This window comes from Lontra canadensis, unplaced genomic scaffold (assembly GCF_010015895.1).
Source record: "Lontra canadensis isolate GAN:19392208 unplaced genomic scaffold, GSC_riverotter_1.0 scaffold44, whole genome shotgun sequence".
Lineage (NCBI taxonomy): Eukaryota > Metazoa > Chordata > Mammalia > Carnivora > Mustelidae > Lontra > Lontra canadensis.
In genome coordinates, this window is record NW_022631038.1 from 13,139,653 (window position 1) to 13,428,010 (window position 288,358).

At 46.2% G+C, this 288,358-nt stretch overlaps 2 protein-coding genes and 1 long non-coding RNA gene across 9 annotated transcripts; all 3 read left to right on the plus strand.

The window, feature by feature from the left end:
* Positions 1-736: 736 nt before the first annotated feature.
* KDSR (3-ketodihydrosphingosine reductase) lies at positions 737-37,282 on the plus strand. 2 transcript variants are annotated; one of them, XR_004384362.1, is made up of 11 exons: positions 737-876; positions 5,558-5,647; positions 7,514-7,570; positions 11,816-11,881; positions 12,061-12,156; positions 18,955-19,146; positions 24,554-24,637; positions 27,955-28,038; positions 30,987-31,088; positions 35,249-35,451; positions 36,156-37,282. XR_004384362.1 is itself a non-coding variant. In XM_032872273.1 (10 exons), the coding sequence occupies exons 1-10, from the start codon at positions 769-771 to the stop codon at positions 35,366-35,368; spliced, it is 999 nt and encodes a 332-aa protein (XP_032728164.1). In that variant the 5' UTR covers positions 737-768; the 3' UTR covers positions 35,369-35,737. The 2 variants fall into 2 exon arrangements, 1 of the variants encoding a protein (XP_032728164.1); XM_032872273.1 differs by lacking the exon at positions 36,156-37,282 and having other exon boundaries at positions 35,249-35,737.
* A 7,624-nt stretch (positions 37,283-44,906) lies between these two features.
* Positions 44,907-207,687, plus strand: BCL2 (BCL2 apoptosis regulator). Of its 6 annotated transcripts, none has more exons than XM_032872274.1 (3): positions 44,907-45,722; positions 45,939-46,790; positions 53,456-53,629. In XM_032872274.1, the coding sequence occupies exons 2-3, from the start codon at positions 46,221-46,223 to the stop codon at positions 53,609-53,611; spliced, it is 726 nt and encodes a 241-aa protein (XP_032728165.1). In that variant the 5' UTR covers positions 44,907-45,722; positions 45,939-46,220; the 3' UTR covers positions 53,612-53,629. The 6 variants fall into 6 exon arrangements, with proteins under 6 accessions (XP_032728165.1, XP_032728168.1, XP_032728170.1 ...); XM_032872277.1 differs by lacking the exon at positions 53,456-53,629 and adding an exon at positions 136,615-136,704 and having other exon boundaries at positions 44,909-45,722; XM_032872279.1 differs by lacking the exon at positions 53,456-53,629 and adding an exon at positions 119,259-119,406 and having other exon boundaries at positions 44,910-45,722.
* Positions 207,688-222,456: 14,769 nt separating this feature from the next.
* On the plus strand, positions 222,457-223,520 carry LOC116876168. Its single transcript, XR_004384354.1, has 3 exons — positions 222,457-222,650; positions 223,331-223,367; positions 223,498-223,520. It is a non-coding gene; the product is annotated as an uncharacterized LOC116876168 (long non-coding RNA).
* The last annotated feature ends 64,838 nt before the right edge of the window (positions 223,521-288,358 follow it).

Consider the following 288,358-nt stretch of genomic DNA (forward strand, 5'->3'; position numbering starts at 1 on the left):
GTGAATTAGATCTCAATAAAGATGTGCTTTGTTTTGTTTTGAACGCAGCCTTGGGAACGGGGATGGACTCTTAAGCTCAAGGAAATTCCATCCGAGTGGCTTTTTAGGCTCCACGGTAAGGCTTTCTCGGTCCTCTGAAACGCGACCGTGGGCTGTGACCACGGTTCGGAGCACGCCTAGAAGGCTGACATGGAGCCGGGCGGTCGGCTTGATCTCAGGGCTCCCCACTGCGACAGGGTCTGCCGGGCCCCAGGCCGCGGCTTCGAGCGCCCGGGATCGCGTTCCCCGGCTCCGGCGGCCGCCCGGCGCGAGCGCGAAACCGGGGCCCGAGCAGCTCCCACCCCCATACTCGGCTTGGGGAGGCCTGGAAACCGGCCTCCGCGGTCCTAAGAAGCACCCCGACCCCACCCCTGAGCGTCGCCCGGGCCCTTCGGGAGGCGCTGGCAGGTGGCGCCGCCGGGGCCCCGCCGCCCCCGCGCTCGGGGACACCCCGTCCGCCCGGAGGTCGCGGGCCGGGTCCCGCAGCTCTACCACAGGCCCCAGCCTCGCGGCCCCGGCCCCCGCCTCCGGGAAGCGCCGCCCCGCCGCGGTCGCGCCCTCGGCCGGCTCCGCCTCTTCCCCTCCGGCCGCCGCCCCGCCCCGCGCCTGCCGCGAACCCAAACAGCGGCTCCTGCTGCGCGCGGCCGCGCGTGATCGCCGCGCCGCTGAGCCCCGCGCGCCTGCCCTCCCGGCCCGGCCCGGCCCGGCCCGGCCCGGCCCCGCCGAGCGATGCTGCTGCTGGCCGCCGCCTTCCTCGTGGCGTTCGTGCTGCTGCTCTACATGGTGTCACCGCTCATCAGCCCCAAGCCCCTCGCCCTGCCCGGGGCGCATGTAGTGGTGAGTGGCCTCCTGTTGCTGCGCCGCCGCCGCCGCGGCCGCCGCCCGGCCCGCTCGGCCGCCCCGAGCCCGCCCCCTGGCGCGCCGGCCCGCGACCGAGGCCCAGCCGCCCGAGTCCCTCTCTCCGCCGAGGGCCACCTGCCGCCGCGCCGCCCGGCCCCGTCCCTGCGGGGGGACGGCGGGGCCCCGCCCTCCGCCGCAGCTGGCCCTCCCCGGGGCGGGAGAGCGGGCCGCCGGGGGCTCGGGAGCCGCTCGCTAACCCCCGGGGCCCCCGTGGGATGTGGATATTGCTGCGCTCGGCTCTCCCGAAGAGTCCACCGAGGAGCGGCAAGGCTGAGAAACTTTGCCAAGGACACCGCGGTCGGTGGCCGCGCAGGGCGAGGCGCGCGGTCCCCGCCGGGTCGCGGGGAGGCGGGCGGCAGGGCAGGGGTCCCACCCAGCCGCCGGGACCCACCGAGGCAGCTCGGAACGGGAAGACGGCCTGTGCGAGTGACAGAAAGAGCAGTTGCCAGAGGAATCCAGGAAGTGACTCACCTTGGGGGGGAAAACCGCCCGGAACGCAGGGGGCTGGCGGTCCCGGCTCGACGGTGTCGGGACGCTTCTGTCCCGTCTACACGGCTGGTCTGTCGGAGCTCAGCCCCCGGGTAGGCCATCATTTCGGAGTCCGGTGGACGAGCTCGCCGACCTGCTAGAGCGGGAGGGATGCGGGAGGTGTGGGTGGGGTTGGGTCCTTTCCTACCGGAAGCGAGTGTCTTCAGAGATCCCTTTTCTGCAGGTGTCCGCACCTTCCTTCTCACCTGCGCGCAGCACTTTGCCACTTGCTGTGGCTTTCGCATCGGTTTTCTTATTCGGATCTCACCGGCCCGAGGCACACCGAGGTGGGCGGTGATTGAATAAGGAGAGTTAGTTACTAAGCGGGCGGCAGGAATCCTGCCAGAGGGGACGTCTGGGAGCCCGGTGCCTGTGGAGACGGAGCCTCCCTGCCGAGCTGACCAGGCTGGACTGGTCATTTACTTTAGTGCTTTAGATCTGGACGGACGTTTGTGAATGAGGAAACGTATTTTTCTTTACATGGTTCTGCTCCTGCTGTTGCTGATGTGCAGGGTGCATGAGGTTAGTGTAAATTCATTTAGAAAGAGAGAGAAGCCAGACTTTCCACGGAGGCCAAATTCTGAAAGTGTCACATCTCCAAGAGAACTTCTGCCTCAGAAGCATGGCTCTCAAAGTTGAAATCTTGCAGAAGTTACGTTTGCAGAACGTAACTTGGAAAAAAATGTAAAGCCAAAAGCAGGAGTGAACATTTCGATTCAGTATTTATAAGGGAGTTTCACTTAACCTTGACTCCAGTCTTTCTCGCTTCATTGTGCCGCAGGCCCTGAGTAAGATAATGAGTCTGTTGGGGTAAACTAAGAAGAATTTCTTATTTTCACCATCCCATTTTAATGCGCCACTATAAATAATGTGAGGATGACATGAATAATTCACATGATGTCACCATCTGTCTTCTTTTTTAATGTCACAAGATGAGGGAAAGCGCCATTCTTTTTCTTGAGAGTTGTTAGGACCGGACCAGGTGGTGTTAGGAGAGGGAGCTAACATTTCGAATGTCTCCTTATGTGAAAGCATGAACAGACTTAGGTCACAATTATTGCTTTCTATTTAGAACAGCTCGCATATACTAGTGTTATCTTCCTAATGACAGCGGTGATACTGCAGGAGTCTTACAGGGTATGTACTTGTGTTTAAAAACCTTTTTAATCGACTTGGGGAGAACTGGAAAATCAGGTCCTTCCTTTTTTGGAGATGACTGGGAGCAGTTCTTGATGCAAACCACCCTGTTTCTTGTCCTCAATAACAGGTGTATGCTGTGAGGAAAGAGATAGAAACATTTAAATGATATTTTGCATTGAATCGTAAGAGGCAATGATAAGGAAAGGAAATTAGGCTGTTTTCTTTAACACCTGGGCCCAGTTTGCCAGTTGTCAGGCAACTCCGTCCGTGTTTCCCACTTTTCTCAGCCCTTTGGAAAATCTCTTCCATGTTGTTCTGCCATTCAGAATAGCACAGCCTAGACTTGGCTGATGTATACTCTTAGATAGTCTTAGATGCTTAAGCATTAGCTTAATTAGAAGGTTAGTTTCTCACAAGCTAGGACCGAAAGATAGAAGCCTTACCCTTGCTCTTAAGGAGAAGACTTAGAAGTGATCAGGTTGAACAGTCTCTCGTCTGTGCAGTGCGTGGACACAGCTTACCTGTCACGGTCTAGAAAAAGGACAGCAATCACAGCAGTAGCACTTTAGAGAATGTAGGTTTTCTCAATAACCTTACAACTTCAGCTTCCATTAATTTATTGAGTAACAGGGAAACTTTACTTCCAATCTTTCCATTGTCTATTTCAGAGAAATGGTACCATTGCACCACTCTTGGAAATTAATGTTGGCTGAGTGCTCATTTCGCAACGGCTTATGCCAGGTTCTGTGCTCAGAGTAGGGGGGATAGATTGGACTCAGTGCTCATCCTCAAGGAGCTTACAGTTTGGTCACGGAGCTAAGATGGTTACACAAAGTGGAAAGGGACAGGTAAAGGACAGGACTGAGTGACAGATTCAGGAAGGCTTCCTGGAGGAGGGGACGTTGGATCTGGCCTCTGCAGGGTAGGTAAGATTTGGATAGGTAGGTATGCAGGGGATGTTGGGTGGAGGGACATCGAGGCAGCAGTAACACCATCATACGACAGCCAGGGGCATATTAATTGCTGTGGAATGGGAATGTCTGGTGAAATTTCAAAAGCCAAAGCCACCCGTGAAATATCTCAGCAGCAAAGAGCTCCTCAGAGGCAACTGTTGGCTGGGGCAGCGGGTAGATTTTTACAGTAACCTTCTGGAGATAATTGGTTAATTACCTGCCAAGGAGGTCTCTTCAGTGGTGAGGACTTGAGGCTAAAGAGAAGTAGGGGACCCTCAGCATCCATGGAGACTGGTACATTGTATAGAAGTGGCTTCGTGATAATTTTAAAATCATTGAGATGGGGTCAAGGATGTTCATTACAGCATGATTTATATCTAACAGTAAAACATTTGAAATAATCCGAATGTCTGTTAGAGGGAAATCGTCAACTAAGTTTTAGTACCACTCCTTGATGTAATATAGTGAAGCCTTTTAGTTTTTTGACATAAAACATTTTGATACGTATTTTTTATTCTATTCTATTCTATTCTATTCTGTTTATTTATTTTTAAAGATTTTATTTATTTGTCAGAGAGAGAGAGAGAGAGCACACAAGCAGGGGGAGCAGCAGGCAGAAGGAGAATCAAGGTCTCCGCTGAGCGCGGAGCCCAATGTGGGACTTGATTCCAGGTCCCTGGGATCATGACCTGAGCCGAAGGCAAACGCCTAACCAGCTGAGCCACCCAGGTGCCCCGATATATATATTTTTAAAGTAGGATATGATACCATGTAAGGTCAGATGCCTCTCTGACACTTCCCCACTCCCTTCACCTGACAATGCTGGGCCCCCATTCTCTTCCCCTATAATATATAATTTCAAAGGAAAAATGACTAGAAAGATAATAACTGCATTTGTCTTATGAAGTTAAATGTATATCAAGCCCTTCCTATTTGCCAGGCACTGTCCTCTTAAGTGCTAGGGATATAGTGGGAGCAGAAATGGAGATGGTATTTTTCTGGCATTTATGAGGCAGTGATAGGAGAAATGGCCATGAATCAAATAATTACACAAATAAATGCATGGCTGTTTGAGTATGTAAGTGCCATAAAGGAAAAAGGATGCAGTGCTAGAAGGTGGGTTGTAGTTAGGGAAGGGGCAGTCAGTAAAGGTTTTCCTGAGGAAGTGATGTTTGAGCTGAGATTTTTTTTTTTTTTTTAAGATTTATTTATTTGATGGGTGGGGGGGAACATGCAGAGAGAGAGAATCTCAAGCACACTGCCTGCTGAGCACCAAGCCCGGCAAAGCAGGGCTGGATCCCAGGACCCATGAGATCATGGTCTGAGCCGGAACCGTGCTCACCCGACCTAGCCACCCAGGTGCCCCTGTGCTGAGATTTAATGGGTGAATGGGAGCCAGCTGGATGAAGGGAGGGGAGAAGAGCATTTCTGGCAGGGAAGTAGAATATGCAAAGGCCCTGTGGTTGGAGGGGGCATGGAACTCAAAGACAGCCAGTAGGGCTGAGCTAGATTGTGAGGAGCAGAATAGTACAAGAAGGAAGATTTTACCTTTTAATATTTCCATGTGATCATATATTTCTTTTATAATAAGCAGTCATGTAAAATATTAGATGATCTGTGCAGGTGGCTCTTCTTTGCATCTCTTTTGTAGTCATACAGAAGATACGCAGTAAGGAAATAAGATTCATCTGAATTTGGACCCAGAGGTAGACTAATGTATTATTTATTAGCTCAATTTATAGGGCACTTTCCTTCCAGTGACTGCAGAAAAACATAGGTGTGCAGTTAATAGCTCGGTACTGAAAACAGTCAGCAGCAGGACCCACTAACAGTGACATCTTCCATATTTGCCCTTCTTTTGTGAAGTCTGGGATGAAGAAACTACCATCACTAAAAGTCTGGTTCTCGTAGATTGGGTTTTTGAGCCCATTGTCACTTTAAATGAACGAGAAGGGAAATTTCGAGAGCTAAGAAGATTTGATTATTTTTGCTTTTAGGTTACAGGGGGCTCCAGTGGTATTGGAAAGTGTATCGCTATCGAGTGCTATAAGCAAGGAGCGTTCATAACTCTGGTGGCACGGAATGAGGTAAGTCTTCTGGGTGTGTCATTACCCACTTCCTTATTCGGCTTTAGATTTGTGGGAGAGGCGGTGCCCGAGTCCTGGGATTTGGATTTCTGGTTCCAGGTGTGATTTTTGAACCACTGGTTGTTTCTCCTATTCGGGGCAAAGACTTCTCAGTTGAAGCCAGGCCAGCTTCACAAATATTTATTTAGTTTCACCGACTGTTAGGCAACATGGGAGGCTCTGCACTTTTGGGTGGGAGAGGCCTCAGGGAGCCAGGGAGGGCGTCCACCTGCCAGGAGGAGGCGGCAGGGCCGATCACAGGGCTGATAGCCGCGTCCTGATCAGGACGGGTAGGTGTCTCTCTGGAATTTGCTTATTATCCAGATGATGTCCATCTCTAATGAAACCCACACTCCACCAGGGACTCTTGTTGCTCCCCAGCACTGTAGCAAAACATGTGTTTTTCTGTGTCAAGTCAACACAAGGTCTGTTTTTCTTTTCTTTCTTTCTTTCTTTTTTATCCCCCCAGGGTCTGTTATTCTTGCTAAAGTTGTTTCCACAGCCAAAGCAATGACACTGTGTTCACACGAACAGTTGTGGAGTCCTCTTGCTCTGGGGAGGCGGGGGGAGGCACAGTGGGGGAGACGACGATGGCTGTGTTGTCAGCCACCTGCCATTGTTCCGTGCCTGGCGCCATGCTTGGCTCCTGGCGGGTGCTCAAAACAGAGTTGTGGATGGAGACATGAAGGGAGGGCTGGTGGAAGGAATGGGGACGCCTGTGTGGCATCTTTGCCAGGGGACTTCAGATTCTCATATGCCAAAGGAGGGCAACAGTGGGGTGACCGACTACTCAGGTGGGGGTACACAGCTACCCAGGAGCACCTCGGGAAGGGGGGAAATGTTTAAATATTGGCACAGAATTAGGCTTCAATGTTCATAATTTCTTCTTAAAATCAAGAAAGGCAGAATTGCTACTTCCCGTTTGTATCCTGACATCTCTAACAGTGAATTTGCTTTGGCATTAAAGCCACTTTATGGGAAGGAAAATGTCACATTTTATTTTATTAATGATTTTGTTTATTTACTTTTGAGAGAGAGATTGAGAGAGCATGAGTGAAGAAGAGGGGCAGAGGGAGAAGCAGGCTTCCTGCTGAGCAGGGAGCCCGATGCGGGGCTCGATCCCAGAACCCTGAGATCATGACCTGAGCCGAAGGCAGAGGCTCAACCCACTGAGCCACCCAGGCACCCCTGTTTTTAAATTACAACTTTTAGAACAAATAATGAACTGCCAACTGATACATCTCTCTTCTTGAAAAATGAGCCAGACAAGCAAAATTGAGACCTTGGAGGAATCTCTCAGTTACGGGATGGCTTTTCTTGTTTAGGATTACTCTCGGAAAGTAGCCAGGATTAGGTTTCCTCCATCTATCTAAAAGAGTGATTTTTTAGTATATTTGCTTTTATGGGAGAGGAGGAAGATATCGGACACTCTCACAAAAGCACGCTTGACGTGGGATCCCAGGATATAGCAGGGCCAGGTGGGGGTTCTTGGTTTATGTCACACTCACTGATGTCAGATCCAAACATTCATTAGCATTGAGATGGTGCCCATCAGCAATTAGTACTGTTAATTGGGATTTTGCAGTTCATTTGTTTTTCTGTTATCTTTCAGAAAACCCTTGCTGTCACTTAATCATAGCCGAACATAGCTTTACAGCTCCTTTCTTTCATACCCTGTGGCCCATAGCTGTACAGTACAGAGGCTGTCTTGAGTGTTTTCTGCACTTTAATAAATACTTACACAAATAATTGCTTTTTTGCCCCATTTAAACAAACAAGCAGACAAATAGACAATCACCAGAACTAATTGTTGTCTGTTGCTTTCAGGACAAGCTGCTGCAGGCAAAGAAAGAAATTGAAAAGCACTCTATTAATGATAAACAGGTATGATCCGTCTTCGGGATGCATTTTCTGAACTAATCAGCGCAGCTGTGTAGAGGGAAGAAAAATGTTGTTTGAACTGCAAATAGTTCATGTAAAGCAGGGAGGATTTTCCTAGTTAAGATACATATTAGACAGTTTTTTAAAAAGCAAAGTCGTTTGAATTGTCTTCGAGTTTAGGTTGTTACCTAAAATGTACAGACTTTGATTTACACGCACCAATGATCAAATAATGTTTTTCTAGGAAGTGATTTTATTTCAGTTATTTATTTAAGGTAACTTCATATAAACACTTAAGGGGAAAGGGGCACTACATTTATTTTTTTGGTTATGGTATTTTCTGATGAATAAAATGGTGTGTATGTATATATGTATCATTCAGTATAAAACATAATAACAAGTTACTGTGGCACTTATCACCCAGCTTAAGAAATGAGAAGTACTGGGCCCCCCGGAGCGCCCTCTGGGAGCCCATATCAGCTGCCCATATCCTCTGGTCTCATTTCTAGAGGCAACCCCCAACCTGATTTATATGTTGATTCATCCTTTGCTCTTTTCATAGTTTCTCTAGAGGGTGCACATAACCCTAAATAAGATACTGTTTATTTCTGCTTCTCTTTGAACTTGATGGCACCATTCTTATTTTTTTTGTCAGACTTCTTGAGGCATACTTCACATACCATTCAGTTCACCGGTTCAAGTGTACGATTTAGCGCCTACCCTCAGAGTTGCACAGCCTGCACCAGAATCGCTTTAGAGCTTTCCCGTCACCCTGTAAAGAAAGTCGGGACCTTGTCACTCCCCATTCCTCCCAACCCCCCAGCGCCAGGCAATCACTAATCTGCTTTCTGCCTCTGTAGATTTGTAGGACATCATTCTCTAGGTATTTTTGTGCAACTTGATTTCTTCCCTAGAGACTGCTTTAGAGATATTTCTGCATTGTTGCATAAAGTCATAGTTTATCCATTTTTACTGCTATGTAACATTTTCCCGGATATATTTAGAAGACCTGTCCCGTTCATCAGTTCTACTGTTGGTGGATATTTTGTTTCCAGTTTTTTGGTTAGTTTTACATCTTGCTGTTACTGAAGTTTTTCTCCACGTCTCTGTGCATGTGTGCAAGGATGGGCCGTGTCTGGTAATGGAATTGTGGAGATACAGTTACAGCGCACACGCATCTTCCGCTTCAGCAGAGTGGGCGCACGCCCACCTGTAGTGCTCCAGGCCTCCTGTTGCCTCACATCCTTGCCAACACTTGGTATTGGCAGGCTTACTAATTTTTGCCTTTCGGATGGGTTTTAAATGGTATTTCACTGTAGTTTTTTGAATTTCTTAAATTATTTTTTAAGAAGTACTTTATTTATTAATTTGAGAGAAAGAGTGTCTGTGTGAGCTCAGGGGGAGGAGCAGAGGGGGAGAGAAAGGGAAGGAATCTCAAGCAGACTCCACTTAGAGTGAATGCAGAGCCCAGTGCAGGGCTTGATCCCACCACCTGAGACCCCAAGATCCTGACCTGAGCCGAAAGCAGAAGTCAGATGCCTAACTTACTGAGCCACCCGGTGCCCCACACTGTAGTTTTAGTAGCCTCTTTTTCCCCTCCAAAATACGTGAGAGCTCCTTCCACATCAAGAAAAATAAATCAGCCTCGCCTTTTGTAACTGCCGTAGGGGTCTAGGGACCCACTGGTACACAGTCGTCCCCCGGGCGGTGCGGCTGCCGTGTCTTCTGCTTTGGCGCCCCGTGCTGCAGGTAGAGGTCCTCGTCCGCATCTCCTCGAGTCCATGTGCGGCGTCTTCCCCAGTACCTTGGCTTCTGTGCCCCCTTCCCTGGAGCCCGAGAGCATCGGAAAGCTGCCATCTCAGCAAATCTCCCCGTTTTCTTTTTTTCCATAGTCATGTGAGTTCTGATAGAGGAAGACGTCTCCTGTCAAACTGCGGCACTTGCGTGCTCCTGGCTGAAGGCCAGGCCTGCTGTCAGCAGCATCTCCCTGCCCTGGACTCGTTCGCCCAGATTCCCGCCCCCACCTCAGCCATCAGAAGGCTTGAGGTCATGTGGAAAGTTCCTGGCACCTCCGTCAGGGAAAGGGAGGATGGGCTGGGCCGGGCCAGAAGGGCTTCGCTGTGCAGTTTAGCACAAGCAGAGCTGCGGGGACACGTTTTTCCTGGTGATTTGTGAACCCCCCCCCCTTGTTCTTTTTAAATTTTGCTTATCTGTGGGATAGCTTTTATTTATAGTAAATGATCTAATACTGTATAAAAAGCCTCGTATAAAAGTCCTGGTTACAGGAATTAAAACCCAAGGGCAGCTCCTCTGGAATATTCCAGGTCACATTTGCGAAGGGGGCCGTTTCCTTTCTTTAGGGATTTGGCTCCTTTGGATGTCGCTCCTTCCTGCATCAGATAAGACTTCCTCCCCACCGCATCAGGGTGTCAGGCAGCCCCCTCGTGTCGTGGCTTTATTCCTCGCGTCGCGTCTTTTCAGAGCTGGAAGGGAGCTTTGTGGTCACTAGCTTCTGACACCCTGGCCGGAGCAGGGGAGGCCAGCGCCGCCTCCTCGGGTCCCGCCCAGCTAGTGGGTGAAGGGGCAGGACTGGAACCCAGGCCTGCCAGGCCCGCGCCCCCGCCAGCCCCTTCCCCCGCACCGCACCCCCTTCAACTTGCAGCCACGCACGGGCGCGTGAGTGGAAGTGGACGTGCCCTCCTGTGCACAGTCCTTCTGTCTGTCCCCCAGCTCAGTGGCCAGTCTCCACCAAGAAGAACTCACAGAAAGACTGAGAAGTGGAGAAATGCCTTTCTGCTTCTCTCCGCGACCCCCCACCCCTGGAACACAGAACATTGCGATGTCAGAGGCTACGCTCTGGATTTGAAAACGTTATCCAAAAAGGGAAATTAAAACAATAGCTCATTGTTAGTCCTCATTAGTATTTTGAACTGCTATTTTATCAACTTTTGTCCAAGTAAGCACGGAAATAAGTGCTTTTTTCCCTCCCCCTTCCTTCTTCTCTTCCTTCCCTTCTTCCTTTCCAAAGACTGAACGGAACTTTTCCGTGGCCAGCACGGGCTGGGCTCTTCCTGGCGTCTGTCTGTACTGGGAACCCCTGTGCGTGGCCACATTCGGATTGGGTGGGCTCTGGGGCTTGACTGGTGACCCCTGGGAGTGGGCGGCCCGTCCAGAGTCAGGCACCTCAAGATCCCACAAGCCCGGAGGGACCCTTGGCCTTGAAAGATAAAGTCACTGGGCTCAGACTCAAACTAAGGTAGCTTTTGCGAGTAGGTGGTGTTTGCTTGTCTCTATTCCCCCTGACGAAGCGGAGCCCCAGCAGGGCCATCAGAGCTTGGGGACTGCTCCAAGGGGAGTATTTTTTTGAGCTTATTTAGTAGATATATTGTTTTTATTTTTAACGACCTTAGATGTTAACAACTTGAGATGCAATTCATATACACTTTGTTTATTCTTTATGTAATTTATGTGTTCTTTTTAACGGCCGGAGCTGTAATTGATGTCCAGTAAACCACACCCATGTGAAGAGTACAGTTTGATGGCTTTTGACAGATGTATACGTGTGTAAAAGTGGCGCTGAAATCCAGACACGGAACATGTCCCTGCCCGCAGGGTTCCACTTACCTCCTCGTGGTCCAGGCCTCCCTCCACGTCGGGCCGCAGCTGGTCTCAGAGCTGCTGTCAATCACTGCAGATCAGAGGCGTGCCCAGAGGAGTTTTTTACATTTCTTTTCCTTTCTATTTCCGGGTGAAACTGATAAAAATTGTATGCACTTAAGGGGCACAGTGTGACGACTTGATGCACGTTGGCGTCGTGAAACGCTTGCCCCGTCAAGTTGATTCACACACCTGTCACCTCACGCGGTTACTTCGCGTGTGTGTCGAGAGCACCTAAGATGTGCTTTTCTGGGGATCTCACGTACGCACCAGATTCGTTCCTGTCGGTAGTGTGCTGTACATGAGACCCCCGGAACTTATTTATCTTACACCCGAAAGCGTGTACTTTGACCCACGTTTCTTAAGACATGTTTTTGAGTTTACACAATAGAGTTTTCTGTGAAAAATGCCAAGAAAATTAGGCTCCACAGTTGCGCTGTCAGCAGATTTCCAACAGTGCAATCTGTGCCTACAGAGCCAGACTTCCCAGCTATTGGAAAGAATTGCCTTTACGTTAAAAAAATTCTTTAAAAATTCCTTTCAGACACCTGCGTGGCTTTGATCATTTTTTTTTTTCCCTCTTCCTAACAGGTGGTGCTTTGTATATCCGTTGACGTTTCTCAAGACTACAGCCAAGTAGAGAACGTCATAAAACAAGTAAGAGGTTGGGCTAGCTGGAACTCACTCACTTGCCTTTCAGTTGGTTCTTCCCATTCTGATGTGTGGCTGGGAACTGACAAGTCATCTCTGTCCCTTTGATAGTTGTTGTCATTGATTTGCTACAAAGTGATTCTTCTCTTCTTTTACTTCATGCCTGCTCTCATAAATTTTTCTAGGCACAGGAGAAACTGGGCCCAGTAGACATGCTTGTGAACTGTGCAGGAATGTCACTTTCAGGAAAATTTGAAGATCTTGAAGTTAGTACTTTTGAGGTAAGTAGCCATTTGCTTTTTTTTTTTTTTTTAAAGTTTTATTTCTTTATTTGACAGACAGAGATCACAAGCAGGCAGAGAGGCAGGCAGAGAGAGAGAAGGAAGCAGGCTCCCTGCTGAGCAGAGAGCCGGATGTGGGTCTCCATCCCAGGACCCTGAGATCATGACCTGAGCCGAAGGCAGAAGTTTGAACCCACTGAGCCACCCTGGCGCCCCGCCATTTGCTTTTTGCTCATCGGGCAACTCATACACTCCAAGCAGAGCAGGGCCACAGGGGAAAGCTTTGCAACTGAAACAGATAAAACGCATTCAGATTTTCTAAAAGCTTTAGAAGGCTGGGGGAAGGTTGGACAAGGTTTTGGTCCCAGCGCCATGACCATCCAACCTTAAGAGCTTAGACATGTCTCTGGACCTTGGTCCGCCCGGCTGTACGACCCCCAGCCTGACATGCATCATGGTGACCATTCACCGTGGTCCTCTCTGCAAGAGGCTCTTTGTGAGCCAAGAGATGCTGGATTCTCACCTCAGCCATCAGGGTTTGGAACAGTGGTAAGCCAGCAAAGTTTAAGAGCAGACTCTTTTTGGGGTTGCGAAGTCAAGACGAAAAGATAACCCATCCTATTTTGGTTTGTATTTTTAAACAGATTTGCCAGGGACCTTCTCTTAGTAATCTCTGTCAGCTCTCAGTAAGTGGACAGCAGTTATGCCGTCCTTCTAGAGTCCAGGAGAGTTTTTTGGTGGACGTTGCCTCAACTGTCTTTTCCTTCATGATCCGCTGTGGTGGATTTGGATGTTTTACTCCATGAAGGTCACGTTTGCAGAGGAGGGCGCTGGGGGGCTTCTGCAGGGCTGGGGAGGCGCTGTGAACTCTCTGATTTAAAGTCCAGCCGGGAGCGTCCAGAGGCAGCTGGGAGCAGAGGGCCGCCTTATCTGGGGCCCGAGGGTCGGCCGGCCCCTTTATCAACTCAGCATGAAAGGCGGTGGTCGGGGCCCGCTTGCCTTGACCGCAGGTTATCGGGGGAGAGGTGGGAGCCGGTTCCAGCAGCTGGGTGCAGAGTCAGCTGGGGAAGACGGCTGAGACTCCGGAGTTGGCCCGCACAGTCAGGTGTGTGGGAGTGTGTGTATGAGACAGAGAGAGAGCAGCTAAGGAGGGGGAATCCACAGACTCACCCTGACCGAGTGTGGGGGGTGAACTCACCAGGAGGCCGGTATGGGGCAGGGGGTGGAGGCTAAGGAGCGCTGCGGGGTGAGGGGTCAGCTTCTGGAGCATTGTGGGGCGGAGCAGGGGCCAGAAGGCCTGGGCCCTCGAAGGCCACCACGGGGAATTTGGCTTTTAGTTCAAAACCTCTGAAGAGGCCTGAGCCCTGCCAGGCATGGTGTGTGTTTCGGTGTTGAGAGGCTCTTTGTGCCTGCTGTGGCAGGGTGCTGGGTAGACGGTGTCAGAGGCCGGGCGGGAGGTGGTGACATGGGGGCATTTAGGGGTAAACTCGGAGTGAGGGGGCAGGGGGGTGGAGAGGGGCACACGAGGGGCTGTTGGAAGTGGTTCCGCCCCAGCGAGACCACTTTGGTAACCCAAAGCCTGTGGCCTCTGTCCCAGTGACAAGGCCTCTTCCCAGCTGCCCCGAACGCAGGCAGCAGGCCACTGTACTCGGGGGCGACCCTCTGCCTGGCCCACATCTGCCCCCCCGGCTCTCCCCCTTGTACGTCTCGGTCCTGCAGTGTTTTGGTCAAGGCTCCTCGTCCGTAAGTCCTGCCGGAACCCACACTGCCAGGTCTGATGCGTTTTCTGGAGACAAGAGGTCATGTTTATGTAACGTGAATTCTCTCTTATTTTTTTACTTGATTGTGTTGTTTTTGTTGCTTATCTCGTTTGATCTTGACTGAGGCTCACAGGGTCCCCATCACAAGGGTTCCCTGCACAGGATGGTTGACCGTGGGGTTACAGCTCACGGCTGGGGGACCTCACCACGTGCCGCATGGCTCCCCGGGGAGAGGCCTCTTGGAAACTCGTGCCTGCTTCCTCTGGACTCTGACCCTGGTGCCTCTTGCCCTTGCTGATTGTGCTTTGTGCCCTCTCGCTGCCATAAATCTGAGTCAGGGGTACGATGAGGTGCGACGTCCGGGAGGCCATCCCGGGAATCGCTCAAACTGGAGGTGGTCTTGGGGAACGCCAGGGCACCTCTTTTAATTTTCCTGTTTAATGGTTTTCTTCGTGGATTCTTAGAGCAATATCCTGTTTTATCTCCTTGTGGTTGTTAGTGATAATTATTTTCACTTTTTGATTGGGATGACGTTGCCTCTATAAATCCACATGGGGAGAGCTGGTTCTTAACAATATCGAGCCTTTTAACCTCCGAACGTGGTATATGTCTCCATTTATCTAAATTTTCTTTCATTTCTCTCAGCAGTCTTCTGTAATTTTCAGTGTATGGGTCTTGCACCTCATTTTCCTGTATTTCCCATTTTCTGATGCCATTAGAAATGGTATTTTTGATGTTAGTTTCTGAGTGTTCATTGCTACTGGAGAGAAATTCAGTTGATTTTTGTGTGTTGATCTTGCAGCCTTGCTAAAGTCCATTATTAATTCTAGTGCTCGCATTAATTCTGGTCTAGATTTTCTGCATTTAAGATCGTGTCATCTGCGTTAGTTTTACTTTTTCTGTTCCCATCTGGTCACCTTGTTGTACCAGCGAGAACGTGCAGCACAGAGTACAAGTGGTGAGAGCAGACATGCTTGTGGTGTTCCTGATCTTGGGAGAAAACATTTTTTTTTGCCATTAAGTATGATGTTTGGTAGTTCTGTTCTCTTTTGTTGTGTTTGGACAGATGCCCTGTATCACGTTGAGAAACTTCAATTCCAAGTTTGCTGAGATTTTTTTGGTTTTTGGTTGTGTTTTTTGTTTGTATGTTTTTGAGAGAGAACATGCACAACTGAGGGGTGGGGGGGGCGGAGAGAGAGAGGGAGACGGAGAGAATCTTAAGCACGCTCCGCACCCAGTGCAGGGCCCAACACGGGGCTGGATCCCAGGACCCTGAGATCATGACCTGAGCCAAAATCAAGAGTTGGATGCCAAACCGACTAAGCCACCCAGGTGCCCCTGCTGAGAGAGTTTTTATAAGGAACGGAGGTTGATTTTGTCAGGTGCTTTTTCTGCATCTGTTGGGATGATCACAGAGTTCTTTTTTTAGTTGATATGGTAAATTATACTGATTAGTTTCCAATGTTCAACCAGCCTTGCATTCCTGGGCTCGACCCCACTTGGCTATTAATCCTTTCTGTGGTCTTGAGGGATATTAGTTGGAGTTTTGTTTTCTTATAATGTTATTTTCTGATTTTTGTGTAAAGGTAATGCTTGCATCTTGTATAAGTAGGAGAATAGTCCCTCCTCTTCAGTTTTCTGGAAGGATTTGTATAGAATTGGTGCTATCCTTCCTTAAATGTTTGCTAGAATTTACCAGTGAAGCCTTATCTTACCTTATCGCTATGGAAAGTTTTCTAACTGTAATTCAATGTCTTTAATAGATGTAGGGCTACATTTGTATCTTTTTTTTTTTTTTAAGATTTTAAATACTTATTTGAATGAGAGAGAGAGAGCGAGAGAAGGGGTGGGAGAAGGGGCAGAGGGACAGAATATCCAAGAAGACTCCTGCTGAGGGCAGAACCTGATGTGGGGCTGGATCTCGTGATCCGAGAGTCAGACACTTAACAGACTGAGCCACCCAGGTGCCTCTACATTTTTATCTTCCTTTCTGTTTCTTTTTTGAGTGACCTTTGGTAGCTTGTGGCTTTCAAGGAATTTGTCCATTTCATCCAGGTCATTGAATTGATAGGCACCAAGCTGTTCATCGTATTCCCTTCTCATCCCCTTAATATCTAGAGTTTGTAGTGATAGCACCTCTCCCATTTTTTTTTTAAAGATTTTATTTATTTATTTGACATAGAGAGAGAACACAATTAGGCAGAGCGGCAGGCAGAGGGAAAGGGAGAAACAGGCTCCCCACTGAGCAGAGAGCCTGATGCAGGGCTCAGTCCCAGGACCCTGGGATCATGACCTGAGCCGAAGGCAGACGCCTAACTGACTGAGCCACCCAGGTGCCCCACCTCCCTGGTTCTCGATATTGATAGTTTGTGTCTTTTATCTTTCCCGACCAGCAGAACTTGATATTTATTAATTTTATGGATCTTCTCAATAAACAGCTTTTGGTTGTGTTAATTTTCTGTTGTCTTTCTCTTTTCTATTTCTTTTATTCCCTCTCTTATTTTTGTGGTTTCCTTTTTTCTGCTTACTTTTGTTTTAATTTGCTCTTCTTTTTGTAGTTTTTTAGGTGGAAGCTGAGGTCATGCATTTGAGGCCCCTTCCCTCTTCAAATACAGTTGACCCACGCTACAGATTTCCAGCTCAGTGATGCTAACTAAGGCAGCGTCCCACACATTTTCATATGTTGTGTTTTCACTTCAGTTCAGTTACAGATACTTTATAATTTCTCTTTTCATTTTTGCTTTGACCCTTGGATGATCTAAAAGTGTGTTATTTAATTCCTGAATATTTGGGAGATTTTCCAGAAATCACTTCCTTGCTGATTCCTGATTTAATTCCATTGTGGCTAGCAGACACACTTGTATGACTTGACTCCTTTAAGATTTGTTGAGACTTGCTTTTGGCCCAACATGCAGCCTCTCCCGTGTCTGTGCACGTGGGAAGACCATGTTTCTGCTGTTTCGGGCGGAGTGTTCTAGCAGTGTCTGTTGGGTCTGGTTGGCTGAAATGTTGTTCAGGCCTTCCATGTCCTGACTGGTTTTGTGTCCTCTTATTCTTACAGCTTCTGAAGGAGGGGTATTGAAATCTTGGATTATAATTGTGGATTTGTCTATGTTTTAAATAGACTTTTAGGGGCGTCAGGGTGGCTCAGTTGGTTAAGCATTCAACTCTTGATGTAGGCTCCGGTCATGATCTCAGGGTTTTGAGATCGAGCCTGGGTCGGGCTCTGAGCTGGGTGTGGAATCTGCTTGAGAGTCTCTCTCTCCCTCTGCCTCTGCCCCTCCCCCGCTCCACTCATGCAGGCCCGCATGCTCTCTCTCTCTCTCAAAAGAAAATAATAAAAACAAATAAGTAAGTAAACAGATTTTTAGCTGATACACCTGGGTTTTAGCCCCATGCCTCGCCTCCTGCCCCCAGAGGTGCTTCTGGTGCTGCTCAGGCCTGTGGGGCTTCTCTGTGCAGGCCCGCTCTCAGTTCCTCTGTTCCTTGCTTAGCATTCGGCTGTCTGCTACGCTCGTTGTCGCCCACCATTCTCTTTTTCAGCTTCCAAAATGTTCTCGCTGTTCTTTCTTTTCCTGTTGTCTATGCTTCTGTGGGTTGTTAGCATTTAAAAAAATTGTTATCTTTTCACCAAGATTTTAGTGGGGTCTCTGAAGGGAGTGGAGGTTAACACTTGGGTTCAGCATGCCTTCTTTTTTCAGTACTTTTTTAGAGCATTTTTATTATGAAAATAATGTGATGATATCAAAAGACATTTTGGGAAAGGTAGGAATCTCAGCATCCTAACACAATCACTTACAAATTTCCTTTATTTATTTATTAGAGAGAGAGAGAGAGAGAGGAGAGAGAAAGCATGCACATGAGTTCGGGGAGGGGTAGAGGGAGACTGAAGGAGAGAGAGAATCTCCACCAGACTCCCTACGGAGCCTAGCCTGTCATGAGGCTGAGATCATGACCCATGAGATCATGACCTGGGCCAAAATCAAGAGTCAGACTCTCAACCGCCTACACCTCCCAGGCACCCCACAATCACTTACCGTTTTCTGTACTTCCTGTGTTTGGTACCTGTGTGCACGTACTTTTATTTGATATCTGAATTGGCTACGGTCCCAGTGTAAATACAGTATTGTATGCCCTTTGCTTTTTTAAACTTGTGGAATAACTATTTCCCCATCCTCCTGGTGTTTCTGGTCACCATCTCTAAAAGCTACGTAACTTCTGTAGAGTTAACATTCTGTGGTTGACTTAGAGTTCCGCAGTATTTGGTTACACAGGCTGATAGATCTAGTATTTTTCCAGGACTTTTAATATAGAGTCATTTTGATGCAAGTACTTTTAGACTTCCAAGTTAAAATGTAAGGCTTTTAAGAGTTCCCAGGACGAAGGAAAATAGACTCTTGGTACCTACGTGCGCTCTTACCCACCATAGTCTAAGAGCCAGTGCTTGCCAGGCGCTCCCTGCGGCCCCGGGGCTGTGCTCTCCTTGACTTGTGTTTCCTCGTCCAATTCTTGCAACAGCCCTCTGAGCTAGTATGAGCGTGAGTCCTGGGTTCAGCTGCAGAACTAAGTAGCATGTCTGACTTTCTTCATCATCAAATAGGTAGGAAACGGTCAAGCCAAGGCTTCAAACCAACCTATGCTATTAATCACTCTCCTCGTCTCTTTGTGATCTTCTAGTAGGGTAGGAAACATTCGGGGGCTTTTGCCTAAGACTGTCTTTCAAAAAGTGTTACCCTCAAGACGTGGTGTACTTTTGGTAAGGAGAAAACTACTCCTGACCGGTTTTCAGCAAAGACGTCCCTGTGGTCATGGTGAGAATAGCAGACTAGACTGAGACAGGCTTCAGAGGGTAGGTCACGGGCACCCCGGCTCCCTACGGGCTCACGGCTTCATTCCTTCCTTTGGCACATCCACCGGCTCCCAGTCACTCAGGCTCCGCTGCAGAACTCAGACCGGGAGAGCGGACAGAACCCCCACGAAGCGCAGCCTTGAGGCTTGGACCTTGCTCACCTGCCGCGTGGCTCTTTGTTCCCTGCAGCGACTCATGAGCGTCAACTACCTAGGCAGCGTGTACCCCAGCCGCGCCGTGATCACCACCATGAAGGAGCGCCGCGTGGGCAGGATCGTCTTTGTCTCCTCCCAGGCGGGACAGCTGGGGTTATTCGGCTTCACGGCCTACTCGTCCTCCAAGTTTGCCATCAGGGGATTGGCTGAAGCTTTGCAGATGGAGGTAAGCGCTGTGCTCGGTTTCCCGTGTCTGTCTCCCAGCTCAGCAGCGCGTGTTCCCCTTTAGTTTGTAGCCACTTTACACACGCCGTTGCCTCGACTCAGACATTTGTAGACTTGACGTCAGTGAGGGGCCGTCAGCCCAACCCTTGCGTTCTGCGGATAACGTTTTTCATCACACGAAGATAATGATAGAAGCAAAACGGGCGTGAGGTGTTTCTCTTGCTTCATTTAATACACAAAGTGCCACTATTCACACAGTATTTTTGGCCTCATTCCGTGTGAGTATGCATCAGGTTAACCAGATATTTTATTCTCTGGCGGTGTTTCTGTACCAAAAAGACGTGTCCTTAATGACTGAATAATGAACGTAGCATGTGTTTGAGGGAAAAGCTTAAATCAGCTACTGTCTAGCTCTCAGCATTTAGACAAATCATTTAACTTGGTCTCCTTCCTTTTCCGAAAAACAAGAGAGTTGGACTAAAAATATCATTTGGCTCTCTCTCTCTCTTACATCTTACTGTCTTAAAGAAATACTGATGAGAGCGAGTGCCTTTTATTTTCCCAGTTAATAGAGCATGTTGCGAAAGAGGCTTAACATCAAAATAAGTGCTTGTCATGATGTGACAACCTTCACACAACCTCGCTTGTGTGAAGCAGACTTCTGCATTGTTGTCAAGTGGGGACGCTTGGGGACACATACCCATCCCAAATCACATGCTGAAAAGGCAAGGTAAAATTCTCTTGTGAGATAGATTAAAATAACGCCACATCGTGTTAAGAACCCAGAAGAGAATTCATTGCGATCAACCTTCTTGCAGTAAGAGTGTGATTTGGGGATTGTGTTTACTGATTTATATTAGGAGTTAGCAAAATTTTTTCTGTCAGGGCCAGCTTATAAGTATTTTAGCCTTTGAGGGGTAGATGGTGTCTCTTGCAACCCCTCCAGCCCACTATGAGAGCAGGAAAGCAGCCATGTGTGATATGTGAATGTACAGTTATGGCTGTGTGCCAATAAAACTTTATTTTTAAAAACAAGTGGAGGGCCAGATTTGTCCCACAGGCCATAGTTTCCTGACCCCTGATTTAGAAAATCCCCAGGAGAGTCCTTGATGGTATGTGACAGAGTACCACACTGCCCAGCTGTGGAACAAACGCAGTACAGATGAGCTGTCCAGTCAGTGACACAATCCTGATGTGCCTCTTAGGGACTGATTGACTCTGCTGTGTTCATCAAAATGGAACCAGCCCCCAATTTCCTTTTTATTAAATGGCTTAATACTCTTAATCAATAATAGGGCTTTATAATGTTTAGCTAATGAGGCCCATGTGGTTGTGAAATTTCAAAACAAGAATATCAGTATTTCTTTTGAAATGTTTACTTTGAAAGTCCCTTTGCAAATAAACACTTGATTTCTAGAACGGTTTTGTGAGGTATGTGGGCAGATGTGGTTACGCCACCCTAGAGATACAAGAACGGGAATTTTCAGTAGTTCATGGAATTGCTCAAAGTGGCATCGTTATTTTGCAATAAAAATAGTAACAAAGTCCTTGCCTCGCCGAAGTCCTCTGCCCGTCTGCCACGGCAGCTGATATGTCTGCACTTCAGGTCAGAAGTTGCCGGATTCGTCTGGCTAGTTGTCTCAGCCGTTCACTTTGGTCTCAGACACCTGCTAAGGAAACGGCTATTTTAGAAATGAAAAATCTGCTTATTAAGGCTTTTTGTTCCTAAGTCTTGTCTTGCAGAGCTTCTCCAGGATTTGCTCATTGAGGGCAAAGTGTGTAATCTGGGTGGCCTGGTTTCACTTCGGGTAGAATGGGATGTTCCTAAAGAAGAGGGAAAGGAAGTGAGTTGCTAGTAGAGTCCCCAGAGCCTCTTTGGGACAAGTGTGATTCACAAGCTGCTCGTAGCTGGTTTGAACTTGAAGGCAGCTTGACTTTGGTCCATATTTAGACTCCATGAAAAATGTCCCCGTGTAAACACAGAATAAAATTAACATGTACCATGAGGGAAATAAATTCAATAATCAAAATCCAGTTTTATTCATAGCAGACTTGCATCAAAACCATTGTTTCCCTACAAACGTACGGTGCTGGTTTTGGAAACCTGGCTAATTCCATTGACTTTGCCAGGGTGGTTGTGTTTTCTGTGCATGAAACAGACCTTATATAGAATTTCTCAGGCTCTAAGTACTTTTTGATAATCCTTTCTGGTTTAATTAACTTTTAAACCTTCCTGTCCACCCCACCCTTTGCCCACAAACTAAAGTAGGACCCTGGAAATGTTTTGTGTACAATGAATAAGTTTGAAAGAATGCTTTGTTGCATTTTTTGGTCTTTCTTTTTTTTCTTTAACTCAGTCTTTCAGGTATAAATATAGGATTTAAAGATTCTAAAAGGTAATTTTTTTGGAAAGCAGATTTTTTTTTTTAAAGATTTTATTTATTTGAGAGAGAGAGAGAGCACAGAGGTAGAGAGAAAGGCAGGCTCCCCACTGAGCAGGGAGCCCGATGTGGGGCTTGATCCCAGGACCCTGAAATCATGACCTGAGCTGAAGGCAGATGCTTAGCCTACTGAGCCACCCAGGCACCCCTGACATTGGTCACAGCCAAAGATGTAGTAGCAGAGACCAGGTAAAAGCTTCCCTCCAAGGCCATCTTTTCCCACAGTGTGAAAAGGAAGTTGAAGCTGACCTTCTGGAACTTTCCCTCCACAGCTCTGCTCCTCTCTCCAGCCCCACCCCCCCAACCACCACTTCGTTTCGCTGGAATTAGGAACTACACATTTTAGGTGGGATTATTTTAATGATAAATTGGTTCTCGAGCAGAGGGTTGGCCTTCTGGTTGAAATGGAGACCAGGGAGGAGGAAGAAACCGATAAAGGGAGGGTAGGGGCAGAGTGGGAGGACAGAGAATGGTCAGTCAGTGGGAATGAGGGCAAACGCACAGTGGTAAGGTAAGCAGGGGAATCAGCCAGTGAGGTCCCGGCCTATTAATTTTTAGAGAAAGTGGTGATCTCTGGGAGTCAGCATTGTCTTAGCAAGAACACATGAAGCCAAATTAATCGCCTTTCCTTTTCTGCTGGGGTTATGGGGTTAGTTGATTAAAGGAAAGTGATGATCTAGTTTGGTGTATTTTGATTTTTACCAATTATTTGACCCAGAGTTTTGGGAGACCGTAAGCTCCACAAGGGCGGAGACTCTGAGTTGCTGACATCGTATCCTCATTCATAGGTCAATACTGGCACACAGTAGGCGCTCAACACAAGTGTGTTGGATGGAGAAATAAAATGATTGGGTGATTAGCCACTGGAGGTATTCAGCCGTGGGTGGAGAGAGTCATTGTGCTTCATGATGGTAGGGATGACAGCAGCTCCCGGAAAGGGGTGGGACTGGTTTCTCCCAGCCCTGACAATCTGTGCGCACCCCGGGATGAAGCTGTTCTGGAGGGCCGTTTCAGCCCTTCCGCAGCTCAGCCGTAACCTTGGATCTGAGAAACACGGTTTGGATGAACTGTCTCCTATGAGCTTAGGCCACAGTTCTTATGTGTCGCAGGAGGAAGGGGCGCAGAAGCAGCAGAGAATCGACCGTGTCCCAGCAGAGTCGGCCTCAGGCTTCCTAGGGGCCGGTTACCGCCTCTCGGCTTTTTGGGGGGTATTTTTGTCTGGTCTGTGCACCACAGAGGGCAAGGCCGTGGGAGACAGATTTTTAAAGTCACTATCTCAAAAACAAGTGGAAGAGAAATCGCTTGCTCATCAACCTCACTGCCTGGCCTGGATCCAGAGCTATTTATGAGCGTAGCTGGGCCTTGAAGCCGCGCGCCCCATCCGTGCTGAGCGAACGAGCTCTCTCACGGCCCCGGAGCGCTGGAGCTCGGCCAGCAGAGACATCACCCTCGGCTGGCGTGCTCGTCAGGGTGGCCGGCCAGGATCTGCTGCCTCCATGCTTCTCCCGACCCTTCCAGCTCCTGCCGCAGGCTTAGAACGCCGCCTCACGGAGGGAGCCCAGGAGAAAAAGGCCCGTGTGAAAAGATGGGGCCCCGGGATGCCCTGAGAGGCTGTTGTGTGAGGAAGCGGTCTTGTCACTCCTCAGCCCCCTTGAGGTACGTGGGGGCCTCCCCACCACCAGCTGCCTGTCCGCTCTCAGCTCCCCTCGGTGTCGTCCTGGGGCCGAGCAGTGAGCTGACAGTGAGTCGAGGGGTAGCAGTTTTGATGGTATGAGCTGTCGCCCTTCGAGCCATTAAGAATTGGGGCCGGGGGCGCCTGGGTGGCTCAGTTGGTTAAGCAACTGCCTTCAGCTCAGGTCATGATCCTGGAGTCCTGGGATCGAGTCCCACATCGGACTCCCTGCTCAGCGGGGAGTCTGCTTCTCCCGCTGATCTCTCTCTCCTCTCATGTTCTCTAACTCTCTCTCTCTCAAATAAATAAAATCATTAAAAAAAAAAATTAAAAAAAAAAAAAAAGAGAATTGGGGCCGGATGAGAGCCTGGAGCAGGGCCGCTAACGGGCAGGATCTTTGGGAGGGTGTGTCCTGGCTGATTAGTGGGAGAATCTTCTGGAGTCTTCTTGTTCGGGGTGTGTTGATGAGTAGAGAATTCAGTGGAGGCCTGGTGGTGAGGTAAACAAGCCTAAGAGCCCGCGTTAAGCTGGGGAAGGAGTTTCTGCATCTAAGTAAGGATGAGGTGGCCTTCGGAGAGGTGCTTGGCCCGTCTGGCCCAGGACTCACCAGGGGGCAGAATCCTGTTGGCCGGTTCTGTGGGGGAGGGCAGAGTAATTTCTGATGCCCTCGTGGGCGGAGGCTGGTTGCCTGGAGAGTTCTTGATCAGGCCAATGTCTCAGGGATCCATCTACTTCTCAGCTGGAGTCTGGGTGGCACGAGAAGGGCCTAGGGAGAGGGTTTTGAATGATCTTCATGTATTTTGTCAGTAAGAGTTTCAGAGGCAGCCGTGGAGGAAGCCAGATTTGCAGTCCGATGGTGGAGGAGCAGACCCGTCCCACTGGCTGGCATGCAAGGCCCGAGTGCTGTCGGGGTCGGGGAGGGGGCACGGATAGACTGCCTTTCAGCTGCTGGCCTTCCTCCCGGACCGCCCCCGGGGCCTCACCTGGCCCGCAGGGTGGGCAAAACTTAGAAGGTGGGCAAAACTGTACCTCGGGGCCAGCCGCCTTCTGAAGTAGAAGTTGGTGGGGTGGGCTTTTTGCCTTTCTTCCTAAATGATCTTCGTGGAGCGGAGTTTTCGGACCCTGTGAGGGCTGGTTCTCCACCTGCACAATCACCCTGCTGGTCTTGCCAGCTTCTGAGAGAATCGGGGCAGCATCTGTCGCGTGTGCCCCTGGCAGTCAGTGCAGGAAAATAAGGGAAGAGGTGGGATCGTACTTTGTTCACTGAAGGGGCACGTTTCGTTTCTGAAATGCAGGTGAAGCCATACAACGTCTATGTCACAGTTGCCTACCCGCCAGACACAGACACCCCTGGGTTTGCAGAAGAAAACAAAACCAAGGTAAGTGTTTGCCGGTGTCTGTTTTGATGTTGTAAACCCCTTTCCCAATTTTCTGACTTTCCACCCATCAGCCTGAAGTCATTTTCATCAGTCAGAAAATTGAGTTCTTGGGGCACCTGGGTGGCTCAGTGGGTTAAAGCTTCTGCCTTCGGCTCAGGTCATGATCCCCCAGGGTCCTGGGATCGAGCCCCGCATCTGGCTCTCTGCTCAGCGGCGAGCCTGCTTCCCCCTCTCTCTCTGCCTGCCTCTCCACCTACTTGTGATCTCTGTCTGTCAAATAAATAAGTAAAATCTTTTAAAAAAATTGAGTTCTTTTCAACTAATGTGCTAGGTAGACGTGTCTGGACTTTCTGGACCTTTCATGTAGGGTCTTAGAGAACACAGCCTGTATTTCCCAAGGCCATGACTTTTGCTAATAATCTTTAAGGGCTTACTTAATTAATAAGGTATTTTCTTTGTGAGGTTGAGTATGGCCTGTATTTTTAACTAACGAGATGGTATTCTTTAACAATAATATTCTCTCCTCTGAACTTAACACCTGGTTGCCAATCCTGACTTAGCATTTCAGAAACGGATCTTAGGATTCCCTCATTTTCCCTCATTAACTTCTCAGCTCCTTGCCTGGCGCCCAGCGTCCGCCCAGTGCTCAGGCCAGTAACCGAGAAGCCAGCCTTAGTTCTTCTCCCACACCACTCACCCGCTTGACCACACATCCTCTTGGCTCTCCTCTCAGAACTTATCCTGAATTGGACCTTTTTAAAAAGCAAAACAAAACAAAACAAAACTGCGATTATCAGGACTAGCCTCTTCTGCTCCCCTCCCTCCCATCCCCATCTGTTCTTCACACGGGGGCCAGTAATCCTTTTAAAGAGTAAGTCAGGTCTTGTCATTCCCCCGTTCAAACCCCTCTTGTGCAAAAACAAAAACAAAAAGACCCTTCTTGCGCAGCACAGTCTGATAGAATTCTCTAAGATGGAAATGTTCTGTGTCTGCACTCTCCAATATGGTAGTCACATTGTGGCTCTTAAACACTTGAAATGTGGCTAGTGGGACTCCCCATCATAAAACTGAATTTTTTTAAAGGTTTTATTTTTTATTTATTTATTTTTTAAGATTTTATTTATTTACTTGACAGAGATCACAAGTAGGCAGAGAGACAGGCAGAGAGAGAGGGGGAAGCAGGCTCCCCGCTGAGCAGAGAGCCCGATGCGGGGCTCGATCCCAGGACCCTGAGATCATGACCTGAGCCGAAGGCAGAGGCTTAACCCACTGAGCCACCCAGGCACCCCTTTATTTATTTTTTTGACAGAGACACAGCGAGAAAGGGAACAGAGCAGGGGAAGTGGGAGAGGGAGAAGCAGCCTTCAGGCTTCCTGCTGAGCAGGGAGCCTGATGTGGGACTCGATCCCAGGACCCCAGGATCATAACCTGAGCCGAAGTGGATGCTTAACAACTGAGCCACCAGGGCGCCCCCCTTGCTTCTTTCTGTCTCTGTACACACTTCACCCCGAGAGGCCTTCCCTGACCCTCTGTATCTCAAAGGTCACTCCCTTGGAATATCCACCGTCCTTTCCTCTGGCTTTATTTTTCTTTATAATGCTTATTGCCACTGGACATTTACTTTATATGCAACGACAGTCCTGCTGAGCTGAATGCAAACTTCGCACTTTGTTCAAAGGAGCCTCTTCTTTAGCCTTGATGTGCTGTAAGCACCCTGCGAGCAGAGGAAGCAAGTGGAGAAGAAGGGAATGGATCAGAACGTACTGCCTTGAATGGGCATGGATTGGTTTTCTTCTCCTTTATACCAGTGCTTAGTAAGTGTGAGGCTCTGCGGCATAAAAATTGGCACTTATGCGCCATAGACTAATTGCAAAGAAATGTCTACGATTTAGAAGTTTTTTCCCCTTTTCATTTCTCTTTGGCTCTGCCTCTTAAGATTACAACTATTTCAAAGAAGTAAATTTAAGCCAAGTGCCCTGTGTTAGAATAAGCAGGGGTCTGCTAAGCAGATTTGCAACATTTGGTAACAGTCTTTTCGTTGGAAGCCAAAGCTGACAAGGAGTGGTGATTTCCCTGTGAAGATTGGATTTTGATGTTAAGTTGGGTTTTTTCCCCTCTAGCTGTAGTGTTGAGCAGACTTCTCCGGATAAATCAAACTGTGTGTTGGTGTGTAAGCCCTTTAGGGGGCGCCATAGTGCTTTTAAATCTAATGCGTGTGTGGCTGGGTTGTGCCAGACTGGTCTGGAAGAAGGGACAGGCCCTTTCAGAAGAGCCCTTTTTTGAATTCAGGTTCATCAAGAAATATTTGACTTTTATGAAGTGCTATGTTTTTCTAATTTAAGAAAATACATCCTGTGCTTTTATTTTAATATTCTCAAGCCTACATGGTAAATAAAAGATACAGTTTCCTGCCATTTAAGGCTTTAGTTTTCAAACATCTAATTGAAACTCCCTTTTAAAGAATTTCTGAGCACATGTTCATGTCACTGTAAAGAAGATTTTACAAAGAAAAAGAAAAAGAAAAAAAAGACCTTGTCCACAAGGAACTTAGGAGGTAAAGTGCAAGTACACTTGTAGCTGTAATACCTATTAAGGCAGAAATATGCAGAGATGAGAGGACAAAGAATTCAGGTAAGAATTCAGGAAAGGCTTTTGAACTAGGTGGCTGCCTTTCACCACCTCGGATTTGGGGTTCTGATACAGCCGTCCGATAAATGAACCCCCAGCCATGCCTGAGGGCCCTCGATGTTTTCTGTCCCATCTCCTTGTTACCTCCTCTGCAGGTCTTTTAAGACACAGCTGTGTTGTTGAACAGGGGCTGGGCTGGGGCTCGCTCTGCCCAGGGCCTCAGCTCCGTCCACATGTCAGTCCTTTGCTGGCCCAGAATGTGGTGGCAGTGGTGATGCTGGTCATAAGGCAGACTTGCTGAGGGCGCGTGGTCCAGGCTCTGTGTAAACACTGGCGCGCAGGTGTCTGCCTGGGAGTTGAGGATGCCCCCAGCCTTGCACCAGTGACGCGGTCTCATGCCAGCTTTGCTGGTCATCGCTGGAGCCGAGACCACACATTGTCCCATGGAGAGCGGCAAGGGCCTCCTTGTTTCACTCCAGCCACCGGGGTGAATTTTATGCAGTGGCCAGGTAGAAACTGATGTAGTAATCCAGACAGACCTGATTCCTGATTTGAGTAGGAATCTGCTCAAAGGTAGAAAGTTAGAATTCTTTATGAAGTAGGGGAGAGACGGTTGTAAGAATTATTTGTTCTTGAATTTAATGGGTGATAACAGGATTGATAAGCCTGTTCTTTTTTCCCCCATTTAGCCTTTGGAGACTCGCCTGATTTCAGAGACCGTATCTGTTTGTAAACCGGAGCAAGTGGCCAAACAAATTGTTAAAGACGCCATAGTAAGTACAATTCTTGTTTTCTTTCTTAATGGTTGTAGCACTAGATTTCTGAAAAGAAATACTGTGTTTGTCCCAGGGCTTATTTCACAACATAAATTACTGTGTCTTTCTGGTCCGCTTCATATGTAATGTTGGACTCTGGTCTTCTTCCCTGAGATACTTTATTGATTCCATGTTGATTTGGAGGCTCCTAGAAACTAATTATACATTTAACCTTAGGAACAGATTGATGACTAAGGGTGCCGGGGAACTACGGTTCTCTCAGAAGAACACAAGACTTCCCTGTGCGTGTAAATGGTATGTCCTAGATCCTGTCGGGGGCCTGCTGCCTTCCTGCGGCTTTCCCACAGCACTTGACGTTAGAGACTGGTTTTAGGCACTTTATTAAATGCTGGACTTGTTGATTAAGGATTTTTTTTCTTTGACCTTCCTGCTTCCCAGGATCATTTTTGCAAATGTTCACTGACAAGGCTGTGCTCCCGGGCCCACTGGGGCACCATCCTGTCCCCCACTTATGAGCATCCAGGCTATGAGTTTATCTGGAGTCAAGAGTGGTATCTGTGGAAACCACATACCTGCCATTTTGTGGAACCCACAAACGTGCCCCACAGCCTTCTGATGACATCCTGTGAACCTACCCCCAGCACAACATGCACTAATGAGGGGTGTCGGTGAGCATTAGGTCTACACTGCAGGTGGGAAGTTCGAGGACCCTCGGAATGAGGTGTCAGTGAGCCATGAAGCTGCCGTGAGGCCCGCACGTGCTGCTTAGCCCGGGCGGGGACTGAGTGGGATACAGGAGACACTGGCTCTGGGGAGGTAAACGCACTCGCTGGAAGCACCGGGCGCCGCCTGTGTTCAGAGGCCTAGAAAGACGGTCCTGGCAGGTGAGGGTTGTGTTTCCTGCTTCCCCCAGATCAGAGCAAACACACTCAGGGTTTTCAGTGATCTGAAGTAGCTGTTTGTATCTCAGTAGGATTCGTCTAGTCCAGTGGTTTTCAAACTTCATTTCTTGACCACTTTACACACGAAACTGGTGATAGGCCCAGAGATGTCTTTCCACTTGTGTGTTTATCTATGGTTGCCATGTGAGAAGTTGAAACTGTATAATCTTTTTTTTTAAGATTTTATATATTTATTTGAGGGAGAGAGAGATAGCAGAAGCAGGGGGAGCAACAGGCAGAGGCAAAGGGAGAAGCAGGCTCCCCAGTGAGCAGGGACCCCGATTGCAGGACTTGATCCCAGGACCCCGGGATCATGACCTGAGCCAAAGGCAGACGCTCAACCAACTGAGCCATGTTGGTACCCCAAAACTGCATAATCTAAAAAAATATGTATTTATTAATCCACTTAAAATAGGCACAGTAAACCTATTACACTTTAATGGAATCTTTCTACAATAGTAATTTTCCAAGACAAAACTTCAGTGAGAAGAGTGCCTTTGTATCACATTTCACCAGTCTCTTTAATGTTTGTGTTAATCGAAGACGGCTGGATTCTCATTGCTGCTTCCACATTCAGTCGGCTGTAATCTGTTTTTTGGAGTGAAGGATATAAAGAAAATCTGCCCTTAGACAGATATGTAGTTAGGAAAGGGAGGGATATTTAATGGACTTTTCAGATAACTGTGGACATTCTTCTTTGATATTAAACCCAAACTGGGTGAATAATAGTTTCTTAAAGGTTAATTACCGTGTGGAATTGGAAACTACATTAATGAAGTGTTTTGTTCTCTGTTACATGAAATTCCATTGGTCTTTGCACTCTGAATGTTTTGTACCCATTCATGATTTTGTAACATTATGCATTAGTCATTTGGAAAATACGGGTTCACTGAGTTATCAGAAAAATTGTATCCATTCATATTACTGCTGGTCTGATCATGAAAGTCTACATACTACAAAGCTGACAATCTCACAGTGGCAGATAGGTTTTCACAAATCTTAATTTTTTCCTTGAAAGCTCAGATTTTTAACACTGACTAAAAAAGCTGCCAGTTCTCCTTGAAGTGACAGGCTCATTTGATTCATTTTCCACAAAATGTCTTCCAGATACCCAAGTCTGAATAACCGTGGGTTAAGTTTCATGACTTAAACAGTGGGAGGAGGGCCTTTCTGCAGGGCAGCTGTCCGCCTTGGGGACAGAACCCAGTACAAGGCACCGGGTGTGTATTCTCTTTTTGTCACCCAGAGTATTAAGAAGACTTGCCCGTTAGAGTGGAGATTTAATAAAATGATTGATTTTATTGCTCTATCAAGAACATTTTAAAGCAAAACTGACCTTTTAAAATCTTTCAAAGATTTTTTAAAATGTCCCCTTACTTATCGCTGCGTGTGTGTGGCCGTGGAGGGACGCCGCTACTGTGGTGGGTGCTGATGAACCAGCAGTTTTGCCCATCAGTGCAAACGCCAGTGAAAAGGCAGTTAAGGTCTTAGTATTATTACGACAGTCATTTTGTCCTCCTGGGTCCCCTGAAAGGGTCTCAGGACCCCCAGCCGTTCTTGGACCCCCATTTTGAGAATGCCCTGCGTAGCCATTCTGGCCCATCGGCTGAGGCCACATTCGTTTACGAGCTTTGACATAGCTCTGTTACCCTCTCATGCCGCCTAAAGTGGACGCACTTCGTTGTTTTTGCTTTTTTAATTTAATTTAATTTAATTTTTTTGAGAGGGAGAGAGAGAGAGTGTGCAGGTGTGCTCTGATGCGAGCAAGCAGGGGCGAGGCAGAGGGAGAGGGAGAGAGAGAACCTTAAGCGGGTTCCTCTCCCAGCGTGTCGCCCCACGCGGGGCTCAGGCTCACGACCCTGAGATCCTGACCTGAGCTCAGGTCGGAAGTTGGACACCCGACTGCCTGAGCCACTCAGGCATCCCACACACTTCGTGGTCTCTGATGTGCTGATTCCTTTCCTGGTTATTACTGTTGCCTCTTTTCTCCTCCTTCTGTTTCAGCAAGGGAATTTTAACAGTTCCATTGGCTCCGACGGGTACATGCTGTCGTCCCTGACCTGTGGAATGGCTCCCGTAACTTCTATCACTGAAGGGCTCCAGCAGGTGAGCTGTGCTTGTAACCAGGCAGACGGACAGACAGACACACAGTGCCTCTCGTTAAAACCCAGTGAGAAAAGGCTAACGGAAGACTTGCAACTTTATCTGTGGGTGTGAAGTTGGTTCTCTTGCTGTAGCGGTGATGAGAAAGTAGGACATAGTGAAGGACAGCAGCTGAGGGGTTCAGAGAGAAACGTGTTCTGTGCTCTGGCCCCGTGGATGTAGAGGGGTACGCCGTCTCTGCTCTCAGGACGTTCACTCGCGTTCTCTTGTGAGAACTGCAGGTGTTTGCGGTAGAGTGACGTAGGGTACCAGGCATCAGACCAGAACCCCCCTTCCAGGGGAGTCAGGTCACAGGCAGCCGTGCTCAGGGAGGTACAAGTCAAGGATTCACCGCAGACCGTCCTCTCACCCACGCTCTGGCTCATCCAGCCACAGAGAAGTGAGCCGCTCATTGGCGCGCCCGGTGCCGTGTCAGCTGCTGCAGACTCGGGCGCAGCCTCTGCAGCCTCCGGGCTCACGGTCTAGTGGGAGCGACGGGCAGAGGGGATACGAATGCAGTGTGACAGGACAAGAGCTGTCCCAGAGGGCTGGCTCTGCACGGCCCCGATGAGGGAGGGCGGAGCTTGGGCGGAGGGCTGGGAGGCTGCCTGGAAGGGGGCTGCCCGCACTGTTGGGTAGTTTATGACCAAGTACTGAGCTTTGTGTGGTAGGCCGTGTCCAGACTGAAAACCCAAAGGACTTGGGTGTGGGCTTTCTCCACTCTTCTCTTCCATGACTTTGTTGACTCTCTCTTAGAGGTAGACGCTGTGTTCCGTGTAAGCTCTCCAAGGGCAGCCCCTAACAGCCCGTGCCTGGCACGTAGTGGGAACCTCAGGTCAGCACGTTCTGTGTGGCCATCTTGTCCCCTCTCCCACTTCCACATGCGTGACGCCCGACAGAAAACTTCAGCCCATAGCTGTTTCGTCCGCTGCAGTTCTGTGTAAATTTCTCTGAGGTGTTTTCCCTGGGCTGCGACCTCCCATCCCCACTTGCCCATGCCTGCAATGAAGCTGTGTTCCCCAGCATCCCGCCCCCACCTCCCCATCACCGAGTCTGTACTGCCTCTGTGATCGGGGTCCATGTTCATGTTCACTCGAGCTTGACGAGGAATCGGTGTCATCCTGGACCCCATCCTGCCCCTCATGGGAGGGGTCAGGTCTGTCTCTCCTCTGACTCCCCTGCTTTCCCAGCCCCGCTGCTGCTCCCCTGGTTCAGGCCCGGGACACTGCGGTCAGCTCCCCGCCTGGGTCTCATGCTCTGAGTCAGAGGGGTCACCTGGGAGCGTATGGGCCCATAAAATGTTTCATGTGGTTCATCTGGTATATAAGTGTGCAGGTTGACATAAAATGGTTTTAAAATTAGATAGTCCATGAGAAGTCCAGATTTCAGATGTTTTGTGGAAAATCAGAAGGCCCAACAGCACACGGTCTGCATTCTCCCCTGGCAGTAATTGCGGGGGCAGGTGGCAGCCACTCCTGTTATACGGGACATGGCCCCCCCCTCCCAGTGGCCTTATAGTACCCTGCCCTAGTCCTGGGTGCATCCGAGAGCCCTCACAGTTCCATGCCCATTTTTCCAAACTGTATAACCCACCCTGCAGGGCAGCCCTTGGCAGCTCCCCAGGCCCACTGACGTAAAGCTTCCACTCCATCACGTGGCATAGCCCTCTGACCTTCGACCTTGCTCACCTTCCTGCCCCTCCTCCTCTTCCCATGACTTTGTGTCTCTGCCTCCATCCCCAGCCTTCCTCTGTCTGACCAACTTCTAGTCTTCCTTCAGGTCTCACGTTAAGCGTTGCTTTTTCCAGAAAACTCCAAGACTGTTCAATTCCTTAGACTTAGCTCTTTTAGCATTTTGGTGTGCTGTGTTCTCATTGCTTTTTCTTGATTTTTTTCCTTTCTTTCTTTTTTTTTTTTAAATAATAGACTTTATTTTTCAGGGAAGTTTTATGTTGATAGGAAATTTGAGTTGAAATTATGGAGTTCCCATACACCCCCTCTTCCTGTGCCCACAGACTCCCCCGTTACTAGCATCTTGCATTAGCATGGCACATCGGTACAGGTGATGAGCCAGTAGGCAGACGTCATTATTTATGGAAGTCCATGGTTTACATTAGGGTTTACTCTTGGTGTCACATGACCTTCTTAAGGGTTTTGACAAGTGTACACTGCCATGGACGTCTGGTGCCACATGTCCACCGTCACCCTGTATAACATGGGGTCATTCCCCAGCCCGCACATTCACCTGTGCTCTCCTGGTCGTCCTTCCCTCCTCCTCCTGAACCCCTGGCAATCACTGATCTCGTCACTCTCCCTGTTGTTCTGCATTTTTCCAGCTTCCCTTTGGTTCTTTCATTTTTCAAAGTTATCCTTACACACCCTTCAGAGAACCGGTGTTTTCAAGGCTCTGTGGGAACAACAGTGGCCCCCCCTTTGGCCTTCTCAGACGTAGCCACACTATTCTGTGGCCTGGGCCTCCACGTGTCCATCTAGAGTGCGCCCAGAGTGTAGACTTATGTGGCCGCCTCCACGGATTTCTCAGCTTGGGGTCAGGCATGGGCTTCCACCAAGAAAGAGGAGGATTTAGCTCTTCCTCACGCCCTCTCCCTTCTGCTTACAGCCGCCTCTCCTCCGTTCCCATCCTCCCTTTTTACTTATATTATGATTCTGGTCAGATCTGTATTTGAGATTATCATTGTTACAGCTATGTCAATGCTCTTCACAGCTGAACTCCGTATTATACATAATTAATTTTCTTTTCTTGTATAACCTTTTGTTTTCCCTGAAACTGTTATTGGCTTTTTTCTATGTATTAATAATGACAGTCTTCATTTCCTCTCAGAAATATCAGACATTCTATCAGTTTTCCCTTCTGGAAGCAATCCTTCTTGGAGCCTTCTGAGCTACCCATCAGGACACACTGTCCCATGTCTGGGGTCCCCTCTGCCTGTCATCTGCTTTGGGGGTCCCCTGCCTCCTGTGTCACATGATGTTCCCTTTCTTCATTGACTCCTCAATGTGGCTTTTTTAGTCTTCTAGTGCTTTTCTGAAAAAGGGCCCACGGGAGGCAACATTTGAGAACTAGTGTATTTGAAAATGCTTTTCCTTGTAGTTCTGTGTCTGGAAAAAAATTCCAGTCAGAGGTGTTGCCGTGAGAATGTGTGGACAGGAATCCTGATGGTTAATGGACATCCCCTGTCTCTGCCTAATGCAGTAATTGTCCTCCCCCAGTTGGTCGTCCTTCTAATTATCGAAGAAGCTTGTGGAAGGCAGGCCCTGTGTCTTTCTCGTTATGGTGGTAGCACTTAGAATAGGGTCTGACTTTTCTGTTCAGAACATAAGTCTTTTTTTTTTTTTTTTAAGATTTTACTTATTTGACAGAGATCACAAGTAGACAGAGAAGCAGGCAGAGTGGGGGTGGGGGGGGGAAGCAGGCTCCCTGCAGAGCAGAGAGCCCGATGCGGGGCTTGATCCCAGGACCCTGGGATCATGACCTGAGCCGAAGTCAGAGGCTTAACCCACTGAGCCACCCAGGTGTCCCCAGGACATAAGTCTTAAACCAGAAAGCCTTGATGACAGTTTGGGTATTGGGGATGCCGGAGTGGATATTCTCTAGCTATTAGAACCCAAGGACTGCTAAGAATACCTAATTTGCTTTTTGTATAATTTGAATTTATGAATTGGGCAAACATTCGGCTATTATAACTTTGACAGTCACATGCCGTCCAGGGGCGCAAGTGGACAGCTTCTGTCCTCTGTGCTCTCCTGATGCTTACAGAGTTATTTTATTTTATTTTAAAGATTTTATTTATTTGAGAGAGAAAGACGAGAGAGGGCAGGGAGGAGGGGCCGTGGGAGAGGGAGACAGATTCCCGGCTGAGCAGGGAGTCCGACTCGGAGGACGTGGGACTCGATCCCAGGACCCTGAGATACGACCTGAGCCAAAGGCAGACACGTAACCCACGGAGCCACCCAGGCGCCCCAGTTCGGGAGTTTTCGTCATCCTTGGAGCAGATTAGAAGACATGTCTTCGAAACTCTTTATGGGAGAGGACCTTGAAATCCATGGAGGTGAGGTGCGGCCCTGTGCTGTGGGATGAGCTCGGGGTCTCTCTGTGTCTCGCAGGTGGTCACCATGGGCCTGTTCCGCACCATCGCGCTGTTTTACCTGGGAAGCTTCGACAGCATCGTGCGTCGCTGCATGATGCAGAGAGCAAAATCGGAAATTGCAGACAAAACTGCCTAATCCGTGCCCCTGGGGAAAAGACTGTTTCTAAATAACTGAACAGCTTGCTGCTAAAAGGGACCCAGTTTTTGGCCTACAGACACGTATGTATCGCTTTTGAATATGTGAGATTGGACCAGTGCTCTTCAGAAACCTGGCTGCGGGCGAGGGGAGAGGCGTGCGGCTCGGGTGAGGTTATTAACACTATGCAAACACGGAGCAGGAGACCCGTGGTTCTCGGGGCGGGGAGGTGACGACCCTATGGGAACGAACAGCATGTGAGCAAGGCGAAGACCTTGATTCCAGAACGATCATTTACATGTATCTATTTATTCTTTTTTTTCCCCCTCTATTGAGATTAAGTCCAGAAATGTACCTTATGATATATAAGATGCAGCTTTGGGCACTTTTTTTAACCTTCCACGTTAGGCAGTTTATGGGTTTCTGGGGCTTCCCCCCCCCCTTTGGTCTTTTTAACATGGTGTATTTTATTCAAGAGGAGTTTTACAGATTGCGGGCAAGTCTGAGTGTGTGATGATGTCCCTGACTCACTGTCTTCTCGTGGCCACTCGTGGCTTCTCTCTCTCTTTGATCCCATAAAAATACAGGGGGATGAGAGAGAACAATGCAGGGGAAGGGCAGGAGAGAGCGTTTTCCAGTAGGAAAAATAGTGATTTCTTGTCTTCTTTAGACTCGAATGCATAGAGCACTTTTTGTTTTTCATTCACGGGGAAAGGCAGCCTCCTAAAATGTTTTCTGAAGAGAAATAAAATCTTAGAAGCTTAAAAGTTTACAATTTCTTCAACAGCCATGAGGACGCGGAGCTCACCCATCCCATTAGAGTGTCTTGTCATTCTTCCCATCTCTCCTGTTTTCCTGATACTGCTATAATATTTTTATATATAAAAAAAAGACTAGTTAAAATTTTTTGACTTGACTTTTTAAATTAACTCATGAATTAATTAAAACAGGTGAAAAAAATTAAAAAGCGTGACATTCTTCTGGTAGCATATATGTAGCTTTTACGAAAGGCTGATGATCGTATATTTACATTTTCCTCGTTAAGAGAAAGAAGATAGGACAAAGCTGATTTTGAAGATACTCATTTTTGAAAGAAAATGATCACCCATTCTTTCTGTGACTCCCATTTAATCGGAGAACCTTCTCTGCACACCACGTTAAGGAAGCCCAGTCATCACTCCCGCAACATAAGCCCTGGGATCCTCTCGGCCCCGTGAATGTTGTTTTCACATCACAGGCTCTGTTGCTCAGTTAGTGGATTTCCACAATAAGTGCCTCTCATGGGTTTTGGCCAACATTCCCTACTTCATCCTGTCACTGTGTGCGCTCCCTACTTTGGGACAGTCCCCTTCATCGTAATGCTACGCCCCCTCCTTCCTGCACACACAGTATGCATATACTGTGCATACAAAAGATTAAAGGCCTAAAAATTACAGCAAACCTTCTTTTGCTCTTGAGTTTTTGAACCTCTTGACTTTAAGATGACTTAATTTTTTTAAAGTGAGATATTTAATGGCTTTAATCCTTGGCATCCTTTTAATGAGGATCTGAGAATGGCATATTTTAACACTGACCAAGATGGAAGAAATTATTTAATATAGAAGTTGCTTGGTTATGACTTCATTGCAGTTTGTGGGGGTGGGTGGATGCCCTCACAGTTTCATGAATCTCTCTGTCTTCTGTAGCCATCGTTTGCAAACTACATTAGGTCATACCTCGCAGCCTCTTAAGATAGAATAATGGCTCTATTTCCCTAATTTGCGGAAAACAGTTACACATTAATGTCTGGCTATTTTTCACTTTTATTTTTCCTGGTGAATATTCCTTGTTGGCACCTCCAACTGCTGGTCCAGATGAAAATCTAGCCCAAGATGGTGTCTCGTTTAGTACGATTATTGGACCACAATTACTTCCGTAGGCTGTACTGTCAAGGTTTCCTCGTAGCCTGTATTGTCACCTCCAGGTAATCTGCTCCCTGAACAAATTTAAGAGCCCCCATTCTGTGGTGGGAGATCCTTTCCTCAAGCCTGTTGTAGCTCGGGCATGAGAGCAGATTTTGTGGAGATCATATCATCAAGGAATGGGCTTCTTTGTCAGACAAGTTAAAGGGCCAAAGCTCTGTATCCAAAAAGCTTTGAAAACTAAGTTGTTGGGGTTTTTTCCCCCTCTTTTCCTAAATTTGGTGCCATTATTCCTTTGATAGCAAAACCTGACTTGAACTGATGTGTTAGAGTTTTGATTTATCCATTTTATGGACTCTTCATTAATTTTTCCCAAAGAAACAACAATGAGTTTGATTCTAGGTATTGCCCTAGATTCTACGGACACGTTTTGTAATATCCAGCATATGCCCCACATCACCTTTTTCCAAATCTAAAAAATTAAGAATTCTGAAATGAGTCTGGCCCGAACAGTTTGGATAAAGGATTATGGACATTTAGCAGTGTCACACAAAGATCTGACTTCATCCAAAACATGAAAATATTACAAAGGCAAATTCTATTTTTTATCTTTTTTGGCTCAGTTTTTGTACATTTTTTATACTGACCTGTCTTTTTTTTTTTTTTTGCCTGCTCAGGGGAATTAAAAACAACACCAACAACAATGCACACACACACAAAACCCTCTGAGTCAGATTGTTCAGGAAACTGTTGCCATTTCTTTTTTCTTTTTCTTTTTCTTTTTTTTTAAAGGGGTCATTGATTCAACACTTTGTACTGTACCCAGAAGTGGGTGTGTCTTACCTGTGGCAGAAGGAGTTTGATTCCAATTCTGTTGAAGTGTTGGCTTTCTGTTTGTGACCAGCTACTGTTTACTGTGTGTGTTGGTTCCGAAGTGGTTGCCTCTGCTGGGCTTGGTTTTGCTGTTTTATTATAGTGTATTTGTGAGTATATTTATTTTAAAAAAATGTTGAATGTCGTTCATCCGTAGAAATTCCAAAATATGTTCAAGGACCCTCTATAATTAAAAAAGATATAAGATATAACCCCCATTTCTTTTTACAAAAACAAAGTCCAGGAAATTGTTCTTTTCTGTTATTTTTTAAAATTTAATTTTCACAGCTGAAAAGAGAAAAAATGAAAAATACTGTCAATAATGGCCTCTTTGCATTAATACTTACATGTGTTCAGTTAGAAATCTGTTGGTTAAACCATATATCACTGATTCTTAGAAGCGAACTTTGGGAGTGCATTTCTAATATTTAGATGATAAAAGCATTTTGGAAATAGTAGCTTCAATTCAAAGAATTGTATGTCTGTCTTTTTGGAAGAAGGCAATACCATGATAATTTTTTTTTTTTTTTACTGAGTTTTATCATCAACAGATTTAATTTTATTACCTCATGTTCTAATTTAAACATGTCTCACTCACATGAGGACACTTTTAAATATTCATAGTTTTTGACATACGATGCTTTGTATCTTTCTCATGTCCTTAGTTCTTAGTAACTCAGCTTTAAAAAGTACACTAACCATAACCTTCCATACTCTGGACTAAATCTTGTTTAGTTCAGCGCAATGATGGCAGATTTGATATTTTGAAGAGGAGATAATAGCTATTATATTTTACACTTGCTTGATGGGACAACTCTAAAGACATTTTTAAACTGTAAGAATGCACTTGGCTATTTTGATATATATTAGAACTTGTGTTTGCTACTTTAGATGCTTTTGTGGCAGAATTGTAACCTAATTTTCATATCTTGTATTTCTGAATCACAACAAAAAATAAATGGGGAACAAGCTTTACAGATTTGAAAATGTATTTTTTTTTTTAGAAATTTGTGTTTAAGAGTCATTTAAGCAAAACACAAATCTCTTTCATAATATTATCCTAACCTTGCCTCCTAAACAGGGCTTGATTTTGATCATATTTTAGGAACTAATATTTTCAGAGTAAGTTACTTGGCATTCAGAGTGCCTATTTCAAATATGTTCTGTGTTTGTGTGACTCAGATATGGGAAACGTGAGTAAAAGGTGGTAGAAAAGAAAAGTGGTAGTAATATTTCTTAATGTAATACATTTCATATAAAAACAGATTTTGCACACTTTAAACCTGCATATACTAACAATGCAATATTTCTTAGGTTCTGAAGAACACAGAAGACTGATATATAAAATAACACACCTTAATAGTCCTGTCTTTAAATGGGAAATGGGTTTCCATCGTGGAGAGATTCCTTGGACATCTTGGTTTGCAAACTTGAGCTTTCTCTAAATTTGAGCATTGTATATACCATAAGCAGCATATGATATCCCTTCTATAATTTTTGTATTTGGATGTTTAAAAAGGAAAAAATACAGTGTTCCACTACTGATTTTATGCCCTCGATTTCCCCTCATTCAACATATATTTACTGAGCTCGGCATCCAGGCCCCTGGGGATACTACTCTGCATAACCAGTTTGTCCCTCCCAGGTGGTGATTACATTTCTTCTTTCTTCCCTCCTCACTCCTTCATCTCTCTGAAGGCCCTTACAAGTCTTTCTGGACTTCCTTTCTTCAGCTTGGAACCTCTGAATTTTATGCCACAAATGTTTGAATGTCGGACAGTATTCTAGGCTGGGAAAGCACAAAGGAAAAATACAGCCCCTGTCCTCAAATAAACCTAGCCCATGGCGGTCACTGTCGTGAGTGCATCACATTGAATTCATCTCAATCATGTGCTGCCCCTCAAGCGGTACTCTTCATATCCGCCTTATGCAGAGGCACAGGCACGGAGAGGTTAAGTAACTAGTCCACGGTAGCAACTTCTAAGCTATGGAGCCCATAGTCAGTTTTCTGCCTATACCCTGTCCTAACCCTCTTCCAGTGGCACAAGGGGGCTCTGAGGACTGCGCAGGGAAGTCAGGCATGGTCTCATGGGTGGGGGTGGGGGGTTCTGAAGATGCAACTTGAGAAATGAGGATGAATTCGCTCTGAGAAGGTTGGGTGTGTTTCAGGTAGAAGAGCAGATGTGCAAAGGCAAAAGGCACGAGAGATCTTGGTGTATTCCAGAAAGCGCAGAGTTAATATGGCTGCAAGAAGGGAAGGCATAAGGAAAGGCGGGGCCCCCGGGGGGTAGATTTGCACCAGATCAAGCCATGTAGAGGAGTTGCAATGTTAGCCTCCGAAGAACTTTGGGCAGAAATATAAAATGGCCAGATTTGAGTTCTAAAAAGATCATGGTGCCCCTTGAAATTCAGGGGTTGCTGAGCCCTGAGCCTTGAGTAAAAACCGTTGTCGTTAGTTTGGAAGATCCCATATTAGACACACATTATTATGAGTTGAGTTGTGCACCCTCAAAAGATGTCATCAGTGTCTTAACCCCCAGTGCCCGTAAATGTGATCTTATTTGGAAATAGGGTCTTTACCAATATAACTGAGTTAAGATGAGTTTATTCGGTTCCTAATCCAATATGGTTGGCAACCTTACAAGAAGAGAACCCAGAGAGACACGGAGAAGGCCAAGTGACAACAGAGGCAGATCAGAGGCAAGTACATGCCCAGGCCCCCCAAGGACTGCCAGACACCACCAGAAGCTAGGAAGGGTGAGGAAAGATTTCTCCCTAGAGCCCCTTCAGAGGGAGCCCGGCCCAGCTGACACCTTGATTTTAGACTTCACACCTCCTGAACTGTGGGGAAATAAATTTGTTTCAAGCCACCTGGCTCGTGGTACTTTGTTATGGAAGCCGTAGGAGATAAAAACAGTCACCTCGATTTCTCTAAACATGTTCATCAATAAGTGATAACCGGGAGACACTGCTCTGTGCCAATCATGTACGAAAATAAAAGTCATTGCACAGAAGAATGTCAATTCCTTGCCTATTTCCCCTTCATACAATGGTGTTATCCCGTTGTTTGGGTCTGTGACTGCAGTTTTGATCCAATGAGGACAGTAGCCATTTGAAAAATGTAACTCACTGCGCTTATTTCATTTCACTTTAAATGCTAAGTCATGGATTTGAAGGGAAAAGAATTGCCTTTGCCTTTGTGAACCAGAAGGAAACAGGACTTGCCTGCTATCAAACTCAAACAAAAGAATGATTCACCTGCAGTTTTGGCCTAGCTGCGAAGGTTGTTGCTTAATTATTTCAAACATTTTTTGACGTTTAGGGCCCACCATACATGAGTTAAGTAGGTTTGTCCGTTAAACCAAGGCCTGTTGGTTTAGATTTGGTGAAAGTGTTTCCTTGTGATGACAAGGATGGTTTGAGAGCACATAGTGGACAAATCGTTTGCAATCAGTCCTATAGCAGAAGACAGGCTCTGGGGCATTAATGCACTGAGAACAGTGTTACTGTTAGTACCAAATGCTAATTGGGAATTAGTATTATACTAGTATCCTATAATAATGACCAACAACAGATGCAACCCATCTGAACGCACATGACACTATTTAGTGTCAAGAGTTCATAATATCTAAGCTGTGTCAATTATATCACAATAAAGCTGGAAATGATAATTTAGAAGACATTTGAAACTGGAAATTAAGTGTTTTGCATTGCTTGTCTGGGAGATGTTTTTTAAGCAGTTCCTTTTTATGCAGTTATGTGACCTCTGTTCTTACCCTTTCTGGTCAGTTCATTTCCTTTATGGATGTATTTCCACTTTAGTTTGTCTAAATGGCTTGGGGTCGTGTTTTATATTTTTAACTCACCTTATCTATTAATTGTCACTTCTCTCTCAGTTAATGAATGGGCTTTTTGTATCCCCATTTTAAATAAAAAGTTTAATAGTAAGACTTAACTACATGCCTATATATAAAACATGTATGCCCAGATTAGAATAATGTCCTTTTTGAATTTCATAACCCTTGGAAGTGTTTCTATTCATGATGGACGAAGAGAACTTTCTGAATGATACTGTTAAACATCAACCAGTAGGTGGCGAAAATTGGCAATAAAAAGCTTTTTGTTTGGCAGACCGGAGAATAAAGGAAAACACAGGCCTTTCAGGCTCTTGATACAATCTCCCTTCCTTGCATCTTGTTCTTTTCTCTCCCTGGTGCCACCCTACTCCTAGAATCCAGCCAGGCAAAGCTGCTAGTGGGGTAGTCCATTGGCTCTGAAAGGTATAAGGCGTCTTGCGAAGTAAAAAGCCTATAGTGCATCCAGGTGGGAGGGTGTTGGAAGGTCTTTGGCACAGATCTGGGATTCAAACCCAGGACTCCTGGCTCTGGTCAGGTCTCCCTCCACTCCCTCCCCAATACCCAGAGATAGTTACTCCACACGCTTCCTACAATACCTGCCCTCACACTTGAGGGTGTAAGCTAATAACCCAATCTGAATGGAGGAATGGTTTCACTCTTTCGATATGAAGAGAATTCAGAACATTCCTGGGGAATATATAATCTTGGTCCAGGACTGCAGCACAGCCCTGTCCTGAGAACGGCTGGGGATGGCCAAGATGCCCAACCCCGAAGGGGTAAGTCTGAGAAAATCTGTCAAGTGAGGCTCTCTGGGAGCAAAGGAGAGGGAAAAAAAAAAAAATAAATAAGGAGGCTTTTCTTTCTCTGGGAATGGGGAATCCCGTTTCCTTCTGGGGACCCCTTTGCAGAAGTACAATCTATTTTCCAGCTCTGTCCTCTCGTTTTCTCACTCCCATGCTGGGTCGCAGAAGCACAAAGGTTTTCAATTCCTCTTAAGTAATTTTGGAGGCCTAAGACAAGCTTCTGAGAAGATCCTTAAACTATCATGCAGAGGCATTAGTATAGGTTTCTACTCTTTCTGTGAGAACATACACCCCAGGTCAGTCTATATACCCAGTGTTCATCTCCAGACCAGACCCTGCGTCACCACCGCCCATCCCAGCCCCACCACCACCCAGTGCCATGTCCCATGAAAAAGCAGGAAGGAGCATCTTCCTTCATTCCTTCTTGCTGGGATAAGAAGTTTGTATGAGGCACCCATCCCTACTTGCAAGAGGTTGGCATGTTCTTTGGTTGCCTATGATAAATGGGATGGAAATAATTTATGCTTATTTTGCTCAAGAGCACATGCTTTGATTTGAGACTAGGAACGAGACAAAATAAAGATGGTGTTGGAACACGTTTGTACACGTTGCCACGCTCATTTGTCACGTTTCTATGAGCGCTCGAGCCCAGCATCCCTATCTCTCTGTATTTGAGCCCTATCAGGTAAGCTGCTGGGCTTTTAGTAAACATTTGTTTTCTTGGCCCTTTATTTGCCAAAGACTTTCTGAGATGATTAAAAAAAAAAGTTAAACAAGCACAACTTGTTTGCCCTCTTGTGCTTTTCTCCTAGGGGCTGTGAAGGTTGATGAATGAAAAGACGATGTGCTTGCGTGTGTAATATATTTATGTGTGTGATTGTGTGTGTACACGCGCGCGTTCAGATAACTTGAGAAGCTGCGGCCATTTGGCACTGGCTGCTCGGCGACCCCACAGGCCTTGGGAAACCCACCCACCCGGTGTTGGGACCTTTTTCAGGGCCTGAGAGTTACCCGGTAGCCCCCCGGGAGCGACCAGCCCCAACCTAGTGCCAGTCCTGTCACGGGCGGAGGCAAAACGTTTATTTAGCCATCTTAGAGCCCTTGACGTCGTCGACTCGCCCCTCACTGGCCCACTGAGGGCTGTCTGGCCTTGGTCACGGGTGGTGTCCCCAGGGTGTGTGTTCCGCCTGCACACCTAGGAAGCAACTTGAAAGTAAATACCACGCTCGAGGCTTCCCTTTGCCTCTCTCTCCGCGGGAGGGTCACGCTGAGGTCCCACTGCTCGGGGTCAGCGTGGGCCTGGTCTCCTCCCTGGCAGCTGCCAGGAGGCGGCAACACGGTGTGTACACGTACACACACGCGCGCGCGCGCACACACGCATGCACACTCGGTTAAAGGGGTCGAAGCGATTCTCGGCGCGCGCGCGCGCACACACACACACACTCGGTTACAAGGGTAGAAGCGATTCCCGGCGGTTGCGCCCTTGGCGCACCCACCCGGCAACCGCCCTGCCGGCCGCGTGCAGTCCCCCGGGCGCCCCCGGCCCCTCGCGGGCCCCTGAGAGCGCGCCGGGCCCGCTGCAGGCCCGAGGAGGCCCCTCACACACCCACCGCGCCGCCGCCGCGCGGGAGGCCTGCGCCGCCCGCGCCACCCACCGGCCGGGCCCAGCGGGCGGGCGGGCGGGTGGAGCGGAGCGGGCCGGGCGGGCGGGGGCGTCCCGGGCGCGCCCTCCCGGGCCGCGGGCCCTGCGCGCCATGTGTCCTCCGCGGGGCGCGCTGCTCCGAGCCCGGCCGCGGCTCCTTTAACCCGGGAAGGGGAGCGGGGCGGAGGGGCGGAGGGGCGGCGGGGCGGCTCCGAGGAGGGCTCTTTCTTTCTTCTTTTTTTGAATGAACCGTGTGACGTACGTACAGGAAACCAGTCGGTTAGAGAGAATGAAGTAAGAGGCCAGCCCCCACCCCCCCGCCCCGCGCCCGCCCCCTTCCTCCCCGCCCCCTCCCCCGCCCGCCGCGCTCCCTCCCGCCGCTCTCGGTTTCCCCGCCGAGCCGCCGCCGCCGCCGCTGCCAGCGAAGGTGCCGGGCGCCGGGCCCTCCCCGCCGGCGCGGCCGTCATCGCCCGGAGCGGGTGCGCGGCTGGAGCGCGGAGGGGGCGGCCGCCGCCAGCGCCGCCGCGCAGGAGCAGGAGGAGGAGAAAGGGTGCGCAGCCCGGAGGCGGGGTGCGCCGGTGGGGTGCAGCGGAAGAGGGGGTCCAGGGGGGAGAACTTCGTAGCAGTCATCCTTTTTAGGAAAAGAGGGAAAAAATAAAACCCTCCCCCACCACCTCCTTCTCCCCACCCCTCGCCGCACCACACACAGCGCGGGCTTCTCGCGCTCGGCACCGGCGGGCCGGGCGCGTCCTGCCTTCGTTATCAAGCAGCTTTTCGGAAAATGCATTTGCCGTTCGGAGTTTAATCAGAAGAGGATTCCTGCCCCCGTGCCCGGCTCGTCCGGCGGCCCCCGGTCCCTGTCTGTCTCCCGTGGAGGAGTGAAGCGGTCCCGCGGATAGAGATCCATGTCTGTGCCCGCGCGTGTGTGTGCGTGTGTAAATTGCCGAGAGGGGGAAAATCACAGGACTTCTGCAAATACGGGACTGAAAATTGTAATTCATCTGCCGCCGCCGCTGCCTTTTTTTCCTCGTGCTCTTGAGATCTCCGGTTGGGATTCCTACGGATTGACATTTCTGTGACGGAGAAGTCTGGGAATCAAACTGGAAATTCTCCTAATTTTTTACCCTCCCTCCCCCAACTCCTGATTCATTTGGAAGTTTCAAAGCAGCTATAACTGGAGAGTTCTGAAGATTGATGGAATCTTTGCCTTATGCATTTGTTTTGTTTTCACAAAAAAGGAAACTTGACAGAGGATCATGCTGTCCTTAAAAAATACAAGTAAGTTCTTCGCACAGGAAATTGGTTTAATGTAACTTTCAATGGAAACAATTGAGATTTTAACTTTAAGTGCATTCGAGTAAGTTTAATTTCCAGGCAGTTTAATACATTCTTTTAAGCTGTGTTTCTTGTAGTGTGTATGCCCTGCGTTCTTTCACCCAGTGTATAAAGGAAAATGCACCTGATTTTGACTTAGTTTTCTTTTTGACCTTTCAGCATCGCAGAGGAAGTAGACTGATATTAACAATAATTAATAATAATGTGCCTCATGAAATAAAGATCCGAAAGGAATTTCAGTAAAAATTTCCTGCATCTCATGCCAAGAGGGAAACACCAGAATCAAGTGTTCCGCGTGACTGAAGACACCCCCTCATCCAAGAATGCGAAGCACATCCAATAAAATAGCTGGATTATAACTATTCTTTCTTTCGGGGCCGTGGGGCGGGAGCAGGGGCGAGAGGTGCTGCTGGTACCCGGCTGCTTTTCCTCGGGGGAAGGATGGCGCACGCTGGGAGAACAGGGTATGATAACCGGGAGATAGTGATGAAGTACATCCACTATAAGCTGTCGCAGAGGGGCTACGAGTGGGATGCCGGAGACTCGGGCGCCGCGCCCCCGGGGGCCGCCCCCGCGCCGGGCATCTTCTCCTCCCAGCCCGGGCGCACCCCCGCGCCCGCCAGGACCTCGCCGCCCCCGCCCCCCGCCGCCCTCGCCGCCGCTGCGGCCGCGGGCCCTACGCTCAGCCCCGTGCCACCTGTGGTCCACCTGACCCTGCGCCAGGCCGGCGACGACTTCTCCCGTCGCTACCGCCGCGACTTCGCAGAGATGTCCAGCCAGCTGCACCTGACACCCTTCACCGCGAGGGGACGCTTTGCCACGGTGGTGGAGGAGCTCTTCAGGGATGGGGTGAACTGGGGGAGGATTGTGGCCTTCTTTGAGTTCGGTGGGGTCATGTGTGTGGAGAGCGTCAACCGGGAGATGTCGCCCCTGGTGGACAACATCGCCCTATGGATGACTGAGTACCTGAACCGGCACTTGCACACCTGGATCCAGGACAACGGAGGCTGGGTAGGTGCACGTCTGCTTGAGTGTGCGTCTGGGCTGGACATTTCCAGTCGGGGGCTGAGAATCCGTGGTTGGAGTGTGGGTGGGCTCCTGGGCCAAGGGCAGGCTGATGAGCCAGGGAAATAAAATCAGGGTGCCTGCTTCCCTCACCCTACCCCCGCCCCCCATGAAGGTCCCGCTGCCAGACCTATTGTTGATGATTCATTCTGGCCAAAAGTGTTTTCCTTGCTTGCCAGCTTTGGAGGGTTAAAGATCCAGCATTTGCTATCCAGTGGGATCTCGGGATAAATGGTATCCTTTCAGGGTTTCTTAGACTGGGGGGTCCAGAGATCCTCCCCCCACCCCCAACCACCGACAACTCATGACCTAGACTCCAGGTTGGGTTGGCAACCCGCGTGTTAGACAAGTTCCCCTGGGAATTTATTTGTACTACAATTTGGGAACTACCCAGTTAGAAGAACAGACTCCACCAGAAGACCAAGGTCATGCCTTTTCTGACTCACTTGCTAAGATCTTCCCTAAGAGGAAATCCAGTGTAGCCCGCTTTCCCTGGATAACCTAGATGTGTTTGTAAAGAGGTAAGTTGACTTTTGGAAAGTGCACAAACTCCATCCTGTGGCGTGTGCCACATGGTTCCCAGTGGGCATGACTGAGTGTCTTGAAGAACATTGGGCCATGGATACTTTATCTCATCAGTGACATAATTTGTTCTGGTTGCATACTTTGCATTCTATTTCTGTACCGGGTGTATGACTTTAAAGTTTACTGTAATTTTAGTATCTTTTACTTTTCGCCACCTAGAGTCCACATCATTTGGTGGTCTTTGCTGGAAAAACTTGCATCTACAGTATCCGTAGAAAGCGTAGACACGTTAATTCTCAGCTGTGGATGCTGTCATGCTTTGAGGTTAGTTGTACTGATCGATGCCTGTAGCTTTGGAGAACGTCTGCGTGGTGATTTTTTTTCTGGTGCTAGATAGAGCTTTCATCATGTTATTATAAAGGTATTGTTTTGTATGATTCTTTGGGGGAGGGCATCCAGATCCTAAGACTGAAGAATTGTAATTGAGATCTGCATCTTATATGTAAAATTACCAATTTGTGGAAAAGTAAAAGAGAAATCTTGTCTGAAATTTTTTCAGACTTTTTGTTTTAAGGTGAAGAATTCTTTCTGAAAAAGGATGCAATGCAGTTCTTCCTTGTATTGTCTCTAGGGAGAATTACTGATGTTATTATTTTATAGGACCTAACAGGACCACAAAGCCTAAAAATTATTACAAATGGATTCAATTTCAAGAAGCACATTACATATTTTACTACAGTTTACAAGCATGCTAATATTAAGGCCAAGAAAAAAGAGAAAAAGCCAAGAAAGTAGATGGCTGACATGAAAATCTGATCCTATTTGATCAAAGTTGACAAAATTCTGATGCCACTTTCAGTGTTTAAAAGGAAAATATCCCCATTTAAATTTCTAACAATTAAAATGCTCCTTGTGAATTGTCTTTTCAAGATCCTATATTGTCAGATCTTTAGTAATTCTGGAAGAATTTACTAAAGGGTAGAAGGATATTTTTGTTAAAAGTTTGGTTAAGTAGGTGGTTTTATTTTTAACCACCATAACCAAAAAGGTAGAGAGTTCCAGACTCCCAAAAGGATCTTTTTAAAACCAACGTAAAACTTAAGTTGACAGTTCATATTTTTATGAAAAAAAATTTCAAAATTTTCTTTCTAGTTGAAAGAAATCCAAGGTACTAACTCTCATCTGTTAAGAAATTTAATGAAAAGCTAGGCAACAGACATGCTTATGATAGAAATTAATATAGAACCTTGGCCTTTGTTTTGTTGCATTTTACTATGTTAACATCTCATGCAGTTGAGTTTACCTTTTAAGTAAAGGCTCACTTTTAACTCCTTTCAAAATAGAGTCTTCATAGTAGAGCCTGTCTCTCTGGTCAACAGGTATCCGAGATTGATAAACGTTGAGGCTGTATTTTATGATGCCAAACCACAATGACATACCGTAGAACATGATAAAAAAAGTTTTTTTGACAAAACCTTTCAGAGTAAACATAAATCATATAGAGGCACAAGTAGCCGATGGTAAAATGTGTCGTTTTCAGAACAACATGTTGATGGATGACTGTATAGGAAAACAAAGGAATTTGGCCAAAAAAAGCAGGTATCAGGAAATGTAATCATAAGTGGATACTTTGGAATCAAAGTGGTAGTATTTGAGAGTTACAAATGATTTACCTATCCTTTCAAATGGGCATGACTAACTAAATGTCTGGTTTAGGCATATGGTAAACAGACAGATTTTTCCACCACACCCCCCCGCCAAAATTTGTACCAATCAGAGTTGCGCCCTTAATACTGTATTGTGTCTTACAGTGTAAAGTACTCAGAATGCCCATTGTCAAATGTCAGAAGAGAGCTAGTACATTATTCCGACTTTTGATAATGACTTGTGTGGCTTCTAGGACTCAGTGGATCAGACTGCACGTAGAATAATGGGCATTTCAGATCCGAAGTCACTTTTTTTCTTTGCTGCTGTTGATGCAAAATCAGCCTTCTGAGGTTAAGGAAAACTGTTCGTATTCTGCATTCCATAGCTTGGAGAAAGTGTCTTGGGAGGAAAGGCGACTGAGACATAGCCCCAGAAGCTTACAAATTAAATAAAGACTAAAGAAGAAATTGGGTTAAAACAGACTGTAGCTTTATTCCTAAGTTTGAATAAGACATTGTGAGAGAAGCAGGACAGAGGGAGTACAAGACACCATTAGTTCTAGGAAATGTCTGAGACCCTGCTACTCCAGTGGGGTTCACAGACCATCACCTGGGAGCTTCTCAGAGATGCAGCTTCTCAGGTTCCACCCCATAGCCAATGAGTCTGAACCTGTGGTTCTTGTGAGATCCACGTTGTCAAATGCACATAAAAATTAGAGATGTTGATTATTATCTACCATTGGTTCCTGGGGCCATCTTTTAGGAAGAATGACAGTGTGGGATGGGTCCTCCACTGTCCCATTCCAGCAGCCTCCCGGGTTTCTAGTATTACCTAGAATACTGAGTATTTCCCAGATGTCCACTAGTGTGATCTGGTCCTTGGATGAGATACCCTGGAATGAAAGAGAGGAGATAAATTATCGTAAGCTCCCATCTTCTCAAGAATGTTTTTCATGGTAGCTATACAGTTTGCATTGGCATTATTGATCCCAATAAAGTAAGTAACACAGCCCTTCTATTCCAGTTACAGACAGGGGATTTCTGTCTTTTGATAGCTCCATTAGTTATTATTTTACCGCCTGGTTTGAGTTCTGTAGATGCGTTGACTAAGATTGCTTCAAGGTGAAGGGGCTCTTGGAGGGGAAGTGTCGAGATAAGGGCACTTTGACCATTATTGAGGTTGATAGCTCCCTCCAGGCCGAGAACATTCAGCTTCATGTCTCATAAGAGAGTGAGGTGTGGGCTACTAAAAGAAAGAGAAGGCTTAAATGGGAGATTAGCTTCATTCTGTTGATGAGATGGTGGCGTGACTTTTCTTTTCCCTTTTTTTTTTTTTTTTTTTGGTCTTTTGGTCTTTGTGGTTTAGGAAGACAGGAACTTACTTCTCCACATCCAGTAGAGGTTAGCTTCCTTTTTATTAGTTGGTCGGCAAGCAGTTTCTATCTTCTGTTGGCAGTCCAGATCCACCAAAACACTTGATTAACTAGAAAGCAATGCCATTCTCATGCCAGTGTAGGAAATAAGTGAAAAAGCATCATTTTCCTGGCAGCCAAGTATCAGCTGCTTATGGCCAATTTTGGCAGCGAAATGATAGGGATTAAAAATAGTCTGAAGATGGTCTAGTCTCAAGGAGGATATTTAATGATGAACTTTCCTTGGGAAAGTGCATCTTTCTCCCTCCTAAGGATCACGTGACTCCCTGCAATAATTTATTCTGTAGGAAAAAAACTACGTGGTTGCCCCTGGAGTTTGCAAGTCACATGCTGTTCAGTGATTGTATTTGTGGACCTTTGTAAAATTTTATAGTTCACTTAGTTCACTTTTCTGTCCTAGGGCTTTCCTTGCTGTTCAATGTCTGTTGCAAACATGGCTTTCTTTTGTGTGTCCTGTTACTTTGAGCTGTGCTTTCTAGTGAGAACTGATTGATCTTTTTAACAGTCCTTAATTGACCTGGTACATTTCAGATTGTTTAAATGCACAGAACGCCAGGTAACAGAAAGCCACAAGTTGTTGTTGTTTTTAAAAGCAAGCTCTCAGAGTTTTTCCTTATCTTTGCTTCTAGTCCTAGTTGTTTTTTTGGACGAAGAGTAAACTCACTCAGAAAGCAGGTGTATGGGTGCTGTGTGTATGACTAGTGGTCCTGCTCAGCTGTCCCCATGCCCATTTCTGAGGTCGCTCATCGTGTCTTAGCAATAGTCACGCAAAGCAGTATCTCAGCCCAAGTGCAATTGTGCTAGAAAAACAACACTGTCTTTGTCGTGTACAAGTAGAAAGGTTCCCCACCCCCCGCCCTGAGATAGATTGTATTTGAGGTTCAAAGGTTCTGTTAAACCTTTTTAAGGTAATCTAATATCATCACCTTATTCAGTCATAGCTGTAACCTTGCAAACTGGTCACCCCTTCCCCCAGCTACATACAGGAGACCACTACATGAATTTATTTCACTAGGAAGCTTTTCTTTTTCATTCTTCTTGGTTTGATTCAAACAGTGTTAGTGCTTGACATAGAAAGAGGATTAATGATGAAAATCGTCCAAGGACTGAGACAGCTTTTTGACAGACGTGATTGCCAGTCTTTATGTACCTGGTCCTGGGTTAGGTTGGGGACACAGCTTTTACCCCTGCGTTGGGTGACCTCACGGGCTTGTGTCATAGGTGTCTAAGTGAACTCATAGTTACATGCAACCCTATTAGCATGATCCTAGAGGCTCAGATTTAGAGAGAAAAGAAAAAAAAAAAACCCAAGTATGTATTATTTTGCATACACTTCTATCTTTGTCTAAAAAAGTTACTTCTAACCATATGGCTGTTCATGTGTGCATTAGGTCTGATTTAAATAGGAGGAGAAATGTACGTAATTTAAAAAACACTGTACAATACAAACACATACTTAAGAGAACTGAAAGGCCAGGGGAGTTCCCTTGTTAAATATTTACCCATTAAACACCCTTAATACACATTAAGAAGACTTAATAAACACCTGTCTTCAATTTTTAAGGTGTTTCAGTAATTCTTTGTATTTAAAAGACAATCAAGGCTTTGAATAGGGTGATTAGACTAACTTAATTTGAAGAACTGCCTCTCTTAAATCATCCTTGTATGCAGAAAAATACAAGTTGATTTTGAACAGAACATGGGCTCTTCCTTTGGCAGAGATTAAAAAAAAAAAAAAGCTTTTGTTTTCTTTTGTTGTAGGTTATAGTACTCTTCCCTTTATTAAGAGGCTTCTCTTCCAAAATCTGTTTATAGAAATTTCTAGTCCACTGTAGCATTTGTGTTCCCGAAAGGCAGGTCTTGTACTGTCTAACTGCTTGCACTCGTGGTCCTCCTTCTTTAGATGGAAGATGGTAAAACTTTTGAAATTACAACCAAGCCTTTTTCCTTCACCAGTTTGTTCTGATATATGCTCAACTCCGTAGTGCTGACATTGTTTCTCTGCTTTTTACTTGCCAGACAACAGAAGGACAGACAGCTGTCCTTCAGTAAGAATCATGATTGCATGATTGTTTCTAGCTCTTTCTCATGGGGACCCTGCCCCATGACTGTCCCCTAGCTGCCCATCATCCCACCGCTGGGAAGCCTCCAGGATGTAGCTCCTGTGCCTTCCTGACACACGCAGGGTAGGAGTCACCTGAAGCAAAGAATGTTCTGCCTGCATTCCAGCAAGAGGGATCTGAAGAGGGCTGTGGCCAGAGCTAGAATATAACCTCGACTTCAGTCTTGCTGCCGGCAGCAGGGCAAGGCACAATTCTGTCCACAGAAGGTGACGCTTTTCCCTTAGAGATGGTGAATTCCAGCCGCTCTGGGGAGTGGGGGGAGATAGAATCCGCCAGCAGAACTTTCGCTTGCTCGGATCTCTGCAGTGTGAGATAAGAGGGGTTATTCCCTGGCCATAGAGAAGTTTTGACTAACTTAATTAAAATAGCTTCTACTCAAGACCACTTCCCCACCCGCCCCTTAAACGTGTTTGAAAGGGAACGTCCCTGCCATGCTGGGGTGACTCTTTGTAGCGATGTACTGAGAGCTACTTGGGTGATTTTTCTTGGGGGATTGACAGGATTCGGTGAGAAACTTCTCGACAGAATGGGGACCTCTCTTCCCCGTGACACATGGAACACGCACTTCCCTGGGAAACTGTTTGGAAAATCTGTGTTTTCATCCTGCTCCTTGTTTTGCCTTCAGAATGTCAGGGATAGAGCCATATTCCATTTTTAGTTAATAATCAGCTCATCGGCTCTCTGGGGCTTCCACATAATGAGTCAGAAGCTTATGACTGACCCCACTCTCCTCTTTTACTATGCCTCCTGAAAACAACCCGAGGACCCACGACGTCAAGTGAAGCTTTAATATTTCAAGGGAGATTTTCCATTGAGGCCAGTACAGCTTTCTCGTGACAGTTCCAATTACTGTATTTCTCTCTTTTTAACTATCTTTTCTTAAGCTGCGGAAGTATCGGGACTTTGCGACTTTTAATGCTTGGAGCACCGAACAAAGGATCAGTGTTGCAGGCTGTCTCTTCTTGACTATGTCCACCGCTTCTGGGCAGAGGACGAAGATGGCTTTAGCTTGCAGCACCGTGAATGTTGTGTCTGTGTAGTGACCCTGAAATCGAACTGCAGCCCAGGCCACTCAGGTGCATTTGAATTTTCCAGAAGAATCTGGAACAGATACTTAGTCCTCTTCATTCACTCCCTATTTGCTGTATGTATTACCCTCTCGCAATTAGAATAGGAATAAAGTTAACTGTAAGTTATATCCTCAGCTTCAGAGATTGATATTTCATTCTACTTAAGGAAAAAAAAAAAAGGCAAGCCCATAAATGATGCCCTTTGGCACTTCTGAGTCTAAAATTTCAGGGCTACCCCCTAGTCATTTCCCTTATGAATTCCTGCTAGCATCTCTCTCTCTTTCATTTTAAAACTGAATGCTTTTAGAAGTGGTTTTGAGTTTTTGTAATAACAAAATTGTAAGTATAGTGAGGCAGAGCCACTTACTAAATATTAAAGTAACAGTATAAGAAGAAAAGAGTATGAAGAACTCTTATCAAAACAAATGAGCAATCGTTCACAGAATTTAACTCACAAAAGTCAGGGATGGAAAAGAAAAGAGTAATGAAGCTCTTGTGATTTCGCATATCATACATGTTAATTTTTTTTTTTTTCATTGAAAACCCGTTAACTGAGGGTCTGCTATGTGCAAGGCTCTATGCCAGGTGTTTTAGTTGAGTAAAAAAATGTGTAAGATCAACTTTGCCTTCAAGGAACTTGCCTAAAAAGATGTAAGTTGCTGTAATCTTTGCCACTCTCTAATGGATGGAGAGATCTGGTCCAGCTGGAAGGGGACCTGGAGGAGTTTCATGCAGGAGGTGATCAATAGAGGTATGGGGAGGAGGCATTTTAGATAACTGGGCTGGAGAAGTCAGAGCAGACAGGAATGGATGAAGCCTAATTGGACAATATTGCAAATAGTAAAGAGTCTGACTTGGTTGGGACGCAGAGCTCTCTCATGAGATATGACTGGGTCCTAAGTTGAGACATTTAAATAAATTTGGTGAAGTTTAAATAAACTTGGTAGACATTAAAATGAGTATCAAAAGGGTTCTGAGGCAAGGCAGGACATGTGGGCTTGCAGAACATTGCTGGACAGTGAGAGACCAGGTAAGGGGTTTGAACCATGGTGGCAGAGTGGGGAATGGAAAAGATGGGGCAGATGTGGGGGGCAGTGCTGAAGGGAAAGCAAAGGACTTACAGCAGGTTGCAGAAGCAGAAGACTCAAGTCTGAAACCCAGCTCATTCAAAAAGTGTTATTGTCCTCAAGAGAAAGAGGAAAGATAAGAACAGTTGCTGTTTTGTGGGGGTAAATGTGATGAAGTTAATTTTGGACATTTTCAGCTTGAGTTTCCAGTAGGATATCCAAGTGGAGATGCCCATTAGCAGTTAGCCTTGAGGATCTGGAGCTCAAGAGAGCATCTGGGGCAAGGCTACGATATGCTTTTTTACCCCCAAGCCAGGTAGATTTCCCATTTCCTTCCTGCATTTCCAGAAGTGGTCCTAACTGCCCCTGCTGATTCTATACTGCTTTTCCCCAAAAGTCCTCTACAGACTTCTGTGGATTGGATGGAGGTGATTAATGTGGGCTTGGCTTTCCACTACCAGTTTACTTAAACAGTAATTCAACTTGAGTCATATTAATGTTGTCCCAATATCCTAATAATAATCCCCATTTGTGCAGATCTTATACAATCAAAATGTTCTCCTTCATTGGTACTTTGTTACTTAGAAAAATATTTCTCTTATCCTATTTAACCGGCACCTAGCAGAGTAGATCGTAGGTATGTACAATGGTTGTTTATTGAATGAATGAATGAATGAATGAATGAATGAATGAATAAAAGATTATGGAAGGGGCACTTTGAGCATCTAACTCATCCCAACCAACTAATGTTCTCCTACTTTCCTTAACTGTAGAGTGTGTCTGTGTTCCAAATGTCCCCACGTCACAGATTTAATAGAAATGAGAAAAAGGAAAACACCTGTGGAGTATTTTGATTTCATTACTTATCACTGAATTGAAAAATTCTGTCATTCATACTTGAAGAGAAGTCTGGATTTACATTAAATGTATTTTAAAATTTAAATTGAAAATAATCTACATTAAATATTCAACTTCAATAGAAGTCTTTAATGCTAATATTAGACACTAGACTGCTAATATTATACACTAGATCTGTTTATACAAAGAGGGCACACAGCCTCTACATATGTGCTTAGCTACTCTCAGTCCCATGGTTCAAATCTCAAGCCCAGGAGAAGCTTTAATGGCTGAGATTTTCATCTCCTTATCATTAAAGAAATCAGGGCTCGTGCAGGGTTCTCACAGTGGGAACAAGGTGGTTTCCTCCCTCCCCTAATTAGTGTCGTAGCTCCAGTATAAAAGAACTACAGCATAGAAGTCACAGCGATAAACGAGCCCTTAGTTCTTCTCCCACGAAAACAAGCCACCGTCAAAGGTGGCAGTCAGCGGAGCTCAGTGTTCCCAGAGGTGAGAGAGCCTAAGATTTTACCTCTCCAGACACTGACCAGCAAGAAGACCACCGGGGGCGTCCTGGATAAAAACCACTGGCCTGGCAGCTTTGGACTCAATGCTCTGTATTGCTTGAAGCCGGAATCACTGCCTCTCTGTGGTTTTAAGAACTGGCGGAATTTTGCATTTTCAGAACCCTCATCCCTTGGCATGAAGCAAACTCAAAGTGTTACTGCTCACCCTTTGTCATCTGTTTGAGAAAGATCGTATGATTTGTTTACTTGTAATGAAGCTTGACCATACTTCTCCAGGGGCTTTTTAAAAAGAAGGATGTGTCAGCTTGCAGATTTGTCCCCATGAATGAAACCACAAGCAAATTCTCTCCTCCCTCCCCTCCCCCCTCTCGTTTCTTTAGTGACCATCTGTGCATTACGTTACCATTGCCAGACCCTCTTCAAGTGGCTTATCTATGAGTGAATTCAGAAACTTCAAATTATAAAGGACACCCAGATAATTGGCCTGTTCTCCCAAGGATCTGTCCCCCGTGCTGCTGCCAGATTCCTTCTTAATGAACACATCGAGTGACAGTGGGATTCTTGAGCTTGTCCGCATCCGTGAGAAAATGAGCTTCCCTGCTTTGTAACAGCTTGTGGCTCGGGGAAAAAAAATGACAGCCATTGCACAAGTCTCCTTTGAAAGTCGTCTTCTTTCCCATAAATGATACTTTGAGAACACACTTAAGGGGTTATTAGTTTTCTATTTCATGCTTGGCCTGTGTGTGAGAATAACACCAGCTGTCACTGCAAATCAGTAGCTAAACACGCTTTGTCTGGTTAATGTGAGCATTTAATATTTGGCTCAATTAAAAATTAACTGATGCAAGTACATGTCAAATGGAAACTGAAAATACCTTTGGAAGGAATATTGAAAGGGCATGACCAAGGAGGAAATTAGTGCTTTTAAAATGTGGGGACTTGGGGGAAACTTAATGAGTTGAGACCCTTGACTCTTCCTTCAGACCTCGCTACCTGTTTGACTCAGCACGGTACTGAAAAGGATGTCCGCATTCTTACGATGTCGGACCCAGGGGCATTTCTGTATTTTCTAGAGAATAACTGGGGTGTTTTGTTTTGTTCCATTTTATGTTGAATGATACAATGAAAGCAAACAGAACAAGGGATCATTTATTCATTTGTTCCACTTTTTTTTTTTTTTTTTTTAATGGAGCACGTGGTTAGGCCAGGCGCTGGGAAAGTGGGAGCGCTCCCAGTTTGCGGGGTGGAGATCATCACCCCGATGATGTGGAGCCTCGAGAGAGCCAGGAGAGAAGATAGACAACCACAGCAGGGGCACTTATTAGAGTCCAGGAAATCTTCCCAGAAGAGGAGGCTGGAGCCTGAAGGAGGAGCCGGAGCTAACCTAGACACGTGGGAAGGAGGAGAGAAGTGTGGCCAGTGGGAAGAAGCTGGGGGACAAAGGTGGGGGTGGGTGGCTGTTGGCAACTAGGAGTCCAGCTGGGCTGGAGGGAGGGAGGAGTGCAAGGGGGCAGATCAGAAAAGGCAATGCGGGAGTTGCACCATGGAAGGGTTTATTCTAGAAAGGTCCTGCCGTGAATGAGACAGGGAGAAGCTAGCTCAGCAAATGAGCTAGAGACCTGTACCTGACCTGGACGAATGGTAGTAGGGACAGCAAGAAGCTGATAGCTTTCAGCAGTGATTAGGACTAGAACGGACAGATTTTTATTTAGGAAGATAGAGTGATGGGCTGAATGCTTCAGAACATGGCTCATTTCTCCTTCAATTACAGTGCTCTTTTTCCATAATCGTTTTGAAAAGAATATGGTCCTCGTCGTAGTAGATACATGAAAATATATGTTTTTCTTATTTCCCATTTGTTTCAGTTAACCCTGCCTGACTGGAAATTTTATTTTGTTAGGAGTCTCCTTGTAATAAATCGTCATTAATAATCAGTTAACAAAACTGTATTTGAAGAAAGAAATAATTCAGTTTTGAGAAGCAGTTTTCATAGAATCTTCCTCCGCATGAAAAAAATCTCAAGAGTGGGATCTCACCTTGACGGAGGATTTTAAAGATTTTATTTTTTTATTTGACTGAGATCACAAGTAGGCAGAGAGGTAGGCAGAGAGAGAGGGGGAAGCAGGCTCCCAGCTGAGCAGAGAGTCCGACGCGGGGCTCGATCATGACCTGAGCTGAAAGCAGAGGCTTAACCCACTGAGCCACCCAAGTGCCCCTCGACTGAGGATTTTAAAGTTTCCAAGGGAATTTTGTGTCTGTTGGCCCCTTTGGTCTTCATGGCAACCCTAGACCAGGCAGGTGTTATATTCCCACTTTCTCCGCCCACACCCTTTTTGTCTTCTCTTTGTTCCCATGCAAAGAGAAAGTTCTGGGGAGTTGCTGGGGAGCCAGTAAGGCCAGAGGAGCTGGTACTCATTCCCAGACTCAGAATCCAGTGGTTCTGTCCTTACACTGTGCTGCTTCTCAGGGTCTGTTTTCACAAGGACACCAGATTCCTCAACAGAAACTTAATCTAGTATATCTAATTTTGAAAAGTAGTATCCTCTGCTGCCTTTTACCTCAAAAAAAAAATGTCAAGGAAATTAAAATGTAGTCTTTTGTTTCAGGTTTCTTTCCACCCTCCCCCTTTCGATTTGGCTTTTGAAGGGGGCTTCGTGTTTATGGGATGAGCAGAGGGGCACCTGACCTCTTGCCTTGTGAGGCCCACACGTCCGCTCACGATGCCGCGGCTGTGCTTGGGAGCTGGGCGGGACTGAGCAGGCAACTCCTCCAAGGGGACAGTGGTGTGAGGGACGGAAGAGTTCTCGAAACTCAGCATGAGGGTTCTGGGGCACAGCAGGGCAGGTAGTTATATGAATGTAGACAGTCACTTCGCTTGTTTGGCATCTAACCAGCAATCCGCGTTTTTGTTAACTCCTAAGATTGGCCTCTTTAGGTAAGCAACATAAACTTGGCGATGAAAGCGGTTTCTGAATTTAAAAAGCGATGGAGCCTTCATCAGCAAGCTCCCGGAGCGTCTAAAGGGCATGTGGCTATGTTAGTTCAACCTCATTTATTCAGCAAACACTGAGAAGAGCGCTGGAGTTGTAGCAGAAAACGTGGCAGTCAAGAGCTGTCCCTCGACCCTCTCGTGAATCCAGTGTGGAAGATAGCACAGTAAGCAGGCAAATCATTCACCATATAAGGGACTACAATATAGCAGAAAGGGGACAGACTGATACGAGAGTGTCGATGGGCCTCATTAACTCTTGTGGGAGTCCTGGGGTTCCTCTAGTGGTACCGCACATTACACAGAGGAGGGTAAATGGCTGAAAACACAATGTTCTACCTTAGTATAACACAGCCCGTGTGTCAGTTCAAGGGTGGGGGTGGGGGGGTTACATGCACAATAGAGAGTTAGAGAAGACTTTCAATTTTGGCCAAAATGTTTGGAACGTTTTCCCCCCTTACCCCTACTGGTCTTTTCATTTCCCACATTTCCATGTATCACAACGTTGTTCAATGGCCCCAGTCACGGAAAGCCAGGAGGAAGGAAGGAACTGATTTCACCCCACCACATGCCAGACTCTGGGCTTAGCGCTGCAATGGATAGGAGATAATTGATAATTCAACCCCCATAACCTCTTCTGAGGGTAGGAAGTGGAATTACAGATTGAGGAAGCAGAGGTTTGCAAAATCAAGGAATTTTCCCCAGAAAGAGGCAAAACCAGATCCTTTTTTAGGCAATCCAAGCGGTTATGGATATCCTCTAAAACTTCAGGAATTTTTTTTTTTAAATGTAAAATAGAAACCTATTAAAAACTAACACTTGGCTGCATGTGACTTTTTGGTTTCTTTTATGTTTCCTTAGGAAGCCAATTAGTCATCTTTATTTTAGTAACGAGGAGGTGAAATCTTTCATAACACGAACTTTTAAAAGTTCTTTCATAGTTGAAAAAAAAAAAAAGAAACATTTTGTTTCTGTCTCTCTCCTCTTTGGCTCCAACAGTCTGTGTAAATAGCTTTTGAAAAATAAGTAGTAATCACCGCTTCATACTGGAGACCAGACACCTGATTCCGAAGCTGTCTCAGGGGTCAGCGTGTGTGTGTTGGAATAACAAATCTGCAGTGCGTTCCTGGTTCAAGAGAAATGACCTCACTGTCCAATTGTAACCTACCTGATGCCTTAATCAGGAGGTGGGAAAAGTCTGTGGTTTTACCTCTTGTGTCATCCTCAGCCCTCTGCTGTCTTATTTTAGGCATGACCTTAGTGTTTTTTTCCAGAGTCCAGAGGTGGAATGACATGTTACTCAAGCTTACAAGATGATGATGTATCCCTTTTTTTATATTTAGCTGTAAATTTTATTCTACTCATAAACAAACCCACTTTCAGCCACCACGGTGTATCAAGGGAGAGTTGTTTCCATCTCCCTTGGTTTAATTTGGATACATTTGACCTAGAACAGCACAGTGTTTCCACAATAACATTTGAACAGGATGCTGCTGGGCTCCTCTGCAGGGTTCAGGGAGTTTTGGAGTGGGCCAGGAAACGACTTTCTTAAAAGAAACCTAAACACTAAGACCTGACAAGATAGGAAACTCTTATGAGGCTCCTTATTAAACGTATCTCTGTTTTTCCTTGCTTTCTTATTAATTTCTGTATCTCTTCGTGTTATTAAACAGTATCGGTTGACTAGTTAACTTAAGTTCATGTGCTAAATGAGTAACTCAAATTCAGAAGGCATAAAATAAAAACAAAAAATTGTTTGAAGGGGTTTGTTTAAGAAAGCATATGTAAATAAAAAATTAAATTAAATGTGTCTCCCAGGCACAACACGTTATAATTTTTAGAGTAGAACTTCATGGTATTTCATAAGGAAGCAAAAAAGGAAGGGAAATTATTATTCAGGCAGAGGGACAATAGTAACCTTTTATTTATTGAGACAGAGTTCAAAACCAGGCTCCCCAAACCCTGGGATCTGTGTTTGCTGAACTGAATACCCCACTAGCTATTTCCGCTCTCTTCTGGGGACTAGCCTGCTTTAAAAATGTGGGTCCAATATAATTAAAGTGTTTAATTTATAAGCTATAACCCAACATGATAATGTTTAAAAGTCTGCTTTATGTATTTTTACAAATTCTTAAAATCTCAAGGACTTGAGATAATTAGGACCTTTGTTTTTTAATGGCTTTCTGTGTGACCTCTTAGTGGTAGCAACTGATCTTGGGACAAGAGGGGGGTACATTTGGATTCTGTGCCCAGGATGGGCTCTCTCCTGTCCAGCATGAAGAGGAGAAAGCTCTTTCCTTTCTCTGCCTCAGTCGTACCTGCGATTATTTATAATGTTGACGTGGAAACGAAGAGCACTCGTTTGTCACCAGGATTGTAATTGGTGGATGAAAAGTCTTTATGACCGCAAAGTCCATTAACACTCTGTTTAGTAATTATGATGATTCTAAACACAACTAAGAACTAAGAAGTAATTTCAGCCCCTGCTATGCACGAGGGTAACACAAAGGTTACACGCCAAAGGTCATACCCATTAGTCATAAGAGCTGGGCCATCATTCTTAACAGAGTTGGGGTGTGTGTGCTCTGTGTGTGTGTGTGTGTGTGTGTGTGCGCGCGTGCGCCTGCAAGTGTGGGCTTGGAGAGAAAGAGAAAGAAATGGACATACCTGATAGTTACCATTTTAACCATTTTTTAAGTGCATAGCTCAGTGGCATTCCATAAATTCTCAGTGTTGTCCCACCGCCCTCACCATCCATTCGAGAACGTTTTCACCACCCCAAACTAAAACTGACTCCATTAAACACAAACTCCCCATTCCCCCCTCCCCTTGGCCCCCTATAACTACTTTTTTACTGTCCCTGTGAATCTGACCATTCTAGGCACTTCATACAAGTGAATCACACAGTATCTGTCCTGTTGTGTCTGGCTTATCTCACTAACAATATGTTTTCGGGGTTCATCCATGTTGTAGCCTCTGTCAGAATGTCATTCCCTTTTTTGAATTAAAAAAAATTTTTTCTTTATTAACATATAATGTATTATTTGCCCCAAGGGTACAGGTCTGTGAACTGTCAGTCTTACACACTTCACAGCACTCACCATAGCACATGCCCTCCCCAGTATACATCACCCAGCCACCCTATCCCTCCTTCCAACCCCCCAGCAACCCTCAGTTTATTTCCCGAGATTAAGAGTTTCTTATGGTTTGTCTCCCTCTCAATCCCATCTTCTTTCATTTTTCCTCCCTTCCCCCCATGATCCCTGGCCCTGCCTCTCAATTTCCTCATATCAGAGAGATCATATAATAATTGTCTTCCTTTGATTGACTTATTTTGCTCAGCATAATATCCTCTAGTTCTATCCACGTCATTGCAAATGGCAAGATTTCATTTCTCTTGATGGCTGCATAGTATTCCATTGTATATATATATATACCACATCTTCTTTATCCATTCATCTGCTGATGGACATCTGGGCTCTTTCCACAGTTTGGCTATTGTGGACATTGCTGCTATAAACATTCGGGTGCACGTGCCCCTTCGGATCCCTACATTTGTATCTTTAGCTTAAATAATTTTCCACTCCGAGTTTTTTTTGTTTTTGTTTTTATTTGTAATACATCTTCTCACGAGGTCAGTTACCATTTTTTTCTGGTTTGTAGAAATGGCACAGACAGTCCATTAGTCCCGAGTGAGAAGCAGAGCCTGCAAATTGTTAGAAAAATTACGTGGAGAGTCTGACTGTAAGGAAGAGGATAACAAGGCCACGAAGCCCCGCTCAGGAATGCCAGACCCGGCCGTGTGAGGCTCCTCCGTGTGGGGCGGATGGTGACGAAGGTCATAGCAGTCCTTAAGGTTGTCCCCGGGTCGTGGCTCAGGCCAGGCTTTGGATGCTGCTGGGTCAGCAGGACAGGGTCCCTTTCCATAATGGCGAGTTGAAGAGTTCAGGGAAAGCGGGTAGTCCGTTTCTGAAATGTTTCCCTTCCAAATGGTTAAGATTTTTTAAAAGTTTTGGGTTCAGTCATCTGAAAAATGGGCTTATGGGCCACGATTCATTCCAGAACGCAGGGCGAGGGAGGAGGCAAGGCAGTGGCCGCGTGAAAAAGAAGCAGCAGACGAGGCACCCTCACACGTGGGCTCACCTGCACTTTCTTTTTCTTCGACCTCACTTTCTAGGGCCGAGCATGGAAGGGATCTGGACTACGGGGCATGTGGATGTTGGTATCTCTGGGGGGTTTCTGCTGGAGTGCTGTGGCTAAGTTATCCTCGCTCTGCCAGAGGGACATTGTTGGCATATTTGGAACAACCAGGCACCCTGCCACGTGTCCCGGAAGGGCTCATGTGCCCTGACTCAGAGCACCTGCCCCTGGACTTTGTTTCCACTGCGGCACAGTGACATGTGGTCACTTGCTTGTTCACTAGGCTCAATGCCTGCGCGGTTTCTCTGTGCCATCTCTGGCCTTGTGGAGGGCAGCCGCCTGGGGAGGCAGACCCTCCACTGGAAATCTCGCAATCCAGTGAGTTCTTCCTGAGGAAGTTAAGGATGGCTTTCTGGAGGTGGCACCTTGCAGGCTGGGTCTTGAAGGCTACATAAGAGCTTGCCCTGCGGGGGATGGGAGAGGGTCCTGTGTGCAAGTCATGGGAGTCATGGGAAGGTTGTGACGAGTTGGGGATGGTACAGAAGTCAGCATGACCAGAGTATAGGCGTGGTGGGGTGGAATGCAAGGAGATGAAGCTGGGGGCGGGGGTTGGGGAATAGGCAAGGCTGATGTACCAAGGCCCTGAGGGTCTCCCCGAGAACTTGGATTTGGTCTTTGGTCTTTCATGCGGTAGAGGGCCCGTGAAGGTTTCTAGCAGGATAGTTATTTTTGTTGGAGGGGGCTAGAGGGAGTCCAGGTGGGAAGAAGGGGCAGGTGTCCCTCTCGGGACGGGGCTGAGCACCTGCGCCTGGATACATGTCTCTTCTTCCTGCCGGGATGGGACAACTGTGAAAGACATTTCAAAGGTAGAATCTGTAAGGTTGTACATAGGACTTGAGGAATGTGGATGCAATTTGACCATCACTGACTACTCGGTGCTCAGCGCAGGGCAAGCCCACAGCGGTGCCCAGTAGACGCTGACCGACTGACTGACTGACTGGACAGTTGTCTGCGTGGATGGTAAGAGCAGCACCAGCCGCGTCAGAGGGACAGCCCAGCCGTATCACGGTAGAAGAGCTGTTTGTGCTGTGTGTGTGCTCCCTGCCGGGTGCTTTCCAAACAGCCTATCTCCATGAACGCATTTCTTTCTTAGGACAGTCCCAGGAGCTTGGTGTGCTTTTGTCCTTGTAGATGAGGACATGGGGGCTTGGAGAGGTGACTAACGCCACTGCTTCAGTGGCTGAGCTGGGATTTGAACTCAGGCATCCACAGGGTACTCGGTGCCCTTCTCCACAGCACTGTGGCCTCTCCCCTTCTGGAGTTTCCTGGAACCTGCTTGTGTCAAGGCCCCAGGAGTGATGAGCAGGGCAACAGAACCAGCGGCGGGAGGCACAGAAGCCTGCCTAGGAAACCGTTTATCTCACGTAGACATACCATCTGAGATGACCTTAGTAGAAACAACAATGGCAGTAATAACAGCACTGCAGTCCTTTCCCTGGCATACGAAGCCAGCTTTGTAATGAAAATGGAATTTCTCTGGGAAAGAGTCCTAGAAAGAGATGGGCCTTTGAGATAAAATTAACAAATTGTAAACTAGCATCAGATTGTTTTCTGTGTGTTTTCCCTTGCAGGCTTGCCTTCTCTGTTGTGTCATTTACTTTGTCCACTTGGAGCCTACAGATCTGTCCCCCATCCCCCGCCCACCCCTGCCCCCTCCCCCACCCCGTGACCCAAAGGAAGAGGAAGGAGCATGCGCATCTAGGGGCAGTGGCACCCTACCTTGAGTTGACCCTCAACAAACCTGGCGGGAAGGGGAAGGGGTCCTCTAGGAGAAACATTGCTTTTGGAATGGAAGCCTGTGGCTTTCTGGAATGAAGGGTAGTGAGTTTGGTTTCCCAGGTGGCCCACGGGCTGGAACGTGAGCTCCACGGCTCAGGTGAGCGTGCCGTCATGGATCGTTACAGCCCCGGCTGAGGCTGTTGTTGTCATGCCATAGGTCAGAGTCACATAAAATAAACTCTTGTCATAACAAAGGACGCGGCAGCCAGATTACATCTCAGAGCTCCTCCACTCCTTTACCCCAGAGGACTCGATTTTCGATCATGGCAGTGTAGGGAAGGGCTTCTATTTTTATGCTGATTCCAACTAGGGGTCTGCCTGGCTCTTCCGCCCTTGTAAGTGGTGATAAATAGTGGTGGCCATAGCAGCATGGAGAGAGTGTGGCCTGGAAAGCCAGCCAGACTCTCTTGGCTCCCATTTTATGCAAATTCGCCGAACAGAATGCAAATGATTTCACAGTAATGTGGAAGGTGGGGGGGACAAGTGCTCATCTGTTTTCAGCGTTCTCCCTGGGCTTCTGGCAGCGGCCCCTGTAGAGGCACCGTGGGTAAAAGGTAGCTGGGAGGGAGGGGCTCCCACTGTCAGGAGAGACCTCACCTGGGATTTCACCAGGAGCAGCAGCTTTCCCTTTGGCAGCCTGCGAGCCAGGACTTCTGGGTTTCAAGAATAGGAAAAGGTCAACACGGACTAATGCCTTTTCAAGTCCTTTATGCCTCTTCTTATCCCGTGATGTTGCATGATCACAGGAGACATCCAAACACTTACCATTCTCACACATATCGACTGGGCATTTAAAAAAGTGTGCTAGGCATTGAAAAAAGACTCGCAAGCCTCCAAGTGTGAAACCATGATGAAGTGTGTCCCAGATCCCCTCCAGTGTCCGGCAGTTCCGTAGCCACTGGGCATGTGATATGTGGCTAGCCTGGATGGAGATGTGATTGGAGTATAAAGTACCCACCAGCTTTTAAAGACTTTGTGTGAAAAGATGAATGCAAAAATGTTTTATTAGTATTTTTTTTGTTAATTTTTATGTTAATTGTATGTTGCAGTGATAGTGTTTTGGATATATTGGTTTAAATAAGACTATATTAAATGTGGCCACTCAAAAATTTAAAATTATACATGTGGCTCCTGTTATATTTCTATTGGACAGCACTGGTCTAGACTGGTAATCGTTTATTACAAAGTGTGGTCACCTTTTTACTCCCATCTTTGGATATTATTACATAGGTGGGTAGAAAGAGCTTTCCTTTTGCCCAGACGGGGTATAGTTTAGACAGCTTTGTGGCACGCTGTGTGACTCTTGCCCAAGTGTACTCGCATCCAGGTTCTCGTTGAGCCCACGCTTGGTGCATGCAGGGAGGGCCTGGCCACACTTTTAAAGGTGAGTATCTTGAAGTCAAAGAGGAGGCTTGCTCACCTGCCTCAAGAGTTGGGGTTGGGAGTACAACATCAGACTTTCGACCGCTAGTCCAATGTCTGCTAGAAATAAACTAAAACCTTCCGGTAGGAATATTTACTTCGAGACAATAGGACAGGATCCTATTTAGAAGTAAATATGTCTGTGTTTGTGAATGTAGCATGTCCTGCCACGGACTGATATGACACATTCATCCAGGGCTGGAGCCAGTATTCAGTGGAAAGGTGTGACTCGTGTTTTGGGAACCATCAGGTCAAAGTTAGGGAAGGGTTTGTGCGTGTTGTCACGATAAGGGGATGCTTTCTTCTGTTGGAAGTCAGCTGGGGTCCTGTCCTGTTCCTGGCAGTGTGCAGCAAGGCCAGCAGATCTCACCTGCCAGAGAGTTCTGAGACTGAGTTGGATTGTCCACAAGATGGAAGGACAAAGCAGCTACCCTGGACAAAAGAGGCAGGGGATCAGATTCCAGGAGTCCCTTGTGAGTTATTGGACTCCCAGCACTTCTAACAGCAGATATGGAAGGGAGTTCCTCGCCCCAGGAACCAGTTCTCTGAATCTCTGGACATCAGCTAGGCGTCCTACCATTTAATTCAGTTTTGACATCGACTACCTGGAGTTAGCATCAGATCCCGAAGCCTGCCCTCTGCTTTAGATACCAGTGTCTGAGCCACCCACACTTCTGACCCACCAGTTATAAACCAGAGGTTCTCACTACCCCTTCCTCATATTTGATAATTTATTGGAATGGTTATCATTGGAGTGGTTATGACTCAGGAATATACCTGACTTACTACGACTGGTTTGTAATGACGGATACAACTCAGGAACACCCGAATGGAGGAAGTGTATAGGGCAAGGAATGGGGGAAGTGCCAGGGAGCTTTCATGCCCTCTTGGACTGTTCATCAACCGGGAAGCTCTCAGAACCCCACAGTTTAGGGGTTTGAATGAAGCTTCTATTATGTAGTAGGTATGACTGATGAAATTATTGGCTGTAGTGATTAACTCATTCTGTAGCCCCTCTCTCTCCAGAAAAGGTTCCGGGGATTGGGGCTGAAAGTTCCATCCCCCTGTCATCAGGTCTTGAACTTTCTGGTGACAGGCCTCCCCTCCACCCTGAGGTGATACAAGACCACTGGCCACTAACCATCTAATTAGCATACAAAAGACACTCATCAGTAGAGATTCCAAGGGTCTTAGAAGCTCTTGTGTCAGGAACTGGGGACTGAGGCTGCGTATATTATAACAAAAGATACCGCTATCACTGCTGTCATTCAGGAAATTCCAAGAGTTTTAGGAGCTCTGTGCCAGGAACGGGAGGTGAAGACCAAATGTATATTTCTTATTATATCACAATATCACACACTCAATCCAGACACAGGATGGGGGAGGTACACTTGTAGCGAAGAAGACGCTATCAAGGTCAGGAGTCCGTGGCTGGTCTGGCGGGTGAGATTAGCCCAGCACTGAGGGCCCCGGGGCCAAGAGCCCTGGGTCGTGTCCCAGCCTTCTGAGCCGTTTGCTGTTTGGGTGCGTCGCACGCTCCTCTGAACTTCCGTTTCTTCATCTGCAAATGAGAGAGTTGGATTAGGGGGCCTCTCACTAGATTTGTGATTCTCTAAGTTTCGAAGGCTGGGGAATCAAGTAGAGTGGTATTAATATCCAATCAGTGATAGCATTGGGGTTTGGTTTTACTGCTTTTTCTTTTGTCTAATATACTCGGGGGCGCCTGGGACCCATGGTAAATACCATCACTGGCTTGGAACAGTTATTTGGCCCTGAATGAGTCAGGGGTTGGGTCTAGGATTCCCTTAGAGCTTTGGCCGGTGCACCGGTGTTGTAGCGTAATGTCTACAAACATGTATACGTATTTCTCTTTCCTGGCTCTCTTCTCTTCACCCCTGTCCTTTCTGTGAGTCATAATTATTTCTTATCTGATCTCTTGAAAGTCTACCTGTTGTGCAGGTAGTAACTCTCCCCCACGTTGATCAGATGCCGTAGAAAATCACTGCTCATTCTCTGTCTGCAGCTGTGTTTCCTGCTTTGTACCGCCTATGAACTGAAAGCTCCTGGGCTATCCACGAAGACTTAAGAATTTCACTCCTTTCCTTTGTAAAAACTAGGTTTTAATTGCTTTTGGGAGGTGTGGGGAGACAAAAGCCCATGGATCTCGAAGTAGCTATGTACTTCGTAGAACATCACCCCAGGACCACATTCCCCCACTGAGGGTTCCAGCCACCTCTTCCGCCTCATTATACTTTGCCGAGCGCTGAGAAGCCTGGCATCGTTTCTGTTGGAATGAAAAGATTGGCAGAGCTGCCCGAGACAGCAGTAGCACAAAACACTGTGGCAGAAGGTTTGGTCTATACCAAGGCAGCCAGAGTATTAATTGCATTCTCTGTGATCACAAAAAAAAAAAAAAAAAAAAAGGCGCTGAATTATTCTCTTCGTGTTTTAAGAATGACAGGTTTTCTCTCTGCCAGCTCTAAGTGTCGTGGTATCACATGGCAAGGAGATGCTAGATTTGAAACAAGAAGTGTCGAAGTGAAGATCTCTGGTAGGCAGCTAGTTCTTAGAAAAAGATCTAAAGATGAGTTCTTTCAGAGTGGGTACCTGTAGAAGATAGGGAATGGGGGGGGGAGGAATTTGTCTCCATAAATTTATGTGGTCTCTTATATTTTCCCATTTCGAGATCTTGTTTTAAATTTTGAAATGAGACATTGGAAGTTTCTAGCTACAGTTTGTTTTTGTGGGTGGGTTAGTGAAAACGTGGTCAAGAGGATTTTGAGATGTGCTTATCTTCCCCCAGACCCTGTACCAACAGGCTGGGGAATAACCAAATGTCTGCGCCAGGCACTCACCCCCTTTGGGCCTCTGTCGGGAGCGTACCACGTTCACAGCCCACGCTGACATGTATGCCACCCAACACGTGCCCGGACCTTGCCCGGTCACCGTCACCCCCAGACCCGCAGAAGATATTTTGTCAAGACTGTTTGTGAAGATTTAACTTGGTTGGGAGGAGAATAGATAAAGCAGGTGTCAGCCTGTGTATTGGGGATTTTCCTCTGATGAAAATTGTTGTTCTGTGCCACACCCCACCCTCCCTTCACAACCCCGAAAAAGAGAAGTATGTGCATTGCTGGTGTTCAGGGTTTGAGGGTGTTTTGGTTTAAAGTGCTCCGGGGATCAGAGAGCATTTCGTTCTGGGTAGTGTGCTCCGGAGAAGTGTTTTGGTTTCATGTGATTAGACCTGTCTCACCAGTCCTGCTGCTTGGGTGTTCTCTCTCTCTCTCTCTCTCTCTCTCTCTCTCTCTCTCTCGGGCGGCGGGGGGTGCAGGGGGAGAGCGTGCAGGGGAAGCAGCCGCTGAGAGCCTGGCTGGATGCTGGTAGGGGGAGGCTGGGTCCCGCCGGCGGCACTGGAGGCTTCGAGCCCAGCTCCACTCTTCTGAACTTGTCCTGCCAAAGCGAGGCTCCTCCGGCAAACACCGGCTTGCGGTGGGAGAGCCATTGCTGACATGACTTGTCATCCGCAACGGGAAGATGCCAGATCGTGAAGATCTTCCGTCTTCGGGCTTCTGAGCCCACTCTGCTCAGTAGGGAGCTCGTTTTCTTTCCTGGTGCATGGTGTGGGACAGCGCTTCCCTCCGTGGAAACTTCTGCAGCAGAAGCCTTTTCTGACAGTTCCCCCTCCCCGTACACACACCCGTTTCACCCAGAGTCAGGGAGAACTGTTAAGCCAGTCCTCAGTGCCCTATCTCGTGGCCGAAGGACCATTCATTTAAGATGTGGGAGAGAATGGCTCTGCCACTCTCACCTGCTCAGTGCCACGCTCGAGCCCCTCTTCTGTGGGGGAGCCCTGCTCTGTGATCGGAGTGCAGGGCCCCGCCTGGGACTGTGGACGTAAGGCGATATGTAAAGCCTGCATCATTTCTAACCCACGTTCCTTAGTTCAGAAGAATAAAACCTTTCTAAAATATTGTACTTGTTTCAGTGTCCGCCTTAATCTATCAGATTGCCGTCCATTCATATCTATGACCATAAAGGTTACTGTCCAAGTTGGGACCTTACAAGGGTGACAGGAGGTGCTATTAATTACTACACTGGGACATCGGGAGAAACTGGGATGCTCCCAGGCATGGGCAGCTATAGGCATAACCCTGAATGTATTTACCTTCTTAAGGATCGGGCATTACTTTTTTAAAAAAAGTTTGTGCTGAATTCTTTCTGCATTTTTCTGGAAACCAAATGGGACTGTTTTGTAGGTTTCCATGTTGGAACAAACCACCCTCCAAACATCTCCCTGAGAACCACTCTAACTGACCTGTGATATCTTTCCCTGGGTCTTGTCTGGACTCTGTGTTTCCACGCCAAAGAGACAGCCCCATGGAGCTTTCCCGTTCTGTCTCACTCCTGTGAGGTCAGCACTGCTCCCAAGCTTCTTGGGCTGGAACCCAGCTTTCTTCCCGTGGCATTCCTCTGCTTCACAAATACACTCCCTTGTTTAGGAGACTAAGATTAGGAAAAAGAGACATAAAATAGGCTCCACGTCTCTTTCAGTATGGTCCCCTTCCACTTTCCTCCATGGGAAGGGAGAGCATCTAAAACATTCATGTTCTGGTCTGTTTTAATGAGGAAGAAAAAAGAATACTCACGAGTAGTCCAGGACCTCAGTGGATAGTGTGACAGAGAAGGTTCCAGATGAACGCAGTCGTTGTAGGCTGTTTGCTCACCTTTGTGCTGTTGAATGGGCTTTTGGGTGCTGTACCTTTGCACGTTGGGAGAGGACACCTTGGTTTAACTGCAAACCCCAAGAGGGTGTTTTCTCTGTTTATTCCTCCTTCTGTGAATGATGCCAGGTGCAGCAGGCTTGTGGAGCCCTGGACACCTGACAAGTATCGGTTTCCAGAGCTGAGGAGGGCCTGTTGAAGGGCGCTAGGCCGCATGTGCCGGTAGCTGTCCAGCTAGGTAATGCTCCCATCAACACGGTCCTGTGAGTCCTTGATAAGAAGAGTGATGACTTTTTGAAAAACACAGAATATTTTTCTCACAACCATGAACTTCCATCTCCTCGGTCAAAATGATAATACACTTTGGGAACAAATGAAGAATGTAAACCCAGCACATGCGCCTCAAGAATTTGACATCGGAAGAAAATCTGCTTCATCCCACCAAGTAACTCTTGTGAAAACCTCATCCTTTTTTTTTTTTTTTTTTTTTTTTTTTTTTACTTTTCAATGTGCAGCTAAATTAGGCCACAGGAAAAGGATATCGTACCTTCAAAGAGCCAGCGGGGTTGGCTGGGTTCTTTCTATTCGTGGAAAACAGCTGTGGGTGCCGGGCGTAGAAGTCAGGCTTTTTGTTCCACGCTGAGATGGGGAGGTTTGGTGGTGAGACGCAGGGCTCTGCTGTGGAGGAGGGAGCAGACGCCGAGCGGCTTTATCAACATCTTCTCGGCGTTTGAAATGTGTTGATAATGACCTGGGACAGAGAGACGGGTGGGATGCGGGTGGGAGTAGGAAAGGAACATTCCTCCTACACAGCGCGCACGTCTTCTCTTGTTTTTCTGTCTGTGGTGGCTGCAGATGAGGTGAATTAGGTTATTTGTTTCCCTGGCCTTCTACCCGGCACGGGGGTTTCTCGAAGCCCGTAGGGGCTGTTGGCCTGCAGGGCGAAGCGCAAAGGAAGTCCGTGGAAGGAGGGCCGGCTTGAGCAGCGGGCGACGTGCTCCTCCTTCCATCGCACCCCCTCTCTCAGGTCCAAGGCCACCAGTGGGATTCAGCTTGGGTTTTGTTGAAAAGGATTGCTGCTCTGACCCTTATTATGGGTAAGATGCGGCGGCATTTTCTTTGTTCCAAGTTAAAAACCAGGGTTAGGAATTCTCTTTTGCTTTGAAAACCATGTTCTGAGGGGGCATGCTGAGTAGATGGCTTGGAAGGCCTTTGAATACTGTTTCTCCCTCTCGTTTCCTGACTTTCTTTCCAGGGACATTCTCTACTCCCACAGTTTCAGTAGCGTGTACAGGTGGCTGATTCTCGAATGGCTGTCTCTGCAGAGTCCAGTTCTGCCCATGTGTACTGTGTCCTGATGAACCCTTCCTCCCAGGTCTCCTGTGGGCAGCACAAATGTAACATATCATCACAAATACTTAATGCAGGAATAAACTCATTATCCTTCCAGAACCTTCCTCGGACTCCGCCGTTCGGCTCCACGTGGGCACGGTCATCCCCATCACCCAGAGGCAGGACTTAGGATGCCTTTCTTGTGCTTCTGCTCAGGCCATGCATGGAGCGCCAAGCCCTGCCATCCTCGGTGACTTCCTAGGCTGGCTGCCACTGCCCTTAGTAACGCTTGCCTCTGAGATCCCATTAACCTGCTCCAGTGTCTGCTCCTTCCAGTTTATGCCTTATAACAGACTTGATGAAAATTCTTCCCTGATTAAAAAACAAAGAGGCTCCTCTTCTCCTAGAAGGAAAAGGAGCTTGCTGCTAAGTTCCTCCCTTGCTGGAATGCTCGTCCTTCAGCGGCCCCTGCTGCTCCGTAGCAAGGTCGGCCAGGCCTCAGACCCATCCTGTCTTCTCTGCTCTGGGCATTTTTGTTCCTGCTGTTTTTAATGCTCATAGTGCTCTGCTTCCATCCACGTTTTCCAAAATTCTGCCTCCACTTAGGCTCACTTCCCCTGGAGGAAGGAAGGTGTCCCTATTGAAAGCGACTCCGCTCACCTCTACATCTCTACCATGCTTCCAGCCTTCCCTGGGCCTCCCTTCCAAGCTCTGATTCCGCTCTGAGGCACAGATGTTTGCTTTCCTTGTCTTTCTTCCTCTCCTAGGCAAGAAGTATGTGGAGGCCCAGCCCCACCTCTTCTGCATTTGTCTGTTCACCCCTGTGCCTGGTGGTCTCATACTAATGGGTACTCAATGACATCTGCCAAAGGAATGACTCAGCGAATGAAGGATAGTGGTCTTGCCGTCCCTTACTTTAAGATTCGTTCACTTCCCTCCTGGCTTCATTCATTCATTCAGCAGTTGTTTAGTGAGGGCCCGCCTCAGTGCCAGGCATCTGGCTCCAGCAGCAAGCAAAGCCAAGATCTCTACCAGAAGGTGCTTCCATTCTGCCTCCTTGCCAAGACTCCCCATCTTTGCAGTCACCCTACTCAGCTCTTGAAGAAACAGAACTGCAGTTATTTTCAATATTATTAACTTTATATTTTGTTATTCTGTGAATAAACCTTTCTGCCAAGAAGTTCTGCCTTCTTGGTGGTTTGCAACTTTGAGGATCTTGTTCTTAAAATTGGCGATGTATCCCCGTGGCTGGGAGGGGGTTGGAAACGCTACTTCTTTTCGCTGCCTGACAACCAAATCAAGGCATTTTGCAAATTGCTCTGAAAGAGTGACAAAAGTCTCCTTGATTTTGAGGTTTTTTTTTGTTTTTTTTTTTTAATCTGCAGCATCGAAACTTTTGCTAGACCGCTGCCCCTGGAGTAGGAGCAAGGAAGTGCTCATCTTCCTTGGTTAATTGCTACATATTATAAAACAAAAGCAAAAACAAAACAGCAGTGAATTACATCCGGGCATCACTAAGAATGGAAAACAACTGTTTTTCAAAGTTTGATCTGTATGTTACCAATAAGGAAGAAATTTATCCTTTGTAGTATAGGTATATGAAATTAGGGTAGTAGTGTTCGTGGGAAACAGATTTATGGAGAAAGTGCCTAAAATTTTTATTGGATCCATATCGTTCTCTATTTGTGATTTTGAGTGACTGTTGGTCACAACACACAGACTCGGAATAATGTGCTGTCTTCATGTAGGACGCTCTAGCCACAAGTTCTTTTTTATCGTAGCTGCAGTGAAACGGTATTTGTGGAAAGATATTTCTTTCAATGCCAAAACGCAACAATTTTGTTTTCAAATTCCTGAAAACTAAAAAAAGAAGTCTTGGTGACATAAATGTTCCAAATTCAAAATGTCCAAAAGTGAACTCATCAACTTCCTCCTTGAGCTGCTGTTCTCTGTCTGTTCTATCTGGGTAATGATATCACCATCCACCCAGACAAAGCCCATACTTTTAGATCATTTTCAACTCTGTTTTCTCGTCTGTGAGGTAGAACTTTCCTGGATGATGTCTGGAGATCCTTTCCAGCTCTAAAAATCTATAGTCTATAGTTCCATTGTTCCTTCTTGACAAGAATTCCCCACACATCTCAAGCCCACCTTTGAAGGGTCTCACGGGGAGAGTTCTGAATTGGCCTCACTCTCTTTGAGCACCGGTTCCCAGCCCTGTTCATTCTCTTTGCCAAAATATCTTCCTAAAACCCCTGTTCTAGACCTGGAGAAATCCTCATTTTCTTGGAGCTTCTGTTTCCTTGTTATTTCGTGGCTGGTCAAGAGTATAAAACTATTAGCTTCAAAAATTCTTAATACCTTCTAAGAAAGTTGCTTCCTGGAGAGCCCCTTTGTCTTCCCAGTTCAGGTGACTGGTGGGAAGAGCAGAAAAGTAGTCAGTTGCTCTGAGCAAGAAATCGTCCCGCGCAGCTGCTGGGGTAGGAGGGAAAGAAGGTAAGGGAGACAATAGGACAGCTATAGAGGATAAGAGGTTGTGGGGAGAGGTGTGTGCAGAGGTGGTTCAGGGTGAGTGCTGCTGTGGAATGTGCTGGTTATCTCCTCGGTGTCCTGCATTGGAGACCTGAGTTCCTTCAAGGCCTCAGAGCTGTGTGGGACACCTTTAGGATGGGTCTTCATATTGTCACGGAGTCAGGAGACCCAGATCCACAATGGGGGTAGTAACATCTACCCCTGGGGCACTGAGTTTTCGTGAGGTTTGGGTCCTAAGGAAATGTTGACCTCCTTCCCATGATTCGGTGCCACCTCCAACCTCTCATGTCACCTTCCACCCCTCACCCCGAAACTGCGCCCAAATCCTAACTCTATAGCTTCTTATGCAGGGGTTTTCTGGGCTGGCACTGGTCCTCTTTCGAGCTTACCTCTCCCCTTCTGTCTCCTCTCTCCTTCCTGCTCTCCCCTCCACCCCCAACAGCCCCAGTCTCTTCGTGGAGTCTCTCCTTCAGTGAGAATTAACCTTCCCTTTGTCTGGGTTCTCTCGGTGTTTATATAAGGCACAGTAGCTTTGGATCGTAATCATTCATGTATGTCCCTGTGTGTCCTCCCCCACCAACTGTGTAAGAGGTTCTCAGTTCATATCTGACGAACTGAAATTCATTCCTGGACAATCGCAGCAACTTTAAGGATCGTAAAGGGAACAGCGAGGCCGTTCTTTTACATGGGGCTCCCGTTTTGTGTATAGGGAGCTCGCCTGATTGGGGGCAGATTTTATCTGACCCATGTCCTGAAGCTGTGACTACCTCACGTGTCTGTGCTCTGTTTTCAAACAGCTGTCATAGGGTCAGAGCCCCCCAGGAGACCCTTTTAGGACGCAGTCCAGATACACCCAGTGCAGGACGGGCATCCTGGCCCTGATGGAGCCTGGCAGGCTGCTGCTGCGGAAAGTGGGTGCAGAAGCCCCCCCTTATGGCCGCTGGGAACTGATACGGGTACCTCCCACCTCCCCACACACCCCCCCCCCGGTAGTCTGTCTGTCGTCGGGTGTAAGTGGCTACCAGAAGGCAGGGAATACAGAGACGTGCTTGGTGAATGAAATCGAGTGGGTGCACTTCCAGCCTCCTCCAAGTACCCCCCCCCATTCATTCTCCCTCCACTGCCAGCACCCCCGTGCTCTCACCGTCTCTCCCTTCTGCAGTGAGCCCCTTGGTGAAAGCCCGGCTCAGCGTTCCATTCCTGTGTCCGAGCCGCAGCACATGGCTCGCATATGTTCAGTGTGTGGCCCACACAGGCCTCTAGAACACTTCTCCCGTCCGGCACCTCCCCAGCCATAACCCATGTTGTATTTGCATATGTTCCCCTTTCATAAGATCGCGGGAGGGGGTGCTCTCTTACCCACATAAAGCCCCAGTTAAGGCCGTGCAGCCTTGGGGAGACGTCTGGAGCATTGCAAGGGCCCCTTCCACCGCCTGGGGCTCAGTTCCAGAGGTCAGCCAGAGACAGAACACAGCAAGGACAGAGCCTCCACCGACATTTTTCTTCCCACCCAGCCCATCTCCAGGGCAATGGTCTTCAGCAGAGAACAACAAGCCCTCATTCCTTGCCAGGGGAGTTGAGTACACAAGGCTCTTGGACGAGTGAGAAGTTCCCCTCAATGACCTTTGTTTTTCCATTTAAAGCGAATCCTTGTTCCAGCCCCCTTTCCTCTAGCTGCTGCTTATAGGCCCTTCTGGGTCCCTTGGGTGGCGCAGCCACAGGTGAGCGGGTCGGGGCCGGCCCTGAAGACAGAGTGAGAGGTGGGGAGCCTGGTCTCGCGAGAGCTCTGGGCCTCTTCGACTCATTGCCAGCAACTCCTTTCCCTTTTCCCTGGCGTCTACACTCGCTGGAGTGGAGCCTGAGAGGACCTAGCCCCAGTGACCTTCTGGGTTCTCACAGTCTGGATCCAGAGCTGCGTAAGCCTGTCTTGGGTCTGGGGGAGGAAAAACTCACACTTCTCTAGACTACGCTGCAACCAGAAATGTAGTCAGGAGGCCCCATGGCCTTTTCAGATGAGGTGTTCGAACCTTTAAGGGCAGTACTGGGCTCGGCTCTGGAATTTTAGGCCCTTGAGGCATGGGTTTGAAGGTAACTTTTTTGGATCTAAAGTTTCAAAGCAACCAGCTGGTTTTAAGGTCCCCATAGAGTATTGGGAGAAGCCCTGCCACAAAGGGCCTACAGAGGCCGCACACGTGGTCTAGGGAGGGATATGGAGCCTCACGCCCAGGCGGGGGGGCCCAGGGCATAGCCGTGCACGGCCACCTTGTTGGGAATGACCCCTGTGGGGAGTCTGGACGCCTTTGGTTCAACTCAGTTCCTGGGAGTATCTCCTTCTGGGGCCCCCAGAGAAGGGAGACTATAATCAGGACCACATTTGGGTCCTTGCACGAGAGCCCTGCAGAATTATGTGTGATCTTCCCCCTACCCCCACCGTCCCCCGCCCTTGTTTGGGGAACTGTTAGGCTTCTGAGTGGGGAGAAGGCGATGGCTGATCTGATCCTGGGGCTCCTGCGAGCACCGGCACCCTCAGCTCAGCCCTGACGTCATTTACCTCAGAGCACTTGAGTGGGCTCCGCGCCCAAGGGGGCCCCCCCTAGGCCTTAGCTTGGCATGGGGAGATCTCGACCTGATTTTTGGTTGCTATAGACTATATATTTGTGTCCCTTCCCAAAATTCATAGCCTTCGGGAGATGAGTAGGTCATAAGGTGGGTCCCTCATGAATCTGATTAGGGCCCTTATAAAAGAGACCCAGAGAGCTCCCCAGAACCGTTAGAAGTAAGTTGCTGTTGTTCATAGATCACTGGGTGGATGCTCTTCTCTGGTAGCAGCCTGGGCTGACTGACACTTGGGGGTCTCAACCTTGGCCACACATTGAAATCGCCAAGGCAACATTTAAAAATCCCAGGCCACGCCTCAGACCAATTTAATCAGGATATATGGGGGTGGAGGGTGGGACCCGGGAATCGGATGCTCCCCCAGGCGAAGATTGCCAACACCACGCTTCCAAGCCTCCCGTGGCACACAGGTATCCCTTTTGGTGACCGGCTACAGTTAGGGTGACAAAAGCTGGATCCCGGTTGCGCAGGAAAGGAAAGCTTCTTTTGTGTCACTGAAGGGTCTGAAGTCAGATTTTCCACTGGACTGAGACACAAACGCCAAGTTTATTTTAAAAGTGCTCTTGATCTACCTCAAACTAGGAAGTCTAGAGAATCCCGTGGTAGCCATTTATTCTCACATTCGAGTGCTCCTTTCGCTTCCCCTGCCCCGAGCCTGATGGTTTTCTCCATCACCAGAGGGGCCTTGGGGCTTACTAGGTATATAATTGAACTGAAAATTCTGGGGTTGTGCACTTGGGTGACTGGGAAAGTGACTGAAATGGTTTTTCACCACCCAGTGAAGAGTGATTTGGAGGGAATGGGCGTCTCTATAAATTGCCCACTTTAAATTGCCTGCTTTTCTGTCATGTTTCTAGTTTGGGACGTGGGTCTCACAAGCAGAGGAAGGGGTCATTCCTGGCTGAATCTGTCCGGTGACGATTTGTCTAAAACTTTAAAAGGAGAAGAGCAGCACGGTACATTTGCATTCAGTTATCCATGCAAACCTTTTTAGGCTAACAAAATAAACAACTAAATTGGTGGTTTGTTTTATTACCAAAATGGTCGAGTGGCGGAGGCAGGAAAGAGTCTACCTCCCAGGCTGTAAAAGGTTAAGTGTTCATGTCAAGGAGGACCAGAAACTTGAAAAGCTTTACTATTTGGTCGAATTTCACTGAAATCAGAAAGTGATCCGTTTGATAGCTAGCAAACAAAAAGACCTTTAGCGGTGACACAGAATGTTTTTAATTCTGAGGATGGGCTTTGCAGAACTCTGCAAATGACATTTGTTTTGGCTTTTGGTGTTTTTGTTGCCATGTTTATTGCCTTTAGTTCCAAGTGGGAGTAGTTTTCTGCTCCTAATTACCCAAAAGGCAAGAAAAAAATAACTAGAATTAAAAAGGGGTGGGGAGAGGAAATATGTCCTGAGAGTTTCATTAATTGCAAAATGAAGTTAAATGGTACGTTCGATAAAAGTACTTCTCAGAACCGAAGGAAGATTTCTCAGAAAGAGCCCACTAAAGCTGGATCCTCTAAGGCAGTGGAAATCCCAGGAACAAAAGCCAAATGCTTGGGAATTGAGTTTCAGAAGAATTTTTTTGAATTGGTGCAGCTTGGTAATTTACAAAATGGGATGGACTCGCGCACTGTTCTAAAATCTGTTCAGCTAAACTGGGATAATACATTTAGCTTACACGGACCACGCACGCTTGGCTCCTGCTATTATTATATTATTTACTGCCATTTATCAAGCATTTTCCTTTGGGCCAGGGCCAGTGTTTTGACAGTGGTGATTTCACTTTCGATGATAACAGAGATTCAGAACCTTTCACAGAAGTCATTAGTAGATCATACAAGGGTCATCATGCGAACTTTTCGGTGCTTCGAGTAAAACCTATGACGGCGTTTCAAGTATTATTTAGGTAGATTTTAAAGCCAAGCTTGAAAATAAGATTTTCATTTCACTGACATGCTTTACAAATTGTATCTCTCTGTTCAGGAGGAGAAACGGAAAATAAACGAAGTCAACTTTCTTTATTGCTGGAACCAAGGTTTAAAGTGGATATGGGGGCGGCTCATTTCCAAGGCCACGATTAGGCTCTTGCAGGCCAATCTGGGTTTTGAAAATTCGAAGCAGTTCTGATAAACTTCCAGGGTAAATTCTGATCTTTTGGCTGCTGAGAGAAATAAGTACTAGTTGCGTCTCATGGATTGAAATTGCTATTTAAAGGTAATCAGAGTTGGGGAGCCTGGGTGGCTCAGTTGTTAAGCGTCTGCCTTTGGCTCAGGTCATGATCCCAGGGTCCTGGGATTGAGCCCCACATTGGGCTTCCTGCCCAGTGGGAAGCCTACTTCTCCCTCTCCCACTCCCCCTGCTTGTGTTCCCTCTCTGTCTCTGTCTCTGTCGAATAAATAAATAGAATCTTTAAAAAAAATAATAATCAGAGTTGCAGTTAATTATCATTATAGGGTGACCTATCACTTAGCCTTCTTAATTACGTATGCTGAGAACCTGGGGGTAATGGCGCTAACTGAACTTAAATATTAGGTCAAGAAATATGAAAGCCCTTATAATCAACGAGAATCTTTAATTTAGCCATAGGCGTTAAGTTTACCTTAGCTGATGACAGCTATGGGCTACGGTTACGCTACAAATAGAATATTTGGTAAAGCTGATAATATTGGTTACTGCTGTGGACTCCTTTTACGTCACTCCTTACCATTAGAAATTCCTGTTGGTGTTTATGTTGAAACATGGAATAACCTAGGGGAATTGTTCACTGATCTTGGATGGAGTCATAAAAAACCAGCAACTACCAACAGCCAGACGGATAAACCATGAGCCTCTACGGGCGTCTTCTCTCAGTCACGCACGTGTTGAAGTTATTTGTCTTATGGACATTCCTCACAATTACTGTTGCTACCATTTCTGTTTTTGAATTTTAAAGTAGTTTTAAAAATTGTGGCAAAATATATATAACATGAAACTTACTACTTTATTTTAGAGCGGTTCAGTAGTGGCGTACGTGCCACCGTCACCATCATCCACTTCCAGAACTTCCCGCATTTTCTCGGACAGGAGCTCTGGACTCATTAAACACTCACTTGCCATTCTCCTCTCTCCCTTGGCCCCTGGCAACCACCATTCTCTTTCTGTCTCTTAGGAATTTGATGACTCGAGGTCCCTCGTATAAGTGGAATCATATTTGTGTCACTTAGCATTATGTCTTCAAGGTTCATCCACATTGTAGTGTGTGTCAAAATTTCCTTCCTTTTTAAGGCTGAATAATATTCTGTTGTATGTGTAGATTACGTTTTTGTTGGGTGCGTATCGAGGAGTGGAGCCGTCATCGAGGCAATGCCAGCCAGTTTCCCAGAATGGTTTTATCAGTTTATACTCACACCAGCTGTGTTTGAGAGTTCCCGATAGTTACACTGCAAACTTAGAATTGTCAGTCTTTTTATTTTGGCTATTCTAGTGTGTTCGTAGTGGCATCACATTGTGGGGTTGTTTTGTTTTTTTTTTTTTCATTTCTCTGACAACCAGTTATTGATTACTAATTGTTTTTCATGTTTATTGATCATCTGCTTTTGTGACAAGCCTGTTCAAGTCTCTTGCCCATTTTTCATCTGTGTCTGGAATAAAATGACTGTTTCAATGTGTCTGGGTGGGACAGCCACGCCAGACGTCATCATGGTGTGGTCACATGTTCGGGATCCCCGAGTAGGATCCCCGGAAATGTGGCAGCCCTTAAGGCAGGTGCTGCAGATGTGTTGTATGGGCAACTTAGTGACAATCAGTGTGGCCTTTAGTGATGTGAGCTTTCTGAAGTGGTGAGCAGTTCTGAGGGAAGTTCTACGTGACACAAAGTAGATTGCTCCCTATTGCGTTCCTGGATTGTGTGTTTATGCAGATCTCCGAGAAGACACTTTGTGTTAACATGTGAAATGGAGTCAGTTTCTCCCTGGAAGGGACATCCAGGGGGTGGTGGGAAGTCCTAGGGCATGTGGGACATTTCTTGATCAGGCTGGGCCATCCCATGCATTTAGGTTGTGATCCTCTAAACAGCATCAGTGAAGTGACTACCAGGACAGTCCCCGTGGATTTCCTAAACGCCCCCGGGGTGGTCTGCTCTCCTCAAGAAACATCGTAGACCCTGGCACACTCCCGGGAGGATTTTGGGTTTTGTTTCGTGTGAGATGGGAAGCCAGTAGAGGTTCTGAGGAGAGAAGTGAGGCGATCTGACTTCGGTTTTGGAGGAATCTCCTGACTATCAGTACAGTGGAGACTGGGCTTCAGTGTCTCTCAGTGAGAGCTTGTTCCCTGAGGGAGAGCTGCAAAGGGGCCGAGCTGACCTCAGTCTTTCCTCCATGAAAGGCTGTCTGTCCACCCCCAGCTTCCCAAATCCCCCATCAGAGGGCTTCCGTAAGCAGCTCAGCCGAACCGGCTGTCCACCTCAATGTACGGGCTCCATGGTGTCACCTGCGCCCCAGACCCTTTCCAAGCACGGGTGCTGGCTGTCCCCTCAGGTAGCTTCCACCATCACACCCCTCGTCAGGTTTTACTCCCCTTCCTGCGGGAAGTGACAGATCTATGCAAAGCAGTTCTAAGTACTTGAACCTCACACTTGGCTTCTTTTGCCTGGTCGGCCTCCCCGTCCAGAGCATACACACCCCTCTTGGATATGCTGCCCTGTGCTCCGGGCTTTGCTTTGGGCCTGCAGTCGCAGGAGCATTTCCTGTAACCGGAATCCCCCATGCCAGGCCTGCCAGACAATAGATAGATAATTGGATAAATCCTAAACTGGAAACTGCAAACAATAAAAGAGAACACTGCACATAATGTAGTGCGGGCTCCTCCTCGCTCGGCTGTTTACATATGAAACTACTTAAGCAAGTCCTTTATTTTTCAACAACAATGAAACTCATTTAGTCATGAAATTCAGGGGCCCTCTCAAAGCGCGTTTAAGAAAAGAGTCAGGGCTGTATCGTGTTTAGCACCAGAGTGAAAAGGCACGTTCGAGTTCCCTTCCAGCCTGTGGGCCTGTGGGTGTGGGGAGGTCAGCGAGGACGGTGAGGGGAAGGCTGCTCGACGCTCACCCTGTTTGGGTGCAGGGGTGGTGGGAGAGGAGCATGTGATCATTGCTGTTTGTGTGTGTGTGTGTGTGTGTGTGTGTGTGTGTGTGCGCGCGCGCACGTGCGTGCTAGTGAAATCTCACATGATTTAACCTGGCCTCAGTAACTCAGTGGTCTTTAGGTCACCCGCGCTTTGGCCATCAAAAATTATTTCCAGATTTTTTTGTCGGTCACGGAGCCACGGATATTGGAGCAAAAGAATGAATGTGTAGACCATAGTGGCTGAATAAATACTTCCTCAGGGACCACACACACACTTAGGAAGGCAGAATCTCCTTCCGTTTTTCAGGATGTCTGTGAACAAATGTCTGGGTTCTAGAAGGTAAGAAGATAATAATAGCAGGACTATACACTTCACAGCTTGAGCATTGCTGGACTTGGAATTTTCTGTCTAAAAAATTGTGCTTTTATGTAGATTTACCGGCTAGATGGACGAATGCCTGGATTCAGCCATGTTCCTGAAAGTTTCTTCCTCTGGAGGGAGGGGAGCTCCGGGTGGAAATCACCACAGGCCGCCCCCCACACAGTGCCTTCGCTCATATGTGGCAGGTTGAAGAAAACTTTATTGCTTCAAATTAAGAGTGGGAAGAATTCAAATATTGACCTTTGTGGGTATCCAGTGTGGGAAAAGTGTTATTTAAAATACCTTTAGAAAAGGTCAACTCCCGTGGTAGATGGGCCTAATCAGAGTTTAGCAGGAAGTTCAGGTATCAGTGTATGAAATGATAGGAATGATCCAAATTTGGCCAAATCAGAAGAGAGAGAGAAAAAACATCTTTCCCTTCTTTTTGATCTGGAGTGAGATTGGAAGTAAGAAGAATCGGGGCCTCGAGAATGAGGACGGAGAACGTAGACTATGAACATGGCTTCCTAGGGCCTTTCCTGAAAAAAAAAGTTCAGAGTTCCCCCAAAGTGCCTTTTTCCCTCTTCACAAATGTGTTTTTCTTCCTTATTGAGAAATAGCATCTCAGTAATCTTGGTTCATCCTTTTATCCTCTCCTTACTATTCATTTGATCTGAGATGCTTAGCACCCAAGAAGCAGAAAGCATCCTGATTAGGAAGGTCTGAGAAAGATCTCGGCTTTGTCTGCTACTATCGTCTCCCAAGTCCCGAGTTAGGGGGGAGCCACACAGCCTTTGATCATGAACCATGGACGCTTAGAACTGGAAAGAACCTCAGAGTCACCTTGTTAACTCCCTCATTTCATAGATGAGAAAAATAAAGTCTAAGGAGTTAAAGAGACTGTCAGGGCCTGAAGAGCTAATTGGTGGCTGAGCTAGCCATCTAAGGGTAGATTTTTGATGAGGAACTTTCTGAAGTTCTTCAGATAAGCTCATATAACTGACACAGAAAGTAGGAAGGACTCGGAGGTTCTTTTTTTTCTTTTTTTTTAAAACCATAGGCTGTTTTAATTCTTTATGTGTCAATTTACTTTGGTTTGCCTTTGACCTTCACCGCCCCCGCTGAACGCGTAAATTGTGGTTGTTAATTTGCTCTCTTTGACATGTTTGTGAAGGACTCTCTTTTTAAGGAATCGGTAGGGTCGAGAAGGCAGAGTGCTGTGCGTTGCATAGCTCTACTTTGCAACTGAATCCAGGGTGACCTTGGAAGTTCTTAGTAGGCTGACACAATAGAAAACCCGGATGGTGGTGCTCTGTGAAAGGTTGCCCAGTGCAATCTCCCCGTGCACTGGCTGATTAGTTTTGCAGGAAAATCTGACCACGAGAAAGCATTCTGCCCCAGCGTTGGCTTTGTTCTTCATGCATCCAGTTTATACTGTCTCTGTTTTGTCTTTAAAATTTGCCACTTAGAACTATCCTTTCGTAAAAAATGGACTTTATTTTTTTAAAATATATATAGAGTTATGGAAATGTTGCTGCATTACCAAACCCTCCTAAAAGGTTGGGAGGCTTATTTTTATTTGGTCCCTGTCTTTCCTGTGATTTGATACTATGTTATAAAGAAGATGTAATGCTAAAGGTCTACCAAGAGATGTACAGCAGAAGCAGCCTCAGAAACAGAAATTGAATTTATAGGCAGTGAGATAGGATAATTAGTTTTTATATTTAAAAATATCCTCAAAGTGGAAGAGTCTGTTGTCTAAGACAGGGAACGGAATTGAGTTTGAGTCCCAGTATCTCAATAATAGTTCGATGGAAATTGTCTGCTTTGTATAAAATAAACCTGTGGTGTGTATGTGTATATACAGATGTGATGGGTATATTCCTCTCAAACACATGAATTAAAGTGTCCGATTAAAAACATTCAGACTGCACAAACTGTACTTACAGTGCTTAGCCTTAAATGTTGTTGATACAGCTAAAGGTGATTTGATTAGCCCACTGTCTGCCTTTTTTTCTTTGAGTAGTTTACTTGGAGTTCAAAATCAGAGACCTTTTCTGCTTTTCGCATGGAGGGCAAGCACTGAATCTGATGTTTACTCAGTTTTGTGTTTTGTCTCCCGCTGTGGGTCACTGCAGAATGTACATTTAAAATGCTCTCCGTAGATAAAATGATGGAAGACGGGAGTATGACGTGTCTGCTGGTGTTAGATATGCATAAATTCAGCATACCTTCTGTTATGGTAGTGTTTTCGCCACTGGTCTCTGTTGTTCACAATTGGCAGAAACCAGATCCTGGTTTTGGATCTTGTGCAGATTTTTTTATTTCCTGGGTTGCATCATGACTCTGGGAGGGCATCCTCTCTGCAATGTGCCATCTCCCCAGGCTTGGTCAGTGGTGGGGAGAGACCTAGCATCTGCTGGCTAGACTGGGGCTCCCACACGTGGGGTCCATCCCAGGTTCTCTGCTGAGGGTTCAGCTAGCGAAACCGTACTGCGTGGGGTACCCTGGTGTCCATGGAGAGGTCTAAGCTCGAGATGAACTTGGAAACCAGAGGAAGCCAGGTCTTCCTCCTCATGGGTTCTCCTGACTCTGCCTCTGCGCAAAGAGAAGTCAGAGGCCCGTACCCCTGGGTACCTGCTGTCCGGATCGCAGAAGGATTCAGCAACCCTGCAAGTCTTCTCTCTCTTTCTTTCTCTCTACCTCCTGTCCTAAATCTCTGTTTCCAAGGAAGAAAAGAAATTGGTGTATCAAGCCTAAACCTCCGGGTCCACCCTTGTTACGTCAAACTCCGAGATGACCTCCGAAACCTCTTGCCGATCTGAAATGCTAGATCAGGTGCCGGAGCGGCTCGTTGCCTGGGGCTGGGAAATCTTTCTGTTGTGGAAAGGCAGCCTGCTGGTTGGGGTGTGGGTGTGGATGTAGAAAGTGGGGCGGGCTTTGGAACACCATTCGCCTTAGGGATTGTCTCAGAGGGGCCTGAATGCAGAAAAAGGCAAAGCTCAATGCACCTAAACACTAGAGACAGTTGGCAGGGGGAGGTCGTCTTGTTCCAGAGCGGTTTTGGTTCAGGTGCCGCTCCTTGTGGTTGCTTGAAGTTTCCAGTGTCAGATCAGATCAAGTTTTCTTTCTCGAGGAACCCACACCTCGCATGCTTGTCCGCCATCTGTTCCTTTCCATTGCAAACTGCTCTTTACACAGTGTTGCTCGGTGTTAATTAGAACATGTGTCTCTTTGTCACTCATCCGGGGAAGGGGTTAATGATGATTTATGTCCCTTTAATTGGTTTTCCTCCAAATGGTTATATGTCATTTATTATTTTATAAGAACCCTAAGAGAATGGAAAGAGGATGAACATCTAATTTTTATTCCCCATATTCTTTGTTTAAGAGATGTGGTCCTCCAAGTTCTTTTTTTTTTTTCTTTTTTTTTTTAATTTGAGACCGAGAAAAAGAGACCAAGTGGGGGGAGGTGGGAGGCGCAAAAAGAGAAGCCAAGCCCCGTGGAGCAGGGAGCCCGACGCCAGCTCGATCCTAGGCCCCTAGGATCATGACCTGTGCCAGGGACAGATGATTAACCAACTGAGCCACCCAGGCACCCCAAGTTCTTACCAAGTAGTAATGCACATTTGCAGCTTATCAGCAGACAATTTATTATTACTCATGTTTGTTGACATATGTGAATTTATTTTTGAATAGGTAACATGGTCACATGATTCAAAATTCAGAAGATCCCCAAATCCCAAAAGGTATGCAAGGGAGAATCTTCTTCCTGCTGCTATCCCCAGATAATAGGTTTCCTTTTCCAGAATCTATGTTATCAGGGTATTTGTGTGTGTGTGTGTGTGTGTGTGTGTGTGTGTTTACTTATGTAATTCACATGTGTGTATATATGTGGGTACATGCAGATGTACATGTATGAGTTATGTATATGTATCTACTTATTTTCCCCCTTTTTTATACAGAGCATGGCAAACATACATGCTCTTTTGTATATGTGCTTTTCACTTAAATGTATTTTGGGATTCAGTGTGTATCAGGAAGTTAGGGGCAAGCATCCTCTTTCTTTGTTAAAGCTATGTTGTGTTGATGTACTATTCACGAGTCCCTTACTGACAGACATTTAGGCTATCTCCCGTTTTTCCTGGGGCAATGATGCTGTGAATCGCTTTATATAACATGATTGTGTGTATCCACAGGAAAGAAATCCCAAAAATGGAATTGCTGCAGCCCAAAGTCGAGTGCATTTGTCATTTTGCTTGATGCTGTCAAATTGCCCCTTCTAGAAGTGAGCACTTTACTGCTCCGACAGCTACAAACAGCCTTGTGTACATTTGTGACAGTGACCGGTGAAGTAGCTCTCTCAGTTCATGGTCTCCTTTATCTCATTTTGAGTGATGCTGGCTAGAGTGAGCCATTCAAAGTAACAGGAAAATACCTGTACCTGGCTGTATGTACATCCATTTCAAAGATGGAAACCTCTCTGTGCTTTTTTCCTCTATCCCCTCAAACACCAGTAAGCTCTGGTTTCTAATAAATTAGATAGCAACTTTATACATTGCTATGTTATCAATAGCCTACGTGCCACAAATGCTGGAAGATACCTAACCTTGTCCTTTATAGGATTACCCAAAGCATATTGCTGAAATCAGATTTCAACCGAAATTATTTTTCAAAATAATGCATTTCTAACTAATCCAATTAAACTTAGATTTGTAGGGGTACCTTATCTGATATCTTTTAAGATACAGTATTTTAAGTCAATTAAACTCCATATATGTTCGTTTTTGTGAAAAGTACATGGATTCTAGAGAAAACACATTTTGACAGATAACGATAGGAAAAATGTCATTTTAGATGAAAAATGGCCACCCTGTCCTCGATATTTTTCTTTGTATTGAGCTTTAGATGGCAGTCCCTCGTGGCTATTTGTAATGACTGTTGTCTTGCTATGCTAACTGCATCCGTCTAGATGATCCCATGACCCCCAATGGAGAGAGAAATCAGGAAGTCGGTTATTTGGGTTAGGTCTCCTGGCCCATGTTCCTTACTTGCTCTCAAAGGTTACAAAAATCTGGGGTGCCTGGGTGACTCAGATGGTTATGCATCTGCCTTCAGCTTAGGTCATGATCCCAGGGGTCCTGGGATCAGTTCCATGTCAGGCTCCCTGCTCAGCGAGGAGCCCGCTTCTCTTTCTGCTTGTTCTTGCGTGCTCTCTCTCTCTCCCTCTGACAAATACATAAAAATCCTAAAAAAAAGAAATTACGTGGGCATCTGGGTGGCTCAGTGGGTTAAGCCCCTGCCTTCAGCTCGGGTCGTGATCTCAGGGTCCTGGAATTGAGCCCCACATCAGGCTCTTTGCTCAGCAGGGAGCCTGCTTCCCCCTGCCTCTCTGCCTGCCTCTCTCCCTACTTGTGATCTCTCTCTGTCAAATAAACAAATAAAATCTTTAAAAAAAAAGTTACAAAAATCTCTACCAATTGGAAAATACATTGTTCATTTCTCGATAGACTGGACTTTCTATCTTACATTGTTTAAAGGTAAGCTAATAATTTGCACAGTTAGAGATGGGTACTGTCCATGGCATGGATGCTGTCTTCTTTCCCCTGGAAGTCCCTGCCTCCAGTTTCTTCAGGCCATGAAAAGACGTGGCTTCTTACGACGAATACAAAATTTGAAAACTGAGCACCTGCTGCATGAGAAATAATAGGGTTTTCCCTTTGGGATAAATATACTCGCCACAAACTTGCAAATACTGAAACAAATGTTGTGAATGGTAAAATAGGAATATTTCTACTGCCTAACCAGGAAATCAACCAGTCTCTAAAAATGAAGTCACTTGAATGTTTAATGACAGTTTTGAATTGTTGAAGTAATCCATGCTGCCATGAAACCAATTTTAGTCCTCCCTCATATCTAGACTCATAAATTTTTAGAGCTAGAAGGAGACATGGAGATGGTCTCAGTTGTATTGGAGAGAAAACTGAAGCTGAGAAAAGTTTAGCATCATTTTGGTGAGAGAGGATCAAAGCTGGCATTCTTGAATCCTGGCCCCGGACCTCACCTGGCGGATTGTTCTAGAAGTCTTGCTTAAACATGATTTTTTTTTAAACTAGAAAAATGTTTAAAAAAATTAAAAAGTAAAACTAGAATGTGTACTCTCTCGATAAATCAGTTCTAAGTTCTCTTAGTAAAACCTTTTGGTAAGTGAACCTAAAGTAGGGTTGATTTTGCCAAAGACCCTCCTCGGGAGAAAACCACAGAATGCCCTTTCTAAGAAACATCTAGACAGTGACCTGTTGAGGCAGGCTTACGGGGAAACACAGTCTTCAAGAATGTCCCCCACGGTGTGGAAAATACCCCTATGGTACAATGAGAACTTTCTAGTGACCTCAGCTGTGCATGAAGAGAGAAGCAGGAGGATGGGAATGTGGGAAAAAATGAAGGCATCACGATTGATTAGCTGGGATTGGTTAGAAATGCACTGTTTTGTGCAAAGCTTTTGGGAAACCTCTTGGGAAGACTTTGGTTCTATTTTTAGGAAAGAAGGAAGACAGAGGAAAGACAAAAAGAGAAAAGAAAGAAAGGAGAGAGGGGCAGAGGGAGGAAGCATGGGTCTTACCTGCATCACACACAGGCCACATACCTTCTCAAACGTCTCTTCTTGGACCAAAGGGACCGTAGCTGTTTGGTGGCAGCTACCCTAACCATTGTCTAGAACTTTTAAGTATTAAAAATTTGTCCTGTACCTTCCAGAGCTGTATTAGCTTCCCAAGCCCTTCATCCAAGGTTTAGACACCAGTAGCTAAATATGGATTACCCCTGTGGCCTTTGAATCTCTACAGGTCTGGGGCTTAACCTACCATCTTCCCTTCTCCTCATCCGGTTCCGTATATGAACTTTTCACTGAGTTGCATCGGAGTCCTCTAAATAAGCCAGGTCAGAACTCTGGGATTGTCCCCGGTTCTACCTGCAACCCCTTTCCCACCCCACCCATCCTTCCTCCTGTCCTGCCTTCTGCCACAGTCTCACTTCACAACCTCGTCATTTCTTGAGTGCTGCAGCAATCTCCAGGAGGCCTCTGCCACCTAGGTTTTGCCTCTTTCCAACTTGTCTTCTAGATTGTTGCCAGAGAACGCTTTCTAGGAAAGCCTGTCCAATCGTGGAATTCCCCTGCCTGAAATACTCCATTTGTTTTCCATCCCCCACTAGAGAAACTGGCCTGATTGACCCACACTCAGTCCTTTACCCATGCCTCTTGCTGTTCTGCATCCTCTCAGGCCACACACCCGGTAACCCCCCTTCCACTCCCCTGCCCTGCCCCACCCCCGCCCTCAGGTGCACCACTGCGTTTTCCTACCCCCTGACCTTTGCACGTGCTGTTCCTTCGGAGCAGCACCTTCTGCTTCCCCCATGCTTCCCTCTTCCTTGTCTGATTCTTACTGATATTTCTGATCTCAGCTTAGACAGCTCTTAATTAACAGACCCTTGCGCACATTTACCATGTGCTAGGAGTTTTATGGGTTTTACGTATATTTATTCATTTACCCCTCAAAACCTCAGGAGAGGTTTTGAGGGGTAAATGAATAAATATACGTAAAACCCATAACACTCAGTTTTCCTGAGGAAAACTGAGACTTTCTCTGAGTGATAAAGTAGCTTCTCTCATTAGTCTGCTGGTTACAAGGCTGGGCCAGAAGCCATCTTTCGCCACTGTTTAGCCCTTGATTTTGCTTTGTATGTAGCGTGTTATCTATATGTATATGCATGTGTGTATCCATACATATGGGTATGTGTGCATGTGTATTATTCTTTGAGTTGGTAATATAAACACATATTATTAAATGTAAAAGATACAAAACATACAGCGACAAGGAGGCCTCCATCCTAACCTTGTATCCTACCCACATCTCCCTCCCAAACAGCTATTGCTACGAGTCTCTTCTGTATCTTTCCAGGGGGTGTGGATAAAGATAGATGTGTGCAACATATACTTCTGTTTTACATTTGTGATAGCATATTCTTCTTGCCATTTTTAATTTGCTTTATTTAGCAATAATCCTTGGGGCTTGTTCCATATCAATATATTAAGAGCTTCCTCTTCTCTTTTATGGCTAAATAATAGGCCATGATATGGCTGTATGTAATTTATTTAATCAGTCTGCTCTTGTGGGATCTTTAGATTGTTCTCAAACTTTTGCTAGGACAGACGTAGCTGCAAAGATTGGCTTTTTACAGGTACCATTTTGCACACATATGAGTTTTATCTGCTGGATAAAATCCTGGAATTGGAATTTGGGGTCACAGGGTAAGTGCACTGATAATTTTGATAGATAGTACCAGATTGTCTTCGTAGCGGATGTATGTACTTATCCTTTGGGTAATAATTTATGAGAGTACCTCTTCATACCCTCGCCGATGTGTACGTGATGAAACGTTCTGATGTTCCCCACGCCTGAAACTTTTACTCTGCATTTCTCTTATTAGTAAAGTTTCGTATCTTTTAATGTGTCTGTGAACTATTTGATTTTCTTTTATATTAGCTGACTATTCATTTGGCTTGGATGGGTCTTTTCTTATTTATTTATAGGCTTTCCTTATATATTGATGAAATTAGCCTTCTGTGTCTGATTTATGTTTCAAATAGTTTTCTGGTTTGTCATTTGTCTTTTGTCTTTGTTTATGGTGCTCCCCCCACCTCCCTGGGCAGAAAATTGTTGTATTCGTGTAACCAGGTTTATCAGAGGTTTGAGTCACAGGGAGACTGCCCTGTGCCATGCCTCATTGTAAAATTCTCTTCCATGTGCCTGCACGTGTGCGTGAAGTTGTGTCAGAGAGAATCGGTGGAGTATACAAGCTTAGAGAACAGATCCCGGGGTCCTACTGACCTAACTCTTACCTCTGGCTTCATCTCTAACTAGTTCCACAAACCTGGAAGAAATGTTTAGATCGGTTATTGGTGCCTCCGCCCCGGGGTTACCGCGAACATCAGCTGGGACAATAGGAATGTGTCTTGCGTTTAATTACTGAGAGCGGCCTTTACTCTGTTATTATTTCTTTTCCAAATGCAATCATCGTTGCAGGAGGACAGAAGGCCTTTCTTCTCTTGCTCTGCATTCCTCCTGCCATCCTCGGGGCGCTCCCAGCCCCACTCCCAGCCTCAGCCCGTGCTCTGCTGGAAGCACAGGAGCGCTCATTTTGATTGCTTCATGTTTATTTTGATCTGAGCGGGAGAGGGCTGGAGTTCTTGCCGGAGCCACCTGGAGTGCCACAGGTGCTTCTCCAGACTCCTCACTTGCCAGGGGTCTGTCTTTCCAGGCCCTCGAGGACCCTGGCGCCTTACCGGACCGTGAAGTTTTGTTTCTTTCCCCGGGTCATCAGTGAGCATGCGCAACAGCCCCTCGACACCAACCCCCCCCCCCCCGCCCCGCCCTTGCGTCTGTGCTTTCCGCCTGTGGACATTCTTTCTCTGGCTGTGTCAACAGTCGCCTCACCTCCCATCCCTGCGTCTCTGCGGGCCCCTGCCTCCTTGTTCCAGTCCCGCTCGGAGGGGACTTGCTCCTGTGTGCTCCACGTGGTAGGTGCCCCGTAAGCTCTGTGAGCGAAGGAGCAGGAGGAGTGAGCCGTTGGGTGCAGGGACTGATGGCAAGAGCCGTGCGCCGCAGGCTGGGTCCCCACTCCCATAGAGCCGGTGGGGCGCTATCACCCAAGGTGGTAAGGTGTTTCGTGGATGATCCCCCTAAAAATTTCTGTGCTGCCCCCGTCTGTTCATGCTTATTACAATTTTGGTTAGTTGCCGTCAGACTTAACTCCTTTAAAATATTTAATATGATTAAATAATTACTACGATATTTAATGTGCAGGCTGTTCAAAGACACCAGTAATTTGGAGGCAGAGCCAAAAGTTAGGCCTCCGTTTCTTGATTTTTATCTCTGTTGGTTCCTTTAATTCTCCTTTGCCTCTTTCAGTATTTCCTTTGTGTGCTTAATTTTAATAGTGGCCCCTCACCATTCCAGTGGTAGGAAATGCAGTGGAGCAGCAAATAAAGTCATCTCGCGTTTAATTTTGCCACGATCCTTGCCACCAGTACAATCATGCTTGGAGCACAAGCGGTGGGTTTCATGGTGGGGTCTGTTGGTTGTTGGTCATGACTAATCCAGAGCTTGCCAGGGTGGGGTCAGGGAGTGAGCGGAAGGGCAAAGGCAAAGGACAAATTGTAAAGAAGAAAGTGACCCAGAACTAGGACATCAAGTTGGTTTAATTTTGTGGGCGCCTCCAGTGCCATCGGAGATCCAAAAATGAGTAAGTCACAGACCCCAACACCAAAGGCAGGACCTCCTGGGTACTGAGCACCATCCTTACATTTTTATACTCGAGATTTGCAAAGAATCCTAAAAGGTGGGAAACTTTATTCCAAGTTTTATGGATAAGGGCATTGAGTTGACAGGGAGTTGAGTAACTTGTGATCCCAGAGTGATCTCAGAGCCATGGTTATAATGGGTGAACCTGGTTTTAAAGCCCAGGCTGTCTGGGTATGTTGCATTGCCTTCCAGGAATGCACGGTCCAGAAAACCGTAGTGGGTCCCAACAGTGATGTGACTTGTTTTCGGTGGAAAAGTAAAAATAATGATGCGAGCATGAGAGAAAGGTACGGTTGCCCTTGGGCTTTCTTTCTGGTTGGAGCTTCTGGCTCTGTAGTGCTGTTCAATACGGTGAGCGTTCAGGAGAGAAAGGTCACTCATCAGCCGTCCTGTTCCCCCAGCCCCCACCTTGATCAAAGAAGTCTGCTTACCACCTGACTCACCTGCAGGTAACAAAACAGGTTTTTAAAATATGTAATAAAGGAGCACGGCCTGTTCCTCTGGCAGCGGGCCCAGTGGAAGCAAAACTACACTCGACTGCCTGGAACCCTGGGCCCAACGGGTTCATTGAAAAAAGAAAAATGCTCAAGGTTCCAGACTTCCATTGGGATGTTACTAGAACATTCTGGAGCTTGCCCTCGCGGCCCTCACTTCCCACCACCGACACCTCTGCTGCATATTTGGGGGCAAGTCATTTCACTGTCCACATCAGGTGCCCCTAAATGTTAACATTCTCTCTGAGTGGGGAATTTTCTTGGGAGGATTTCAGCCCCTCTGTGAAAGATGTCAGTTATCTCCTCTGTTCCTTCTAGAAGTAGCTTCTTTACCCCAGCTTGCAATCTTGTTGTATTCCTACGTGTTTTGGAAACAAAGTGTGCAGTAGGAGAATTCCTGCTTTGTGAATATTGGATCACTTTGTTCCCTGGCACAACAATCTCTCCTTTGTATTAAACATCTGAGAACAGAAGTTCTAAATAACATTTTTATATTCCCTGTTGATACGGGTTCTTTATTTGGGGACAACAGTTTGGTGTTTGTGCCTCTTAGATTCTGATGTACTTTCCCTTTCTCCAGTGATGACGTCCCACACCCACAGCCTGGAATTGCACGAGTGTAGTGGTGATGAGTGGTTGCCTACCCTCTGGGGACTTTCTTCTTTCATCCCTCTTGCCTCCCGTGAGTGACCCATGGCATAATGGGATGACCAACTGGTCAGAGCACAGGCCGCTAACCCGCTGGCCCGACCGTGAGCCGAGTGGCTGAGCCAACCAGCTACCAAGAGACCAGATGGGCAGACAGACCAAAATAGTCACTTATCCACCTCCTTCCTGGAAATGCAGGAGGGCTGCCCCAGAGGTCCAAGAAGGCCTAATTTGGTCAAAAAACCTTCCTTACTCGGAACCAGAGGCTGAACTGTGACCCTGGTATGAGTTCCCTACCTCCGGTGTTTGATTTTCCCCAAACCCATTTGTCCGTCCACAGGTTGGTCAGCCTGGTCAGCAACAACTGACTGAGAACAAATACCTTAAGGTTAAAAAACTTCTGATTATTTTCCTTTTTGTACTTGTACAGTGCTTGGACTTTTACTCCAAAGAAAATAAAGAAATATATGTGTCTTCTTCTGTAGGCAAACCCAATATTATCAAAATTCAGTTTTTTAAGACAAAGTAGGACAGTTTTTCCCCCATAGAAAATTTATCACCACATCCCATAAATGGCATAGACAGCATAATAAAAATATGATTTATTACCCCCAAATGTTTATATTTCTGGGTAAGGTTCAAAGCGTGCTGGCTCCTTGTGTTTTATCATTTAGGGTCAGAGAAGAGTTTCTTGCTCCTCATTTCTTCAGGGAATATTTGTCTTACGCTTCCTGGGGGCCAAGGATCGTGCTGGTCTTCTCCACGTCTGCTTCGTTCCTGATGGGAGCAGGAGGACGTCGTGGATGCTTTTCTCAGGAGGTTGGCTCTCACGCACGAGCCAGAAGCTGGTGCTGGGACAGCCGGGATTTCTCCTGGGAAGCTGCCCCGACGGGAGGCCCCTGGAGCCTGAGGCACTGGGATGGATTGGATTATTTTCTGAGTGGAAGAATATTCTTCTCCTGTTCAACCTTTCCTTGCAGTCTAAAATGGGGAAATCACTCCAAACAGACAAGCTCAAGGGAGAATAAAAAATACCGCCTTCTAGGCAGCCCGATAGTGCCTGCACTAGTCAGTGTTGGGATAAGGACAAGCCCCTCGACGGGGAATGGAACCCTTCTCCAGACCTTAATTGATCTTTGTGTTCATTCTGCTTCTTCTAATTCTTTGTGGGAAAGTGGTTTGTAGTGCAAAGTGGCTTCTCGTGTGATAGATGCTGTATTATGTAAGACCGTTCTTATCAAAAGATCGTTTCTGCTTGTTTTGATTTTTTAAATTTCTGATCCAGCCCATGTTTATTGTTCTTTTTTCTTTTTATTTCTTCTTATTTATACAGTCATTGTTCCTCTTAGTTCTGTCGCTTTACCAGCCCCCATCATCTGCCAGGCATATGGGAAGAGATGGGGGCACTTGGTTTCTTTTTTTAATTGTCAAAACCAATTGGCTGGACATCTTCAGAAATGGTCCCTTCTTCCCTAGTGAGTTTGTTACACAATACGGAGCTTTATTATTTATAAGTCTGACCCCTAAGGAGTTGTGTTGCATTCATTCCTAAGGATTAAGGCCTTCCTAGCCTGATTATCCCTCTGGGATCTGTGCCCTTGTGTGTGCCTGATGACCAGGGCGAGCCTGGCTCAGGAACAGGGCAGCTCCTTCCAGAGGTACCCGGTCCTGTAAGAAAGTTCTATAGAAGAGTGGTGATGAAGATCTCTTTTGGTAAAATGAGGTTGTGAAGCCCTCAATCATGTGCCTGTTAAACAATTTACATAATAAATCCAGAACTTGGAGATCCAAAGGGTATTGGCATGTTTTTAGTTATGTTGCTAGGGAACTCTGCCTGTGTCCTCACATGATACATGGCTCTGTGAATGCGTCCGTGTGCGTGCATGTGTGTGTATGTATGGAATGGGGAAAACGAGACCGCCCATTGTTAGGTACTATAGGGAAGGACTCGCTAGACTTCTACCATAACTAATAGGACCGAATTTGTTTACAACAGTAGTGATGTGACCAAGAACAAAGCAGACGAGGAGTAGCCAGGCACGATCAAAGCACAACTAATATATCAGGTTTCTGGAACATCTGAGTCTGAGCGTTTGGTTTTCATCACGATATGTTGAGAGGTGATGCTTTCAAAGCAGGAAAGGAGAAAAGGCCAGCTACAGGGAATGGTAACTGAGACACTTAGAAAGCAGATGCGTGCACTTGAATGCAGTCGGCCACATTCCCAGGACCCACAGTCTGTCCTATCTTGGCGGCCGGAGGGAGAGTTCGTCACGTAATAAAAATCAAGCCCCTCTATGCTTTGTGTTCAACATAGATCCACACATTTGGTGGCTTTTTGAATTGTGACTTGCTTTCTTGGGAGCACAGTTCACACCTGGCTTGGGAAGTCCATTCTGGGTGACCTTGCCGCCTGCAACGCGGCAGGGAAAACACTTGCTGAGTCTGGATATTTGACATCCAGCTGGGGGCGGGAAGGGGACCCCCTGGGTGGCTCTGCGGTGTTACCCACAGAAACTGAAGGCTGGGATGAAAATAAAAGCAAACTGTTTCCCCTTGGGCAATGGATCGACTGCGGTGAGGGTTCTCCTCCTGATAAAACGCTGCCCCTTTGTTCTGCTCCCTGCGTTTCATCCCTGTGCTGACTGCGAGACGTTCTTTCAGTTTTCATCCACCGGGCACGGCTTCAGCGCCAAGTGCAAGGGGCTCCCCAGCTGCCACGGGGAACTGCGTGCAAACAGAGTGGAGCAAAGGCCCTCGGTGTACACACACACACACACACACACACACACACACACACACACACCCACGTTTGTCTGCTGCGTTCTGCTTCTCTGTCCTGGGGCATGCCGGGAACATGATCACACTGTCTTGCTCGTTTTGTGGCGGGGGCTGGTGCCCTTGAACTGGATTCCCCACAGTAATCAATAGGCCTGTTCATGTGGGAGGTGACAACACATTTTGCTGTGGCATTACAGGCTGCTGGGCTCAATGTGAGCATTCTTCTTGGAGTGAGCAGAGGGCACGGGCCTTCCTCCGGCCGGGAAAGTCACAGCCTGCGCCACACAGCAAAGATACTCGACCCAGGCCACGGGGGAGCACTTAGCTTTCCTTTTTTGTGGGCTAAATAAAATTTGATGAGCCAGTGTTTGTGATTAAGCTCTATTGTGAGGTTTTCAGATAATGCATCACCTAATAGCTGAAATCTTTGTCAGACACGGTTTTGCATCTTAATCTACGAAAGAAGCCAGTGACAAGCCTGTGACATCCTCTGTTTTCATTATACTCAATTCTTAATCCTCTGAATCCATAGGAAGAATTGCCATCATCGATCATACAAACCCAGGAAAAGTCCAAAAATACTTTGCGTTCGATTCCGGGCCGCGGGCTGCAGGTGTGTGAGCGCAGACACCCGGCCACCGAGCTACCCCAGCTCACTCCCTCCAGGCTGGGCTCCAGCTTTCCCTGAGAAGGGGACAGGGTCCTGGAGGTGGGGGTGTCCCCTGGAGTGGAGGAGGCGGGGCTGGGGGGCCCAGTGGAGAAGGTGGTCATCTGTCCACAGGGTGTAGCATCGGCTCTGGAGAAAGCTGACCGGGCTGCTCTGATGACATCACATGGGTATTTTTTTAAGACTTTTCTTAAGATCAAAGTAGCATATGTGTATGGCGAAAAGCCAAGTAGCCCCGAAGGCATTTAATGAAAAATAGTGGCCCTTGCGTTGCTCCTTTTCCCCCTCTGGCCCGCTTCCCAGAGGCAGCATCCAACCCTCCCACCCTTTTTCAAAGTCCTTTTGGTGGTCACCTTCACATCTTTAAGTAATATATGTGTACTAGTCTCTTGGGGTTGAGGTAACCAAGTACCACAGGCTGGGTGCTTCCAAGCAATAGAAACATCTTCTCTCACAGAGAGGGCTCTGTCTGAAGGCCCTGGGGAGGACTTAGTTGGCCTCTCCCAGACTCTGGCGGTGGCTGCCCATCTCTGGCATTCCTTGGCCTGTAACTCATGACGCCAGTCCTTACCTCTGTTGCCCCGTGCCTCTCTCCCAGGGAGTCCTCGTCTTCACGTGGCGTTTCCCTCTTCTTTGGAGGACAGCAGCCATATGGGATGACAGCCCGCCCAATGACCTCGTCTCAACTTGGTGACTGCAAAGACCCTGATCCCCACAAAGGTCCCATTCACTGGAACATCTCTTCTCGGGGAACACGATTCAACCCGTACCACCACTATTTCCAGCTTCTAAACACTTGGCTTTGCTGACCTTGTTCTAGGACAGAGGAGGTTTCTCTGCCTTATTCAGTCCCATCTTCGCCTTGAGCTTCTTGCCTGTACTTATTTTGGTCTTCTCAGTCCCTCCCCTTAAAGGACTCTGCAGAAATTTCAAACAAATTCTGTTAACTGTAGAGCACATCACTTAATTATCCATTAAAAACAAGAACGTTAGTGCTCCTGACTCCTCTTGTCTTCCACCCCCCAGTGTCTGTCACCTGCTTCAGGGCTGCCAACACCGGAGTTCTTCCTGGCTAGCTGAATGGTTAGATCCTCTGTCATCCATCCTCAGGTGCAGAATCAATACTGGCGTGTAGTTCTGTAGAGAGGATCTATGAGTGGAAAACCGGTAAACCAGCGTTTTCATTCGTTGTTGTTATGCCGATGTCTGCTGGGTTGTATTGCCTTGTATGCCCTCTGGGTTTTCATTAAAATGCTTTTTGCCATTTGAAGAATGACAGTATAATGTATGTTTGTCGAGTACTTTAGAATCTATGTTGTATTTAATTTTAGACGGCAGCATACTTCTGTGTTACTGTTTGGAAACTCAGTTTATTAGTACAACTTGAAATCCATTTGTATTACATATTGAAATGAAGCTCTTTGTCTCTTATTAGGAAATGTTCAATCACATGAAACAATACTGACGTGGGTCTCTACTCTTTATAAGTTTTTAACGACAGGTAATTTCTTCTAAGGAAGTGCTAGTCAAACTTTTGGATTTCAAAACTTTTGTTTTCTTTCTTCCCCCTCTCCCCCTTCTCTTTCTTTCTTCTCTTTCTCTCTTTTAAACTCTAAGGACCAACACATAGATGCTAACTTTTTACTTTGCCAAGTTGGGATATTAAGAAATTAGCTACTATTTGCTCTCACTGGTAAGTAAAGAATGTTTAACACCAAAAAGAGAGGGGAAATATCATCTCAGAGTAAATGACACTATTTTTAAATGGAATGAATTTAATTAAAAAAAACCCCACTCCTTCCCCTAATTTTGGGTTTCCTGGGTCAGTCTTGTTTGATAGAGAGATACTTGGTTTTAACGGATGTTGAGCATAAATCTTCATTACTTGACTTACTCTGTGGCTGGTTAAGCCTGTTACGGATACTTGAGGCCTGGGGACAGGCTCCATGTGGGATGGGAAGGTTGGTCATCCTATTTTGTGACCTTTAGCTATAAATGGACCCCTGTCCCCCAACTTCATAACCCTTATCCAGGCCAACTGAGCCAGCTCCCGAATGTCGGGTACTGGGCATGGAGGAAAAAGGCGAGTGGAATTTGCGATCCGTCACTTTCGTAGACATGGCTCGTGAGTAAGTCACCACTTGACTCATTAATTTCTTGGTTCCTTAAGTGGTCAGAAGGCAGGGTCATTCCATGGCTGACGTGTCACCGCTGGCAAGCCTCAGCGTTCAGCAGATGCACGAACACAACATCTTCAGAGTATTTTCACACTCAGCTAAATCTCAGACAGAATGAGGTTACTGATGACCTTTGTCCCATCAAATACATTTGGTCAGTTAACCACTGCTTCAGTTTTTCCTCTCCTTAAAGGACTTGTAGTTTGGGACATCGCTGTCACTCTCCTTCAGGGGGTTCCCCGGCTGTTGAATTTAGTTTTCAGAATGTTGATGTTTTTAATATGATGTTTTGTGAAATCCCCCAAATAAGAACAGAGTTCCTTCCAGGGCACCTGTGTGGCTCAGTGGGTTAAGTGTCTGACTCTTGATTTCAGCTCAGGTTATCTCAGCGTCCTGGGGTTGAGCCCCGCATGGGGCTCTGTGCTCAGTGGGGAATCCGCTTCCAATTAGAAGCACAGAGAGTCTTGTCCCTTGAGGGCTGTTGTCTTCCTGGGGTCCAGTCCAGTTCTGGTAGGGCAGGAAAAGGGACTCTGCACCCTGAGCATGTCTGAGTTTGGTCATTTATTGGAAGCAATGGTCTGGATACAGCGGTCCACACTGTCACTCTATTTCATTTGTGACCAGTAACGTACTCTCCAGAAGAGAGTCGCCTGGAATTTGTGGAGCAGGAAGAGGTGACCAGTGCTGACCTGCACTGCTCTGTGTCCCTCGGCTGTTGGATGTTCGCCGAAGCCCCAGTAGAGCGGGGAAATGATACTAACTTCCCGAGGCAGGGATTGGAAGAGACCTTCCTGCTGCATGTCTCTTCATTCTTCCAAATGCCCGTAAGAGGAATCAAACTTGTAACCACATGCTCTCCGGGGCTCCACACCCCACAGGAGGGTCCCCAGCCAGATCCAGGTACAGGCGGGGCCCAGGTTCACGGCGATGCATTCTGCCCCTCCCCCTTTCACCTGCACTTGTGTGACCTTCGGAAGCCCTCATGGTCATGGTGTGTTTGTTCCCATCCGATGGTTTTTGCTGACGTCCAGGGAGTGTGGTACGGGTGCCGTCAGGATGGTGCCCCTGGTCACCAGCTTGAAGAGGCGATCTTTGCTAACTGAACCCTAACCCTCAGTGTGAAGGACGAGGATAGTCCAATGCCAAGGTTTGGACGCCTACAAACGGCATCTCGTCCGTAACCCGTATTTGGAATATATGTATTAATTTAGGATATAAACATTTGGAAGTTTTCAGCAACACCAGACTATAAAAAATACTGGCATCGATGATCGTGATCCCACTACTTGCCAAGGGAAGGTGGAATTCAGTTTGAGCACATTTTAGTTTTTGTCTGATCATGTTGTACATGGTAATTGTTATAAAGCAGAAAAACCACCAGGCATCCCTTTATCTCCCAAGCAAACATTCTAAATAGTCAGGAGTTTGCTGTACATAAAAGGAAGCTTTCTCTTACACCGAAGTTTGCCAAGCAAATTGTGACTCCTAAAAGTAAAGCCCGGAGAAAGAATGACTTAAACAAGCTTTCCGTGGGTGGAAAATAAACACTAACTTTATATGTATTTCAAAAACCTAAAAGACGCAGGTGGGAAATGAAGCCTCGATAAGAAAGAAATGCTTAGTTGGGTGGAAAAAAAAAAAAAAAAGAAAACATTCAGCAGTTTTTGGAACTGTGCAAGTCCAGACAGTTTCTTTCTTTCTTTCTTTCTTTTTTTTCTCTTCTGGTTAGCTGCTCATAGCCACAAATATGTGTATTATTTCCTTCTTGCCCACAATTATACTAAGAATCATCTTTCTAATATACTGGGGAATCCCAAATAAAAATCTCATTTTCCTAAAAACAGACAAACCTTTAACTCCAGCAATTAAATTATTCAGTTTTCCTACCTGGAATGTCAAGAAGGTCATTCAGTTGTCGTTACAGAAGTCTCTTCCGACCACCTCAGATACTTTCCTTCCCAAAGTTATGCTATAAACAGCTGACGTCCTTCAGGAGGGGTTTGCCCGTCACTGAGGTTCTGAACGAGCCTCAGAAACCTCCTTCAGGAGGCCTATCCGGTGAGACGGCTGCCCCGGTTATGTCATAGAGAAGTAGGACCACAGATAATTTTAACCCTTTTCAGAGTATCAAAAGATATCTATATCTATATCTGTAGCTATATCTATCTATGTATATACACACACACACACATACACACACACAATGGAATACTATGCAGACATCAAAAAACCACAAAATCTTGCCATTTGTAATGATGTGGTTGAAACTGGAGGGTATTATGCTAAGCAAAATAAGTCAATCAGAGAAAGACAATTATCATATGATCTCAGTGATCTGAGGAATTTGAGAAACCAGGCAGGGATCATAGGGGAAGGGAAGGAAACATGAAAGAAGATGAAACCAGAGAGGGAGATAAACCATAAGAGACTCTTAATCTCAGGAAACAAACTGAGGGTTGCTGGAGGGGAGGGGTGTGGGACGGATGGGATGGCTGTTATGGACATTGGGGAGGGTATGTGCTAGGGTGAGTGCTGTGAATTGTGTAAGACTGACGAATCACAGACCTGCACCCCTGGGGCAAATAATACATTGTATGTTAATAAAAAAAAAAATGAAGATATTCTTATATGGGAAGCGACTATTAACTACTTTGAATATATTCTTATATGGGAAGTGATTATTGACTACATGAAATTTGTGTCTTATCCAAGCATGTCACAATAGTATACCCTGCTAACTTCATAATTGATAATAAGGTATCAGGTCTTAGCGCCTGGGGCCCCGTGTCCTGCCTAGATTCTGATCTCAGCTCTTTGGTACCTGGTTTCTGATGCTCCCTCCTCCTTATCTGCAGAGCGCCCACTCTAACAGTACCTGCCTTCCAAGTGCTCTTGTGCACTAATATGAAGCAAGTGCTTAGATCCGTGCCCAGCGCACCCCAAACACCACAGAAATGGCAGCTCCTCTTTTTTCTCTTTGTCACAGTGAGGGAAACGAGGAACAAATCCAAACCATACTCAACCCAGGAATAATTATATTTACCATTAAAATATGTTTTTGTCTATAGAATTGGTATCTGCTCTCTGCGTATTCACTTAAAAAAAATCGGATCTGAAACAGCAGGTGCTAGGAAGTTGTTTATTTTGCCTTTCCTGCTTCCTTCTTAATTTGTGCCTGCTCCCTATTCTAGTCTGGGTCTCCGTCTGATAGATTGCTTCGTGCACGATTTCTCTATGTAGAACCTCTGTAGAACTGACCCTATCCCATTTACTTGGATATGGGACGAAGGGGAGTAGTAGCCGATCAGTAGTAGCCAATCAGAGCTCTCCCACGAGCACATGAGGACATAGATGGAACCTGGATCCATAAAGGGAGGTTGGAATGTTCATGAAGCAGAGGATAAAGTCAAGCAGGTGTTGTCAATTCCCTTGAAAGTAACTTTTGCTGTCCATAAGCTATGACAGGAATGGTCAAGATTTTACAATTCTGTTTCCTTGTAAATTTCTGCTTCCTCATTATATCTCAAAATCTCAGTGAATGGCAATCTCATTGCTGTCTTTTTTGAGGTATGAGGAAAATTTGCATCATTCATATTTGAGGAATAAGAGATTGGTGGAGAGATAAGTTGTTGTTGCCTCGCTTTTGTTTTTAATTTCCAGATAAGCCTAATGCTAAAATTTACCACCAGTACGGACTGAAAAATTTGTCTCGGCATTCAAATACAAAATATTTTTCTTAGGCACTTTTTTTCTTAAGGTTATATAGTCAGGCTTGACTTAAAAACTGAAATTAAAATTTTCTCCTTCTATGAATATTGAAACTCTGTGTTATCCATAAGATGAGTTGCACAGTAATTATTTTAAAGAGCAACATAAATCCTCCCAAGCCAGTGTTTTATTTAACCTGATTACTTGTGGATTTGTGACCATAGTTTATTGCCGTCTTTTTATTTTTAAATATTCATTTATTTAATTTATTTATTTTTTAATGATTTTATTTATTTATTTGACAGAGAGAGATCACAAGTAGGCAGAGAGAGAGGAGGAAGCAGGCTCCCCACTGAGCAGAGAGCCCGATGGGGGGCTCGATCCCAGGACCCTGAGATCATGACCTGAGCCGAAGCAGAGGCTTTCACCCACTGAGCCACCCAGGTGCTCCGAAGATTTATTTTAGAGAGACAGAGAGAAGAGAGTACAAGTGGGAGGGGCAGAGGGAGAGAGACTCTCAAGCACATTCCATCCTGAGCACAGAGCCAGACATGGGCTCCATCCCATGACCCTGAGATCATGACCTGCCGAAACAAGAGTCAGACGCTTAACCGACTGAACCACCCAGGTGCCCCTGTTGTCATAACAACCATGTGTTGCTTCAGAAATTCTCCAAAAGACAGTACTTATACTAGTAAGTGGAAAAAAACTGCTTACTAGTATTCAAAGTACCTAAAAAAATGCAAATGAAGAAGTTTGAATTTTTAAATTTGGATTACTGACAGATAAATATGAAAAAGAAGACTCTCATAGTTTATCAGTTGATCACATGTGCAGGGAGTCTCCTTTTCCCCATTAGCACTATAATAGTTTTGAGTAGTCGATGTCTTCGTATGTAAAATGAAAATATATTGCTGTCACCGCCATCGTCATCATATTAACTGGACTTGTGCCCACCATGGATTCCAAGAGGCATAACCAAAGCAAGTCAGCACTTGTCAGGAGAAGCTGGTCAGTTCTAATGTTGAGTGGTTGTGCAAAACTTTGCAAATACATTATTTGTGATGTGCAATAATACCAGAATTTAGTTCTCATCATTTGACTGACTCGATTCCATTTTCACCCATTAAAGTTTTTCATTTCATTTAATAGTGAGTTCAAAAACTTATGCTCTTCTTCATATTCACAAATGATGGAATATTTTGATGGGAAGCAAAGGTTAACTTTGTGTTCTTCCTTGTAGTAGTGACGATAGTCTCTGCCCCTAACTTCAGATATGAAGATTCCTGGTTTGATGTGTGATTCAACATGCCCTTACTGAGGGCCTCTTTGTGAAGGGACTAGAACGCACTGGTTGGAGTATGTGTTTTGGAGTCAGACTGTTCTTGGCTCAAATCCTGGGACATCGACCTGCTTGCTGTGTGGTCTTGAGCTTCCTTGTCATGTAAATACCTGACCCACAGAGCTGGTCAGGAGCTCAGAGAGAGGACCAAGGTGTATGCGTATGGTCTTCCATGGCTTCCGTTGGCAACCCCCCCCCCTCCTTCCCACTTGGGGCCCCCTGTTGTAGTTCCTGTCCACAGTGTGGATGGGAGAATGGAGCAGAAGTACTTGACACCACCCTTGCTTTTAGGGAGCTAAACGTATTGTATGATGACATCTTAAGCCACTGTCTTCACTGCAGAGGCCTTGGTTAACAACTCTGTTAAATTCAGGGGTTGACCTTCACTTTATGATTATTTCTAAGAGTACTTCCAGACCTGACCTTCTGTGAGTCTGTGATATTGTAGAGCTATAGGTTAAAGAATAAGAAACTAACAGTAGGGTATTAAATGGGTGGTATCAACCCCAATAATACATCCTGAAGGAAGAATCAATCAGACTTAATGACAGATTAGAAAAGATTAGCCGTTCATCAGAAATTACTCTAAGGTAGCATTCCCCAACTCATCCTCTACAAAATACTAGTTCCTCAGGACGGTAATAGACACTAATTGTGACAAAGTTTCTGAAAATCATTTGAGGAATGCTGACCTGGACAGGTTTCTTTTCTGTAGAACTTCTCAGCAGCTTTCCTACATGCATGTACATTATGATTTGGAAGTGGGGGGAATGTAAGTAATTGTAGAAGCATTTACAAAATGTACTCAGTCTGAAAACAGAATTATTTGGCATCCAAGTAACATCTTGTCCAACTAGGATTTTATGGGATGTATTTTGCAAAACGCTGCTTTATGGATTTATTTTTTTTTAAAGATTTTATTTGTTTATTTGACAGAGATCACAAGTAGGCAGAGAGGCAGGCAGAGAGAGAGGAGGAAGCAGGCTCCCTGCTGAGCAGAGAGCCCGATGTGGGGCTCGATCCCAGGACTCTGGGATCATGACCTGAACTGAAGGCAGAGGCTTAACCCACTGAGCCACCCAGGCGCCCCTGCTTTATGGATTTAAACCAGGAATGGTGTATAATATGGATACTGTTGACTTCACCGACTGAACGTGCTGAGTGTTGAGCACTTACAGGGTCCCATGGAAGCCAGAGATGAATGAGATCCAGTCTTTGCCATAAGTCTGGTGACAAGGCTTCACGTATGGTGTTGTGTTGTTCACAAGTCTAAGAGTAGGGATGCCCTGACCAGAAGACAGTTACCCCAGCAGATTACTGACATGGAATCAATGGAGGCAATATCCTGAGGGCAATGGGTCTTGGCTTCTGCCTTGAATGTATTTCTCTCTCTCTCTTTCAAGTTCTTATAATGGTATTTGCATCCTGTTCACCTCAGAGAAATTCTGAAGATAACATGAATGTATAGTGTCACAGCTTAGGTGGTTGGAGTGAAACTAGTCCGAAGTTTCATTCAGGAGGGGATTTAATCAAATTTAGTCTGAGTTTTGCTTTTGAGTAAAAGCGTAGTGGTTTGACCACCATTTCAACACTTGGCTCCCAAGTCAAAATATAATCTAGGAAGAGAAACCTGAAAAAAAACGAACTACACACATAGGCAACCTGCTTCTTTATGAGGGGACGCGGAATTGAAATGTTGGCTGGACCTGGATGGCATCATCTCTGTCTTCATTTCTCATGAATGGGACATGGGCCTTGGGGCAGAGTTTACTGGGATGAACCTTTTCTTCTCACCAGTGGGGTCTGTGGACTCGCTCACCACTGGCTTTTTCTGCCTCTTAGGCCTGAGGAAACATTTTGGCAGTTTGCACCGTTATTTTGCTCATGTTGTGAGCAGCATTTCTCTGACCTTTTGTTATTTACTGAAACAGTCCAGCCTGTTTTCTTTTAAGAGAAGCGTGAAATGAAGGGGAATCAGTCAGCACAGGCTGACTTCGGTATCAGAAGCCTAACTTCAGGCTCCTCAGCTTCAGGTATATTTTTAAAGTTAGGGGGTTGTTGGCCTCCTTGCTTCTTATTTCCATGATTTTAAGGGGTCTTTGAGGGGACCATTTTTTTCCCCTCACTAAAGCAGATCATGTACTTAAAACACGTCACCACATCTAAAAACACAACCCACTAGGAATTTTCTTCTGACATCTTGAGCATGGTGGGTTGTCCAAAGCCTTTCCTGCTTTGAACAGTGATGTGACTTATTCCAGGGGAAGACATCTCCAGACTGATGATTTGGGGACAGGGCAGTCTTCATACCTGAGCTCTCATGACCCTTAGGAGTCCACGCAGTGGAGGTGGTGACATCATCCAGGAAACTCTCAGTGTCTCACAGGGGCTCCTCCTTTGTTCTTTCTGCCTCCCTGTGCCACCATCCCCGCCATCCCTGTCTCCCTGGTGCTTTTCTGTCCCCTGCCAAGAGACTCCCCGTTCATTGCAGGCTGACCTACAAAGGTGGAGGAAGCCTCAAGTTCCCGTTACATTTTTGGAAATGAGAGCGTGCACGCACGCGTGAGTCTGTGTGTGTGTGTGTGTGTGTGTGTATTCAGATAGTTGTTCCTGTCTCCTCCCCATCTATGTCCTCACCCACTACTGGTCTCTTTCTACCTCAAACAGAAAATTCAGCAGGAATCATGTCTTTCCATTGGGATTCCCATAGCTCTCGAACTCCGCTGCTAGCATTAAAAACCACCACTCAAATTTTTGTCGTGTTTACTCCCTTAGCCAAGTGTGAAATGACCTTGGTATATGTAACCAGCCCGAATGATTGTTAATGAAGGCTCTTTGTCATTTAGTAATGATCTGTTTGAGAATTGCCGTGGTCTAATGGCCATTGTTTTAGAGATGTGTTCTTCATTTTCTCGCTCATTTAGGCAGTAAATAGTTACTGCCCTGTCCTCAGTGTTGGGGATATGCTGGCGAACAGAGGGGACGGGCTGCTCCTAGAGCACAAATGTGAGTGCAGAGGTAGAGCTGATAAATGAATAAAGTGAACGGTAAGGTGATGGCACACAACGGGAGAATAATGCCCGGTCGCTGGGGCAGGGGGAAGACACATCCGGATTAGTCACGGGAGTGTCACGGGATCTTGCTTTGGCTCCAGGCCTGTAAGGTGAAGCAGAGCCACGAGAAGTCCTAGGAGAAGCTTTTGAAGACAGAAAAAAAGGAGCCGGGTCTTGGCCTGACCTAGACTCCTCTCTCCGCCCCGTGCCTTAGCTAATGGCTTCATCTCTGTTTGCCTCATAGAGCGAGGACCTGATTACAGTTTAAACCTCTATGTCATGAGAAATCCCCATGAACCAGCTGAAAGATGCTGTCTTCTCAGAACGCGGGTTGTGATGCCCGATGCTGGTGAGCCTGGTGTGAGCCATTCAGAACCCGTCACCTCTCCCCAGCCCCTCTCCACCGTCTTCCTATTCAGAGAGGCCACGATGTACAGATGAGAAGATAGGTTGATTTTGTTTCTTAGAGAAAGGTCATAGGAAATACTTCAAAATACTATGAATAGAAAAAAGCAGCAGCCTAGATCTTCAAATACAATTAAGCTAAGGTGGGCGAGCTATTGCCAGAGAAGTGCTAACTTTGTCATGCCACTTTTTAAACTTTTTGTTTTGCAGTAAATATAGACTCCACAGGAAGTTGCAAAAATAGCACAGAGAGGTCCCATGTACTCTTCATCTGGCTTCCCCCAGTGGTAGCATATTTTTTTTTGAAGATTTTATTTATTTATTTGAGAGAGAGAGAGAGCGAGCATGAGAAGGCGGAGGGTCAGAGGGAGAAGCAGACTCCCTGACAAGCAGGGAGCCCGATGCGGAACTCGATCCTAGGATTCCAGGATCATGACCTGAGCCTAAGGTAGTCGCTCAACCAACTGAGCCACCCAGCCCCTCCACCCCCACCCCACCCCAGCGGTAGCATCTTGGCTAACTCGAGCTTCGAGTCCAATGTATGTAGAGGACACACCTTACCAACGCCGGGAAATTGACACGAATGAAATCTCCAGACCTCCTTCAGATCGCACATGCCCTCATTGGGGTGTGGACCCCTGTGTGCACTTCATCCCAGGTCTAGGTTCCTGTAACCACCCCTTCCATCAGGATACAGAACGATTCCATCACTACCAAGAAACTCTTTGTTTCATGGCACTTTTGTGTATGAGGAATAGCCTTGGACACCGTCCTGCGTCTCCAGCGGGTCATATTCTGGAGGAATCTTGAGCAAGCTTGGATGAGTCTGTGCAATCTATCACTTGGTTTGCCTCCGTGGTACTTGTAATTGACTTACAGGTGGAGATCCTTGGTCTGACTTGTATGAAGAGCATTTGCAAGCCCAGAACAAAAAAACAAAAACACCGGTTTGAATAAATCACTCTTGACTTCCATCCTGGGAGCCCATCAGTGATACCCAACTGATTTAAGAGGCTCATACCCATCATGGGACTTCAGTTGTTTACTTCTAAGAAGAGCAAGACCCCTTCATGCCACACAGCTTTGGGGCCATAACCTCTATACGGGGACTTTTCCTACAGTATTTCTTAAAGATGGCTGAGGAACACACTGGAAACGGGTTAACGGTTTACCTGGTGAGTGGATGCGTTCCTCCTTCTACAAGAGAGAGCAAATTACTGAAAAGTGCCTCTTCGTGTGTGGCGGGAAGAAGCCTCTAGGACGTGCATTTAGTGAGGTCTGGAGGTGCAGGCTGACAGGGAGGCGGCTATAAACAGATTGAGGGAGAGACAGCGGACTTAAGGGAAAACATCTGCCCACCGCCTCTGACATCCAAAAGCTGCATCTGTGGCCTCGCGTCAGGCTTGTGATGCTTAGAGAAGGAATGCAGAGGGGCCCGGCACGGGCTCTGAGAGTTTCTTTCTCTCCTCGAGCTTTTCGGTTTGCTTTGCCCAGAATGCTGCCAGGGGCTGATGGAAGAAACTCACATGGGCCCGTTTCCTGAAACCTAAGTAGCATTCCTTAGCAGCTACCTTTCAAATGATTGATTTAAAAGACATTTTTACCTGTATTGTTCTAGGCACACTAATCAGAGGAGCCCACTTAGTTGGCTTAAATGAACCCTCTGGAAATCTCGAGATGGACTCTTCAAAGATCTTGCATTTCAAGAAGTTGTTTTTGGTATTAAAGAAGATGGAACCCAGAAGAGAGAAGCAAGTCATGTTCTCATGGAGCCTCAGGGAAGATCAAGAGCATCTCTCTCTCTCAGTGCTAGATTGCGCATCACACTTGTCAAATATGTCCCGTGATTCATGCATTATTTTTTTTTTTCTCTTCGGTCCTTCGTTTGTGTCCTGTGGGCACAGCCCAAAAGGCTGATTCAAAGGAAACAAAGATCAGAGATTCTGCAACCTTATGCCAGGTTCTCGGGGTGGAAGCAGAAGAGGGTCCTGGGTGATGAGTTCTGCTTTTCACTCCTGGGCCTTGACTCTGCTGCTCACACGACCTTCCTGGCCAGTGGCTGGTTCATGTACAGTTCATGGTCAGTGACTTTTCCCATGCAGAATGGCACCAGGACCGTTGTAATGGAGACGGACCGAGCTGTCCTAAGTATTGTCAGCAGCCTCGTTGGACATGCCATGGCTTTATAATTCCCTCTCGGTGTCTACTCCACACGATCCCCCCTCTGAACTCCTGTCTTGAATCTTACACATCTAACCCCCAACCAAGATGGCAAGAAGACTCCTGTGTCCCATGGCCACATGGGACATAGCGGTTGGCAATTTTAGGAAATATGAATGAAGTCTGTGTAAATCATATCACTCCAGGTGCATGATGCTCTTGGCTGGAGCTCTGTTCTGTAAAACAGGGAGGAGAACGGCCTCCGTGTTTTGTAGCAGGGAGGGGGCTGTTGCAGGGAGGAGGGACGTGTGAGAAGGCAAGATCAGAAGGATAGGAAATTGAATAAACAGAAGAGAGGAATTGGGGATGGTTTTTGGGCTGGTGTTGCGGAAGAAGCAGTAAAGGATGGTCCCTTGCTTTTTGTGCTCAGAATCTGTGGCGTATTCGTTTTCTACTCTGACATGGGCACGTGATAGATTCTCAACATTTGGTGAAATAAATCAGGCCGTACACTGGTATATTCTCCATTTTGCACATTTCTTCACCATTTTATATATATATATGATCAATAATTATATAATAATATATATAATTTTACTGCATTGTATTGATATATAGTAATATATTAATAATATATAAACATATAATATATAATTATATATTATTAAGACATATGTATATATATATCTTAGCCCTGTGTTTAAAAAGGACAAGCTACATTGAAGTCAGATAATTTGCCTCAATTCACGTAGATTTAGCGTGGTAGATTTGAACTCCGGTCTTTTGACCTGAGTACCTTCTATTTGCAGTTAGTGTTTCCTATTCCTTTTGCAAGTCATTCGTTCCTCATTTTCTTGAGGCACAGAATCCTTCTGATTTTTTGAACCTGGTCCCGGTGCTGAGGAGAGGCTTAGAAAGGCTCAAACTTTCCTTTTCTTTTTTTCCTTTCTTATGAGAAGCCTCTAGAACTGTTTCATGATACCCTGGGGATGCCGGACACAGTTTCAAGATCCACACCTTAGAGGAGCACGTCTCAAAAAATGTCTGTGGGTGCCCATGTGTATGTTGTTTGCTGTGTATTTTCTCATATGAAAACAACTGGCTGAATTTTTCCAAACCAAGCAGTCGACCTTCGCCTTTGTAGCCTTTGAGCTCCCACCACCGTCCGATGCAGCTGCTGCTTAAAGGCTTGTATTGTGTGCAAAGGTAGCTGGACAGTGAGAGGACAAATAAGGGTGGGTGCGGCACCCGCAAACCAGGTCAGGGTGATCAGCCTGGGACATCTTGTTTTCATCAAATTCTCGTAGCTGCCCTTTACTTCTCTCTGTGTTTGCTGGGCTTTTGAAATTCTGTTGTGCTCTGTGTAGCTGGATGTTTTCCAGAGGGTCATCAAGAGAAAGGAGGATGTATCTTCTGCATTAATAACCTTTGGCAGGAAAATCAGACTAAATGATCTGGTAGAGATCAACGAGGGGGGTGTATTTATCCCCCTTTCCAGGAAAGTGTCAAGTTCACCATGCCCCAGCACCAGACTCTTCACCCAGTAACTCTGAGATCTTATATCAAGTTTACTCAGTAATGATGAGGTCAATGGCAAAACTACTACCCCATTTTTGAGGGATAAGAATTGTTCCTTTTAAAGGCATATGATAAACAAAATAAGGCACCATGAAATATACTTGAAGTAGCAGCTAATTTCTGTATGTACTTTCCTGGTTGGTTGTTTTTTTGTTTTTTTTTAGTAAGTGGATTCATTAATATGGAGTTCCAAAACAACTCTTAAATATTTACATTTTCTGCACTTTATCTAATTATTGATAATCATAGGGAACATATGAAAATTTAGAGAATATACTAAGGTTTATGGCAGAGATAATCACCATAGATCAGGGGTTCAAAAACCATGCTCTGTGGACCAAATCTGGCTTACTACATATTTTTGTAGATAAAGTTTTATTGGAACACAGCCATGCCCGTTTTGTTTATGGATTATCTGTGGCTGTTTTCCTATAATAGCAGCAGAGTTGAGTAGTTATGATAAAGATCATATATCTTAAAATATTTACTATCTGGCCCTTTACTGAAAAAGTTTTCCAAGCCCTGCCATAGACATCTCCATGATATTTATTTACTCATTGATTCTTTGAACACTATGTTATAGACACTCCGGGGAAATATAAAGATGAATAAAACAGTCCCTAATGTCCGTGAATTTAGAGTGTAACAAAGACTTGTACTTTGAGAGCCATCCGACCAGGTAGACTGCAGCACCTACTATGGGCGAGAAATAATTAAGTCGCTGCGTGGTTCAGAGGATGAAGGTCCCTGGCAAAGGGAAGGAATTGGGACCAGCAAGAGGATATCGCTTTTGTAACTGTGGTTCACAGCGACTTCCCAGTGGGAACTTCACAAGAAGTAAGAGTCATTTCCTTCATGGAATTTTATAAATTGTAGTATCCAAAAGGTGGAAGTGATTTAGGATATTACTTAGCGTCCAAATTTCTTTATCTGGAAGCATGTTTCCCCTGTAGTTAAGGGGAAATCATATTTCTAGAAAATGTTTAAAGGTTTGAAGGAAGGCTTTCTTCTTTAGGTGGGAAGACAGAAGAAATTCTTTTTCCTTTTTTACTAACTGTTCACTGACCCAAGGAATCTGAGATGGTGTGGGCCTTAAGGAAGGGATCTTCATGTCAGATGAATTTAAAACGAGGTAAAATTTCAGAATGCCACTGTGAATACGCATGACTCTGTGACAGTTCTCTCTCTTTTCTCTCCACTGTGCCGCCGTGTACACGTGGACATGCTGCTTTTGGTAAAGGTCCAGGTCAAATGCCACCACACCCTGGGTAGTTTGCGTGCAGGAAGCTTCCTGAACCCTTCCACAATCGGTGTCTGCCTCTTCATTCCTGACCTGTGTGAGGGCAGGGTTCATGCCTTTTTGATTTTCATATCACCACTAGTGCCTACCCCGTTATTTGTGTTTTTCAAATATCTGTTGGTTTAACATGAATTGAATGCAGACCTACATGGTGCATTCACAAGCGAAGTGGCTGATTTTGGTAAAAGACCTGAGAAGTTCAGGTTAATCTAAAAAAATGAAATAAGTGAGACTCTTTCCATCCTGCTTCCATTAGAGGAGCAGAATTGTTGGCGAAATTCTGGCTGTCCATTCTCTCTATACTCATAACGATGAAGATGCTGGAGAGAATGCGGCTTCATTGGGTTTGGGAGTACGACCCTATGACGTTTTCCCCACAGGAAGCATAGTGTTTTGACTGATGGACCCTGGCTGGTGTGAAAGCGACTTAAAAATAATATTGGACCCCTACCAGGTCATTTGAATCTTAGGAAGCACCAAGGCCGAATGTTCCATATTGCCTCCCTCTAAGTAGGAGAACCCCCGGTGCTGGCCCCAGGAAAGTCTCTGGGGGCCTTGGCCTCCCCTTTCCACGAAGCCCAAACCATCCTGTCTCTGAATGGTTCCCACTGCTGGCTCTCACCGTAGCCTGCGGACCAGTCTTCAGGAGTGTGCCCTGGCTAGAGACTGCAAGAGGGAGACGGGCCCCAGAAGGCCACCTGGCTTGTCCCCTTCCCATCCATTAGCCTGGAGGGGGCTGTCCAGCCTCGGACAAACCCATACACGCCGCGTGCACACTCAAGGGCCGCATTCTGTCCAAACCATCTACAGCAAGAGAGCTGCCGTCCCCTCCAAGCCCCACAGTATACTTATGAATGGGATTGCTTCATCGTCATCATCTTCTCATGTCAGTAGCTGGGAAGTCAGAAAGCATTACTTCTAAAACAGGGGGGAAAAGTCCCTGTGGATGCCTGTCTTTCCAGCCAGCTGTGCTGTAACCAGCAAACAGAATTACTTCACCCGTCGTCATGGGTTCCCTCCCTGTGGGATTTTTCCCTAGTTCTGATTTAGAACGCTCACTTTTGAAGGCCTAGAAATGCATAGGTGAGATTAAATTACTGATTATCCTGGAGCCCTGTTTTCACTGGAGCCTTTCTGGACGGCCGCTGATTCTGTCCCGTTGCAAAAGCGTTCGGTGGCATGAATCCACTCGGTTTCTGCCCACATCACTGCATTCCTGGGATGCCTTCACAGGCCTTCGCAAGATCATCTGACAGCCGCCTGTGGGGTCAATGAACTTTATATATAATTAAACATTCGCTGCTGGGAGAATTAATTTTTTTTTTCCCTCCCCGAGAAGCAGGGAAGCGTATACTCTCTCCAGCCCTCCATGTACTGAGTAGAAGTTCTGGGGCGCGATCAGGCTAGTTTCACATGATTTAATGCTGAACCGAGGAAGAAAGTGATTGCATCCTCTACCGGGCCTCACAGAACGGTCACCACCCACACTGTTTATTCAGACTCGGATCTTAGCCATTTGGGGTTTAAGCCAGAAGAAAGGGGAAGAAAAAAAAAATCCAGCCCTGGAATGAACACTTTTGAAACTCTGTATTCTTCATGAAATAGGGCCAACGATTCTTTTAAAAATCTATTTAAAATTAATTACTGGGCTCCTATTTTCATTTATCACGGATTGTTAGCAACAGCTAATTTTCTCCCTTGCCATCCAGCTTTGGGGTTGAGACTGGAATTGGAATCATCGCTCTGTTTTGCCTGGGTATCTGATGCTACCACCAAACTATGTGTGGGTAATTGGGCAACTCTGACCTTTGCCCAGCTTTCTGTAAAATAACAAGGAGAGGTGTGAGGAGGCAAGGGGTGGCATGAAAACAAGCCTGTGGGCTGACAATGCAGTGTAAGAAGTTCTACAGGATATATCTTATATGTATATGTACATGTATATAATAGGTAATATATATAGCATATATATTAGCATAGCATATATAATAATGAGAAGAGTAGGGGAAGGCAAGAGGCCAGAGCCGGTGCCTGGGAACGAGGGCCGATCAGACACAGGGTCCTTCTGTCTCCAGGCAGGATTGCAGAAAGTCGTCTCCGATACGTGAAGTTGTATCGGGTTTCTGACCATCTCTAGAGGAGATCCTGGAACCTCCCTTGCTTACCCACCCTACGATTTGGCAGTTCCAACAACCAGGAAATTCTTTCTTATTCCCAGCCTAAAATGTGCGTGTAGTGCTGCTTCAGGGCCTGAGTTGTTGGTCGGGAACCCCAGCCTCCCGCTCCCCAAACCTCCCCTTGGCATGTGTGATTATAGGGACGGAACGGCGCTTATTGCTTGCTGCTCAGTTAAAGCTACAGTCCTGTGATCTCCATACCTAACAGTTCCCAGACTCCAAGAGTGGGGACGGCACTGGGGAGCAGGGGGAAGAGGAGTGTTTACTGGGCATTCGGTGTATGTCACCCAGGGGAAAAGAACATAGCTGGGACATGGCCGGGACTGAGCCTCAAAACCCTGTGCAAATACTAAATGCAGAAGCCCTGTTTCAGATTTTAAAAGAAACGAGAAAACACATCCTGAAAAACAGGGGAGGTAGATTCTAGAATTTCACTGGCCTCGAGATGGCAGTCCACCTTCTCAGTCTGAAAGAGCCGAAAGGCAGAGCATGGAAGGGAGCAATCCCGGCCCAGACCTGAAGCTTGCATCCCGATGGCAGCATCCTGTTTGCCCGGGGTGCTGGGCTCCGAAGGCGAAGCGGCCAGAACCGAGGTCACTTTTCTCCCTTCCTCCTCCTCAGCAGGTGCACAGTGAAGGGTCAGCCTCTCCATGAAAGAATTACGGATTCATTGAAAAGCTGTCAGATGACTGGGCCAGCCTGTCTTCTTCCCTTTTTATCAAGTTATGTCATGGCCCTTCCTCAGGCTGCGGTTTGTTCCAGAAGGGAAGAGCCTGTCTTCTCCTTCAGCCCCCGACCCTATCCTAAATTGCGCCATGTCCCAGCTCCCTGTGTTACATAAATGACTGCAAGAGTGGAGTGAGCGTCGCGCTGTGATGCCCGGGGCCTCCGAGCCCACGGGCGGTCAACTGTGTGCCCGCCTGCCTGCTCCTCCCTCACCTTCGTCATTGGTCCCTGAGAGTACCACTTGCCCCGGCTGCCTTAGAGGGCTCCCAGGAAAAGGGATGATGTCTCTTGGTATCTTTATAATGTGCTGAACACAATATTTTTTTATTATGAACAATTTCAGGCAAACAGGAAATATGGCGAATAAGATAGCAAATGCGTGTGTGTTATCGTTTTGTCATATCTTTATGCCATATGTGCTTTACACCTTCCCACCCACCTGTAAAAAAGAGAGAGAAAGCACTTCCCAGTCCCATTCCCCTTCGCCCTTCCCAGCGTCCGTTTCAGTTGGATGCTTATTATTACCGTGAGCGACAGCATCTTTTACACGCATGTATCCATAGGCGGTCTGTATATTTTTAAATGTTTTTAAGCTTTCAGTGATCTCATTGGGTTTGTGGTCTGCCTTATATTTGTAAGATTAATCTGTTGAGAAAGATGGCCCCGCTACCTCATCCGTGTTCCATGCTGTGTACTATTCAATCAGAGGAAGGACATTAGAGTTGTTTCTAATTTTTAAAATGCCCTTTTGAAGAATATTATACTCGTTTCTAACTTCGTGACATTGCAGACAATGCTACAACATGCACACGTGCTTTGGACGCTTGTGGAAGGGTTTCTTTTGGATGTGTGCATGTGTATCCGTGCGTGTGTGTGTGTGTGTGTATTACATTTTTTGAAGATTTTTTTATAGGTGTGCTGGGCTGGCTCAGTTGGTAGAGCATGTGACTCTTGATCTCAGGGTTGTGAATTAGAACCCCATGTTGGGTGTAGAGATTACTTAAAATAAAATCTCTTTTCAGGGCATCTGGGTGGCTTGGTGGGTTGAGCCTCTGCCTTCAGCTCGGGTCATGATCCCAGGATCCTGGGATCGAGCCCCACATCGGGCTCTCTGCTCGGCAGGGAGCCTGCTTCCCTTCCTCTCTCTGCCTGCTTCTCTGCCTACTTGTGATCTCTGTCTGTCAAATAAATAAATAAAATCTTTAAAAAAAATAAAATATTTTGTAAAAAGATTTTATTTATTTATTTGAGAGAGAGCAAGCACAGGGAGGGGAGGAGGGGTGGGGGGACAGGGAGCAGCAGGCTCCCTGCTCAGCCGTGAGCCTTGATCCCAGGACCCAGAGACCGTGACCTGAGCCAAACGCAGATGTTTGACTGAGCCACCCAGGCGCCCCCAAAATAAAGTCTTAAAGGTTTTTTGTGGTTTTTTTTTAATAGCAAGTGTTACAGTTAGTCTCTTCCTACCTCACCCTGATATCATTTCTTCTCAAAGGTGTAGAGGCAGACGTGCAGTTTCTGGGTCTGAGGGCAGAAACATCATCAACCTCAGTGGACGTTACCAGGTTGCTCTCCCCGCAGTGTGGGGGGAGGGCGTCTCCTTGCTCCGTGTCTTCTCCAGCTTGGCCTCATCAGGCCTTTATGTGCTGCTTATCTGATGGACTGTAAAGGTATCTTACTCTGGTATTGATTTCTATTTCTCTGATTCCTGGTGAGGTTCTGCTTTTCTTCCTCATGAACGTTGGTGGTGGGTATTTCTTTTTCTACATATTACCTCTTCGTAAACTTTGATCATTTTTTTTTTGTAGTGGATTGTTTTTATCTTTATAGATTAAAAAAATCCTGGATTTTAAAATGCCAGGACCGTTCCCATACAGTGTTATATTAGTTTCAGGCGTGTAGCGTAGTGATTCAACACTTCTGTACGTTACTCAGTGCTCGTCCTCTAAAGTGTACTCTTCACTCCCCTTCACCTGTTTCCCCCGCCCCACTCACCTCTCCTCCCCTCAGGCTGTTCTCTGTGGTCAGGAGTCTCTTTTTTGGTTTGTCTCTTTTTCTCTTTGTTCATTTGTTTTGTTTCTTGGATTCCACACATGAGTGAAACCACATGGTATTTGCCTTCCTCTGACTGACTGACTTCACTTAGCAGTATACTCTCTAGACCCAACCACGTTGCTGCAAATGGCAAGATTCCGTTCTTTTTTATGGCTGAGTGATATTCCATTGTGTGGAATATATTATGTACGTACACACACACACCTCATCTTTATCCATTCATCTATCGATTGGCACGTAGGCTGCTTCCATAATTTGGCTATTGTAAATGACATTGCACTAAACACAAGGGTGCGGATATCTTCTTGAATTAGTGTTTTCATTCTCTCTGGATAAATATCCAGTAGAGGAATGACTGGATTATATGGTAATTCTCTTTTTAATTTTTTGAGGAATCTCCATACTCTTTTCCACAGTGGTTGTACCAGTTCGCAGGCCCACCAACAGTACACGAGGGTTCCTTTTTCCCCCACATCCGTGTCAACACTTGTTTCTTGTGTTTTTGATTTTAGCCATCCTGACAGAGGTGAGGGGGAGAGCCCGTTGTGGTTCTGATTGGCATTTCTCTGACAGTGAGTGATGTTGGGCTTCTTTTCATGTATCTGTTGGCCATCTGGATGTCTTCCTTGGGGAAATGTCTGTTCATGTCTTCGGCCCATTTTTAAATTGCATTGTTTGTGGGTTTTTTTGGTGTTGTGTAAGTTCTTTATATATTTTGGATACTAACCTTTTATTGGATATGTTATTTGTGGAGCTCTTCTCCCATTCTGTAGGTTATCTTTTAGTTTTTTTTATGGTTTTCTTTGCTCTACAGAAGCCTTTTATTTTGATGTTGTCCCAATTGGCTTTTTTTTTTTTTTTTTTTTTAAATCTTCTATCTCTCAGTCTATTTCTTGCAGTTAAGCTTTGTCTTTTTGGTGTCTTTTGTCACTGGAGTTTTAAAATCAAATTTATTACCACTTTTTTCCTTTTTTTTTTTTCCATTGTACCATTCCCTAGCCCAAGATTATAAAAATAGTGACTGTATTTTTCCCTAACATTTTAAAGTTAACTATAATTCTCTCAGAACTCATTTGTGCATATAGGGTGGATTTGAGTCTATTTTTTTCCCATATGAATAACCAGTTGTCCCAAACCATCTATTAAATAGTTCAACCTTTTCCCACAGTTTTATTATGCTACCTCTGTCTCATCTCAAGTTCTGATACATGGAGGGGCTCTCTCTATTACATCGGTGTAGTTATCTATGTCTGCCCCAATCCTAATGTGTCTGAATTATAAGGCTTAAATTAATGTCTTAATATTTAGCAGGACAGTGCCCACTTTACACTTTTTCAATATTGTCTTGGGGGTGCCTGGGTGGCCCAGTGGGTTAAGCCTCTGCCTTTGGCTCAGGTCATGATCCCAGGGTCCTGGGATTAAGCCCCATGTCGGGCTCTCTGCTCAGCAGGGAGCCTGCTTCCTCCTCTCTCTCTGCCTGCCTCTCTACCTACTTGTGATCTCTGTCTGTCAAATACATAAATAAAATCTTTAAAAAAAAAAAAATATTGTCTTGGGTGTTTTTTGACCTTAATTCTTCTATGTGAATTTTTTTTCTTCTATGTGAATTTTTAAACCAGCTAAAAATGTCCATGAAAAGGCTTTCTGGGATTTTAATATGAATTACATTAAATTTATATATTAACTTAAAAGGAATTAATATTGATGTTGAATCTTCAACTCTCTGAGTGTGATATATATCTGTTTATTTAGGTCTTATGACTTTCAGTGAAGTTTAATAATTTGCTTTAGATTTATTCCGAGGTTTGTCATAGTTTATTGCTATAGCTAATGGAATGTTTTAAAAACTACATTTTCTAATTGATTGTTGCTGATAAGGATGTCATGAGTGTTTGTATATTAATCTTGTCTCCAGTGTTCTTGCCAAACTCTCTTATTACTTATAATTGTTTGTAGTTTCTTTTGGATTCTCTTATGTAGACAGTCTTATCATCTGCAAATAATGCTTCTTTTGTTTCTCTGTTTCTAATCCTTATTTCTCTTACTCCTTATTCTTGCTTTATTGCATCAGCTCTGTATCTCGCACAATGATGAATGGAGGGGTGCTGAAGAAAGCATATTTGTCTACTTTCTGACTTTAAAGGAAATGTGTTCCTGGAGTTAAATGTAGGTTCTTCGTAGAAATTACTTCTTAGTTAAAACTTCCTTCTGTTCTTGGTTGGCTAGGTATTTCATTGCATTTTAAAATTGTGAAGTGGTGTTAAATTTCATTAAATACTTTTTCCTACATCTATTGACATGATTATTTAGTTTTTCCTTTTTAATCTGTAAGTGTGCTGAATGACATTAGCTAATGTTAAATCTTTCTTGAGCTTCCAGAATAAACCCTACTAAGTCATCACAAATACACACACACACACACACACACACACACTATCACACATTAATCATGTGATAAACATGGTATATATGATACATCATATATGTCAGTTTAAAAATCATATATATTTTTAAAGAAATAGTATAGACTTATACACACACCACACTCCTGAATCTCTTTGCTGATATTTTATTTAGGATTTTTGCATTGATATTTTGAACTGAGATTGACTTACAGCTTTCCTTTTTTGAACTGTCAGTCTATTTCTAAAATCCAGCTCTAGACTGAACTTATAAAAATACATTGAGAAGCATTTGCTGTTTCTCTATTTTTTGTGTGTCAATTTTGGTAACATATTTTTCTAGGAGATTTTTTATTTCATCTGTTTTTAGATTTATTGCTTTGAAGCAGAGAACAGAATTCTCATACTTAAAAGAATAATTACTGTATTTAGAGTTATGGGGTTTTTTATGCCTAATAGTGTTTGTTTCTGCCTTCCTTTATTTCTCAAATTCATTCTTGTTGACTATCTACCTATTTTATTAGTCTTTTTTAAAAAATCAACCTTTGTTTTCTTCCTACGCTATATTGTTTCTTTGTTTTTACTTTATTGATTTGTTGTTGTTATTACTATTGCCTTCCTACTTCTTTGTCCATTTGTAGGAAAAGCATTTTCTTCCATTGTCTTTATTTTATTGCTCTTTATCTTCATAATTTTAAGTTCTTCTTGTTTTCTGATACTGCATTTAATGCTAAGCATTCCTTCTACTGAAGTCTAGGGTTTCAACTATTGTTCAGTTCTAAATGTTTTGATACTTTCATTTCTACTTCATATTAATAACTTAGTGTGTTTTTGAAATTTCAAATGTACTTGGGCTTGGTGGCTGTGGTTTTCTTATTGATTTCAACTTTTATTGTATTTTGGTTGATGGTTGTGGTCTAATGTTAGCAGTTCTTTGAAATTTGTTGGGACTTACTCTGTGGCCTAGAACCTGGTCAATTTTTGTAAACATTTTGTGTATATTCTTTATTGGGTGGAAGGTTCTCTTTCCATATCCATTAGATCAAGTTTTTAAGATACATTTTATAATCTTCTGTATCTTTTTCTTCTTTATTGGCTTGGTCTATTGATTTCATGAGATGTGTGCTAAAATCTCTTGCTATAATTTTGAATTGTAACATTCAAAGAATTAACTCAGCTTTTGCCATATATATACTTGACACTGTACTGATAGGTATACAGCAGACTTCCTGGTAAATATGCTTTTATTGTTAAGCAATGACCCTCATTATTCCCCAGCAAATGCTCTTGCCTCTGAAGTGTACTTGATTGGACTCATTTGTTTATTCAATTAAAAGAAATATTTATTGAATATTTATTATTTGTAGGGACACTTATACTTTGAATACATTATTTTATGTGTAGTGCTGCTGTGACATTATGTTTTAGGCTTCTCTCTTGTAAACAACTAGAGTTTTACAAAATTCAATCTGAAGATTTCTGCCTTTTAATAGATTAGTTTAAGCCATTTACATTTATTTAATAAGTCATATATTTGGAATTCACTAGGAACTCAAATGTTTTTGATATGCCGTGCTCCTTCTCTACTTAATTTTTCTTCCTTTTCTTTTATTAGATGGCTTGAGTTTCCCTGTTGATCTTGCTTTCCTTTCCCTGTGTCTACGACTTGCTCCTTGTGCAGTGCTAGGCCCCCTGGCCATGGCTACCACACTCAGGGTCTAGCCTGAATCCCAAGCCCAAGTGGATAGGTTCTGTGAAGACAGAGGACCTATTCAGGAGTTATTTCCCCAAGAAGACTTCCGAGCTGGGAACATTAGTGAAGGATCCAGCTCTCAGTGAAGCTAACCTGAGCAACACGAAGGCCCCTTTGGATACTCTGGTGGCTGATCCTGTGAAGGGGGAAGAGAAGGAAGAGCAGAAGAAACTACAGGAGAAGGAAGAAATGGATTAAAAGATGAAAGTGCAAGCTGAAGGCCGGGGTTTTCCCGTAGCCCAGTAAATGGCAAGGTCATGATCCTCTTGTAGCACCTGACACCAGGGACTGAGGATGTCACTGAGCAGTCTGCCTGATCCCGACCTGGGGTCACCTTAGATTGAGGAGAGGGTCAGTTTTGCAGTGGCTGTCCAGCAGGAGGTGTGTGAGCGGATATCACCTTTCACCCGGAGCTGGAAGCCTCCCACACTCCAGTCTCCAAGGAGTCCTGAATGGGGCAGCGCAGGCAGGCAGTCCCATGGGTGTGGTGATCCAGAGCTGGTGTGTGAGCTGGATGAGGCAGAGTCACGGGACTTGGGTGGGTGGTCGTGGAGATTCCACCATGTTCAGGAAGCTCAAGAAGCCCAGGGGAGAAACAGAGGGAGTGATGGATTCAGAGCCCTCCCTATCATTATGTGATGAACCCAGCAGATACATTCGTGCCTCTCACCGGAGCTCCAGACTTTTCCCACCTTCCTCCCCTTGAGGTTTCTCCCTCACCTTATGTCCCAGGCACAATAAATACAGTTATACCACTAAAAAAAGGATTGCTGTTTTCCTCTTGAGTTGTAATGTAGGTGATTTGTTCCATTATTTTAGCTGCTACCCTTAAACCTAAAAATTGTTTTTGAGTAAACAGAGCCTAAAATTAATCTCTATCTCTGTTTGCTTCCAAAGCAATATAATAGCCTCCTTAGAACATTTTAATGAAGTTTTTCTCTCTCATGTGTTCTGATAGGACACCATTGGATATTTTATCATCTTTCATTTTGTTTCTTTTTGTCCCCAACCACTTTTTTCTTTTAACGAATCTACTTTTTAAAATTTATCAAAATATATGCCATTTTATTTACACTGTAGTTAAGAGCATGAGATCTAAAAGCAAACTGCCTGAATTTGAATCCCAGTTTTATTGTAAATTACTTAGAGTGGTGCCTGGTATGCAGTAAAGTACAGAGTAAGCCCTCAGTAAATGTTACAGATGATGCTTCTGTTCATCCTTTCTCAGTTCAAATACCTCTAACTGACGTACATCGTGGGGTGGTTATTTCATCATGGATTTGAGAATATTAAACCATGTTTCTCAATCTCTATCTGAAAATATCTTTAATTTATCCTCCATCGTGAATAATAATTTTCTAGGTATAGAATTCTTTGTAGCTACGTTTCCTCGGCATTTGAAATGATTACTTCATTGCCTTCCAGCACCTATCATTGATGAGGTGGAGTTTGGACTCGTCTGTTGTTTGCTTAGATGTGTCTATTTTTTTCTCTTCAAATGCTCTATAGACTTTTTTTCTTTTTGTCCTTGTCTTTGATGATCAGCAGTTTCACCACAATCCTGTCTGGGTTTTAATATGCTTCTTAAATCTAAGGATTCCTAATATTCATCAATTCCGAAAAATTCTCGATCCTAATCTCTGATTATTGTCTCTCCCCAGCTGTGTTTGTTACAGCTTCGTTAGCCCACTGTTAAATGTGTGTTAGACTTTGGGATTCTCTTCCTTATGTCTCCTAACCATTTTTTTATATTTCTCATATCTCTATTTTCCTGTGGTTGATTTTTTTTCTTAATCTTCCCCTGCGCTTTCCATTCTTGTCTTCCTAAGGTAAACAACGTAAACATCTGGCATGCATCCTTCCATACATTTCTTGAAGCTCATATAAACTAATGACACATATATATCCATATAAATTAAATAACAGTATTTTGGTTTTGTTTGCAAAAAAATCCAAACATACCATATGCATTACTGCACAACCTGTCTTGCTCTTTTAGTAACATATTCATGATATCCTTCCAGATAAATAGATAGAAATTTAACCAGTTTTTACAAATAGCTAAGTAAATTCTAAGGTATGGCTATTCTACGATTTATTGAACTATTCCACACTATGGGCGAACACTTAACGTTATTTGTTTTATGTCCCCATAAACATTGTAGAGAAAAACATCCTTGTACATATTTACTTATGGGCTGTTTCCTTCATTTCTGTGGGAACAAATTCTTCCCTACCCTGCCTTGCCCAGTCCCCCTCCTAAAGAACATCACTTTCTATATTTTAGCTTTTTCTTCAGACAGATATAACTTTATATATACATATATATATATGTATATCACCATATGCCTAAGTAATATGTATACATTTTAAAAATTTTTTATCAATTTTCTTCATGATGCCATAACTTTATTCTAGTAAATAAGGACCTAGCTTTCTTTCATAACTGTATCCACTGCTTACCTTCTGCTTTCTCCCAGATAATTATATTGCAGTGTTTAATTAAATCAACCGTTAGTGTTTTCCCTATTTTGCCTATGTAAATAGCATTATCAGTGGAACTTTTAATTTTCATGAAGTTAATATCTGTCTTGTTTTTTCATTTCCTTAGTGTTCTTCATACCTGTTGCAGATTTCTCCTCTATCTTGCACAGCCTCACAAGTACATTTTGCCACAAGGCTAATTCCATCAGTAATCTGTTGGTTCCACTTATTTTCTTGGCGACATCCTTTCTACAGACTTCCATTTTTCTTTTAACTGAACTTTTCTCTAGGCCTGTTGTACACCTGTCATGCTGGGATATCTCTTGTTATTCTAGAACTTTCCATTGCCTTTCTTCTGACTTGGACCCCCTTTCCTGATTTATTCCACTGCTTAAGGGATCACGCCCTCCAGCAGGTCATCAGAATTAAAACCCAGTGCAGTGTGGTGGGCCCTCAGTATGTCTTTCTCTTGATCCACCTGGCCCAGTGGATGGACTGCTGTCTGTGCCTGGAGCCCAACTGTCTGCTCCCTTTACCACTTCATCCCTCTGCCCCTCAGTCTTAAGTGGAATTGCATAAAATTCCATCTTCTTTCCACTCACTCATTTTTGTGGCTCCCAGCCTGTATAGCCTATCAAAATGGACCCACAAGAGACATATATCCACATTTTGAATGTCTCTAAAGGTCTTTCTTCTTTCTTCTTACTCGATGTCTGTCTTGCACAAGGAAATCTAAGTCAAAAATACATTTTCTTCTAAAGTTTGAAGATGTTGCTCTTACGTATGCTAACTCCCAGTGTTGCAGTTGGAAGACTAAACCCATTCTCATTCTTTATGCTTTGTACCTGATTTTTTTTTCTCTTTTTCCCTAGAACTCATAGGATCTTGCCTTTTTCCCAGGATTCTAAATTTCATATAATTTTCCTCTTCATGAATCTGTTTTCACTTATTGTACTGAGCACTCAGTGTGTTCTTCCAATCTGCTGATATTTGCTTCTATTAGCCCCAGTTTTTTTCCAGAACTCCTATTATTTGGGTGTTGTACTTTCTAGGCCAGTTGTCTGATTTTCTCACATTTTGCTTCCTGTTTTCTGTCTCTTTATCATTTTGCTCTTTGGGTTGGGGGGGGCGGGATTTCTTTTTTTTTTTTTTTAATATATTTTATTTATTTATTTGACAGACAGAGATCACAAGTAGGCGGAGAGGCAGGCAGAGAGAGAGAGAGGGAAGCAGGCTTCCTGCTGAGCAGAGAGCCCGATGCGGGACTTGATCCCAGGACCCCGAGATCATGACCTGAGCCGAAGGCAGCAGCTTAACCCACTGAGCCACCCAGGCGCCCATGGGGGGGGGTGGGATTTCTTAAACTTCAATTTCCAACCTATCTGTTTGGGTTTTCTTTTTTGTTATTGTTTTAAATCTCCTCTTTTCATCTATAAATAGTTGTTTTTTTTTTTTTAAAGCATTCTGTTCTGTTTTCATGTGTGTGACATTCTCTTAGCTTTCTGAGAAAAAAAAAATGTATTCTCTTTTGAAATTTTCTCCTCCCTTCATGATCTCTGTTTCCTCCCCGTTACCTTTTCTTCTTTGTCTGTTTTGAACTCTGTTTTTCATGTAGATGGTCTCCTTGCATGTCTGGTAACCCTTGACTATCTGCCTTTATTCAAGAATGAAGAATTAATAAGCTTACTAGAAGCCCTGAGGATGTGTGAGGGACTGGCTAACTTTGAGTGTCACTGTGGAATAATATGTTTATGCCATTTGTTGGGGATCCCTAAAGTCAAACCCTAAAAAGGGGGAATATCAGAGATAGCCAGAATCTCCAGAGAACACTCTTCCAAACTTTCACATGGAGGGTAAAGATTTTCCTGTGAGAGCTGAGAGCTTCAGGGAGGAATAAGACTGGAGGAGTCAGTATTCAGAATACAACTTTCTATTTTGTTTGATGGATGGCATCTCATAATCCAGGAATCTTCCCTCCAGAGACCAAACCTCCATTTTACCCATTGGGATAGAAACTGCTGTCCAGTAGGATGGAATTGAAGAGGGGACCTGAAATCTGGAAATATAACTGGTTCTTAAAAATCTTTCACTCCATTCTCATTTTAGTCACTCTCTCCTCTTCTCCCTCCCCCGTTCCAGACATAACTAGTGCTATCTGTTCCTGGACCTTTGGAACATCTGCTGGTTGGTTCCTAATGTTCCCTGTTCCTGGTTTGGAATTCTGCTTCCTTTGATGTGCTAGTTCTATTGCTGTTTGTCCATCTGTTTTCCATCTTCCAAAATCTCGTTACTACTCTCTCTTCACCTGTTCTCCTTATCCTCATGGGCTTACGTCTTTTAAATAGTTGTTTTCCCTAGTTTTAGTGAGGATTCATGTGAGACCAACAATAGACATGTGTGTTCAATTCTCTGTTTTTATTTTGAAGTCCTTTGTTACATTTTAATTGATTTCTTCAAATCTATTCTTCTAGTTCATTAGTTCTATATTTGTGTTATTCTACTACCTAACTTTTCCAGAATTATTTTTAAGAGGTTTATTTTTTAATTGTATTTTGTTTTATTTTTTCAAATCTGCCTATTTTTTCATTTCCTCCTATTATTTCATTATGGTTTTTAGTCTTTCTTATACCACTTTAATAATTTTACACAGTCTTATTTTGTAGTCCAGTTCAGACTCTAGTATTTTTCTAGTTCTTAGATTTTAGTTTTTCAAAATTTCCCTTTACATCTATCATGGTAGTTTATTTCCCTGTGTGTGTGTGTGTGTGTGTGTGTGTGTGTGTGTGTGTGTTTTGGCAAGTTCATCTCACCCCAATTTCTTTTCTGTGGGAATCATGAGTCCTGAATTGTGACATTGTCCCTACATGATGGCCACAAACTGGTTTTTTTCTGGCAATCTAAGGAATTTTAGTGGTCCTAGAATTGTGTTTATGTTCATTTCTCATAATGAATGAATCTAGGTTTAGGACTATACCTAGATGTATAGATAGTGTAAATTCTGATTCTACAACTGAATATGGTTCATGTTTAGGGTTTTGATTTTGTAAAGGTGTCCTAAGCTCTGAATATAAGGCAATTTTCTGCCCTTCATCTTTGGCCTAGTGGGCAGAGTGCTTTTAATTTCTTTTTCAGGAATAAGGTCTTGTTAAGGCTTTGAGATTCATGAATGGGGCTCAGTTCTGGACCCCCTGCCTCATAGAGGACCAAGACCATGCCCATTCACGAGCATTAGAATCTAATCACAATCCCCAGATCTCTAGGGGCATTTGTGTAAGTCTGAAACTCTCTATGGGTACAATGGAGTCAACTTTTCATTAAAGCTCTGGTTTCAGTTTTTTTTTTTTTTTTAAGATTTTATTTATTTAAGATAGAGAGGTAGAGGAGCAGAGGGAGAGGGACAAGCAGACTCTGCACTCAACATGGAGCCAAATGCAGGGCTGGATCCCACAGCCCTGGCTGAGATCATGACCTGAGCCAAAATCAAGAGTTGGATGCCCAACTGACTGAGCCACCCAGGCGCCTGTCTGTTTTAAATTTTTATCTTCATTCCTATATCCTGTGCTTCTTTCTTTTCCTTCCTTTTTTCCTAGCTCTGCTTTCTTGAGAATTTCACGTCTTTGTAATGGGAAGAGACCCACAGAGTCAGCCCAGTGTTAGCCATTTGTTGGAAATTGATACTCACACCCACTATTGACAATGCTACACCTAGAACATACTAAACAAAAGCTGGAGTCAAATGTAGAATGTCATGGATTGCCCCAGATCGAAAGGTTCTTAGAGACAACTTCATCCAACCCTAGCATTTTATTTAAGGAAACTCGGGCTCAAAACTGATGAAACCACTTGCCCACAGACACTTGGCCAGTTAGTGAAAAGGCTGGGGATAGATCTCAGAGGGTGGCCACTTTTTTGCTCACCACATCACAGAGAGGAGCACTGTCATCTAACAGCTAGCACTTGTCTGGTTGCAAGACACCTCGATCAGATGATTGTGACTTAAATCACTGTAAGATTTTGGGAAAGCCACATAGACCATTGTGTTTCTCTTGTCTTGTTTTTATCTTCTGGAATGGAAAGTAATAATGCTTATGGGATCACTTAAATCATTTATTCCTATTCCAATTTTGTGTTCTACTTTTATTTTTTAGAGACCAGTATCTTTTTCTCTCCTTTTTTCTTTTTCTTTTCTTTAGGGCCCAGTTCAGGTTTTTGTCATCTTCCAGAAACCTTCCCTGAAGACTGAAGCCCAGGGAGGGTTTTTCTCTTCTCTGACCCCTTTTAAAATTGTCATTTGAACCTCACAGTTGGTAGCATATTATGAATATTTCTGACTCTGTTTAATTACTGGATATGTATGTGCTTACCCCAACTAAATTGTAATGGCTAGTTTGTAGAATTCCTATTTATGTATCTTTACCATTCCCCAAAGTGGTTTTCTTGATTAATTGACGAGGAAACAACTTAGAGGAAATATGTTCTCTGAGATAGAGCCTGGGCTTGGTGTCAGGAAGCCTGGATTCTGCCCCTTTTCTCAGCATCAACTCCCTGTATTTGAGCAAACTAACCTTGTATAGACAGACCACTGAAGTCCGACAGTACACTCGTAATAGAGTGATCATGTAATTTGTCATTCAAACTGCGACAGTTATGAGAGTAAGGGGGCACTATTAATAATTTTGCAGGGACAACAGGTGTAAAGCAGGATCCTCCCTGACAAGCTGGGACATATGGCCACCTTATGTCATAGATCACCTTGGGCTCTTCAGAAAAATTTGCACAGCTGCTATCAAAATACCCGTCTTCAAACCCCAAATTATCATTCCTTACACACGTTTTCATCAACTAGCACAACTTCACAGGTAATAAAATTTTTAGTTTTCCCAGACCTTCATGTTTTCTCAGCTACTTTCACGGCTTTAAGTGCTCACTGTAACTGAAGTTAACATAAATTATGGGGTTTGAGACTCAGTACTGCTGAGAGATGGATGCCTTTATTTTCCACATCAACCCACTCTCTGTCCTGGAAGAAAAGAACACCCCTGATTTCTAGAGTCATGAGCCTTCTCTTCTTTGGGTGCTTTTTGAAGCATAGGATCTTCCCTCTGCTCTACCTAGTGATAGAGGGAAGTGCTGTGAATGGTTGCTGATCCACAAGGGTGGATGTGTCTTCAAATAATGGTGGATTTAATGGCTTAGCATAGTGAGGTGAGTAGGTCTTTAACAAGATGTATTTATAACAGCACCATGCCTCACTAGCTGGCTTGCTTCTACAGCTCCTGCCGTAATGCTCTGTACATAGTAGATGCTCCGTAAGGGTTAGCTTGAAATTCTGAGAAACACTTGGAAGAAAGTGGTAGCTAAGTAAACTCACTTACCAGTGCTAGTAACTTCATTTCTGCCTATGCTTAGGAAGTCCTGCCATGGTTGGGCCGTGGTGTTGGAATGCAAAGAAAAACAGATACTATCTCTTCCCTCCAGTATCTTATGATCTAGAGGCAGCTTCAGAGCATAAACAACTAAGTCTAAGAAAGTTCAGGAGAAAGAACAATTAGTTTTGATCTGGGGGAGTTAAGGGGCATTTGAGCTAGGTTTGAAAAGTAGGATTTTTCTTCTAGGCCAGAGAGGGGAAAAGACCATTTCACACAGTGGGAAGAGCATGAACAAAAACCTATCAGAGGACAATTGCTTGGTATGTTTGGGGAATCCCAAAAAACCCTACATGTTTGGAAGACAAGCTTTAATGGGTGATGGGATACGAAAGGCCTCAGTCCCTTGATGTCAAACTTGAGAACTCACGTTATATTATGTAGACAACCGGAATCACGTAGTTTTGTGCAGTGCAGGGCTATCAACTGACCCATGTGTAGACTGATAGCCTGGTGGCAGGGAGGCCAGTCGTGAAGAGGCTGCTGTGTCTAGGAGAGATATAAAGAAAGGAGGATAAAAAGAAGGAGCCAGATACAAAATACAGGGCTGGCAGTCGGTTGGATGGTGGGCTGAGGAGGAGGGAAGAACCAAGCTCAGCACCAGGGAGCTCAGAAAGTGAGGACTCCCTGAAAAGACCCTGGAAAACCAGAGGGGAGCAGAGTTGGACTGGTAGATATTTCTGGAAAGGTTTGTGAGGAGATGAAGTGAGATAGTGCATGAAAAAAGCCTTGAACAGTGCTTTGCATAAAGTAGGTGTCTAACAAACACTACATAAAAAGAAGGGAAGGAAAGAGAGAAAGGAAGGAGGGAACTCCAATCTCCACATTGTACCATAACAAGGAAGACAATTAGGGTATTAGGAGATCCATCAGGAATCGTTCATTAGGGCTGTTCCTATCAATGCACTTGCCAATTATTTCATGTCAGTTGGATATACAGACCAGGAGAGAGCTCAGAAAAAGCAGAAGACCAGAATTTGCTGGGGCAGACAGAGGTGAGCTGCAAGCCAAACTTGGAGGAAGAAAGAGAATTGGCATGATGAAGAGGGCCTGTGGAGATAGAGGGAAGCGAGAAGGCAGACCCGAACACACCACCAGTCCGGGGAGCAAGAAGGGTGCTGGTTGACGTGGAGGGAGTGTCCACATGTGGAGAAATGCCATTGGGTGAGCCATGGCGGAGTCGTTTGGCAGAGGACGTTGCTTACTTTCTGATGAGCCTCTCCTGAAATTTGGTCAGGAGAACCCTGTTCCCTGTAATAACCAGCCCTATTCCTCCTACATTCTTTCTGACCGTTTGGATGACAAGCAAGAAACTAAGAAATCAAGTCACACTGACTTTTTCTGGGTAGTCGTTTCAGGATAACCCAATAAATCCTTTTGTTGGAAGTACCGGCCAGTACTTCGTTTCACAAAAAGAAGGGAAACAAATCACGTTTTACTTCGTTTGGCTTCTTGGCCTCAGTCTTTGGTTATGGCGTAAACATTTTAGTTTGATAATTACATCGTTTTTAGAGGGTAATGCCTGGAGTGGGTTGCTACAATTGTTTGCCTTCAGTTCTATCACATCTGCTTCAAGAATGCTAGAAAACAGAAACACAGCTTAGTCAGTTGCCTCAGAACATCAGAGAGAGGGAAGGTGTAAAATCTGGCAGTTGGCATGGTGTCTCATCTTGAATGAGAAGGTCTTGAAGCAGGAAGTTCTTTGGAGGCCTTCTCCTGCCACCTTCTTCAGCCTGGTGCCACCATCCCCCTCCTGAATGCTTCTCCTGAAGGGAGTTTCCGGAATGTGCCAACTTTTTAGGAAAAGGCAAACCACAGCTGAATAAAAACTTTCAAGTTAACCTCTCCTGACACTGGTTCCACACCTGTGATGTTTGGCCACTGTATGAAATGAGTGCAACCCTGAAGTTACCTAGGAATGTTTTTATTTGATCTACAAAATCCCAGAGTCTGTCTGAGACAGTGCTTCTCCATGACGTATTTCTTTTTTGTGTGGAGAAAGCCTTATAAGGTCATCTTCTCATGTAATTTTTCTTCATCTTCATCACCATTGATTTATTTTGTCTTTTCCTTCGGGTGTCATGCATTGTCTTGATATGGGTTCCAAGAAGTGTCTGCATTCCGAGATTTGTTACTAAAAATGGGCCAGTCTCAAAAGCAATGACAGTTCCGTATAATTTTTTGATCACATCACCTGACTTTGACCTGTGGCTGGGTGGCCTCAGGCATTCATAGAAAACTTTACGAAGTGCCACTGAAACCTAGTTGTTCTTCCCCTGGCATTTCACTCATCCATCGCTTTACTTAGAAAATTTCAGAGGCCTACTCTTTCCACCATTTCCTCTTTATTTGGGGTCTTTAACAACCCCCACTGACACGCCTGCTTCGTAAATGGGTTTTAATTCTTTGCCTCCAGGGCCCACTGCCTAATATCCGAAAACCTCCCTTGGATGACTACGCCATCTTACTTGAAAGCCTTCATGGCATAATTCTTTTAAATAGTATATTATTTCGATTATGAAAGCAAGATATGGTGTGTTTTTTGCAGAAAATTGGGGAAATAAGCAAAAAGAAGGGAAACAAATCACTCATAATCCACCACTGCCAAAAAACCCCCAACCTATTGTTTATCTGTTGGTATACATCCTACAAGTTGTTCTCCTCTTTGCCTGGCACTGAAAAGCTTCCCAGTGTGATCCCAGCTCGATGTTACAACCTTCCCTCTCTGCTTGCTTTTGCTCTGGGGACCTATACTGCCTTGCGGGGGACTTTTTCATATGTTCCCTTCAATGATATTTTTTCTGATTCTATAAATAATAAATGTTGTTGTAACTTTTTAAAATACATATAAGGAATAAATAAGACTTATCTCCTGAAACAGCCCAACCTCCTGCAATAAAAAACATTGATATTTTGCAGATCACCCCATCATCCTCAGTTCACCTCCGTGTGCCTGAGTGCACACACATGATTTCCTATAAATGAGATCATAGCATCCATGTGGTTTTTATGGTTGACATCTTTCATTTTCACTTACTACTTCCCTCCCACTTCCTTTCTTCCCTCCACCCTACTCCTTCTCCCCTGTGTTCCCAGTGTTATCAACCCTGCGTATATTCTTCTGAGCTTTACTCCACACTCTTGTCATTATATCAGACATGAGATAGATATTCACACATACTTGCTGTGATTCTTGTCATTGATTTATAAAATCAGATTATAGCATTTGTCTTCTCTGTTTCTTGCTTTTTCCTCACTTAAAAATGATATGTTGTTTAAATTCCTCCATTCTTTCTTTTTCTTTATTTCTTTTTTTTTAGACAGAGGGAGGGGCAGAGGAAGAGGAAGAGAGAAATTCTTAACCAGGCTCCATGCCCAGTGCAAAGCCCAGTGCGGGTCTCAATCTCATAACCTTGAGATCCTGAGCTGAGCTGAAATCAGGAGTCAGACGCTCAGCTGACTGAGCCACCCAGGTGCCCCATATTTTTCTTTTTCATGACTGCATATTACTCCTTGGTTGTCTGTAGCATGGCTTAGTAAATGATTCTATAATAACACTGTAGTGAACATCCCTTTGTTCATGTAGGCATGATACAGCCTGACCAATGGCAGTATTTTTAAACTTGGGTAGGTATTTTCGATTGCTTTCTAAATGGCACAGAAATATCTGTTTCCACCCACAGCGTGTGAAAGTACTTTTTTCTGTATCTTTCCATGTGGCTATGTCATTGTCACCACCAAGGGGCAGTGCCTTTAAATTGCAGAAAGGATGGGGGGCAGCATCCCTTTGAAATTTCAAACTTAGATACAAATATGGGGCCATAATAAAACCATCACAGTGATATATATAGAAGAGAATTCATTAGGAGGAGATCATGGTTTACTAGAGTTGGGTTTGGGGGAACCAATATTTGTAGAAATGAAGTGTTATTTTATTTTTAGGATGATTTTTTTTTTTTAACCTAGCATTGCAGCTAGAAATTTCCCTCTTGGCTTTAATTTGCTTCTTTACAGTTTTTGTCAGAACTGAAGAGGTAAAAACATCACACATAACTTTTGAACTTTGAGTCAACCTTGAAAATATGCAGATGGATGTATGTCAGGGTGAGATCTGGTGAAAGTTTCCATGAACATGGTTTATATTTTAAATGCTTTTAAAATAACTGTCGATGTGGTGTTAGAAGCAGGTGGAAGGGCTGCGTCTCACAGACTACCTCCTGAGCTGTGCAGGGATGTTTGTCTCCCCTCCTCTCCTCCAAATGGCAACACAGTCCCATTCTCTCCCTCCTCACGGCCTCTCTGCCTCTATGCCATGGACTGTCTGGTGCTTTCTGTTCTCATCCTGGCTGCAAGATCTGCCACTGCTTCTCTTCTCCTTCTTTGTTCTTTCTGCCCCTCTTCCTTCCATTTCTCCCATAGTTCTCTGCTTTCCCACAAAGAGGCTTGGCTTTTGCAGCTGTTGCCAACCATTGAGATTGCATTTTTGGACCAGCAAGCCCGCCCTCCCACATCATTTTGGGTGCAGCCTCAAGGTCATCGGCCTCTCTTAGCTGCTTTCATTCCTAATTTTTCTGTTGATAGACCCTCTACCTGACACAGATGCTTCTCCCATACCCCCTTAACTTTGTTTTATCTGCCATCATTTAGGAACCTTGAGTCCCTGCAGGCCTGAGGCTTCCTTGTTCTTTGAGGTAGAAATAGATCTTATCTCTGAGCGAGCTCTGACCAGCCCGTTCTGTTGGCTGCTGCTGTCCTACCAAGTATAGAACCTTTGGATTATTATGGATTGTTAGAACTGTGTAGAGAACAAATGAGGTAATCTAGAATATTGTTTCATTGTTCTTCAATGACTGTTCTCAGTGTCAGGGACAGTCATGAGTAGGATTCTGGTCTCAACGCCTTAATGCTGAGTCTGCTCACATTTGTAGGTTGGACAAAGCCTAAACATTATTCTGATATTGTGTGTGTGTGTGTGTATGTGTGTGTGCATGCACATGTGTGTGCGTGTGTGTGGTTGAATATGTACAACTTGTCTGAACACAGTAGCTCTGTGGTTTATCTTTTTACTGAGAACTGCTTTTTTTTTTCCTTTTCTAAGAAAATGCCAGTTTTCTAAACTGAAGTCCTTCTCGTGAGCTCATCAGCAGTGAGGGGTGTTGTGTGAGGACGTGTTTGTAATAATAAGACCAAACAGTTGCCCGATTCCAGTGACTTTAACACAAATCATGTTGACTAAAATAGTATTATGTGATGCTGGCATGTGACATTTGAATATTTGCCAAGGAAAGCACTCTGGTCACTATGACTGGCTGCAAGAGTGAGAGATTTTCCTGTTTTACTATTCTTTTTTATACATTTTTGTTTGTGAATCTGAAACCAAACTTTATAGTTTGGGGAGGGAAAGTGACACGGACAGTCAGCATGAATCTGTTTACCTGCTTTTCTCTTGCATGGCTCATAAGAATTCAGGTCCCTTAGTCCTAATCAATTGCAGTGTATAAATTAGGGGACATGCACCTTAACAACTTTGACATTTCCAGATAGTCTTTCTCTCTCATACCTCCTTCCCCAAGTCCTTCCCATAATTTTTCATCCTTTATGTAAAAATAGCAATCTATGTTTGAAACGGCTTAGAATTCACACCTAAGATACCTGGGTCCCACTTGTGCCTTGTGGCCACATATTACTGTGACAGTCCCTCTAGCCTTGGTTTTCTGATCTCTAAAATAGGACACCCTACCCTACCTACCTCATGTGGCTGTTGAAAGCACCATAACTTCCTGCCTTTCCTTCTTTCTTTTAGAGAAACTCAGAATTTTCAAAACTATCAAATGCAATATTTGGGGGGTCATTTAGAAGTTGCCCCTAACAAAAGAAGACAACTGGAAATGCCATATTCTAATATCATATTAAAATCTGCCCCCTCCATGGAGCAAAGCGGTGACATTTCTGATAAAATCTGATTACATCCTGATAAAGCCCGTGCAAGGAGCAGGACAACCGTACACATGCCCCTGGCCTCCCAGGATCTCAGACCTTCACTCCGGTGCCTCTGGAGAAGGGCCTTTTGCACAGGGTGGCTGTGCCGTGTTTGCAAATGTGTCCTTAGCTATGGGCAGACAGAGATCACAGCCGAGTTAGAGTAATGCCAAACACCATGATATATTCTATTCGGAAGAAAAAGAGCCACCTGTCAGCATCATTTATTGCCGAGTCCCTGTTTTGCTGCACATGTCTGAAGGACTGAAAATAAGGCCAGACTCCCTAAAACAAAATGTAAAAACTCAGGGGCTTCCAAAACTACCGAGCTCTGCCTCCAGGAATTCGCTAAGTATTACTAGTGACCACTTGTGGGCTCTCGTGGACTCAGAGACTCTCGTGGGCTCAGAAATCCGGAACATGGAGGTTCAAGTCAAGAGAACCATTTAGATGCCCTCAAGAGACAGTTTTCGGAAGGCTCTGGAAAGATGGGAAGAAATAAGAGGCCACGAATGATGAGCGGCCACAGCGAGGACAGAGCAGCCTTGAGATGAGGACTTGACCTTTGGAGTGAGCTGTACTGGAGTCAACGAGAAGGACAGGAGATCTGGAACCGAGTCAGGACAGTCCGGTCCCGAGTGGGGATCCAGAGTGCGAGTGACAGGGTCCAGCAGGAGGGCCCGGGTCTCCAGGGTTGGGCTGAGAGAGAAACCACTGGGTTTCCATAGCGGAGTCGTGCAGGAGGGGTTCGGCAAGAAAGTGGCCAAGCCACAGCGCTGGGGGGCGGCAGGCGGGGTTGAAGGGCCAGGAAGGCAGGAGAGCCTTGTGGGCAAGATAAGCGCCTTCTGACCACGACTGAGCTGAAACCAGAGAAAATACTCCCTCAATCCGGTGTCTTTCATTCGTTACAAGTTCAATGTCTTTGTAGTTCATTCACAACAAAGCCAAAGGCATGTAAACGTATATCCTCGCTCCCAGAATTGTGGTTAGCTGACGGGAATGTTGGGAATGAAGGGAGTTGGACCCGGAGAACATGGGAACAGGACAGCGCACCTTGAAGCCCTTGGTGAGGTAATAAAGACACGGCACCAACCTTACATTCGCTATTTTGTGAAGAATAAAGGCTCCTTCTGTCTTGGGCCTGAAGTCCGTGCTACCCCTGCTCCGGGCCTCCCCCACGAAGGCCTCCGGGAATTGCTACCTGGGCACTCACCCTCTGTCCCCTCTACCTCTGTCCTCCCTTTGAGTGACCGGTCCAGGCCTTGCCCGGGGTCTCCAGGCTTCCCTCACCTTCCAGAATCTTCCCCGTCTCCCTTTCACTGCCTCTGCGTGTGCTCCGGGCTCCGCGTCCTGGAAACGATTGTCTTCCATCCCGCAGCTCCTCGGCCCTGCTGCCGGCTTCCTGTGGGGTTTTGAGCTCCTGCAAAGCTGCATGGCCTCTGAGTGCCCTTCCTCACTCGCCGTTGTCCTCCCAGCCCTCCAGCGAGCGGGGCTTGCGTTTCTGTCGCTCTCACAAAACAGCCATCTCCCCAGTGGGTCACGTACCCGTTTCTGACGACATCCAGAGCCACGACGTTTTCCTTTTCTGTGGCAGTCGGAACCTGGGGAAGTGTCTCCCTTGAAACACCCACATCCTTGCTTCTGTTACACAAGCCTGGTTGTTCCTGGACTTTCCCTGACCAGAGCCTCTGGTGCAGCATCGCCCACCTGGTGAGTGCAGACGTCGGCAGGGCAGGATGGGCTGCTTCTCTCTGGTTATTCCCTCCTGGAGATCTCACGGACTCCCTCTAAGCCTTTCAACTTGGATGCAAGGTGTCCCCACATCCCCACCTCCAGACCTGACAGGTCTCCCGCTTTCATGCCGGATTTCCAGCTCTCTGCCGGTCCCAGCAACATGGTTGACCTACTGCTGTTGAGAACCCTGCTCTGCCCCTTCCTCTCCCAAACCAGTCTCCGGTAACGGGGGCACCACGTCCTGGTCCCCGCATCTCACTCATGTTTGGTTCCATCTTACTTTCTCCTGTGTCCGTACTCTCACTGATCTGTCATGTCCTCCATTTCAGACTCTGTCCTCATGGTGTTCTAGAAGTGAAAATGGATGGTTAGTCTATTACATCCTTACTTGATCTGTATAAGCAGAAGAGGTCTAAGTCAAGGGAACGTAAGTCTAACTGGAATCATAAAAACAGAGAGTCGTGGCCCCTCCGTCAACTCCCAGACTTGAGCCAGTTTGCAGATCCAGAACCCTTAACTGGGGACGGCTAGGTCCCCCATTACACGGCCAAAATGTATATTGTTAATCTTTCTCCCAGTCTTCCCCAGAGGGTCCTCCAGCCTTTGATCAGAGCAACTGTGCCCTGAGGAAAAGAAAATAATCAGAACTTTTGAGGATTTTTGGACACTCGCTCTGAACGGACATTAATCCCAGAAAACCTAAAGTGTTGCTGGGGGTCGCCCGTCCGAGGTGAGGTGATCCCTGCAGCTTGAACTTCGTCGGGCTGGACCCACGGCACTTTGTGCAGGTGGAGGGTGCTGGCCACCCTCCCCGTCCTCGACGCTGCCAAAGCACGTCTCCACCCGTTTTATTCCCGGGCTCCAGACTTCCACGGGTGCCTGGTTCTGGGAAAGAGCCAGTCTTCTTAGCCTGATCGTTAAAACTGTCCACCGAGAATTCTTCCCCTCTCTGCAGCCTCCTTGGCCACAAGTCCTCAACCCAGACCTCTGCCCTGCGCCCTCCGCATCCCGTACAGCCCGCCACACAGGGCATGCTTTCTTTCCTCTCGCTTTTGCCTTGACTCACGCCGTTCCCTCCATCTGGTATTTCTTCTTGGCTCCCTTCTCTGGATTTGTGTGGTGCCTGTTTTTAGCACAAATATGCCATGTCCCCTTGTAAAACCTTTTTCTGCATTTTGGTCTGTAACAGCCAGGGAAATGAGCAAGAAAGCGTGGATGGATTAATTCACCAGTCTTAGGGGAATAGAAGTGGTCCTTCGAGGTGTGGGCCGTTCCCAATCTTCGTCAACAAAAGATTGCCTTGTTTATACCTGTCCTTCCTAGTCAGCATTTTCTGAAATCTGCTTAGGGTGAAAGTGAGTTCTTTGTGTTTTAAAAAATCATATGGGAAGCTCAGAAATAAGAAATGTTCATTTTGTTTAATGGCAGGCGTAAATTCCACGACAGGTGGCCTCTCAACTTGCCCAAATGAAACAGACTTGGTTGGCTGACACCTATCCACAGAGCGGGAGCAATAATGGCCAGGTGGTGGGACCAGGAGCAGATGGGAAATATTTACTTAGATCTTCAATTCTTCTTGTTAAGGGTCCCTCTAATCAAGTACCTCCCCTCGGCTGTGAAATAAACTTTCAGTACGTTTGCATAGTCTTTTCTTTGAAAAAGTAATCTCTGTGCCAGTTTCTCCTTTTTTCCAAAGTCGGCGTTAGAATAACCAGACATGTCAGTGGAGTCTGTCAGGCCTGACCACTCCCAAGTTTTATTAAAAGTTTCCAGATCTCGGAGTCAAAATCAAAACAAAAGTTAAGTTGAAAATGTGATAAATCTGGGGATTTTTTTTTTGTTTTTTTTTGATCAAATAAGGCAACGGCCCACCCCTGGGGCACTGTGCAGGCTCTGCACAGAAGACAGAACGTCCTCATGCCTGGTCAGCCACCCCAGCCCTCTGGTAGACCCAGGCTGTCTAGTACCCTAGGTGTTAGATCCCCTGGAGCTACCTTTGGTCTTCAGGAAACGTAATTCTCCATACACTGTTAGCCCTTAAACGACTTCAAATTATTCCTCTTTGTCTTAGGCTGCATGGCTCTGTTGCTGGTTTTCTTCCCATTTTTCTGACTACCGCACTTCCATCTCCTTCTACCAGCATTTCCGAAGCATTTCTGTAGCACCTGCTGGGGGGCCGGAGCCATGCTTAGGTGCATGGATCCGTACAGAGACGAATGGGACATGTCCATGCTCTTGAGGGGCTCCCTCCGCCACCCCTCCTCTCCTCTCCTTCCTCCATCTGGAACTCTGAGCACTCGCGGTGCTCCCCAAGATCTTTCCCTCCTTCTCCTCTCCCCCGTGCTCTTGCCCCTTCAGAAAGGCCTTTTTTTCCTCATGGTTTCAATCATAAAACTATATTCCCAGTTTTATTTTCTCGTATGTAGTCCTGAATTTTCTCTTGCTTTCCCCCAGAATCAGTGTGTCCCCAGGCCAACCAGCTCCTCACAAGTGCTCCCCTCCTCTGTCAGGATCAGGCTAGGTTTCCCTTTTTCCCCCAAACCCCCGAATCTGGAAACCATCATAGGTCACACACTCCTCTTTTGTCTGTGCCCAGAAATCAGTGTTCAGGTTTCCTCTGACCTGCCCATTGATTCTTTCCTTCTTTACCTTTTGCACTGCATCCGTTCCGCCTGGTGCTGGTGGGCACACAGTGGCCTCAGCCCTCCCAGTGAACTGTGTACATCCAAGCCACATCCCCTTCTTTAAATCCCACCTAATGGATGTTCCTCTCCTTACATGGCAGAGAAGGTGTCTTACTCTTTTAGATCTCTGAGAGCATCTGACCCAGCTCCTTGCACATAGCAGGCACATAACCAGTGCTTCTTGATCTGTTGTGGCGAAGGCATACCTGGGTTTTAGATTGTCAGCCTCAGCTTTCTTGTTATCTTTACCTTGCAAAACCTCCAAATGGTGATCCCCGCCATGACAGTCCCTAGTGTTGTCGTGTTGGGACCAGTGCAGCATGGCGGCGAACAGTGAAACGGATCAAAAACTTGGGAAATGAGATCCACGAGGGAAATTAAGGAAATGGAACTATTGATATGGGAGAACCCAAGATGGTGAGAGTTCATAGTGGGATACTGCGTAGATGGCCTGCCTCTCCTGAGACAGTTGTCTACACGCTCTTCATTTTCACCATGACTTATGCACATCCTTTAATACTTAGTACCTTACTGTCTACCTCATTATTGGCCTTGGCTCTTATCTTTTGTTGCATTCATGGTGGGCAGACATAGCCAAGGCCCAGTGGTGCTGGTGGATGGTGCAGTCCAGGACATACCAGGTTTGGGATGGCTCTTCATGCCAGCCCACCAAGTGCATCCTAGAATAAGAGATGTGGCCCCAGCTGTGGAGGTGACCCAGACTTCCTCCTCCAAGAGGTCAAGTTTTCATAGGGGTCGCATCTGGAGGCAGCAAACTGTAATAGAAGAGGGAGAGGGTAAGGCACAGTAGAAAAGGTGCAGATTCAAAGTAAGGGAAGGTTTCTAGTGAGAATAGTCAAACCCCGAAATGGGTTACGGAGAAAGCTTGTTGGCACCCTCTTTCCTAGAAATGCTGAAGTCGTAACAGACAAACCGTCCACCAGGGCCTGAGCGCAGACTTCTCCAGAAGTTGGAGGATAGGAAAGAGGGCCGCTAGTATTCCGTTCCCACAGCCCACTTAGCTGGATCACTTCGTTTGCTTGGCAGGGAGTTGGCTGCAAGCTGCTGCTTACTCAACCACAGAAGTGAAATTTGTTACTTATGAGAAATAATAAGAGATCTTTCTTTTTCTAGACTTCCTCTAGTCAAATGGGTCTGTTTTCTTTCTAAATGGAGGAGTTTGTTTTGCTTTTTTTTTTTTTTCCTTTCGTGGCATTCAAATTACCTTTTGTATATACTCTGCCCAGTAGTTCAGAGTATGTTTACAAGAGAAGCAAAGCCCCAAATCACAATGAATGCTCACCATTTTCCTCGAAGATGGTGTGCAGAGTCTGTGCACAGATGGAAGAAGGTAGGCTGTTGAAGTTTTGATGGAACTCACCAGCCTTAACAGTGGACATTTTTAGCATCGTCAGAATGTTCTTCTGTATTTCTTTGGCTCAACAACTATTCACTGAGCAGTTGCTCTGTGCCCTGCCCCGTGCTTGCTGGTTGCAGAGGAAACAAAATGCGTAAGACATGGTCTCTGCTTTCAAGTCACTTATAGTCTAGAGGGAAGATAGAATGTATTACAAAAAAAGGATTGTCCTAGTTCAAAGGAAGGCCATCGTGGAGAATCATGGGAGAATTTGTAATAACCACTTTGAAATTCTACTTTTTCAAGCTTTGTCATTTCCGACCTATATTAGCCTGGTTTTTCACTTAAAAATTATTTCTGATCATCCATTCACATGGTTTATAACTGAAACAATTTAGAAAGGTCTTTATTGATACATTTCACTGCCACCTCTGTCCCTAGCTACCCAAGCAGCTAGTCTCCTATTCCACTGAAACAGGTACATGAATTCCCTGAGTATAGATGTCCAGTGTCTCTTCATACAAAATAATTACATTTGTATTTAGATTTTCCCTCCTTCTTAAGGCAGAATACTATTTGCCTTATTCTTCACTTGGCCTGTGAATGTAGCAGTTCACCTCGGAGGCCTTAGCATGTCAGTCCGCAGAGTAGATCTCCCTCTTTCTTTGTCGGTAGGACGACACCATCACAGCATCCCACTGTTTCGGAGATGCCTTAGTAGATGGGTTATCTGTTGCCACATAATAAACTGCCCCAGGACTTTGCGGCTTACAACAACAATTTTATTTATTCACAACTTTGTGGATGAGCTGTGTGGGGTCAGCTGGGTGGTTTTTCCTCCGGTTTTGCCTGGATTTACTCAAATGTTTGAGGTTATCTGGCAACCTGACTGGGGCTAGACGCCCAAGATGGCTTGACTCACATGTCAGTGATAGATGGGGACCACGAGCTGGACTAGCTTGACTAGTCCGGTCTACTTCCCGTGGTGCCTGGATCCCAAAGGCAGAGAAGAATCACACCCCCAGTGCAAGAGGGCTTATTAAGCCTCTGCTCGTATCTCACACGCTAATGTTCCATTACCAGGTCGTGGGGCCAAGCCCAGACCACCGTGGGAAGGACTTTCACAAGGGAGGGAACACCTTCAGGGAGGGGTTCATCGGACGTCCCTGTGTTACTGTCTCACACCTGTCTCATAACTACCCTATGGATGGACACCTGGTTATTTCCAGTCTTTTGGCGTTACAAATAACGCTCCAGTCGACTGCCTTGTCCATTATTCAACTCATACGTGAGTAGGATAAATTTCCAGAAGTGTGTTGCTGGGGCAAAGGGTAAATGCTTTTTAAATTATCTATCTATTCTATTTCTGTGGTGCTGTTTCTCTGGTTATTTTAAGCTTGTGTCCTTCTGTCACTTGTGCAGGAGCTTTGAAAATGTGAAAAAAGTTTGGATAGGAAATGCATATAAACTGAATTAATTAGAAACTCATTCCTAAAATGGGAAAAAAAAAAAAGCTATACTAGAAACCAAATAATGTTGAATAAAGTAACATGCAGTTGAATAAATAGGCCTATTATTATAATGGTTTACATTACTATTGTACTTACAGTATAAAAACAGTTTGCTTGTGATAACTTGCATAATTCTTTCTCACAATAATTCTGTGAGTTAAGGGTATAATTGGCCCCATATCTGTATATTGGCATATATATATATATATATATATATATATATATATAATGTGTGTTTATTTTTTAAGACTTAGAGAAGTTACATGACTTGCCCCCAACCAGTGGGTTATAGCCAGGAGATAGATAGATAGATAGATATATCTATATCTATATATATATATCCTCAGCCCTATAACAATAACCTTGACCTTTTCCCATTCTCATTTGTAGGGATTTGTGTCTCGTGTCTTAGCTTAGCTTCAGTTGGCATTAATTCGCTCTACTTGCTGACTTGCCATGCTAATATATCACAACCACAAAGGAAGCTCTCTTTTAAAAAATGACCAATAGTTTGTTTCTAATTTCCGAACCCTTGGGAAGCATCCCTAAGGTTTTCTCTTGTTTTGCTGGTGGTATCGTTGTCCACATTGAGAACTCCCTTGCTGATCTTAGTCACTAGTAAATCTTGAAAGAGGAATTCTCTTTAAGCCCATATGTTAGCTTTCAGCCTTTAGGAAAGTGGAGTTATTTTTAAATAAAACTTGTCTTGGCCCTCCTGCAGCAGGCATGGAAAGTAGACTGTTTTCTTTTTTTCATTCACACTCAGACATTTTCATAGGGGCTTGGTCACGGCAAAGTGGGCCCCACATACAAACCACCCACTTCCCTGAAGCGTGATTGATTAGCAAAGCTGTTCTGCCCAAGGGCAGCCTGTTTGCCTGAGCCTGGATGTTGACAGGTTCGACATGCCCAGATTTTAAAACAGGTCTGTCATCCCTAGGCTGCAGGCTGTGGGCCAGGATGCTTGTTCTTGAGGGAGGAGAGAAGAGAAAAGATACACTTTGGGGAGCAGGGCAGGCTGCATGGATCAGGAACCACCTCACTTTCTAGAATTCCTGAAACATGGCAGCTCAGGTCAAGGTTTGTACTTGCTGACAGAGCTCCTGAGGGTGTCGGGCCATGAATACCAAATTGCAGAAGAAATGTCAAGTGCAGGCGAATGGCAGGCTGCTTCGGCCAAGCCTGTGGGGATGAGAATGGACCCCATTTGATGAATCTCTCGACTTCAAAGGGAGGCATTCATTTTCAAGGAAGACAGAACTTTGATGCCCAGTCAACGTCAGGTATGCCTGAAGCTTGGGAATACAGCCAAGCGGTGACCCTCCCAACCCGATGGGGTCTTTCATGTCTGTCTCCTTTGGGGCCTCCAACAAGGTGAATTGTATAGAGCAGAATCCACATAGATGTGTGCTCCCCAAATTCTAAAGCGTAAGGTGGACTCAGAAACCATCTTGTTGGGGTGCCCAGGTGGTTGGGTCACGTGAGCGTCTGACTTGCTTCAGCTCGGGTCATGATCGGCTGGTTGTGGAATCCGGTCCCGTGTCGGACTCCACACTGGGCTCTGAGTCTGCCTGGCATTCTCTCTCTCCATCTCCTTCCGCCCCTTCCCTCCCTGCCCGCACCCACCCTCCACTCTTGCGCACGCACTCTCTTTCAATTAATCAATTTTAAAAAGAGAAACCATCCTGTCCAGGCCTCACCATTTTAGAGATGGGTACACTGAGACACAGGATGGTTGGCTCCATGGTCTCATAGTGTGCTGTGGCAGGGCCAGGTCTTCTGACTCCTCATGATGTCAGTAGTCATAGAGACGTGCTGCTGATCTTCTAACGAGGGTTCAGTGAATGAAGGCATATGTTTATTTCCTTTTTAAAGAAACTTCTTTAAAAACCACTCATTCAGGAAGGTCGCATAGGGTCATCTACTTCATTTACTTACATACTAGTTTTTGATCACCCCAGGGACATTCCGTCGGGATGATGGGAAAGGGGGGGTGGTAGTTTATAAGGACAAATCGATTAGTGTCCTCTGAGAGACTTTCAGGAATCTGGGTTTCAAGGCATTTTGGCCATCGTACAGAAAGTCTTCAACGTCAGCGTTGGTTGAAAACATGGACTTTCTTACTGTGATGTGTTACCTACTCAAGGTGCAGACGGCCTGATAGGGAAACTTCAGCCCGATGCTAAGATAGAAGTCATCACAACATTTTGACACCTGCCAAAAGAGTGTCTCGACTCTTACTTCCCTCTCCAAGGTGTAAAGGATGAGTCATATCTCCCTTTTTGGGTATAGGTCCATCAGTGTCTTGCTGGCCATGGAGAATGGCTTAAAAACCCATTTATCAGAATCTGCAACTGTGTTTCACATTTGGTTTCCTGTGTGTCGTGGAGGAAAAACCTGCAAAGAACGACAAGGAGGGATTCCAGTGAAATGCAGGCGCTGCTTTGCTCTAGCTGGTGTGAGAGGCTGTGTAACTCTAAGAATACCGGTAGTGGTATCTATCTACATTCTAAGAATTTAGGGAGGCAAGGTTTGTACAGAATTAAATCACCCCGTCATATCTGTGAAGCTTCCCGCAGAATGAAGGCAAAAATAAACCTAAACAAACAAAACAGGAACATGTCTGAATGCAGGGAGATGCACGCTTCTCAAACAGTAAAGGTTTTGAGTTGGTCCTCGAATATTTCACTGGAGACCTGCTTGCTTAAAAAGACGCTTTTCTCTCTCTCTCTCTTTTTGGTAGTGTTGTTTTGTTGTTCATTGTTTTGCTTTTGGTTCTTACTATCATTTTTAACCCATGTGTAGTTGGAAATGTCAGGGTTTTCTTGATAGAAAGTGGAGGGAGGATAAGATTCGGTCTCCCACACCACGGAAGATTCCAGATGGGCCTAGCTGGGACGTGCATGTGTGTTTCTACATGTGTATGTGTTTGTATGTCTGTGTATGTGTTGTATCTCCTTATCTCTGTGCGTGTGTCTCAGTACATCTGTGTATGTGTTTCTGTGTCTGTGTCTCTACATGTGTGTATGTATATGCTAGTGTCTGTGTGTGTGTCTATGTGTCTCTGTGAGTGTGTCTGTGTCTCAGTGTGTGTGTGTCTGTGTGTGTGTGTGTGTGTGTTGGTGTGTACGCAGGTACACAGCATTGTCAGGCTAAACCTTCCTTAAGCGTCATGCTTCTCTTTTCCTCATCCCAAAACCACTTTGCTTTGTTATTAAAGCAAATAGAACCACTTTCTCACAAACTAAAGACCAGGTAACCTGAAGAGCTCAAATAAAATCCACCTCATGACCCAATATTAAAAAACAGAAATTTTCCATGGAAAAAGCCCCACACCAGACTAAGAAAGGCAGACAAGACTTGAGTCTTTTGCTTGCTGGTACTTCTTTTTTACCCCGTACAAAGAGGGCCGGCTCACAGACTCCACATTGGGGTTCTCCATATCTGCCTGATAGTGGTTTTTCATTTGAATTTAAAATATTCAGTGATCCTTAGAGAAGGATGAAGAAGCCAGGTTGACTATTACGTTATCTTATGAAAGCTTGCCTCTCCCCTTCCCCCGCCCCCCCCCCCAGCCTCTTCCCTCCCTCCTCTCCATGACTCTGCCTGTTGTTTGCTCTGATTTACCAGATGTGAGCCAGCACAAGGCCTACTCTGGAGGGGACAGCCACCTCCCAGGCACTGTTCCTCCCTCCCAGGCAGCCGCCCCTGAGGAACTTTGTGGAAAATGAAGGAGTAGTTCAGCATTCAGTGGCATCGTGCCCATTTGGAGCGGGACAGACTACAGCAGCACGTGCTGATGGGGACAGCCCCCAGAGAGGGGTTCTTACCACGTGACAGACCCCGGGATAAATGCTTTCCTTACCCCCCTGAGCCCTGAAAACCCACTGGCAGGTATGAGAATTTTTCATCATTTTCAGACAAGGAAACCGAAGCTCCGAAAAGTGACTCATCTGTCAACAGGGACACAGCTCGGAAGGGACGGGATGGGCCTTGGGCCAGACTGGCCTCCAAAGGCCACACTGTTGGCCCCCGCAGCCGCCCCGGAAGAAGCCGAGCGAGCCCTTTAATACCCTCGATTTCACCTATGAATTTGGTAGCCAGGTGTCACCAAGCCAAAATGTTCTTCCCTGTCTGGGGAAGAAAAAGTTACTTTTCCTCACTGGGTGTTGATCATTGTCCAATTTTCTATTCTAAGAAGGAGCAACACGTGAAGGAGATAGATTAAAAAAAAGGATTGGTTTTTATCGTGAAGTACAGCCCAGGAGATCGAGTTGAGATGCTCAAGTTTTGGGATTTGTATTAATGATTGTATGTTTATTTTAACGATGAAGAGGAAAAGGAGGTTAAAATGTGAATGCAGAAATCTGAGAAATGTAAATTTTTAGCCAAAGCCGCAAGGAGCCCATAGCTGTGATGCATCCAGGGGTGGGAACGCCAGGCTCCTGTCTGCCCAGGCTTCCGGGAGGCCGTTCGCATCTTCTCCTGTGGTAAAGGCCCGGCGCGCTTCTTGCTGCCTGGCTTGACTAAGCGTGTTTACCGCGCGCGATGCTCAGCTTCTCATTAATTTTCCACGGACTCACTTGGCTTTGATCTTTTCATTTCGAGGCCCAAAAAGACCGTATGGAGGGAGAAGGGATCACGTTGTATCTCCTCCAGTGTGTGTCGTTTGACCCCAATGATGCCTTTTAATCAAAGAAAAGGTTTTAGTAACCAAGTGACTAAATTAGACCACTACCCTTCCCCCGCCTCCTTTACCGAAACTTAATTAGTATTGACTCTTGGCTAAATCCCATTTCCAAACCTGCAGAAACGAACTTTTCCTGTAGCTGAACCTTTTAAAGTTACGTATTTGAAATATTTTGCAGCCTAAGAGAATAGTGTTTAAACAAGTTACGCATTGATTTCCTCTTACCCTGAATTATTTCTCGCCTATTTTCCTGACGTTGTTCCTGAAACATTCTTTGTGGTTCATTGAACACAAAAAACAAACCGTGTACCAGGCTGGGTGAGGCTGGAGGGATAAGGGAAACATGGTATTTGTTCCCAAGGAACGTAAGTCTCGTCAAGGAAATGAGACACTTCAACAAATAGCCATAAGGTAAAATCGAAAATTGTCAAGTGCTATAATTTTAATGTTGATTACTACCTACCTAAAAGCCGGTTAAATTACAGTTTTATTGAATGCTAACGAATTATTACTCCCCTCCTGCACAGAATTTTTAAAACCCCTTGCTTTCCCAAGCTTATAATTATGGTGACCACATTTTCCGTACCCAAAATTAAGACACATGGTCTGACAAAGGATTCTTGTGCCCCTCCTGGGTGTGAGACCACCCATAGTTGGATTTTTTTTTTTTTTTAAAGCAGGCTTTCATAGGCAGGCTCTATAAAAATAGAAGTTTGTTAAATAGGCATGATTTTAGACTTTTCATTAAAAGCGACCATACAAACAGTTATTTTATTTTGTATCTGAATCCACATGTTATATCCTAAAGCGCTATTTTATAGCCAAAGGGTATGTGTTAGCCTATTCATAAGAACACACTGCTGGATCGAGTAATAATACCGGCCATTATCCAGGTGTAATAAAAAGGTCCCCAGCGGTCTGCTCCAGGTCTTTAATTTCCCTTTTGAAGGTAGAACTCCTTATTTTACTTTCAAGGTTCTACGTTTTTGAAACTTGCAAATGATTACCATCGAGGCATGCCAGATGTGAGCAATTGTGAGCAACGCTTCTTGAAACGAGGGCTAGAGGAGTGGATTTTTCTTCCTGGTTTTCTCCCACTGTTCTCATCGGCAGTTTCGATACATGTAATTTTTCACAACAGCGAAGCCGTGTGGGTGGATACCAGCCCAGGCCGCCATCATCCCAAGCACGGGGAGTTTTGAACTTCAAGAAATAAATTAGGTCAGTGTCGGTCATTGAAACGTGGTGAAACTGAAGTGTGTTTGAGCAAGTATTAAATGACTTTCCCAAAAAGCCACACAACCTGTCGGTGGCCCAGCCAACTCCTGATCCCCAGGTTTCTGACCAGCCGTGGGTTCCTGCTTTGCTGGGGATCATTGCTGATCCATGAGTCCTTGCGACCGGACTTTTCCCATAAATACTCTGCGGCTGAAGGATATAGTTGAAGCCACTGCTCTCTTTAATAGATGATTTGAGCCTTTATTTAGTAAGATGGCTGCATGTCTAAGTTGATTATCTGAATGCATGTCCGAATACATCTCTTCTCTCAAAAATACAGGCAAGTCAGCGATGAAGATGATTTGTCGTTCACGTTCAACCTCGTGTCACTATAACCTCCCATTCATTTATTCAGTGCCTCTTGAGTGAGCCTGTGCTCTCAGATGGGCACTTGTCTGGGTCCCGTAGTTACAGCTTTGAACAGACAGACATTCCAGTCCTTTTGTGGCATATATGGCACTGGATGATGTGAATAAATGTATCCAAAAGATTAAAACACTTAGCTTGCCCTAAGTTGGGATGACCCTTGGCGCAGAAAGCCAAAACAAAAGTGAACTGACATTTTTTGGATGTCTGCAGCTTTGTCGTGTGCTCGGCTGGGTGCCTGTGAAAGATGAATATGATGATCACTATTCTTTACAGATGAGGAACCAAGGCTTGGGAATGCAATCATTCTTATTCAAGGTCACGCTAGTAAGGAAATAAATCTACTCTGGTGTCTTCAGGACCCTTCTAGATGTGGTCATATGCATTTAGAACCGTGTATTTGCAGTATGGCCACATCTTGGAAAAATAAATTGACACACATTTTTTGCCCATGTTAATAATCAATATCAAGAAATGTCATGTCAGGGGGTGACAGCCTGGGTGGCTCAGTTGGTTAAGCGTCTGCCTTCGGCTCAGGTCATGATCCTGGGAGCCAGGATCGAGGCCCGAGTCGGGCTTCCTGCTCCGCGGGGAATCTGCTTTTCCCTCTCCCTCTGCCCCACCACCCCACCACTCATGTGTTTGCTCTCACTCACTCACTCAATAAGTCAATCTTAAAAAGAGAGAAAGATCATGTCACTGAACTCACTTGAAATGTCACTTGAGACTAAGCTATAAGTCCAAGTTCCCTTCACCATTTGTATCAGTTGGTTTACGTTTCTGAACCACTGTATGCACTCTAGTATGCATTCACTGTAGTACTCTCAAATTTCATAACAAGTATCTTCCACAGACACCTCCCCCCAGATCAGACATTTGATGACCACAATAACATGTGCTTCTCGGATAACACATGACCTTTCATTTGGCTCAGAGCTTAGTGGTTGACTTTGCTAAAAATAGGTCTTTAATGGTTGAGTGTGACATTCATCATGGGGTGCCGGTACTCGGGAGTTTCTCTCTTCGTATCATGAAACGGGCCCATGATGGCTGCCGAATTACTGAGCCTCATTTCTTGGATGAGACACGTTAAGTGTGTCAAGGATAGTTCCCTGCATTTTGGTCCCCAGAAGTAGTGAACAGGGAAGTGTGGCAGCTGCCAGGGTTTGGGGACCCTATCCCTTTGGTGTATCTGAACACAGAGGCTAGACCGGGATGGGATTTCAGGGTCAAGGGGCGAGAGGCTGGATTAGGTCTGGAAGCTGGGACATGGTTGAGGGGTAAAGGGAGAAGTCTTTTGTTGACTTGGATCTTGACCAAACGAGGGTTGCTGTAATGGCACGTGCTGTGGTTGTGGTGTCACGTGCTGACGTCATTGCAAGAACCCAGCGGCCATCAGGGCTCCCCAGAGCCTCGCCGCTGGTTCGGGGGCTGTTAGCTGCTTCAGGCCCTCTCCTCCCCACAGACTTTGGTCGCCTCTCTAGTTTGGGGACTTTGCGGAAGGGATGTATGTCGGTGTATCTATCACCCAAAATACTTCCCATCATCCTTGGGCCACATCCAACTTACAGCTCTTGAGCTCAGCTGTGCACACCTGCCAGTGGCTCACTGGCCACACAGAATCCCTGATCCTGTGGCCCAGCCAGCTCACCCCTCTCTCAGGTCCTTCCACTACCTGTGACCTCTCCCTGGATCGCACTCCTCCTGATCGTCCCAGCGCCCCTCTTTCTGGCCTTTCAAATGTTGAAATGTCACTTCCTCGCAGAAGCTCCCCCTGATTCACTCAGGCCTTCCCTCTCCTGTCACCCCACTTCCGTTCGCCGGGTATTTTCATATTACGCAGTCATTGTTTTACGTGTATGTTTTTGAACTCCAAGAAAGCAGGGGCCATGCTTGTCTTATTTGCCACAACATCCCAGCCCCTAGAGCACAGAACACATAGTAGTTGAATGAACAGCTGTCAAGTGAAGGAAGGAGGCACCCAGATAGCAGGCGACTTAAATGTCACAACTATACTTTCAGGTGATTTTTTAACATTGCAAAAGAAAAACTAGTTCTTTTTTCTTTCTTTTTCTTTTTTTTTTTTTTCATTTCCCATTTCACCTCGATATTTAGCGATTTCTGATTGGTCAGTGATTAGTTAATTACATGGGAACAGCCTGTCCTCAGGGGACCCAAACCCACTGCTGTTTTAACCTTTGCAAACGAACTGTCCTAAACCTTACTCTCTAGCACCGATTTCAGAATCTCTACTTAATGCATCACAAACCTGCAGGGCTTCTCCCAAATTCCAAGGCTGGCTTCATTTCTTCAGAAAGCAGCCGCTGTGCACGGGTACCCGCAGCAAGTGATTTCACAGAATCCTGCTTCAGATGCTTACAGAGAGTTTGATGTATTTCACACACACGAAAAGCACTTTTTCATTTGAGTAGGTTAGTGACGCTCTTGAATACAAATGAGCTGTTTCTGAATATACCGGAATCTCACTAAAATTTTTCTGGCTAGAATGCCGAATTCAGTGGAAGAGTGGCCTGTCACAGACAGATCAAGGGGATTTATGGTTACTAAAATAAAGATTCTCAAAGTGGTTTCATTTTCTGGGGGCAGCCCCGTCATTTCTCGAGCTCAGACACCGTTGCCAGGGACTTGGCCTTCAGAAGGGGAGACGGGAGAAACCTGCCCGAGGGGTTGGTGGTCGTGGTCCTGCTGTCTGAAAGTGGGAGGTGGCCTTCACTCAGGCCCGCAAGAATGTTGGTGTCCGGCTTCAGATGCTTTATGGAACACGTTTGTACTTCGGTGGGGGGAGTCTTGTTAATTTGGGGAGGAAATGTAGATTGAGTTTCAAAAACCTGGTATTTGGAAAGCTTTCTGAAAAAATGTCTTTTCATATACTCGGGTGCCTCGGCATTAGCGAATCAAAGAGAATACACTGTGGTGTAGCGTCTCGCCGGCAAGCTCTGCATTCCAAACCAATTACTTTTTTGGTCTAACCTCAGTGATGCAGCTGTTAAGCGGGACATCGTTGTTCAGGGCGTGTATGACAGAGCTGTGTTGGACTCTGAGTAGGGTAATCGTCTTGTTCACATTTTTTATCTTGGGAGGGGAGCATCTCTTCTTGTGCTCAGTTTGGGAGCAAGAGCGACATCAAGACTTAAGTACGGTCAGTTCTCTAGTTAGCCGAAAGAAGAGTGAGGTGTCCTCCTTAATTCAACTTTCTGTTTCACCCAGAGGTATCCCAAAGACCACTTCTCTATGGCCAGTGTTTATAGAACTCAAATAGGTCAAACTATATGTGACACCAAAACCATACCAAACACCTGTTCATCTCTTTCAATGGTCAGAAGATATTTCTGGATCTCACCAAGCCTCGGGTTATCAAGGGAAACAGCAGTTATTAGGATTTGGGGGCCAATAGAAGCCTGGCCTGTTACTGCTGGCTGAAAGGGGCACTTGTGTTGCCCTTGGGGAGAGTTGGGGTGGGGGCTGGGAGAGTGGGAAATGGGGGGGAGAGGCTTTGCTATCTTCATCGCTGTCACCAGAGGTGAAGGACGGCCATTTTTCCACATCTCCTCAGGTGATCTGTGAGGCTTTTATTGGGTTTATAAATACTTACAAATAGACCCTAAAGTGAGATAATGTCTGTGAAGTACCCAGTGCTGAGCCTAACACACGGAGAAACCTTGAGAAAGTGCAAGGTAACTTAGATGCGTTTATCTGTGATTTGGTTTGATTTATTGTAGCTTTTTTCTTTTGGGGGCCGGAGAGCTCTTCCTGGCCTCCTTCTTGGCTGGAGGGACGTAGATACCTAAGTTAGGAAGAGAACCTTCTTGACCTCCAATGTTGTTTACATTTCCAAAGGAAGCATCTACAGATGAGAAATGTAAGAGACTATCATGAAGTAAGGGTAAATATCGAAGGGTAAATATTTAAATCAGTTAAGATTATGACCTCAGGTTGTACCTTCTTTTCTGGGGCACGTCTAGAAAGAGAGAGAATTAGGAGAAGCAAGTGTAAAACACAGTTTTGGGGTTCCCCCCACACACACACACACCATTAAAAGAAGGTATAATCTCATGAATTTTTGGAGGGCAGTTTTGACCTCAGTTTTGAAAATACTCAGCAATTTCACTTCTAGTGTTTTTTTCCTCTATATATGAAAGACATCCATCATAGCATTGTTTTACCCTGTTTTTGCAGCAGAAGCATAAAACAAACTAACTGGGGAAGAGAAAGAAATATGTGTGTAGAGGGCTGGCTAAATGATGGTCAATTGATATTATGAAATTAAATACGGCTATCAAAAAACATGATAGATGTTCATAAACTCACATAGAAAGATGTCTGAGATCACTGTAGAGGAAAAAAGTTGAAGTCTGCATGGAGAGTACGATTTCACAGATGAGAAAAAAAATTAGATGGATATATATACATGCACATACATAGGTTTTTCTGGAAAGATATAAAAATACTCTTCTAGTAATATAATATAATTGAATAATTATGGAGTATTATAAATTAAGATTAATAATTATGACCTAAAGTAATACAGAAGAAGATCATTGACATACCCATATTGTTTATAGTAAAATGGGTGTTATTAAAATGCTTAAAAGTTATCAGTCGTATGTATGTTAGCTACTTTCTGGTTTGCATTATAATTTATTTCTTCAGCCCTTATGCATATCACATAAACAATTAAACTTCAGTCCAGCTTAGAGTCATTCATAATTTCCAAATTGATGTTTTTATTGTTCAACCAATGGTGTCAAAGACAATGGTGATCACACTGGTCATTATTACTAAACTAGGTGCTAAGCACTTATATTTTCTCTAAACCTCATGAAATCCTGAGAGATGGTGAAGAGGTGGAGACTATACCCACTGACTTAAGTAACTTGCCAACGTTGTGTAGCCAGGAAGTATGGGAGCTAGCTCTCATCGACGGCCTACCGCCAAAGACCATGCTACTTCCATATGCCGTTCTGCCTGAGGTATGGCACTGGTGAGTTAATTTCTCAGAGTCTGTTTTGTTGTTGAAACAGATAAATTTGAAAAAATATGTAACAGAGCACATGCTTTGTTTGCTATTTTCTTGCTTTCTAGCACATTCCATTCACCATTGTTATTACTTATTCTGTGCTTCACATTTGTCTGAACTCTGAACATATAACTATGAAGCTAATGGAAACTTCCCAAGCTCGTTTGATTCTGCTGATATTTCCATAGTGGAAATGCCAGCCCTGCGTTAGCGGGGCCAAGTGGAGGCCTCCATCTGAACGCTGCTCCTGCCTTCAGGGTTGGACCTGATTCAGATTTGAACGCCATACTGTGGTTTCTTTTCTTGAGATAAAGAACAAAGAAAAATTTTGAAAAAGCAAAAGCTGCTTTTGAAACACTCAAGTAATGTAATTTTTCTTAGCTGAACTAATTTTAGGCTTGGCCTGGTTTTGATTTACGAGATTGCCGCAGTTCCGTCGGGAACACGCAGGGTGGCTGCGTACACGTCACAGACACAGAGAAAGGCCTTCCCAGGGGTGCCTGGTGACTCTTGGTTTCGGCGCAGGTCATGATCTCAGGGTCATAATATCGAGCCCTAGGTTGGGCTCCGCGCTGAACCGGTGGTCTGCTTGGGATTCCCTCTCTCCTTCCCCCTCCCCTCTCTCTCTCTCTCAAGTAAAAATAAATAAAATCTTTAAAAGAGGGGCAAAAAAAAGCCCCTTCTAAGCCTCCATCTCCCTTCCTTGCTTTTCTGCCCCCCTTTATCCATTCTTCCATTCAACCCTTCCCTGAGACCTGGTCTTCAGGTGATCCTGCAACGTTCTAAGGTCAGTGGGGTGGGCAGAGCTATGGGACTGGGCCTGCCAAATAGGGAATCCAATCCAGCCTTAGGAAAACATTTTTTAAACTCAGTCCTACAGGAAAAAATAATCAAATTGCCCAGTTACCTGTAAAGAGAGAACAGAATGTGCAGAAGCCTGGAGGCAAAAGAGAATGCGGCATCTGTGAAGCTGGGAGGCTCCAAGGGCCTGACCTGCTCTTTTGAATGAGGATATTGACTACAGATTAGTTCCTTGACCTGGTTCAAGGCCCATAATATCAGGGTACAGAACCTCCTAGGATAAGTTGTTTTGTTTCTAAACATCCTTCCAACACCCACCGCTGCTTCTGAGGCTGTTTAGGACTCATATTTCTCGTGGCTGTCCTACCTGTGTCATCTTCCTAAATTCATACTGGCAGATGACACATCTGGGCAAGGGCAAAACCTTAGGGATACCTCTGGAAGGGAAGAACTTCTGGTTCCTGGACAGGAACTGTTAGCATAACATCCTTCTCCTTATCTTTTTTGAAGATTTGTTTATTTATTTGAGAGAGAGAGAACACAGGCGCGCATGCGTGTGAGTGGGTGGAAGGGGCAGAGCGAAAATATCTCAAGCAGACTCCCACTGAGCTAGGAGCCCGTGGGGCTCGATCTCACGACCCTGAGCTCATGACCTGAACGGAAGCCAAGAGTCGGACCCTCAACCGACTGAGTCACCCAGACGCCCCATATGTCCTGTTTTTTAAAACAAGGAAATGCTTAAGGCTGACATTTCTGTTTTCAATAATGAAGATGTATATTCACATGAGGGGACGACAAAAGGAAACAGAATACCCCAGCCTTAGAGGCTAAGCATTTGGGCTATTTTTATGTGTCACCAACAGAAACATCAAATGACAACTCTTGTTTCATTTCTCTTTATGCATTCGACACTAAAGCCTGCTTCTAAATCTTAAGTTCTGTTAACCCCTCACAATGCATAAACCTAGTTTTGCAGTTTGTACACACCAGAATTTTGGGCTCTTGTCTGTCCTCCAGCCAGTTAAGGAAGCCTTTCTCCACAGTTCTTTTCCTTACTCTACCTTATCATCTAAATTTATTTTTTGCTCATGAATATGAAAACCGAAAAGAAGACCAAATTTGAACATACATGTGTGCCAGTGTGCTCATCAACCTGAAAACACAAGAATCGTATGTATATTGAACTTCAGAAAGTCCACTGAGTGAAAAAGGCAATTGTACTTGAGGTTTTAAAATGACAGATCTATTCCAGTTCAAAGTCAGTCATACATGGAATGGTGAAGGATAAGAAATAATACATGTTGGGGCGCCTGGGTGGCTCAGTGGGTTAAGGCTCTGCCTTCGTCTCGGGTCATGATCCCAGGGTCCTGGGATCGAGCCCCGCATCAGGCTCTCTGCTCAGCGGGGAGCCTGCTTCCTCCTCTCCCTCTCTGCCTGCTGCTCTGCCTACTTGTGATCTCTCTCTGTCAAAATAAAATAAATTTTAAAAATCTTTAAAAAAAATAAATAATACATGTTTACTATTCAGGGACAAGAGTGGTCGTATCATGTACAAAATGAATTTAGTTAAAAAAAGAACCAGCAAAATGCGATTCTTCTAATTGTCAGCAGATTTCCACTAATTATAAATTAAATGTAGTCAGTAAATCCCTTAGATAAAAAAGCTAGTTGAAAACTAAGAATCCTGTAGTAAATATGAGGTCTTGTTGGATACATTAGTCACAGTATGTAATAAAGACAATAAATCGACATAAGCAGAGTTATGATGAAATGTGTATAAAGCACTTTGAACTCCACAGAAGTAAGCAAAGTATAAATAGATAGCGTGCTCAGGCAGAGAGAAAATCAAGTGCTATTTTAGCACTTGGTCTAGTGGTGATTTATTATTCAGGCTCAGCAGCTGAGTCAATGTTTATATGGTGTTTTATATTAACTGAGACAAAAAGGGTCTGTACACATCAGCGTCTCGGATAGATCACTGAGTGAGCAACAGAAATGGCACCCAATGGCCACTCCCTGACGAGCCAGGGATATATGACATTTTCAATATTCATCCTAAAAATTGAAGATGTTCTGACGATTTTGTCTGATAACAAATAGGACTTGAAGAGAGGTGGTAGAGCAAATGTAATGGGAGAAGCCAGGGATGTGGTTAATATTCCAAAGCAGGACCCAGACTGCCTGGATTCAGATCCCAGCTGTGTTGACCTTGGGCAAGTCACTTCTCTGGGCCTTCCTTGTTTCTTCATCAGTAAGTGGGATCAATAGTGGTCCCCACCTCCTAAGCTTGTCGCGGCAGTGAAATGCGCGTTAGCGATAAGACAGTGAGAATAGCGTGCGATGCAGAGCGAGCGGAAGCCGTTCTCCTTTCTCCGGCTGCGTGCGTGTCTCACGACCATCTCTCGAGCACGTCCCCTGTGCCAGGCACTTTGTTCCCACCCTGCTCAGCCTCGTCTGTACCTTATGAAGTTACAAACGGCTAAGCATTTGAACCCAGGTCTATCTGACTTCAAGACCCCACCTTTTCTCACAACAGACAGAGCAGCTTTTTCTTAGAACACGTCTCACAGAAAGCCTTCTGAGATTCCTTCCACCCAGTTCTGGCTCACTCCTTTATCAGCGTGGGCTGCATCTTTATTTGTGCCACTGACGGTGTTTGGTTGTTTCTTGCGTATATCTCCCCAACTAGATCCTGTGTTCTTTGAGAGCAGGCATCTCTCAGACTCCTTCTGGGCAACCCTTCTGACTGGAACTCAGTCTGATCCTAGTAGACTCAGGGATGGTTGAAGGAATAAACACCAGAATTTATGGCCGCTGTGAAATTTCCCACGGAGCTAAGAAGTAGAACAGATGGTCGCTGCTCCTTGCACCATGGAAATTATGCACAGCGTCCAAGCCCTGTGAAACTCTGGTCATTTCTGAATCTAGTCTTCACTCAAGAAAAGTATCTAAATTCAAGAAGTAGCCATGAAAGGTCTTCTACAGTGTGTTGGCCTACCTGCACGGGAAGACTGAGAGTGGGACTCCAAGAGGCTTCTGAAGTGTGACTTTCAGGATTCACCATGTACAGGGTCTGAACCTCATCTTGGCTTTTCGAAGATTGGATGGGTCCATTCCTCAGACAGATCCATCTCTCAGGGCCTGACTCCCATTAATGTCCCCCACCCCCCGCCCAGCCAGGTGTTCAAACCCCAGTGCCATCATATTGATTTGTAAGCAGACACGTGTGCTTCCCTGCCCCAGCCCCTGGTCTCTCTGTGGGTGGATTTTCTTGGGAAGTCAGGTGACCTGAGGTCATGTGTTGAGCCCAGAGTCTGAACAAAGGAAGCTAGGAGACTGTGTTGGTGGTCGAGGGAATGGCACCAAGATGATGTCACATACTTATTCCTAAGAGAAGGAGAAAGGTTGGTGGGAACACTGCCAATGTTGGCCTTTCCAGCTGACGGAACAGCAGCTGACAAGCCTCTATTCTGATTGGTGTAGTCATCCCTAAATGCATCATCGGGATATAGTCACACCTTTCAGGATCCCGTCCATTCTGTTTCTTTAAGGTGCCTTTCTCTTTCCTGCTTCGGCTGCCCCATATCTGTGCCAGCGTGAGCCCGGAACGGTGTCTATTAGAGGGGCAGGGCCCTGGGGCCCGTGCTTCATGGTGCACCCCCTTCAAAAGAAGCTCGAAGTCGGTCAATAATAGAGGAGCAGAGTTGTTCTTGCTAAAACAAATCGCACCGCTTCAAGTACACAAGAGATGGGAAAGAGAAGAGAGCAAGGGAGCCTCTCGAGCGCATGCTTACTGTTCCCACCGCAGGACTACAGCTCTCCGTGCAGAGATCTCAGGCACGCTTCTCCCGGGGCTCCCCACCCATGCAGAGGGTGACCAGGGTGTCCTCCCCCTCTGAAGTCATGCCGCGCATGTGGCCATCCACACGCCACCCCTTGTCCTCCGTCACCTTTCTCGAGTTGGTTTAACTCTTGATGCCTTTGGAAACCCTTTCATTGAGAAGCTTCCCCAAGTCTCTGAGGTACCCGCAGGCACAGCTGAGCGGGCGGCCAAGCGCAGGGCCCCGTCTGCAGCTGTCTCTCACGAGCAACAGCTGTGCTAAGCCAAGTGAGTGACATCTCTGTCCCTTGCCATCTCCGTGCACCCACCTCCCCGCAGCACAGGCGCAGCCCACAGGGAGCCTTCTGGGATCTGGGACTGGTCCCAGGACACCAGCTCTGCCGGAGGCCTGCTGTCCTCACCTTAGGAGCCAGGGGAGCAGACACACCAGCTCTGCTCTTCTCTTCCTCATTCCTGGCCCAGAGCCAAGCACAGGGGCATCCCAAGGGGTCTTTTCCGGCTCTCCCTGGTGGCTTGCACTCAGGGGGTGCCCTTGCCCCGTCTGCACCCTGATCTGCCGGCTGGGCGTGCTCCTCATAGAAAGTTCTGTGTGTTAACCTTTCTCAGCATTTCCTTGTCTGTGGCTAGTAGTGGGTTTAAACTCCACCTTCAGTATGACACGCATTTGCTCATTCATTGGTGACCTCCATGCACCAGGCTTGGTGCCAAGAGCTGGGGATACAGTGTGTGCTTTCCACAGCCGTCCCCTGACTTCTGTGGGGTGCGGAAGCCTCAGCTGTTTGAGTAATGCTCCGTCTCCAGCCTGCTCGTCGCTGGTGGGCCACAGTCCATGTTATACACACTGTCCTTTGCAGTGAGTTGCTCTTGTCCTCAGGCGAATGCCCAAGGTAGGAACATGGGGTTTGGTAACAGTCTAAAAGACCGCCTTAAGGAGAGTGGTGCAAAGCAGCGCTCGATGTAAAAGTTTCCATCCTCTGCCATGTCTGCGTGTGTGTGTGTGTGTAATGAAATCAGGGAGCTGGTTTGCAGAATGGGCCAGTAAAACTAGTTTTAAGGTCTCCTTTCTGGTATGGGGCTCACCAGGAGAGCTGGATGGGCGCAGGCACCCCTTGTTTCAAGGGGGCTAAGCTGCGGGGGGCTGTGGTTTCTGCTCTCTTTCCCTGTGCCCAACTTGTGGCCGTCACCTGGTCCCCAGCGGAGACCAGCCAGGCTACACTTTGCCCATTGAGGTGTCAGGATTCTCACTCCCTGTGCTCCGTGTGCCTCCAGGATAGCCGGGTGTCATCTCAGCTAATATGAGGGTCACTGGAGGCCGCCTCGTGTTTCTTCACGGAGCCTTTCTTTATGACAGTGGGCGTGTGGTCAACCACCTTCTCGGCCCGGGCGTGTCCAGGTCACACTCTGGTTCTGCGGGCTGCATCCGGCCGGCCTCAAGAAAGCAGGTCTCCGTGATCCTAGCAGCTCGTGAGCATCACCCAGGAGTGTTTGTCTGTTTATTTATTTATTAAAGATTTATTTCTTTACCTGAGAGAGAAAAAGAGCGCACGGAAAGGGAGAGAAGCAGACTCCGTGATGAGCCGCTGAGCGAGGAGCCCGGCATGGGGCTGGATCCCACGACCCTGAGATCATACCCTGAGCCGAAATCAAGAGTCGGATGCTTCTCCAGCTGGGCAACCCCGGCACCCCTCTTGGATGGTCCGGAGTGTTTAAAAATCCTGACGTCCCGGCCACATCCCAAACCAGTTCCACCAGCCGCTCAGCAGGTGGAACCTTCTGAGTGACATCACCGCGTGAGACCGAGACTGAGCATAGCTTCTCTGAAGAAAGGAGAAACGGTGACGGCAAAGCAAGACAAGGGAGACGGACGGAATCAGGAAGAAGGGGAGTGACTAAGGCTGCCCGGGTGTGGTGAGGCGGGTGGTACAGCCAGCAAGTCCCGCCTCCTCCAGCGCCCCTGCAGGAGAGCCACGTGCCCGCCCAGCCCCTGAGGGGTGAACGTGGGAAACTGAGGCAGCTCTGGGATTCAGTCGTGCGAGAACACTTCTGGGCTTTCCCACTTACTGGCCGTGCATCCCTGGACGCAGTTCACGTGACCCTCTCTGAGCTGAGGAGTCCTTACCAGTGGAACAGGGATGCTCAGTCCCATCGAGGGGGCTGTGTTGTGGGCTTGCTGGAATGACGGTGAGGTTGGGCGCATGCCAGGCTGTCGGCGATAATAGCTTGATAATGCAATAGGAAGAGATTTCCATTTCTGTTTTGATAAAAGTTCACCAGCTCTTCTCATCAGTGACTTCTCTGTGCTCTCCTAAAAGGCCAAGGGTTCTGCAGTTCTTGGTTTAGGAGGGCTGACTGTAAGTACAGAGGCCTGGGCTCACGGACGAGCCCGTCTGTATTTTTACCAGGTCCCTGGGTGATTCTGATACAGCCCACACCAAGGGCCTTTCTGTAAGCGAAAGCCAAGTCCTCGCCTTCTCTACAAGGGAGGCCCAGGACATGCTCTGTACCTGAGCCTCACCGTCTCCCACCTCCTAGTTTCCTGAAACTTCTAGTGATGTCTGTGAACTTCTGCCGCACCCCAACATGGAAAACGGATTGCGAGGCATGTTGGGGCCGGCAGCCTCACAGCAGGGTAATTCCACCTTTCATTTACAAGTCAAACTGAGATGAACTCTAAAACTGGCAGCCTCCAAATTAGTAACCTCCCGCCAAAGGAGGCAAAAATCTCTTCATTTCTGACTAGGGAGGCAAAAATGAGTGTGTCTCTCCCTTTTGATAGTGAGCCTTCAGCCATCAGCTATGAGAGTGCAAAACGAAACAAAGCACCCCCCGGCATTAATATTATCTTTAAGGGCACGAGAAGCCTCTTGGACCAGTGACTCGAAGAATCTGTGCATTGACAAGTTTCCATGGGCATCGTGAGAGGGCCGATCCGCAGAGCCCACCAGCACCCTCGGTGGCTTTCCTGCTCGTTGCTTTGTTGTAACTGTAGTAGGAAAAGAGGTGTGTCTGCCCATGGGAGCAGCTTCTCTAGGGACCCTCTCGGAAGGGCTGGAGAGGCAGGGAGCACTGGCGATGGGGCCCCAGCCCAGGAAGCGGGTCTGCTGAGTATTAGTGGGAGCTCCTTGGGCTCCTCATGGCAACATCAATCCCTGTGGCGTCTTGGAGGCAGAGTTCTCACCAGATCAACCTAGCCATTTACTTAGCTGGTGGATAGTGATCATTCACAGGCTCCGGCTGGCCTGGGAAAGCGGAAAACACCGAGAAGACTGAGCCCGGATGGGTCAGGCAGGCAGCCCTCTCCCACCTCCTCTTTCCAGGGGAATGAACGCCATTGCCCACCGGAGGAGCCCTATAAGCACAAGGCCGCTGGCCGGAGCTCTCACTTCCATTCCGCAAAGGTAAAGAGGCTATTCCCGCTGCAGTTTTTGCTTGAGGACAAGAATTCCAAGCAACACCAAGGGCTTCTGTTTTGGGGAGGAATTTCAGTCGCTCTCTCCCCCTGCTCTTCGCAATTTGGCGAGCGACTTTATACGTGACATTCGTCTTCATGCTGCTGAAAGTCATGTTCCATAACCTGTCAGGGGCTGGAGAAATACCTGCTGGGACTCTCCAGGGGATTTGGAAGGGAGAGGAAAGGAGAAAAGGGAAATGAAGGCAGGAGAGTTGCAGCAAAGGAAGGGTTTTTTAAATTATGTCAAAACTCGTGCTTGCTTGGTAGACAGCATAGACAGCCTTCCATATGCTTCTTTAACAGGGGACCCTGGAGTTCTTTCATGAATGAAGGGGGACATTAAACATTCATCAGAATACCTTTGTGATAGGTGTCAAAAGTTCATTGAGTGCCAGGTTCCATTCAAAACACCACACACGTGAGCTCGTGTCATCTTCATGAGAACCCGAAGCTGTGACATAGGCACTTAGTGCTCTCAGAAAGGAGGACGAGCCCACGATGACCATCTCATGACTTAAATCAAAAGCTTTCTTTAAGCCAGGAGTATTTCTTCGATGTCAGCGTCCATCTAATGAGCAGTGGGAATATTCAGTCCTGGAAATGGCCCAGGACCTTGGCTGAGATGCATTCTCTCCCTCAGGTGGAGTGGGGGCCTCTGTCTGGCACCCCAGCGGGTAGCTCTCTGGGACAAACCCATGGGATGAGAACTTCTTCGGTGTCGCCCATCTTTCCTTGTTTTACAGATGGAGCCGGGGAGGAAATAGGGAGGGAATCCCATAGATGTAGCCGGCTCGGCCACGTCTAAAGCTCTGGAACCAGATGAGAGTATCAGGGTCTCTGGGGATATTCAGATCTGTCTTTCTGAAGGCGGGGTGTCCTGTGTAGTCTGAGAATCTGGCAAGGGTGCCAAGCCAGGGAGCTTCCTGGCAGCCTCTCTCAGGCTCTCTAGTCTTTCCTGCCCATGCCTTGAGAGCTCACATTCTTTTTCTTCCCCCCACCAATGCCAGCAACTTTGCTGAGCACCTCCCTGGCCCTCGGGAAATGTTCAGCCGTGGGTGGACCATCCGTCCTCACGCTCTACTACAGAATCTTTGTGTGTCGAAGGCAGAAAAGTAGGTAAAAAAGGCTGCTTCCTTGGCACCCATGCTGTGCCTTGGCAAACCTGCTCCAGGATTCCCACACAGGCTCAAGAGTGAAAGCAGAGAACGAGCCAGAATATCCTTGCCGCTTTATTTTACTCTTATTTTTAAGTTGCGGACTGGTACTTTTCCATTCATTTTAATCGAGTCAAGGCCCATGACTTTTGCGATCCCCAAATCCTCCGTAAATTCACTGCAACTGGCTTTTCCCACCCCCCACTCAAACCCCACTCCCTTCCCTGCCTGGGAACCTGCCCTTTAAATTTGACATGGCTAGGATTCTAATCTCTCCTCAAAGGCACAGTGACAATTTCACAACAAAGCAGAGAGGTTGGGTGGTGGGTGTGTGGGGGGGGTTGTTTTCTGCTCCCATTAAGAGAGCAACTGTTCTCTTTGTCTCGTGGGGCCAGCTCTTGGCACCAGACCGGGGAGACCTCAAACTTGGTGTTGCAACATCCATCAGACCCAAGTGCGTCTGGGATCCTTGAAGGTGAACTGCAGCTGTTTGGATAAAATTCTAAAATCTTGTTTGTGAGATTCTCAGGCCTGTTTTACAATCGTTCTTCTTGGCAGAGAGACCAGGAAGTTTTACTTTCCCAGGGTCCCAGGCAGGTAATTGTTTTCCCAAACTGCATTTTAATCTCAGATGGAAATGGACATTTTTCATTCTGAGAACTTTCACCCACATCTCTAAACGGTTTTCATTCGCCCTGTGTGTTGGGGGAAGCCAGACAACGCCGAGACTCGATTATGGAACGTTCCCCACCCCCGAAGCGCCCCTAAATGCATTTCCATCTCTGGTTATAATTTAGGGACATTTACATTTCCTTTTAAAAGATTTATTTATTTGAGAGAAAGAGCACGAGCAGGAGGGGCAGACGGAGAGGGAGAGAGAATCTGGAGCGGACTCCCTGCTGAGCACAGCGCCTGGCAAGGGGCTTGAACCCAGGACCCTGAGATCAGGATCTGAGCCAGGCACCCCAGGGCCATTTATATTTCTAAACAACAGTTAGGAGCCTTTTAGTCTTGGAATCTTGGAGTGCTTTCCTATTAGTTGGCTGCCCATGTCCAGCAGGCGGGTGATCGCCTAAGGATGAGAATTGGCAAACTTGGTTACTCAGTGCCATTTTTAAGCAAAGCTACTAACTAGCTGGTAGTTTAGGCCGCAGCCGGGTACCTTCGTGGCCCCCAGTGTCCCACTGATTTACCCTGAGGCCCCTTGCATAGAGGACCTAGGCTAGAACTAGAGCCCCAGAGCCCCCAGTTCTCTTCCCACCCCTCCAGCACACGGGACTGTCCGCTCAGAGACGTGGCTAATGATGTCGAGCGGTGTGCACACACCCATGACGCTGGCTCAGTGGTGCTGTTCTTTGGAGAAGGACAGGTGAGTTAATTTTCCACTCTTGTCTCTTCCTGGAGGTAGGGGGAGCGTGTGACAGGGGTGCCCACCAGCGCTCCCATGGTCAGCTGTCCGTCTGCACACACACAGGTCAGCTTGGGAGCTGGACTCCTTGGACACGTCCTCCGCCCCACTTCTCCAGCCCTCCCCCTGCCGCCGTGAGCCGCTGCCATGTCGTACCAGGTCTCTGTTTTGTGAGGGTCATTAAAAACATAAAAGCCAAAACCCTTCATGGGGAAAAAGCTGAACTTGCCGTAGTGTCTTTGTTGCTCATCCCCAAAGATCCACCTGTCAAGCCTGGTGCTAGGTTCTCTGACACCGGAGTGGTTGAAATCCAGTTTGAAATGTGAGCAAAGATTCCAGGCCACGGCCACCTTCAGCGCGCGCCAGGGGCGGTGGATGACAGAGGTGTTGTGAGAAGGGCCTGCAGGGCCACGTGGAACTTGTCCATGGTCTCCTAGGTGGGCTATTGAGGAAAGGAGGGAGGAGGAGGACAGAGCTTTCTAGGCTGGGTGGACAGCATGGTGGTGGAGGGCCCAGGGTGGGTGCTCAGAGGATGGCAAGGGGACCTTCTGGCATACTGCCATGGAGGGGACGCTCTGCCTGGGTCGCTCTGCCTGCAGTCACATGCCCCACGTTAGCTGTTTGGGATTTTTTGGCCAAGTGTTCATGGCTAGTCTTCATTTTTGGAGAGGTAGGCTGGTAGAGGAGAATTAGATGGGCTAGACAAAGGAACAGCTGAATACTTAGCACTTCACCTGCCCTTAGGAAAGGCATATTTGGTACGTTCTCTCTGAGGGAATCCCAGCAATGGACCCAAGTCTGAGTGTTCCTGTCCTTGGACATGCCTATCACTCACTGATTCCCTTATAACTCATCCATTCTTTATTTCACATATTCATTCACTCATTCAGTCAATCAACAAACATTTCCTGAGCAAGTGCTTCCTCACGCTGGGCACTGCGAGGCAGACAAACTTCCTGTTATGAGTCAACAGCAGGAAGGTTCTAGAAACCTGGTCCCCAGGGGCCTGACTCCTCCATGGGCCCCCTAAACCTCCCTCACGTACTCAGTGTGGGTCTCTGGTATCCAGAAGGTGTGAAGAAAGGGTGAGAGACAGAGCCACTTTTCTCAGGCTGGGTCTCATCGTTATGCAAAACTCTGATTAGCCTACAAGTGATTGTATCGCCAGCTTCTCTCAACACTCTATTTCGTTCCCGCCACTGCCCCCCACCCTCGTGAAGGAATATCCTGTCAGTGGACCATGCAGAATGCTGACAGGAGCGCCCTGAATGGCCCGTCTGGGAAGGTTCACAACCAAACGGCCGTGTCCATAGTTGGAGCCGGGATCATTTTTTAGCTTTACCTTTGCCTGAATGTACCATCCCCAACTGTCACCTCCCTTCCCGTCATCCTAAGTCACATCTCTGTTATGAGTGCTTCCCACGTCTCAGGCTCTGAGGATCCTGGCGAAGCTGGTGCCACTGACCAGCCCCAGGTCGCTCTGCTCTGAGAGGTGCGAGCCCCACAGAAAGGTCGAGAGCAGGGCTCACCTGTCCTGTGGGCTCTGAAGGTGTGTGTACTTCGGTAGACTGCTGACTCTCCCGGTAGCTTCGTTGTCCCCTGTGGCCTGGGCTCCAGGCAAGCTAGCCTCCCCCGACCCCCACCTGCAGAGTGGGAGGAGAGGAGAGCAAGGGTCCTAGGATATGCTTTGAATCTCATCTCTAGTGTTTTGTTGACCAGCTGGTTCCAGCCGCCTCTCAGCTTCTCCGAGCGCAGCTTCCTCACCTTCGAGCTGCTTCTTGAACCCGTTGGCAAAACAGGTTTAGCACCGTTAAGGACCTCAGAGAAACGAACCAGGGCTGGAATTCACCTGGGATGGCCCCGCACCGCTGTTCGTTGTTTACAGCCAGCCCGAGTCGGCTCTGATTGGCCTGGGTGCACCCCGTGCTGGCTATTAAATACTTCGAATGTGACTCCTGGAAGTAATTTGTGTGAAAGAGTTTGCAGACAGAATGGCACACCGTTAGCTCATTTCACTGTGGCGTTGGAGTAGCTGCCTTTCCCAAATCGGACTTAGAATACATTCCCTCTGTACAGTTTTTTCATCAGCTGACAAATGAAGAATCTTCAAATTAGCTTATATCCTTCGCAGCTCAATGAAGGAGAATGACTGCAACGTTGAAGCATAGACCTTCTCACCCAGCATTTTCTGGGAGTGCTGATGACTTGGCTTCCTGAAGTTCTAGGGAAGGAAATGTACTTGAGCCTTGGAAAGTGTCTGAAGGACCGCTCATGGTGGCCTTTTGATTTGAGGAAGGTGACTTCAGACATAATATGGCAGAATTCTGTAGAATGTCAAGGTCTCCCTTAACTTTGATCTGTGGCTCAGCATGACCTCTTCCGTGAACTAGAAGGCAATAAGCATTTTTAAAAGGGGGTGTGCTCTGTGGTTCTTAACAGAATTCCACAATATAAAATGTGTGTGTGTATGATAAATATTCATATCTATATCTCTGAGAATTAAAGCTATGTGCCTTCTCCCCAGAAAAATTCACAGACACAGGAAATTTAGCCTGGAAATGTAAAGGGAAAAATGGATTCCCCAAAGCTGAAATTTCCTAATAAAGGATTTCTGTTATCCATGGGAGAAAACCCTGGGTCTAATGTCCCTTTCTTTGCTAAAATTCTCTCTGTGTTTTTATTCACTCAAAAAGAAACTGCAAATCAAATTTTAACATAGTCAATATTCTACCAGAAATATTTCTTTATAAGCACCACTCTCTGAAATTTTCCTGCTCCTTTTGTCAAGACTGTACCCAATGAAAAAAGGTCTGGTACAAAAAAGCAGTTTCATGTAATTATTACAGTTCATAGTAACAGGGCTTGATATATAAAAGGGAAAATTATTATACAGATTATATTAATTTATTTCAAAGCTTAACTCCAATACAAGTAAATGTTTTTTCATTCCTCACTTGTACAGGGTGGAGATGGACTTTTTTCTTTCAATTTGTTTTCCCATGTCTATTTAAAGCAACCAAAATAGGAAAACTACTACACAGGTTCTAACGTTCACTTCCTCCACCCTTTTTCTGTACTCTGTCCCAGGTCTGATGAATATAACTTTTTAAACATGTCATTTATTTTTATTTTTATTTTAGTCTAAATGTCTCTTCAGAAACACCATGGGAAAATATTTTTAGCTTCACTAAGAAAACAAACATGTTTAAACAAATAACACAAAAAATGTCCAGGTGGAATTAGTGTTTTCGGAGTTCACGGGTTTTAATGGGGAACCCCGTAACATACAGGCTGCGACAGAATTTTTCTCGATCCTAGGTGTGCCCTTTCTTTCAGGAATAAAAACGAAGGGAAGAACTAATCACAGTTTTTACACCGGAACCAATCTTTTTGTTGGTGGAGGATTCCCTCCGACGTGGGGCTGGGGACTGGGCCTTTTCTCCCTGAACACCAGAGAGGCAGAGAGGAAGCAAAATGTAATGTGCCTCCCTAGAGCTCTGCAAGGGGAAGTGAAGGTCGTAAACAATAATTCAAAAGAAAAGTAGGGCCCAGGTGCCCAAGGTATGAATCGCAAACATCAAGTACATACTGTCCCAGGCACCATTCCTGCCCTTTTCTGTGGTACTGTGCCCCTTTTAAAACCCAGGTTCCTAGAAGCTGCCCGTCTGCTTGGTTTTGATCGGCTCTGTGATTTATTCCTTCTTGATGGTAATGCTAATAGCTAACAGAGTACTTAACGTGTTCCGGGTACTACTTTAAACATGTTACATGTAATGACTCAACCCTCATAAGGACTGAATGAAGTATGTCCTGTCCTTATCCCCACTTTCCAGATGAAGAAACTGAGTCACAGTGACACATTTAGCACGTTGCCCAAGATGACAGCCCTAGTTTGTGCCTGAGCCAGGATCAGCCCTGTGTTCGTGCTCTCAGCCACCATGTCAGGCTTCCCCTCTGGAGACTATTATCATAATACGGCCATTGATTATATGGGTTTACATTGAAAAAGGTGAAAGAATATAAAAAAGATAATCTCTGTTCTCTGCAAAGATAAAATTTAAAAGAGGATTGAAATTACCTCAGTGGTGTCCACTGGTGTCTATCCTGAAAAGAAGACGTAGCTCCTGTCTGCGTTAAATTTGGAAAACAAGGGCTAGTTCCTGCTGACAGCTCCAGAGAAGCCCACCACGGAATCAGGGAGTAAATGTCACTTCACTTTACTGGGTGCCTGCCTAGGCCTGTAGACCCGTGAAGCCCTTGTCAGACTTTAAGAATCCAAGAAGGCAAACCAGAACCTCAGAATTGGGCCTTTTGACTCTGCTTGTTGGCCAATAAGCAGCTCTAATCAAAGACAGTGAAGCCTGCTCAGTGTGTATGAAATGGTGTTTACGTCCCGCCGTTTGGCCTGGGTTCTAGTAGAGAAAGCGCAGTGACCGTTGGTCGGCAGAGTTTCCAGATAACGTCCTCGGATTTACCTTTCCTCTTCCCACCGATATGCAGACCTCCCCCCCCCACCCCCTGGAAAGCCTTGTCCTTCCACGGGGACTTTTCACTCAACAGAACATGAGGGAACTTTTGGAAATTTATGCTACAGAGGCCAAATTCACCAGTGAGAGGAGCTGTTTACATTTCCCTCCAATTGGAAACAGATCAGAAGCTTTAGGGCATTAGAAAATGCAAGCTACATAACAAAATTCTGAGTTCAAGCATTTCACGGATTTTTGGCTCTTGATGTCAGTTATGGATGATTATAACCCTGGTGTGATTCTCAGTGCGGAGCTGGCAGTCTTTCTCAGAACGGCAGCCAGCTGCAACAATGACCTCTAAGACCATGGAAATGTACCCTTCGGGGCCGCCATTCCTCACCTCAGCTTCTGGCCTGGGCAGCCAGGCCCAGTACTGGAAGGGCAACAGCTGCTCAGGGTCCAAAGAGACTTACCGGTTCTTGGCAACGAGGGAAACAAGAATGTCCAGGAGCCCTTGAAAAGTCCTCTGGTTGGCCCTGCTGCCTTTAGGCAAGACCACCCAACCACCCCAGCCAGATGAGAACAATCCCGTTTTAGGACCTGTAGAGAGGGAACTGCAAACTCCCTTCGTCAACTTTTACTTCGGCAGAATGATCTTTGCTAGCTTGGCTGTCCCGGCAGAAAGAAGAGGAACCTGTCTTAGAAAGTTGTGTGATCTAAAATGTTCCACAGAGAGATGATAGACAGATAGATGAACAGATAGACAGATAGAGGGAGGCAATAGACAAAGAGATGGTGGGTGAAGAAAGGAAATGGAGAGAAAAAGCGGGAGACAGAAAGAGAAAAGATAACTGTGAAAGATAGTCAAACCCAGAGCAGTGGGACACTTATTACTTATTACAGAATCAAGTGCCAGAGGAGTCCACTACAACCCATTTGAAACAGATGCCACCCTCCTTCATGCTCCTGGGGCATTTTCCACGTTCCTCGACCACACCTTATTGGATCGCAGCATGAGAATTTGTTAGCTGTTGGTCTCCCTGGCTGGAGTGAGAGCTTCCTGAGGCAAGGACCGTGTCTTATTCCCGTGTCCTCTCCATCTAGCTCGGTGTCTCGCTCCGTGGAAGCGAGGGAGGGGGGAAGAGAGGGAGGGACAGAGGTAAGTAGGTCAAGCAATATACATTCAGATCCTTTAAGGAGTGCCTCATTCCTATCGCTTCAGTCCTTAACATTTTCCCACGCAGACTTAACCTGATGTCGCATTTTCCTTCCATAAATTGTTACACTCAAAGTCGAAATGATTTATAACCTGCCCAGGACTGGATTTGTTATTGCTTACCTCCATTTGACACCTTCCTAAGAACACCAATTCCTTATAATGTTATTTGGCGTGGAAATTATTTCCCCCCAAATACATTTCATTTGAATTTGTTGTTTATATATGTACCTTTTCCATGATCTAGGTACTGTTGCATAGTCTTGGCCGTGTGAGCTGGTGTGATACACTGCAGGGTATCTTCTGGGTCAGTGACTATTACTGTACCTTATGCAAATGTTCCCAGCCAGTGTGTCCTCTCCGTGTGTTCCAGCACCGTGTGTGTTCTGTCTTGTCTGACTCTCTTTCTACTGTTGACATACAATGGCTGACAAGAGGTGTGGGAGTGAAAGCGCCAGCTCCCAGTGCCATCAGGGGAGGTTAAGGGAAACGGGCAAAGGCCAGCTGTCAATTCAGCTCGCCAGGAAGTCCTGGGACCCGGAAAAAGGTGTCACCGGTGTCCTAGCCTGGAAGGGTCACTGTGAAGGGAATGGGAAGGAATGAGAGAGCGGCAGGCATGGCATGACTTTGTGGGGATTTTAGGGTAACAGGAGGTGACAAGAGTATGATGCTGAGGACATCGCTCTCCAGGGACCTTGAGTGTCCAGGATTGCGTCCCTGAGCCAGGCAAGATATTCAGTCCTTAGCCCTCCCCCTCCAGAGCTCCTGGCAGCAAATCTGTCTGGTGTGACCCCCGTGCCTTCCCAGACCCAGATCCAGATCCTCTCATCTTTCAAGGCCCAATCCAAGGTTTGGCCAAGCTTCTCCTCCTATAAAGAATATTCTTCCCCTTCCCTTGGAGCTGTCTCTCTTCTCCTTAGCACCTCCTGGTGTCCCTCTTTTCCTGCTAGCTCTCTCTCTCTGGGGCACTGTACTGGGCTGTGTATAAAGCCTGGCATGCCCACCACACCACAGATCCTTTCTGCAGAGGGTGAGCAGCTCCTCCCACCAAGGGCCAGGCATTGTGTCTTGTGGGCCTCAAAGCACATCCATAACCCACGTTGAGTCAATTAAGGTCCCTGGTTTAACAGAAAAGGGATGGCCTTTGTCACAGGTAGACAGGATGGCCGGTCAGGCGATCTGACACAAGGACTCTGCCCATTTGGGGCACTGCTTTTCGATGATCACTGTCGGGACCGATTAGACCCTTCCTGGGAGTCGTTGCCATTTTTAACATTGTCATATAGTTTATTTGTGCCTTCCCTTGGGCTGAGGTCTTTCTTATTCCTTCACTACATCAGAAAGTCCCGGGGGACAGAGGCTTACTGGATCGCTCTTTCCTCGCCCTCTGTACCTGGGCTCTTGGGGCTCTTGGAGCGAGTGACTGTGATGCATGTCGCCCTGATGGCTTCACCCAAGGAGTAGACTCCTCTCACGGCTTCCCGTCAGGTTCTGCAGCCAACTCCGCGAGAGAGATGGGGATCAGAAAGGTCTCTCGGTGTTACCGAGTGGTGTGAATGGGGCCACCGAGCTGGCGAATGGAGGCAGTAGCTGCAGCCAGCCAAGGATGTGGTTGGAGGGATAAACACAGAAGATGCCTGCGGGCTGCCCAGGCCAGAGAGGTCTGAGGCTTGGGGTCTGGGAGACGGGGACCAAAGAGTCCTAGAACAACGAAAACAGGGCCAAGACATGAAGAGTGACAGCAGTAAGACTACAGAGAGGGACAGACACACAGAGATACCAAAGGATGTTCATCCAAACTGGAACGTGTCAGTGCAGACTCCTGCTTCCTTCCCTGGGCGGTGACATCCTCGGGAGCTGGGGTTAGATTTTGTTCCCCTTGCTCCACTCGGGGGCAGGGTGGCACCTGTAGGACGTGCCCAGGGCCAGGCCCGCAGTCGGCTCCCAGTCATGGTTTTTAACCTGAGCTGAACTGATAGGAGGATTGCACAGTCTGTCTTGACAGTTTACCCAGAGGGCTACCAAGGGTTCGATCGCCTTGAACGTTATGAAGTTCTCTCCCTTAAATCTAACTGCGCTTTCTTGACACAACTTAAGTCCATTTCCTCTCCAATGGCTTAAAATGCAGGGGATGGTTTTTCAGCCATCCAGGAAGAAGGAATGCTGTGTATCGAGCCTGGATTCAATAAAGCCAGATTTTTTTTTTTTTTTTTTTTTTTTTAAACAGCTCTTAGCATCTTCTACTACAGACACTGGTCTGGGCAGGGCTTTTTACTTTATTGAATCCAGCTGAATGGCTTGACTACATTAATAATGGGGCTGCGTTTCCAACCACCGCCTCCCAGTCTTTTCCCCTAAAAGCCTTACGGTGCTTAAGCAACTGCTAATAGGTGAATAATTGCCGGTGGCATCATTTCCTGCCACGATCTGACCACCAGGATGAGGTTTTTCTTCTTGCACCGAATCTGGAGTTCTCGAGCCTGCCATGTGCGGGCTTGCTTGAGAATCATATTTAAAACACTGTCAACAAATCCAAGTGCAGCTATGAGTGGGGCTGTGTTGAGTTTCCGTGTGTTGAAACATTAGGGATTTGGGAAGACTGTGTGGAGTGTACAGTAAAATATTGGCCTGAAGGGACCCTCACCTCAAGGTTGTCTGGAGGTTTGAACCTGGCAGCTCCACGGAGCATGGACAGTGCCATTTTGCAGGTCCCCCCGGGAGGGACTGGGAAAGTTGCATCCCTGCACGTGGAGAAGATGCTGTTGACTTGGCTGCCCTGTCGCCATGTTTCTTTTTGAAGTTTCCGGGGCAGATGACGTCTCATCATTAGTTTTCTTTACGTGGGGCTTGAGCAATGGTGGGTTTTAGTACAGGTTAGTGCACCCAGGCATCGGTGGGGAGGACAGGCCAAAGCACACAGCTGGCACACGAATGCAGCAGAGCCCCCGGGAGCACAGGGGACCCACGTGGTCTGGGTTTGAATCCAGCTCGGCCACTGTCTATCAATTACCTACTCTGCCTTGGTCGCCTCACTTCGATAACACTGCTTGCTTCCTTGGGTCGGTAAGAAGTTCAGTTGATATTTGTTGGATACTTAAGTTGATGCTTGTTCGTGGTCCCACGTAAGTGCCTCTGCTGGCCTGTATTTGTCCTTTTGTGGAAGGGTCCACGCGTGTACTCCTCTCCCCACAGCCTCCGACCAGGATGAGCAGGAATGTCTGCCTTTCAGCTGGCCCGGGTCACAGAGGGCGAAAAATGAGGCAAACCTCGCCTATTATGCTTTTTTGGCAAAAATAAAAGAATTATTTCTTTTGATCTGGAAGCTTAATGTGCCCATTTCTGTGGGCTGGGTGCTGGGGGTGATATTCCTCTGTCCCCACCTCTGAGAACTTGCATCAAACTGGAGCGACATGACTATTTCATAATCAGTAGCAAAATAAAACCGGGGGGCAGACATAGTGAAGGACGGCAGGAGCGGAGGAGACGTCCATGGGAAGATAGCAGGCAAAGGAGTTTTTAGATTTGGTTTAATAGAAAAAAAAGGAAGTGAGAAGGAGGTAGGAAACACTATCTAGGGTGCTTGGCATCTGTGTCACCCGACGTCCTTCCTGCAACAGGCATGTTGCGAAGCTGGGCCTTGCACCTTCTCTAGTGACAGAGGAATAAAGACAAGCTGGAGAAATAAAAACATGTTAAGATGTGTGAGTTACCAAGTCAGACCGCAGCAGATCCCAGGGATATTTTTCTGCTTTAGAAATGCAGATATGGGGGGGGGGGCGCCTGGGTGGCTCAGTGGGTTAATGCCTCTGCCTTTGGCTCAGGTCATGATCTCAGGGTCCTGAGATCGAGCCCCACATCGGGCTCTCTGCTCAGCGGGGAGCCTGCTTCCCCCCTCTCTCTCTGCCTGCCTCTGCCTACTTGTGATTTCTGTCTGTCAAATAAATAAAAATAAATCTTAAAAAAAAAAAAAAAGAAATGCAGATACGGTGGGTCGTGTGCATGTGTGTGTGTGAGAGAGAGAGCTAGCGAGAGAGCGCTGTACTTTAAGTCTAAAATCTACAAGGACAGAAAGAAACAGAACTGAAGGAGTTTTTGTTTATGTGGCTCTTCATCGTATTAGATTTTTATGGGTTTTTCTCAGAGCTTCTTGATGGTCTACTAATACAAAATAAGTTTATTAGGTTGTTCGCCTGCCTCTTTTCCTCCTCGGGACCTTTTATTTTCTCTTGCTGGATGCTGAGCTGTGTTTCCTCTGCGGGGGCCCATCCCAGGCCCGAGGAGGGAGCCAGCAGTCCCCAACAGCTCATCTGTGTCCTATCGCTCAGCCCCTGCGAAGTGAAGGGAAATAAACAGCACGTGGGAGGGGGAAATCTGTGTTCTAAGAACTGCTTTGGTTTATACATCTATAGATACACTTAACCAGCACGGTGGGTCACATGTACCGGCTGGTGAAACTGAGCATGACTCACTTTTAAACAACTCATAGAGCAAGAAATATGTTTCTCAAAACCAGCACCGTTGGCTTACACACGGAGCCGGGGGAGGGAGCAGGCAGCCTCAGAAAGCACCCGTGCACCGTGCATCTGGTGGGAAGAAAGGGTGCCCGGGCCCAGAGAGCTCTTTGCCATACGTTGTATTTGGAGAATCTCCCTCGGTGAAGACCCGACTCCCCACCCCGGTGCTGGGGCTGGGTGCTTGGGATAAATTTTCAAGTTAGCCCATCTTTCTTTTACAGGCTGGCTTTGTGATTGGCACTAGAACTCTTCGATAAGTCAGTCTAGTGGTGGAGACCACACCAAGGGAGCCTGAGGTGTGGAAAAAGTATGTCCCTCCGACCCGAGGTCAGGTAGGGAGAGGCCAAGGAGAGAAAGGTCTGAGAGCGTCGTGGAAGGCAGGGTCTTCATTAGAGCCTCTAAGGGCTTCGTTTGCTGGGAAGGAGAAGCAATTGCAGCCCAAGCAAGATGGAAAAACCATCTGAACAAAAAGAAAGTAGAAGTGACAGAGGTCGCACTCGCAGTTTTTGTTTTTGTTTTTGTTTTTTTTGCTGGGCGGGGGTCCACTTTTTTGGGGGGGGGGACATAAAAAATAGAGATACAAGAGAACAGTCACCAAGGGAGCCCAAGGCACCACTTACTAAATTGGTCCAAAAGAGGGATTTCACCAAATGCAAATGAACAAAGAACAATACATGTGACTCAAAATATCCGTTATGCTCTTATGCGATGGGTGTGAGGCAGGGAGGTGACCTTTGAAAGGTTTTAAACTTGTAAACTTTTGCAACCACATTGTTTTGATTGCTGGGGGATTAAGAAAGGATTACCTGGGGTACCATTTTGGAAAAGTGATTAAAAAAAAAAAAAAAAACAACTACTTCCTGCTCAGTATTTTAGGATTCTTTTTCATTCTGTGTTTGCTTTGAAGACCTACCATCCAAAGGCCCATGCTCAGCCTTGGATGAAAAATGAACGCCCAGAAGGGTAGAGGGGCCTGGCTGCTACTCTACCTGTCCTTCGATTCCTGGTTCCTCTGCCAGTCGGGTCACTGGAGCAAGGGTAACCCCCACTCCCACCCCAGATTAAAGACGTGGGGCCTTGGTTTTGCTCCCAGCCCAGTCCCTTCCCCCTTGGACAGGCCAGCAGGGCACCAGCATGTCAAAGCGTTGTCCCTTACTCTGGGCCAGACATTCCCTGCTGGTCTCTGAAATTTGGGAAACAGGAAATGTTAAGAAAATGTCTAATTTGCCCGATCATGTGAACTCCCTCTGATGTTGCAACAGAATTTTGGAAAGCAGTGCCGTGCTCCGAGCCCGGCTCACTTGCACCCTCCTGATCAGAGAGGATTTGCTCCTCTGAGACTAGGGTAGATTTGACTACCCAGGCTCAACTTCCCTCTTTCTAAACATGTAAACCCCGATGCCTAAAGAACCAAACCAGAAAAACCCATGCAGTCTGTCACATGATCAAACACCAGTGGGGTTGCCCAGAGGGGCCTGCGTGCCTGTCCCTGAAAAGCCCCTTGGCATTTAATGAAAGCACCCAACCCCAGGCCAACATGCCTGTGCAGGCTCCCGCAACGTCTTTAGAACCTTCACTACCTGTGTTTGTTGGAGATGATGGATGATTAGCCTTTCTTCCCACACATTTGGCTTTGATAATCTCCACGCGAAAACATTCAGATGCAAATAATTTAAAAACAAAGTGGCTTCAAGGGATCTTTCTGGGGAGATGGAAATGCTCTGTATCTTGATGGGGGAATGCGTTCCACGGGTGTATGCTTTTGTCAAAATTCATCAAAGGGTACCCAGAAAACGTGGTCATTTTGCTCTATGTAAATTGTACCTTGATGGGAATTTTTAAAATAATAAAGCAGCTTGAGTTTAGAAAAAAACAAGTGGGTGTGATGTAAATGACCCCATTTAAAGAGATCTAGAGACAGAAGCGTCCACCAACAGAAACTAATAAATGCATGTATGTGGGCAGTCCCCACCGTGCGGGAAATCTTTGCAAGGTGAGCAGATCAGGCCCAGCTCACAGATAGGACAGCTGGCTATGTGCATGAGTCTGTGTTTTCATGTTTTGTTTTTTTTTTAATCTTTATGTCCAATTTTGTTTGGCTCATTTCCCTGTTCAATTGGATTTTGTCTTCTATTTCCTGACTATGACTCCCCCACAGTACCTAACATCCCAGGCTGGCAAGAAGCGAGTGCCCAATAAATGTCCACTCACCCCCTGAGATGCAGTGCTTTCCCTCCCTCTGGAACGTTATACTGAAATTAGCCAGCGCGTGTTGGCCTTAAATGCCGATGTAAGACTGGAAAGCGAAAGGAGAAACATCCATACTTGTGCTGGTTTTGAGAAAATTCCCAGTGCTCTCTGCTTCTAAAAACATCGCACTTCGGAACTTAACTTTGGAAAAACTACTTTTGCCCCACAAGGAAAAGAAAACTTGTACTCCCTAAGTCGTGATAGTTATTTTAAAGCAAGAAAACAGAGTTAATGATTATGTCTGAATGTGGGCGAGTGAGGGCAAAGGTACCCTTGCTTTTCCTCCTCTTCATGGCGAATGGGAGCAGGTGTGGAATTTCCCACCAGTTACACTGTGTCCATTTATACGTTTGTATACGGAGTTTCATGGTTGTTGTTGTTGTTGTTTTTTTTTTTCTGAAAGTCTTTGTTTTGTCATCATCTCATCTTGAAACTAGAGAGGAAGGGAATGGAAGGGCAAATTGCTAATATCAGAGCCTTCTGGAAATTCCCCTTTTATGGTACATGAGTCTTTCTTAAGAACAGTTCTCTTTCAGTTGTGTTTTTGTGAGTTTAGTTAAAATCACTCTGCCCAGCCCTGCCTCTGGTTTCCTTAAGCATCATCCGTGCTGTCTAGAACATGGGGCTGCCTGGACACAGCCATGCGGTGAAAACTTGATTTGTGCTGCTTGGGCGGGAAGGGTCTCATATAGGTACTTGGTTTTAAAGTAGATACATGGAGCAGAAATCCATATTCACGCAATTTAAAATAATGAACTTATCCAGTATCTTTTATAAACTGGTGGATCTTCCGTGAACTAACGAACCACTTCATGGGGGGCAGATAGGGAGCAGTGTGAACGTCTCCTGGGAGTCTCTGTTCAGGTTCATGGTCAGTCCCAGTCACAGCCTGGCTTTATCGAAGCCACCTGATCAAGCCAGGGCAGAACCAGTTTATTTTAAAGCAAAATGCTTTTTTCTTTCCAATAGCTTCAGAAAGATGCCTTCTGAAGGTTGTGGGCCTTGGATTCTGGTGCTGGGACAGGCTGGTGTCCGATGTGCCCCCAGGTGGACGGGGCCAGTGTGGGGCCCGCAGGTGGAAGGAGGCCTCCCGCACCCAGGAAGGGTGGTCTTGCTGCTCCGGGGACTGGTTGGCAGGCTGCCTGGGGGGCCTCGGAGGGCCCAGCCCAGACTGATGCTTGGAATGTGGAGAGCGCGTGACGGCCAATCCCAAGGCTGGGCTTTGAAGGACTATGCTAATTAGCAGAGCCGGTGCTCGGTGCTCGGGTCAGGTCACTGGGCGGCCAGGTGAAGAGTATCAGGTTATTTCTGCCCTGGCAGACAGACGGAGGGGCTGGGCTGAGGCCTTCGCTGCAGAGTTGTTCTTGGCGGTTACTTATTAATTACACCTCAAGGCACCGCTAGGTAAGCCCAGAAAAATACTCCTCCAGCAACTCTCTCTGACTTCCTCTCCCCGCCCCCCAACATCCTCACAATCCACTCCTCCAGCGTGGGAAACTGGGGAGACCTCCTACCTGGGGACTCGGAGGCCCGAGGACAGCTGGCCTCCCAGGCCGCTGGGACACACAGCCTGTTCCCTCCTCAAAGGAACCCTAGATTCTAGGCCAGGTGAGTTTAGATGCGGTCAGAGCTCTTCTTATGAAAGGTCTTGATTTTTGAGGGTTGTTTTTTTTTTCCTGCTACACTGAGCCCTCTATATGTTTGTTTTCTTTCTAATTTTGGCTTTAAAAATAAAAGAAAAGAATGTTTGGGTACAGGGTAAAAGTTTTGTCATCTCCAGATTGGAAACTCCCTAGTCACCCTGAAACCGGACAGGTGCCTGTTTGTTTCTCTGTCAATAAACAGTGTGTGCTTCGCCCAGAGGTAGCTGCTGCTAGCCACAGAGGACACGGGCCTGTGGCGGTGTTCGAGAAGGACCCAGTGGCCCTGACTTCGGAGCAAAGCCTGCCTCTCCCCTTCTTTTTTGATCTTCTGATAGAGACCACATAGTGTTCTCTTCACGGTATTTTGATGGCACATGGCGTATAAACACAGGTGTGACCTTTACACCGTGCACAGAGCTACAATATAATAAGTGAGAGAAGATCAAACCAGCTGGAGTTGAAGGTTCAAGCTGAAAAAAGCTAATACGGGTTGTCACTGAAAACATTCTGTCCCAGAGCCCGCCCTGGGCCCCCTCTAAGGGACTCTGACCAGTAGCCCTTTGCATGGTTTTGCAGAGCAGCTCTAGGCAAAGGGTTTCCATGAAATAAGCCATCTCTTGAGGCGTAGAAATACTTGCAGACGCTCACTCTGAGGACGCCATCTGGGACAGCCCCCCTGGTGCCTGCGTTCCCCCTGCCCCGCTAGAGGAGGGAGTGTTGGAACTTTGGGTTAAATAAGGCAAGCTGATGCGTCTGTCCCGGCTTCTCTGCTGGCTGGCATTTCCCTTCTTTGGGACTCCATTTCCTCGCTTAAAAAATAAAGGGACTTGGAACCCATTCCTTCAGCTTCTTGCATTCTGGGTTTTTTTCTGGCTGGAGGCACAGCCTGAAAGCCTAACGCCATTTGGGTACTTAATTCCTGAGACCCGGGAATACAATTAACTTAATTGTTTATTTGTGCAAAGGCTTTCTTATTTAACTCCAGAACTTGCCGTCTAAATTTGAAGGAGGGTGGCCCCGGGTTCCTGTTCAGAGAAGTCGCTGCTGTTTCTTGTTCTTGCTGAGCAGGCAGCTCCGGGGAGAGGAGCCAGAGAAGCTGGACAGCAAGTCTCGAACACTCGCACCTCCACCCCAGAGCAGCGTCTGGGCAAACCCTTTCACCTGAATCTCTGGTTGGCCAGGAAGTCAGGCCTCTGGGTGCGGGGCCCCTGTGAGGTTTATGAAACCCCCTGGTTTGCCGTTAGTGAGCAGAGCAAGAGAGGGGCCCTCAGCCCGGGACGTGGGCCTCTGTTTCTGTTCCTGTGAATGTCACGTGGCCGGGCAGGTGGACACACGGCGTTCTTGCGGTGCTCAGGTGAGGGTGGGGAGACGGGGGAGGAGAGCTCCGGGCATTTGGGGCGGGCCTACCATCCTCTGAGGCTGGGCTTCTCGCCCGGGCTGAGTGCACCTTCCCACAGTGGATGGTCTGTCGGCAAGGCCTGGGGACGCGCCTGGTGGTTCCAGCCCGGCACGGCGTTTTCATTTGAATTTAGTGGGTAGAGGCCACAGATGCTGTTGAACGTCCTAGGATGATGCCCTCCCTCAAGAGGGAATTATGTAGCCCAAAATGTCAACTGATCTAAGTCCTAGAGCTGGTCGTATTTGCTAAGTTGAAAGCACGGGGCTGGGGCGAATGGGAAAAGTTATTTGCAGTTTTATCCCCCCAAGGGACAGGCCACTGTTGCTCTGTAGCAGGATAAGACTGTGTTAACTAGAGCTTCCCGCACTACTCTGCCCTTCCCTCAGAATTTTTTATTTCTTCTTTTTCTTGTTTCTTCTCCACAAACTTCATGAATATTTACTGGGCATTCAGGGATAAAATGGTTTCTGGCCTTGAGAAATGTCCTCAGGCAAGATAGTGAGAACGGAAGTCCCAGGAATGCTCAGTGCACCTCACCTTGGTCACACCGTGGTCATGTACTGGCGTCCTCGGGGACAGAGGATGAGCCTCTGACCCGCAAAGAGAAAATGAGGGGGCAGAAGAGAGGGGGTGTGACCAGCGCTCCAGGGAAAGAAAGGACGAGAAGGTTGCAGGTGACGCCCACGGGCCCGGCCCGCTGTCTTCCCCCCCCACCTCCTCCACAGGCCCCCAGCTGCTGCATTTCTAACCCGCACCGCCTCATCCGCCTGTCCCCTCCCTCTCTCCGTCCCGGTTCCTGTCCTACTCTTCCCTCTACACACCAACAGGGGGCAGCAGAGAGCAGCTGACAACCCCAGGCAGCAAACCCAACCTGGGAACCTGCCCATCACCTAGACTGCAGAGTGCCCTTTGGCTTCTGTCCCAGCGAGCTGGTGCTCTGAGACCCTCCTCCTCCACCAGCCTCCGTCCACACCCTTGGACCCCGGGAGAGCACCCCCCACCCAGCGCACTGCACACCCTGCGCCCTCCCAGCCACGGATCATGTTCCGGCTGGTGACTCGCGTGATGTTACTGACTTGCTGTGTAGTTTCTCAACCTTTCAGACGAGGCTGTTTTTGCCTCGTCCAGCTGCCTGGCCATCCCCGGAGGCTGGAGCTCGGCTCTGACCCCTGCTGATGCCCCCAGGCCCTGGGCCAGTGCTGTTCCCGGAGTCTGTGTTTGGGTCAGTGGTCTGATGGAGAAGGCACGGCTGTGTCCCCTTGGACGCACCCTTGCCCCCGCCTCGCAGACAATGCCATCACCCCCTCATCATCATGGGTAAATAACAGGCTCAAAGACATTAGACATCTTGGCCGAGATTTTAAAGCTAAGGAATAGTAGATCTGGAAATCCAAGTCGACATTCTAGACTCTACCACAACCCCCCATGGCCGGTCCAGTCCCACGAGGCCCTGTGACTCCCTGTAACGTGTGGTAGGTCCACCTTCCTTGAGCACAGCACAGTCTTTGTGGATTGTGCTGTTGAACTCGTTTGAATTTTGCTTCCTTTATTTACTCACTCCCCAAACACAGGCACCGTGAGAGCCCCCACAAGACAGGAATGAAAGGTGGGCCCTTCCCATGGGAGGGGAAGGAGGTGGCCGTAGCAACAAGCCTGGTAGTGAGCAGAGATGGGTATGGTAGGGAGGTGATGGGGCTTAGTCAAGAAGGGCTTCACAGAGGAGGTGATGTGTGAGCAGAGTGCTGAGAGGCACAAGGATGTGGTGGGAGCTGGGGTCAGCTGGTGGTGTGAGGTTTGGGCCGACGCTGCCTGTAGGTCTTTGGAGCTTAAGGCATGAGCTGGGTGGGGCTCGAGGGCCAGTTCACCCCCTGGGTAATGGGGAGTCACTCGGGGCATGTGAATGAGAGAGAAGGACTCGCTCGTTTGTGGTTTAAGAAGAACTCCCTGCAGCAGTGCTAAGGACAGGCTGGAGGGACATGGGGGACAGTGTAGACACATGAGGAGCGATGTGGGATGAAGGGATCTGGCATCAGAGGACTGGAAAGAGGAGCCGGCCATGTAGCAGAGAAGGTGTGAGTGGGGAAAAGAGGAGACATTGGGAGTCACTTCTGGGCTTCCCACTAGGTGGTAGGCTGCCGGGGCCTGACTGGGGTTTAGAGACAGATTTTGGGAAGGCTTAAGGTGTGCCTTAGGTCTGAGGTACCTGATGTATATGTGGTTCTAGATTAAGGTCTGATGGCTCATTGGGCAGCCATGGGCATAAAGGGCCCTTAGCAAAGTTGTAGCTGAAATCAAGAAAGAGAATGCGGTCTCTACCGCTTGGGGTTGCTGGTTCCCTAAGTCCGTCCCTCTGCTCAGAACAGTCCTTACTGCCTTATCTGTGTCCCTAAGCTTCCTACTCCAGGTTAATGGGAGTGATCCACAGTTGGGTTCAGGGAGGTGATGAATAAATAATTTCCTTCCTTTCTGCACCGTTGAGAGTTCACGAATGTCCCCAACTTCCGCAGTCAGACGGCCCCTTTCCAGGGCCACATGTGATTCGTAAACTTTATTGTCTTGTGGGAGGCTCCTCTCCTCTTGACGATGCCAGCGGTCCGTCTGCCTCTGGATCTGGCTTTGGCTTTTTGAAGTATCCAGCTCTGCGTGGAGCATTCCATGTGGGGCCCTGATGGCTTAGTACAGTTAGATGTCCTTTCTGTTGCCTGATGAGGACCAGGCTGGCCTTTCTGCACTGAGATCTGGAGGCAGTACCTTTTGCTGACTCAGAACTCTTCTCCTGGGCTTGTAGCTGACCCAAAGGCATTGGGTCTAGTTTGAATTTTTTTTTTTTTTTTTTTTTAAGAATCACCTTGACTAATGATGTCAGGCGATAGGATTCTAAGATCAAAAAAAAGCAAGCAAGCCCTGCAAAGAGAACTCTACCAGCTTCAGACTTTGCACATTGCTACTTTCACGTGTGCATTTCCTACCACCTCCTTATAAAGAAAGTCCCTGGGAAAAGGACCTCGAGATCTCGGACAGTTAAAGACGAGAGAAGAATGGAAGGGAATTGCAATTACTGGATGCTGGCCCCTGTATTGAGTGCTTCACAGAGGTCCCTTATCCTGGTGATGACTCTAGAACTAGGGTCTTAACTTTCCATGTTTTATAAATTAAGAAATGGAGGCTGAGGGACGTTGAAGAGCTCGTCTCACATGAGTTAGATGGAAGCATTCCTGGGAAAGAAAGAACAGGTAACTCGTCCAACTCACTGAGGCAGCTGGTAATGTGCAGAGTCCACATTCAAGCCCGGATCTGCCTTATTCCAGCGTTTGTGCTCCTTCCCCTCCATCAGGCTTCGTCCTACGGTGGTGGAAGGAGGAGACACAGAACGGAGACTGAGGGAGGTCGTTTGCCGGGTGAGGGAGAGCTGAAGTGGTGTGGGTATGCTAGCCTCTTACATTTTCTGCCAAAGGAGCCACTGTCCACTAGGTAGAATATACCAGAATTGAAGACACGAGGCAGCCTTATCGCCTGAGCAGTCCCCCATCCTGCTCTAATGGGTATTCCCAAACCCAAGTAATCACTTCTTCAGGTAAGAAAGGAACCTCTAGTGGATGCTGAGGGCAGGCCTGTGAGTTCTTACTCTTTTGTCTCCTGGGAATGCTTTCCACTTTATTATTCAGGAGTAGGAACATTTCGGGGCAACACTCTGCAGATAGATGGGTTGGCTAGTTTGACAAAAAGCCCTGTGCACAAATGCTACAAAAATCAAAGAACAGATTTCATCATCACGACTCCTTCTGACTTCACTTAACAGCAAAAATCTCAGAGATGTGGATGAATTTGGGGGAAGGTTTTTGCCAATGACTGGGGAGAAGAAAAACCCTTTAATTTTAGAATCTCTTGGAAGAGATCTGTTTTTAAAATTTCAAGTACCTAGAATTGGGCACACACGGAGTGTTGTTGCCAAGCGGAGGCCCCGCGTAGCGAGTAATGACCACATCAAAACACCGGGCTCGGTATGGTGTGTTCCATTTCTGGTCCCCTAACAGTTGCATCAGTTTGGTGTCAAATACATGTTTCTGAAGAAGCCGAACATTGTTTTCTCTGAGTTAGATAAACAAACTCCTTGAGGTCTATTTATAACTATTTGTTAGTGAGTCTCTTGTGAGCTGTACAAGGAGGTTGGAACCCGAAGGAGATGTTTTGCAGGTTGGCCATTGAGTAGAGACTGTTTTGATCAGGGTCTCAGTAGCTCCTACCCAAGCCCCTACTTGCTGCTCCGAATTAGTACTTTCCAGAATGTCCTCCAAAGCTGTCCCACCAGCTGCTGCTGATTAGAGAGCCGCTACAAGCTTTGCTCCTTCCTGGGAAGGGGCCTGGCCTTGAGAATTAGCCACAGGGCCCATTTAACTCTGCTTCCTAGCTCAGCTATCCAAGGGCTCAGTGCACCACAGAAAACCTTCCTACAACAGAGAGCCAGTGTTCGGGGGGCATTTGGTTCCAACCTGCTTGTGTTTGAACATTTATATTTATAATAGTGCTAATCTCGAAGGGACTCAAATCACATTAAGAGCTTTATCTAAGGCTGCCAAGGAAATTAGCATGTATCCACATGACTGGGAATGACGAGAAATGGGGTTGGGCCTACAGAAATTGAATAAGCTCTGACTTTCATTTCCATTATCTTCTTCATGAGATTTTGTTTTTAAACCCACGCAGTCAGGCCTGGGTAGACACTTCCCCCTCTGCGTCCGGCTCGTGCCATCCCCTCGCTCTCCCCGCTGTGGCCACTTTGCCTGGATGAGCTGGCCGGCTTCGCCTCATCCTTCGCCTCACCCCAAGGCCCATGTCTCCAGGCCGCTTAGGTCTTTGCTTTTTTGTATGGCTCCCTCCTGGCTTCTCACAGACGTGTCTCCGACTAGAGGGAGAAGAATATTTGTGGTTCTCTCTCGAGTTCACCTCAGAGTTTAGGTCATGCTAGTCACATAACTGTACCCAGTCAGTAATGTGGGCTGAACGGTTAGTCAGGCAGGGGGTGCACTGGTGTGGTGCGAGGTACATGGGCCAGAGGGGAAAATAGCTTAGGGTCCCCACAGATACTGTCAGTGTGTGGGGAAGGGAATTTTGGGGGAAAATCTAAACAGATTAATTTGATCAACCAGGCTAATTTGTAGAAAAAGCACAAGAAGGGGAAAGTTCCCTTTGAGCAATGAGAGAGATGAAAGAGAAGCAGGGAAGGCCCCTGACTGCATTACAGAAGGGGAAACCAGGATGACTTACCAAGTAATTTGTTGAAGCTAAAATGAGAGCTCAGTATAGTCGGGGTGAAGAGAGGCTGGCCCATTTGCCTGCTCGGTGGAGAAATGGCTTGGTACTCTTTGAAGACAGTTGCCTGTCCGACTAGAAGACTATGACTGGAGTCACCCAGGGGAGGTTGGAGAGTCGACCCCCACTCTCCCAGCCAGAGAACTGCTTTGCAAGCATCAGAGTTCAAGTTGCAGCCCGACCTTCCTAGAACTGTTACTGCCAGAGTCCTGCACAGTGACTTAGCTAAGCTTTCTCGGTTTTTGAGGCATCCCTGTGTGAATTTATGTCTCTGTTCCTCCATGGAGACTGCTGTGTTATCAGACTGAAACAGCTCACTGAAAGCCAAGCGGAGTCTGGTTTTAGCATTTGTTCAGGGCTCTTGGGTACAGAGAAGGCTTAGTAATGACAGTTTCACAGCCGAGGGGGAATGTAACTTGAGAGGAGAACAAGAGGAGCAAAGACAAATGTGAAGAGAAAGGGTGATAAGAAATTAATAGCGATAAGGGAGGGAGAAAGAAAGAGTAGATATACATAGCAATAAGAGAAGAAAAATCATTACAATGCCCAGTGGACCCCAAAAAAGTGTTTTTTCTGGATTTTTCTGTTGTTGTTGTGTTGTGTTTTGCTTTGGTTTTTTTTTCGTTTGGGCCCTCCTGGATCCACCACTGTTGCTAGAAGATGAGAACAGGTGTTTTTTGTGGAACTCACTCCTGAAGCAGCATTGTCGAAGGGAAGGAGAGGCACCACAGCAATCTTCCTACCAGATCTCTGTTTTGTTTTTGGTTTTTGTTTTGTCTCGTTTCATTTTCAGGCTGACTTAAGCAAAGTGGAGGAAAATTGTATCTGGACAAAGGAAACTTCTCTCCCTAAATCTAAAAGCCTATGTCAAGAGAACCCCTTCTGGAGGGAGCGTATAGTTAAGCATTGTGCTTGATTCCAAACAAAAACTAGATAAAGGGTTAGAAATCCATATTATTAATGGCATCTCCTCTCTTCCTCGCTGCTAAAGCCTCTGCCAGGCCACTGTAATAACAGTGGGAAGGAAAATTGGAGATTCCATCAAGAAAAGGCTTTTAAAGGAAGGCTGTGTTATTGCATTACTATTTGGACTCTCTGAACACATGAACGCTTCCAGGTTTTTTTTTAAATATGGGATGAGGGTGGCAGACTGAAATCTCCCTGGGCTAGAATAGTGACTTGGGCAGAAATAAGTCAAAACCCTCTATTATCAACCAACATTTATGATAGAAATTAGCTTGATTTTTTTTTCTCATAATTTAATTTTTTCCAAAGAGACAGAGATGTTATATGTGAGCAAGTCCCTGCCGCATTCAAGCTTATGACATCTTGGCTCTGGGCAAGCCCATTTTGCTGGGTGTTGTTACTCTATTTAGGGAGACTGTGTGACAGAGTGGAGAGGCAAGGTACTTTAGGTCAGAATTATGGGTTTGAGTCCTGGTTCCACTATCGATTGTGTGTGTGTCCTGGGACAAGTGACATATTCTCGAGCATCTGTAAAATGAGGGTGACAACGGTCTTAACTTACCGGTGGGTTGTTGTGAGGCTCCCACTCGTTGGTAGATAAGGGGAGCACTTTATCAACTACAGTACGCCAGGGGAATACTTGTTTTCATTCACAACAGGTACCTTTATAATATTGGGAAAGAGAAGGCTATCATTTCATTCTCAGTGTATGTTCACTTTTTATCTAATAACGCTTTTTGTGTCCCACCATGTTCCAGCCAGCAAACCCGAGGCCGGGAGGACCCGTTGTCACTTCCTACTATGACACTGCCTTAGCATGACGTTTAGTCCTTATCCAGCACCTGATAACTTTTGGCCTTTAAAAATAAGGATAAAAGTCCCAGGGCCAGAAAGATTAAGGATTAAGTTAAGTTTTAAAATAACACATCTTTTCATATATTCTCTTCTTATTTTTATGGTACTGGTAATTTTTAAAATTAGATTTTCCTCAGGGCATTTCGTACTAAAAATGATGAAGCTCCTTGTCCCTTGTAATTGCATTTCTTTTGATTTTCTTTTATTATGACTTGCATATCACTGACACTTTTTTCCTGGAATGTTAAAAGTAGTCATCATCCAACTAAAAGGAAAAAATACTGTCCTAATGAAAATGGAAAAGAGAGAGTGGATATTCCTCTCTTTTGGTTCCAAACAAGGCTAAGTCCTCATTCCTCATACTTTGTACATGCCAAGGTTGATGTCATGGATCCAAACCAGTTTTGAGTTATCTGAAATAAAAAAAAGAAAAAAAGAAAGAAAAAGAAAAAGGCACTTCAATCTTCTGAAGCTTGAAAAACAAATTTTCCACAGTCTGATAACCCAAAAATGACTGAATGGATTTTCTCTGTAATTAACAGTGGGTGGGAGCCTGAGGGACATGGGGGGAAATGTTTAAAAATGGAAAGTTTCAGTTCAGAGGGGGTGCTCTAAGAGATCCAAGAAATGCTGGAGGGGTTGGAAAGGAATAACACGCTTATCCGGGGTAACATGATCCTATTGTCTGAGGAACAGGACTGAAAACCATGAAGTTCATTTGGTTGATGCGTTAACTTACCGCTAATGAATATTGTTGAAGTGTGATAAGTAGGACACATCCAGGGAAAGTGTCTGTTAATTCTTCATAAAGTCATCTCTGCATTACTGAGATACGGCTCTCATTCCGTTTGAACCATAGTGTTACAGAGCTGTTGGAATAGATGGGTTGAGACTTTAGGAACCATCCCTGGAATTCTCATTTCTGGTGCCTTGATGCAGTTGGGGCAGTTGTTTCAAATCGTGTCTAGAATATCAAGCACTTTCCTGACTTCTCTCTCTCTGAGGGTAGTTCCTCCCAGGTTTCCTCTCCTGAAACCAGCTCTAGGATTCAGGCTCCCCTCTGCACCTGGAATAGACAGAATGGCAACTCTGGGATTTTCGGTGAGATCCAGAAAGGTCCTAGTGGCTGTGTGTCTGCCAGTGGCCCAGTTACATGACCCTTTCCATCCTCCCTGCTTCTGACACACAGACACAAAACAGAGTTCCCAAATCTACGAGTTGTGTAAACTTAGATCCCCAGAGAGCCTGCAGAGGCCATGTGGGGCCTTCTCTTCCTGTCACTAATGAGGCTCTCGAAACCTGGAAAGGTGACTCCCTTGACAGCAAAGAGCGAGGCTGAGCCCATTGTGGACACTCGGACCCCACAGCTTGCCCACTGTGTGGATTATGGGCAATGTGTGATGAGCTTCTGAGCCAACGCACGGCTGTGCTCAGGCTTGTGCATTTGGAAGGGTGTCTTCCGTCGTCAAACGCTAAAACTTGGAATTCTTACTCTTTTATCAGAAGATCCCATAGACTTGATGGCAGTACATTCGTTATTTTTTATTGAGATATAATTGACATATTACATCAGTTTCAGGTATAAACAATGATTCAATATTTATTTATGTCGTGAAAGGAACACCACAATAAGTCTGTGAACATCCGTCATCCCACATAGTAATTGCAATGTTTTCCCTGTGACGAGAACTTTTAAAATCTACTGCCTTAGCAACTTTCAAATATGCAATATGGTGTTACTGACTGTAGTCACCACTGTGCACTATATCCATAGGACTTACTTATTTTATGTCTGGAAGTTTGAGCAGAATGTCTTGTGGACATGCAAATGAAATTATAATTTTTTCATATCTAAGATTACCATTAATAAAATCTTTTCCAAGTGATGTACCGAGTTAGTATAACTTACCTATTTGACACTGTAACCTATGCACCATAAGCTTATGTCCGGAGCAAAACCTCTCTCAAAACCCTCTAGGTGTGTGTGAAATAACTCGAATATTTTTTTCGCAGTTTTTCAAGTTGTTTTTGTAGGTTAGGATTACCTCAAAAGGCATTTGGCTATTTTTTTTTCAAAGATTTGTTTATTTTAGAGAGAGGGAGAGAGAGAGCGCACACACTTGTTTGTGCACATGGAAGGAGGGTAGGAAGAGATAATCTCAAGCAGACTCCCTGAGCGACTCTGTCCAGCCGGACGTGGGACACGATCCCATGACTCTGAGCTCATGAGCCAAGCCAACATCTGGTGTTGGATGCTCAACCAGCTGTGCCAGCCAGGCACCTGTGCCTCAAAAAGCATTTCAGTGACGTTTCAGGTTTAAACAGAAATGAGAAGTATTTAAGTTGTAAGGTTAAGAATGTCAAGAAGTAGGCAGAGGTTAAAAACTCAGAAAAAGCGACATTTGGACATTTTTGTTCTGCTCTTTAATCCACCACATGTCCCCCTCCGGTTGTCCCATCACTACCCAGTCAGCATTTAAACCCACAAGGGTTAACAGATGTTGTGCAGCAAGCACCTGGCTCAGACTCCAGCCGGGGTCACAGGACTGGCATCCGTTCCAAGCGCCACAGTCAGAGGCAGCAAGGACACCGCCACCCATGAACTCGTACCTTCTCCTGCAGGTTTCAGTCCAGCCCAGATTCTCCCGTCGTGCCCATGACCAGGGTCCCTCCACCAGGATGAGGGCTGGCAGGGCCCCATGCAGCTATGGGCAAACCCTTCCCGGGGCTGCGGAGGTCTTGTGTTGGCCAATACACAGTCCTCTTCCCGTCTGAGAGGATGGGGAATTACCGTCTTCCAGAAAATGCAGAGCAGGCAAAGGGAAACCAGGGACAAAAGAATCAGAGCCGAGGAATGAACTTCAGCAAGACGAGGAGGGAGCGGGACAGCAAAGCAGCAGTCAAAGACCACGGAGAACAACAGGGAATTTGGGGGCTGGGGGAAGGGGTCTGGGGTGTGAGACGAGCCACCTGCATATGTTCCAGTGGGGTCTGGAGCTTGGTGGTGAGGTGTCGGAGGACAGGCTCGGGCCCAGCCTTCTTGCCCATCACTGGGGAGTAAACCCACCTGGCAAGATGGAAGGTGTCCGTGTGGAGGAGGGAGCTGAGGGCAGAGCCCCTCGCACAAAAAGGACAGACCCAGGGATTCGTGCTTTGCACCTCCGTCCGGCGTTTGGAGTACTGGAGCCATTGCTGCTGAACATAGTTTTTGTCTTAAAACTCCTGACATTGTAAAGAAAGCATTTCTGGCTTGCTTGGCCCGACTGCCACAATCACAAACTTGCCCTACAGACTCGCCTTCCAGAAACAAACCGAACCAAACATTAAAGGATTAAACACCCAGCGAGCAGATGGGTTCTTGTAAAATGCTCTGTGGGCAGGTTCCTAGGAATCTAAAGGTCTCTGGCTTTGTTAAGTTATGAAAATTTTCCAAATTTAAGTCAGCAGAGCGAGCTGTTAGAGTCATGAGATGAGTTGGTGGGGTCTGGTAGGGGAAAGACCGGCGTGGCTGGCTGGGGGCCTGCTGCAGGGTCAGGGTGGTGTTCGGGGGTGAGGGCTGTGCCTCCCTCACCCCCTTCTCTGCCTGTGGTGGGGGAGCTGCTCCTCTTCCTGCCTGCTGGGGACTCAGTCGCTTTTAACTCAGCAGACACCCTCGGAGGGACCGAAACCCGGTTATGGCTCTGGAGGCTCTCGGGCCACCTCTAGGCTTCAAGCTGATTTGTTTTTGTGACTCCAGGAAATCTTGCCTCCTTCACATTCCAGAATTCCCCGTGAAGCCGCTGGGGTAAACAGGAGGGCTCTTCCTGAATGCTGCGGGAGGAATTTCTCCTTTGGGATTTGTGCCTCTGTCTTCACGGCATTTTTAAATACCCCGGAGGTGGCGTGTGAGGAGTCAGACACCGGGGCCAAACCGCAGACTGAGGACACACAGAGGCCCCACACGTTCCCGTGGGATCCAGCTCCGCAGAGCGCCCGGGGCTGGTGGCGAGGGGTTGGTCCCTGAGGCTTGTGCTTTCTTCCGAATCACGGGGCTGCTTTCTGCCCATGAGCCCTGCTCGCTCCAGCTTGCCTCCCCGCCCCCCAGCTGCACACACAGGCCCCCCCTTAGGACCTGCCATGGCCTGGCTACGAACTCCCACCTTGCTTCCATGTCCTGAGATGCCGTCCCTCCTTCCCTTCCCTCATGCACCCTCCTCCAGGCTCAGTCCCTGTCCCCTGCAACCCGTCCCAAGGACCCCTGCGGCACTCCCTGAGCGCTCCCTGTCCCTCCTCAGGCTTTTTGTTGAACCTCTCATCCTTACCGCTCATCTCCGCAACAACTCGGTCTCCTACGTCTTTTCTGTCTCCGCCAAGAGAAGCACAGTGTGGTGAAAAAGCACGTGCCTGGGAGTTGCCGAGGCCCTGATGCAAATTGCAACTGTACCACAATAAGCTGTGTGACCTTGGGCATGTTGTGTAACCTCTCTGGCCCCAGTCTCTTCTGTATGTCATTGATAAGAGCCACCTCGTGGGGCTTAGCAGCACAGTGAGCTGTCTCTCCTCATCTCAGGAAGAGACACTAAACAAACCCTTCCCTGAGTGGTATGGCCGTGGCTGATTCCTTGATGCCCACATGTCCGAAGGAGAGATGGAAGCCAGAAGCACTCAGGGCCACACTGGCAAGAGAGGACCCAGGCGGGCCGGCCGCGCCCTCCAGAGCTGGCACTCACTTTGTTAGGAAAAACGTGTTGCACGTGGGTCCAAGCTTCATGTACTTGGCCAAGGGCTTCCCTTGGCCATAACGATCAGCCGGACCCAAAGTCCTGCCTGAAGGCTCCGCCAGCCCAGGCTTGGGCTTCTTCTCATGACCTTAGGGGTGAACCGTATTTCCAGGGAGACACTGCTGTCTCTGATCGTCCCACTGGAAGAGTGTAGAGCTTTGGATTTGGGTCAGGCATCAAATCTGGTTTAAGGAGCTTGTGGTTGTGGTTGTACACACAGGCCCCCACCCCTGCCACTTGCTGCCCCCACCCCCACCCCCAGACGCAGCACCGAGTGCCGGGCTGTGCACAGAGCAGGGGCCCCGTGCCTGTGGGCCTCATGAAAGTCCCCTGGAGCTGACCAGCTCTCCAGGCTGTCAGCGATGGCAGGAGCCAGCGGGGCCATGCGGGGGGTGTGGTTCGGCTCCCATCCTGGGTCCCGCCAGCAGCTCTGTGAGCACCTTCGTCGGCCGGCTCCCGCGGGCTCCCTGCTGCCAGCCGAGGCTGCGTCCCGGCACACGATGGGCAACGACGCTTGCCTGGGAGGTCAGGCTCCCCGGGGCACAGCTGCTCTCTTTCTAAGTGTCCAGCCACACGGACAGGCCTTTCTCGGCGAGCACGTGTCATGCTCTGACCTCATGGATGTCCACAGCGGGACAGGCGGCGGGCAGCTCTCCCCCTGGAAGCTGTGCTGATGGGAGATTTCAGCCCCCGCTACCGGCAGCTCCGCAGTGATGGCTTTTAGGCTCTGCGTGCGTGCGTGTGTGTGTCCCTCTCTTTGTGTGTGTGTGTGCGTCTCTCTGTCTCGGCCTCTCTCTGCACACATGGGCTCTGTACGGTTCTGGCAACGGGGATCCTCTGCTGTCAGAAGTCCTCCATGGTAAACCTCTACTGACGGAAGCCACGGCAGCCTCTCTGCCTCCCTGCGTGCATGAGCCTGAATCCACACCCACCGCAATGACCTTGCCCGGGGTTCCGTCCCGGCGCGCACAGCTGCTGCCCTTGACAGAGACTGCGTTTTCCTTGTGACCGAGAGGTCTGCTGTCCTCCCTGGACACAGGAAGACGGTCTGATGCGGAAGGAAGAGAATTGTCAAAGAGCCAGGCAGTGCGCCTTGAAATGCATCTGTTTTTATTCATGTTGAGTCTTTCCAGGTGAGCTGCACTAAATCATAGGCTACAAAATGAAAGCAGATTTTTCGTAGCACGTCCATAGGGAACCCACGAAGTGGGCTCACCACCGTGCTCCTGCCTCTTCCCCAGAGCAGGGAAGGCATACCTGCTTGTCCTCTACAGAGGCCCGACCCACAGTATACGGGACAGGCTTCTCCCGTGGGCTGCACGGGGATTGCCTCGCTTGTTTTGGCCGTCGCACAGTGTGACTCCTGGGGCTGCAGAATTGGGGAAGGGAGAACAGGGTAAGGCTTAGTACATCTCAGGATACTTTGGAACAGGATCCTTTTCGGCATCTGGGAGCTTTAAGCAGAGCTTGCAGCTTCCTTGCTGCAGACTGAGAACACTGCACCGGCACCGTCAGGGGCAGAGCTGGCCTGAGACAGATGTTTGAGCCTGTCGGCCAGGCACGGACCCTGGGACCAGCGCACCATGGAGCTTCCAGAATAGACGTCCATGCTGACTTCTTAACCAGTCCTGCAAGCAAGGGTCAGGCCAGGCCCGGGAGGCTGGTGGTGCCCTGCTGAGCCTGGCACCCCTGGAAGACCTATTCTGCTTTGCTCTTTTCCCTCTGAGCTGCCCCCTCCAGGTCTGAGGCCACTTTCAGCAAGTTCCTATTAGGAAATGTGGGTTCTTTGTACTTCCCAGCGCCACTAACCTCAGTCAACACTTGCTGATTTAAACAAGTGAGCATCAGACGTTTGGTCCCCAACTCTGGCCTTCCACGTTTAATAAATGAAGGACCCCCTTCCCCCACTGCCCCCCAGCAGTGGTGTCTTGATGACAGCAATTAGGTCACGCTGCAAAACTCAAAAAGCATCTGCTTTCAGTTCTCATTTTTGGCATATTTTCATGAATTAACTCTTACAGTGGCAGTGAGAGGGGTAGGGACCTTGGCCGTGTCTTGCATTTGCAGACCAAGGGGTGGGCGTGGTGGAACACCGAGTGCTTGGCCCCGACAGTGACCTGCAGGGAGCACACTCACCTGCCATGTGGCATATGGTGATGACGTTCACTCTCACGTGTACCGAGGCAGGTCCAGACTGTGGGGAGGGAGCCCCGCCGGTGGCCCCAGATCCCAAGGAAAAATGGTTGGTGGCTGTCTTCCAAATACTAGTTTGCCCGAGGTATCTCCTGCCCACATCAGGCGGTGGAGGGTCTCGTCTTCTACATAGGAGAAACAAAGCTTCCCCCGCTCCTCCCCACTCTGACATCGCCAGTTCTAATTATAACTGGCATGAGAGGCAGAGAGGTCTGTGTGACAAATGCCCAGATTGTGACCAGTAAATTTTCAGATCAGGGAAACCTAGTGCCCAGATGATCAAGTGAGTTGCTCACCCAGATCGGCACCAGCCATCCTGACTTCTCATCCAGGACAGTCTTCACGCACCACGCCACCTCCCACGTTTGTAAAAATTCATGAAAAGGAAGACAGCAGTGGTGCAGAGTTTCAAACCAAAGGAGCCCCCCTCCCACATACCCATAAAGCAAGGGTTACAGAACAATGAGTGTTTCTGCCCAATTCCAAGTAAAAAGAGTTGAGTCCCCTTCGTGTAGCATGAGAAATGTAATTAAGGTTTGTTTGTTTGTTTTTTAATTGACATTCCATAAAATTCAACTTAAAGTGATTGGCCCATTGGCTTTCGGTATAGTCACAGACTTGTGCAGTCATCACCATTGTGTAATTCCAGAATGTTTTTTATCACTCCAGGAAAAAAGAAAATCCCTATATCCATGAGCAACCATGCTTCATTCCCTTCTCTCCCCAGCCTCTGGCAAACACTGATGTACTTCTCTCCCCATGGATTTGATAATATTCTTTTGTATGGAGGGACCTCCTTTTGCTTCCCTGTTCACCAGTGGATAGACACTTGGGTTGTTCTTAACTTTGGGCTATTCTGAAAAATGCCGATGTGAATATTTATGCAGAAGTGTTGGTGTGGACATTTCTTGTTAATTACCTTGGGGTCTCTATCTAGGAGCGGAATTGCTGGATCACATGGTAACCGTTCAACTTTTGGAGGAACCACCCCTGGTTTTCACAGTGGCCCCACCACTTTTGTTCCCACCAGTGTGTGAGGTCTCCAGTTTCTCTTCCTCCCTGCCAACACTTGTTATTGTCCATCTTTTACATTTTTTTTGTTTACATTTACATTTACATTTTTTACATTTTTTACATTATAGCCGTGCTCTGTGGGTGTGAAGTGACATCTCATTGTGGTTTTGATTTGCATTTCCTTGATGATTAATGATATTGAGCCGCCTTTTCGTGAGTTTCTTGGGCATTTCTGTGTCTTCTTCAGTGAAATGTCTCTTCAGGTCTTTGCTGGTTTCTTAAATGGGCTATCTGTCTTTTTACTGTTGAGTCATTATAATCACACTTCCATGTGCAACACAGTAGCATCATTTGCCCACACAGTGAAAATAGCATGGGCCCGAAGCAAGAAGGGGCCAAGTGCCAGAAAATGCAGGGCACTCAGAGGCTTCTAGACAAAAGAAGGTAGTGGACTGAAGAAGGTAAGGAAGAAAAATGAAGGAACTTTATTTTAAAGCCAAAACATGACACGGCAGATTACTGCGGCTCTGTGTGGGTAAGGGCACACTGCTTAGGGCTTGGATGGCGTGGGTGGGCCATGAGGTCAACAGCATGTGTCTCTTCTCTGCTCCCCAGAGCACTGCGGAATCGATGCGCCTACATACACGAAGTACTTTGAATGTAAAATGTAAAATGAAAGCTCTCATGTGCGTTAAGGCTACTGTGAATGCTTGAGTGTGTGTGTGTGTATATACATTTGACTGAGCCTTAAAGGGCAGGGCTTGTGTCTTATTTAGCTTTAAGACTCCTCAGCATCTAACCTGGGGGGTTAAGGGGATAGGAGAAGAGTAAATGAAACAAGATGGGATTGGGAGGGAGACAAACCATAAGAGACTCTTAATCTCACAAAACAAACTGAGGGTTGATGGGGGGAGGGGGGTTGGGAGAGGTGGGGTGGGGTTATGGACATTGGGGAGGGTATGTGCTATGGTGAGTGCTGTGAAGTATGTAAACCTGGCGATTCACAGACCTGTACCCCTGGGGATAAAAATATATGTTTATTAAAAAAAAAGACTCCTCAGCATCTTACAAAAATGTTTTGCGAATGAATACTCAACCTGAAGATGAGATTTCAAGGTCTAGCGTACACGTGGCCTTTAATCTCCACCATTTGGGTTTATTGTATGAACACAGTGAACCAAACAGCACAGCTGTTAGCATCTTTTCAGCACACACTGCCCATTTCCACCTACAATCTTCTGCAGCCCTGAATTGTTCGCACCTCCTGGCAGGAGATACCAAGGCGGGCAGGTGGCCTGTACCCGCCCCCTGCAGTATTTGCATAGCTGGCGTGCGGTGGGGAAAGGGGGTGGATTTGTCTATGCAGCTCACTCCTGATGGTCCCGCCTACCTACCGCAGCCCTGATGGCAGTTAGACTAATAGAACCTGGGAGAGCCCAGGAACGGCCAGCTCAGGTCTCCTCCAGTAGGTGGACCTGGCCTGGAACCTAGCTCCATGGCCTCAGGATCCCCAGAACAGACCCCCTTGAAAGTATTTTCATACTGTGCCCAGCTCAGAAACCTTTGGGCTTCTCATTTTCTGCCCTCCCTGGCTCCTGCACGGGGGCCCCAGCCTGATTTGCATCCTCCACTCAGTTTGCATCACAAAATATACCCAACCATCCCTGGACCAACTTGGGGAGGCGGGCAAGTTTTGTTTTGTGTTTTGTTTGTGTTTTTCATCTCCTGCCATTTCTCTAGCAAGTTTCTAGTTACATTCAGATGACGCATAGCTTAGGTTTCATTTTATGTCCTTGGCCCAGGATGCAGCAAGCCCGTCCTCCCGGACTCAGGGTCTCCCCAGGGTGAAGCCCTGATCACTGCAGATGGCTTTGGATGGGGGGGCAGGTCTGCAAGTCTGGTAGAAGGAGTCACTGTGGCTCTCACGTTGGGTTTCTCTTCGCCAGACAGCTGTGTGTCCTTCAGTTATGTGCTCCCTGGCCGTTGTTGTTTTTTTTTTTTTTTTTTTTCCCCTTTCCTTTTCCCCCAAACCCGGAATCAGTATTTTGGGAGTAAAGGGGGGAGGCAAGGGAGGAAGAGCCGCAGGGGATGAAGCTGGCAACTGCCAAAGCAACTCTGACATGTACACGGAACCCTCAAGACTCATTCAGCACAAAGTGGCTGCAGAGGAAATCCTGCCGAGCCCACGATAAGGGGGAAATGGAGTCACTTCCTCACCAGCTGCTGTATTCAGGTAGAAAAAGTCCTCACTTCCTCGCGTGTGCTCTGCTGGCCACGACTCACAGAACCCCAGGCAGCTTGCTTCCCCTTTTGATCTCAGCCCAAGTTGTTGTCCAGAGAATCGCTGTCTTCTCGGGCTTCAGGGAGAGCTCTCATCTCTGCTGAGCGTGCCTCCCTCCCTCCCTCTCACCTTTGCGTCCTTTCTTTCTCCCAGCATCTTCACTCTTGCCTAGGCTGTGTGCACAAGGGGGCCGTCATAAAGACAGTATCTGGAATGAGACCCACACCCCTTCGTGGAATGCCAGCTTGTTACCATGGGGGGGGGGTGGTCTTTATGTCACACCAACGTTGCCTCTCTTGCCAGCATCCAGGATTATTGCTTTGTTACCTCCAGGCAGCATTTCCAAAGTGTGTCTTCATAACACAGCAGGAAGCTCCCTGACAAGAATAAATGGTCAAAGGAGTTTGAAAAATGTACATCTTATCCCTCTCTTGGAGACTCAAGGCACACAGGTAGGGATAATATTCAAAATATTGAATAACCGGTATGGAACCGACACTGACAAGTCAGATCCAATGCTGACTTCCCATCTGGCTGAACATCAGCCCCTCATAGAAAGATACCAGAGACGGATGCCCCCCCAAAAAAACTAAATTTTGTTTTAGCCCATTGTGTACTTATCCTTTGAATACCCTCCTTTAAAAAAGATCATCTATTAAGATATGTTTGGAAAAACTTGCTGTATAATGAAAGGAACCCATTATTTCAGTTCCAGAAACATTTGCTGAGTGCCTAATATGTGACAGACACTGGCTCCGGGGATCCAAGGATAAGATGTATTTCCTGCACCTCCAGGTGCTAAGAGTTGATCAGGAGAAGATAGACTTGTAAACAGATCATCTTCAGATTATACAGCGAACAAGGAATAGCTGAAGATTACCTAGCTCAACCTAGGGGCTTAGAGAAAATAATTGCACTGAATCCTTGAATGAACCAAAGTTCGTTTACAAGTGACCGAGGCTGAGCAGAAAAGCTAGGTTGGGGTCAGAATATTGAGTCGCAGGTGCCTTGTTAAGGATTTGAGACTTACACATGGAAGAGACAGAGGTGATTCTGAATACAGCACTCTGGCTGCAAAATGGAGAGGAGATGGAAGGTCAGGGTGCCAGACGGGGGGCCAAGAGATGAGGTGGGAAGTGATAGCCGCAGTCCTGGGGAGAGAAGGTAATGGGGATGGAGCAATATGTAGGTGGTCACATCGGTGGCACTTATATTGCCCTGTCTGATTCCCTTTGGTCCTCACTGGCTTGGCCTCTAGCGACAAGATACAGCATCTGCCTCTCTTTCCCTGAGGGCTTTCTACAGCCTCTAGGACCCACTTGTCTATGTACACACCTGGACAAAAGTGCTGGGGCATTAATGCCTCCATAGGAACAGTCCTCAGCCAGTGATGGTGTATAAATACCCCAGCTCCCCAGCCTACCAGTGGGATGACAAAAGGTACTTGATCTGCAGGCCCCCAGTTCTCCCAGCAGGAATAAGCTTCAGGTGCCAACAGCAGTGACCTGCTTGATAAGATAACTTCATGGCTTCTTCCCCACTCCCCTGATAGTTTCCTGGGATCGTCTCCCAGATAAACTGCTTACACTCAAATCTTCATCTTGGGGTCTGGCTCTGGGAGAACCCAGCCTCAGACTGTGGGCTTTACCAATGAATGGGGGAGGGGGTGAGGAAGAGGAAAGCCTCTAGGGGAGTCTGAGAGTGTGGGTTTACTTGACAGCACGGGCATGGGGAAGGTAGGAAAAGAGGCAGGCTTGCTTGAGGGGACGGTGATAATTCCAGTTGGGGACAGGCTAGGCCGCCTTGTCTTCCAGTGCGACATCATAGAAAGCAACTGGAATGGAATCTAGCAGTCAGAGGAGCAGGTGGGGCTGGTTATGAAGGTTTCAGAGTCATCATCAGAGGAACGGTATATGTAAGACCATGAGAGGGAAGGATACTGGTCAAAGAGAGATGGTCCCGACAGAAGCCCAGGGAGCACTGAGTATCTATCAGGGCAGGCAGAGGAGAAGGTGCCCATGAAGGAGGCAGAGAAGACATTCTTCAGGATGCAAAGATTTTCGGTGGGTTCTGCGTCCAGGTGCCAAAGCATTCAGGAGATGCAACCTGAGACTCCTCTAGTGAATTTAGCCATGAGGATGGTGTTGATGGTCCCTGGAGGGTGTTTTCAGAGGTACAATGGGGGAAGCAGCTGGGCTGAGTGAATTAAAATGTGGGTGAGAAGACAGCAAGTGAGGGTGGGTTTAGTAGCTTGTCCAGGAGGACCAGGAGAGAGAAAATAGTTAAAGTGCAACAGCATCAGCCTGGACATTTTGAGGAAATATGAATGTTTATATGCCAAGAAAAAAGAGACAGAAGAAACAATGGGGTTGAAATTGTAGTTGAGAGCATGAACAATAGATGGAAGAAGGTTCTAGAAGCAATGGGAAACAGTGGAATAAGGATGCAAGGTGGAAAGGAGCAGAGAAGGAGAGATAGTGTTGTAATCAGTGGGTGTGCCAGGACAGGAAGCTGTGGTGATTCTGGCCCAGTGGCCCCGATTTTCTCAGAGAAGAAGGGGCTAACCTCAGGTGACAACATGGAGGAAAATGGTAGCTATTTAGAATGGTCATGGAAGGGAGCAGAGAAAAGATCTGACCCAGGGTAGAGAAAAGGAATGCTTCCAGAACTCACTGAGTCTAGAGACCATGAATTTAGAGCAGTGCTGGGCTGCATGGTTGGGTGACTACTTCAGCAACCCTTGGAAGGCCAGATGAGGCTGCTGTGGAATGGGGTCAGGGCTGGAGGCAGAGGAAGGTGAGGATGGGAGGAAGCAAGCTGAGGGAGGCAGGGGGAGGTGCCCAGGGAGGTAGAAGAACCAACTGCTGGCCAGTGTTCTGACCTATTAAGCATAGGAGACAAACCCAGTTTCTACTCTCCTCCTCCACCTCGAGTCTGCTAATCAGTGCATACTGGAAGCTAAATTCACTGTGCATGTCTAGGTTTCATTTGTCTCAAACTACTACAAAAAGGGCTGATGTCTTTACTGGACATTGTTATATCGGTGCAGGTCTGGATTTACTTAGAGGTTCCTTCCAGCTAAAGCTTTTGCCATTATTAGGGTTCACCTTCTTCTTTTTCTTTTCCTTCCCTAACCTTGAGGTTGTCAAGAAGAAGGTCACCCATGGAGACAACATTATAAAGCCATGAAAAATAGAAAATATCAAAGACATTCTATAGTGGTGTTCGATTTCCTGTTGGCACTATCTGATTTTCTTTTTACTTTCCTCTTACTGCTGACAGGATCTTCTGCTCTGTGCAGGATACATAATGGCAGCATGCATTGGTTTCATTTAATTCAAATGTCCCTCAGAGACATCATCTCTCACTGGATTGTATGCTTAGTGAGGGCAGACTGGTTTTCCCCTTGGGATCTCCCATGACTGTTTAACATCCATATCCACAGTCAGCTCAGAGATTGTGGAATGTAGCTGAATTTCTAGTTTGTTTATATCCAACAGGGCCATATTTATTTTTCCCAGTGTTGAAGGAGATCTTTGAACCACCACGAGTCAGGGGCCTGACCTGGCTGACATTGGTTTAGCTGTTACCTGTTGCACTCAAAACTATGTTAGGAACGTCTTTCCTGGCCAGTAAATATAGGGTACAATTTTTATTGGCTGAATGCCATTCCACTGTATCAAAGTGCCATGAGTTTACCTAACCAATCATATTTTCAGACATTTCAGTCCTCTTTGGGTTTTATCTCCTATAACCAACCTGTGCATTTTATTATTTTTTCCTGCTAAATAACTAGGAGTGGAATTCCTAACAAAAGGATAATATTTTTAAAGCTTCTGATATGTCTTGCCAAATGCAAATACAATTTATCTTTACCTGGGAGTCCACCAATTGTGTTAGAATATCTGGGCCTCCCACCCCTAATTCCCACCGCATCCTTTTCGGCGAAACTCGGTATTCTTTTCAGTTTTTGCCAATCTGACCCATTTGGTGTTTAATCTCATTTTATTTGGAATCAGGTTTAAGTGAAACTTCTTGAAGGGTTCTGGAGGGAAAAGGAAAATTTTGGAGAGCAGCTGCCTCAAGGGAGAGGTATCCGTGTGTGTGTGTTTTTAAGAGAGAGAGAGAGAGAGAATCAGGTGGGAGAGGTCCCATGAGCAAAGTTGAGGAAGGCTGAGGACACTTTTGCTGTCCTCCCTACTTGGGAGTCTTGAGTATGATCTGCTCCTGTCCACACCTCCCTGGCTTACTTCCAACTCTGTAGCAAGGGTCTGGGGTCGGGGAGTCCAGCCATCTGCCCTGGTGGGCCAGCTCTTGGTGGGACTCAGACTCAGACCATCTGTGGCCTCTGAATTTGAAGTCCATGGAGAAGCCATCTGTGAAGGAGCACCCAGAGCTGGGGCCCAGCCCACCTCCTCCATGGGGAAGTGGTGGCGGGGGTGGTCAGCTAAAGGAGAAAGTCCGGTCACCTGGGAACCTGCCACCCATTTCCGGGACTCAGGCAGCGCTCCTGCCCATGCAGACATGAGCCTAGGTTGTGGTGCCCTCCAAGTGCACAGACTGGGATTTTATCCGAATCACATGATGATGGCTCAGGTTTTCTTTTTCCCTCTTTGTTGCTTTTAATACATAAAATGAGCATGTGTTTATTTAAAACAGCTTTCAGACTTAAACAAATAATGACAGACTGTTCAAACAGACTTCGGAAATCGCCCTAATCAGGATGTTTGAAAAAGCAAGAAGACGCTCCGTAAAAGTAGCTTTTAGGACCCCCAGTCCTGAAACGACAGCGCCTGCTTTGCACTTCACCGTCATGGATGGGCAAAGCTGGGGGGCCAGATTCAGTCTTGGGGTGGGGGGGGGGGGGTCAAATGATGCCCGTCAGCCCTACCACCTGGCTTTGTGATTTCTGAGGAAGTAGAGATGGGCAGTGCGTTACCACCTCCCGTCTTTGACCAGAACATGTCACATGTATATTTGTACATTTTAACTCATAACTTCTATAGCAATGACCAGGCATCTTCAAAAGCAGACTCCTTTCGGGGCTGGGGCCGCGGGGAGCTAGTAAATTGCTCCTGTGAAAGAGAGGACTCAGCAAACCCTCTGGAGGGCAGGCCAGGTGAAGGAGGGATGGAGCAGGTTTGCAAGAGGGCAGACCAGCGAAAAAGTTAATACGTCCACTAGTTCACATTCGAGGCCACGTTTACGAGGGGCCTCTGAGTCACCTATGTTAATCTTTATTGCAGCCAATTTTGTGGATGAAATAAATAAGGCTCGGGGTTGGATAATTCATTCAAGGTGAGAAGCAATAAAATGTCAAAACTGGGATTTCACCCAGACCTCCTTCCCCAAGTTGAGAGCCATCCCCTGACCCCTAGGGCTGCGTCAGCAACTCTGTATTCATTCTTTGAGTCAGGAGATGCTACTTTAGCTCATCTCACTCCAGAAATGATGTTTTTTTCTTTCTAATGCACACCAGAAATGGCCCATCGGGTCCATTAGGAGCACAGTTATTTACGTGAGGGGATGGTTGGGAGAGGAAATCGCTCAGCCACAGAGAGGTAGGGACCTTTGGAGAGGCATGTCTTGTGCCCCCTGGTATCTATGTCATGTCCCAGGTGAACAGGGAGAAAATGCCAGCCCTAGTTTGTCCCTGCTTCCCCCACTTTCTCAGAATGGCTCCATGGCCAGAAAGTTCAGATGGCAAGGGGCTTAGTCTCTTTCCTGTTCTGCCAAAGAAAATCCCACTGGTAATTAAAGGAAGGCAGAACACAACCATCAACCTTCTCAGCGCTGAGCCACGCTGTCTACAGCACAAGGCCTGGGTCCTGAAGGATTCCGGGCATCAGCTGCTGTAGGAGGTTCCAGCGAGAGAGCAGCCTGGAAGGGTGGGCTGTGAGCTGTTTGCAGCCGTGTCTGTGGGATCCTGGGACGCACTTTACAAGAAGCAGAGTTTTTCTTGCTCGTAAATCTGTCCTGACCCATTCCTGCCCCATTTGTCCCTGATTATATATAGGGAAGGCATGTTCCTTGACTAGCAATCAGGATTGTTACCTCAGCTTTGTGCTGAGAGCACTACACACATACCTCATTTATGTGTATTGCCTTGCGTTCCTAAGGCTCAAATTTAGAAAATGTCAACAATGGATTAAAAAAGAAGAAACCCCTTGCGCCCTCTCCTGGCAAAAGTTAACGTAGTGCGTCTGTAAGCCCAGGGCACCCACTTCCTGGGGAGCAGTGCTTATCTGGGCTAACTAAGTCATCTTGCGTTAATCTGACCAAAGCCGTTGACACACGAGATGGACGAGTAGGGTTTCTGTGGTCTGTGATCAGAGTTTCTCCTACACCTTTCTTCACATGGTTTCTCAGCCTCAAGTCTGTTGGCACTTTGGCTGGGGACTATCCTGTGCATTGTGGGATATTGAACGGCGTCTCTGGCCAACTACCCATTAGACGCCAAACACCCCTACCAAAAATGTTTCCAGACATTGTCAAATGTCCCCTAGGGCCAAGATGACCCCCCAGTGAGAACCACTGCCCTAAACCCTTGTCTGCCTTTTGTACAGGGTGTCCTTGGTCAAGGGCAACCAGTGAGAGAGTGAGAATATCTCATCACAAACATTTTGTGACCATCGGGAACAGCAGTTTTGATGACTGATCATTTGGGTTCATTTCTAGGAATTTGTCCCCAAAAAGCAAACTTAGCAAATGGAAAGGAATTCATGTAAAAAATGTATCATAATATTATTTATGACCGTGAAAGTTCCAAAAAGATAAAGATTCAGTTAAACCAAGGACAGAATATATGACATGGAATAGTAGACAGTCATGAAAATGACTGTGTGGATCTATATTTAATAACATGAGAAGTTACCCCAATTATGCCCTAAACGCTCACCTTCAAGACCACTTCCAAGATTCCCAGAGGTTACATATAGAAGGAATCATTTCAAACAGGCAGAAGAAACATCTGGTGAAGTATTAGGCCAAAGACAGAATTCAAACCAATGACTGACTTCAGAAAACATTAAGTGTCAATTGGATTGATACTTATTAAGTGCCTCCATGTGCCAAAACCAGGAACAGCTCCAGAGAGACAAAGCTGATCCCTGCTCCCTCCTGCAGCACTTGCCTTAAACAGACAAAAACCCTGACCATTATCAGAACTACCTCCACACAGCAACGCTACAGGTGTGGGTGTGTTACTGTCTCGTGTGCTCTGATGCCACGTTGTTAGTAGTAACTGGAAGTATGTCTTGTTCTCTTCATGCCTGAATAAATCATACTAAGCAAAAAGAATTTTAATTACTGGTTTATATATGCAGATATACTTAGAGAGTTGTCCAACTACTCATTGGATCCAACAAATGTCCCCCAACAAATCTAAGAAATGAGCATTCAATCCAATCTGAAACAATCCAGATAACTTGGCCATGATTCCCATCGTAGCCCTACAGACCTGACTTCAAGGCAGCAATAAGAAAGGATGAGAGGAGCCATCTTCCTTCCTCGGGTCCGTGTGTGTTCAGTGACACCTAACTGACCATAAGTGACCACATGCTTTGCAAAGTTCACAACTTGAGTTAAATGCAAGGTTGTGGTCATCCAGCCTGGCCACTGCCAGAGAAAACCCTGAGACAGCTTTTTTACCCAGGAGAACCCCATTGTTGACTTCAGAGTCCAGGCATGCCACCAGGGGAGGCCACCCTGCTTGTGTGCACTGTGCCAGCGTCCTGGACAGACCAAGCACTCTCACAGAGGTGCCATGAGCTGTGGGGGGGCCTGAGCGACTCAAGAGCACTGGTTTGGATCTGGGTTTGAATCCCGGTGCCGCCGCTGATTAGACAAATCCCTTAACCTCTGTTTTTTCCACACAGGTTTTATTTTCCTCTACACAAGAGAAGCAAATAAAATGACTCCATAATATTGGTATGAAGAATAAATAAAATAATAATTTGAGGCATTTATTACAAGTGCCTGGCCTATAGCAAGTGTTCCATAAAGGAGCATACTTGTACCTACTGTTTCTTACTATTTTTAGGGATGGCCATGCTAGCTAAAATTGCTAGCCTCCAGTATTTTCTAACCGCATTTGTTGTTTTATTTTTCTCCTTAGCACCTAGCACTCTCTCGCATACTCTCTGATACATTTATTTTGTTTGCCGTCTATGGCCCGCAACCAGATAAAAGCCTGGCGAAGTAGGAACTTTCAGTCAGCTTCCCTCACTTCTGTGTCTCTGTGGTACCTGGCTCATCAACGGGATTTCGATGAATACTTCTTGAATGAGAGTTTGAAAAGTGGGTCCGAATCACTGCCCCAGAAGAGCATTTCACTTTTCCTCATGCCCTGCGGAAGGCGCTCGGCTCCTGGGGCTGGATGCTACCCTCCCCATAGGCCGGCATCCCGTGCTCTCTCTCTCTCTCTAATTCTCTTTATCTCCCCCTCTCTCCCCCTGCAGGATGCCTTTGTGGAGCTGTACGGCCCCAGCGTGCAGCCTCTGTTTGACTTCTCCTGGCTGTCCCTGAAGGCCCTGCTCAGTCTGGCCCTGGTGGGAGCTTGCATCACCCTGGGTGCCTACCTGGGCCACAAGTGAAGTCAGTAGGCCTGCCACAAACAAATATGCAAAAGGTTCACTAAAGCAGTAGAAATATATGCATTGCCAGTGCCGTACCATGAAACGAAGCTGTGGTCTCTTAAAACACAACACAAAACAAAAACTGCTTTCAGGCTCAGTGTCGAATCAGCTATTTACTGCCAAAGGGAAATACCGTTTATTTTTTACATTATCAAGAAAAAAAAAAGATTTATTTATTTAAGACCGTCCCATCGAACCTCCTGTCTTTGGAAACCCTGCCACTAATTGGCAAGCCCCACCTGTGCAGCTCCACCTGGATCTCCTGTGCCTATAAACACGGATTTGTTTTCCATGTTGTTGGCTGGACTGACTCACCATCTGAAGAGCAAACGAACTGACTGACAGACGACTTGACAGTTCCAGAAGCCGGGTGTCTGGCTGCTGGAGGTTAGGAAGAAGGTGTTCATTTTCCTTGACTTTTTTTTTTTTTTTTTTTGTCTGCCCTGGGGGCTGCGATATGAAGGGAGGGAAGGCGCTCGATGGGAAGTCCATTCTTCCCTGGCCTGAAGAACAGACACTTAGCATTTGGCTCACATGGTACATACCCGGTTGGAAGAAAAAACAAAAACAACAACAACAAAAAAAAACCTGGGGAACTTCAGATGGACTTGGCGTCCACCAAGATTTCCACACCGAAGGACAGTGATGGGGAAAATGCCGTGAAACCATAGGAAAGTATTTTTTTAAGCTACCAATTGTGCCGAGAAGCATCCTAGCAATTTATCCAATAGCATCCAGTACCTTAAAGCCCTGATGTGTATATTCAGACATTTTGGATACTCTCCCCCAGATACTGGCTCTGTCTGTGTAGGAAACAGAATCCTCCAGAAGGCGAGGAAGTGAACGTTTTGGTGACTTATCCAGAAGCATCAGGCCGCCACAAGTGCCTGCGTTTCCCTAAGAGGCCACGGTCTGCAGTCCCGCCTTGCCCCAGCTCGGAGGCCTCGTCCTGGAACGGAGCCTGGGCGCTCGCTGGCCTGCTCGTCGGCTTTTACACAGAGCAGTGCGGTCTCCGAACGTCTGGAAGCCGACAGAGCTCCGAATCCCGCTGTCGAGAAAGAACAGTCGTGGCCCTGGGCCTGTTCCCCCGGGCCCCCTAGTTAGGCCCTTTTCCTCGTGGAGCGGGGAACCTGGGAGCCAAGGCTCTTAAGACATTTATCACTGTGGAGGGAAGGAAACAGGCACTGAGCCTTTCCCTGCGGAGGGAGGTGGCGTCGCCGCCACTGGCAGGAAACCCGGAAGGAGACAAGTGCATCCTGGGCGCCGCATGGCCACGGCGCATGCGTGCTGGCCACGGCGCATGCGTGTTGGCTGCGCGGCCGCCCGCCTGTGGGCACAGTTGAGAGCAAGGCTTTAAGTGACCTTGGGGAAAGTCGTAAATGCTAAAGGAAGTGTCGGAATGAGGTGTCATGGATTCATCGACCCATGTCTCTGGAGTTTCGATGTAAAACATTACCTTGTCATTGTAGTTTTGTTTTGTTTTGTTTGGAAAACCTGACAGAGGAGGGGGGAAAAAAAGTTCCAGGTGTGGAATGTGGAAATTATCTGTACATCCTGGGGCATTAAAAAAAAAAAAAAAAAAAAAATGGTGGAAACTCTAGAGAAGTAGCAATGAAGTGAGATCTCTTGCAAACAAACTAGAAAATGTTTTTTTCAAGTTTAGAATCAGCTTTGAGACGTTCATGGAATACCTGTGGCATTATTGCATTATATACCATTTATCTGTATTAACTTTGGAATGTACTATGTTCAATGTTTAATGCTGTGGTTAATATTTTGAAAGCTGCTTTAAAAAAGATACATGCATCTCAGCATTTTTTTTTAATTGTACTTAGTTATGGCTCCACACTTTTCGTTAGCAAAAATTATCATTTTTCTGTTTGAGATTTTTGTCTCAGTTGTTTAAAAGCATTTCTGAAAAGGTGAGAGAAGCCCCGGGTCTCAGCTGCTGAAAACCCCGGAGCACGTTGGCCACTGTGGAACTTCGCTTCAACCCAGTTATGTGCATTTCCACGTCAACAGAATTGTTTATTGTGAAGGATATATCTGTTGTCCCTTTGACCTTGTTCCTTGAAGGTTTCCTAGTCCCTGGGCAAATCAGAATCTAACACATTATTTAGGATGACATACATGTTTGGTTAAACCCATGAGATTCATTCAGTTGAAAATCCAGACGGGAAATGACCAGGGGATTAAATTCTGGCCATGACGGTTTGACCTTCAGAGGGTTGCTTTATGTGGTCTGCTTTGACAGAGACCCGTCTAGAGCATTCCTGCCCTCCTTCCACAGGGCCCTTTTCAGTGGCTGTCCTTCAGATTCTTCCTGAAATGCAGTGGCGCCTGTGCCCCACTCTGAGAAAGCAGGAAACCCATGGTATGAAGCCAGACCTCCCTGGCAGGCCTCAGGGAACAGAATGATCAGACCCTTTGAATGATTCTAATTTTTAAGCAAAATACTATTTTGTGAAAGGTTTACATTGTCAAAAGCGATGAGTAGGGAATATCAAATCCTGTGCTGCTATCCTTCCAAGATCATGGTAGTGGAGTCAATTTGCAGTACACTCCAAGTGGCAAAATCCTCCAAGCTGCTTTAGAAGTAACCATGAAGAACACAGACATTTTTAATATAAAGCCTGTTTGTCTTTTGTTGTTATTGTTTGTATTGTTCAAAGGCAGAGTATTCTAAAAATGTATATATATATATAAAAAAAAAAAGGTCATGGGGGCTAATTTCTGGCTGGTTTTCTTTTGCCGTGGGCTGTTGTTCTCTGGTTTTAATGGTAAATGTTCCTGGCTGCCGAACCCCCAAACTGTACAGTATTGTGGCTCCACTCACTCTAATAAGAGTAGTCGATGTTGCATTTTTCTTGTTCTAAAAAACATGTTAGAAGCAATGAACGTATATAAAAGCCTCAACTAGTCCTCTTTTTCCCTCCTTTCTTTCAATGTGTCCATTAATTTGCGGTCAAACAACAGAGAAGTATTCCTACCGATTTTGTGTTGAGAAGGGATTCGTACCTGTGTTACTCTCAACGTGGTATGTATATGGGCCAAGGTCAGGATTAAATAGAACACGTACATTTTCCAAATTGGGGTCAAGGACTCTAAAAAGAGCCACAAGGGGCAAAGCACCCAGGAGCCACCTCGGCCCTCCCAAGCCGTCACGGCAGGTCAAGTAACTAATGACATGCTCCAGAGCACAGTTCATCTCCGACTTTGCAGTGGCTGAAAATTCTCATCAGTTTAAGATTTGAAGTAAAGTCACATTTCAAATTAAGGAAGCACCTTGCTATAGTTCAAGCAAAAACAAAAAACAAAATCACCACCAGCATCCTCTGCCCCAGCCTACTTAACCTCTGCATATTCAGGTATGACCTTCCATTCAGATGTGACTTGTGTTTCTTTAGTAACTGTTTATTGTTTCTCGTCTGAGGACCCAGACCTGGTCCATTATGGGAAATTGGGAAGCGATTATAAATCAAGAGGAGTTATAATCATCAAGAGGAGGATTAAACGTAAATAAGTAGTCTACAATTAAACTTAGGCTAAAATGACTAATTTATAAATGTGAACTTCAGTGCTAATGTCAATTGTACTTTTAGGGAAGGGGCTGTTTTTATACTTTCTTATCACTTATAGTTAGTAATGGACACCTACTCTATCAGAAAAAAACAGGAAGGGTTTGTAATATAAGCCATTCTAAGGAAATTAGGGAGTCAGTTGAAATTCTATTCTGATCTTATTCTGTGGTGTCTTTTGCAGCGCAGACAAATGTGGTTACACGCTTTTTAAGAAATACAATTCTACATTGTCAGGCTTATGAAGGTTCCAATCAGGTATTTATTGTTATTCAATTTAGATCTTTCGGGGATTTTTTTTTTTTTTAATTATTATGGGACAAAGAACATTTGTTGTCGGGATGTGAGGGAAGAATTTTCGGAGGAGCAAAACATTCCCAAGACTGGATTAGGAGGTTTTCAGAATAGCCAGGCTTGTAGGGTATGAAATGGAAGCAAGCGGAACCTTTACAAGGGTCTATGTGATACCTCTGCAAAGGACCTTCTGCAATAAATATTTTTAATATTTTAACTTTAATATTAATTTTAATATGTTTAAGAAATATTTTTAAACTCTGCAGTATGTGTAGATTCTAGAGACATCAGAATGCTGACATCTAGCTCTCTCCTTTTTTTTTAAAATATTTTATTTGTTTATTTGACAGAGATCACAAGTAGGCAGAGAAGCAGGCAGAGAGAGAGGAGGAAGCAGGATCCCTGCTGAGCAGAGAGCCCAATGCGGGGCTCCATCCCAAGATCCTGGGATCATGACCTGAGCCGAAGGCAGAGGCTTTAACCCACTGAGCCACCCAGGTGCCCCTAGCTCTCTCTTTTAAAGCTGTTTTATTTTATTTTAAGAGGGGGAGAGAGAGAGAGAGAATCTTATGCAGGCTCAACACCCAGCGTGGAGCCCAATAAGGGGCTCGATCTAAGGACCCTGAGATCATGACCTGAGCCGAAATCAAGAGTCAGATGCTTAATCAACTGAGCCACCCAGGCGCCCACAACTCTCTTTTAAACACTTACCATCAATGGTATATATTTTAAGTCTGGGTATGTCTAATGGCCATTTAAACAACAAATTTTGTTTTAACCAACAGGAGACTTAATGAAAACTTCTGGTTGGTAGGGACATCTGTTTCTAAATACTTATTATGCAGAATACAGGAAAAAAAAAAGTGTGAAACTGAATTAGGTAAGTAGTAATAGAAGTCCCTTATCCTTACCCAAAGAATCACTCTGTTCATGACTCTGCTCATAGGCCAGACTTTGGACAACTGTGAAATATGCATCTCACTGGGCATGAAGAAAACCAATGGAGTATGAGTGATATTGTACCAATTCATGAGGACAACTCCAGAAAAATAAAGCCAATATCTTATTGATAACAAGGTTGTTCACTATACCACATGTTTTTAGGTGAACAACACTGTTCACAGCTTACATCCATAAGAACAAAAAGCAAGAATAGACTCAATGGTGACTCTAGCTCCTTCTAGTAATAGGTAATTTCTATTTATCTTGGCAGGGGGAAAGTGGAAGGGAATAATCCAGCCCCATTCATATCAGTAAGAGGCGTCTTTCCATTAAAATTATTTTTTATATTTAATAATTATCAAAATTTGTAACATATTTGTACATCTTAATAACTGGGTAATAAGGGCGCCTGAGTGGCTCAGTCAGTTAAGTGTCTGCCTTCGGGTCAGGTCATGATCCCAGGATCCTGGGATCAAGCCGGGCATCAGGCTCCCTGCTCAGTGGGGAGTCTGCTTCTCCCTCTCCCTCTCCCTCTGCCCCTACCCCCTGCTTGTGCACATGCACTCTCTCTCTCTCTCAAATAAATACTTTTTTTTTTTTAATGGACTTCAAATCCGGGGTTCTCTCTCGGAAAAGACCTTTAAAGCAAGAAATGTGCCATTAACCAAAAAACGGCCAACGTTTGATTAACATGTTTAAAGATAGCAGAGTGGGGAACCCTAACTTCTCAGGATTTCTTAATCCCATAAAGTCTATCTGGAAATTACTCAAGCATTTTATCAAGAATCATAATGACTTCACAGAAAGGGTTGTAAATTACATCATGCAAAAATGTTCTGCCATAGCCTGTTTTGGGACAGTTTTCTTTCACATACTATTAACAATGCATTGGAAATTAAATCCTTTGCAACTGTTTACATTTAAATTTTAAAAATTAGATGTCAACTTAAACATGTACGAGGGCCGAACTTGTCTTTAAAGAACTTCTTTCAGTGGCACACCAGCAACTCGTCAGAAGACACCTCTCAGCATGTCCTCCAGACTACTGAGAGCTCCCTAGAGGAAAGCGGGTGGGGGGAGAAGCAGAAGATACACTCCCTCCCTCCAGGACCCGGCAGGGGCTTTGGTATTGAAGCAAATCTTTCTGTCAGCACCAAGGAAGTAGGTAAATGGATAATAATAATTGCAATCAGTACTCATCCAGGAAAAAAAATAAGAACAATAAAGCCTTATGGTCACAAAAAAAACTCATTTAAAGGCACTGGTTTACTTTTCAATGGTTTGAGTAAACTGGTTTACTCATTTAAATGCACTGGTAAAAAATAGAAGAAGCTAATCTATTTTAAATATATTATTTTGGTTGCAGATTTATGTTAAAATTCCTTTTCTGGGGTGGGGAGAGTTTGTTTTGCATTTAAAAACCCTGCAGCCTCATTGCCCACTGTACCCTACTTAATTCTCTGTCTGTGTGTTCTTGTTGCATGTTCTTCTACCATCCTTAATTTCTGCTGCTGAAAGATCAGAGCCCACATCCAGAATGAAGGGCATGCCCAAAGCAATCAGGCCTGGTTCTTTTTCTCTCTCTTTTCTTACCCCTAGAGAAAAACTCTCTGAGCTGCCTTCAACCCCAGCCCCCTGCAGTTCTATAGTTACAGTCTCCTATAGTTCCTCCCTGGACCCAGAGTGGGAATCTCAGAGAGGGTGTCAAAAACTGTGAAAAGCCTGAGATTCCCTTCCCCCTACTTGAAAGCCAGCAAGTCTGCCTGCCACCATTTAATGGATGCTCGTTGAAAACATGAGGTTCCTGAGTCAGAGACAAAGGACAGATCATTACTCACAGCCCTTGCAGTAGCCAAAATATCAGCATTTTTTGAGCCTGGTCCCCAAGCACCAATTCCCACAAGACTCCGTGAAAAGGACCAGAAGACATCTGCACACATAGTGGACTGGGATATGGGAGAGGAACAGAGTTTAGGAATTTAGGCAACTCAAATCATTTATAATGAGCAGTAAGCACGTCTGGCCTTTGCTCTGGAAGAAGGCATGGTGTCCGTCCTTGCTGTACAGACAGCCTTGGGAAGTCTGGAAGAAAGAGCAATCAGTGCCTTGCTTGCAACATGAGTAGAAACGTGGGGAAACCATGGTGGATCGTCTCCAGCAGTAGCACAGAAGAAGTCTACCCCTCCTGCAGGTCAGGCCCCTGAATGCCAAGTCAGCAAAATACATCTATGTGTAGATAGATAAATATGTCCTGCATGGACACGCCCCATGTATCATGACATCTCTTTAGTAAGATTATACCAAATACGATCATAGTTCCTTAGCTAGGAGTTGACATGATGCTGCTGATTATCAAAATAGCCTTGAATCTCTTTTCAACCCCCTGGTGTCCACGGGCAACTGGATATTTACCATCCCCTCAACACACCGACCAAATCTAATGTACAATCTGGTCCCAAGATGAGGTCTTTCCCTAGCTTCTCCTTTACTGTCAGTGGCATTATCCTTTCCCAGTTTTCCATGCTAAGCACCGTGGCACATCATTCCCATTCAGTGCTCTTAGGACCGGTTGATTTTTTTTTTTTTTAAGATTTTATTTGTTTATTTGACAGAGATTGCAAGTAGGCAGAGAGGCTGCAGAGAGAGAGGGGGAAGCAGGCTCCCCACTAAGCAGAGAGCCCGATGCAGGGCTTGATCCCAGGACCCTGAGATCATGACCTGAGCTGAAGGCAGAGGCCTTAACCCACTGAGCCACCCAGGTGCCCCTGGACTGGTTGATTAATGGATCCAGGCATCCAACAAATATTTGGGGCGCTCCACTCCAAGCACAGGTGTGGGGCCAGGCTCTAGGCTTTAGGAATGATTAAGATCCAGTCTTCAACCTCCGGGAACCTCATTCTCATTCTCGTGTTTTGCCTATTTGCTTTTTTTTTTTTTTTTTTTAATTTATCAAGTCCCATTTAATAGGCTCATTGTTTTCTGGGCGTAACTTTAGCATCAGTCAGGAGTGACTTGCTGTTTACAGGACTACATGTTGTCTTTCAGAATGGGTTGTTAGAGGCAGGTTCCCACAGACTATAAGCATTTCTCTCTTGCTAACCAAGCCTTGAATCTTTCTCAGAAACAACTGGCTTCCATGCTTTTGTAGCTATGGATTTTTCTCTGCATTCCTTCTGTGTTTTTCCAAAGTTTTGGGACCATTTCATCTCAGGCAGGCAGGCAAAGACTACGTCAAACTCAGTGGAAAGTAGACCCAGACTGGCTTTGATCTTCCCTCCCAAGGGGAACATCACCTCCTATATCCATGTGGAACTCCTCAGCTGGCGAGCAAAAGAAAGAAGAGGAATAAAATATTTATAGGAAATTTATTTCTCACAAGCAAGCATTTGTTCTAAAAGCTTTTAGAAATGTAATTATTTTTCTTTTTCTTCGGCTTTTCTGTTTTTAATATGAAACACTTTCAAGTCCCCTGGTTCCATTTCCAGGAAGCAATAATCCATTTTGCCTTGGGCGGAGTTTAGGAAAGAACTAGGTTGCAGAAATGAAAATGTTTCCTTTGAAATTGTCACATGGAACTCTTGCTGCTTCTTTAATGTCTTGCATAAGAAGGGCCCTGTTCCCAAGGGCACGGTGGACCAGCTGTCCTTTGGCCCTTTGCTGCAAGTCTCTGTCCTGTCTTACTCACAGCTGGACTCCTGGCCCCACTTACCCTCACCTACCAAGTGATGTCTTATCCAAAGAGGAAACTTCTGGACCAGTGCTGTTCAGTAGGAATCAAATGCCAGCCACAGATGTGATTTTTCATTTTCTAGTAGTGACATTCAAAAGTAAAATAATATACGAAATTAATTTTAATAATGTATTCTTTTTAATGCAATATATCATGTCAACCTCTAATCCATACAAAAACTATTGAGGTCATTTCCATTCTTTTTTTATATGCAGTCTCTGAAATCCAGACTTACCTAAAAGAGTTCTTGGTTTTGAAACATTTGCTGTCAGTTGAAAGCAAACTAGATTGTACTGTATTCGATGGAAGTGTTTCAAGCTCTATTGGCAGACTTCGAATGCTTGGTGTCTGGGCCCCGAATTCTGGCTTACTAAAAACATAAGCTTGGTTAAAGCATTATGCTTCTTTGAGTCTTAAGTTTTTCCTCTGTTAAACAGGATGTATCCTTTGTTCTACTGTGTCCTACCAGCCTCCTAAGGGCAGTGGGGGAGGAAGATCAAAATGGCGATGCGAGGGGTCATGATGGCATGTGAAGTGGAAAATAACTATTTATTATTCCAAACCATTAAAAGCTGTGCAACCACAGAAAACACTAAACCCACGATAGCTACAAAGACAGGGTAGCCATTTAAATTAAGAAACTGAAAAAAAAAATTGTAAGAAACTGAATCAAAGAAGCAAATTCTTGTAATTAACCACAATGTCAACAATTTTTTTAATCATTACCAAACCCTGACTTTTCATTTTTATTTACACACACATACACACACACACACACACACACAGGATGATAAATGACCCCCAGGATAATAATCAACTGTGGTCCTAGGAGCCAAGTACACATCATGAGAATTCATCTTGATCATGCCCAGCTATAAGCTTAGTAATAATCTTGACAATGACACTGCAGAGAACATTGCACATGGACCTTGTTTTCAAAGACCAACAATTTGAGATGTCTATAGAGACTTCCTGCAATATCTCTATCCCATAACCACCTGGATATTTCCTTGCCCTGATAGCTTTTAGATTAGTAACATTAGCTTCTAACATTCCCTATGACACCACTTAAAACCTACCTTCTCATTGTTTTCTTTAAAATGAGAGCTGTGTGCAGGGGACTAGGGGAATATGTTGTCTTCCTTCCTAAATTGTTCTCTCCCAAGTGTTCCTTTTGCCTTCACTAATTACTTCTTTTTTTGTTCCACCCAATGGTACCATAACTAATTCAGGTTCCAACAGAACTTAGTCACTATTTCATCACACCCCCGTCCTGCTCCAGGGGAAGCCATGTATAGTCTACAAAGATAGAAACTGAGAGGGGTCTCGGGCCTCACGAGGCCACAGTTGTCATGCTGAGCCATCCACATGTGACCAGTTTGCCCTTGTCCAGGAGCATAGAGCATGTTCTCACCCCCAAATCCACACTTGCCAGTCGTATGACATGTGGAGACAGAGACCAACCAAATGAGAACAAGCAAAGGCTATTTATTCAGAGCCTGCTATATATAGCAAGGAAGTCAGCCACCATCGCTTGCATTTGGCAGAGACTCAACGGCAGACAGAGGGAAAGCTTTACAGTGAAAGAAGGGAAGGCTTTGGGTACGCCCCTATTGGAGGCTGTTGGCTCGGGGAAGCCATAGGAGGGCCAACTAGAAGTCAGCATCCTATGTGATCACTTGGGAAGCATATGCAGCTTTCTCTGGCTAGTCCTAAGTTGGAGATGGGGACATCGATAAGGGAGGCTGATGGTTATTAAGCAGGTCCTGGTCATCTGGGACCCATTGTTTCGGAGGTTATCCTTTCCTGGATTGTTACTAGAGATAGAAGTCTGACATCCTACAGTGTGATTTATAGAGAACAGGCCAACTTCCTGGCCTGATTATTGTTTGAGCTGGTTTCCTGGGCTGGTTGCTGTAGATTGGAGGTCAGAGTTCAATGTTTCTATGTGGTCTGGCCATTGTCCATCTAGATATTCAGTTTCTTGATGCAAAACGAAGCCAGGGAAGATGGCAGAAACCTATAAGGGGATCAACACGAGTGATCAGGAAATGATCAGATGAGGTCACTGGAGTCATGCAACACCCTGACGGCAGCCTAGCCATTCGTTAATGACATGCTCTGAGTCCTTACCCACGTCACAGCTGCACAGCATGGTGACGTTTTCCAGTCTTCCCTGCCACCTCATGGAAAAAGGGCCTCCAGTGCACTTGTGGTCCCACCCACACCAGCGAAGGCATGGCTGTGCAGGGCTGGAATGCAGGACTTCAGTCAGATGTCTGTGTGACAGCTTACCCAGAGGGGACTCTGGGGTTCCAGAGTTTCCTGAGGTAAAGGACTTAGAAGTATCTCCTTGGGTTCATCAATTCTAAAATGCTTTGCCATGGTTTCTTTGGAGGAGCTATGCCTAATTCCAACTGCCCCAAGTTGTCTTCAGGACAGTGTAGTGGGTGGGGTTTAAGACAGACTTGGTGGGTGCCTGTGTGGCTCAGTCAAGGGTCTGCCTTCGGCTCAGGTCATGATCGCTGGGTCCCGGGATAGAGCCCCGCCTCTGGCTTCCTGCTTAGTGGGGAGTCTGTGTCTCCCTGCCCCACTCCCCTGCTTGTGCTCTCTCTCTTGCTGTGTCTCTCTCTGTCAAATGAATAATACAATCTTAAAACAAACAAACAAACAAACAAAAACCAACTCATGAGAAAGCCACCCAACATTTACAGGGCAGAGACTTTTTTGCTAAGTCCTTTAGATACACTGCATCATTTCACCTGTCCCAGACATCCTATGAGGTAGGTTCCCTTCATGTTGAATGTTATAGGTCCCACTGGGCAAAATCAAGGTGTCATCAGAGCCGCACTCCTTCTGGAAGGCTCTGGGGGAGACTCTGTTTCCTTGCCTTTCCCAGCTTCTAGAGGCACCTGTGTCCCTGAGCTCATGGCCCCTCCCTCATATCGTTCCAGCCTCCGCTTCCGTCAGCACCTCTCCCTCGCCTTGGCACTCCTCAGTCCCTCTCACAGAACCCTATGTGACACCGAGCCCACCTGGACATCCGGGAAAGCCTCTCCATCTCAAGGTCATGAACTAAATGACATCGGCAAAGCCCACTCTACTGTGTAAGGTGATAGGGTCACAGGTTCCGGCAATTAGGACAAGCACAACTTTGGTTGGGGGGGGGCATTGTTCAGCTTTCCTCAGTAGAGAAACTGAGATCAGAGAGGTTAATTCATCTTGACGAAGCCTCACAGCTCATGGTAGCAGAGCTGAGGTTTGTGTTTTCCACCTACATCAGACTTCCCTTTCTGAGTTCACCGGCAATGACCTAGGGGCCGAACTCAGCACATTGTCACATGTGCAGACCATGACCTTCTCCCCTGCATGTGCCCAGGCCTGTTGGTGCCATCGACACCAGCCAGCACAGTCAGCTTTCTGGCCAACTGCACCTCTTGGCCTGGAAGCTCTAGGTCCGGGAAGACCATCGTCTGTGGGGACAAGGTCTGGCGGCTGCAGGGGCCCCTCTTGAAAGCTCGGCCTCTGTTGCCACAGCCACAGCCCAGCAGCTGGCTCTGCTTTCGGTTCCTCTTGCTTCCTGTTCGTCCTCCGAGCACCACCTCACTTCCACTCTGACCCCCTTGAGGTTCTTCCGTGGTGCTGTCATCGGAGCACGCGGGAGCACACAGGGATAATGCCTTCTCCTCTCTGTTTCCTCTTGATGATAGGTCAGGGGTCAGGAAGGATATCTGCTTTCGCCAATAATTGGCTAGTCAGGGCGCTGTGACCTGTTCTGGGAACCAGCACGGCCCATCTCCAGCCTGAGTCCATGCAAGTTGGGGGGAGGGCAGTCGCAGTCGCCTGGGAAAGAGGAAGGTACTCTTGGCACTGCCACAAAGGCCTGACCTTCTGTCCCTCCTTAACCCTTCCTCTGGACTAAAGAAAACTCAGGAAGCCCGTGCTCAGCCAAACAGGGCAGAATGACAAAAGATAGCAGAATACCGCTGTTGCCTACGCTCATTCTCAGACCTTCTGGGTTCTGGTCCTTACTTGCCAGACCTGTAGTATTGGATGGATACTCCATGCCCCATGTGGTCTTCATGCCACTGTGCAAAGATTGAGGCTCTGCTGCTTTGTTTTGTATTTCTTTACTGCACATGGATGGACGAGGGCTCGGAAGAATGAAAGGAGAGGTTTTCATTGTAAAGAGGAAATTAATAAAGACCATGGTGAGCCCAGATTCTTTTATCTTCTCTCTATGCCATGGTTCACTTGACTCTTAGAATAATTGCAGATCAATTTCACTTAATTAATAACTTAAAACTATTGCCCAGAATTCCCTTTGATCTCCACTTGGGCCAAGTATATACGGGGAAGCCTAGTGGAAAAGCTGGCTCACACAGGAAGTTTCTGGTCCTCTCCTTTGGGGGAACTTTTTCAAGAGTCCCTGAGTCCTGAATTCCCTGTCTTTAATGCTCTATGACTCTTTGTATTTGTTTTCTGCAGCTGAGCAAGGCCTAAGCCTTCCCACCCACGGTGAATTCTGGCCCCCCGTGATTTCTTGCATGAAGTACTGTATAAATTGTGGATGCGGTCGAGTGAGGGAGACATTTATTGTCGCTCAGTGCCTAAGTGTTTTTGTGGAGACATGTGCCGTAAGCCTGTACCACTGTCCTCCCAGCCTGAGTCCGAACAATGATATAATTCTAGGTCCTGTGACTCCAGGGCTCAGCTCACCTGGTGGCCTTCTCATGTGACTGATTACAGTTTCCCAAGTGTCTTTAGGAGCATAACAATTATTATCAACACAATCCAGGGTAAGGAATAAATATAGCCATGTTTCTCCGAAAATTATTCCAGTCTTGCTCTCTCTTTTGAAATTCACAGGTCACTAGAAATTGATGAATAATTTAAACATCATGGACTATACCATGTCGGGCATCCCCCAAAAGAATCAGTGTTTTTATATTTCAAGACCATTGTTATGTTAGATTATTTCCCTTGCAAAAATCAAATATACATTCAATATAGAAAATTTCTTTCAAAAATAAAGTTTAAGATAAAGGACATCCCACAGGATTCCAAGACAGCCAAGAAATGTTTTCATAATACGTCCCCAGAGATCCTTGGAAATGTTATTTACCTTTATGGATATTATTTTCTTAAAATTCAACAAAAGTGAAGGTCTTGGCTGGGTACACTCCTAGACAGTGCAGTTCAACAGAACTTTTTACAATGATGGAAATGTTCTATATGAATGCCTCCTGATCTAGTCGCCACCGTGAACATTTGAGACATGGCTAGCATGGCTAGTGTGGCAGAAGAACTCAATCTTTAATTTAATTTTATTTAAACTTAAGTTGTCCCATGTGGCAAGTGGCTCTGTATAGGACAGGGCAGCTGTAAGGAAAATTAAAAGGGAAGTCGAAGCTGATACTCTAGGCCTTGGATCTACAGTTAGCCTGCTCCGACTACGGAGACCCACTCCTCTGCTACGAGCATGCTCTCAGACAATGGTAGCTGGTGGAGGAAGGGAAGAGTGTAGGACCCAGGAAAGCCCGTGCCTGCCTTGTGATCAGCAAGACCGCTTCAAATTCAAAGGAAAGAGGGACTGGGTGACACTTTCAGATCCAACCCACTAGCGGCATGGCATCTGAGGAGAAAGAACAGCACAATGTCTTCTAGGATTCCTTGGGCCTTTCCTGAATGTCTTGGGTTTTTGGAGAGAAAGTGAGAACTTTGTCTAGTTAGGTAAGAGAGCTGGCTCCCTGCCGCCAATCAATCAGAAAGCTTTTAAGATGGGAGTCTATGAAAAATGTATTAAATACACACCCCCAAAATAAATCAAATGCAGTGAAGTTTTGAACTTAGAAGCACTCCTGAGGGCCAGAGTCTAGGTTCTCACAACCTAAAACCTTCATGAAGACCTCAGTCCATGCTGAGCTCAAATCCACCTCTCCTAAGGGATCAATGAGGTCCATCAAGGTCATCCCCCTTTTTTGGGGTGGGGGTGGGATCTGAAATGTGGTACTTTTCTACCCTCCCCCAGAGCTCATTTACTCCCTGAAAGAAACAGAAGCAAGGGACACACTCATTCGTGCCATTGTGTTTGGTACAATCGCTGGCCTTTAAATGACCACATGAAATGCAAAATGACCCTTTGCAGGGCCCCGTGGAGCTAGGCGATTATGTTTAATATAACCTTCTGGGTTTTGGTTTCGCGCAGACCAACAAAGAATATGGAAACATGTAATTCCATACTGCCCAGAGTACTTCTGCAGCCTTGAGTCTCAATTAAAATGTTTGTTTACTTATCTGCTAATCTCATTATTTTTTCTAACTCCGCACTCTGAGCGAAAGTTCAGAATCTGAAGTTCAACCATTTCTGAAATATGACCAAATTGGAAACCTGGAGAGAGTTCTATTCAGCTGGGGAGAGAAATACATAAACCCCCACATGAATGACTTGGAGTGTCCTTTCACTTTCCCCAAACAGAAAGCCATTTGCTATGGAGAAGGTATGTGCACAAAGGAGTAACTTTTTAGATATTTACCAGCGATTTTATCATGGTAAATTGAGACACGATCCCAACGAGAATACTTGCTATTATTGCTAGAAACACATAGAGCCTGTATTTATTTTCAGAGGGGTTTGGTATCATTTTATTAGTTGCTCTTCACAAAAAGCAAAACAGAAACCACCCAAACCTCTGAGAGGTAGATCAGATTTTATCTCTCTCTCTCTCTCCCTCTCTCTTTTTCTTTCGGAATGAGGAAACCACACAGTGTTTTGCCCTGGGGTCAGCTAGCCCATCGGTGGCTGGGCTGGGGTTAGATGTCCAGGTCTCTAGACTCCCAAGTGGCTGATTCGTCCCTGGAGCTGATCCTCCCGTCTCCAGTGGGGACACGCCTCGGGGCGCTGTGCAAGCCGGTAGCTATGTCAACAGACAGGTCCTCTCCCTAAATATTCCCCATTTCACCACCTCCAGTCCCCAAGGGCTACAAACTGCTTCACCAGGGAGACCTTCTCAAGTGGTTCTTTCGCTTCCTTTGTAACTAACACCACCTGGACGGCGTCCAAGATCCTTCCTGTTCTGAATTCTCTTCTAGAGCAAATAAGTCACATTATTATTTTTGCTATGATCTTGCTGTAACCGCCACGCTGTTCTAAGGTCCCTGTTGGTTGTCTTTCCCCCAGGCCGAATGTTATTCTGACAGAGCGCGGCTCTCCCCAGGTATGGTGGAGGATGGAGGCCAGGGGGTGGGCCTCCCAGGCTGCAGAGGGCTGAGCAGGGCAAGGTCATTCCTGTCCTCAGGAAGGCTCGAGGATGGTCATTGTCCAGGGGAGCCCACTTCTGCCTGCAGGCCAGACACGGGGCCAGCGAACGCATTGTCCAAAGGCTCCCCTCAGCATCAGACTTGGAGGAAGTGATCCTGGCTTCTAGAAGAGGACAAAGCAAGATTAGGAACGCAAAACAAACAGGTAAACTGCACAGGTTCGTGAAATGAGAGCCTCAGCTCTGCATCCACATTTCCAAGTTAGCGGATTACTCACGTTTCCCATGGTTGGCCACTATAGTGTTTCCCAAAGAGTGTGCTGGGGAACACCAGCTCCAGGAGGCACTTTGTAGAAATGGAGTCTCGCTGTCAATAGGTTGGAGAAATACCACATGTTACATTCCCCTCTTATAGAGTCACATTGGCATATCAGTCACACGGGCATATCAAAAGTTATGAGAAGTGCCACAACAGGAACCCTTATTTTGCTCCAGAAATTCAAGGTGGGGCAGAGTCTCCTTTGAGTGGAACCAGGCGCTGCCCCTCCTGAGAGTTTCGTTTCTGCTCCTGGTGTTACCTCTCCAGCCCCCCTCTGCCCTACGCCCCTTGCGCAGACTTCTGTCTCATGCTGAGATGCCCTTTCACTCATCCTGTCCTCCCTCTTGCCACCCCTCCACCTTAGTCAGGTACACGATGCCCACTCCTAAGCATTCTCCCTGCTCTCTAGCATCTTCCAGTAAACCCCCATCAGCTCATGTGTTCTGTTTAGAACCACTCTCTCCACATCCCACAGTGGTCAAGACCAGCCAAGTCTCCCTATGGCTTCCTGCAGTAACGCTAGAATCTTCTGAGAGCTCCAACACTGACACTCAATCCCCCGCCCGTCCACCCACCGGTCCCCACTCAACTCTTCTCTATCAACCTCTGCCAGGTGGGCCCCACGAGAAGTGTGATTAAGAACAAGAGTTTGAACCCAAGAAATAGACTCTTCACTAGAGAGAACAAACTCAGGGGTACCAGAGGGCTTGGTGGGTGGGGGGAGGGGAAATAGGTGATGGGGATTAGGGAGGGCACTTGTCAAGATGGACATCAGGTGACTCATGGCTGTGCTGAACCACTGCACTGGACACCTGAAACTGACATAGTGCTGTGTGTTAATGATACTGGAGTATAAGTAACATTTAGAAACTATATTGGAATTAAATTTTTAAAAAATTAAAAATCAAAATCCAATCTTCAAAAGCAAAGACACAAAGGAACAAGGGTTTGGAGATATTTGTGAGTTCAAATTCTAGTTCTTTCCCCTATGGACCCTGTGGCCTATGTCAGTTTTCTCTTCTGCAAAATGAGCAGAATAATAAAGTCTCAGGGCTGTTGTAAGGGTGGGGGAAGATCACACATGCAGATGTATGGCCTGGAACATGGGAAGCCCCCAGAGTGTTGACCATTCTTCCGAGCCATATATATATCCCCTGCTAACCTACTTCCAGTCTTGGGTTTCTTCTGACAGACATACACACACTCGCACACACACATACATACCCCTTCTAGAAACCCTTCCCTCCCTTCTCCATTACCTGGACCATATCCATCCTTCTGGGCCCAACTCATTCTCACCTCTTGCTTGAATCCTGTCTTGAAGACACATGTGCAGAATCCCCACTCCCACATGCCTGGCCTGAGTTGTCCTCGAATGCTTCCAGACACAGTCACCCGGTCCCCCAGGAAGACAGCAAAGTCTTGAGAGCAGGGGCCTGCGTGGACCCACAGACCCCCGCCCTACAGGGATGGGGAGCTGACCCGGTTATGTACTCACAGTAGGGTGAACCTAGTACATACTCCTCCTGACTCTTAGAAAGCCCTGTTAATTTTCATTTTACTATAACTCTTGAAACCTGACCTCGATGGCCTATTATAGGGAAAAAGGAGGAAAAAAAAAAAAAAAAAAAAAACAACTCCCGGACCTGCTATTTTTTTTATATTCCAAATACCAGAAGCTTTTGTGGTTTCTTGTTCTCCGCCCTCTATTCCGGCTTAACAGAACCATGCCTTTCTTCCCTCCTCTCTCCTCCTGATCACTAACCAGTCCTCCAGCCTTCTCCAGCAATCTCAACTGCTCCCTTCTCCTTCTTCCTAAAATATTCACACTTGCGTGCAACTGCTGCCATGCACACAAGTGTGTCCGTGTGTCCCCACACCCTCCCACGTGTGCATGTACACACCTACAGGCACACGCAGGGGTGCATACACACGTGCGTGCACACACCAAGTCCCCATCCCCATCTGCGACCCCATCCTCCCGCCAACCTCCATCCTAGGTGCAGACAGCTCCGCACAGCATCGACCCGAGCGCTCAAGCCGAGAAAGTAGGGGTTGCCGCATGTCTGTCCGCGCCCCTGCGTTACCGCGGAGCTAATCTGAAATGCGGAGATTCTCGGCCCCCACCCGCCGGACCCCAGGAGGATCCTTTCGCACCGCAGATGTCCATCTACTCGCCCACAGCGTGGTGGCAAGAAGCCGGGGCTTCCCAGGTGGGCACAGGTGAGAAAGCTCCCGTCATGCTCTGGGAGCGGCGAGAGCAGTGACCGGAAGTGGAGAAGCAGAGGCGGCATCACGCCCAGAGGGGCCAGAACCAACTAAGCAGAAAAAAGGTGCCATGACGATGAAGGCCACTGGGAACAGTGGGGGGAAGAGTCTGTTCTTCCTGAGTAGTCCCGGGGCGGAGGGTGGTTTCCCGGAATCCCTTTATAGGCGACCAGTGAACTCTATCGTTCTTATCAACACTCTCTCCCCTGACCGCGCCCCCCCCGCCCCCAACCTTTAAGTCCTGGAATCAAGCACCGCAGATAAGCTGCTGACACTGTCTCTGTCACAGACAGTTTCAAATTATTGGTGAGCAACCGGTGGTCACGCAGGAGGGGAGAGATGGCGGGCCGGGAATGATGGATGGTGGGGGGTTGGGGATTACCTATGCAGAGCAGAGCCAGGGAGGGCAGGCTGGGGGCCGCTGACCCGGACCACAGCTGTTCAAGTTCAGCAGCGGTAAAACATCAGCACCCGGCAAGGCTGAGCGCTACTGGGGGTCCGGGTCCGGCACAGAACAGGAATCGGAGGGGATTCGTGGAGACAGGCAATCGCCAGTGTGGGATCCAAGCAGCCGGATCCAGGCAGGCAGAGAGGGCGGCTAGCTCACCTGCCCCCCCCCCAGCTCACCTGGGCCCCCAGGTGAGACCTGGGAGCAGTGGGCGGGCAGTGTGCGTCCGCACCTGCGTACCCCGCGGGGGGTGGGGGGACTGGTTGTAAAGCATTGAGTGGTCCTGGCAGCCTTTACTCCGGGGGGAGCCTCAACATCCTTGACGGTTCCTCGGAATCCTCAAAGCCCTTTTGTTAAGGGACTTGGAGCTTCATCGAGCCTCCTCCCCTCCGATGTCTTCGAGAGAGCGGAGGCGACCTGACCACCGCCAGGGAGCCCGCAGCGGGCCGCCCAGCCGGTCATTGCCCTCCACGCCGGCAGGGGGCGACGCCGGCGCGCTCTCCCGCACAAGCCCGGAGCAGGGGGACTCAGAGGTCCACCCCCACCCCCACGCGGGCTGTCCTCATGCTGGCTCTCCTGGGCTCAGGCTTGGGTCGCTTTGCCCCGGGGCCACCGACTCAGGTAGAGCGAGCCCACGATCAGGGCAGCACCTGTGCCAAGTGGGGGGTGGGGGTGGGGGGGCGGCTGCTTCCCCTTCTCCTTCGTTGGTGCGTTCGTTGCCGCTCTTACTCTTGTTTCTTTTTTCTTGAGCCTGAGGTCCTGACCCTGTGCTCCCAGCCGTGGCTTATCCCAGCTTGGGATTTAACAAGAACCTGCCCGGGATGGTCGCGCCGCTGCCCCGGGACACAGAGCTTCCTCTGTGTGACACAGAAGCACAGAGAGGCTCCCACGGCGCCCACGATCGCCTGGCAGGATCGGCTTATCATCAGGTAAAAAGGCGCGTTTTCTGTCTTTGGTGCTTCCGTGAGGTCTTGCACGTGGTACCACGCAGATGCCAAGATCGAGATGAACTCGATGATCAGCCGTTGCCCAGGAGGGGGTGAGCAGGTGGGGTTCATCCGAGGGGAAGGCTGATTACTTCTCTGTGGGGAGAGCTTCATGGAGGGTGAGAACCTTATTGGAGAGTTGAGGGGGTACAAGCCTGGGGACACAGCTGTCAGAGAGAATATTCCTTCTGCAGTGAGTGAAAGGCTTCATGAACGCACTGAACATGCCCCAGTCCTGACTTCACTGTTTGCCCCGTGGCTGGGGTCATCCCCACAGGGCACCTGTGTCCCCACCTGTGTCCTGGGACCTGGAGGTGACCAGTGCTGGCCAAGGGTGACCAGTAGCCCCCAGCACATCTTGAGTCAGGAAAGGAAGCCAGGAGAATCATCCACCATCCTACACACACACACACACACACACACACACACACACACAAAACCAACTTGAGATAAAAATAGGGGATATACAGGAGAGGGTGGAGAGGACAGCCATAAAGGAAATTCGTTTTTGACCATAGGGGTAGGAAAAGGCTCGTCTCCTCCCTTGGCTGGCACTGTGGTTGATGGTGCAAGCTGAGCCGGGCCCAGCCTCTTGTTTGGGCTGTCAGTTAAACCGCTGCAGGGGAAGGAGCCCGACCACGGGGCTGCGTTCAGCTCCTGCTCTGAGCTGGGATGGGTCGGGGATGGACCCTTCCAGGTGCTGGCTGTTGGCTCAGAAGCCCTGCAACACCCCCGCCCCCCAACCTCATGCGCCTTCTGCATCCAGGCACTGGGCTCCCTGCCGACGGGAGAACCGTGAGGCTGTGAGCTAGAGGCCCACGGCCTGGAGTTTAGGGGCACCCAGAGCTGCCCCTGGCGCCCACCCCATTCAGGCCTTGGCTTCCCACTGAAAACCGAAGCTGAGTTAATAAGTCAACCATTTACAAGCCGCCTTCTAGCCTTGAAAGATAAGGGGTGCCCTCGACCTGGCCATAAACACTGTCCAAGGTCAGAAGTTTCTGGGGGAGATGTCTTTGAAAATTTGCTCTTTCCTACAGTCAGGGCTGTGTCGGCCCTCCCAGGGCCTCCCAGAAGAGGCACGGAGACAGGTCACATGCACCCACTGGACCTCTTGGGGCCGTGGGGTGCGCATTCGGATCCCTGCCCCTCAGGCTGGCCCCGAATCCTGGACTCCAGCAGCCCCGGTCTGATTCCTTCTACAGCCCAGCTTTCGGCTGTGGCTGTCCCATCCACCCCTCTCCCTCGCCTCCTGTGAACAACGGAAAGAGTGTGGTGTCTACGATCGTGCTCTTTAAGAATAAAGATTCCATCGGTTTAAAAATTCCAAAGTTATGGTTTTCTAATAACGATTACTTGCACAATAATGCTTGGCTTCTCGTCCCCCTCCTCCTTTTCCTCTTCTTCAAGTGTCACAGTCTTTCAAAACATTTATTTCATTTGCTGTCCCTGCTTGCCTGGTGGCTTCCCAGGCTGCTTGGTGCTGGTCCTGTCCTCGGTCTCTCACGACTTGCGCTGTGAGATGTGACCCGGCCCCACCCCATCAGAAGGTCCAATTCTCCAACTCCAGTAATCCTTAAGTTGCAGGAATGGGTACAGCTGGTCTGTTTAAAATGAGCTCAATCCGGGGTCTGCAAGACCAAGGTACCTGTCCAAACTCTGCCTCTAAAAGCCTCTGTCTCCTTGGTCAAAGCGCTGAGCCTCCCGGGACTCAGTTTCCTCAGTGGTACAATGAGGACATGTCCTGTCTATAAACTGGTTAAAAGCTCAGTGAGGTTCCTTCCAACTACTGCGGTCTTTGCCTTGGCCCTCAGCTCCGGACAGCATGCAGCCCTCTCCTGGTGGGCCCTGTGTTGCCTGCCTTGTGCTTGCTTTTATCCAGAAAGCTATCAGGGTCAAGATAGTGAGAGAAGACTGAACAGCAATTCACTCTCCAAATCGGGGATGCGGATCAAGTTGGAGGTGGGGGGTAAACTCCATGCCCAGACCTGACACGTTAACCACTGGATGAATTATTTTCACTTCTGTGAAAAGGCTTCTGCTATCTCTTCACCAAGAAGCCTGCCGCATCTTAAAATCACCAGTGTCACGAGCTGTCTTCAAGAAGGTGGAAATGGGCAGGATGTGGTTTGAACGGACAAAAAAATGAAGCAGCTCATTCCTCCTCAGAGAGTTGGAAGTGATTGCAAGGCATGAGGCGAGACTGTGTCTCCCTGACTTGGAGCCAACTGGCCAGCGGGGGCCGGAACCAGCCACTCCAGTCCCTTTGAACCAAGATGGTAAAGAACGACACCAAACACACACGATTGCAATCACCGCCGACAAGCCAAAGCGGACGGATCATCACCAGTTCTTGTTTTCCCATAGCAAAACCTTGTATTGATCTGGCAGCTTCCACACCACAGAAAACATTCACCCACACTTGGGGTTTGCAGTAACCTTGAGAGAAAGGCAGAGCTCTGTTGGTGTTCGCAGTGTCCGGAGAAGAACACTGAGTAGGGTATGGTTGTGAAGATGGCAAGATGGAGAGCGGGCCCAGGAATCCGCAAGTCCTGATGTCTGATTCAAATCTAGTGTGTGCTGCTTCTGAATTCTGTAAACAGAGCCCCATTTTGGAGGAAGCAAAGGATTCCCAAGGCAGAAGCCTCCAGAGCCATCATCGCAGGGGCCAGATGGCACAGCCATGGCCTGGGACTGTCTCACCACTTTACCCTCTGCCCCCTGCCTGGCACCTTACTGGCCCGTGGGGACACTCAATGAGAGTCCACCGACTCAACCATCGACCATAAATAATGAAAACACCCAGAGTCCAACCTCCGAAGATTCAGAGCCAGAATTCTCCATGCTACCGTGGGGTCTTGTGGTAGAAAGGTTTTTGCCCTGCCCTCCTAAGCCAGCTGACAGATGAAAAGCTCTTGCCTTCTTAGCTTTCTTGGAAAGGAGAAGAGTTGCTGTGAAAAGGCAGGAGTGAAATGAGTACCTGGAAATGAGTGGCCGTCTGCTTTTCTGAGAAGAGAGAATTCGCCTGGCTTGATCACTTTGTAGCTCAGGCTCACAGCCACGTGATAGCGCTTCCCCCAGGTTCCATCTGCGGGGACCTTCCTCAGCCTGTCTGTGAACACTTGTCTGTGCTGAGAGGAAGTGTTTTAAGGAAGGGAATGCTCCCATCACCTTTGTGGGTGGGCTGGCTGAGCCACATTTTAGGCCATTGCCCTCCCAAAGGGTTCTGGGGCAAGTGACAGGACATCTCTGGGCTTGGTGCGTCCTCTCTAAAATCAGGGTGATGATCACAGCAGCCACATGGTGGGTGGCCATGAGGATGGACTGATGTCTTCCCAGTGAGTACTAGAACAGTGCCCGGTGTGGAATGAAGGCTCAGTGCGTGGCGCTCCTACTTTTCAAGTGTTCTGGAAGCAGTATAAATCATAAAACCTCAGCCTGCTCGTTTTCTTCATAGACATTATCCAGAACGGCAGACCTTGTTTAATGTTCCCCTGGCTTCCTTCCCTCTGTTTTCGGTCTCTGGGGAGGAAGGGGGTAGGGCCGAGGGGAAAGGAAGGACATCCACATGTTGCAAACCCCACCCCTGTAAGTACCACTGATGAATTCACGGCACTCAACTGAAATTACTTTTTATTTTTAGTACACATAAACATTTAATATATGATGAAGGTTACACTACACACCAGTGGGGGAAAAAAAGGACCACTCCATAAATATGAAACTGGAACAATGTGGCCAGTTATTTTGGAAAATCTGAGTCTGTTTGTATTATTAACCACCCACCACAAATTCTATAGATGGATTGGAAATTAATGGCTTCCTAAATCCAAAATCCAATAGATGATTTTCAGAATGAGGCATGTCTTTTGAAGCATAACGGGGATAGACATACAGATTTAAGCACATAAAATACAAGCCTGTGAAAACTGCAGAATAATATAATCAAAGAATAAATGTCATGGCAGATTAAAATATTTGTAACATATGTGAAAGCCCATGATTGGGTTAACTTATCTTTTTATTCAATTGTGAGAGCTCTTTGTATATTAAGGAAATTAGCACTTTATGTCTCATTGTGTCATTTGTCATCATCGACTTGCTTTTGGTATCCTCTGTCTTGCAGAAGCTTTTAACCCCATGCAGTTAAACTAGTAAATCTAACAGAAATTAATTATAAGCTGACTTAATCTCTGTAGTCACCTTTAATGTCACCTGAGATCTGAGCCTTGCCAAGAATGTTGTAAACTGTGCCAAAGAACCATCTGTTTTTAAGAGTTTTAGTTGAGAGGGGTTATGTAGAACTTTTGATCTCAACTCTCCTGTTGCCTTAATAAAGGGGGAGGGGAGGGCGAGCCTGAAAACTATTTTTGTTGGAATTTTGACCTGAAGCTGCCATTCTTAAAGCTTTAGAGCCCTGTCTGTTTTAATCCATGCCCTCATTTCTTTGTCTGAAATACCAGCGAAGTCACCAGCTTTCACCGCATGTTTTCAGAGGCAGAAGCCAGAAAAGTTACCACATCCGTGAGTGGCTGGCTCCAGGCTGAGTGGCGGGCATCAGATGTCCCATGATGTCACTCTTCCTACCTTCCAAAGTCTCCTGCATCCATGGAGGCCGGATTGTGATTCACCCAATTCCTTCACTGGTGTCCATCCAGTTTTTCAAAGTTGGGGATGGAATTTCCAAATACAGACTAGAACAGGTAGGCAGGAAATCAAATGCTCCTGATTTCATTAGGTGTCTCTAAATCTCCATGAAGTTTTTATTAGTTCTGGTAAGCAAGCAAGCAAGCGAGCAAGCAAGAAAGGAAAACCCCCCAGCAAGTCATTTGTTAAAGTCATAAAGCTGAACTAAATGGATAAGGTCCTCTAACTGACCTCGAGGAAGCTCAGGGACACTGTAGATCAGCTGCTAAATGACTTGTGATGTCTCGATTTAGAGAAGACGTCTGGCTCCCTAGCATATTTGTCTGCCCATAAATTTCTTGATTAGGCTAAAGGCCTCTGCCAACGGAGCCAGATCTGCAACTCGGATGTCCACTTGAACCAGTATCGACAGAAAGCGCGTTCGATGTGGGCGACACAATATTTAAATTTAAACTTGTGTTCATAGTTCGTTTCCAGGAGATCAGTGCCTTAGTCTAGGTGGGAGATGGGAATCGCCAAGGTTGTAGCTCCAAGCTCCTGGAGATTTATGAATTGAACCTGCGGGCTGGAGAGGGCACTCCTCCTGCCTTCATTCTGCCCACGAGGATGCCTCCTTTCAGTATGTCAGTGCCCCTTGTGGGAAGAGACTGTTAAACATTTATTTTTGATGGTTCCGTTCAGGCTCCACAGCACTTCACTGACATGCCCAAAGTCAGTTCTTAGGATAAATCCCTGGCATCGAAGATAAGCAAAGAGCTTCTCACTGTACCTCTGCTGTCTGTTCGAAGAGGACAGAGGTTAGAGTAGCCACGTGAATTTGGAGGCTCATGTGCCAACGTTTCCTCTCTTCAGCTATTGGAAGTGAGCATATGGATAAAATACTCCCTTTTCTTTCTTTCGTTTTTTATCTTTTTTTTTTTTTAAGATTATTTATTTATTTATTTATTTGACAGACAGAGATCACAAGTAGGCAGAGAGGCAGGCAGAGAGAGAGAGAGGAGGAAGCAGGCCCCCAGCTGAGCAGAGACCCCGACGTGGAGCTCGATCCCAGGACCCTGGGGTCACGACCCAAGCCCAAGGCAGAGGCCCCAACCCACTGAGCCACCCAGGTGCCCCTCTTTCGTTTTTTAAATGTAGGCTCTGTGCCCAATGTGGGGCTTGGACTCGTGAACCCAAGATCCAGAGTCACGTGTTTCACCGACTGAGCCAGCCACGTGCCCCCAGATACTCCCTTTTAAATGACCATTTCCCTTCTTTCCTTTTTTTTTTTTTTTTTAATTCCTAATATTCTTTCCATCAAGAAAAACAAGCTTATCATAGAAGAAGTATGAAAATCCTGCTTAGGAATGCTTTAATAGAATGCAAAGAAACAAACCTCAAAGGTTTTTATTTTCGGGAACTTTCTTTTCCCAAGCAACTAACCTATTTTCTCCTGGGCAGGAATTTCCTGCTACCAGCTATAGCCTAAAGAGCTCTCTCAACCAGGAAGAGGCAGTACAAAAAAAAAAAAAAAAAAAAAAAAAATCAATAGCTGAAACCAGAAATCCTGCCAAAACAGAATAGCTCTGGGATGAAATTACTTCTGCCAGTGATTCCTTAACAATGGTCGTCAAAGGCATTGACATTGGATCACATATCCCGAGCATCTTAAATGAACCGAACATTAAAGAAATGAGACCAGGCTACTTGGTTTCTAGCTCTGTTTCTAAACATGAAACGGAATATTCAGGCTGTGCCAACCCCTCATGGAACCAAGTCACTCGTAGGGCAAGTGCTTGGGAGAGCCGAGAGCCTGTAATCGGGAGGTGTATTGGTATCTTGACCTTCCTATCATCTTACGGAATTTCCTTCCTATTCTTGCCCTCCCACCAGCTTTACAATTCCCTAAATACCAGAGACAAAAGAAAGCCTTGCCCCTCTTGTAGCCAGCTCACAGGGGACCTAGAATTTCATTCTGAGAGGCAGGCACCCCCTTTTTCTGCGTAGGAAATGCCAGGATTGTCCCCCAGGCATAAATAGGGAAAAGCTTTTTTTTTTTTTTTTTAATTCCCCAGAGGTATAGAGATTGTTAGTGCCGTATGGTATATGTGAATCTCATTCCACAAACTCAGGTGTGAAAGAAATAACATATCTTTACCCAAATAAATGAGACTAAACCTCCCTTCTACTGGCCTTGGCAGAAAAATTAATCTCATTCTTGACTGGCAGGGGAGTTTGGGAGCCCCAGGGTCCAAGACTGAGCCTCATCAGGTACCCCCAAAACCAGGTAGTGCCAGGGAGCAAAGATTGGGCTCGCTTCCTTCTCGGGGGAGGCCACCATACTGCACACATATGGTCCCCACATACGGATACATTATGCCTTCTTCCCATCACCCACCTCTCTCTTTACAATGAAGAACTTCCCTGCCCTCCCCCAAATATTCTGTCTTTTCAGCATCTCCCCAGTCATGTCCAGTTGGAGACACCTTATGGTGAAGTAATGCTACTTGCCTATGTCCCCAAAGGGACACGCCCTCACACCCCGCCCTGCACCTGGTCTTCAACTTAACCTCCTGGAGAAAGTCAGACTTCTCTGAACACAATGGGGCTGTCCGCAGCTAACGTCCATTTTCCTGTTGCAATCAATACCTCCTAGACAAGGCTGAGTCATGGTTTATGGTCTGTTTATTTTAATTTAACCTGCATTTGTTTATTTAAACGCATGGAACCCACCAGTTTCATCATTGGTCTCCAATCATTCTAACACCTGCCATCTTTGTGACTTATTCTGTGGCTGCTGGTTCTGTCGTCTCTTACAGATGGTGACTCCTCCCATGTTTGCCGATCTCTGTTGTGAACTCATGTCCCCTGGAACTATACCTGTGGTGAGCCTGGATCTGAGGTGTGTTCCTTCAGGAGAGGTTTTGTGTTTGCGTCTGCCTGCCACATGGGATGCTGTGAGCCTGGAATCCTCTTAAAATTTTGGGATTAAGATTTGGGGGGGGCCTTGAAAACTATGAAGTGTGGCCACAGACCATATGAGTGTAGGCTTGTGGTTAGGAACTTTCTTGGGAGACATTTTGGGAGCCTTGTTGTTGGAGACTTTGGTTTCGTGTCTTCCTTTACTGGGAGCCAAGATTTAGACAAGCAAGCATTCTTATTGTTCTTCTGTCTGGTGGTTTTTTCCTAGTTCAGGAGTGGCACTCGTCAGAGGTCCCGGCTTCGGGTGGATTTCTCTGATCTGACATTTCAGCTTGTGTGGTCCTCGGCTCTACCCACTGCTACCAGAGCTGTAACCTCTTAAAACCCAAGGTCTAGAACACTGTGGATAGAAAATGACTGTGAGGTGAATGGCAGCTTTGGTTTTCTCCGACATCATTTCAGGGGTTTAACAGTCTCCCTTTCTTTACCTCTCCCTTAACCATACATTTGTAAAGTTAGGTAAGGGAGGTTTCTTCAAAGTCCAGGCCGCCATATTGCCCACATGACTTCCTACCATAGTCTCTCTTTTTTTGTTCCTATTGTCATCTCTCTCTCTCTCACTCACTCACACTCTCTCTTCCCTTAGTCCTTCTGATGCTTTGATAACCAAATTCCTGTATTAAATCTTCTCTGGAATACTGACTGAAGTTTCTGTTTTCCTGACTGGGCCTCTGATGCAGACACGATTCCTAAGCCTGACTCACCTCTCAGCCCTGACCGCCATCTTCCTTCTCACCTCCCCACTGCAGGGACCAGTAACTGGAGCTGCAAAGCGGGTTGTGGGTAAGAAAATGCAAAGCTAGAATAAACTGGAGCATCTCTCACGCATCAATTAATGCCATTGCATAAATCAGCGTATGGGAAAGAAAAAGAGTTCGGGAGTTGGTGCTGGTTCAGATTTTCTGTGAACCTGCTGGGAGTGTTACCCGAGGCAAGATACTGTGCGTATGTGCTGTGGGATGAACTATGTTCTGCAAAAAAGATACGTCGAAAATTTACCCCCCACCCCAGTACCTCAGGATGTGATCTTACTTGTAAATAGAGTCACGCAGGTGTAATTAGTTGGGGTAAGGTCTTATGGGAGGAGGGTGGGTGCTTATTCCAATATGAGCTGGTTTCTTACAAGAGGAGACACAGACGCCAGGACACACAGGAGGAAAGGGCCATCGGGGAGCCACAGACAGAATGGAGGGATGTAGCTGCAAAGAAAGCACCCCAGGAGGCCACAGCCGCCACCTCGAGGAGCAGGAAGAGACAAGGGAGGATTCTGTCCAGAATCTCGAGGGGGCATGGCGTTGTGGCTCCCTTGACTTCAGACTTCCAGGCCCTAGCGTGAGGGGTAACACTGTTGAGGGAAGCCACGCGGTGTGTGAAGGCAGCCCGAGCCAGTGACAAAGGAATCCGTTATTTCCTCATCTATAAAATGGGATTGTGGCACTTACCTAGTTGTTTGAGAGCTTCAGTTGAGACAACGTGTGCATGGCATCTGGCCCCGAGAAGGCAAACAGGAAGTAGGAGCCGCTGTCCTTCCTTTGCAGTATTGAGCGAGCTGGCTGTCCACACAACTCCCTGCCCGTCCACAGTGCCAACCTCCTTGCATGCCCATCCCCACCCACGCGTGCACGCACTCACTCTTCTGTGTGTACCCCTGTGTTATGTCGTAGCAAAGCCCGATGTGCTCCCCCCCAACTCAAAACTTGCAGAATGTTCATTTTCCGCCAGGCCTGACCTGGGTGAAAGGTTTGGCCCAACAGGAAGGGCTCCGGATCCCGCGATGGCCCAGGAGGTAGGACAGCTGGCGAACACGATGTTCTCAAAGTGGCCTCTGCTCCCTGTGGCTTTAACATCTGTGGCTTGAACTTAGAACCACAAGGGGTGCCAGTTGTAAAAGTTGACTAGAAAGTGCAATCGTTTTCTCTTTGCCAAGGTGTTTGCCCAGTCGGTACAAGTGGCCTAACTTCTTCTCTTCACGTGCCCTTATTAAAACAACAACAACTTTTGCTGTGATACCCAAATTCAGACAGAGGGGGACAGCGTGGGTTTGTTTTGGGTGAGTTTGAGTCTGCGTGGGGATCCCAGGGAGCACAGGGCTCTGTGAGCACGTGATCCCATCCCAGGTCCCCCAGCAGCTGCTTGTCATTTTTCCTACCATTTAGGAACACGCAAAAAATCACTTTGCAAAGTAGGTGGGTGACTTTCCAAACTGTCCACAGTGGAAACGAGAAAGAGAGAGGCTGCAGCCTCACACAGACGCAAGGAGAGCCCAGCTGTAGTGAGAACGCGCTGTGCCCACCTCTGGCGTCCCGTCCCCTCATTTCTGGCCACCAGCTGCTCAGAGCTGAGATCCAAGCGGCCACAGACCAAAGCCACTGCCTGCACATCTGTGCTTACGGCTCCTCAATCGCGTCGGCACCACTCGCTCCCTCTCTTCCAGGGGCCAAATGAATCAGGATTCTAGAAAAAAAAAAGAAGCAGAACTCAGGGCTGACCCACTCCCCGTCTGAGTCATCTTACCTTCGAGCCACAGATGGATGGAGGTGGAGAGCAGAGCCATTAATAGCCCACCTCTCCGAGCAGCGCGGGGCCGCCTGGGGAGAGACAGTCCCTGGGAACTCTAAACAGCAATTAGGCAAAATCCTAAATTACAGAGTTCTCACTCTGCAGAAAAATGCAAATTATAATTTTGCCTCCTCCAGAAGCCCGCAGCCTGATTTTGCCCTCCATCTCCAAAACGCTTCCCTCCTCCAGAGCAGCTCCCCCAGAGAGGCTTTCCTGGGCAAGCCAAGAAAGGGGACGCAGCGTGGGTCATGCCAGCCTGTGCGCTCTTCCCGCTGGGACCCCGGAGGCAGGGAGACAGACACACAGAGGCAGAGAGTCTCTTCTGCAGTGTGTTTATCAGCCACAGATAGGTGTGGGGCACTGACTCTGTGCTGTGCCCTGTTGGGGATAAAACAAAGTAGGACACCTAATCCTTATGCCCAAGTAGTTTCCAATAAAAAAAAAAAAAAAAAAATCCAAATGTAGCAGTTTCTTAAAGCACTTGATTTTATGCCACAGGTGCTTATGGCTGCAGAAATTCAGGGAAGGGGGAGGCTTTCCCTCCAGCTGGAAGCCAGAGGAGGAAATGCTTCTTAGAGGAGAAGGAATGTGGGGTGGACCCCACAGACAAGTGGAATGAACCGAAGAGATGGAGGGAATGGCCCAGAGGAGGGAGGGCCGCCTGGGATGGCCACATGTGGAAGAAGCCATGCTCACCCTTGACCGGCCGGAAGTAGCCCTCTGCCCTCCACGCTGCCTCCAGGGCCCCAGGGCCAGCCTGAGGCCTCAGTTCCAGCACTCCCGGTGGAGGGGCCAGGAGTCCCTCTATCCCCTCCCCGCACCTTGTTCTCCAGCCATCAGCCCCGTGTCCCCCAGGGGCCTGGCAGTCCCGGGGGGCTGGGCCTGTCCTTCCCTTCGCTCCCAGCCCAGAGCTCGGTGCCTGGGACACAGCCCATGGCTGACTTGTTGAACGAAGGGCGAATGCAGGAGAATACCGTGACCTGAGAACAAGCGTGGGGGGCCACCTGCTTGCCCACCTGACGTGTACTTTACCTCACCTTCCTCTCCCTGGGGCTCAGGAGTGGTCAGTGGGCTCTCGGTGTGTGGGGGCACGCCATGAAGGAGTCAGAGGAGTGTTCTGGGAAGTCCACCCACCCCCCCATTCCTACCAGGCACCACGGGCACCCCTTTATTGGGTTCTTAGTAATATCTTCGGAGCCACCTCTTCCAGCTCCAGCCCCCTTGTTTCCAAAAGCATGGCTCCAGAACCAGTGAGCTCCCTACCCAGCAGGACACGGGGTGTCCTCCCCTCCTTGGTGGGGTTTGGAGACAAATCCGCCGTGTGACCACAGCTCCGCAGAGCCCCAAGGGTAAGGGCGGAGGCCAGCCCCGCCAGTCTGGCGGCCCAGGCTGTGGGCAGCAGAACCGAGCTGGGCCTGGGGAGCAAGAGGGTGAGGCAAGGGTACCAGGAGCCCCCCGGAATGTGCAAGAATTAGGGCCTGCCGGGGGAGTCGTGGGAAGGGGTCAACTCCCCAAGGACCTTGAGCCTGACAGGGAGAATTTAGCTGGTGGCACAGGAGAGCCGTTAGCGTGTTTTCGGCAGAGGAGTTGTGGTTCAGTCTGGTTGGGGAAAGATGCGCCCAGCTTTGATATTGTCAGCGGTAAAGGGTTGTGTGGGTTTAATGAGTCACTCTTTATAGGCCTTGTCTCGTGGGCACGCACCCATCAATACCACTCTCTAATTCATTATCCAGACACGCAGGGTGCTCAGATTTATGGGGATGTGTGGGAGGTAGTCGAGTGGGGGGCGAGTTCTGGTCGGCGAGCCTTTGAGGCCCCTCTGACCTGAAGTGCTCCATCACAAGTCCCAGGGCAAAATCTATTTTCTCCACAAGTTCTTTGGGTTTTTTCCATCTCCCAGTTGCATACCATATCAGAACTCAGTTTGCTGTGTGCTTGCTCCAACCGTAGAGGGTGTGTAAGCATCTGATTAAGTTATGGCTGGGTAAGTCAGGAGCACGTGTGTGGTTGAGTCTACAGTCTGAGGAGGGCAATGTGCAGCACTAATAATAATCCCTGGGCTTGTGCAGCGTCACAGAGCCCAGAAGCTTCTACCAGTTGTCACCTCACTTTGAGCCCGTAACCAACGGGGCATGGGCTCTCGGGTCAGACTACCTGGATGGACCCCAGCCTTGCCATTTACATGCTGTGCAACCTTGGGCAAGATACTTTACCTCTCTGTGCTTTAGTTGCCTCATTTATAAGATAGAAACCATGACAGCATCTACCTCTGGAGGGTGTCATAAGGACTGAATGAACCAGCACAAGCCAAGTGCTTGGAATGGCGGCTGGCTCATGGGGAACATGTTCTAATACATTGTTATTTCTTCTCCTTCTTCCGGCTACTGAGACACGGCCAGAATTGGACTTCTGCTTGTCCCTCTCCCATGGACTTGCCACTGATTCTTGGTCTTTCCATGTGCAAGGAAGGAGCCCATGGTTGTGTTCCAACATCTGTGAAGTTCTCATCTGTACTTTTTTCCGGCTTGATTCTGGAATGCTTCTAGGCCTGCTTGTTTCCTTGAATATATCAGTCCCCATCTAATTAGTAATTAACATATTCACAGGTACTTAGGATTGGGTACCTGGCAGTGAATTACTCTAAGCAGTTGTTGTGAATTAAACCAGGGGCATTTGTGTTCCAAGTTTCTAGAATATTCTAGGCACTCAGTGGAGTTTGGTGAATGAGTAAGCAGTGTGAAGGGCAACAACAGAAAGTACCATTTGGGCAAGTGTTGATTCATTATCCGTCACGCACATCACACATTGAGTCAGTACCATGAGTACTTATAAAATGATCTCATTTAATTTACTAAGTGTGGAACTTAAATCATACTGTAAAGTGGAACTCAGTTATGAAATCACATCAATGAATTCTGGTCAACTGACCAGATACATTGTACTTTAATAAACTTGAAGATGCAATGTCTCTTGATTTAGATTAACCATGACTTAAGAAAGCTAAATTTACAAACTTACAAAATGGGCAAATGAGAAGTTATTTGTCTTACAAAAGCATTCTTCAATTTTATAGAAGTATCCCATCAGAAGTATCTATACATTTCAAACTCCCCATGGTGTTACACATATAATCCAGTTGACTGAAATTCCTTTTCTTTTTTTCTGGGAATACGTTCACTATACAAAGAAATCCAGCTGTAGGGTATTGCAGCTTGAGTAGGAATGGTCCAAGGACAAATGTAGGTGCTGGTGAGTACATAGAACTCGTAAAAGATTAAAATATGCAGCAAAGACGCAAGAGGGGAGACAGAATGAAAAATGACTAAGAAAGGAAGGGAGGGAGAGGGAGAAGAATGTCAGGAAGGCTAGAGCCCCGGAGGAATCAAGGCCCATGGGATACCCTAAAAACAACAAAAGGAGTTTGTGTTGTCGGCCCTAGCTTAGAAGAACAAAGATAGCTAGACCCCAATGGGGCAGACAGCAGGGTATTAGCAGGGTAGAGAGAAAGAAGTTTCTTAGGATTTTGACTTAAAACCCAGCTGTCTCCACTCTTGACTACACCAAACTGTCCCAACCTCTATGCTTGGGTTCTTTTTCTGGATCGAAGTTGGTCGATTGGCTCAACCTTTGATTGAACCTTTGTTTCTCATTCTTCAACATAATGTTTTGACCATTTCAAGATCCAGGATCTCCGGGCACCTGGGTGGCTCAGTGGTTGTTAAGCCTCTGCCTTCTGCTCAGGTCATGATCTCAGGGTCCTGGGATCAAGCCCCGCATAGGGCTCTCTGCACAGCGGGGAGCCTGCTTCCTCCTCTCCCTCTGCCTGCCTCTCTGCCTACTTGTGATATCTCTCTCTCTCTGTCGAATAAATAAATAAAATCTTAAAAAAAAAAATCTGGGATCTGGTGTGGTTGAAATTCTGCAGCCAGCCTACACCTTTAACATACATTCTTCAGTCCTTTGTCTCAGTTCTTAAGTCTCTCTCCTCACTTCCTCCTTTGATAGAACTCAGAGATTGGAAGCACAGAAGCTGTGGACCCGAGTATACACCTATGAGAGCAGAGGGCTTGATAAAGCTGCTCATTTAAATCTCGGTGGAACAGATTGGCAGCTTGCACGCTGCAGGATGATAGAATTGGGTCAGCAGTGTTTCCCAACCGTGTGTTATGGGATTCCGCAAGATGATATCTGTACACACAGACACACATAATAAGCATTCCATGTTCTTAACAGTTCATTGGGCATAATTATACTCTGAGACTTTGGGGTGTTTTGGATTTTTTTATTTATTTTCATTTTTAATTTTTTTTAAAGATTCATTTATTTGAGAGAGAGAGGATGGGGCGGGGAGGGGCAACGGGAAAGGGGAGAGAGAATCTGAAGCAGACTCCCCACTGAGTGTGGAACCCCACCAGGGCTCGATCCCACGACCCTGAGATCATGACCTGAGCCGAAATCAAGAGTCACTCGCTTACCCGACTGAGCCTCTCAGGCACCCGGAAAATTTTGTTTTGTTTTGTTCTTTTAAGTCAATCTTAATATTTAGAGAAACAGTTCCTTCATCAGACACATTCTAAAAAACCCTGCATTTGGGCACTACGCCAAGAATACTCCTCAGTGCTAATTGGTGGAGACATTTCTAGTCCAGATCAAAAGGCTCTGTTCTTGTCCCTGCTCAGCTCTACTTTTTTTTTTCTTTTAAACCCATGACTTGGAGTAAGAGTTAGAATCCATGCCTATCAATTGGTGGTGGGAAGATAGCTAATATAACAGAAGGCAGGGTGACACTTAAAAATAGTAACTTAAACAATAACTCCTCAGTGTTCCTTTTCGACCTGAATCCTGTACTGTCTGCACTATGGGAAGAGTTAATTGCACAAAAGTCTACGAGGGGGAACGGATTTAGCAACAGTTCACGCACGGCCCACAAGCACAGTGTGAGTCAACAAGATAATGCTAATATAGTCCAAAGCCGCATTAATAGCAGTTTATTGTCCAGACCATGTCTGGAGTATATATTCTATCCTAGTTGCTGCATTTGAAGAGGACCACTTGAGACTAAATGATGGGTAGAAGAGGTTGGACAGGACGAAAAAATCCATTATATGAAGACTGTCGGAAGCCATTAAACATGCGTAGCCAGAATAGGAGAAAACCCTGGGAGGACAGAATATGAATTTGTCTTCACATATAAAAGATTATCATGTATACATTACATAAGAATTGATCTGTTTGCTCAGAGTCTAGATAGTGAACCAGAGGGTAAATTCAAAGTTTACCCAAATTTCACTTCAATATGAGACTTTTTTATGTTTCGGGGTGCCTGGGTGGCTCAGTAGGTTAAGCATCTCTCTTCAGCTCAGGTCATGGTCCCAGGGTCCTGGGATCAATCCCCGTGTCAGGCTCCCTGCTCAGCGGGGAGTCTGCCTCTCCTGCTCCCCCTTCTCCTCTCCCTGCTCATTCTTTCTCTCTCTCCCTCTCTCTCTCCCTCCCCCTGTCTCAAATAAATATTTAAAAAAAGACCTTTTCATGTTTCATATGGTCCAATGTTGGACTAGGTCATCCTTTAAGTAGGAAGTGTCCCATCGTGGGAGGTTTTCAAACAGATGTTGGGTGTCCAGGTGTCTGAGCTAAAGAAGTGGTGACATCAAAGGACACTTTTGGATTGGATTCCAAGAGTTTTTCTGGTCATTTAAATACTTAACTACCTCATTAAGGGGGATGAGAGCTGGGATTACCTAGCCTGTCCTTTTGACATTTCATGGAATCTTGACCCACATCTAATCCTCTGCAAAGTTTCTGCTTGTAATTCTCAGTTCAGTCTAAAAATGAGAAATGCTAAGAGCTGCCCTCCTGCTCCTGCCCTTCCTAAAGGTCATGTCTAGCTCATTCTTTACCGCTCTGAGATACCCCCCATATCTTTACGACAAAGTCCTCTTTTTGTTCATACTTGGCATGCCGTGGTTTCTATTCCTGACAAATTAAAGAACTTTAATTATGCCCCCGTCTAGTGCCTTTTATAATATGATCTCATCAGAAGATAGTTCAAGTGAATCTGATTGGAGCCTCATAGTCATTCATCCTCAAGACTATATGGTATTGGTAAGAACCCAAAGAAGGCTGCTGTGAACAGATTTATTTACATTTTAATTTTTAAAAAATACGTGCCCCGCAATGCACATTTTATTTGGAAGGAAACCTTCCATTATGCAAATGCTAATTTCTCTCAGAAATGTCTCACTAATGGTGTAAGTTTTATACCTATTGTTTCTGGCCTGGAACCAAGAAAATGGCATAGCCACTAAAAGTTCACTTGTTACACAGCTGGTCTGACAGTTAATTAATGGGCTTTATTAGGCTGGAGGGCGGGAGGCCTCCCTGAGCCAAGTTTAGGACCCAGTTGGCTCTCAAAGGTCAGGTGCTCTGATGCAGCTCAACGTCATGCTGTTAACTCCCTGAACTCTTGGCAAAGCACAGCTTTCTGTTTTGAAAGTAATGGCCTCATGTCTCTCATGAACAGGTCCTATTAGAGATCAAAGCAATCTTTCATAACCTTGTTTTGATGAGTTAAGGGAAAATGAACCAGAAACATGAGGATTAAATGTCCGTTAAAACTCCCCTTGGGATGTCAATACCGAGAAGAATGTGTTGGGCCAGACCATGTATGGGTTTTATCAGACCCCAAACGTGTGGGGGAAACAGAGCAAGGCTTCTGACAAATTGAAATATGTCTGGGTTTGCCCCCACCTAATTGGTCTGTATTATGGTCCTGAAGTGGAGGGGTTCGTTATGGAAAGGGCCCCTGTGCTTTCTGGGGGTCTGCTCCACTCCCAGAGCTTCAGCTCTTCAAATGGCCCGATGGTGCCCCTCTAACATTTAGGTTGTTACTTTAGCTTCAAGTCCCTTTTCACCTGAAGTGGTTCTGCACGGTTACAGGTGTCTCATAGGGCTGCAGGCATAGGAGAAATGATAATTTTTTAAAAATATTTTATTTATTTATTTATTTATTTATTTATTTGTCAGAGAGAGAGAGAGAGAGTGCACAAACAGGCAGAGAGGCAGGCAGAGGCAGAGAGAGAAGCAGGCTCCCTGCCGAGCAAGGATCCCGATGTAGGCCTCGATCCCAGGACCCTGGGATCATGACCTGAGCCCAAGGCAGCGGCTTAACTGACTGAGCCACCCAGGTGTCCTGAGAAATGATAATTTTATGATGAACAAAAGTGGTTTTATCTAGAGTCACTAAGAGCACAGCCCTCTGAAAGGTGTGTCTAGATGTCTGTGACACCAGAGAGGCATGCTGACTCTATCCTTCTCTGTTTTTCTGTTTTCAGGTATCTTTGCATCTGATCTAAAACATTTATCCTGAAATTATGAGCAGCTCCAAACCTACATTCAATCAGAGAAATATCCACAAAAGATAGAAAGGGGGGGTTGGGAGAGAAGAGGACATCTAGGAGAGGAAATACAGCTTGGGAATAATCTGTCTCTTCAATGTGCAGTGATTATAGGACCAAAGAGGGCTTTGTTTGTTTGCTTTTGTTGAGGTGAAATCATGTAACCTAAAATTCACCTTTTGAAAGCGAGTAGGTCCGTGGCAGTCAGTACCTTCCCCGTGGTGTGCAGCCACCACTTCTGTCTGCAGAACATTTTCCTTACTCCAGAGGGAAACCCCTTCCCCAGTAAGTGGTGGTTCTTCCATCCTTCCTCTCCCAGCCCCTGGCAAGCCCCAGTCTGCTGTCTGTTTCTGTAGACTTAGCTCTTCTGGAAACGTCCTGTCAGTGGAATCATGCAGGAAGCGATGAGCGCGTGCAGCTTCTTTCACTTGGTGTGAGAGTTTTGAGGCTCGTCTACACTGTAACGTGTATGGACCCTTCATCCCTTTTGGGGGCTAATAGACCACCATCTGTACGTTTGTCCGTTCACCCACTGGTGGACACTGGGGTTGTTTCCACCTTTGGGCGATTGTGACTCGTGCTGCTACAAATGTGCGTACCCATGCGTTGTACATGTATTTATTTGAAGACCTGTTTCCAATTCTTGGGGAATATCCATCAGAAAAATAGGAGTGGAATGGTGAGAAGACTGTTTGATGCCTCAAAGAGCTGGAGCTCTACTCTGCACATCCGGTTTCCCCCAGCGCCCTAACACGCACAGGTGACAATCCCCACAGCTGTAGATTCTCTTGATCTTCTGTCAGTTGACCCATCGCTAGCTCTCCTGGATTGGAACTAAAATGGCTACTTAGCATGTCAGTGTCCTGAAGCCATGAAGGGGTAAGAAAAGGGGTGATCGCTGGAGGGCTGGAGCTATCTGTGGAGGGCAGCTAGGAGAGCTACCGCACAGAGGGGCAAGCACAGTGTTCATGGAAGCTGGGGGTGTATGCCTTAGGGTGTCTGTACGTACTGCTTGCCCCATGGTCAAGGGTAGCATAGGACTACATCATCTCCATATGGGTGGGATCGCCAAGGAGTCATACTCCTCAAGACTAGGGTTTGGGTCACCTGGGCAAGCAACGAATCTCAGCCAGCTGAAATGCTGGCAAAAGGCAGGGACAGTGTGGAGAGAACGGCTATGCAGCCAACCTCATTCCTGTGATCAGTTGTGGAAAAGCAGGCTGACATCTTCACCAGTATTTCCTGCGCGCCACTAGTCTGTAACGGGTTCCGTTTTTCTCCATAGCATTTGCTCACTTCCTGTCTCTGTGTTGCATTTTGGCAATTTTTTTCAATATTTCAAACATTTACATTATTATAGCTGGTATGGTGATCTGTGATGGGTGATTACAACTCGACAAAAGCTCAGAGGGTCGTTAGCATATTTTAGTCATAAAGTATTTTTTTAATAAAGGTATGTGCTTTTTCTGACATTATGCTATTTGACACTTAATAACTGCAGTATAATATAAACATCACTTTTATATGCACTGGGAGACCAAAAAATTCACTTGGGTCACTTTATTGTGATATTTGCTTTATTGTGGTGGTCTGGAACCACATCCGCAGCGTCTCTGAGGTATGTAAGTCTGTAGAAGAGAAAGAAACCTGTAGAGTAATACCCCTTATAAATGGAGACTGAAAGTCTTAAACAAATGTTAGCAAATTAAATCCAACCTGTGTATTTTTTTTAAATGACCATTACTAGTTTGGGTTTATCCCAAGATTGTGAGAACATCAGAAATAACCACCAGTGAAAGTTTACCATGTGTGCAGATTAAACAGAAATAATATAACATGTCTTACTCTATAAATTTAATACCTCCTCTTATTTAAAAGAGAAATTCTTTGGAAAAACTAGAAATAGAAAGGAACTTCCTTAATCTGATAAAACCTAGAGCAGTAACATTCCAGTTCTGGAATATTCCCATTAAAAGCAAGAACAAGGCAAGAACAGCACTTATTGCTGACACAACTCAACACTATGCAGGAAATACTAGCAAATGTACTAAGAAAGGAAGAAAGAAGGAAAAAGAAAGGGAAAAATGTGTGACGTTCAGAAAGGAAATGAAAAACTGCTTTCAGGCATAGAAAAATGCATAGACATCAAGAGATAAACTATTGGAAGTGAAAAAAAGAATTCAGCAAGGTTGCTCATTACAAGAGCAACATATAAAATTCAATGTTTCTTTGCCTATATTTTGGCAACAACAAATTAAAAAATAAAATTGAAAAAAAAAATCAGCCAACTCACAACAGCAGCAAAAAATTGTTAAGAACCCAAGGAACACATATCACATAAAATGTTTAAGAGCTTTATGGAAAAAATTATAAAACTTTATTAAGGATATAAAAGAAGATCTGAGTAATGAATAAAAAGACTCAAAGACATTAAAATGTCAGTTCTGTCTAAATGTAACTAAATTCCAAACAAAACCTGAAGAATTTTTTGAGTTTCCAAATGGATTATGAAATTCGTATAGAAATTAGGAAAAGAAATATCATTTTGAAAAAGAAGAACAGTGAGGTGGGCAGACAAGTTGCCCTGCAGATAGCAAACCAAGTTACAGAAGTGAAAATATGGAGGGCTGGGCGGGGGAGCAGGTGCTGGAACAGAATAGAACGCCCACCCCAAACCCATGTACATACAGGAAAATGGAGTATGACAGCAGTGAAGGTAGAGATGAGCGAGGAAAGGATGAAAGCTCTTCATTGGATTCCTATGACAATTATGCAAAAAACAAATTCTGGAGGAATTGAAGACCTCTACATGAAGACCTACAACATAGAAACTACTGGAACGTGTAGGAGATTATCTTTACAACCTAGAGTGAATATACCATTCCTGAATGCACCAAGATCTTCTGGCTACCCTGGCCACCTTGTGCTAGTTCCCTACACAGGGAGGCTTGCTTTCTCAAAGGAAGCAGTATTTACCCAGACTGCTTCTGACCAGGGTGGAGCATGTGACCCAGGCCGGCCAATCAGACACCACAGAAGGCCTCAGGTGGAAGTGAGGAAGCAAGCTGACTGGGGACCTCGGGGGACCCCCAGAGACGTCCACTGTTTCACTGGAGCTTGGAGAGGCAGAGGTGGTGTGGTTCTGGGACTGGTGGCAGATTCCTGAAAGAGCTGGTTGGTTCTGGGAATGATCCTTTCATTGAAGTTGAGGCCTCTTTGCTCATCACTCCCAGATATTGTGTGAGCACTTGTCTTGCATAAATTTCTCCTCTGCTTAAACTAGTCAGACTAGAGTCCATTGTTTACAACTAAGAACAGTAACTGACATACAACCCCTTCCGACCTGAAAGCATTTTTATAACAAAATATACCATAATCAAAATTAGAGATAATAACAACAACAACAAAAAATCCTCGGAGAAGTGATTTTGCAGAATCCATAACAAAAGAATTGATAAATATTTATTTATTTTATCAGGAAATTTATATGTAATGGGGAAGAACCTAAAGAAGAGAATGGAAACACCCCAATGGGGAAGTGGGGGGAAAATGAGAACAGGTAATTTTCAAAAGTGGAAATCCAAATGCCTTTATTTATATATTTTTTTTTATTTAAAAGACTATGTAAATAGAATCCTTTTCATGGAGCCCAAGAAGAGCTTGAACTGGACCCCGATGAGATCAAGACCTGAGCTGATATAAAGAGTCTGATGCTTAGTTGGCCACCCAGGCGCCCTTGGTATTCCTAGTCTATACATTTTTTCACTCAAGGAGGACATTTATGAGAGTTCAATTGCATCTTGAGTACAAAAATATATAGAGTATGAACACCAGAATTCTATGTACATAAAATTTTAAATAAAATAAAGCAACCCGGTTATTTATGAAGATGTTAAAAATGCAAGAGCCAAACAGGTGAGAAGCTTGAAGTTTTTACAGAAAACTATGACAGAGATGTTTGGAGGTAGAGAGAAAGGCCACTGAGGCTGTCAGTCAAAGAACACCAAAGATTTACTTGCATTTTGTTTCTGGGGGGGAAAAGTTGGCAGTTGTTAGTGGTCCGTCTGGATTTTCTACACCATTTCCCACACTTGACATAGGAATTATCATTTGTTAAATGTGCCCCCTCTTTTTCTGTTACAAATGGGAGAAACACAAACTCGCCTTTCACTCTCTATATTATAGGATGTGGTGATAACATCATGCGAGAAATAATGGCATACTTTCTGTATAAAATTACAGAGGGAAAGCCCTTCTTGGATTCCCCCAAAAATAAGCTTTTTAAAAAAATGTTAAGGGGCACCTGGGTGGCTCAGTGGGTTAAAGCCTCTGCCTTCAGCTCAGGTTGTGATCTCAGGGTCCTGGGATCGAGCCCCACGTCAGGCTCTCTGCTCAGTGGGGAACCTGCTTCCCGCCCTGTCTCTCTGCCTGCCTCTCTGCCTACTTATGATTTCTGTCTGTCAAATAAATAAAATCTTTTAAAAAAAAATTTAAGTAAATTCCTGTAGCTTTATTTTCAACTCAGTTTTAAATTATACATGCACTTCAGCCTTCTGAAATGAAGATAAAAGTCCACAAAGATTCATTTGTAATGACTTTAGGTCTTTAAAAATAATGAATGGTTGTTTTTTCCACTGGTACAGCCATGTTCTTTGCACCGATTCCGTATCTCTGTGTAGCCACAAATCCAGGTCTCTCAAGGCCACAGTTGTGACACACTTGTCATTCACAAGCCAAACCACAGGATGCCACTGTTGCATTTTTGCTATAATAGACTTCTACTTAAGTTGAGATGAATAAAGAAAGGGGGAAAAAAGGAAATCTCTTCTGTTATAAACAAACACATGACGACTATTTGAGGCTTAAGATTCAAATCTTATCTTTCAAGTTCTAATTTTTTAAATCTCTTTAATTTGGATTTTAAATACCACATATTGAATTCACCTGAGTCTTTTAGGAATTACATTCCAGAGTCAAACAAAAGCAAATTATTTTGGAACTGTGAAAAAAAATGTGAGGACCCACAAATTCGTAGAACAAAGTCCTCTGGGAGTTAAATTCGTGAGAGTGCCAGCTACGTGGAATCAGTTGCTGTATTTATACTCATGAGATCTCTTTGATATGTTATTTGCTGAAACTGACAAGTAATGTATTCGCTAGTATTAAAGCTATCTAAAATTGTTTTTTAGTTTCGGTGATGTATTTTTGAAATCAAAGTGTTGGGTATATCAAATAATGGTTTCCCTTTTACTTACTCAAAGATACTTTGTTCACATTTCTGATAGAACCACAATCGATAATTATACTTGGCACTTTAGAATTTCTTTCTGACCCCATCCCAGACTCTAGCAAGTAACTAAAGGTTTATAAATTGACAATTACTGGTCCCAGAGAAACTGGTATTTAAAGGGAATTGTTCCTTTTGTCCTATGAGTCAAGAAATTGTACAGAAAGGCATTCCCCCACATAGAATACATCCCATTAAGAAGTTACAAATACCGGGGCACCTGGGTGGCTCAGTGGGTTAAAGCCTCTGCCTTCTGCTCAGGTCATGATCTCAGGGTCCTGGGATGGAGCCCCGCATCGGGCTCTCTGCTCAGCAGGGAGCCTGCTTCTCCTCTGTCTCTGCCTGCTCTGCCTACTTGTGATCTCTCTCTCTTGTGTGTCAAATAAATAAATAAAATCTTAAAAAAAAAAAAGTTACAAATACCTGGGCTTTGCATATAGGAAATGAATTATGGTCCCTCAAAGAGACTGTGTTCTAATTAGGGACACATGACACATCCATGTAAAAAAGGAAACAATGCCACTAAGGATATGAAGTGCCAAAATGTTTTAAAGTGCCCATTTACGAAGAGAAGAGTCCCCAGGGACTGGAATGGCCAGGAAGGGCTTTGGAGGATGCAGAACTTGTGGGCAATCTGCCAGGCTCAGTGTCTCTTCCTTGCAGAGAGTCCCCTGTCCTCTACTTGGCCCAGCCTTTCCTCTGCCAACTCAGTCCCTGCCTTCTGAAGATTTTCAGAGCTCTTTAAGCATATGTTTAATTATAACTCGCAAAAAAATTGCTCAGGTCGAAGAATACGACCAACATGGTCCCAGTCCCCAGGCTTCTGGTCTCTTAAGTGCATTGCAGTGATGTGCTCCCTTGGCACTTGTCCCCCTCTTCCACGGGACTGTGAGCTACACAGTGTCCCCAGCACGGAGAACAGAGCAGAATGGGCATGAAGGCTGGTTACATGAATGGTGTGCCAGCACGGTTAGAGGCAGGAAGATCAGAAGTTTACACAGTTGTCCAGCCAAGGGGGGCTGGGAGAAAAGGGACAAATCAATAAAGAAGGTGAAAGAAGCGAAAGGACTTGGTATGTCCCACCAGCGGCGAGGGAGAGGACAAAGCCAAGAGCACCTCCCCAGTTAGCATTACGCAGTGGGTTTGTGTGCTAATTTCTTCATGAACCCAGGGCACTGGCTCCCCTTTTCTGTGACAGAGGTAACCATGTGCCCTCCTGGTTATTGTGGAATCAGTATGCCTAATCTGCAGTAAGCTGTGACCCTGCAGTAAAGGACGGGCCCTGGAAGGATCTCCCCAGAGAGGCCCTCTGTCCTCTCTGTCTGCTCTGTCCTGCGAGCTCAGCACGGAGGTGACAGGCCGCTCCGGGTACGTGAGTCAGGATGCACCGGGCCAGGCTCTTCACAGGCCCCGCCCCCCAGGGCCTCAGTTAATTTAGAGTTCAAGGCAGTTCTTAGGGGGTCAGCGTGACTCATAGGAGTAGGACATGAGCAAAGCGATGGGCTGAGTGGTTGTAAGGTCATAAATTTTTAAACTTAACTAAAATAGCCCGAGTCTGAAGTCAGGATATTAGTTGCCTGAGCAACAGAGAGGTTAAAGTGGCAATAAATTAGGGCTGGTCTTACCCAATAGAGCTGTTAGGGCTTTATAGCAGGGAGCAGGCACCCACCGAGATCGCCAAACACAGTTCAGCGTGAAGGAATTATCAGCAGGTTCGTATCAAAGGAGAACGGAAGACCATGACCCCATCCAAGGCCCATGCAGGCCAATGTCTTATTCTCGGCCAGTGTAGAGAACAGAAGGCCTGGGTCCTTATCTCTGCCCTTCCCAGTCGTAGGACCTGTGGGCAGCTCACCGGGCCTCCCTGACCCTCCGCCTACCCTCTTGAACGGAAGGCTCCAGTGAACTGATACTCATGAAAATACTCTCAAAACAGGAGCATATGCTGCAGAGAAAAAAGCATGCTGTCTCTGAAAGATGAAAAACAAAATTAGGGGGCACCTGGGTGGCTCAGTCGTTAAGCATCTGCCTTCCGCTCTGGTCATGATCCCAGGGTCCCGGGATCTGGCCCTGCATCGGGTTGGGCTCCCTGCTCAGCGGGGAGCTGCTTCTCCTTCTTCTCCCTCTGCCCTCCCCCGCCCCCGACCCCTGCTTGTGCTCTCTGGCTCTCTCTGTCAAATAAATAAATAAAATCTTAAAAAAAAAAGAAAAAGAAAAAGAAAAAAAACTTAGTCGAGGAAGAGCAACAATAAAGCTATAATGTATTACTAAAAACTACCTGTCAGCCAGCAGTCTAGATGAGTAAGATTACCTGAACAAAAGAACCCACATCTCTAACAACTGTAAAAACCCATTTTATGTTAACACTCGCACTTGACCTTCCGAGAACCGCTGTTGTGCGCAAGTCAGACATTTTTGGCAAGGTCCCCAGGTGGAGACTCACGGCCGTGTGGTCATTCCCTTCCGTCTTACTCCAATGTTTGATTAGTTTTGCTAGCACCGCCGTCTGTCCAGATGTCTGTCACTCATTTGAGACCTTGCTCACCCCTCACCACCTTGGGTACTCTCCCCCCACCCCGGACCCCTTTTGCCTCTCAGCCCACACATAAGTTCTTCTTCCAGACAAACTGATTTCCTCTCCTATATACATTGCTCATTGTCCTTCTGTCCTTGAAGACCAGGTCAGAACATCAGTGACCCAGTGACATCTACCCCATATAAGCTACCTTTGCTAAACGGTTGTTGTTATCTTGCCCTCTGTTCCTCAGTAGACAGCAAGCTCTTGGAGGAAGGCCCAGGAGCGACCTTGTTACTTGCTGTATACACATTCCCTGGGAGTCCACCTTGCATGGGTTAGAACTCACTGTCCGAAGAGGGGGAGGGCTACAAGCTCTTAGACCTTTGATTGAGCTGCAAGAGGAATGTGTGCCGAACAAATGGCTGATTTCATGCTTCTTCCTGTCCCAGATGTAACGAGGATTCAAAGACCAACACCTCTGAGCTCCACCGGCGAGCCACATCTGGAAGGCTCTGAGACAGAAGGAAGTGTGACCTCTTGTCCTTGAATTTTGCCTTCATGGTCATTAGTGTATCTTCTTTTGTGTCATGTCTATTTTGGTCTTGCTCATTTAAAAACTGGATCATTTGTCTCTTTGCCATTGATTTATAAGCTCTGGGGTCAAGTCCTTTGTCCGATATTTGTGCTGCAAATATTTTCCCCAGCCCATGCAAGCTCATCTGTTCATTTTCTTAACAGTGTCTTTTGATGAGCAGAAATTTCTAATTTCGATAATGTCTAAGTTATCAGTTTTGCTCTTTGATGATTATTGGTTTCTGGGTTTTATCTGAGAAATCTTTGCCTGCCACAGGATCATAAGTCCTGTATTTTCTTCCATTAGCCTACAGTCTGGATTTTATATTCAGGTCTGTAATTCAGCACAAATTAATTTTTATTTATGGAGCAAGGTGGAGGTTGGGGTACATTTTTTCCCCCACGTGTCTGCTTTTCAGCAACATTTGTTAAAAAGACCTTTCACCAATGAACTGACTTGGCACCTTGGTTAAAACCAGTCGACTGTATATGGGTGGGTCTGTTTCTGGAGCCATTAACATGTAACTTTTGAGCAACACAGTTACCTAGAGAGTGGGTCTTTCAAGATTTCCTCACCCTTGGGCTTTATTTAAAAGGACTAAGAAGGAATGCTTGGTTTTGAGAAAATAAAGCACATGCTTGTTGAATTATAGTTCTTTGGGGGAAAATATTTTCAAACACTGTAAGTAAGCAGTATGGCAAGCATAAATATTCCTCCACAAATAAAATGAAGGACATGCTTGTTTTATTTTCTTGAATGAAAATTCAATTTGCCTTTGAGGCCTTATACCTCCTTTTTACCATGCTGGTGAGAAGACCATTCCAAGTCTTTCCTGAGATTTTTCCCTCCCTGTGGTTATAAAAGAATCTTTTTTTCAGGAGGTTGAAAAATTATGGGAGGAGGGGAGGACAAGGTGAGAAGTGGGACATTTATGCTCCTGACTATTAAGGGATTGATAATATCCTTAAGGATCAAGCCTGGGCAGTCCCTTAAAGGTGAGTTGGAGTGAGAGAGAGGTTGGGGTTCATTTTTTTCCATATAGGTATCCAGTTTGTCTAGGTCCTGTGCCAGATGGGATACGGGGATCTCCACATAGGTTGGGAGTGTCTGAGCCCCCATAGGCTACCACCTGCTGCTATTCTCCTCCGAGGCTTTGTCAACTCCTTGGGTGGTGTTAGCTTGTACCTAATATGGCCGTGGATCTCTGATAGTTTTGTCTGCCTGATAGATTTCTCTTTCTTCCAGCAATAGCACTTCAGTTTCTCTTTGGGAAACCATCTCTCCCCACCCTGGAATGGATGAGGTTAATAAGTGATTGACTGAACTCCTGACCCAAGATTTCAGCCAGTCCTAAGCACGGGAATTCAGCCCCTGGGATTCCTCTATGGGAATTTCTGTTTGCTGGGCTTTAGCGTGGTGCACTGTAGACTTTTCCTTATGGATTCTCCTCCATGGAGGGAATCTGCCCAAGACTGAAGCCAGCTCCCTGAGCAGATGAACCATAAGGGAGATCCAAAGACACCAAGTCCTTCTGAGCACCAGAGTTCAGCCATGCCTGAAGCTAGATCCACAATTTCGTGAGCCATTAAATTCTCAACTGTCAGCCTATTTAAATCAGAGTCTGTAATTGCAGTGGAAAGAGTTCTGATAGAGCACAACTTGGGCAGCTCAGCAACCTCTGCCCTTCCTAATCTAGGGCTCTCTCTCTTTCTCCTTTTCCACACAGATACCCACTTCCAGCACAGGCTCCTTAAGGAGAGCAGTAGCCAAGAAGGGGCTGTCTTGAAGGAGTTTCCAGTTTCTTACCTACTGTGACTACCTGCTGGGAATAAGGGTAAGGAAAATCAAAGTGAGGATAAACATAAATTAGTGTCTCAAGATGTCCATCTGCCACGTAGATCTCTTCCTCTGTCCTGCTTGCTTATCCCGGATGCATTGTCTTGCCTTCTTTCCCTATCCATTTGCTCTTCGTCCTCTAGGGGCTTATTTTGAAGCCAATTTAATACATAAATCACTTGCTTTGTGTCCAGTACTGTTTGGAATCATGAAACATAGCCTCAACCCTTGGAAGGCTCAGGTGTAATGAAAGAGAATTTGGAACCAGGACAGTGTAAGTGAGGGGGCCTGGGTCCAGAGGACACGGGGCAGGAAGTCAACACTTCGAAGTTGAAGCAGGTGAGGATGCCATTGAATGAGTCCTTCAGGGATGAGGAGGGGAAGGCTTGGATAATGGGGAGACAGGTGAGAGACCTCTACGCTCTTGATTCTGAAGGAGGAGATTTGAGGATCCACTAAATTATAGAACCTCTTTGTTAAAGCCGGAGTGATGATCTAATCCGACACAGCTAGATCCTTTTATTTCTTTTGAGCAAAATTCTATCCGACCCTAAACCTCAGTTTCACAGTTTAATAAACGAGAGAATGAAGCCAGTAGTTCCCACAAGAGGCAGGGATCAGGGGTGCCCCCCCCCCCACACCGAGGTCCCTCAGAGTCGGCCGTCCACAGGAACTCGGCTCTTAACCTCTTCCATTAATTCTGCCTACTGATTAATATTTGTAAAAGCAAATATCGAAATAAATTTGAAAACCCAAGGATTAGTTCACTTCCTATGCAGTGCTAACATAATTTCTGCCTTCTTTTGAGCCCCTTCTGCCCCCCAACTCCCCACCCCCACCCCAAGACTTGGCTTTAATTAAGTTCCCTCTTCCGATTCCCTACCTGTCATTGTTCACCAAGACTCAGAACCCAGATCTTGGCTTTTTCCCCCCATTATCTACTTTGCTGCTTTTGGGACATCACCTTTCATTTCTGGGCCAGAGACACCCAGACCTGTCAGTTCAGCCTGGCCTGTGTTCCATGCTTCCGCCTAGCATCTCCCGCTGCCTTAGGACCTTTCTGCCTGGAAGCTCCGCCCCCAACTCCGCCCCCAATTCCTCCGTCGGAAGGAACAGAGAAGGAATTCGAGTGACCCCACTCAGTAGCAGAAAATCAGCCTTTTGGAAACATAACAATAGTGGCTGCCACAGGAGGGCTAGAAATACTTTTTGCTTGACAGTACCTCTTTTAATGTGTTGAACGTTAGCTGATTTTTATAAAAATAACAATAATTTGAAACCAAATACAGTTAAAGAGAAAAAAAAAACCCTATCTGGAACTTTTCAGGGTTTAAATGCTCGTTTGTTGTTGTTGTTTTCTAATTTATTTTTTTTAAGACTTTATTTATTTATTTGACAGACAGAGATTATAAGTAGGCAGAGAGGCAGGCAGAGAGAGGAGGAAACAGGCTCCCTGCCGAGCAGAGAGCCGGATGTGGGGCTCGATCCCAGGACGCTGGGATCATGACCTGAGCCGAAGGCAGAGGCTTTAACCCACTGAGCCACCCAGGTGCCCCTCTAATTTATTTTTAACATGCTTTGCTTATCCGGGAATTTCATGTGTTCATGAAATTTTAGAATTGGGGAAAATGGAGTATTACAAGTTACCAGTTCGCATTTTAAAAGTGTTTGTGCATAATATGAAACACCTTTTCTAATTTATTTAAGCAGTCTGCTATTGTTAGATTTTGAGTTGTTTCCAACTAGACGCCTATTGTTGGACATTTTGGTTGCTTCCAACTTGGCCCTCACAGACCAACACAAAGCTAGAATAACTGGATGAAAATAAATTAGGATAAAGGAGATGGGGGAGAAGGAGGAAAACAACTGGAAAAATTCTGGAAAAAAACGGACCAAACTGCTTAAAGAAATAAAAGTTTTAAAAATGCCCTTTTATTTGGAAAAATTGGCAATATTTGTAAAAAGAAAAAGCACAAAGCCAACAGTGATTAGAGATTAGTCATTTTCAACCAAATTATTATCATTTTTAGAAATCGGCTCAGCTAAGTTGTCTTAAACAAAAGCATGTGTGTGTCTCCTTCTGGACCAATGCTTCTGTAGGCTCTTAGGGTGTCCCGTGACCATCCAGGGTTATAAACTGAAAGAGCGTTTATTTTAATGTTTGCACAATTGCCCACTACAACCCAGTGCCTTTTCCCCCAATCTCAGATCTGGTGGTGGCCCTGAGTTGCTGCTGGCTGGTCCACCAACAGCGCGACATCTCACAGCGTCTCGCTCCCAGCCTTCTCCTCTGGGTTGATCAGCAGTCGCACGGTGACCTGTGCAGAAGGTGTTGGAAGGGTGGTTGGGCTCCAGCATCCAAAACGTGCCTGGGACATGTGAGAAATGGAAAACCACTCTGAAAAGGAGTGGATTCCTCTTGTTCCCAGTCCATCCTCAAAAGAGTAAGAGGATGCTTCATATTTTTCAAATGGAAATGATCATGCCAGCCAGAGGCCATGGTCCTAGCATCCACCACGTTGGTCTTGACTCTGACAAGCCTTATCGCTCTTCCTCCAGTCTTCTGAAACAGGACCGATTCTCCGTTCAGACTGAGAAATTAAAACAAGACTCAGCCACCTATAGTCCATAAAGCTACTAGTAGAGTCCCATTTCTGAGAGAGATAGATTCGCTTCTGGCACCTAAATTTGCATATGTGGTTCCCTAGAGCTGCAATTTTAAATCCATTCCCAGGTATGAATCAAATCGTCGAACATTCTTTGTATCTGCTGCCAGGAGCAAAGGTGAAAACCAGCTCAGGTGAGTTCCTCAGAATATACTTGGTCCTTCAAGAAAACTACAGCCTGGCTTACCTCCTCCATAGACAGCATATGACTTTTTCTTTTATATACATATGCATTGGCAGAACCATTTGAAAGTTTCGGACATCATGACACTTACCTCTGGATACTTCAGCAACCATTTACCACAAAGGATATTCTCCGGTACGACGACACCATTATCACACTGAGGAAAACTAACATTGATTTAATAATATCTGATGTCCAGTCATAGTCCACTACCACAAGAGTTTCTTATAAAATGTATTTCAGGGGCGTCTGGGTGGCTCAGTCAATTGAGCAGCTCACTCTTGGTTTCGGCTTAGGTCATGATCTCAGGATCATGAGATAGCGCCCCGCATCATGCCTCACATTGCATTGGGCTCCCCGCTCAGAGCAGAGTCTGCTTCTCTCCCTCTGCCCCTTCCCCTGCTTGCACTGCCTCTATCTAATATAAATAAATCTTTAAAAATATATATATAAATACATATGTATAAAATGTCTTTTATTGCTTTAAGAAATTTCATCATATAGCCATGGTTCCTACATTGCCTTTGGTTGTCATGTCTCTTATAGTCTCAAAAAATTTTGACTTAGAATAGTCTCTCTAGCTTTTCATTTTGTCGTCTTTGTCTATTTTACATTACTTGTGGTTTTTTTTTTTTTTAATTCATACAGTTGTCTTGTAGAATCTCCCACATCCTTGATGTGTCTGACCATTCCCTGATGCCTAGACTCAGGTTAAACATTTCGGGCCAGATGTGTGTACAGGTGATGGACGTGTGTGCTTACTGCATCGTGTCGGAGAGCAGGTAATGTTTGGCTATCCCAGTGCTAAGTTTGATCGCTCTGTAGCCAACTTCTTTTTAAAACATAAACCGCACGGTGTACAAATCTCTATTTTCTAACTGCCTCTCTGTGCGATGAAAGCCCAGCGTATCTTTCAAAACAGATTTCAATCAGAGAAAGACAACTATCATATGATCTCCCTGATATGAGGAAGTGGAGATGCAACATGGGAGGTTAAGGGGGTAGGAGAAGAATAAATGAAACAAGATGGGATTGGGAGGGAGACAAACCATAAGTGACTCTTAATCTCACAAAACAAACTGAGAGTTGGCCCGGGAGGGGGGCGGCGGTTGGGAGAAGGGGGGTGGGGTTATGGACATTGGGGAGGGTATGTGCTATGGTGAGTGCTGTGAAGTGTGTAAACCTGGCGATTCACAGACCTGTACCCCTGGGGATAAAAATATATTATATGTTTATTAAAAAATAAAAAATAAATAAAATTAAATCAAAACAGATTTCATGAACAGCAGCTCTTATGATTTTTTTTTTTTAAATCAGCCATAAGAAATAAGGCTTCTCTAGTACTGTGGAGGGGGTGAACTAACATTGCTTATCTTTCACAGAATCTGGAATCTCTTCTCCCAAGACCAAAACCAAACCAAACCCAACCAGGCGGCTCTTTGCCAACAGGAAAACCCAATCTTCCTAGGAATTTGGAAGCCAGATTCCAAACTGAGACAGATTGCTAAGGAACTAGAGGCAGTGGGGTTGCAGATATGGCTTCTGTCCTTGGTCCAGGGGTCATGGGCCACCTTGCCCAGGCTCCCTCTGCTCGGATGATGGGAGTCCTGTATCTGCTGCCATTCGTGCCCAGCCAAGGGCTGAGCTGCTGCTTATACTTTGGAAATCAGTTCAACAGACTTCCCTCCTGCTGGCTGAGAAACAAGGCAGCCTCTAGCCCCAAAGCAGGCTGTGGGCTTGTACTGAGTTGTATTGGGAAGAACTGGAGGGTAGGGAAGGAAACGGTTTTTTTGAATGAGCCTCTGAAATGGCTAGAGTCCTTGTTGACATTTTAGACTTAAAGACCCACTTTCAGGAAGAGACGTAATTTGTCTGAAGAAGTCTGCGTGAGTGTGTCTTACAATTTTGAGTTTGATCAGCGCTTTTTATGATCAGCTCTACAGAGGAGATGTTTCCCTTTTGGGCAGCCATTTCCAGACTTTTCGCATCTTTCCTAAATGCAGGCCTAGTTCTGTCAAACCTGATGGACGTTCCAGTCCACACAGTTTCTTATCACCACTCTTCATTTTGGGGAGATACTCTGCTGATAAGAAAATGGGCTGAACATTTAATCGATAATAGTGACATAAATATTCTCTCGTTGTATAAATAAAACTGCTTTTATGTGAACCATATTTTCTGCTTCTGGCAGCAACAACTTTAGCAAATACCCTTTTGGGAAATACCCACGATAAATATGAAATTGGTAAAGAGTTTTGTGAACTGAAGTCTCACTCCATGAAGTCGCAGAAGACAGATCTTATTTAAAATCAGTTTTGAGCTGCCGTTTCTGGTTGCAAGGTAATGAATTGCCTTACTAATTGAACTTGAGATTCACCTTTCCATTATGAATCGAATTGCAGAACCAAAGCACGGGCGGGGGAGAGTGAGATGGTGGGCAGTTATGTGGAAACGAAGACATCCTTTGTTCTGTCCTTGGTGGGCACGAGAGCCTCACGTCCTTTGTCCTTTGTAAATCGCCCCAGCAGTGTCTGAGAGCATGGCCACCTCGGAGCCTCTCAGCGTTGTGCCTAGGGAGGGAGAGAAAAGACGAGAGGGAGAGAGGTTCTTCTTTGGCTGGATTTCTCTTTATTATATTACATGAGAAAACAGTCTTCCTGTGACAGCATAAATTCCAGAAGCTTGTGTTGAGGGGAGCTGAAGGGAGTAATGATGAATACCATAGCATGGAGATCGCCTCACTTTGTATCACCTCAGAAGGCGCTTGTTTGTTTGGTAGACGTTTCAGATAGATTGAGACAGATGATACTCCCGGGTGTAAATCACTTTGTAAAAGTAAATCAGGCAGTTTCCATAATTCCCTTAGGCCCCTGGGGTGCAGTTTAATACGCTATGCCAGAATTTACTGTTCAGGGGAACCCTAGGGGTGACTTTCTCCTGGGGAAATCATCTTCTCTTTGGGAGGCCACGACAGAGAAGCTTTCCCACCTTCTCTCCAAAAGGGGAACGTTCCAGCTCCAGGTTTGGATGGCAGGAAGTCGGGTCTTGTGTTTCTTGCTCGAGGAGATGTTCTTGATTCTCTGGAACACAGAGGAGACACCACAGGAAGGACGACGTGTCTCTCTGCCCCAGATCCAGCAGGATTTGCCCCCCTTGCATCAGCTGGGCTTTATTTGACAGTTGGAAGAAAGGCCAGCCCGGGACCCTGGCACTCAGGTTCCTTGGGAAATTTTGAATATCAAATACCGTTTCTGTAAGATATTCCTCCAAGACTGTTTCTCTGAGATCTTTAATTTGCATTTCTGTTTGATTGAGGATGTGACCACGTTTTTGATGGCTTAAGTCGTATTTCTGATTTACAAAAATAATAACCAAGTGGCTGCCCCATCCTCAACTGTTAAAATGAAGGAGTAGAATTGGGGGTGGGGATGATATTCGTTCAGTATTTATAAATTATAAAATGGAGTCTTGAAGTGAAGAAGATGCATTTAAGAACAGGTGGCTTGAGTTTATTTCAAATGTCGTTATCTTTGGCCTTTGTGATTTTGTTCCTCTTTCACAAAGAAAAGAATTCCACAAACAAGGCCAGTCAGTGGAACCTGATATGCGACAGAGGACTGGGGTGATTCCAGGTGACCGTAAATCGCATAAGCCGTCCCTGACCTTCTTTCTCGAGTTCGTAGTTTCTAGTTCTTTCTGCCGTGGTGATGTGACTCTGCTCCGTCTGGAGCCAGTGGTCTGTTTGCCGCTCTCATAACCAATCCCCTAATAGCTCTGTAATCCTCCTTACACTCCTATGTTTTTTCATTTCACTCTTAGGTCAACAGGATTTAGACAACCTTTCTCTGGAGCCTCTTTTTCCCTTCTCATGGCTCTACAGTTTTACTTTCAAATTTAATTTCTTCTTTCTAGCCATCGTTCATTATGTATTTCAGAGGCTAAGGGGGAGGAGGACCCTGGGGATGGCACACTCACGTTCCCCGTGAGATCAAGGGCCACAGTTTTATTGAAAAGTCCTAAGGAACACTTTGTTGAGCAACAGAAAGAGGGGGTAAGTTTGCAAGAGTTGTGAGTTGTCACGAATTGTTCTAGAAAATTGGTCTTGATTGTAACGGGGATGTTCAAGAAGTAGCAAAGGGTCTGGAAAATGAGGCTGCAAAGGACCAGACTCCAGCTCTGATTTGTGAATGTGTCAGAATCTTCCCTACGCCCAGCGGTACCCTGGAAAGCCTGCCCCATCCTGTCCCCTTTCGGGAGCTGTGTGCGCCTGGGGCGGGCTGTGGGCCAAACCACCTGAAGGGGGCTCTCCTTTTCCCGTGGTTAGTGTCCTCTGTTCAAGTCCCACAAAAGGGGTGAGAGACCCAGCCAGGGAAGCAAGAAGATGCCAACTCCTTAAGAACACTCTCTGGAGAGACACATCAGAGACCAGGAATGGCATCAGCCACTCATCACCCAAATGAGAAGAAATCTGGGAAACCAACACCCTCAGTGGTGGTGATTTAGAAATAGTGCTTCCAGGTTTATGGGGAGGAGTGGGATGCACATATGTATTGAATTTGTATATATATCTGGATAAAAATATATGTTTATGTGTATACCCATGTACACATGTCTACTCTAACTTTGGCAGTAAAGACTTCAAACCTGAGCGTAGGACTCTGGCATTACATGGAGAGCTCCTGGCAAGTGGCCCCACATGTGTCCTCCCAGCTTCTCTGTGTCCAGTGTGAACCCCTGGCCACAGACTACTTATGCCGTTCTCAAGGTACAGTGTTGACTCTCAGCTCTACCACTCACTAACCTCCATTTCCTCATCGGTAAAACGGGCATTACGTGAGTTCTACTGGGTGAGCCGCCTTATGAGCAACCTCGTCCAATGAGAAAATACATGTAATAGACTTAACACCCAGAAAACACTCAACCAGTTGCTAGTTATTATTACATGTTATTATACTCCCATCTTAGCCTTTGTCCATTGCTAACAATAGAATTGTGAGTGGGAATCTTCTGTGTAAAATACAGAGGCTCTGTGACCTAGGAATTTATCCCTCTATATCCTTTATTCTTGGTCAAATGCAATAGAGTATGGAAATTTAACTCAACATCAGTTATCAAATGACCAAAGAACCAGGGCAAACTTTTGGAAAGTTATAAAACCTTATATATAAAGTTATAAAACAGTTATAAATAAAAATGTCCTTAAGACTTATAATGGTTTGGCAATTCCTGAGAAAAAGATCACAATTTTAAAGTGATTATCACAGTGTACAGATACTGTCAGATACTCGATGCATGTATTTTAAATAGAAAAAGGTAAATTAAGAAGTAAAAAATAGCCAGATAATATCGTAAGTTTTGTTTTTGTTTTTTTTTTAAACTCAGTTGCTTCTGAAAAACGTCTAGGTCGGTTTTTCTCAGTCTCCTGGATGCCAAGGATTTCGGTGGGATTGGTAAGACATAGGTTCGGGGCTGCAGGAGCAGGCTTCCCACAGGCTGATCCAAGTGAATCCTCTCAGTGGGTTGGTTTGGAAAGCATGTTCCCAGGGTGTGTCCGCTCTCGGTGCTCAGAACCCCCAGAGATTTGGGACTTGGAGATCTGTTTGTGATGCCTCTGGCTGCCTCATTTCAGCAACTCTTTTGCCCTACATGCTTAACTTTTTAATTAAAGTGATGTTTTTCTGGGGTGCTTGGGTGGCTGAGTTGGTTGAGTATCTGACTCTTGCTTTCGGCTCAGGTCATGATCTCAGGGTTGTGGGATCGAGCCCCGAGTCCAGCTCCCTGCTCAGTGCCGAGTGCACTTGGGATTCTCTCCCTCCCCCACTCATTCTCCCTCTTTCTCTCTCAAATAAATAAATAAATAAAATATTTTTTAATGTTGTTTTTCTGATTTAAAAATTTCGGTGAGAGGCTCCTGGGTGGCTCAGTCAGTTAAGCTTCTGACTCTTGATTTTGGCTCAAGTCATGATCTCAGGGTTGTAGGATCAAACCCCACATTGGGCTCCCCACCAGGCAGAAGAGACCCTGCTAGGGATTCTCTCTCTCTCTCTCTCTCCCCTCCAAATCCTCTCCCTCTCTTAAAGAAAATAAGTTAGGGGAAATTAGGGGATGTACAAACAAGTGCAAGGAAATTATTATAAAGTCGTTCACAACCCAGAAATACCACTGTCAACATTTTAATGTTTTAAAAATTCTTTCAATTTTATGTACTTATGTATGTATGTATGTATGTATTTTAGAGAGGGAGCGAGAGAAAGGGGGGCACAGAGGGAGAAGGAGGGAGAGTCTTAAGCAGACTCCACACCCAGCGCCGACCTGAGCCGAAATCAAGAGTTGATCACTTAACCGACTCAGCCACCTGGGTGCTCCTAGAATTCCTTTCAAAACACACACATATGTATTTTATATACTTTTTTTCCAAAAAATGGGAATATGCTGTGTGTACTATTTATAGTCTGCTTCTTTTTACTTCATAGTATATTATGACCTTTTTGCCTATATTTACACACATGTAATCCCTCCTGGTAGTGTATTACTCTGTCTTCTGAGAGGCCCATCATTTATCTAACCACGCCAGTATTTCCAGCTTTCTCCTATTTTAAACAATACCATGGTGTGTACTTATGTCCATCTTTGTTCCTGTACTTTCTGGCTTTTTTTACAGTATTTTTTAAAGATTTTACTTATTTATTTGACAGAGAGAGAGAGAGATCACAAGTAGGCAGAGATGCAGGCAGAGAGGGAGAGGGGGAAGCAGGCTCCCGCCGAGCAGAGAGCCTGATATGGGGCTCGATCCCAGGACCCTGAGATCCTGACCTGAGCCGAAGGCAGACGCTTAACCCACTGAGCCACCGGGGCGCCCCACTTTCTGGCTTCTTGATTTCTTCCTGCACACTGCGGGACGGAGCTCCTCCCCTGCAGAGATGTTGCTCGAATGAGCCAAATATCCATGCTTGATCTCACCAATAAGGGACTCGGGGTTAAGAATGATCTCAGGAATCCCCAGGCACTGATGTTACGGGTAAAATTAAGGCCTAGAGAAGCGGAAGACCTGTCAGGCCCCGAGCCGAGGCTCTCCCATACCCAGTGCGTGTGAAAGGCCGTTGAGGGTTGGAAACGGGGCAGTCCCACCGGAGCCCAGGCTCAGGCCTCTCCCCGACCTTCCTCCCACCCTCCCACCAGCTCCTGGGAAACCTGAGAGGGCACTACAGCACAAGGTTGTCCACAAGCCAGTGAAGCAATGACGCAGCCAAACCTTGGGGGCTTAGCACATGTGTCGGTGCCTGCTGTCCCAGTCTCACAGGCTGTAGCGCGTACCAGAGGGTGCTTGGAAGCTCCTTCTCGCCACCTGGTTGTGGGGTTGACTGTCCCTCGCCATGTCTTCTTACGAGACTTTCGGCATCACGCGCTTCCCGGCCAAGAAACAAGAAAAGCCAAATCCTTGCATTCCCCAGTGGATTCGGATGGAAGCTGGGCACACAGTCAGGTAGAGCGCCGGGAGGAGGCACTGGAGCGGAGCCAAGCTGGGGCTCTAAGGCACCACAGGTGAGCTCCCCACACCATTGACACACATTTTGAAGCCGCGCGATGGTGTCATGTTCCCAGCCCATCACTCCGTAAGCATCCCTCCTTCCTGGCCAACAGACACGTTTTATCAGGGAAATGACTTTTCTCTGTGACCGTCCCTCTACACCAGTAGGTCGGTTCAGTAGTAAATGTGAGACCTTCCCCTGAACGGTGTTGTGTTCTGATTCGTCAAGTACTGAATGCCCCCTCCTGACAGATCTCACATGCGCCATCCCATAGAACTTTCTGCCGCAACAGAAACGTCCTTTGACAACCAGGCACTTAAAGTGTGGCTGGGGCCGCCCAGGTGGCTCAGTCGGTTAAGCTCTGCCTTTAGCTCTGGCTGGGATCAGGTTGTGATCTCGGGGTCCTGGGATTGAGCCCTACACTGGGCTCCCTGCTCAGCGGGCACTCAGCTTGTCTCCCTCTCAGTGTCCACCTCCCCCCCATGCTCTCTCTCTCTCAAATAATTAATTTTTTAAAAAATGGGCTTTGAAGCCAAGATGAGATGTAGATATCTAAGAAAGCTGAGGACAAGTCTCAGAAGATGTTGGGCAGCCGGCGTGGTGTTCAAGGGCGGGAACCCTGTTAGCTGGGGTTCATGGGGTGCACAGCCGCTTCCTCCCAGTCTGAGCAGCCACCCTCCTATGCAGGGGGAGAGTGGGGGCGAGGGGGGAGAGGGGGATTTTCCAAATGCTCCCAGAGGCGACTCGGGCTCCCATTTGCCTTCGGCTCCGTGTGAGAGTAGAACCAGTGCCTACATGACTTAGGCAGGGTGGACATGCCTGGTGACATCACTTATCAGTGTCAGCAGAGACTTGAGCTGCTGTTGGGAGGTGCCGCTGCCTCAGGAACATAAACCAGTACTTTCCGACCTGGGGTAGACAGCTCGTGGAAATCTGAATTGCTTGTAGTTCCTTGCAGTTATTGCAAGCCTGGTATTTTTCAAATACCTAATAATACAGTAGTATTTTACATAATTGCCTTCCCTAACATTCGTAGAAAACTATAAATAGTCCTCTTAATATGCACAGAAGTGCTTAGATTCCAGATGTTCCCATGGTGAAGGGACTGGAGCTATAATTTCCACCTCTTTCAGAAGCACTGAGACACGGTAACTTGACAAGCACATTCTTTTCTTTTGCCTCCTACAGATTCCCACTTCCCCGTCCTCCAAGCCAGTTCAAGGCGAGCTGATCTCCCTTCAGTGCTGGCCGCGGGGGTGCCTGTGGCGCTCCTGGGCCTTTTTAGCTCCTTCCATAATTAACTTCCAGCAAAACCTTCCTGGGGGAAGTGCTCTAACCTCTGCTCCAGGAGAGAAAAGTTTCATGGTAGTTTGCTGTCTTTTTTCCAAAGACTTCTGAAGGCAGGTTGAGCCAAAACTTCCCCATGTGGCTTTATTGGGGTGCTCTTTTCTGGATTCCTGGGGTTTTCATGCCTTGAACAAAACCACTAGTGTGTGAATCTAGCAGTCTCTCCATAGTCTGGTTTAGAACCTCGACCAGTAATATTTTGGACTTTCTTTAGGCTGAACTAAAATTTGCCGTACTATTTCAGTAATCTTATTGTGTCCCAGGATCAGAGCATATTTTAATCATTTGACCCTAACTTGTACCTCTTGGGACATTGTAATGCACTTTCCAAGGCACTGTGAACCTGATTGTTCCCCACCATGGGCCTCGGGTTGGAGAGGGTCTGGGTGGGAGGCATGGAGGGGACATCAGGAGCCTCTGGGCCTCATCCATAATCTTTAGAGGACGGGCAGAAGGGCCACTTCCTCTCCTCCAGTGTGGTGTTAGAAACTCTGTCTGGTGGATCAGGACCAGGAGGATTCCCAAGGAGGCTGGGGATCTGGGGGTGCATTTTCATTAATCCAACTCTTGGTAACTTCCCCTGCAAGTTATTGGGCTCGCACAGCAGGAGACACTCCAGACTTCGGGTAAGGCAAATGGATTCTCAAAACCCCAACTTCCCTGGGATTCTGCCTGGTAATGACCTGCCTGAGAAAGGACTAGCTCTCCTTGGCCAGTCTCCCCCTTCCAACCGCCTTTCCTCCTCCGTACTTCTCATGTGTGCCTCAGAATGGGAAAACTAGAGTGCCGCATCAAGCCAAGGGCAATCTGGCAAATTAGCGTTTAATCAGGCATCCTAAACGTGCTGTCTCTGCGTATTTCTGTTCAAGGGAAGCACAGCTGCTGAGGTGGGAGTTTCAGTCCAGATTAACTGTTTGGACTATTTTAAGGATATCTCCTCTTTCATCCCCGAACTATTGGCACAGCACTTGCCATTGGACAGAAAGCGAACAAGTAGGAAAACAGGCAGTGGGGACAGGGCTCCATGCTTTCTTTCCATTGTTCTCTGCGAAGTGAGAAGTGATCCCAGAGACACATCTGAACACATTCCCTGGAACTGAGGAAGGAAGGTAAATTCTTTGTAACAGAAGGCTGAAGTCTAATTTGGCTGATTGATTGGACAATGAGGACTGACTTTGTCAATTCATTTATATGACAGTCATCTCTGTAAATTAAATGAGCCAAAGGGTTGCACCCACATCCCAAATAAATAGCTTTAAAGCTCTTGAAGAGGTAAGAGCATTTTACCAAAAACACTCTGTTGTTAAAGGCATAGTGAAATTAACAGTATTTAGATTTTTAAAAATCTTATTGGTAATATTGGGTGAAATAAAATGCCTAAGGGAAAAAATAATGGGTAAAATTAATCATCATTTACTAAGTCTTCAGTCGAAACTGTTCGGTTATATTTTCCCAAAATTGAGAAACTAAATGACTCTGATGATGGAATAATGTATTCTTTTTTGTAAATCGGATGGTTTCTTTCTTTCCTTTTTTTTTTTTTTTGGCTTTTAATAAAATTGGAGGAGGACCTAATTGAGTTGTCAAGGGATAGATTAATAAAAGTAATTTTTGAAGATGGATTATTATGTGATTTTTGAAATATCCCTTGGAAGGAGCTCAAGAACAGAGTGCCATTGCTGTACAAAATGCTGGCTATTTATCTGTCAGAGTCGTAGAACTTAACACACATTAGAAAGAAAACTGGGAGTAGAGTTGAAGCCGAACACGGGCTCGCTCGGGCCATCAGTAATGTTCACCTATGGATGAATGCATCTCTTGAAGAGGGACATTTCCAGGAACATTCTACTTCTGTATGTACTAATTATAGATCAACATTTGAAATACACTTACAGTGTTTCGATCAATGGTGAGCGAATAATGATTGCGGCAGTCAGTCCAGATAGAAAGGAATGCTAGGTCACTTACTGTCACTATTTAAAGTGAGTTTAAGGTTTAAGGTCACTATTTAAAGAGTTTAAGGTTCCAATATGTATGCCTAGATCGGTGTAGGAGATGTGCAGTACTGACCAGTTACTGCCTGGGAGCTACACCTACTACACGGGAGTAAAATTCTGTGGGAGAAGCAGAAGTGTGGATTCAAGGAGAAAAGGGAACGACACAGCTGTGTTAAGAGTTGAACAAGAGTGGTTCACATCCTTTTTAAATGAATGATGGAGGTTTTTGACTCTTCTGATATTTACACTTCATGCTGTATATTTAAAAGTTCTGCAACCATCTGTTTCGCAAATGCCAGTGTTTACAACACACTGGAAAGCCTATCTTTTGTAACTGTTGTAACTTACAATGAACACTTTGAATGTCAACTGAAAAATGGGTGAGAGGGAATCCGGTTTTATTTGGTTTGAATTATTCTACGAGCTTACAAGAGAAAATTTTGAAATCCATGGTTCCAGGAGACCCGGGTTTCTTGAGAGAAGACGGGACAATTTTTCTCTCACCTTTCCCTGAGCTTCTGTTTTAAAGCAGCAGGAGAAGGAGAAGCAGACTCCCGGCTAAACAGGGAGCCCGATGCAGGGCTCGATCCCAGGATCCCAGGGATCATGACCTGAGCTGAAGCCAGATGCTTCACCAATGGAGCCCCCCAGGCATCCCTGGATGAGACATTAGTAATATTGAGAAATGAAATGACAACTAATGCCATACAGTTACGGAGCTAGGTGGAGATCTGGGGCTCTTCTGTGTGGGAGGTTGGATTTCTCCATTTTCTCTCAACTTGTTGCTGTTTGATTAGAAGAGAAATTTCTTTATACTTCCCAACCAGAAACTGCTCCTTATCCTCACAACTAGTTGCCTGATGGCTGTGGACCGCCCGGCTTAGGGGTCTCGTGCATTCATGAGCTCCTGTGCCCAGGATTTCTTTACTGGCCACGTCAGCACAGGGTTATTCGAAGTGCTATGCGGGGATGAAAGAGAAGACGCGGGCATCCCTTGTTCACGGGCAGCTGGGGGAAGAGCAGACAGCCTCTGGGCCCGTTACTCCGAGACAGACGCACAACTTAGAACGCGGTCTGGAGCCTGGCGGATGAATAGGTGAACGCAACAGGCCTTGGATTTCGGCATCCGGTACCTTGGCCAACCTCTTCAAGGAGAGCTTCCCTCCTGAGGCAACACTCACGGCTTGAGCCACTTCCTCCCCCTCCCTCTTGGGGCACTTAACCACGCTGGGCTTGCTCCTCTTCAGTTTTAAACGTGCCATCCAGGTCACATATACGTAGAGCTGGAAATCGAATCATTGCCAAAGGCTGGACTAAATCACGGCAATCCTTAACCCCTTCTTGCCCCTTCTGGCACACTAGCTCTGCCGCCCGGAGACAACTGCTTTGAACTCATTCAGCCACTGCCTCCGGCAACTGCCTTCACATTACTAGGTAATAAGCATTCGTGGCTTGTCCTTGATTCATCCATTCGAGATGGTATCTCTTATCTGTTATGACGGATCACTCTTTCACGTTCAATCACGTGGTTCGGGCGATGTGGGTATTACTCATCTGGTTTCAAACACTCCGTCAGTTCTGTCATCCGTCTGTCTTTTATCTTGCCCTAGTGACCCACCATCTCTGGTATCCTGGGGAGTCCCCCTTTCTCAGTCGTGTCCCCCTGAATTCTCCACCTTCGTGTTTCAGGTCGGCCCTAATGCTCTTCTCTCTCTCTCTCTCTGAAATTTCTCCTCACGCTTCTCCTGGTGACACCCCCCCTTTCCTGGATCTCACTTCTTTGTCTGTCTCGGTTTACTCCTTCATCTTTCCAGAGCATAAAAGTCCACCCACTTCCCGTGACAGAAGAAACGGAGGGTAGAGATTCTGAGTCCTGTCACATGCCTGAAAGTCTGTTTTGCCTCACATCTGAGTGAGGTTAACAGGGAACCAAGTTCTGGACTGAAACCATTTCTCTTAGGATTTGGAAGGCATGGACCTCCCCGTCTTTAGCATCCAATGTTGAGAAGCCTGACGTCAAGCTATTCTCTTTTCGCCTTGGAGAATTTTAGGGAACATTCCTTTATTTCTGTTGTCAGTAGCAGCATACCTGGTGTGGATCTTTTCCCTTTGTTGTGCTGGTTACTTGGTCAGCTCCTGGTCTGTGCCCCAGTTCAAGAAAATGTTCAATAACTTTTTCCTGTCCATTTTCTCGGTTCTCTCATTCTGAAACTCCTTTTAGTCAGATGTTGGGCCTTCTGGAATAACCTTCCTTGCCTCTTCTCTTTTCTCTCATATTTTCCCTCTTTTTAGCATTTGTAAGAATTTATTCAGTGTTATCTACCAAACCCCATGTTGAATATTTTCATTTTGGCTGCATTCTATGTTTTAAATTTCTACGAGTTTATTCTTAACCCCTAATTGTTACCATTTTATAGTGCTTTACCCTTGTTTTAAAGCTGAAGTGTTTTCTTGCTCTAAAAATATTGTTTGGGGCTATTTTTAAATGTTCTCTCTTCTCTGATTAGTTCCATTTCCTCTGGTTTCATTTTTGTGGTGTTTACTTGGGCCTTCTTCAAATTACAGTCCTCCTTGTGTGTTTGAGGATCCTTGGGTGTCCAATATTCAAAGTTCTAAAAGGCTGCTTGGAAGGTCTAGAGTTTCATGATGCTTCCTCAGAACAAACTAACCCTGCTGACACCTTGATCTTGAACTTTTAGCCTCAAGGAGTGTGAGAAGTAAATTTCTGTGGGTTAAGCCCCACAGTTTGTGTTATGTTGTTGTATCATCACTAGGAAACTAATGCAATGACCGTGTACTATAATTTTAAATAGATACCTTCTGCCATGTCTGTGTTTTATTAAATATATGCGCTACAATATATCGTTTAACATTAGAAAGAGGACATATCACATGTACTCATTCTACCACCTTGACCAGAAGTCTATCACGTGACTGGGTTCACTTGTCTGTGTACCTATTATGGACTCTTTGGGCCCCGGGGTTTTGCCTAATTCCCCCTTATAACTACAATGTCTGGTCTCTAGAAAACGTTCACTAAATGTTTTGTGGATGAATAACTGAGGGATATGTAGACTCTGAATAAGTATTAAATAGGCTCAGAAACTGAGGGACTGACCAATAACATGTATGGTTATTCAGTGAAGGCTTCTAGAAAGAGGTAAACAATACTGAACAATTGGGTCTGATACATATTTTCATAATTTTGTTTTCTAATTAATACACTAGTAAACAATTTCTTGCCCAAAGATTTACCATATTAACTAGGCCATCCCTTCTCTCCCCATATGGGCCTTCCTAGAACTAAGCTTATGACCTAACCCAGATCTTTTGGATGACCTCACAGCTGACCTTTCTGTTCTTCCATGAACTCGTTTTTCATGCAGCAATGAATTCTTTCAACAGGTTAGTTGTGAAGCAAAGAGTCACAGATATTTGCTGAGCACAAACTATGTACCAGGAATTACCTGGTCATAGGATTTGGCTATGAACAAGAGAGACAGCTTCTCCCCTCTCGCGGGCCTTGAAAAGAGTAATAAATGATTCTGTTTAAAAGACTTCGGTGACTAGATTATGTAACGCATAAAGACCATAGCTCTGGGGAAGAACAGGCTTATTCCTAGGTATGGTCTGACAGTATGATTTTTGTGACTCTTGTCTAGAGCTTTCTAGCACTTGTAAGGGACAAATGCATCTGTGAGTTGCCATGTTATGTTACTGCAAGATGGACAATGTAGGGAAGCAGAAAGCCCATGAGCTTCGGAGTCTAAGTACTCAGCATGGATGGAACAATCCTGGGTCTTGTCTGGGCCTCACGGTGCTCAGGATTGGAGCAATCCTACCTCATGGATAATCAGGTGAATCTCATGAGGAAATACCTTTATATGACTGCTTTTCTGGGTCACAATTCTAAAACCAGATATGGAAAAAAGTCTGTAGGTATTAGATTAGACTTCCTTGGGAAAGTTTATTGAGAGGTCTGAAAACTGTAGTAGGTTTCTGAAAACACAGCCTTGAGAAATTTGTCTGCATGGAAAGCAATTTCTCACTTACCCTGTGCCCAGCCAGGCCTTCATCACAAATGTCTCTGCTGGAGTTCCACGGCCAAAGAGGAGGTCACCACAAAACCGTGCTCTCAGTGGCTAGGGCCTTTGTGTTCTAGGCCTTGGGTCTTTCACTCAGGTTATCTAGTGCTTGTGTCTTAGGATGATGTGTAACTGTTTATCTTGGGTGCTTGGGATTTGTAAATGGCCTACTTGGGTCTGGAGCGAGTTTTGTTTTGAGGTGCAGCTCATGAGAAGGGGGCTGACGATGGCATGAGTACTGGCCACTCCTGCAGGCCTGTTACTTGTAATGCTCCGGTGACAGTCCTGACCTCTATCACAGTCTTCTCCTGCTCATTCAGCCTGGCCTAAGACTGGAGTGAAGACATCGAGAAAGAGCCAGCAGAAACAGAAAGAGGGATACCCAGGGTGGTGGTCACACCAGTGACAATGTCATGCTTTGTTAAAAAGCTTACACATTTTCCAGGATATGCCAGAGCAACCTGTTTTATTTTTCTGCTTGGTTCCAGGTATGTGGGAACAGAAAACTAATCTTTGCCAGGTTGTACAGACATGTGTATAAATATCTTTTCCCCTCCAGCCTCGGGCTCAAATATTACAGGCGACAACCCTTATTATTGTTAGAAACTGCAAGTAAAAGAAAGTTCTCATTGTGTGTACTCAAGCAAAATGACTTCATTAATTTCTCCTTGGCTTGCACAACGGGAATTTGAAGTTAAAGTTCATGCTTTAGATGGCATTATGTAGGAGACTTTTTTTTCCTCCCACATTGCACATCAAACTGACTTTTTATCCAACTGTGAATGATATTGGGATAATTAAGATAAGCCTCTGAAACACTGTATGAAGACAAACAGAGATTCCACTTACATAATTAAAAGAGAAATTTTCATGGTGCTTATTGTCAATGAAAGCATTATACGATCTTGTGTCATTACAAGTGAATTATTGGCAGGTATCATGTCTACATAGCACTTTCAATTCACCCATTTCCCATAATACAGAGTAAATAGGTTCATCTAAACAGAGCAAAACAAAAAGCAAAAGGGGGCTTAACTGCAGGTGTCCTCTTTTAGGAACGATGTCCTTTTAGTTACAACTTGTAGTAAAATTAGAGGGTACTGGGCTTGTTTTGTTTTTCTCCTGCTTCTTTAAAGGTTATTTAAGATTTCCACTCTGATGAATCTGAGCCTTACTGTATCTGGGTGGCGGGGGAAGGATTTGGGAGTTTGGGAGTGAGTTGGAAAAAAGGCAGCAAGGAATGCAGGATAGAACTGGTCAAAAAAGACAGTAAGGGGTGCCTGGGTGGCTCGGTGGGTTAAAGCCTCTGCCTTCGACTCAGGTCATGATCCCAGGGTCCTGGGATCGAGCCCCGCATCGGGCTCTCTGCTCAGCCGGGAGCCTGCTTCCTCCTCTCTCTCTGCCTGCCTCTCTGTCTACTTGTGATCTCTGTCTGTCAAATAAAATCTTTAAAAAAAAAAAAAAAAAAAAAAAGACAGTAAGACCGGTGTATAGGATGATAATGCCTTAAGGCCTTCCTACTCAAACACAGACCAGCACATCTACATGACTTAGGGGGTTTATTAGCAAAGCAGATTCTCAGACCTGTTGAATCAGAATCTGCATTTTAACAAAATTCCCATTAACTTGTGAGAAGCGCTGCTTTACAGACTATTTGAGAAAGACTAATTCAAATATTTTATTGGAAAAGAAATAGACTGGGGTGCCTGACTGGCTCAGTTGGTGGAGTATGTGACTCTCAATCTCAGGGCTGTGAGTTTGAACCCCACGTTAGGTGTGGCGATTACTTAAAATATTCTTAGGGTGCCTGAGTGGCTCAGTCGGTTAAGCATCTGTCTTTGGCTCAGGTCATGATCCCAGAGTCCTGGGATAGAGCTTCGTGTGGGGGGTGTGGGGTGGGGGGTGGTCTCTGCTCAGCCGGGAGCCTGCATCTGCCACTCCCCCTGCTTGTACTCTCTCCTCTCTCTCTCAAATAAATAAACAAAATCTAAAATAAATAAAATGTTTTTTAAAATCACAGAAAACCTCCTTTAAAAAAAAGGAATAGACTGATCCAAGGTCACTAACATGACCAGTCACTGTTGCTAATAATATCCTCTGGTGATTTAACATCTGCAGCACCTTTGAAATTCCTATTGTTATAATCCTTTTAAAATTTCTATTACTATTTGCATTTTTTTTTCTTGGTTAATACTGCTATATTTCCCCGCCCCAAAACAACTTTTGGTTTTGTTGATCCTCTCTAATATATATTTTCTATTTCACTAATTTCTGCTTTTCCCTTTATTGTCTTTCTTCTTTATTTGGGCTTATGCTGCTTTTTTTTTTTTTCCTCATTGAAAAGTTAGCTCTTTGGTTTATTAAGTTTTAGATCTTGTTCTTTTCTAATATAAACATCCAAGGCTGTCAAACTCTTCTTTACATACTGCCGTGGCTGCATTGACACATTTTGATACATAATGTTTAGTTACTGTTTAGTTCTGAGTATTTTCTAACTTCAATTTAATTTTGTTTTTAGTATGTGAACAATTTTTAAGTGCTTTATATATGTTTCCAAACCCATGGTGTTTTTAGTTATGTTTTCCTTTCTTATTTGTATTTAAGATTATGATCTATATGTCAGTCCTTTAAGACACTTACTAAATAGGTGTGTTAAAATTTCCCAGAGAGATGGTGAATTTAGCAATATCTCCCATAGAGCCATCGATTTTTGTCATATATATGTGTATATATATATATACATATATATATTTGATATTCTGTTGTTAGTGGCATTCAAATTTATAACTGTTACGTATTTCTGAAAAATTGGACTTTTTACTATTCATGATGTTATGACTTTCATCTCTAATAATGCTTTTCATCTTAAAGTTTACTTACTCTGATGTTAATATTACTACTTGATTTATCTTTTGGTCAGTTATTTTTCTTGGTATGTGATGTTTTTATCCTTTGACTTTTAATCTTTCTTACTCTTATGTTTTAGAAGTAGATATTTAAACAGAAGTAAATATTTAAGTACATATTTAAGCAGCATATAGCTGAACTTTATTTTTTGTCCAGTCTGATAATCGTTATCTTCTCATTCGAGAATTTAGTCCTTTTATATGTATAGTAATTACTGATATATTTGGATCTTTGTGCTATTTATATGTTCTACTGTCTTCTTGGTTTTGGCCTTTTTCTTTTAAAAATATTTTCCTTCTTTTTATCATTTCATTTCTCCCTTCTCCATTTTGTTTGGAAATTATGTGCAATAGGTCTTTGGTGGTTACTCAAGTGTTAGCATGAATACTCAACAAAATTTAGTAACTTTGAGGTACTATTGAGAAATGTAGAAAGCTTAAATTCCAGTCATGTATGCCCCTATTTGTATGCTATTATTATCCTTTATTAAAGATTTTATTTATTTATTTATTTGACAGAGAAATCATAAGTAGACAGGCAGGTAGAGAGGCAGGGGAAGCAGGCTCCCCGCTGAGCAGAAAGCCCTTGCACAGCTGATTCCAGGACCCTGAGATCATGACCTGAGCTGAAGGCAGAGGCCAAACCCACTGAGCCACCCAGATGCCCCTATTTATATGCTATTGTTGCCTTTTATTTAATATTAGCCTTTCCCCCACAAATTAGATGTAAATGTTATTGTCAATCAACTGGACTCATTTGTCTGTGAATGGGTAGAGTATAAAGGATACAGAAATGATGAAGATATTAAAGACATAAGGAATGGGTCTAGTTGAGACTCATTACGGGCTTTGAACTTTATCTTAAAACTAGGAAGCCCTGAGAGTCGTCAGTGTCCATATGCTGTCATTTATTTGAGTTGAGAAGGCTTACTCCAGCTGGAATATGAAGCCAGTGGGTGCTCTTGTAGTAATCCCTGGGATGAATTAGAATTAGCAAGGTGGCGGCGGGATGGAGAGAGCCACAACGTCTAGAAACCCCCTGGCTGCCCAAACCACTAAATTTGACGAGTGGCTGGATCCGGTGGGTGAATGGGAAGGGGAAGCCAAGGATTTCACAAGATTTCGGGTGGAAATCATGAAATGTGGTGGGAAGATGAAGAGTTGAGTAGATATATCTCTCCTTAGGCTTGTGATGAAAGCTGGAAGATTTATGCGTCTCTGCAGCGACTCTTGAAGCCCTTTCAAGAATGGTAGCTCCCTTTAGAAGAAAGACCTCTATCTTCAGAACCTAGGCGCCAAAACAAAATCCCTCGCTCAGAGACGACCTTGGCCTCAAGGCAGAGATCGAGCAAGGGCCGGAGTGTGTTTTCTGCGTTTGCTCCCTGCCTCAGCTTCAGCGGAGTCGGACCACGACACCCTACCCCGCGACCACCGAGGCCGTGGCGGACCTCACTCAGCGGCACTCGTGTGCACCGCGTCTGCGCAGAGCGCGGGGGCGGGGGCGGGGCTCCGGGCGGGGGCGGGGCTCCGGGCGAAGACGTCGCGGGCAGAGCGGCGTGGACGCGCCCGCGGCGTGCTCCGTGCGCGCGGCCCCGCCCTCGAGGCCGCCTGCGCCCCAGCCTCCCGGGCTCCCGCCGTGCGTTCCCCGAGGGCGGCCTTTGTTGGTCTTTCTTAAGAAAACGCACATCCAGAGTGGAGCGACTGTAGCGAAACTGAGTTCTGTTAGGCGCGGTCGTCGCGGGCCTGGCAATGCTCTGAGAGCCGTAAGTACGAGGAGAGTCACTGAAGTGCGTCGGCGTCCTGAAAAGGCTGAGAGTTCTCGTGTCAAATAGGGGCATTGACGGGCTGTGGAAAAGCCGCTGGTGACACAGAGGAGTTGTTTTCTGCTCTCAGGCTCCACACTTCTTCAGACAAATCCTTGCCAGCTTCCCTGAGGTCACACTGACACCCCTCCCCCATGCATGTGCTTAAGGAGTTCCGTGTGCTAGTGCAATAGGCTGCGCGTTGTAAAACGATCACCACACGAAGCTAACTCGCGTTTACTACCTCGCCAGTGACCATTCTTCTGGCGTGGGGAGCACACTTGCGACCCACTCTCTGAGCACAGTTAAAATACCCAATGCAGTGCTGTTAGCCGCGGTCACCAGCGGTGCATTAAATCCCCGGGAACTTACCCACCTCCCATCCAAGCGTGCCCCCAAAGGCCAGCTTCTCCCCACCTTACCCGACCCCCAGCTCCTAGACCTCCATTCCTCTGCCAGCGTTTCCGAGTTCTAATTTTCATGGCTGAATAATGCTCCATTACAGATAGATCCGTATTTCCTTTAGGCGTCCACCCATTGGCGGGCGTACAGCACTACTCTCCTCGGCTGCTCCGTGCAATGCCGCAATGAGCGTGGGAGCGAGTGCAGGCATCTCGCAGACACCGGTTTCATTTCCTTTGGGTGTTTACCCAGAAGTAGGATTGCTGAAGCACATGGTGAGATCGATTTTGAATTTTTTGAGGAACTTCCATACTGTTTTTCATGAAGGCTGTGCCAATTTATATTCCCAATAACAAAGCACAGCTTTCCCCTTGTCTCCACGTCCTTGCGGGTACTTCCAACACCACTGTTTTACAGTGATAAATATTTTGCAATACCGCTCTTTGTTGACCCAAAATTAAATTCATAGGTAATATATTGACCCAAGTGCATAATTTCTTAAGTGCAGAATAATTGACATATAACATATTAGTTTTAGGTGCACAACATAATGATGTGGTATTTGTATATATTGCAAAATGATTACCACAGTAACTACTTAACATTCATCACCTTACTTTCATAACAGATTTTTCTCTTGTGATGAGAACTTTTCAGATCTATTTTCTTAGGAACTTTCAAATGTGCAATACAGTATTGTTACTATTTTTTTGCAATGCAGTATTATTAACTATAATCATGATACTGTACACTACCTCCCCATGACTTTTTTATTTTATAACCGAAAGTTTGTACCTTTTCACTGCAAAGTGCATAATTTTTTTTAAAAAAAGGATATAATGGCCTGACTATAATATAAACAATTTAAACAGAATAACATCTTAAGTGTTTTTTATCCTTTTTTGTGTCCAGTCAGAAAAACAAACCACTCTAAGTATTTCAAACAGAAGTAAATTATTCCAGGGAATCGTTTATAAGGTTTGGGAAGGGCTGGAAGAGCATATAGAGGAAGGGAGGGGGGTTGTACAGGATTAAAAGCTATAGGGACTCACTGCTCCCTAGAGCTGGAGAAACAAAGGGGAAAATGATGTCACCCAGGGCCTCCGGTCACAAGGCCGGAGCACCGTCCACAGCACATAACCCAGAAGACAGGGGAAAATGGTGTCTCCCTGATCACTTCCATCCCCCAGTGCCTCCCACTGGTAGACCCTCAGAGAAATCAGAGGGGAAGGAATCTGGAAGCTATAACGTGGAGGTTTCTAGCCCAGGGGTGGCGAGCCAGCAGATGATAGTTTCAATTTGCAAATTTTTAGGTACAACTATATTTGAAGATAACATGAAGAAGCCAGGTGCTTGAATCTGCATTTAAATAAGTTGGGATTTGATAGAAGACCAAGTTCCATTAAATGCTTACAGACACTCTCTGTATCTGACTTTAGGGAAGAAAAGACTGAGTAAGTGTATTCCCAGGTATGTATAATCACTATGAAAGCAATGACTAACACACAGAGAGATCCCGGTGGTTGTACTGGTGACTCAGATGTTACGGGTGACTTTGCCATTGCTGATGAGATTCCCAAATGGTTGAGTTGACCGTTCATAGTGAAAAGGGTAAACAAAACAAAACTCATGAGCTGCATTGTTATAAAATTCGGGGTATACTAAAATCATGCCAAAAATTTTGTGTTTATATGTTAAATGGAGTTAGGTTTTGAGCTGAAATCATTATTTATTTTCCCCACCTTCATGAATATCCATCATGACATTACAAATTAGAGCTGAACTAAGCATTGTAGAAAATCTAATTTCCTGGTCTCTTCCCTTCTAACCGCCCATCACGTATCTCCCACCCCTTCCTCTGACCCCCCATTATTGTAACAACTAAAAATGCCTTCTCAGATTTTTAGCCCTCTCCTGAGCAGCAGTACTGCTGTGAAGACCACAGATGTATATTTTTGATACAGAAATATGAGATAGTTAATAGAAATTAGGTTATAGAATGGTATTATAGTATGGTATTATACAGTTGCCTTTCATTATTTTGGAAGTATTTCTACATACATAGAAATGGATTGGCATATATATACTGAAATGTTAACAGTAGTTATCCCTGTTGTTGGAATTTGAGGAATAATTTTTTTTGTTTGATCTGTATTTTAAGTTCTTTCTACTTGAGAAATTTTAAAATGCATTCAAGGTAAAAAAAAAAAAAAGGAAGAAGAAGAGGAAGAGGAGGAGGAAGAGGAGGAGGAGGAGTGGGAGGGGGAGGAGAAAAAGAAAAAGAAAAAGAAGAAGGTGGTGGTGGTAAGGTCAGGCAGGCACATCCATGAGGATCCTTCTTGGTTCATAGGGTCAGTCAGACCCCCTAAATTTGTGAGTGAGGACCAGCCCAAGTACCTGGTATAAGCACTTGCTCAAACTCTGGAGAAATGCCCCCTCCTTCTGGCACACAAACCACTTTTTGGTGCTCGCTGTTCCTTAGGAATGGTGAACAGAGCATTTCCTTCCTTCTGTTGGTCCAAAGTAAGTCATACTATGTTTTTGGCTTCATAGCACAGCATTTTCTTTAAGAATAGGAGCCCCCTGAACTCACCCACATGCCTGCACCATAAATCTCAGGTATAAATCTCCAAACTAGGAGACTGGGTCCCAAGTTCGGAAAACCATTTCCCATCCATGGACCAAAATCAGGGCATCAGCAAGATACAACAAGTTCCATGGGTTGCATGCTAGATGCTTGCAGCAGGCCTGGCACCGGGGGGCCTGCCAAGGAAACCAAGGAAGGATGATCGGATAGGAGTACCCCTGAGTTGGCAGGTCCCAGAATTTTCCAAATGACTGCCCCCTGGGATTTAACCCAACACACTGTCTCCAGTCCAAGCTGCCTGCCTCCAAGACCTCTGTCCTGCCCCGGGCCTTGTGTGTGGATCCCCAGGCAGGGTGTGGGTGTACCTGACACACACACGTCTCCCAGACCTGAACGCCTGGGCCAAGACAAGGGATAGTTTCCAGATGTGGGCCTCACATCTGGGCCAGCCATCAGGAGGCTGCTTATTTGAACAAAGGCTGTAAGTACTCAAAGAGCCCCGAGGTCCAGAGAACGCCGCCAAGAGCTGGCGAGCAGATGAGTGGAGAACAGACCTTGATTTATGGTTCCAGGAGAGGAAGAAAGCCGTGCTTTGTGGTCCTGCACTGATATGTGTGAAGCCAGGTATTCCGTCCCCCAAGAGAGGCAGCAGCTTCATTCACGGGACTAAACTCAGGGGCTCAGATTCCAGGAGGAGCAGAATTCCAGACTGAGCATAGACTTCCCTTTTCAGCATCCCACCTCGACCTTGCCCCCTTTCCACATCATCTCATAACTCGTATTCTGCAGAAACACTGTGGGAATAGAAGACCTTACAGTCTGACAGCTCAGTGGGCACCTTTAGCTCATCGTCCTCACCAGACACACTTGCTTTTATACATAACCGTGTACCTTGAGCGTTTTCCCTACTTGATAGGAGGAACTGAGATGAATCAATCTGTTTGCAGTCATCTTTGGAGGAGGTCATCGAGATTAATGCAACTTGGAGCAGAATGGTACCCTCCTACAGAGTGGAGAAGTACGCTTGGGGCTGAGTTGTGTTGGGCAAAATTGTGTCTGGTCCCCACCCCCCTTTATATGCTAAAGCCCTAACCACCAGTGGCTTGGAAATGTGACTGTATCTGGAGATAGGGGGTCTAAAAAGGCCATTACGGTAAAATGAGGTCAATAGAAGGGGCTCTAATCCGTTATGTTGTGTCCTCAGAAGAAGAGATTATGCCCAGACACAGGCAGAGGGAAGACTATGCAAGGACACGGGAAGAAGGCAGCCATCTCTCTACAAGAGAAAGGCCTCAGAAGGAACCCGCCCTGGTGACCCCTGGATCTCAGGCTTTCAGCCTCCAGGAATGTAAGAGAATCTGTTTCGGTTAAGCCAGCCTGTCTGCGGTGCTCTGTTATGGCAGCTGGAACAAACTGAGATGGGGGGTAGGGGCGGGGCTCGGCTGTGTTGGTGGGGCTGAGCTGCCTGGCCTAGTGGGAGACCAAGGGGCAGGCTGGTAGTGAGGCCGGGCAGCACCATGAGGAGCACTGGGTGCAGGTGTGAGCCCCAGGATGTTTGTAGTTTATTTTCCAGTTGGTGCTTTCATTATCCTCACACTGTCGGGACAGTTCTGTTAAGTGTCACTGCCTGGCCTCTGCATTGTGTGGAACATGGAGAAGGTCCTCCCTGAGGGGCCCGGAGGGCAGTTCTGCCACAGGTCCTCAAGGCCAGACTCAGGAAGGGGCAAGAGCGTGCCCACTGGCAGGGGCAGCCTCCTTAGGGCCTCAGGAATAGCTGGGGGGTCCTTTGAGAACCAGTTTCCTTCAGTGACGCTGGTGCACACTTCCGCCATTATCACTTGGATTACAGGTAGAAAATAAATGTTTCTAGCCATGCCAACTTTGGGGAAGTGATTTAAACTCTCTGGTCCTGTTTTTTGGCTGTGAAATAGGGCTAAGCGTCCCTTTATAGAGCGTTATAAGGATTAAATGAGACAACGTATAGAAAGGCTATAGAAGTAGATCTTGCTTTCTCTTCTTCACCAAGTGTTTCTTGAGCACCTGCTATGTGCCAGATACCATATTATGCTTTGAGAATAAAATAGAAAATAAGAGAAAAAAATGTCGCTGTCCCACAGAACTTATATTGTAGAGAGGGAGCAACTGTAAAGGAAACAGATGTGAAAAGTGGCTCTCGAAGAGGAGTCCACTGGGTCAAAGCCTGTTGCAAAGTCAAGCTAAGGAGGGGAAAAGACCTATGGGCAGGTGCTTGCATTTCACTCAGCAGACCCCTATGAGGAGCCTTGGACTAAGGACACATTGCAAGAGCTGATGCTTCCTGGAGAATGGGCTGGAAAAATCTGCTTGTTGGCCCAAGGAAATAATTAGGAAGCTTATTTATGCCCAGGATTCTGAGAGAAGAAAAAAAAAATGTCTAAAAATAAAATGAGTCTGGCGGCTCCTCCAAATGTTAAACACAGAATTGCCATATGACCCAGCAACTCCACTCGGAGGCAGAGACTTCAAAACCTTAGAAGAAGGGTCTCGAGCTGGTCCTTGTACAGTGTCCCCAGCAGCTCTGTTCACAACAGCCCAAAGGTGGAAACAGCCCATCGGCAGATGACTGAATCAGCAACGTGTGGTAGACGCACACATTACTGAACCTTAACACGGATGGGATCCTAATACATGGACAATGGGGAGGAACCTGGAAGACATCATGCTAAGCGACATGAACCAGACACAAAAGGGCAAATACTGCATGATCACACTTACACGAGCTACGCACACTAGTCCAGTTCTCAGCAGTAGAAAGTAGAACAGGGGTTATGGGCGTGGGGGCGGGTGGGGCGTTCCTGTTTACTGGGTCCAGAGTTTCTATTTGGGATGATGAAAAGTTCTGGAAATGGACCGTGGCCATGGTTAATGCTGCTAACTCATGCACTTTAAAACATAAGAAAAAAAATGGTAAAATGTGTATTTTACCATGATAATGTATATTTTACCATGATAAACAATGTGTATTTTACCATGATAAAAAAGAGAAAGTTATTTGCCCCGGGTAGGAGACCTACAGGGGCTGAGTGCTCAGCCTGGCACCTGGGGGTGCCCCTCTCTCTCAGGAAAGCATGTGCTGCTCACGGTGGCTGGAAGTTATGGGAGCCCCGGGGCCAACCACAGGAGGAAGACAGCACTGTGCCTCTCCTCTTCAGTTTATTGCTCACCCCTGTTTCTTGCACCTGGGGTTCCTTTTGCCTGCCTCCCCGTCCTCCCTCTAAATCATCCTTGCTCTTGTTGGATTTCAAGGGGTGAGTAACTGAGCCTCTCTGTTGCTGGCACATGCCCTGGGGCCAGGCTGCGTGGAATCCCATCTCAGCTCTGCCACTTACTGGGGGGCTACTCTGGGGCAGGTCTCTTTAGCTCTCTGCCCTTGTCCCACCTGTGAGGAGGGGTTCAAGCAGGGGTGGTTGTGGAAATAAAGTGAAATAGCCCATGGGGTGTGTGCCTGGAGCAGCGGCTGGCACCCGAAGCCTGGGTGGCTGTTTTCCTTGTGAGCGCACGGCGGGGCTGAGGGAGGGTCTGTGGCCAGCATTCAAGATTGGTGAACTCTTGGAATCCTTTTGCGGGATTCTTAAAGCCCCAGGACTCTTCTAGAATCCATCAGAGCCAGGAAGAAAGAAACTTCGCCCATGCAAATCCTTACTTGGCGATGTGGGATGATCTCTTCGTTTCTGTGGGACGTGGTTTATACGTGACTGGGTTGTGATCAGTGTCGTCTAAAAATCACTTGAGGTGTGCTCACAAGGGTCCACGCGCATAACCTCAGGGAGTCTCCTTTCATTCAGCGGCGCTGCCCCCTGTGGGCAGTCTGCACACTGCAGCCCAGATCCCTCTGGAGCCCGGAGAGGGGCTGGGGAGGCTTGCAGAGGCCTGATGGTATTATGTTTCCCCTGACATAAGCCCACTCCTGATTCTGTTCCCTCTGTTCTCTGTGAATGGATTTGTGAGATACTTACAGCACTCCTGTTCCCATGAAATGAGGCTTAACAAAAAGAAAAGAAAAAGGCAGCAGGCCTTTGATAACCCAAGGAGACGCAGCCCCCATGTGTGACTCGGGCAGGTTGTGGGTCTCAACCAGCAAACAGGCTCCTAGAGGCCTGGGATGTGCTGTCTCCTGAAGAACATACCTTCTCCACACTTTTTGAACCAATGACTCAAAACCAGAGGCACAAACAGTGAGACTAGTATGTTCTCTGTTTTTAAAACCTTTTGCACAGAAAGCAAAAAACAACTATATGCTAAAGTTTGGGAAATGACAAATGGGAAAACTAGTTTTATGACTCATATGACAAAAAAGGCCTACTCTTCCTAATACATAAAGAGCTCCTAGAAATAGGAAGGAAGGTGAGAAGGAAGGAAGGAAAAGCAGAGGAGAGGAGAGGAAGGACTAGAAAAACTGGGGCCACACTTACAGAAAGCAGCCCTGAAGTACCATTTTCAGCCATAGAATTTCAGAAATCCTATTGAAGACCACACTCTGTTGGAAGGTCTATGGAAGGACAAGCACCCCAGAACATTGCTACTGGGGAGGTAGCCTGGTATATCCAGGATGGAGGGTGTATGGCCTATCGGTCCCAAATTACAGATATAGAGGGTCGCCTGGGTGGCTCAGTCAGTTGAGTGGCCGACGCTTCATTTTGGCTTAGGTCGTGATCTCGGGGTCCTGGGGTCAAGCCCGGAGTCGGGCTCTACGCTCAGCAGGGAACGTGCTTGAGATTCGTTCTCTCCCTCTGCCCCTCTCCCCACTTATAGGCGCACGCTCTTTCTCCTAAATAAAAAAGTAAATCTTAAAAATAAATAAACAACACCCCTCCCCCATAAATTACAAATATGTAATTCCATGGCCGAGAATTTACCGCATAGCTGCAGGCATGCACGGAGGACATTAGGTGCACGGAGAATACCCACTGCAACACTGTTTGTGAACCGAGGGAAGCGACAGGTGGCTCTTAGCCCACTTGCTGCCTCCCCAGGATGAACGCTGTGCTGTGAGAAAGGTGTGCTCTCAGTACTGACCTGGAAGGAGCCCTACCATATTGTGTTAAGAAAAATAAGCAAGATTTAGGACACTGTATATAATCCACTACCTTTTTATCTAAGAGGGTGGAAGAAAAGAATTTATATTGTGTTCCCTGGGTTTTGCAAAACAAAACTGAGTAGAAAAAAATGCTTAACGAAGTAGCCTGTGGAGCCCCTGGATGGACAGGGATGCGGCTTAGAGTGTCCGTTCCCCTTTCCGCTCCTTCCAGACTTTCCACTCTCCTCTTTCTGCTTATTGATGGTTGAAAGGATGAAGGTGTTACCAGTGAACACTTACTTAAGTACATTCTTGGGCAACTGGGTGGTTCATCGTTTACGTGGCTGCCTTTGCCTCAGGTTGTGATCCCAGGGCCCTGGGCCATTGGGCTCCCATGTCTCGCTCCCTGTTCAGCAGGGAGTCTACTTCCTCTCCCTCTGCCCCTCCCGCCATCATGCTCTCCCTCTCTCTCTCTCTCTCTCTCTCTCTCAAATAAATAGATAAAATATTTAAAAATAAATAAATATACTGTTATGTTGAGGGGGTAGGGAGGATTCTCCTGTATTGCAACAAGAGAACAAATAGTCCAATATTACGGAGATTCAATGCGGTAATATGTATGGACACAAAGATTTAACTGCAACGGTCTCGATCACATATTGTTTAAATGGGGAAATGCCAAATTCTTGGAAGACGAACACGTTAAATGTCCAACATCCGAAGATGATGACATCCCCATAAGACAGTGATGCATCCATAGGACGGAATACTCAGAGCTAATTCAAATATCATGAAGAGTATGTATTGACATGGAAAGCTGGCCATTTTGTATAGAGTGGGATAGCAAGCAACATATGTGTATACATGGTCTGCTACAATATTTGTAAAACATAAATACAGAAATAAGTAGGGGTACCCGGGGGGCTCAGTCAGTTAAGCATCCAGCATCCGACTCTTAGTTTCAGCTCAGGTCATGATCTCAGGGTGTGGGATCCAGGCCCCACCCGGCCCCCGCCTGGCTCCACGCTCAGTGGGGAGTCTGCTTCCCCTCTCCCTCTGCCCGTCCCCCTGCTCATGCACATTCTGTCTTTCTCTCTCTCTAAAATAATATATAAATATACAGAGAGAAATAAGTAAACTCTGTAAGGTTAATATACCAAAATATCAGCGGTCATAGGTAGACAGTAGATCAGGATCCATTTTAACTTTTGTTTTTTACTTATCTGACTTTTCTGATATTATGTATTAATACTATAGGTAAACTTGATTACAAAAAAATCCTCCAGCAGTATATATGAAAATATAGTTTTAAATAATGCGATCAGTAGCATATATTCTGTTATAGTACCTCGGTTTTCATCTCGAGCTCCCATCATCCACATCTTTCCCGGACAACAAACACATGTTGGGGAAACTGAGTGGTGGGACTAAAATGATTTATGTATTTTTTTAAAAGATTTTATTTATTTATTTGACACACAGAGAGAGACAGTGAGAGAGGGAATACAAGCAGGGGAAGCAGGAGAGGGAGAATGATTTTGTATATGTTCATTTTCAGGGTTTTTTTTCCTCAGTTGGATCTTCTGATTTTTCTACTGTCAATCTTTATTATCTATGTAATTAAGAAATAGTAAACACTTTTAAAAATAAGGGCTCTTGTCTAATAGTGGTTTTGAAAGCTCTTTTTACAGACTGTTTTCACACGATGTATGCAAAACTTGGCAGAGCCCTGAAAACTGTATATGGAGACACAGACCCGGGAGGTTTGGGGGTTTGCTAGGAGTTACCAAGCCAATAAAGTGAAGCTGTATCTGGGCCAAGTTGTCTAACGTGGCCCAAGGATGCCCATCCTGCTTGCCACACATGTTCCCAGAATCCTCCTGGACCTCAGGAAGGCTTGGACACAATTCCTGCTCCACTAGAAAAATGGACAAGGTCATCTACAATGCCCAATAAAAGTCCACAAAAGGAGAGACTAACCAACAAGAGAAAGAATCCCTGGGAAGACACTTGCTTGAGGGACCTATACTGAATGGCAATAAAAGTCTCAAGAATTCTCTTATCACTTTTCCATGACTATGTTTACCACTGCATGTGGGAAGATTCACAAATATTTCTAGAGAAAATTACTTCCATTAAAATAAAAAAGTAGATTTCCCCCCATGTATAAATTTTTAAAAATTTTATTAAAGGGTAAACTTATTGAGGGTAAAACTATTTTTACTTCTGCATTTCAGTGCTTAGTTATCCCAAAAATACTCAGTAGATCTTGGATGGTCGTGATAAATGAATGTATATATGGATGGATGGATAGATGGATGGATGGATGGATGATTGTTTGAGATGCATTAATCGAAAGAGGAAAGGAAGGAAGGAAAGGGAGGGAAGAAGGAAAGGGGAGAAAGAAGGAAGGCAGTCTTCTTGGGTTGGTTGGATAGATGAAGGGAAGTTTGGTTGGGATGGAAGAAAAGATGGTTGATTTGCTGGCTGGATGTGATGGAGTAATGGGTGACAGGATGGACTGACGGATGGAATGGGTGGCTGAAGTTGATGTTAGAGTATAACAAACTGTCAAGTACTGTGGGCTGCCTCAG

What these genes read in the sequence shown, in the direction of transcription:
- BCL2 (XM_032872274.1), top strand. Translation starts at nt 46,221, where the DNA reads ATGGCGCACGCTGGGAGAACAGGGTATGATAACCGGGAGATAGTGATG. An exon ending in TCCAGGACAACGGAGGCTGG is followed by an intron (nt 46,791 to 53,455) that starts GTAGGTGCACGT and finishes TCTTTTCTTAAG; the next exon opens with CTGCGGAAGTATCGGGACTT.
- KDSR (XM_032872273.1), top strand. Translation starts at nt 769, where the DNA reads ATGCTGCTGCTGGCCGCCGCCTTCCTCGTGGCGTTCGTGCTGCTGCTC. An exon ending in TGCCCGGGGCGCATGTAGTG is followed by an intron (nt 877 to 5,557) that starts GTGAGTGGCCTC and finishes TTTTGCTTTTAG; the next exon opens with GTTACAGGGGGCTCCAGTGG. An exon ending in TTGAAGTTAGTACTTTTGAG is followed by an intron (nt 12,157 to 18,954) that starts GTAAGTAGCCAT and finishes TGTTCCCTGCAG; the next exon opens with CGACTCATGAGCGTCAACTA.